Source organism: Stegostoma tigrinum, chromosome 1 (genome assembly GCF_030684315.1).
Source record: "Stegostoma tigrinum isolate sSteTig4 chromosome 1, sSteTig4.hap1, whole genome shotgun sequence".
Classification (NCBI taxonomy): Eukaryota; Metazoa; Chordata; class Chondrichthyes; order Orectolobiformes; family Stegostomatidae; genus Stegostoma; species Stegostoma tigrinum.
Genome location: NC_081354.1, coordinates 24,579,989 through 24,868,346, shown reverse-complemented (window position 1 = coordinate 24,868,346; position 288,358 = coordinate 24,579,989). Strand labels below are relative to the sequence as shown.

Genomic DNA, 288,358 nt, shown 5'->3' with positions numbered 1-288,358 from the left:
GAGGATGTATAGCCCAGTAGCTGTGGGAGTCAGTGGGTTTGTAATGGATATGAATGGCCAGCCTATCCCCAGAAATGTAAACAGAAATGTCGAGGAAGGGAGGGGAGGAGTCAGAGATAGGCCAGGTGAAAGTGAGGGCTGGGTGGAAATTGGAGGTGAAATTGATGAAGTTTTCCAATTCCAGATGAGAGAGAAGCAGCAGCGATGATATCATCGATGTATCGGAGAAAGAGAATATGTTAGTTTTCAAAGACAGCAATTGTATTTCTGTATTGGATAGAAAATGAAAGCAAATACTGATTCTCTGAAGTTTAGCATTTTGTAAAATCGTATGTTATTTGTTGCATGTGCTTCATAAGCAGTGAAATAGATCACGTTTCATTATGACATATTTGACAGGACAGAGACATGTCCTTAACAAATCAACAGCATAGATTGTGAAGTGGTGTGCATATTGACAATGGAAGACAACAAAACTGTTTTGTATTTGTTTCAACATTTCCAAGATATGCAGGCTAAGTGACAGATCTGCAGAGGATGAGATATTTATAATTTATTTTAAGCAATAAAGATGAAGTACTTGGTAACCTTATGCAAGGTCAACACACCAGTTTATTAAATGTGTTAAGCAGCTGTTTTCAGCATCATATTGAGAAAGCTGTATGCTTCAGTGATTAATTACAAAATAAAAGCATCCACTGCCCTTGCGTAACACACGTAAGACATTGCTTTCTAATGCAAATCACAATGCAATAATGAACAACCGTATTTTCTATCACATTCAGCTGCTGCTGTTTTACAAACCATTTCTTCATCAGTTTCAACATACTAATTAGACTCTAAGCCACATCATTACCTTAAATAAATACATACTTCAATGAGTCCACGTGTGCTGTTGCAAATTATTCCACTTGAAGCGAACCTTTAACATACATACATTTTTGTGGATTAAATGGAAATTTGAGATGTCAAATTAATTATTTCAGTGAATTTGACTAATGTTATTCAGCACTGCAAATACAATTTAAACAATGTTAACCGCAAAGGCGAGTTTTGGCAGAATTTCAGCTGAATGACAATTTTGTGGGTTTAAAACCCCTTCCTGAGGCTTGTGTACAAAAATTTAGGCTGGCATTTCAGTACAGTTCTGAGGAGGTATTGCACTGTTGGAAGTGCCATCTTTCAGATAAGATTTTAAACAGATCTTAAATGATCTCACAGCAACATTTGAAGAAAAGTTAGTAAACTTCCCTAGATTTATCTTTCAATCAACATTTCAAAGAGGAAGTTCACTGTAACCTGGGAGATTCCAAGAAGACTTGGCAGGATGGATGCTGTTTTCCTCAGCTGGAGAGTCTAAACCTAGACCATGACCTCAGGATTAGGGGCTCAGCTTAACAGGACGAAGATGAAGAGAGCTGTTAAATTTCAATGCTTGATTCAACAGGGTTGTGGGTGCTTAACCACTGAGTATATTTCATGACCATTAGATTTTTTGAATTCTAAGAAAAATGAAGAGATGTGGGAGTTAGATAAGTATGTGATAGAAAATCAGCAAAAACATTATTACATTGCAAAGCAAGTTGGTGAGGGGTGCCATATGGATTACATTTTATTTTATTTTGTATGCTTTGAGCGTTCCAAAAACTGGTTATTAGATTATAATTACACTACTGTTTGTGTGAGCTTGCCATGCGCCAATCATTTGTCTCGGTTTCCACAACAGTAACTGCAATCTAAAAGAGCTTCTTTTCTGGCTGAAAACCATTTTGCAACATTTTGAAGGCGTTCCTTGTGCTATATGAATAAAAGTCTTTACTTCTTCTTTTACGTAACTCATGTCACAATTTCTATTACATAAGGATGGCCTTTACTATGCCTGTAGTCTACAAATTGTAACAGTTCATAGCAAATTTGAAAAATCTCCCTCTATAATTACATCAACAACTTGCATTTATACAGAACCTTTAATGTCAAAAAGATATCGAGAATGGAGGGCATGTGCGAAATTACATGCTGGATTGAGAATGTTAAATTTGAAACATTTGCAGACTTGAAACCAGTGTAGATAACAGAACATTAGAGCATTGGATACATAAAATCATAATCAGTTTTTGTGTAAGCTAAGTGCTTGTGGGCCAGGAGGAGTAGGAGTGTTTCCTTCCATCCCCACCAAGTTTACCAACTACATATTCCCTTCCTGTGATCTCGCCCATTATCCACATGCTGAGATCAAGGGCAATTGCAGTCTCCCTGCTGCTGATCTGTGATCTGAAGCCTCTTGTAATGTGTTGTTATTCTGCAAACTGTGGATTCCTTCCCATCAGCTGTGGCCTCTTGCTTCTTCCTTTCTTCTCTCTCAATGCTGCTTTCCAATAGAGACCTTCCCACTTGACAGCAGAAGCCTGGAGAATGGAGAAATAAAATTCAAGTCTTGGCAGTACTATGCATTAGCTCTGCGTGTATGTTACATAAGCCTAACAAAATCAGCAGCGTCTCTGTACATAATGGGGACACACCTCCCCCCACTGTTCATGGCTGTTATTATGAAGTACAATTAAGGAAAATGTATCATACACAAAAAAAACTTGTTAGTTTTGATTGTTCATGTGCAAGAAGTGTGGGGAACCTATTGTGGAAAACAGTTGCTCAGCAGAGGAATGGCCACTTGGCATTGACCAAGGACAGAAAAAGACAAGGACGGAACCAACCCTGTCAAACCTGTAAGGTCCTCCTCACTAACATCTGGGTGCTATCGCCAAATTTGGGAGAGCAGTGGGACAGACTAGTCAAGCAACAACCTGACATAGTATACTCACATAATCATACCTTACGGACAACGTCCCAGCCACCACCATCACCATCCCTGGATGTGTCCTGTCCCTCCAGAGGTGGTGGCACTGTGGTATACAGTTGGGAGGGAGTTGCCCTGGAAATCCCCAAAATTGACTCCAGACCCCAGGAGGCCTCGTGGCTTCAGGTTAAACATGGACAAGGAAACCTCCTGCTGATTACCACGTATCATCATCCCTGGGCTGATGAATCAGTACTCCTTCATGTTGGACAATACATGGAGGAGGCACCAATGGTAGTAAGGATGCATGATATCCTCTGGGTGGAGGATTTCAAAGTCTACCACCAAGACTAGCTCAGCAACAGCATTACTCATCAAGCTGGTTGAGTCTTATAGGACATAGCTGCTACACTGGGTCTGTGGCAGGTGGTGAGGGAACCACCAAGAGGGAAGAACATACTTGGCCTCATTCTTCCCAATCTGCTGGCTGCGATACATCTGTCCGTGACAGTTTTGGTAAGTGCATTCACCATGCAGTCCTGATGGTGACAAAGTCCTGCTGTTACATTGAGAATATCGTCCATCATCGTGTTAAATGGGACCAAGTCGAACAGATCTAGCAGCGCAAGACTGGGTATCCATGGGGTGCTGTGGGCCACCAACAGCAGCAGAATTGTACACCAACACAATGTGTAATGTCATAGCCAGGCATACCCCCTGCTCAACCATTACCAATTAGCCAGGGATTCAACACTGGTTCAATGAAGAATGCCAGAATCAGCCACTGCTATACCTAAAAGTGAGGTGACAACCTGGTGAAGCTAACAAACTACATGCATCTTAATCAGCATAACAGCAAGCGATAGACAGAGCTAAGCAAACCCACAACCAATGGATCAGTTCTAAATTCTGCAGTCCTGCAATATTCAGTCATGAATAGTGGTAAACAATTAAACAACTCACTGGAGGAGGAGTCCCCACAAATATGTCCATCATTAATGATGGAACAGCCTTCAACATCAGCACAAATAAAAAGCCTGGAGCATTTGCAGTAATCTTCAGCCAGAAATGCTGAATGATCGACGTTGGCCTGCTGGTCCCAGCATTACAGATAGCAGCCTTCAGCCAATTCGGTTCACTCCACGTGAGATCAGGAAATGGTTGGAGGCTCTGGGTAGTGAAAAGGCAATGTGCCCCGACAACATTCTAGAAATAGCACTGGAGACTTGTGCTCCAGAATTTGCCACTCTCTGAGCAAAGCTGTTCCAGTACCGTTACAATATTGGCATCAACTTGATTATATGGAAAATTGCCGAGATATGTTCTATTCACAAAAAGCAGGACAAATCCAAACCAGCCGAATACCAGATAACAAAGTGTGAGGCTGGATGAACACAGCAGGCCAAGCAGCATCTCAGGAGCACAGCTTTTTGTGCTCCTGAGATGCTGCTTGGCCTGCTGTGTTCATCCAGCCTCACACTTTGTTATCTTGGATTCTCCAGCATCTGCAGTTCCCATTATCTTTGACCAGCAGAATACCATCCCATTTGTCTACTCTTGATCGATCTTTGTTGATGGAGGATGTCATCAACAGTCCTATCAAACAACTGCGGCAGCATGATGGCTCAATGGTTAGCATTGCTGCCTCACAGTGCCAGGGATCCAAGTTCAATTCCACCCTCAGGTGACTGTGTGGAGTTTGCACATTCTCCCAGTGTCTGCGTGGATTTCCTCAGAGTACTCCAGTTTCCTCACACAGTTCAAAGATGTGCAGACTAGGTGGATTAGTCATGTTAAATTGCCCATAGTGTTCAGGGATGTATAAGTTAGGTGGGTCCCTGGGGTGGGATGCTCTGACGGTCGGTATGGACTTGTTGGGCTGCAGGGCCTGTTTCCACATGGTAGGGATTCTATGATTCTATGAACACTTGCTCAGCAATTATGCACTTACTGATGCCAAGTCTGGGTTCTGCTCACTTCCTGACCTCATTACAGCCTTTGTTCAAATGTGGACAAAAGAGGTGAATTCCAGAGGTAAGGAGACAGTGCCAGTCCTTGACTTCAAGACATTATTTGACGAAGTGTGGCATCAAGGAGCCCTAGCAAAACTGGATTCCATGTGAGTTATGGGGCAAACTCTTCACTGGTTAGAGTCATATCTGGCACATAGGAAGATGGTTGTACTTGTTGGAGGCCAGTCATCTCTGCAGGAGACCCTTAGGGCTGTGTTCGAGGCCCAGCCATCTTTAGCTGCTTCATCAATGACTTTCCATCTATCATAAGGTCAGAAGTAGGGATGTTCGCTGATGATTGCACAAGGTACAGCTCAATTCATGACTGCATAGATACTGAAGCAGTCCATGTCCAAATGCAACAAGATTGGCGCAACATCCAGGCTTGGGCTGACAAGTGGCAAGTAACATTCGTGCCACATGATTGTCAGGCAATGACCATCTCCAATAAGTGACAATCTAACCACTGCCCTATGCCATTCAATCATGTTACCCTTATTCCATCCCCCACTATCAGCATCCTGGAGATTATCATTGAGCAGAAACGCAACATGACTTGCTACATAAACATGGTAGCCGTGAGATTAGGTGAGAGGCTACAAATACTGCATGCTAATTCATTTCCTGACTCTCCAAAATGTATTCATCATCTATTCATTCACAGGATGAGGGCGTCACTGGCCAGGGAGAATTTGTTGCCCATCCCTATTTTCCCAGAGGGCAGTTAACAGTCAACCACGTTGCGGTGGGTCTGGAGTCACATGTAGGCCAGACCAGGTAAGGGTAGGGAGGCAACGGGTGCAGCTCCAATAAGCTTGCCATTGTCCAAGAAACTTGACATTTTTCAGGACAAAGCAACTCATTTGATTGGCACAACATCCACAAACATCCATTCCACTCACCACAGACATTCAGAGGCAGCAGTGTGTGCTATTTACAACATCGTACAAGAAATTCACCAAAGATCTTGAGGCAGCATCGTCCAAAACCATGACGACTTTCATCTTGAAGTACAATGTCAGCAAATTCATTGGAACACCATCGCCTGAGAAATCCGTGCCAAGTCACTCACCATCCTGGCTTGGAAATTGCCAGTCCTTCACTGTCACTCAGTCAAAATCCTGGAATTCCCTCCCTGACAAATTGTGGGTCAACTCGCAGCATGTGGAATGCGGCAGTTCAAGAAGAGAAACTAGGGACAGGCAATAAATGCTGGCCAGCCAGCAACTTCCACATTCCATGACTGAATTAAAAGAAAGGAATTTTATGCATGAGTAAGGGAATGTGTTTAAGGGTGAAAGAAACCTCCCAATTCAGATTATATTTACAAGATGTTTGAAATTCCTTGTGTGTCATTTATCTCTGCACATTTGATCCATTGGCTAAATCTTCGTAGATAACTTCTGTCATGCATCTGAGGGGAGAAAATATACACAATAGATAAGTTCTCCCATGGGGCAAATATTCAGAATTCTATTTGCCTTGTGAGGTCTTAGAACCAGCTTCATCAGCAAACATTACAGAGCAATAACTTTCCAACATCTGTCATACTAACTCGAGATAACTTAATTTAACTTATATTTCCCCTTAATTTTTGAAGAAAAAAGCTACTCCATTTTGTATTTTTCCCACACTTTTTAGCTTTTCCCTCTCTCTCAGTCCGAGCCTATTCCAGTCGAGGGGGCATGCTATCTTTTGATCTTATTGTGTTCCCAGGCTGCTGCTCATGTTTCTGCCAAGCTAGACAAAGCAGAGTTTATTAAACATGAAAACAAAGTTGCTGGAAAAGCTCAGTAGTTCTGACAGCGTCTGTGAAGAGAAATCAAAGCTAATGCTTTGGATTCAGTTCTGAGAAAGGGTAACTGGCCCCAAAATGTTACCTTTGATTTCTCTTCACAGATGCTGCCAGACCTGTAGAGATTTGCCAGCAATTTCTGTTTTTGTTTCTGATTTATAGCATTCACAATGCTTTCGGTTTTTACAGAGTTTATCAAATCCTTTCCTAAGTGTAGCACTTCTCCCCTAGCTTGAGTTCATTTACCAAGGTGCAAACAAAACTGAAAATGAATCACCGGATCACATATTCATAAAAAAATAATGTATATCAGAGTTAAATGACCAAACCAGAGTTATGAGAATGAATTTAACTGCAATCCCCAGATACCATTGATCATACAAAAGGCATGTGGAATATACACTGGATGGTCAATCAGTTATTCCTAGTTTTCTGCCACAGCTGAATGGAAATTTGACTCCCTAAGGTTCCAGACACCCCCTGTAACATAAGAATGAAAGCACCCCCTTTTATGAGGTATATAAGGGGGTGCTTAGGTTGTTTGGGGATGGGAGGCTTTGCAATATAATTAGTTCAGTTTCCAAAATACCCTTCAACATATTGGATAGTATTGCGAATAAACTGATTTTTACCTCAAGGTTTTCTCAGCAGTAATGGAAGGAAAGTGGAAAAAGGTTAGACGTCAGGTACCATTAACAGGAGGCAAATCTTTTCTGAATGGAAACCTCGTGCTTCATCGACAAGTGAACAACCCTTTTTTTGAACAGTGAGTTCTTATAATGGTCATTGAGATATTCACCAAATAGATTCTTATCTTGTACTTTGTATTTGCTGTGACTAGATAGCTCAGCTTGTCATTCTGATTTACTTTGATTCTCTTCAGAATGCTGCCGTGTTTTTTGATAATAACTGTTCAGAGATGTGCTGAATACAACATGCAGTAGAATTGTTCAGCTTTTATTTTCTTTCACAATGTGTGTAATGAATGTGGCCAAAGTGATGATTCAAGATGCTGTCCCTTTGTGCCTCATGTCCTATTCCATCATCTCTAGCTCATTTTCTAAAGGTAAGGCACTGAGGAATAATACCCAGAGTCAGTTAACTGCGAGACCATTGAAGTGCTTCAATATGAATACGAGAAGACTTAGAAATAAGATGCTGGAGCTACAATCTTAAACAGCATTCAGAAAATCAAAAACACTGCTCACAAATTGCTAAGGTTTCGAGCCTTGACCGGTAACACAGAGTTGCATCAAGGTCAATGAACAAATATTGACACAAGTGCCCTTTCAAAATGTCGGGGAGTAACATATGTTCCAGTTAAGTTTAAGAAAGCCAAGGTAAGCAACAAAAGAAAAAGAAACCCTCCCAATGAAATCAGTATTAATAAGACATCATATATTCTGTGGTGGCCATTGTTCACAGAAAACATAAAGGATACTGATAGACGCATTGCACTCCCCAGCTAGAGATCTTCAATGACTAGTAACATTGTGAAATAGGTGCAGTGTCAGAATAAGTAATGCACCTTTTCTTCTGGAACCATTCAATTCACTCTGGTGTCCTGAGCCTAGTTACCTTTACGGCCGAGACCTTTGGTCTGTCAGCTACATATTTCGGCAGCCAAACCCACAGGCCTGATTGTGGTTACTTATTTGGTCAGAGTTTTGAAAATGTAATTAATTATAGGGAGGGTAATTAAGTTTCTGAGATAACAAGGTGTAGAGCTGGATGAATACAGCAGGCCAAACAGCATTAGAACAAGTTTCTGGTCGGCTTCTGTTCCATAGAGTGTGCATTCAAGATTTTTGGAGTCACTAGCCCAACTCAGTGAACAAGATCCACTGTACAAAGGGCCTTAATAGACGACATGATTGAGTGGATGGACAGCACCAAATCTAACCCACTGATCAAAGGTCAACTGGATTGAATTACAAAGTTGGAGGCATCCCAGAGTAAACTTCCACATTAGAATGAAGGAAAGTTCTGACATTCACGTTGGAAACCAGCAGCTCTCTGGCAATGATCTCCATGTCATCTCCTGTGTCCATTATCATCTCACCATCTTCCACCACTTTATGGCCACCAAGGATTCACCTGTATGTCCAGCGAGTGGAATGACCTTGCCAGCTAATGCTGTACCTGGCCTCCAACCTGTGGATTCATTACAAGAATCCTAGTTATGGTGTTCAATGAATCTTTAACAAAGGTCAGCAGTGGATTCATACCAGCTCCTCCATCACAAGTCTCATTCTCCCAACAACTCCTGTCCAACATTCAAGGCAGACCAATGACAGCGTAAGGATGCAGGAGGACATGAGGCACAAAGCAGTTCTGTTAGAATGAAGAGTGTAGACAGTTATATTGTGCACTTTTTAACACTGTATAATAAGGGCTGATGCCAGCGGCTCAGGTAAAATAGATGAAGAGAAAGATTTGTCTCTTATAAAGCTAACAATGGCAGTGTGGAAGGAATAGGGGTGGGATGTGTCAATGTCGGATCTGCCCACTTTCTTGGCTAATAAGAGACTGGATATTTCTCTGGCTACTTGTATGCTACGTTGGATAACAGTGGCTGTGCTACAAAACAATTTAGTAGGCTCCCTGAGGGGTTTCAGACAAGAAAAGAGTTACAAAGTCATGAGAATGACCAAATATTTGTGTCCAGAAGTTTCACTATTGGCCCCTGGATAAAATATGAAGAAACTGTGGGAGTTTTAGAATATCTCAGGAATACATCTTACAATGAAATGGTTTGCTGCCCAAAATATGAGATCCAACCTACCACCAGAAACAATAACTTGGTCAGAACTGGAGGTATTGATGGATGTGACGCTGGTGTATTTTCCCAGATCTCAGCTGATGTGTTTTTGGGCTCAAAATGAATTATTCTCTACATTAGCCTCAAAATTTAAATGAAATCTGTTTAGATAGGAGTGTAGATATCCAATTGGGTTCGGAGCTCAGCACACCTAAGCCATCATGTTCTTGAATTTGAGCTATTATAATACACAATTTCACATTAAATTGTAACTCTTGGGTTCGTGCATCTGCCACGATCAGCAACAAACAGTATTGTTTCCAAAAACTATTCTGATGGTCTAATGTTACAGTGATGTTTTTCTTTAAAGCTCTCCTAAAGACTAGTGCACAGCACTGTACACAGTATTCCAGAGAGGCCTAATCACTATCTTATAAAGCCTTAGTATAACTCACTTTGTTCTTGTACGCTATTTCTCTACCAATAAAGCCAAGGATCCCCTATGACTTTAAAACTTTCTCAAATTGTCCTGCCAATCTTCAAAGATTTAGATACATACACATGAAATCTCTCAGTTTCATCACTTCTTTAAATATGTACCATTTAGTTAATGTTGCCAGTCCTCACACTTATAACAAAATGTATCTCTGCACATTGCTTTATATTTCATTAGATTCATTTCACCAGTCCAAGTTCTCTTGAAGCCTATTACTTTCCTCCTTATTGTTTTTTTGTGTTTCCGAATTTCATATAATTTTCGACGTTTGCAGTTATGCTCTGAATACCTAGGTCCAAGATAGTTAAGTACATCAAAAACAATGTTATTACTAACCCGTTGGGAACATATCATATACTTTTTACAAATATGAGAAAACAATCATTCACCACTCTTCTGAGTTCAGAGGAAGAGCCACTGGGGCCAAAATGTTAACTCTGGTTTTTTTCTTCATAGATGTTGCCAGACCTGCTGAGCTTTTCCAGCAACTTCTGTTTTTATTCACTACTCCTCTCTGCTTTCTATCCCTTAGCCATAAGCTACAGTTGTTCCTTTAATCCCATAGTTTATTATTTTGTGAACAAATTAACTAAGTGATACGTACACCTCTTGAAAGTTCAGATACACAACTCCGACTGCACTGTCCTTGTCCAACATTTTCAGAAAGAACTCAACCATGTTACTCAAAACAGACATATCTTTGACAAGTTTTTAATGGCTTTCACTTATTAGCTTCTGTATCTCCAAGTGCAAATTAATTAATTGGATTTAAAAATCTCCCCATTTTAACATTAGACAGCCTATAGTACAGTTACAACGTTTAAAAGATATTTGGACAGATACATCAGTAGGAAAGGCTTAGAGGGATATGGATCAAATGCAAGCAAATACGTCTAGTTTAGTTTGGGAAACCTGGTTAACATGGGTGAGTTAAACTGGAGGGTATGTTTCCGTGCTTTGCGATTCTGACTGTATGTCTCTATAAGTATACTTTCTGGCCTTGCCCATTTCTCTTTTTGGATAGAGTGGCCAAAGATAAAGATTTGTCTCTTTTAGCAATCCTTCATCAATCCAGCACCTCTCCATATCAAAGGAACACTGGAAAATTTTGACTCTTCAGCTTTCGCCTTATTTAATTCAGTCACTTAGATTACATCCCCAGGACTGAGTGATTTTTCTACTTTGTTAACTGTTAACCTTTGAAATAACCTCTCTTAATCTATTTTTATCATACAGATTATTTCTACTGTCTTAACTTTTACTGTTCTGTTGGCAATGAAGACAGATTTGAAGAAGTGTTAGTGTCAACTTTGCCTCTAATTTGTCTTCTTATGTATGACCTATTTGTTGCGTTGTCCCATACATTTAATATTTTGTGTGGTTGAACATGAGCAGATCATAGAAGAAATGTTGTTTGTGAGCAGCTTGCTTGTTCCCTGTGTTATACATTCCACGTGATTGAACAGCAACAAACCCATACCGTTTAGAAGAATCATTTGGTTAGTAGTTCAGTCAAGCCGTCTGGCTTATCAAGACTTCTTTCAGTCATTCATGGGATGGGTCCATTGCTGGCTAGTCAGGCATTTATTGCCCATCCATAATTACCTTTAAGAAAGTGATGGCGTAGGGATATCCATAATGCTAATTCCAGGGATATAACTCAGCCACAGTGAAGGAACAATGATATGTTTATAAGTCAAGATGATGTGTGACTTAAGGGGATCTTACAGATGGTGGAAGAATTTATGTATTTAGGTGCTGCTGAAGGGACCTGGATGAGTGGGTGCAGTGCATCTTACAGAGGATACGCAATGCTGCTACTGTTTATCAGTGGTGGAGGGGGTGAATATTTATGGGGTACCAGTCAAGTGGGCTGCTTTGTCCTGGATGATGCCAAGTTTCACAGCTACGGTTAGAGCAGCACTCATGCAGTCACGTGGGGAGCATTTCATAACACCCCTGACTTGTGCCTTGAAGGTGATCGACTGGACTTGAAAAGGAAGGAGCTGAGTTGCTCACTGCAGGATTCCCAGCTTCTAATCAGTATTTGTATAACTGGTCCAGTCAGTTTATATAATCCCTAAGATGTTGATAGTGGTGGATTCAGCAATGATAATTTCATTGAAAGTCAAGAGGTGGCTGTTGTAAACACTTTTGTTGGTCTTTTGGCTGACACTTGTGTAGCATGAATGTTACTTGCAGACCTAAGGCTAAATGTTCTCTAGGTCTTGCTGCATTTGGACATGCAATATCTGTAAGGGTGTTTTTCAGAATGAAGTTGTCCATTTAAGGGTATATATCATATTCTACCTTGAAGAATGGTGTGTAATAAGAGGAGGAGACCCCATAGATATCCTCATCTTCAAAAACTGGGAACACAGCACATCAAATGGCAAGGCTAAAGCATTTATGACCATAGACTATATATGACCATAGAAGTATAGATTAGTTGACACGCCATGATCTACTCATGATGTTGTCAGCATTACATGGTCACCCTTCAGTTGTGATACGTGGCTCACTCCACGTATTAAACAGCTTTAGACACTGGATGCAGCTAAGGCTAGGGTCCTGACAACATTCCAGAAACTGCACTGAAGACTTGTGCTCCAGAACTTGCTGTGCCCCTAGCCAAGTTGTTCCACTGGAACTACAATACTGGCACTAATTCAACAAGCTGAAAAATTGCCCAGGTATGTCCAGTGCACAAAAACCAGGATAAATCCACCAAAGCAAGTATTACCCCATCAGTTTACTCACTGTCCACTGGCAAAATGCTGGATGATGTACTCGACAGTGCATCAAGCAGACCCATTCATGAGGCTCAGTTTGTGTTTCACCAGGACCACTCAATTCCTCACCTAATTATAGGCTTGTCTAAATGTGAAATAAAGAGCTGAATTCTAGCAACAGCAGCTTTTCTCACAAAATACGTTTTTTGGACAAATATGAAAGAGGAAGACAGCCATTCGAAAAGATTTCAAATTTTTTTCCCTTTCACTTGGTTATTGTTACTCCAGCAATAGCTAGTAAACTTTAAAACCAAGTTCAAGAGAAAGGTTTTAGAAGGAAAAATAAACATTTTAAAAAATGTCTGTAAATATCCATAAATAGAATAAGCTGTAAACGTGTAAGTATATACACAATATCTCTCTTGCCCCGGGACTTCTTTCTCCCCATCACCTCAGTTTCCCCATCTCTTACTTCAGTGTGCCCCACCCCCCACCCTCCTCACATTCTCTCTCTCTTGCTCTCTCTCCCTCTTGCATATGTTTCCCCCTCTCTGCCACGCTCTCTCTTTTATTTTCCCCTTCTCTCTGACAGAGACAGCCAGAGGTACTTTGCTTGCATTGGATCCACAGCCACTTTTCCCTCCTTCTGTTTTCAGAATTCACCATCAAAGGCAGAGTCAAGATCCCAATTATCTTCTCCATTTTAGTATTTACAATCTGAAGACAGTTGAAACTGTGAGAAAGGTGAGGCTGGGAGCAGGCTTTTTATTCATAAATATACAATTTTTAATTCACGGCACCTTCCCGGGTAGCCACCAGAAACAACTACTCAACCCCATAATAAAACTCAACTCTGAAAGGCTTTTAAAATAGATAAAGTATTTCAAAGGGAGGAATAAAATCCATTGGAACTCAAGTTCTAAGGTTTGTTCTCTCAGAAGAGAATCTTTTCCATCTCTCTTTTTCTTTTTCTTCGACATGGGGAAACTTCCTTTTCTGTTCTAGTTCTCCTATTTTTCACATGCTTCACTTGAGTTTCTTTAATCACAGACCATCTACTAGCTATCCTTGTTAATCTTCCAATCATAGGTTCTGACTCTGGAATATTGTGCTATGCATTATATTATTGGCACGGTGGCTCAGTGGTTGGCACTGCTGCCTCACAGCACCAGGGACTTTGGTTCAATTCCATCCTCAGGCAACTGTCTGTGAGGAGTTTGCACATTCTCCCTGAGTCTGTGTGCATTCCCTCTGGGGTGCTCCAGTTTCCGTCACAGTCCAAAGATGTGCAGATTAGGTGGAGAGGCTATGCTAAATTACCTGTAGTGGCCAGGGATGTATAGGTTAGGCGGGTTAGCAATGGGAAATGCAAGGCCATGGGGTAGTTGGGTGGGTTTTGGTGGGATGCTCTTTGGAGGGCCGATATGGGTTGATTAGCTGTTTCCACACTGCAGGGATTCTATCTCTTAGAGGCAGCATATCTTTAAGAAATATGCTCATAATGTCATTATTTTACAATAGTTTGTTGCCTGAGGGTATGAAGAACTCGTACTCCATCTTACTTTGGATCATTTGAAGCATAACACTCTACTGGATTCATGCTACTTGGTTGTAACCTAACCTGCTGGCCCAGACACATCAGTCCCTGAGGCCTGAGATTGTCAGGTTACACCTGAACAAGAATGGAACCAACATGCAACCAGGGAGGTTTGCCAGTGCATTTGGTGGAGGTTTCAATCAAATTGGCAGGGGTTTGGGACATAGAGTGGAGGTGCAGGAGAGGATGATGCATAAACAAGAACAGAAGAACAAAGTCAATCTGAAAGGCACTCTGAACATAGCCAAGTTAAGGCACCAGGGATCACGACAATGTTGGATGGTATTTATTTTCATGCAAGGAGTCTTGCCAGGAAGGCAGATGAAATGAAAGTGTTGGTTATCACATGAGAATATGCCATCACTGAGTTAAGACTGGCAGCTCAATATTCTGGGCTATAGAATCTTTAGCTGAGATGGGGAGGGGTGTAAAACAGAAGTTAATGTCTCAATATTGATCAAGTTTCAAGTATTGAGGTAAAAAGGGATGATATCTTAGAAGGTTTCTCAAATAAGGCCAAATGAAAAGAACATACAAACAAAAAAGTGGACATTCATTTTGCTGGTGATGTACTATAGACTCCCAAACAGTTAAGGAGAGACAGAAAGACAGAAATGGAGGCAAATTTCAGAGAAATATAAAAATAGAAGGGTAAGAATAGTATGCGATTTTAACATCCCCAAGTATTAACTGGGAAAGACAAAGTGTGAGATGCTTAGAGGTTGAAGAATTCTTAAAATGTGTCCAGGAGAACTTCCTAAGCCAGCAAAAAGAGTTTCCTACAAGCGAGGGAATGGTGCTGCATGTAGTTTTATAGATTAAAGCTGGCCAAGTGGTATGTATGGCAGTGAGGAGCATGTTGGTGATAGTGACCATAATTCAGTAAGATTTGAGGTAATTATTGATTAAGACAAAGATGAATTGAAATAAAGTTTTTGACTTTTGGGAAAAAAACAAAAGGATTGTGGATGCTGTAAATCAGGAACAAAAACAAAGTTGCTGGAAAAGCTCAGCAGTTCTGGCAGCATCTGTGGAGAAGAATTTTGGGAAGCCTGGTTTTAATAAGACAGGATGGGGCTTATTAAAAGTGAACTGGGAGCAGCTACTTGAATGCAAACCCAATTCAGAGCAGTGGAAGACTTTCCAAAAGGTAATTGTGACAGTGCAGAATCAACATATTTCCAGAAAAGTGAAAGGCTGATAAACAAGTCCAGACAATTTTGGATGTTAAGGAATAGATAGGATTGGATATGAGAAAAAAAAGGTAGATATTGAAGGCTCAAAACAGCAGTTGCCCTAAAGAATAGAGTGTGCATTGGGTTGCTTTAAAAAAGTTAGGAGAGTGAAGCAAGCACATGAGAAAATATTGGCAGGTGTCATTATGGAAAGACCAGGAGTGTTTTATAAGTGTTTTATAAGATGTGCACTGCATTGGCTCTAAAAGGCAGCTTCTTCTCAAGGGAAACCAGGGATGGGCAATAATTGTTGGCCAGCCAGTGACATCTACATTCTATGAGTGAATAGAAGCAAAACAAAACACCAGGAAAAGATTTGGAGTCATTATGATCCAAGTTCTTTGAACAGATTTAGCTGCAATTCTGGTTGCCATGTGATAGGAAGGTTGTGATTGCATGGGAGTGGATGCAGAAGAGGTTCCCCAGGATGTTGCCTGGGCTGGACCGATTCAGCTATGACAATGGACTAGATAGGCAGGGGTTGTTTTCCTTAGAGCAGGGATGGTTGAGAGAAGATCTGTTCTGATTGAGGTATACCAAGTTCTGAGGGGCTTAGATGGGATAGACAGGCTGAAACTTTTCCCCTGATTAGAAGGGTTAATACCAGGGTGCATAGTTTTAAGGTTAGGAGCAAAAGCTCTAGAGGGAATTTGAGGGAATTATATTTTCACCCAGAAGGTTGTACCTGGAACACACTGCCTATGAACCTGCTGGAGGCAGGAACCCTTAAGGTACATATGAACCATTTAGATGAATATTTGAAATGCTCTAGCATACAAGGCTATGGGCCAAGTGATGGAGAATAGGATTGGAATGGATGGACGCTTGATAGCTGGTGTAGATATGATGGGCTGAAGGGCCTCTTTTCATGCTTTAAAAACTCTATAACTCTATATGATGTTCATACATGACAGTTAGTTGTAATAAATGCCTGTTGGATTCTTCATTACCATTATAACCAAACTGTTTCTAATGATATGGGTGATAACATATGCATTGCCAACACCAGGTAAAATACACAACAAAAACAAAGTTGCCGGAAAAGCTCGGCAGGTCTGGCAGGATCTGTGAAGGAATAAACAGAGTTAACATCCTAGCTCCAGAGACCCTTCCTCAGAATTAGAAGGGAACCTAGTTCTGAGAAAGGGTCACCGGGCCTGAAACATTAACAATGTTTTCTCCTTCACAGATGCTGCCAGGCCTGCTGAGCTTTTCCAGCAACTTTGTTTTTGTTCCTGATTTACAGCATCCGCAGCTCTTTTGGCTTTTAACAGATAAAATGCTCTGCTGGTACAAAGTCACACAATGGAGGACCGGCTAGAATGCAAGGGAGGCAATCCATGATTGGAGAAGTTGGGACACAGGGCAGACAGTGATAGGAGAACTTGTAGCTTCTGTCTGTCTGTTTGGTGCTCATTGCTCCACCAAACTCTGTAACTTTATCTTACTCTCAGCAAGACATCCGCATCTGTTTCTACTACAAAGTAAGTTTAATTTCAGGTAACCTTGTTCCAGGATAATTTGTCCTGTATTTATAGGACATAGAACATAGAACATTACAGCGCAGTACAAGCCCTTCGGCCCTCTATGTTGTGCCTGTGAAACCAATCTGAAGCCCATCTAACCTACACTATTCCATTATTTTATGACCCCCGTCTTTGCTTTTCCGTGAGTTACCTGTCCACATTTCATGGGTGAATTCACCCACTGCCTCTGAACCCTGATTCACCTTCCCCTCAACTGCTTGATGGAGAAATGGGAATTTGTTATGCAAGGATAGGCACAAATACACAGCTTATCATTCAGTAGTGCAGAGCACTGGAGTGTACCAAACTGTTTTGCCATCAGGCTCAACCAGTTCACAAGATAATTACACGCACAGTACAGAAAGAAAACTGAAAATTAGAAACAGAACATGAAGAATTTTTAAGTCCGTTTAGATTGATGACAATGATAATGGTGATGTTATCATCTTGCTTGGACATTATGGTCATTACTGGCCCTGAGGTGGTTATTAAGTCTGGTAATGATCATAACGTCCTTCAAAATAATATTATTAGATTAGCAGCCGACTGTTGAACGATTTTCATTTCCCCCTTCAGCTTCAAAATAGCTAGGACTTTCAATCTGCATGCCTCTAAAGAATTACAATTTTCAGTCAGCTCCCTCTGGAGAACACAGTTCCAGTATAGAAGTTTATGATGAGCTGGTGCTGCTCTTGGATCAGTTTTTCCAATTTCAGCTGCCATTATCAAATAGGTAGTCCCTTGGTTCTACATGTGACATGCTATTTCTCTTCTCTGTGGGCAGAATTTTTTAAATGGAGCTCTGAGATTAGAGTGCAACACTTGTACTGTCGGGAGAAATGAAGAATAGAATAAAAACTAGAGGTCAGAGCTGATTAAATACTCGCTCCCTAAAGCCAATCAATGCATACAGTGTAAAAAATGTGCAGCTCATTTTAGAAGCTTACTTTCGGCATACCTGTAGTAAGCACATAGCAAGACTTTTATTACACTGTAATAAAACAAGGCAGTTTTCATATGCTTTTGCTGTACATTATCTGTCATTGTGGTTTCTTGCATGCCCTTGAAATATCTGCTTTCCCAATCTTCAGCCAGCTTGTGGCGAGCTAGAAATGCATAACACTGAAGAGTGCAAGCATGCACATTAACAGATGAGAGTCCAGGGCAGTGGAAAAAGTTTTGATGATGGCATGTGTACACTTCCTGACAAGGTTTGACAGGAATGTGAATTCGAGGCACAATTCCCTGTACCTTGCTGTCAACACCACCTCAACCCTAACCTTCAAATCACCGTCTGTATTATCATATAGTAGCATTTTATTTCTCATTGTCTGCTCCTATAGTGCCTCTGAGTAAGAATGCAGAGTCTATAAAATAGTGCTGTATCATTGGCATGTTTTATACTCTTAGCACAATGGCCTGGAATTTGATTTTGACAGCAAACTCTTGATTGCATCCTATTGTTACCCCTCTGAGTCTGACCACAACTTTAGAAGTTATCACAGATTAATTTATCAATCCCAAAGTTGTCTTCTGCATTCATTACTTCATCTCACATTGTGCTATGAAAACTATCCCACCTCCAAACCCCCAGAGCTGGCAATTAGCAGCATCAACCGATTTAGGGAAATCATCTCTTTTTCCAAAGCTCATATTGCAGTTAGAAACCCCAGAAAAAGAAAAAGAAGCTTTGCTCATTGAGATAAAATGACCCAATAATGATGTTCTGATACATTACTCTTCCTGGCTGCAGACATTGCAGGTGTCCTTTGCCCCATTGTGCAAAAACTTGCTTCTGTGCTGGGTAAAGCATCTTCTCTACCACATGCACTGTAGCTTTGTCTCGGTCCATAGCAAAGATTTGCAACATGCATCAAGCAATTATAATTTTGGAAACCCTATGAGTACTGCAATATGTTTTAAAGTTGCTTCCAAATACCCATAAGATAGGCTCAAATATTGACCTATTTTCGCTGAAATGACAACTCTAGCATTTGCAATGACATAACTTTCCAAGTTACAGTCAGGCTGATTCTGATGATTTTTTTTTCCTCCTGATACTGAATGGGTGTACAATCTGGCACAGTACCTGCTCTCGTTAGACTGAAAAAATTTTGAATTCGGTTGGACCCCCTCACATGCATCTGCACAGGAATTGGAGGACAGACAAAGAACACATCTGCTGCTCTTTTTTACTATTCCCTTGTGGGATGTGCACATTGATAGCTGGCCACATGTATTGCCAGTCCCTAGTGGCCTTTGAGAATGCGGTGGTGAGCTGCCATCTTGAACTATTGCAGTCTATATGCTGTAGGGTAACTCACAAAGCCCTTAGGGAGGGAATTCCAGGAATTTGACCCAACGACCGGGAAGGAAGAGTGATGTATTTCCAAGTCAAGATGGTGAGTGGCTTGTAGGGGAAGTTGCAGGTGGTTGTGTTTCCATGTATCGCTGTCCTTGTCCTTCTAGAAGGAAGTGGTCATGGGTTTGGAAGGTGCTGTCTAAGGATCTTTTATGAAATTTTGCAGTGCATCTTACAGATAGTACACACTGCTGCTACTGATTATTAGTAGCGGAGGGACTGGATATTTGTGAATATGGTGCCAATCAAGTGGTCTGCTTTGTCTATTATTGGGGATGGTCATTGCCAGGCATTTTGGTAGCATGAATGTTACTTGCCACTTGTCAGGCCATGTCTGGATATTGCCCAGATCTTGTTACATATGAACACTGACTGTTTTGATATCTGAGGAGTTGCAAATGGTACTGAACATTGGGCAATCATTGGCTATAATCCCCACTTCTGAACTTATGACAGATGGAAAGTCATTGATGGAGCAACTGAAGATGATTGGGTCTAGGATACTGCCCTGAGGAACTCCTGAAGAGAGGCCCTGGAGTTGTGGAGATTGATCTTCAACAATCAAAACTATCTTCTTATTTTCTAAGCATGACTCCAGCCAGCGGAGAGTTTACTCCGTAAATCTTGATTCCAGTTTTTCTAGGACTTCTTGATGCCATACTTGGTTGAATGTGACCATTATGTCAAGAGCTGTCACTCTCACCTCACCTCTGGAATTCAGCTCTGTCGTCTATGTTTGAACAAAGCTGAATGGCCCTGGAAGAACCCAAACTTTGCATTGCTGAGCAGGTTATTGCTGAGCAGGTGCTACTTGATAGAGATAATGGGGACTGCAGATGCTGGAGAATCCAAGATAACAAAGTGTGAAGCTGGATGAACACAGCAGGCCAAGCAGCATCTCAGGAGCACAAAAGCTGACGTTTCGGGCCTAGACCCTTCATCAGAGAGGCTCTCTGATGAAGGGTCTAGGCCCAAAACGCCAGCTTTTGTGCTCCTGAGATGCTGCTTGGCCTGCTGTGTTCATCCAGCTTCACACTTTGCTACTTGGTAGTACTGTTAATGACACCTTCCACCACATTACTGATGATTATGAGCAGACCAAAGGAGCGGTAATTGGCCTGGACTTACTCAGAGTGAGAGAAAGTCTTTAGCTGAAATATAGGTGTAACTAGTGACTGATTCTTCAACTGTGACCTTCTCAGCATGTTAAAGCTCAGACCTGGGCCAATGCTTAAGAGAGGGTTAAGTTCCGCTTGTCCATTCCAGTAGAGTTGAAACTGACATTTTAATTCCTGACAATGTGTTTTTTTCAAGGAGGCAAACACAGAAGGTGCCCATAGTTTCGACATTATAATTCTCAGGGGCTGGCGTGCTGTTGAGCAGGGCGTCATCAGCCCCTTGTTATCTTTGGATTGTAATCTCTTCTGGCCACAGTTTGGTGGAAGATTCTTTGACAACTTGAGATATTTCATGGCAGTCTCTCTTTTTCTCTCTCTCTCGATAACTGGTTAAATTACATGCATAGTTTTTCTGTGGCAGTACTCTTTTTAAAAGCAACACATTGTGGAATTTAAAGCAAAAAAATGTCCATCATTGTATTCCATCATCAAAACACACGACCTCACTTTCTAGGCCCCTGGAATCAGTGGCCTTGTTTCTCATTTCCCACAGGCCAGCACAACCGCACCTTGAAGACACTCTCATCCTCCAGCCTTGCTCATTGCAGCTAGTTACCTTCTCTATGCTGCTCATTACCAAACTCCCAGTTTTATATGGCAAAGAGAACCAGCCAGAGTAGCACCTTGGAGATTCTGTCCATTTTCCTAATGGGGATGACTTTCCTTCGATTGGTGACGACACCGTTATTGAATTTTTACAAATTTTTTGGTGAGCTTGCCAACTACCCCATGTATGTTGAACATTTTTCTTGGGACTTTCTGACTTATATTGGAAAAGGCAGGATGACCCAGCCTATGACTAAAAATGTGCTGTTGCTTGCTCCTAAACCCTCCAATCTTCCACAACTTCCAACCACCAAGGTTGGGTTGAGCTTCTGGGTTGCAAATGTGAGGCATAAAGTCAGGGATGTTTTCTTTCTCCTTTTCACTGTTCAAATGCTCTGTGTCTCAAAAGATATGCCTGAAACTCCAGGGTAACATAAGGTGAAAATGCAAAGTTCTTCACAAATACCCTTCAGTGTCTTCATGACTGGCTGATCACTGACCATGAGACCATTGATAGAAGGGCCTCAAATTTGGACAGGAACACACATGGACCTGTTTTGTGTGACTTGGATTCAGGAATTTGGTGAAACCAAATAATTGCTTCCAATTTTTGATGGACGATATGGCATCAGCAACTTGCTTCAGAGCAGTGTTACCTTGGTTTATGCTACCAATGCTACCTGCAGAATGAGCAAGAGCTCATGGTATAGTTTGATGACTCTTGCTGTCACTAGCCATCACTGGTTATCAATATGCAAGCAACAATTAATATAACTCCATCATTGCTTAATGGTATATGGAATCCTGAGAATGCTTGTTATCAAAAGTTACCATTCACTTTAGCTGGTCAGTACCTACAACTCCTCTTTGACCTAATTTAACATTGAGCCGATGTATATTTCATGGGGTGTGACTCTTATCAGTTTGCAATAATGCACCGGGAGCCATAGTGAATATTTTGTAAAGAGACAGCCCCAAAGCTCAAGACCAATTTAAAGGATGTGACGTGGCCCCAGCCTATCTACTAGACAGAATGGTGGCTCATTGGTTAGCACTGCTACCTCACAGTGCCAGGAACCTGGGTTCGATTCCACCATTGAGTGACTGGCTATGTGTGTGGAGTTTGCATGTTTTACCTGTGTCTGCCTGGGTTTCCTCCTGATACCCTGGTTTCCTTCCACAGTCTAAATTGTGCACGTTAGGTGGATTGGACATGCTAAATTGCCCATAGTGTCCAGGGATGTGTAGATTAGGTGGGTTATTGCAGAATGGGCCTGGGTGAGATGCTCTGAGGGCCAGTGTGGACTTGTTCGGCCAAGCGGCTTGTTTCCTCACTATAGGGATTCTTTGATCTAAATCCTATTATCTTTTAATTTTCTGCCCAAAGGTAGGCCCAACCTACAGTGCCACAGTGTCTACCATGTGAAGAGTCAAGGGGGCATGATCTAAATCCGACCGGGCCAGAACAAGGAATCAATCCTCATTCCGTTGGCAAAATCTGATTCACTCTGGCTATCCAAACAACTGCTCCCAGCTTCTACCTCCCCTGCGAAAACAAATGGCTAATGCTGGTAGATGCTCTAATTTTCTTTCCTGTCCCATGAATCTCTCCCTCCCATTTCAGCTGTCATTAATATCCTGGAAGGATTCACAATTTGATAGTCAATCTGTTGCACTCATTATGAATGCATTTTCCTAGCCATCAAGCCCTGGAGTGGAACTTGAACCTCGGATCTCTATCACAGAGGCAGATATACACTTTCTGAGTCATAAAACCTCCATCAACTTGATACTACATCTAAATAATGTGCTAATGACTTGCCAAAAGGTACTGCTGCTTCTAAGTAGTTTCCAAATAATTGGGTGCAATAAAAACTGACATTGTGGAAGATACTTTAAGATGCCTTCTTGACGGGGGTTGTCTTGTTCTTCAGAATCCTTTGAAAAATTTCTACACAACTAGATTCTCCAAGGTTTTTGGCATCACCTCTGATCACCAGAGCTTAAGGAAACAAATTGAAGAGAGGATGCTTTTAATGGGCTCTAACCAGTTTCCCCCCATTTATATTAATTAGTTAATATAACTGGTTATTAAATAGAGCTCAAACACCACAACTGCTCTGTCCACCTGCAATAATATTTAGTATTGCTGTACAAAGACTGTAAGATGGTAATTGTACTGAATCCTATTCAGTATTCATCAGCAGTAGGAAAGTTGAAGAGTTAGTCAAGTTAAAGTTTGCATTAGCCTGTTATTGTTGTTCACATTATTTCATGAAGCCATTTCTTTGTAGAAGAAATTTAAGGCAAAGCAAAAAAGATTTGGAGAATGGTGACTATAGTAAAAGGTGCAGAAGCTCTTGTAATCACTGATGAGTTTCATCCTTAGTGATCAACTTCAAACTCAAGAATCTAAGCAATATATTCCTCCATGCCAATATGAGCAACAAATAAGTGAATTAAGTTTGAACGGCTTCAAAGCTTAATGAGGTTATTACACAATTTAATTGATCACACATTTTCTCATTGCTAAACCTGAAATTTGGCTATCACCACGTGAAACTCAGCGAGGAGAACTGTTATATTACAATGCTTGAACTGGGTTGGTTGGAAACCGCACAAAAGATTAAGTTTTGCCGTATTGCCGGCAGTTAAGAGTGTTTCAAAGCACCATTCCAACACATTAGTGAAATAACTCGTGGTGTCCTAAACATAAACAGTTGTATTCAGATATACACACCACAAGGCACAATATGGAATTTCAATGTGTCACTCACACATACAGAAAAAAATGGCTTTAAGTGCACTCGTGTAAATTGGATAAGAAATACCTAAAATATCTTGGCCAAATATTTATGAAACTTGGAGCATTTCCAGACCAGAACACGGTTGATGTCAGTCCTATATACACTACAGAAGCTTTATAGTCACCTACATGTGGTTATTTAGAGTTTCGATTCTATTTTTAGTTTGGCTTCAATTACAGAGACGTTGTGAGAAAGAAGAATTTTGGAATAGCAGATCTGAAAGCGTGGAAGAGAGATATCACGATTCAAGCACCTCAGTGCACTTGACCATGTTTTTGAAAACTGGTATAACCAAATCTTATTGAAAGTAATCACAATGTTTTGATCATCTGATCACATATAACCAGAACACAAGACTCCTGATCATTGAATCATCTTCAAATATTGACTTTTATGTGGTTTAGTGCTCTGTAGCTGATTATCTTTGCTTTTAGTTTTGTACCACTGCTCTTGTCTGAGACAGGAAGCCACCCAGGAACAGACGAAGAAGAGAAACTGAAGGTGGGCAAAACAAGAAAGTAAAGGTTCAGAAGTGATTTATAGGAGGGAAATTAGAGGCAGGAAGACCTTTAATTACTTTAATAGGAGGTAACTCCCCCATCCTGTCAGCTCTTACTGAAGCTGGCAAATAAAATGACTTCAGAGATAATGGGAACTGCAGATGCTGGAGATTCCAAGATAATAAAATGTGAGGCTGGATGAACACAGCAGGCCAAGCAGCATCTCAGGAGCACAAAAGCAGACGTTCCGGGCCCGGAACGTCAGCTTTTGTGCTCCTGAGATGCTGCTTGGCCTGCTGTGTTCATCCAGCCTCACATTTTATTAAATAAAATGACTTGGTCATTTCCAATCTGTTCTCTGACATGTAGTCATAGAGTGCTCGAGTCATACAGCATGAAAACAGACACTCCAGTCCAAGCAGTCGACGCCGGCCATAATCCCTAACTAAATTAGTTTGACCTGCCTGTGCTTGGCCTTCAAACATTTCTTATTCATGTACTTACCCTAATTTCTTTTAAATGTTGTATCTGTACCTGCCATCCTCTGGAAGTCCATTCCACAAATGAACCACTCTCTGTGTAACAAAATTGCTCCTCATGTCATTTTTAAATCTTTCTCCTTTCAACTTAAAAATTTGCCCTAATCTTGAAATCCCTGACCTCTCATGTATTATGGTGGTGGAGACACATGGAAGGCTGTAAGTGGATCTCAAAAGGCTTAAGGGCATGAGCTCCTCTCTTCCTCCACAGAGAGACAAGGTCATGGTGGCAGGACAGTCGTCTAACTTATTTAAAATATTCACACACCACTGATTACGTCGAGTATAAAATCCAGTCCACATTGAAGTGGCTGCCTGGGTCATTCCTGTTAGGGTTACTCCTGAAGTGTTCACACAACAGCAGGAAATTGATAATCATTACCCTGCCGCATCTTACCAAAATGCCCCGGACAGGGTTCATCAAGCTCCAATAACTATGTCCTGAGGCTTGAGGAGAACCCTGCACTTAGGTTGTGGGATGGGGCCATTGTACCAGCACGGGAGTAAGCCAGGAATAGCACTGAAGCTTGCAATTTCTGATGCTGCTCTGGATTCTGGGCAGTGATGTTCTGCAGAAGCTAAATCTGGTCCTTGCAATCCAGGCAAACCACAGAGAAAAGTTATCTCTCAGTTCTGTACTCTGGACTGAGTACTATCTGGGTTTGACAATGGGAATACTGAGATGTTTTGCTCTTCAGCCCCTTCTTCCCACAGTAGTAGAAAGCTGTAGGAAGGCTGTCTGCATTCCACAGGATCATAGCCATTGCAGTGACACAAGGTTTATTAATGCTTGAGCTGTTGCAGCTGCCTCTCGGCATTTTGTTTCGATATAGTATATCCACACAGAATGCTAGCAATGTACAGTCAAAGGCAGTTTCTCTTGCACATCAAGCCTTCACACATATACATAACTGTTAATTCTACGAGAAATGCTTTTTCACAAATTCAGAGTTGGGCTTTCAAGCAAATATATTCATCTTTTTGTGAAATCATTAAGCATATAGGTTTACATCCACAATTTGCGCTTCAGGACTATGCTTTCGACAATGGGAAATTTATGATTTGCCCATTATTCTCCACAGTGGACTGGCCAATGTTTAGCACAACCACTGTTGCTAAATGAAATTTTATCACTATTACCACATGATTGTTTGTGGGACCTTGCCTGCATTTATTCGATTAGACCAGTTGTTGGAGACAGGCAATAAATGTTGTCCTCACCGGCAACTCGCTCATCCCATGAATAAAAAAAAGACTATCTTTCAAAGGTACTCCTGGCTGCAAAGTGTTTAGGGAAACCTGGAGATTGTGAAAGATGTTATATATCCCAGTACAGTCTCTCTGTGCCTACTTATTGTACGAAAAACCAGAATTAATTCTCATGCAGTTTGCTTTGTTGTAATGATCTCTGTCTTCGGCTCGACATTATGAAAGCTAGTGCACAATATAAAAAGATGAATAACTTGAGAATGCAGCAGTCTTGCAATTACACGATGCGATTTAATGTCTGCTGAACAGTGTAAAATTTACACCAAAACAAATAAGAAAGAAACTTCAAAAGGACCTGTTAAACATTCGAACAGGACTGTAGCTAGTGGCAGTAAAGCCTCACAGTGGTACTGAACTCTGACGCAATCTAAATCTTTTCAGGTGTCAGCTAGCAGCATCTCAAGCGTCTCTTGTAGGTCAACCCTTTCAGGTAATGGAGGTATTATATGGTATATTTATACTGGTCGGTACACAGATTTAATTACAGCCTCCCTACTCAGCGATACAGCTCAAAATAAATCAGCTGGATTGTCAAAGCACACCAGCATGTCCTCACCCAGATATAGCTCAACATGACCACAACCACTGTCCCCTCCATCAATGTTCCCCTCCCACCGCAACTTTGTTCATCCCACCTCTGACAACACTCAAACCCCCATCTCCTTCCAAACCATGACACACATACCCTTTCCAACTCACCTTCCCCAATCCCCAAATGCTGTATAATTAATGTTGAGAATTAGCATTATTGGGGATCTGTGCAGGTTGGGGGTGTGCGGTGATGGGGTTTGAAGGTATGAGCACTGCTGGGTGTTAGGCAGGATGTAGGGAGAGCAGTGAACAGCATCAGGGAGTGGTTTGGGGGAGGATTTGAGTAGTGGATAGCAACATTTCAACATTCTGCAAGTCAATGAACTGATGACTTGACATTAAAGGGTATTTTTTCAGATCAACATGAAAAGGGCTTTTGAACTTTGCTACTGTTATCCTTTGCCATTAGACCTCTCAAATCTACTTGCTACTGGATTTGGGACTGGCAGGTCGTCCAGTGTGAAAGGTTAAATTATAATCAGTGGTGAGCACTCAGACTCTCCTGCTGACTGGAAGATCTGGATCAATTAATCTGAGACACTCAATCCTCTTTACCATCTTCAAGAGAAAACCATAAAGTGGTTGCTTAGGGACAATCATTATGTCCTGTACCCTTCATCGACCCACCTATGAAAGAACAGAGGGTCCATAATGAAAGCCACAAAGTCACCAGGAATATTTGAAACAGAAGGAGTCTGCTCAAATAACATTTCGAATGTCTGAACACTTCGCAGGACCCTCTGGTCAAACCAGAGTCCCATTTTGTGGTGGTCTGCTGTGCACTCCGTAACATTGCTATGATAAGGATGAAATGGCCGTTTCTCAGATTATGGAGGACACCTTGACAGGGAGGAAGAGAAGGACACAGAGAAGGAGAAGGAAGAAGTAGGGAAGATGGCCTTCTTCATTGTGATCAAGCTTTTAGACACTCAGCGGGTGGGATTGCTTATGGTTTTGTGGGTTGTCCTTGAATATCTCTGGGCTTTAAGGGAACAGCCCCCTGATTGCAGTCTTGCCTGGCTGCCTAAGAAGTGAAGGAAGGATCATGGCAGGGCAGTGGTAGCAGGATCATGAATGCTATTGCAGAGGGCAGCAGCTTCATGTAACACTGAGCCACTCCCATGGGCTGACATCTCAGCAAATCTGCTGAAGAACGGATTTCTGCATTTTGAGCACTGAGATTCATAGCCATTAGCAGCAGTCTCGTGGCAATAAGCATGGATTTTATTACCTTTATCTGAACTTTTGTTTCTGACTTGTTGTGAGGCCTCTGCCTGTATACTTCAGTGTAAGTTGAGATTGCTACCACCAAACACTGTATCAGTATCTGGTCTATGGTACTGTCATGGATTTGGTCATCCCTTCTAATGGGGAGCAACTGGACTCCAAATTCTGACTGAAGCCTTGAGTCCCTGAGAGTTGGACTCCTCAATGCTCCTTTTAAATAGCAGAAGGCTGTCATTTCACCCTGCAGGTCATCCCATCAAATTCCTTGCCTTAATCCCCCTTAGCAAACATTCATCTGTGGCCTCATCCTTCAGTGATTTGACAGTTAGCCAGACTGGAGCTCCCTGGTGTCTGGTGACTCATCATGTGCCGATCCTGATGCTAAACAAACCTCCAGAGTATGTCAGAAACAGAAACAGCAATTGCTGGAAAAGCTCAACAGGTCTGACAGCACCTGCGGAGAGAAATCAGAGCTCATGTTTCAGATTGAGTGACCCTTTGTCAGAACTGATGGTAGCTAGGAAAAAGTTGGTTTATATGCAGAAGTTAGGGTGGGGGTAGGGGGTAAGGAGTAAACAATTGGTGAGGTTAGAACCTAATGAGACAGAAGAACAAGGTGTAGAGCTGGATGAACACAGCAGGCCAAGCAGCATCACAGGAGCAGGAAAGCTGACGTTTCGGGCCTCGATCCTTCTTCAGAAAGATTCTAGACTTAGGGCCTAGACCCTTCTTCATTTTTCTGAAGAAGGGTCTAGGCCTGAAACATCAGCTTTCCTGCTCCTCAGATGCTGCTTGGCCTGCTGTGTTCATCCAGCTCGACACCTTGTATATCTCAGATTCTCCAGCATCTGCAGTTCCTACTATCTCTGAGACAGAGGACCAGTTGGGCAGACAAAGGAGTGGATAACAATCTGGCTAGGAGGGTGAATAGCCGTTAATGGGGACTGTTCGTGGCTAACAATGGGTTATGTGTAATAACAGGCTATGTTATATCAGGACTTGGGGTGTGGGGCTTGTGGTAAGGATATCTAAGGTATGTGCAGTGCCAACACCTGAGAACCATTGTCAGGCAAAATGATAGCATTTCCCCCTTACAGTGGGATAGCTCATTCTCTTCTTCCTGAGGCTGCAATTGCTGGGCATGCAGCAGTTATCTGAAAGTAGGAAATCAGAAAAAGATAGGTTGGCATTTATAGGACCATGTTATTAAAGTGTAGATCAGACATTTAGGACGAGATGTGGAATAAAGGGTTAATACTCAAATATGTAAATAGTTAAACTACAGAGATTATGCAACAACAGACTCTGGAGAGAGGTGATTTTATGAACAGCCTCATAAAACCCTTAAGAGTATAAATAATTCAGTGAAAATTAAATAAAATAAAACCAATGTTGACCACACTCCAGGGTGAACAGTTTTCTCCACTCTTATTGAGGGCACAACCTTTTCCAAGGTCCACCACCATGCTAACAGAGGGTGGGGTAGAGGTTGGGTCCCTACAAGTTTTCTGCTGCTTCCTTCTATTGTGTGCCACTTTGTCCTGGAGAGGTCAGAGTGTCAGTAACATGTTATTCAGTGTTAGATGGATGTGCCAACTACAGTTGAACAGTTGGACACAATATGGAGATACTGAAGGCTAGGTGTGAGGTTATCTTCAATGGGGATGAAGTGGAGTTTGCATATTTTAGGTATGAATTCTGAGTACCAGGGAGTGGTGTTGGGGGAGTGATGGGCATGTGGCCAATTGAACAACAAGAGAAGTCAGTGACCACAAATTATCATGTGAAGATACATTAACTGAGCTTGATGCTGTCTGTATTAGGTCCTTAATATCTTGTGCCACTTCTGCCAAGCCCTTGTCAGCAGGCACTGAGGGTTACTATACATTCTCACCTGCACCACTTCCTTTCCAATGGCCCTCAGGCAAGAGGATCATCTCTCTCATCTCTCATCTGTTCTATTCGTGGGACATCCAGTGCTTTACTGTAGCACCCTCTGGCTTCTCAAATTCTTTGCACAGAGTCACAATCAGCAGCTGCATCAGGGGATTCAGGGCATCTTTATTTTATGGGAAGTGGCATTCTTTGAGCGCTGAAACTTAGCTGTGACGTGGAAGTGAGGATACAGGACAAAAGTTAACTGGCTGCCTCACTGAGAATAGGAGTAAACTGTGAATTGTACAACCCAACAAAAAATTGTAGGCCAAGTTTTATGATTATAACTAATGTCCAAGGATAGTCAGTCTGCACTCTAAACTGACTGCGCATAAAAATATTAAATCTGAAGCGCTAGGTGGCAGTATGGGCCACAAAGTCTTAAGCACTTCATTTTATTCAGAGGGAAAATGCAACTGAAGTTGGGGGGCTGTGGTGAATGCTCTGAGGTACGTGGTATCCATTCTTAACATTGTAGGGCAGTATGCAAACATTTGGGCTAAATATCCATAATATTTACTGCAGGCCCATGTTGTTAATATTTACCCAAAGAAATCTTTTATTTTGATTTAGACACATGAGAGTTAAAGACCTGAACTTGAATTCTAAAGAACAGAAATGTTTCGCTGGGCTTCTTGTGTGATGAAATTGTTGGTGTGTTGTGAAGTGTCATTGACCACCTTTCTGAGTTTGCAGCTCAAACATGCTCCGGTCCTTTTCGTTGTAAATTTCAGGTGGAAACATACTCATTGTAAGGGAAGTATTTCTGAATGAGACCGAATTTATTATTACTTTTAAAAAAACTTATAACTATTCTTTTTTCTTGAAAAAAATGAACAAATTGAGTATAAGGTAATGTTTGTACCACCCAATGCTCCCGAAGGAGCATAATGCTTACAGCAAAAGATTCCTTATGACATTGTGGCAAGATCCACAACTTCCTGATATTCATTTTCCACAACATAGTTGACCCAGGAGTAAGGCAATTATCCATTTATTTCTCCCAAGGTGCAAGTTTAAAACAAAAATTATTCTGCTAAACCTGGGCTAAGATTAAATGCAGTCTGTTGTGGCAGGACCCAGTTAACCTTGACAGAGAAACCGTTCACCAAGCCCCTACCAGTGATGAAGCCTTCCCTTATTAAGTTGAAAGACATAAGAGACTGGGATAGACCCAACCTAATCTTTGGTAGCAGACTATCAATTAGGTTCAATTGACATAGCCCACTGGAATTCAGCTGTGGTTCAGAAATGCATGGGTTGCCTGCACCCTAGGAAGCTCCCGACTCCAAACCCCAGCAAAACCTGGCAGAGACTTCCTGGAGGTCTTTCTTAACAACCTGGTGCTAGTCAGTTGTATGGCTGCTGAAGTCCTCTCCCACTGTCTTTGACTTCAACCTCTCCTCCCACACCACCAACTCCATGAGCTGACAACATGAGCCCCAACCCTTCTTGACCACATGTGGCCTGGGCTCTCTCTGTGGCTCAAGGCTTTAGAGGAGTTAAAAGCCCCCTTGTGTTATTGGCAGTGACTAGCTGCTGCTCTCTGCTTAAGTAGGCAGGACGTTGTCACTGGGGAAGGTCCACAGGCACACAAGTTAATTTTTCGAAGGGCTCTTGCTTCTATTGAGGCACCCTTAAGGAATTGACAGGGGTTCCCAGCCAATTCACAGCCAAAGGGAAAAAAATCATTTTCCGTGACAAAATCTCAGCCTATGATTCCAAATCAATTAAATTTGAGTGAAGTTTTCCTTTGAAATTTAGTTGAACCGAAGACCAGACATGCATTGCACTTGTTTCTTAGTGATGTCCCATGTAACATTCCTGCTGCTTGCTAATTGCTGTCATTACTTATAGTCTATAGGCTTATTTCTGGTGACTCATTATCAGACATCTTTGATGCCACATAAGAACTGTTTGTCCCATTTAAAAGGGCAAAAGGAAAACACCAAGTGAGAAGTGGCTCAAGAGGCCCCTGATATGATTTTGGAGGTCCTGCTATAATCAGTGGATGGAAGAGGGCAGACACCATAGAATCCCTACAGTGGGGAAGCAGGCCATTCAGGCCATCAGTTCCATACCAGCACTCTGAAGAGCATCCCTCCCTGATGCACCCCTTACCATGTCCCTGTAGTCCTGCATTTCCTATGTCTAACCTACCTAGCCTGCACATCCCTGGACACTATCGGCAATTTAGCATGGCCAAACCACCTAACCTGCACATTTTTGTGACTGTGTGAGGAAACCCACACAGACAGTCATCTGAAGCTGGAATCAAACCTGGGTCTCTGCAGTTGTGAGTCTGCAGTGCTAACCACTGAGCCACTGCCCTATACTTGTCCCCACACAGAAATGACACCAGTGGGAAGATTTTGCTGAAGATGTTACTGTGAGGAGTTTAGGACATGGATGCAATGTTGAAATTTGTTCTTTGAATATTTATTATATATAAAGAGACGTTATTGTTCTACAATAACTCCACAATACTTTTGTGTTGCCCTATCTCATCCTGATGACGTTGACACCCCTGTCATAATTTCATTTCCCCATACTTTAGAGTTTATACCCTACTAGCCATTTCACCAGGATTGCTGCATTCCCTAACCACCCCATAAGAATATTACCTACATGACACTCAGGAAAAGACCACCTATAACTTGAGATAGGTAGCTACCACCAGAGGAGGCTGACTGTAGGCTATCTCAAAAAAATGTGTCAGGCAACAAGAGCAATGGGCTATGACTATAGTGACTGGCAATGATGTGACATTCATTATACTGAGTTATTTCACAACCTACTCGCTTCTTTCCATTAATTATCTTCAACTCACCAAATACACTTTGCATGGCAAACTGCGGATTCTTTCACCAGTCACTTCTCCTCTTTGTATTCCCACTTGACGCTAAAAGCTAATATTTGTACTTCTCCTCCATTTAAGGTGTTGAAAATTAATTTGCACTCTTCCAGTGGAGGAAGAGGAGGGCAGTCATCCTGGTGATACAGCGTCACTCAACCTCATCCTTACAAACAGCAATTTATTTGATATGTCACCATGATGTGATGTGGTGTGCTGTACTTATTATCTACCACCACCACACTGTGATACTGTGTTAACTTTACGAGCTCCTGTAAGATAGATATAGTGCACATGGCAATGAGGAACTCGACGAACCTTTATTACAGCAACTGGTATCTACATATGTACATTACAATTTGGATGCTTGTATGTGTCCCTCAGCACATCATGCTGCAATAAGAAAGAGTTCAGGAAGACAAAGATTTTAAACAAGCTACATCACAAAACCAACTGCAATACTGACCGAAGGATCAATGGCTAAAACTGTGCAGGATGGAAGGCAGGGAGATGCCACAGGTGACAACTCACTCAAAGGTGAGGTTGCGTGCCAAAGATGACTCAGCTGCTGACTTTGAGGGACCAAGCTACTGGTGGACAAGCATTAAGAAATGCTGGATACACTGGGTAGTCTAATAAATGGCACAATAAAGGTACAGAGGAGCCAAACATCAGCTTGTGTCCACAACTCATAGTGTAGGGAAACTGTTCTCTCCAACATTCTCAACTTGCCTCACTGACATACACAGTTTTTGAATTTCTGAGCATCATTCAAATATGCAAGACCCACCTTCTGTTCAAAACTAGTGAGCACAGCAGATGTTTTAGCTCCTGATTTGTTTTTTGTGAAATGACCAGTGATACAATCTATTTAATTTTAAAAGGCTGGGAAAAATGTTAGTTTTCAGAAATTACCTTGTTTCAGATGGCTTTCTGCCCAAATGGTCAGATTTTACTGATGGTTTTAAACCAGCTTGTTCTTTTGTGAGTGGGAACAATACGATTAAAATATGTGAGTAGTGTTTCAGTTGCGAAAAGCTGAAAAATCAGCTCACGTGATGAATGGAATGGGAACAATATCTCTTGATTGATCTGTCGCTGCAACCACTTTCTGCAAAGATATCCTCCTGAGGGCAAATTCTGGATGCATTTATCCAAATGCAACATACTCACAATAAACACAAGTTTATGCAAATGTAAAATTTAGCAATTGTGGTCTGTTACAGACTTCCCAGACAAGAATCCAAAACAGGAACAAACTGTGTTCACAATTTGCTGAAATAGTTAACATGGGCCAATGTAAATTGGACCCTTAAGTCCATTAAGTGTCACCTGACAGACACTCAGCACCAAAGGTGCCCTTTTAAGGCAACTGCTTGTGTAATAATAAAATGTGAGGCTGGATGAACACAGCAGGCCCAGCAGCATCTCAGGAGCACAAAAGCTGACGTTTCGGGCCTAGACCCTTCATCAGAGAGGGGGATGGGGAGAGGGTTCTGGAATAAATAGGGAGAGAGGGAGAGAGGGGGAGGCGGACTGAAGATGGAGAGAAAAGAAGATAGGTGGAGAGGAGAGTATAGGTGGGGAGGGGATAGGTCAGTCCAGGGAAAACGGACAGGTCAAGGAGGTGGAATGAGGTTAGTAGGTGCAGCTTGGGGTAGGAGGAAGGGATGGGTGAGAGGAAGAACAGGTTAGGGAGGTAGAGACAGGCTGGGCTGGTTTTGGGATGCAGTGGGTGGAGGGGAAGAGCTGGGCTGGTTATGTGGTGCAGTGGGGGGAGGGGACGAACTGGGCTGGTTTAGGGATGCGGTGGGGGAAGGGGTGATTTTGAAGCTGGTGAAGTCCACATTGATATCATTGGGCTGCAGGGTTCCCAAGCGGAATATGAGTTGCTGTTCCTGCAACCTTTGGGTGGCATCATTGTGGCACTGTAGGAGGCCCATGATGGACATGTCATCTAAAGAATGGGAGGGGGAGTAGAAATGGTTTGTGACTGGGAGGTGCAGTTGTTTATTGCGAACCGAGCAGAAGTGTTCTGCAAAACGGTCCCCAAGCCTCCACTTGGTTTCCCCAATGTAGAGGAAGCCACACCGGGTACAATGGACGTAGTATACCACAATGGCAGATGTGCAGGTGAACCTCTGCTTAATATGGAAAGTCATCTTGTGGCCTGGGATGGGGTGAGGGAGGAGGTGTGGGGACAAGTGTAGCATTTCCTGCGGTTGCAGGGGAAGGTGCCGGGTGTGGTGGGGTTGGAGGGCAGTGTGGAGCGAACAAGGGAGTCACGGAGAGAGTGGTCTCTCCGGAAAGCAGACAAGGCTGGGGATGGAAAAATGTCTTGGGTGGTGGGGTCGGATGGTAGACACTGCACCACACAACTAGCCCAGCCCAGCTCTTCCCCTCCACCCACTGCATCCCAAAACCAATCCAACCTGTCGTGCTTCCCTAACTTCTTCTTCCTCTCACCCATCCCTTCCTCCCACCCCAAGCCGCACCTCCATCTCCTACCTACTAACCTCATCCCACATCCTTGACCTGTCTGTCTTCCCTGGACTGACCTATCCCCTCCCTACCTTCCCCACCTATACTCTCCTCTCCATCTATCTTCTTTTCTCTCCATCTTCGGTCTGCCTCCCCCTCTCTCCCTATTTATTCCAGAACCCTCACCCCATCCCCCTCTCTGATGAAGGGTCTAGGCCCGAAACGTCAGCTTTTGTGCTCCTGAGATGCTGCTGGGCCTGCTGTGTTCATCCAGCCTCACATTTTATTATCTTGGATTCTCCAGCATCTGCAGTTCCCATTATCACTGCTTGTGTAATAAAACTAGTCTTTCCTCCATCAGTATTTTAATGTTGAAAGCAGGAAGATGAATTGGAAATTCTGCCAAATTGCCATCTCATTGCTTTCCTCTGTCTACTTGGCAGTAACATATGACTACTGGGATTAGCAGCAAGCTGATGATAATTCTATTAGATAGCAGATGTTACAACAGGTGAGATTTGCTTTAAAACTGGATTTAACCTTACTGCCCAGAGCAAAATGCAGGACCTTGTACAACACAGTATTTTTTTTGATGACTGGCAGGCTGCCAATCCAAAATGCTGACTGCAACACACTGCAATGTAAAACACATGGGACACATCTCTGTTCTTTTGTACCCCTGATGAAAATGGAAAATTCCGATCTTGTGTTCACACTTAGGTTGGGGGGTGGGGCACTAGGATGGTGATGTTGGTGGCTAATAAAATGACTTCAGATATAACAGAGTCTTCAGACTAATTACTTCTGTACGTTGCTTTAAACACAAGCTCTGATTTGTGTGCTAACATACCTGTGTGCCTGCAATATGACTTTTTTTTAAATTCAAAAAGAAATTCCATTCCATCTTTAAATGTTCCATAGGTTTTATGCCCACATTTAATCACAACATTTCTGTCTTGGTTTAAAGACTGGTTTGAGGAATAAAAAGGCCTCCTGTTTCTGATTGTGCAAGAAAGTCTGACCCGTGCCTCCAACCAGATGTCATTTTGATAAATGTACTGGAGCAGAACATTATTCATACCTGTACCAGCTATCATAAAAATGTTATAGATTGCAGGGTTAGGGCCAAAAGACTTCTATCAGCGCAATGTAGGCTGTGATGATTTGGCTATGGTATGGGACATCCACTGTTGTCTTGAATATAAATATGCCATCCTCTATGACAAACACAAAGGGATTTCATGTACTGCAACATTTTCTGTAGTTTCCATTGGATCATGTTTACTGAAATTTGAAATTACATTTCACTTATGCTATTCAAGAGGGCCTTCATTTTTTAAATTTTCAGTTGGTACAGCTCCTACAATTGCAAAGAAAACACAGCATAAAGGAGCAGAATTATGCCAGTAAACCCTTCAACCAACTACCCATTCAATACGATCACAGCTGATCATCCAACTCAATACCTAGCCTCCGCTTTTTCCCTATGCCCTTTGATCTGTTTACCCCTAAAACTGTATCTAACTTCTTCTTGAAAACATTCGATTGCTTTATGTGGCAGAGAATTCCACAGGCTCACCACTCTCTGGTGACAAAGTTTCTCCTCATCTCAGTTCCAAATATACCATTCTCTAAGATTCTATGATAATATCCTGCCCAATATCTTTAGAGATAGTAGGAACTGCAGATGCTGGAGAATCTGAGATAACAAGGTGTAGAGCTGGATGAGTACAGCACGCTGAGCAGAATCAGAGGAGCAGGAAAGCTGACGTTTCGGGCCTAGCTCTTTCTGAAGAAGGGTCTGCACATACCTTAGATAGCCTTACCACAAGCCCCACACCCCAAGTCTTGTTATAACATAGGCTGTTAATGCACACAACCCATTGTTAGCCACTAACAGTCCCCATTAGCAGCTATTCACCCTCCTAGCCAGATTGTCATCCACTCATTTGCCTGTCCAACTGGTCCTCTGTCTCAGGGATAGTAGGAACTGCAGATGTTGGAGAATCTGAGATATACAATGTGTAGAGCTGGATGAACACAGCAGGCCAAGCAGCATCTGTGGAGCAGGAAAGCTAATGTTTCAGGCCTAGACCCTTCTTCAGAAAAATGAAGAAGGGTCTAGGCTCTAGGTCTAGGGTCTTTCTGAAGAAGGGTCGAGGCCCGAAACGTCAGCCTTCCTGCTCCTCTGATGCTGCTTGGCCTGCTGTGTTCATCCAGCTCTACATCTTGTTATCTCAATATCCTTAGACTGTGAGCGGCGGACTCCCCTTTCATTGGTAACATTCTTCCAGTGTTTATCCTGTTTAGTGCAATTAGAATTTTATAGGTTTCTGAGAGATATTGCCTCATGCTTCTACCATAATATTGGCATTCACCTCATACTACCTGATTCCTCTGTTCTTTCTAATTTATATTTTTGTTCAATATACAGTCGCTTTCTATATGCGCACAAGTGGTAATAAAATCATGTTGCAAAATTACAGTACTTATTCAAAGCCATGGTGTTAGAAATGATGATAAGTCTGGATTGCTGAATTTTATTTGCTTCAGTTTGTTATATTTGATATCATTCATGGAACAAATTGATTTTTAGAAAAGGAACAAACATGGACCTACAATGATGGCAATGGTCACGTGATCACAGGTTGAGGGAAGTTTCATTAAACCATGTGGAATAAGCAAAGATATCTGCATTGAAATTACTGTTAAATTTAAAGACATCAATCTGAGCAACTGGCTCAGCTTCAAGAAATTCTCACCATTTGTTTAATTCACATGGATATGATAACTTCATATAGATGGGAGGTGAAAGGCTCATCCGCAAGTTAGTGAGTTTAGAAAGGCAATGAAGCTACACGCCAAAGTACAAGCTGAACTATATTTCAACAGTTGCTTTTGAGCATCAGAGCAGAGATGGAAAAATGAATCCCTTTTTCTTTCTCTCTCTCTCTCTCTCTCTCTCTCTCTCTCTCTCTCTCTCTCTCTCTCTCTCTGTCTCCCCATCTCTCTCTATAAATCACCCACCACTTCCTTCAGGACAACTGGGGATGGGCAAGAAATGCTAGCCAGACAACGATATTCACCTCTCACAAATGAATAAAAAGTAATTGTGGCTAAATTGTTGGACAGTGGGAGAACGTCCACCGTCAGGAACTGCTGGCTTGTCTGATTTTATTACCACTTGTGCGCATATAGAAAGCGACTGTATATTGCATTCCTGGATGTGTAAGGGGTCTGTAATGAACATTGTTCAGATTGTAGTTTGGCCCAGAAAGGAGGCCTAATTGATTCTGCAGTGCACATTTCCAGAGGGTTTTCGAGGTGATGTTTAAAATACATGAGTCGGAAAGAAGACAGCACTATTTTCTCTACGATACCTCTCCCTCCCAACATATTAATCCTTTGTATTCTGCTATTTTCAATGCTGAATAACATTAGCTTGACTTTGTGTTTTCTTGTGGCGTAAATAGAGTTTCAACAATTCCATAGTGTCTTGAAGCCAGGTTCTTTAACAGTAGATGGATAATGAAAAGAAAGGCTGAACCAGTATTTGATGGTAAGGCCCTGATTGCTCTTCACTCTCCTTGCTCAGTGAGAATTGTACTTTTGAAGGGTTAAAATAATCCATGCCCTATTACCACCTGGAAGTCTTCCTGGGGGGTAATATAAATCTTGAAATGGTAGCCATTGCACTGTAACAGAATTTAACTTGCTTGTTTAGAGCACACCCATGAGCCTGACAACAGACTCATGCTGCAAGTCCAGGGACTGTCCAGAAATTAGTTTTTATCTGGATCCCTAGTCAAATTGTTCCCACAAAGCCTGCAAGAATACCATAAGACATAGGAACAGAAGGAAGCTAATTTAGCCCATCCAGTTTGCTCTACTATTGAATACGACCCTGGCTAGACTGATGACCCTCAACTCCACTTTCCAGACTTTTACTCACAGAACGTGTTGCCCTTCCTGAATAAAAATGTACCCACCTCAACTGAGTATACTTAATGACACAGCTTCAACAGCCCTTTGTAGTTAGGAATTCCTCAGATTCACTACCTTCTCCTGCCTGTTTCTGCAATCCTTCCCAATCATTTTTCTTATCTCAACATATCTATGGGTCCCAGCGGCAGCTTTCCCTCCTTGTCTTGACTTTCCTCTGCCAAGTGGGCAAGTGGGTAGTTCACTATCCACTTTCTACCTCGCATACACCTGATTGCTGTCCTAAGCAAGGATTAACCCAAAATGGTATGATCAACATGTGGAGATACTTTATTTACTTTACCTCACAAAAAAACTAATCATCATGAAACATGTTAAATCGATCATAATCAATTATAATCCTATGAATATTTAATGATATGCAATGTAAAACCAATCCAGTCCTGAAAATTGCAAATCTGTATCTACCTTACTTAGTGTTCAGGGCCTTTTGGTCTAAAATAGAGCTGTGAAGTTGCATAGTTTCAGCATAATCATTGACACATATGTTCTTAAATTTAATCATGCTGATATGTACACAGCCTTACACAAAGTTGATGCACAATAATTCTGAGACAGACTTGTGAAATGGGCAGAGGTATGAAACATGATGCAGAGAAATATGAAGCCATGCATAATGGAAGGAGGAATGTGAAATGACAAAGCACATGAAACATTATAATGTTAAAGAAACCAGTTCATTTGTATACAAGTGTTTGAAGGTGGCAGGACTCCATAATAGACAATTAAAGCATCTGGCATCCTTGCATTTATAAATAGAAGCATAGCTTATAGAGTGATAGAGATATACAGCATGGAATCAGACCCTTCAGTCCAACATGTCCACGCTGACCAGATATCCGAAAGAAATCTAATCCCTTTTGCCAGCATTGGGCCCATATCCTTCCAAACCCTTCATATACCCATCCAGATGCCTTTTAAATGTTGCGATTATATTAGCCTCAACCAATTCATCTGGCATCTCATTCCATACACTCACCACCCTCCGTGTGAAAAAAGTTGCCCCTTAGATCCCTTTTAAACCTTTCCCCTCTCAATTTAAACCTATGCCCTCTAGTTTTAGAATCTCAAAGTTAGGAAGTTATGTTGAATCTTTATATATTGCTAGTAAGACCTCAGATGGAATTTTGGGCCAGAAATTGCTAAATAATATTTACTGTGTGGAGTTCACACTTTGGGAACGATCCACTCTTGTTTGCATAGAGGTAGTCAGCATTCTAAAGGCATTCTTCTCTCTGGAACACGTTGGTCCACTCTGCCTTCACAACCAAGATTCCTCTCATTACCTATAGCCCCTTTCCACATAAGTAGGATGGAAGCTCTTATCATTTTACTTTCTGCTTCCCCATGGAGTAAGGCCCAAATCACTTGTGCTAACTGACACTGCAATTTGTATATTTGTTTCACTTTATCATCCTGTATTTAGTGCTCATAATATTTACTCTATAGTAGAGGCAACAATCATATATCAGATGACTCCTTTGCAGAACACCTCTGATCAGTGCTCAACTCTTTGCAGTGTCAAATGAAGTTCGAGATGATCTTGAAGAACAGCATCTCATTCTCTGATTCGGCAATTTACATCCTTCTAGATTCGATGCTGATTTCAATAGTCTCAGATCATAGCCTATACCCCCATTTTGTTATCTTCCACTTTGCAGGTTATAGCTTTATGCTTGTTTTCTCTTTCCTTTGCTTTCAGACTTCATCTCTTTATCTTTCTGTCAACGACACCTCCACTGTTCCTCTCTCTTGTCCTCTGACTTCTCAACTGTCATCCCTATTGTAATTTTTCTTTCCCTTTTTTGTTCTTTTCCCAAACCTCCACCCTATCACTTGCTTAAAACACATTACATCTCCAATATTTCTCACTAAAAGATTGAGTGGTGTTTACTCTCGGTGCCAGGGTCTGTGAGAGTCAGCAAGATCCTCATGTCACCTCCTTTGGGAAAATAATTTGGCTAAGTATCAGTTAGTAACTTTTCTGGGCGGTGGCTTCTATTACTGAAAGCAAGATCCAAGTGGCAGGAATTCTTGGCCCCACAATCTATTGGTCATTTAGAGTTTAGCAACTGCCCATTTCTCAGCAGCACCACCAGGGAGCTGGTGGTTGCTGATGATAATGCATTCACTTGTGGCCAAGGATCACTGAAGAATCCAGATGGCAGGAGGTGGACTGTGATCAGAGATAATGGGAACTGCAGATGCTAAAGAATCTAAGATAACAAAGTGTGGGGCTGGATGAACACAGCAGGCCAAGCAGCATCTTAGGAGCACAAAAGCCGACGTTTCGGGCCCAGACCCTTCATCAGAAAAGGGGGAGGGGAAGAGGATTTTTCTCTCCTTTTCCACCCTACCCCCCTCTCTGATGAAGGGTCTGGGCTCGAAACGTCAGCTTTTGTGCTCCTAAAATGCTGCTTGGCCTACTGTGTTCATCCAGCCCCACACTTTGTTATCTTGGCAGGAGGTGGATTGTCAGGCAGAGGTAATGGGGGATGAGATCAGCATCATGGAAGGGGTACTGTTCCTAGTAGCCTCCTCTTCACGATTCCAGGCTTCTCAACACAGGTACTGAGTATTTTTGAACTGCGCTGAGAAGGCCACAAGGAACCCAACGGGGTTTCTGTCTTCCCACAGGGAAAATTAAGTGGCTTGCAATTGGGTTAATATCAGCAGCTCTGGGATGAGACTCTTAAATAGCCCTTAATTACCACGTTAAGGGCCCAGTTCGTAGCAGACCTAGATATCTGCCCCAACACCAAACCCACCTCGGGGAAGCCTTTACCTTCCACCCATTACCCCTGTTTCTCTCTCCAAAGATGCTGATCGATCTCTTGAGTTTTGCCCCACATTTCCTGTTCTTATTTTACTTGAAAGGCATGAGGAATGAGAGACTTCAGTTTTGTGGGGACGGTCGAGAAAGGGGAGATGTAATAGAGATGCTTAAAAATGTAGAAAGTTTTATTTGAGTAAATATGCAAGGACCATTTCTACCACGGGCAAGTTGCTAACCAAATGGCATAGGTTTAAGATAATTGACAGAAGAATCAGAGGGGAGATGAAAAGGTTCTTTTTCGTACAGCTTGTTGTTATGATCAGGAATCCTTCCTGTAAGATTATTGGCCATCGAATTAAAAGTAACCTTCAAAAGTTAACTAGATATATACCTGAAACAGTTCTCAGGGAAAAGTCATTTGTAAAATGATTGAGAATGAGATTCTTTTACAAATGAAGCAAATGCAAAGGGGAAAGCAGTTCCCTGGAAATGAGGTGGAAGCAGATTCAAATAAGGCAGTCAAGAGGATATTAAATGATTATTTGAATAGAAACAATGCAGGGTTAAGAGAAATTTGCTGGAGAATGCACTAAGCCATATCACTAATTTACAGAGCCATTGTAGACAAAATGGACCAAATGACCTGACTCTGCATTGTAACAATTCTGGGGTTGATTCCAAGAAGACTACCAATTACATGATGGGCTGAATGGCCTTGTAATCTGCTTTGTTTCAGTATTCTATATGCACAGAAATGTATAAACAGAGGCCCAGATATACAATTACATAATGGCAATGCCACAGTTACACACACCTACTGCCACTGATACACATGCAGTTATACCATATGCAATTTTCCAAGAAAGCTGAATTTGTATAAATTAAATGGGCTTAGCTCCTTCTAATAATAGTTTATAGCACTTTTATAGTACTACAAAAATCGTTATGTTTTAGCACAAAATTTGTGACAGCCCAACAAAAAACAATCATGTCAGAATTCTTCTCCAAGCTTAAAGTAATTTCACTTTTGTGTTTGATTCCCAATCCTTTATTATTCTGTGTTTACAATAGGCCATTTCTTAAAATGTATTTCTGAACATAAATTCAACAAGGTGTGTGGCAGAAAATTCCATATTTTCAAACATTTCTGAGTAAAAATGGGTCTTAATACCGTCCGCTTTAATTCTTTGTGTGATTGACTTGATTCTGTGCCCTTTCATTACTTGCTAAACGGTGGAAACATTTTACCATTATTTACCTGATCATAGCCCTCTTTAACTTTGAATGTCTCCATTAGGCAATTCTACGTCCTTCTCAGCCATTAACCATGGTGAAAAATCTTTGGAACTCTCTCTCCATAATGGAAACTTTTCATTTCTGAGAACATCCTAATAAAAGTATACTGCAGTTTCCATGTTGTTCCCAGAATGCAGTGTCCAATTTCAGTCTAACTCAGGCTTTATGGAACTACTTCTGTACTTTAGAACTTCCAGAAAGAAAAGCAAAGGCTCTTCTCATGCCTTTATCTATTTATGCTACCATCTTTGATGATATAGTATTTGCCCTCCAGTGTTCCTCTACTTTATTTAATATTTTACCTTTCCCTTCCTTACTTCACATCCAGAATGCATTGTTTCCTGTTCTTTTGTGTGTTACTTGTTTGGATTTTAATGTGTTACTTGTATTGGTGGTTTGAAGCACAGTGAGAATATTGAATATAAGGTGGCATATGCAGAAAGCCAATGGCTATTAAAGGGCTGCTGCCCCAATTTAAGGAGCTGGAAGATTCAAGTATCCTCGCAGAATGAAGAGCTGAAAAAGTACGAGTAAAGCTGCTCCTATTGAGGTTACAAGCTAATGCTGGAGACGCAGTAAAGGTTTTTACTCTTTAGCATCCTTTTGAAACAGTCGGGGAAAGGCAACCAAAAAGTTAACCTGGTTTGTCATAAACCTGGGTGATGGGAAAGCGGGAGAAATAATATTTCTCATGTGGATGGTTCAAGTGGACTGCTTTCACACTCTAATTTGAAGAATTACTGCAATTTGTATTTGAAAGATTACATATTTTTTGCTCACCCTTTATTGTTTATTACCACATCATGCGTGGATACCAAGGGCAGAATTTTAAACATTTCCCCCCATTATAAGCTTGCTGCCTGAAGCACGTAATCAGGCAGGACAGTAGCTGGGGTACCATGACACCATCCTCGCTGTTCTCTGATTAGGGCTGTGTTGATTTCTGTCATGGACAGCATTCCTACCATATCACCAAATGCCTACTTCCGGACTTTATGGCATCGCTGCTAGTATTCACTTAATGGAGGGTGAGGGATTCATTCAGCCATGAGTTTGATGCGTGGAGTATTTACCCAGGCAGCATCAATGATGAGTAGAGATCTCTGCCCTAAGTAAGGTCATTTGGATGGCACATGGTGGTCCTTGCAGCTAATACAAATTTTGATGTGTATTTGAAAGCAATTGGTGAGTACCCTACTCTGATTATTCCCCCATAACACAAACTCTGGATTCAACCATGCACCGACAATCCACGCACAGCAGCACATTTGTATGGGACAGCATGCATGAGGTATCGTATTCGCAAAGTACTTTTCTTCATGGTTGCTCTTGAAGAGGGAAATGGCTCCAGTGCCTCAAATTTACGTGCATCATTCACACCTTGCTGTAGCAAATTAACAGGCCAAATACTTGCACTTGGGTAGATAAGCAGCTGAATTGCAGGAGGCAAAATTGGGAGTTACCATAAGACCATGAGACCATAAGACATAGGAGTGGAAGTAAGGCCATTTGGCCCATCAAGTCCACTCTGCCATTTAAATCATGGCTGATGGGCATTTCAACTCCACTTCCCTGCACTCCCCCGTAGCCCTTGGTTCCTTGTGAGATCAAGAATTTGTCGATCTCTGCCTTGAAGGCATCTAACGTCCCGGCCTCCACTGCACTCCTTGGCAATGAATTCCACAAGCCCACCACTCTCTGGCTGAAGAAATGTTACAGAACGAGGATTGACAAAATCAAGCAAGGAAAACAGTTCGCTGTAGTGAAACTCTCACATCCAAGTTAACAATGGAAGATAAAAGCCAGGGCTTTTTCTCAAAGTATATAGAGTTGGTGAATAACTTATAGATATTGAAGACAATAGTTTGAAAAGGTTTAAAGATTTGATTGGAGAAGATAGTAAATTTAATTGTGCAACAAAAAAATGAGCCAAGTATGTGGCCTTTCCAATGTTCGTTAAAGATTCTTCTATTGTTGCTTTGTAAAAACTATAAAATGTATTGGAAGTGACATAGATCAGGATGTGAGCAGTTTTAACTCTGATTTAGTACAAAGTTGCCACACAGCTTCAAGTTTTATATGTTTCAGCCCGGAGCAATAATGAAGACAATCATAAATATCCACTAATTGACAACCTGCAAGCATGATAGACTGGCATCACCGTGTTAACTGACAATGAATGTTTTGTGTTAGGAAGATTTGCAGAGAAAAACTGTAGTAGCGCAGATTGCTTGTAAGGTTTCAGTGCATTAGTGAGAGATAAATGACATCCTCAACGCAGTTTTTACTGTTACAAAACTGAGTTAGAAGCCAATACTGATAACTCACACAGGCCATGCAGAGATATCTCATGACAAAGAGTACATGATGAAAGATTAAAGGGAGAAAGTGCCCTTTGAAGGATAAAATTCGGACTATTCACAGTTCTGATAACGTTATTGCTTTAACTCTCAACTCTGATCTGGCTTGATCTAAACCTTCGCACTTCTTCCAATCTATTACTGGAAACCTGTGGCCTTTACCAGAGGGCTGTACCCAGTGGTATAGCGTTTCCCAGAGGAAAACAAGAGGAGAAAGGCAGAAAAGACTCTATACAGTATACGTGATACATTTTTCTGAAAAAGTCTGGGCTTTGTACTGGTATAAAACCTGAGCCTGTTTCCAGTTTTTTTCTGAATGTAAAGTAAAGGTCGTCAATGTTCTTCATCCAGATGTGGAAAGTTTGACTTTCCCTCTGAATTTCAAGCTATTACTCTAAACAGGACGCCTCATGCAGAGGTTCAATGCTATTATTAGTATCTCTTGAGCACATGTGACAATAAAGCTCATTCAGTTCTATCAGAAATGGTAAGATGTGTTGGCTGGTTCCAGACAAAGAATGATATGGTAGGAATGCTGTCCATGACAGCAACCACCCCACACCTAAACAGAGCACAGCGAGGATGGTGTCGTGGTACCCAAGCTACTGCCCTGCCTGATTAAGTGCTCCAAGCAGTAAGCTTATAATGGGGGGAAATGTTTAAAATTCTGCCCTTGGTATCCATGCATGATGTGGTAATAAACAATAAAGGGTGAGCAAAAAATGTGTAATCTAGGATAGAAACAAAATATATCCTGAAATCCTGTGCATCTTGCTCATTTCCTTATTGCACTGAGATCAGAAATCAGTTGCATCACAAACTTGTTTTGTCTCAGGCTATCAAAGCTGTTAATCTTTTTATGTCCCTTGATCTTCTGATCCTCCATTATATACAGGCTCTCAGGACTCAAGCTAGCAAGCACCTAACAAGCATTTTTTGATTGACCTGCCAACCTGCATGCTTCAATTGTGTCAATGTGCCACATGAGGGTCATTGGGTTTTTTACCTCAATAATACAATAACACCGAAAAAAACTCCTTGGCTAAACAGTGTGTGAATGCAGGAAGGATTAAAGGTCGTTTGGTCAACCTCAATTTTCTTCTTGTCTACAGAAAAGCACATTTACATAGCACTATTAATGTTATGAAATTCCTAAAGGTACTTCATTGAGATATTTCATTGAGGTATCAATGCACCAGATGGCAAAAGATTAAGGTGAGGAGCAAATGGTTTAGAAGAGATCTGAGAAAAAAAAATCACCCAGATGGTGGTAGAAATATAGAATGTGCTGCCTGATAGGGTGGTGGAAGCAAATACTCTTCTGGCATTTAAGAAGCATCTGGATGAGTATATAAAATGCCAGGGTTACAGGCCAAGTGCAGATAAATAGGATGAGTATTGTTTGGTTTTTGTTGATCAACATAGACATGGTGGGCCAAACGTTCTGTTTCTATGCTGTATGGCTCGTCATTAAGGCTCATACAGGTGAGCATGCTATTCCTCTTGGTTTACTGTTGAGCACAGACACAATGACTCCCTCTAGAATCATGAATCTCTGCACTTTTTGAACATCTTAATTGCATTGAAAGGTGAAAGTCACCACTTGTCCTCGCCATCAAACCCCTTCAACCACAAATCCCATTCCGTAACCCTACCGCTCACCTGTGTGTGGCTCCATCTTTGATCTATGGCCTTGGATGGGTATTGTACCAGGAACAACCACCATCTTCCCAATGGTTGGGTAGACCAGTAGTTTGGGAGCCTGGTCTGGGATATGGTGTAATACTAACAGCACGGGTTCAATTTCTGCATTGGCTGAGCTTATCGTGAAGGATACTGCTTCTCAAACACTCCCCTGCTCTGGGGAGTGGTGCCCCTCAGGATAAACCACCACCAAATGTAGGAGTAACCCTATGTCTAGTAGGAATGTTGTGACTTTTGGCTGTGTACAGAAGAGCTAACGGATACTGAGTGGTAGGACCTGCAGTTCTTAATCCTGGGGAATACACATTACTAGCCCATCAAATACTGCAGTACAAGATGTAGCAGTCCTTTCTAAACAGATGAAAATTAGAGAGGTATTTCCTCCCTCTCCTTATCTACCTTTCGTAGGGACTGCTCACTCCATGACTTCCTCATCTGCTCCACACTCCCCACCATACCCGGCACCCTTCCCTGCAACAACAGGAGGTGCTACACCTCCCCCTCACTTCCATCCAAAGGTCCAGACAGTCTTTCCAAATCCACAGAGATTTACTTGTATATCTTCTTGTATAGCTCCCGATGTGGCCTCTTCTACCTCGGTGAGACCAATTGCAGACTCTGTGATTGATTCCTGGAGCATCTGCGCCCTGTACATTAATTTCAACAACACCTTCCGGTTGCCAACCATTTTCACTACCCTCCCACTCCCTGGGTGACATGTCCAACCTGGGCATCCTCCAATGCCACAATGACGCCACCAGCAAACTGGAGGAGCAGCTCCTCATATTCTGTCTTGGGAGCCTACAGCCCGATGGCCTCAACATAGAATTCACCAGATTCTAAATCCCCCCAGCCCTGGCCTTAACCCATGTCCAACCCTCCCTCTTATCCCCATCTCCTTGACCTGACACAACCTGCCCATCTTCTCTCCCACATGTCCTCCCCAGCCATCCCACTGACATATCTTCACAACCCTCTACCTGCACCCATCTGTCACCATCTCACCTACCTTCCCCAGCCCCACTCCCTCTATTTATTTCCGAGCTTCCTTCAGCCCTCTCCAGTACTGGCAAAGGGTGTAAACCTGAAATGTTGACTTTCCTGCTGCTCTGATGTTGACATAACCTGTTGCGTTCCTCTAGCTCCTGACTTTCAGTAAAGCGTTTGGTAAGGTTCCCCACGGTAGGCTATTGCATAAAATACGGAGTCATGGGATTGGGGGTGATTTAACGGTTTGAATCAAAAATTGGCTAGTTGAAAGAAGACAGAGGGTGAATGTTGATGGGAAATGTTAATCCTAGAGTGCAGTTACTCGTGGTGCACCACAAGGATCAGTTTTGGGGATACTGTTGTTTGTCATTTTTATAAATGACCTGGATGAGGGCGTAGAAGTATGGGTTGTAAATTTGCAGATGAGACTAAAGTCAATGGAGTTGTGGATAGTGCGGAAGGATGTTGCAGGTTACAGAGGGACATAGATAAGCTGCAGAGATGGACTGAGAGGTGGCAAATGGAGTTTAATGCGTAAAATTGTGAGGTGATTCGCTTTGGAAGGAGTAACAGGAATGCAGAGTACTGGGCTAATGGTAAGATTCCCGATAGTGTGGATGAGTAGAGAGATCTTGGTGTCCATGTACATAGATCCCTGAAAGTTGCCACCCAGGTTTTTAGGTTTGTTAAGAAGGCGTACAGTGTGTTAGGTTTTATTGGTAGAGGGATTGAGTTTCTGAGCCATGAGGTCATGTTGCAGCTGTACAAAACTCTGGTGTGGCCGCACTTGGAGTACTGTGTACAGTTCTGGTTGCCACATTCTCGGAAAGATGTGGAAGCATTGGAAAGGGAGCAGAGGAGATTTACCAGGATGTTGCCTGTTATGGAGGGAAGGTCTTATGAGGAAAGGCTGAGCGACTTGAGGCTGTTTTCGTTAGAAGAAGGCTAAGAGGTGACCTAATAGAGACATACAAGATGATCAGAGGATTAGACAGGTGGACAGTGAGAGCCTTTTTCCTCAGGTAGTGATGGCTAACACGAGGGGACATAGCTTTAAATTGAGGGATGATAGATATAGGACAGAAGTCAGAGGTAGGTTCTTTACTGAGAGAGTAGGAAGGGCGAGGAATGCCCTGCCTGCAACAGTAGTAGACTCATCAAGTTTAAGGGCATTTAAATGGTCATTGGATAAACATATGGATGATAATGGCATAGTGTAGATTAGATGGGCTTCAGTTTGGTTTCATAGGTTGGCACAATATAGAGGGACGAAGGGCCTGTACTGCACTGTAGAGTTCTATCTTCTATGTTCTACTGTGTTGGATCTGACTTCAGCATCTGCAGATCTTGCTGTTTTGGAGCTCATGCTGCTGTCTAGCCAGTGCCCAGCACTCCTCACGTCCACAAGATTACAAACATTGTTGCTGACATATCCTACTTTCTCACATGACTGTTTGTAACCTGCAGCATAGATACCTGGCCAGAACCGTCAGGGTCTTGCCCCTATCTCCTGCTGTAATTCAAACTGAAACCCCTGAGAAATGATAGAGTTTTGCCTTTTCCCTGGGGTATTCAGCCAAATGCTGCAGAGATTATGCTAGGCAGTAAAGGGTACCATAATCAAAATTCTACAGAAGTATTGGAGCATCATTGATAGATACTGTCCTGATTTCTGAGATACTTCACTGAATATGAAAAAGCAGCCCAATATCAACAGACCTTAACATTTTTATAGTGCTGTTAATGTAATAAAACATTCCAAGTTGCTTCACAGGGCTGTTTTCAAGTAACGTTTGATGCCAAGCCACCGAAAGAAACATCAGGACAGAAAACCAAAAGCTTAGTCAAAATAGCAGAGTTTTAGGAGAGGTTATAGGAGGAGAGATCACTCATGTAATTTTGATCAAAAATTTTTTTACCTGACGTTGGGTGATCATCTGTTTAAGAACAAGGTGTCTCTAAAAGACTTGCTGCTAACAAGTTGTGATGTGATCAAGCAGTGTGGAAATAAAGCGTAGTTGACAAAAAGTAAATAAGAAGTCAATTATACGTGCAACAGTTAAAGAATGCAGCTCACATGTCCTTCTAGGATAGTTAGGGATAAGCAACAAATCTCGCTCTTGCTAGTGATGCTCATTTTCCAAAAATGAATAATAAAAGACAATTAAAATCTATGCTTAAGAGGCCAGGATTACAGTTGTGTAGATATGTCTGACTTGTAGGACTTGAAGAGCTTACACAGATAGTAAGGGGTGAGGCCGAGGCTGGATTTGAAAACAAGAATGACGAATTAAAAAATGGGGCATTATTTAACTCAAGGCCACGATTGGTTAATCAGAACATGTGTGATGGATGAATGGGAACTGGTGCGAGTTAGAGCATAGCAGCAGAATTTTTAATGGCCTTGAGTTTGAACAGGTGAGATGTGGGAGACAGGCCAGGAGCACATTGAAAGGGTATATTCTATCAAAGGCATAGACTAAATTTTCAGCACTGGGTTTTTTGGTTGGAGACAGCTGGGGAGGTGGTTGGGGAAGTGTCCAAAGAAAGCAGGAATCTGCAAGATGACTAGCTGAGAGTGTGGTGTGGAGGGAAGACTGAGAGGCAACACCCTGACTGAGTGGAAATGGGATGGTCACAAATGGTCTGTGTGGAGACAGATCCGCCAAAAAGGGGGCTGATGGGAAGGCAACAAGGGTATTTGTGGATTTAAGATACTCAAGGGGCATAGGGACAGACAGGGTTTAATGTGGGGAGATGGGGTGCTGCAAGTGAGTGAAAAAGATAGCGAGTGTATAAGAGGAATGGGGGATAAAAGGAGACCTTAAGGAGGTGGGTAAGATTGGGAAGCTGCATGACAGATTAGGTGGAGGGAAGCTGCCATAAAAAACAGTTTCAATCTGTCAAAAAGGAAACACAATGCCAATGAGGAGCTAGGCAAACTTTTATTCACTTAAGTAGTGGATTTCTTGCAAATAGATGTGGAATCTCTTGCTTGAGGCTACATACGTTCAGGAGCTAAATGGGAGAAAATGTATAGGACGTTCTTAACTAAACTTAAATCAGAGATTGAGATCTAAAACAAAAATAGAAATTGCTGTAAAAGCTCAGCCAGTCTGGCAGCATCTGTGAAGAGGAATCAGAGTTAGAAATCAGAAATCCAATGGCCCTTCCTCAGAACTACGAAAACAGAGGAAGGCTCGCTGGACCCAAAATACTAACCCTGATTTCTCGTCACAGATGATGCCAGACCTGCTGATCTTTTCCAGCAATTTATGTTTTTGTTTCTGATTTACAGCATTCATAGTCATTTTGGTTTTGATTAATATCTAAGATGGAGTAAAAGGGCAGCAACTTCTAAAATATTCTATCCATGTTCATATTTGGTAGGAACATGAATTGCGACTCCACCAATACATGGAAAGTATGCTTAGGGTGATGGTATTTTATGTGTAGCAGTGTCAATTATTTTGAAAGAAAGAAACTTTTGCTAATTGTGCCAATTTAAATACTTTGTTATCTAGGAAACCAGTATTTTCCTCACGTTTTGTGGCTTTAATTCGAATGGTGTTTATCATTTTTGGAGATATTGATAAATCCCTTTAATTCTGGTTCTGCGTGAGTCTAAAAGTAATACATGACAACACAAATACTGAAGGCCGTATTATTTTGTGACTGCTTCACTTAATAAACGGATTGGTGAGAATCAAAAAAGGGCCCCGGTAAATCAAAATTCGATCCTGAAAATCACACAGTAGCCCTCAAGTGGATTGAGTCCTTGAACAAAAAAAACCTGAAAAACATCACATTTTTTAAAAAAGCCAACAGTCTGTAACCAAATAAAAATTGCTGAATCATGTGAAACACAAAATCTTCGTGTAACATTATGCAGTTCATTTTCCTATATAAATTAGTTCTGGACTTTAACGTCCTTAGTTAATTTATTTCCTATTCATTAATCTGAAAATTGTGCCAGTAAACATGGCTTCATGTCATGTATTTGGTGCTGATATAGGAGCAAGTTAAGGTTAAATGAGAAAAGCATCTAAATGCACTGTTGGGAGCATTTTGTCATGAAATCTGCTCAAATTTACGATTCCTGCTGCAATACGACACTCTCAATCTGTCTTTTTCTGTTTTTTTTTCTATTGGCAGTCAGCATCATCAGAAAAGCTTGGCTGTCTCTCTCTCTCTTAACCTTTAAAATGAGGAGTCTTCAGGTACTCACGAGGAGTGAAGTATAGGCTGCTGTCATTGGAGCTGTTTGTGGACTTTGCACAGAAATTATTTTATGTATTTATTAAAGCTTCCTTACATAAGCAAGTGGTCTCTGGAGTATAATCCAGGGAATGACCACAACAGTGGAAACTCATATCCTGATCATTACAAACTCAGCATTTCAGTCTGTTTGTGACAGATGATGACCGTGATGGCAACTTAGGCCCTCAATGGAGGATATACTTTACAATCATATTTGAACTCCTGGTAATGTTTCTTTTCCCTGATGGAAATGACTGAGTTAAAGCCCGTTGCTTTTATTAATGTCCCTGTCTGTACTTGAATCCTGTTATCTCTTCAGTTAGGTTCACCAATCAGGTGAAATGGTTGAGATTTTATCGCTGGTGATGTCATTTGGAGACCACTTGGGTGTTTAAAGCTGTTTCCAGTGGTAACAAAAAAGAAACTCAAATGTTTTTGATTTACAGCACAGACATAACGGATTGCAAAGATTGTCAATCATCCAAGTTGCAGTAAGCAATGCGCTTGAACGAATCGGCTGACTGATCTTGTACAGATGCAAAAAATGTGTCTTTTTTTGTTTATTTTTGGAAGTCATTGAGAACAGATTTTTATTTGAACATTTCCCCCTCCTCAACACCAATTTTGATATTTTGGGAGTTGCACAAATATCACTCTTTGACTCTTTTTTTCCCCCGAATTTAATTGTAACTGTTTGTTTAATAATCCTTTGGTCTTGCAGTTCTTTGATCAAAAGCAAGTTCTCACCCAGTTCCTTCTGGACAAAAAAAATGACAATGTTATTAATGACAGCACAACATCTGGGGATTTAAATCATATTGGGACATCGATGATGCTGGAAATGTCAATGTGGAATATATTTCCCCTAGCTGTGTGATTTATAAGGTTTCTGTATAGCAAGAAGCAATAGCAGAGGCGTATCTTTCTGTCACTGCTAATTCAGCAGCAGGCAAGTACAAATGATTTAACATGCAACTGTGTGCCATCAAAGTTTTGCTGAAATTCCCCGGTGTTTTCTTTATGTCATTCTTTGCTTTAAACAGTTCCTGAATCAGGGACTATGTGGTGTACCAAGAACACCCACCTGGATATTTCTACTACCTACATGATAAAAGGTGTGATTTATAGATAGTATATTTGAAATGGAGGTAAGCATACCATACAAGTTATTTCTCTATGTGTTTTACAAAGTTTTTTACAGTGTTGGATGCCATCAAGGTTGAAAAGTGACAGAGAGAATAAAATGCATCAAGAAGTAATACCTACATGCTCCCCAATTTAAAACCCATTCAAACATGTAATGCAATTGGCACTTAGAAAGTACAATTGAGAAAAGTTAATGTTTACATACATGTTTCTTCAAAACTTAATAACAGGGCATGTGTCATCAGGAGGAAAATTGGCACTGATTGATTTCCTTCAATTTCATCTATTTCCTTCCTTTAGGGAGGGAAACTGCCATCCCTGTCTCCTCTGGCCGAGGTGTGACTCCAGACCCACAACAATGTGGTTGACTCTTAACTGCCCTCTAAGCAATTAAGGACTGGCAACAAATGCTGCCTGGCTAGTGATGCCCTCATCTTGCGAATTTTTTTTTTAAATTCCATTCGATCTCCAAAATATTGATAATTCAAACTGATGCATGTGGTGTTATGGTTTTCTGATTAAAGACTTCTTTGTAAATATATAACAAATTGTAGAGTTAGTTTTGAAAAGTGGAACTTTGTTCATTTGAGACACGAAAACTACTCCTTATACTCTCATAAATTGACTCAATTTCCAGAACTGGGGTCGCAATTTAAAGATACCGAGTAGGCCATTTGGGACTGAGATGAGAAATTTCATCACCTGGAGAGTGTTGAGCCTATGGATTATTTATCATAGGAAATGATTAAGGCCAGAACATTGAATGTTTTCAAGGAGTTTCATATAGGATTTAGAGTTAAAGGGACAAAGGTGTTGGGGGAGAAAGTGGTAACAGTGTACTGAGTTAACTGAAAGTGGGAACAGTGTACTGACCAGCCGTGATCTTATTTCATGGTGGGGCAGGCTTGAAAGTTTGGCTGTCCCATTCTGTCCTATTTTCTCTGTTTTTATCAAAGCAAAATAGCATGGGATGCTGGAAATCTGAAACAAACCCTAGAACAGGGGTTATTGGATCCAAAACATTTCTTTGTTTTCTCTCCACTGATGCTGCCAGACCTGCTGAGCTGCTCCAGTAAATTCTGTTTTTGGTACAGTTTATTAGCCTTTATTTGTAAATCCTGCAAGTTGCACATCCAGGGAGTGGATGACAGTGTAGTGCTCATTTGATGATATTGGGAACAAGACAAAATCCACAAGTCCTCCCTGAGTGCCACTGGGTGGAAATATATTTGGACCACAATGAGAAGTCCCAGACCCAATCTAGGGCAGATTGGTACTGTAGCCACTCGAGAGTACACTAAGTCTGCTTAAAACTTTTCGACTGTTTCACTAAAGACTGGTATGAGGCCGAAAGAGAAGGCATGACACATGTTAAAAACAGAGGATATAAGACATTGAATAGATTATTTTTTGGTTTTTCTGTGTGTTCCTGAGTTATGAACTTAGTTTGGGTAAAAAAAACTTCTTACAGGCTTGAATAGTACAGGCTATGGTTGAGCACACTTAGGCCATTGTCCACCAGTGTTTCTTTTGAATCGATAAACTCAATATTCATACTTACTTCATTAAGACTTTATTCAACTTCATGAGCAAATGTTAGTTCATGTGGGATTTGACTCCATTTAAGAGCTTTTATGCCTTTCTTATTGGAGTTACTTTCACACATGCAAATATATACACACATTCACACACATTTCAGGAGGGGTAGTACCCAGATCTAGCAGTTAACCTTGGAAAAAAATGCGGTGCATTGAAGATGAATTTAAAACATCTAATTGGGTTAATTGATTCCTGTTTATATGAACTCCAAGAAGTTCACTTTATTTGCTGTGTCTTTGCTTATACATGGGAGTACAGATATGCTTACCATGTCACAAACATCTTCTCATCAGACCAGATGGGAGAGTGATTGTATATGGCAAGCCTTATGAATTGGTTAAATATGTCTACTTATAAATGTAGCATTCCACAGTATATCTGAAGTGAGCCAAATATAAAATAAACAGACAGTACAATTCTGTTCAGTAAATCAACCTGGTTTCAATATTTTCACAGCTGTATCAACACACTGGGCAGTATTGCATCAAGCTGTAAAGTTAAGGGTATTTTTCTCACTCCATTAACTTATGAGATCTAGTGATCAGCATCATGTTTCATTTAATACATTCTTTTCAAACCTCAATATCTGTGACAAGAATTGACATAACACTAAATATGAGTTAGCCACGGAGCTAAAGGACGAAAGAAGTGGAAGACAGGGAACACTATGTGCATGGTGAAATGAGGCATCTGGATAATTTTCCTTTGGCTTTATTGTATAATCCTTTTGGTCTGGTTTCACCATCTCTCAGTCAACTAATTTAAAGGTTTACTCATGCTTTCATTCTGTGAGGAGATCATCAGTTTACTACAGGATAGTCCTGTAACAGATGTCATGTAGGAGTGTGCTGCTGAATGTCTTATGTGGGAAATGTCTATGAATAACCAGAGAATTCATTGAGTGTGAATGGAAGTTTCTGCTAAAAGGAAGAAATCTCTAACACCACTGATGTGCCCACAGCAATTCATCATCATAATATTGGAAAAAGCTACTGTCTCTTTCTCTCTCTCTCTCTCTTTCTAGAATACATCTGGTGTTTACAACACTTAAATTTCTGTGCTGAAGATTTTTAAATTAAAGTTTGCATCATAAAATATTAAATTCCAGCTGAATTGTCATTCTATATTCACCTTTAATAGGGACATTCATAAAATATAGATCTTTCCAATGCAGCTTGAATAAAACCACTTTCACTAGTAAGACACATGTACTGAGGCACCCATCATCTCTCTGACAGAGCAGCCCTATGGTCTGGTAGAACTATGGTGACTTTACCTTTATCTTTTACTTACACATATATCATGGTTGGAATTTATGTTAAATCAATATCTAACAGTGTAATGATTACGTTAACCAACATTAAACTGCATATATCGAATAAAGAACAATAGTTTAAAATACTAGTTTTTGACCCACTCTATTTAATTTCGAATGGTCTTTAAAATTCACATTATGATTGCTTCTAACTGGAGTTACCGTTACTCTGAGGGCATTAATTAATCCTGTCACAATAAATGGATCATGTTATGTCTCATACCTGCACACACCACTCCATGGGTTCCCATATCAATTTGTGCCTTTTCGCTTAATTTAAATGGCCCCTTATGCCATGATATGCTTTAAAATAACCTTTACTGCCGCTCATATTTCTCATGTCAAGTTGTGAGCCTATTCATTACCCTTAACTGTCCAGTTTATTTCAATGATTTGAAGGGCAGCATTTTTAAGTATGTTATCACGTTTGACAATTCCTCTTGACGCTTTCGACAGTTTCCTTTGACAATTGCTTTTGACAGTTTCGGCAGTTAGTTTTGACTGCTCATTTGACAATTAGTGAGTTTATATACTTGTTTACATACATTCATTGCTAGTTTTTACAATTCCAAAGGGCACCTGAACTCCCTCAAAGTTGCCTTGTAGCCATACCCAAAGTGGTATATATATGCCCAAAAAAGATACCCTCATTGTCCCAACAATACTATAGGTTTTCGTCCTGTAGCTAACAAGTCTAATATGCCCACTTTAAGTCACTTTGAGATACCCAGGTCACCAAATTTACTCTGGAGTGGAGGCAGCTGCCTGTAGAAAGCTGCTTTTGTAAGTCTGATTGTGTGAAATGTCACCTACCCCAATTTGCATTCTGTGAAAAAGACAGGTGCAGTGTTTGGGGGTGACACTTAATTTGGCGACAAGTACCGTTTTTGCCACAGCAGAGATCCCTTTTGTCATGGTGAAAATCCAATCCTTACAATCAACGAGGCTTTAGCATTTTAAGTTTATTATTTACACCTCTCCATGTGGCTGTTGGTGTATATATTGATGCTTGACAACTGACGACAAAGCACTAAATGTAGCCCTCTAATGTACCGTCTATTATTAGTTCATATTTCCCTACAAATAAAGTTCTGTGTTGTACTGTTGTATGTCTCTGTTGCCTTGCTTGAAGGTGGCTGATTGTGGCTAACTAACTGAAAAACAATGAACAGAGATCATGTAGTTGGTTTTAAACTGACCACTTCTGAATGAATTGCATTTTTAATTGAGAATAGTAAAGTGCTGGACAACAGGATTACTCTCTTCTAGTCTCATGCTAATTCTGCACAAATTTGTTTGAATTATTTCTGTGCTTTTATCAAATAACAAATTTATGAGATATTTGCTCCTGCTTTACTGACACTAGTTGTGTTTTCTTTTTTGTTACAAAAATTCTAAGTTGAAAACAAACGATTTTTAAAAAAAAGGCATGGAATATTTTGTTCATGAAATTCAAAACAGACTTCCTGGATTGCAGTGTATTAAAGTTAAGTACAGAAAACAAGATGGCAAGTACAAATTAATACAGCACGTACAGTTCAGAGACCCATCAACTCAATATTCAGCATATCAATAATTTCATTAAAATTTTATTTGTTGCATAATTTTCTATAATTAATGCATGTGCACAAACAGCTGTGCCACAAAATCAGGCATGCAAAGCCATGAAGTTGTAAATTATGGTGACATGAATTGTAATTATGCATTGTAAATGTGAGAAAGCACCTGAATGTACTGTCCTGAGGAATGAGTGGGAGACTCAAGGGGATGCTAATGTTCTGGACTCTCGGTGTGAGTCGCATTCAGCTGAATCTTATGATATTTTGGCCTTGTTGATTTCATTCAGTTTCACAGAGGGTTTCTGTCTCTGAGTCCTATCAGAATTTCTTGCCACGTCACCCCTAAACTCACCTCATGGACAATTTACCGTAGCCCTCCAGCACACCTCTTGTTCGATGGTAGTCTGATTCTATCATCCAACAGCAGATGGAAGATCGTGCCACTAATTAAATATCCTGGAACAGACTAGCATCCCTGGTCCGAGATCAATCTTTAACAACCAACGAAGTATTGGTATTGAGGATTTGATCTTTGTTGGAAATTAGTGGCACAGCAGCCCCAAACTCATGCGATTGACAGCTGGAGTGGCTGATAGTTCTTGATGCATGTAACTCCATTTTCTTGCCCCAGTTTTTGTTTATCCCCCTGCCCTTAGCCATATTCCACCCAAGCAACCTCTCCAAGTCACCAGCTAGTTAGTACTCTGTTTAGTGGCCACTACTAGCGTGCATTCTGGTTGTTGATTGGGCGAACCATCACAGACAGGCAAACGCTCAGATGTTTTCCAAGATCAGCTTTTATTTTCAATCATCAATACATCCTGAGGGGCCCTGTAGCTGAGGCCTCATCCTGAATTGGGTGCTCCGTGGCCTCTGTGGTGACTTAGCCCCATTCCTGAGCCTGCTGTCAAATCTACTCTTCCTGCATCTGACTTTGGCTACATCAATGGCTTCAGCTGACAGGGACCTGTGTTGGGAGCATTAAAAAACAGAATAAGTAATTAGCTCAGACAAGAATTCGTGCTGGCATGCCTTTCAAAAGATCATAGGCAAAACAAATGCAGTGCCCCTAAAACTAGGCCTTGTATAGCGTTCTCAAGGCTCTTTCGTTAGTTACCTACTTGGTAATGGTAAAGCCGCATAGTCTTCCCAGAGCATAGGGTTGCTCTCATGTGGAGAGACATGACTGGTTGTGTAATATGATGGCCACTGAGCCTCAGGCAAGTAGAGATGTTGACAAGGAGAGTCTTTCATAGTAACCTCAGTTGGTGTGAGAATTTAACCCACTCACAGCTGACTGAACAGGAACAAAAATCAAAAAACAGTACATCACAGGAAGAGGCCCTCTGGCCCTCCAAGCCTATGACAACACATCTTGCCCTTCCATACTAAAACTGTCTTCATTTACAGGATCCATACCCCTCTATTCCCATCCCATTCATGTATTCATCCAGATGATTCTTGAATGTTGCTATTGTTTCTACTTCCACTATGTCTTCTGGCAACACATTCCAGGCACTCACATCCTTTGTGTGAAAAAATTGCCTCACACATCTCTTTTAAACTTCCACCCTTGCACCTTGAACATGTGCCCCTCGTAATTGATCCTTCCACCCTGGGAAAAAGCCTCATACTTTCCACTGTCTCCATGCTATTCACAATCTTCTAAAATTCTATGAGGTTGTTCTTCAACCTTCTACATTCTAGTAGAAACAAACTGAGTCTATCCAACCTTCCTTCACTGCCAAAATTCCCCAATACAGACAACATCCTTGTTAACCTTTTCTCTACCCTCTCCAAAGCATCCAAATCCTGCAGGTAGTGTGGTGACCAGAACAGTAGACAATATTCCAAGTGTGGCCTAACTAAAATTCTACAAAGCTGCAGCACAACTTGTCTATCCATTTACTCAATGCCCTTCCAATGAAGGCAAGCATGCCATAGGACTTTTCTACTACGTTATCTATCTACGTTGCCACCTTTAGTCATCTGTGGATCCGTACACCCAGATCCCCCTGCATATCAATACTCCAAGGGGTTCTGTCATTCACTGTATAATTTCCAATTGTACTTGACCTTCCAAAATGTATCACCTCACTTTTGTCCAGATTAAACTTCATCTGCCATTTTTTTACCCATTCCTCCAACTGTTTTATATTCTAATACCTATACCTCTGACAACCCTCCTCTCTATCTGCAACTCCAACCTTCTTTATATCATGCCTGCGCTTACTAATTAGACCAGCAATATTTTCCTCCAAATCATTAATGTAGATCACGAACAGCAGACATTCAGCGCTGATCCCTGTGCAACACCGCTAGTCACAAATCTCCATTATAAAACACATCTTTCCACTGCACCCTCAGTCTCCTATGACAAAGCCAGTTCTGTTTTCATCTTGCCAACTCACTGCTAAAACCATGTGACTTCACCTTTGTCATCAGTCTGCCGTGTGGAACCTTGTCAGAAGCTTTACTGAAATCCAAGCAGACAACATCAACCATTTTTCCCTCACCAATCATCTTTGTCACTTCCTCAAAAAACTTGAGCATGTTAGTGAGGCATGACCTCCTCTGCTCAAAACCATGTTGTCTATCATTAATAAGCCCATTTGCTTCTAAATGCATTTAGATCTTGTCTCTGAGAATCTTTTCCAATAATTTCTCTATCATAAAATTTTTAGGCCTGTAATCTCCTGGATTATTCCTCCTCACTTTCTTAAATAATGGGACAACATTGGCTATTCTCCAGTCCCCTGGGACTTGACCTGTGGCCAACAAGGATACCTAGATGCTTGTTGATGCTAAGCACAGGTTGAGACAGCAATTCAAAATAGTCGAGGTGCAAAATAGTCACTTGGTTTCCATGACGTCTGAATTCTTCCCATCCTAGTCCCACATCAACAATATAAGTGATCATGGTATGCAACAGCATCCATCATTATACACAGTGCAGGTGTAAGGGTGATTGGTTTTATGTCCCACAGTGCTCTTGGAAGTCTGGAAAGCACTATGTTGATTATAGCCAGCCTCATTCTCCTTTGAAATTCAGTGGTGACAGCATCAACTTCAATGTGGTCTTTAGGTAAAATTTGTAAAGACCAATGACATGTTGAATACCACCCATGAGCAACACAGTGATCCTTAAAATTTTCACACTGCATGCATTTCACATGTTTGAACATATGTTTGCAATGGAAGTGTAGCTGCATTTTGCAAGTGCCTTTGCCCCCTCAAAGTCCTCCCATCCCGTTAAAGTAGATCTACGGTTTTTCCCATCAAACTGGCACTGATTCTGCCCACGCTGGGTGTTGGCCAAGACATTTTCTAGTTGCAAGTCACTTCCAGCCATTAGCACATGATGACAGGATTTCCCACCCTGGGCTTGGTCTGGACACCAGTAATGCCCCCAGAGACTCCACTTACCTTGTAGTTCCTGAATGGATCATTTCCACTGAACCATTTCCATCCTTCCTACCCTTTGTGGAAACTCACCACCCAAGAGTTCAATTTGCTCTTTTGTCCTCTGAGCCTCAATATTTGTGTACTACTGAGGCTCAAGGGACAAAAGGGCAAATTTAATAATGCCCAGTGTGATCCTGTACGCTCCTCCGAAAGAGGGCACAGTGGTGGTTACTACCAACAAATCTAATCCTGCAATTTTCTATGCACGCTCATTCTTCACCACCTTACACATCGACTTTCCCCTGTCACTGTCCTATTTTCACTGCACCATGTGCTTCTGCTCTTTTCCACTCAACTTGAATACCCCCTCTCCCATCAGCACACACAATGCCTTCGTCACCATCCCACCACCTCCCAGCCTCCTCTCCACCGCTCAACAAACAAACCCCCAGGACTGATTGCTCTTCATCCTCATGACCGACTTTGACAGACAGTTCCCAGGAAGGACTGACCAGACCCTTATGTGCTGTCTTTGCGGCTCCCTCCCTAATCAGGTGTGTTTCCCCTGTTTATGCTGGATGTGTAGCATTGCATGTAGATCACTCCATGGACAGTATTGTGATACATCCAATTACAGTGAGTGCCCCGAGCAGACAACTGACTGTGGCCCAGTCCCTTGACTGCGGGTGGACTCCCCCCGCCTTGACAGACGTTACTGAGAACCTCTGAGTAACAACATTGGCCCTTGACTTGATGGAGGACTACACCCTGCCACATTTTTTGAGATAAAGTCATTTGGTTGATATTTCATAAAATGTGGTTTGCCACGCTGGCAGGTGGCACATACTGTAGGTTTGAGACTGACCTGTCACTGTGCCACAAAGCACAGTGCCAACATGTCTGCGCCCTGGATTGATAACTAATGATGGGCAGGCTGGCTGTGTGCGCTAACCTGCAGATCAATAAGGCAGCACTCTGAGGCTCTAGGCTTTAGCTGAAGTGCCATAATACCAAAATGTAAAACAAAACAGGGATGTGGTAAGTTATGTGCGAAGTGAAGGAGCACTAACAGAGAGTGTGAGCAGCTCTGAGATGCAGCCTGTCCCATCGATGAACTGGCTGTCTGTTTCTAAGCGCAAAGCAACCTTACAGAAGCCTTTCAATGCGAGTTGTTAGTGCACCCTGAAGTGTACATTTAAAGTGCAGAAGTGTCTTGCAAGTACACTGGAGAGGTGCCAGGGAGGTTCTGACAGGCTGGTAGCTGTTGGATGTCAGTGTTTGTGACCTGGTACTCTGGATTATGCTTTGAGATGTTATTGGCAGGTACCCAAGATGTAATCCGGATGAGCAAGTGGCGAGCCGAAATCACCAGGTAACCACATTACCTTTCATTTCAGAATCTGTTGACGTCTAGTTTCCTAGTGGCAGGTGATAAAATCAGTAGCTGCATGTTAATGTAATGAAGCTAGATTTGCTCTCAATGAGGCTTTTTACAAGCAATAATCCCCCTCAGTAGGTATCTCACTTCTTTCTAGTGAGAATCTTGTCTCCCACCCAGAACTCTTACTGAAAATGCAGCAAGTTGCTCTCAAATTTTGAAGAAAGATTTTGCCTGACTACACATGAAATTCTCCAAGAGTTCTCAGCATAGACCCTTATAAGATTCACTCATTATCTCTGATCTGCCACTATGAATGGACTTTTACCTTCAGCCGGGTATTTGCACTTGATTAGACAGTAATTCTTAGCTTCCACAACATAAGAGATAGATGATGATATTGTAAGACTGAAAGATTGAATAGTTGATTATTCTAGCTTCAAGTATATGAGCATATTACTGTTATAGCTTGTGTTAATACTAAGCTATTTGTTTACAAAGAGTAGCATTTTTCTAACTGTGTGTCATGCTTCAAGAAGTCCCAGTTAAGACGGAGAATGACAGCTTTGTACCATTAGGTCATACGCTATGATGCAGTGATGATATCATGAACATGCCTTTTAAACACATACTGCAGACAGAGACATAACATCATATACTCCTTTTGCCAAAAAAGATGAAACCCCAAGCTGATATGTAAGGGTTTATGTAGGAATGTGTTGTGAAATTGATAATTATACAAATTGGTAAAAACAGAGTAACCAGACTAACATTTCCAACATGAATGTAACATTTTTGTGGCTTGACAAGTTATCCTGATCTGGCGTATAACTGTTTGGAGACACACTGCTTTGTTGATACTCGACATTATTGCTCAATCGTCGATAAAGTTTGCCTTCACATTCTCTTTTGCAGGATTGGCATGTTATGCATTAGTTTGAGGTGGCTTCTGATCCTTGGTAACATAATGCCATGGTCTATAATTAATTTGCATAATTTGGACTGATTATATATTTTAGACGTCTTTGCTGGCATGCAAGAACTTGTATTTGAATTTCTGACCCACACTCTCCGAGTTGTGGTAGTTCTTAAACTGCTTGATGGTTATGTAATTCTTTCACCTTCTTTCGTCATTGAATGAAAGTGTCTTGTATTCAGAATAATTAGACAATTGGTTGCTTGCAAGGTCATTCATCCTTGCCTTCTGAGACCGTAAGTTGGATAGTGGCCTCATCTCTATTAGTGTCACATGAAAATTGAACAAGCAAAAATCTTCTGTTTCACTTAATATTCCATTCCTGTAGCTCCATTACTGACTTCCAATCACTTTACAGCCTTCAGGCTTGCAGTGGCTGGTTTCAGCCACTAGATACCAATCACTTCAATTAACAAATGGAAAAGGTTACGCAGGCTTCCTTGAGCTTTTGCCTAATACTGGAGAAACAAGGTGGTGGAACCAAGCAAATTCTGCACATCGGTGTGATGTCTCAGGTTACAAGTGTTCTCTTTAGTGCTTTAAAAGCTGAAGGTTCAATATTTTTAAGCTGAGAATAGCCTTCATCTGCTGCTTTTATTTTTAAATCAAAAAGCAGCCTTTTTTTTAAAATTGAAGAGTGTCAGAGAATTTAAATTTATTGCATTTAAATTTAGCAGAAAGAATGTGAGTCTATCTCCTGGTTGTTAAATTTCCTGATCTTTACTATGCTGTAGTCATCACAAACATGTTGCTTAAAGGTATGCTGCGTGATGCTTTTTGACATAAGCACGACAGTAGAGAAGCAGCTGACAGTGACAGCATGGCTGTTTAACTTACACTAGGTTGTGGGGAATTAGGTGAGGGAAGGTGGTGGAAAGGAGCATGAAATCTGGCTTACATGATCAATTTGAGGCCTGCACCAGATCCTGAACAAAATATTTTGATATTCACTGGAAGTCAGTGGTGAGTGGTGTTCCACAAGGCTCTGTCCTTGGGCCTCTACTGTTTGTAATTTTTATTAATGACTTGGATGAGGGGATTGAAGGATGGGTCAGCAAGTTTGCAGATGACACAAAGATTGGAGGTGTCATTGACAGTATAGAGGGCTGTTGTAGGCTGCAGCGGGACATTGACAGGATGCAGAGATGGGCTGAGAGGTGGCAGATGGAGTTCAACCTGGATAAATGCTAGGTGATGCATTTTGGAAGGTCAAATTTGAAAGCTGAGTACAGGATTAAGGAAAGGATTCTTGGCAGTGTGGAGGAACAGAGGGACCTTGGTGTGCAGATACATAGATCCCTTAAAATGGCCACCCAAGTGGACAGGGTTGTTAAGAAAGCATATGGTGTTTTGGCTTTCATTAACAGGAAGATTGAGTTTAAGAGTCGTGAGATCTTGTTGCAGCTCTATAAAACTTTGGTTAGACCGCACTTGGAATACTGTGTCCAGTTCTGGTCGCCCTATTATAGGAAAGATGTGGATGCTTTGGAGAGGGTTCAGAGGAGGTTTACCAGGATGCTGCCTGGACTGGAGGGCTTATCTTATGAAGAGAGGTTGTCTGAGCTCGGACTTTTTTCATTGGAGAAAAGGAGGAGGAAAGGGGACCTAATTGAGGTATACAAGATAATGAGAGGCATAGATAGAGTTGATAGCCAGAGACTATTTCCCAGGGCAGAAAAGGCTAACACGAGGGGTCATAGTTTTAAGCTGGTTGGAGGAAAGTATAGAGGGGATGTCAGAGGCGGGTTCTTTACACAGAGAGTTGTGAGAGCATGGAATGCGTTGCCAGCAGCAGTTGTAGAAGCAACGTCATTGTGGACATTTAAAAGACTGCTGGACATGCATATGGTCACAGAAATTTGAGGGTGCATACATGAGGATCAATGGTCGTGACAACATCGTGGGCTGAAGGGCCTGTTCTGTGCTGTACTGTTCTATGTCCTATGTTCTATGTTCTATTTGATTTTGATTTTATCACCACACATACCAAAATGCAGTAAAAAGCTTTGCTTATGAGCGGTACAGGCAGATCACAGCAGGCAAAGGATGTACAGATTAAAAAGACTTAGAGGCATACAGGTTACATTGCAGGTTGCATTATTTGAGACTGGAGTCCATTCAACAGTCTGATAATGGCTGGAAAGAAGCTGTTCCTGAACCTGCTTGTGCGTGTGTTCAGGCTTCTGTATCTTCTGCCTGATGGAAGATGTTACAGGAGGTCATTACTAGGGTGTGGTGGGTGTTTGCTGATGTTGGCCGCCTTTTCATGGCAGCGAAATCTGTAAATAGTTTGCATAGATGGAAGGTTGGCTTCCGTAGTGGTCTGGCCTGTTCACAGCACCATGCCATCCATACGTGTGCAGGTTAGAAACACTGGACCTGCAAACCATCTACTGAAGCTAAAATTATCTGTGCTCGGGTTTGGAACCATGAAAGATGGGTTGCAAGGTATCTTTCTTTGACTAATCATACAGAAACAAAAGGTATTTTAACCAAACTCATCTAGTGCTCATTGAAAATAACTGTGCAAAGATTTACCACTAGAAACAGTGGCCCAAACTTTCCATGCAGGTCCCTCCTGGCCTCATCACTAAATTTTTTCGATTTATAGGTCTCCATGCTCTCTTCTAATCGGTTTTACTTGGCAGAACAGCCAGAACACTTCACTACGTATAACATTAAAATGTAATCAATATCAGAATGGTATTGTAGGATGTTAATTTATAACTGAGATGGTGGCTTAAACAAAAAGGCTCAGTTAAGATGGCAGCAGGTGGGAAAATAGTAGTAAATCTAGGCACAACTATTTAAAAAGTGCATCAGACAAGGTAGACTAATATTCCTCTTCTCTCTGGCTGATTGGTAAAATCGTCCATTAAGCAACAAATTTGTACAACTTAAGCAACTAAAATTTAATATTAAAATTTAATTAATATTACAAAAAATTGTAATTGTACAATGTGACATAACCATTATAAACGCTAATGTGCAAGTCTTCAGGGTTAAGCTAAGGCTTTACAACGCACCCAATTCAGCGATTAGACTTTGGCTACCATGAAATGTAGGTGGTACATGCAACAGAGAACATGTAGACAATAGGTACAATATAAAGAATTTAGATATATGGATCGACTAGAAAATGTCCAGAATAGTTTTTAAGGAAACTCAGAGTATTACTTGAAGGTAAATTGGAATTGATGAATTACAAGTTACACAGTGAAATTAAATAGGCATAAAGTAAGCTTTTATTTAAAGGCTGGTCAATATTTGAGGTAATTTAACAATGTCACTAAACCAGGGAGACAAAATATTATTCGGTATGTAATTGTAAGCTGTATGGAAGGGCTAGGATAACTTTCTCTATTAAAAGTAAGATAATGTGAATGCTAGAAATCTGAACTCTGTGGAGAGAGAAACATTGAGAGTCTGATATAACTTTTCTTCAGGGAAGTGTTTGAACAAATGCTGCCAGAACTGCTGAGTTTCTTTAACATTTTTTTTTAACTTCCTTTTATTCCTTAGTTTTATTTTGTTTTAAAAGCAGTAAAAATATTTTCCTCATATTGTGTCTCTGTGTTGTTGAGTCCTAAAATTCATCAAACCATTCAACAGTCCACTGTTACTGCAAATGATTTTCTTGTTATTGTACTTGTGTTATTGTAGTGACTTTGTGTAAATTCACCTAAACAGCTGACACTGCAGTCTAATTTGGATTATTTTAAATCACCAGGACATCCTGGTCATTTTGGTGTAAAGAAGTCTAAAGGAACAGTAAATGTATTCTGAAGAAATAAATTGAGTAATAGTTGAGTAACCCTTATTGACCAACATGGATCTGTTTGACAAAATATAGTCTGTTTGAAGGTGCAAAGTAACATTTTCAAGCTGCGTTCCTGTATCTGAGCTCGATGTTCCAGGTTCGAGTCTCACCACAGGACGCGATGGCTGAGGAAAGTGCATTCATGTTGTAGCCATATAGGTTACATATTAACTTGTAAATCCTGCCAATATACACCAGCAGAAGGTAATAAGAGCCACATGATAAGCAGGGTCTCCAACATCACTTATCCATAATTTTAGGCTACAACATGCATCAAGAAGTGTATGTTGCCACAGTAATTGTGGTTCCTTGTGAAGGAGGTGGAGCTGATTGATCCAATTGGCTGGATAGCCAGCTTCTATCACATTGGTGCCAATGGAATGAAGGTCAATCTGCATTTTTTCTAGGGTAGACTTACCTCCTTATTCTACTCATGGTATATGTTATAATTATGTGGTTCAGATCTACCTTCAGCCAAAGAACTCAAGGAGAAGAACGTTTCGGGTGACAAAAAAAATGTGCAGAAACTAGACAGCATAAAAATCCAAGCTATCAACTGTAATGTCACGGAATTTGAAGTGAGATGATGACTTGGTGGTCTTGAGACCAGAAACCCAGGTTAAGGTTCTGCAAACATGAGTTCAAATCCTACTTCGGCACTTGATAAAATTTGAATTCCGATCATAAATCAGGAATATAATGGTATATCGTGACTATTGTTAATTATTGTAATAACCCATGTGATTCACTAATGTCCTTTTGGTATTCTGTCCTTACCCAGTCTGACCTACACGTGTTTCCAGATCCACAGTTACATGATTGACTCAAAGACACTTACCTAGCAAGCCGCTCAGTTCAGGAGTAATTAGGGATGGGCATCAAATGTTTTCTTGTCAATGGGATGCTCATATTTCATGAAAGAATAAAGGAAAAAAAACATAGAATCTTCCAACTTATAAATAGGCCATTTGGCCCAATGAGCCTTTGTTAGCTCTTGTAAGAGCTGTCCAATTTACCCTGGTCCCTTGCACACATCACAACTAGGCAAATTTCTACATTTTTAAGTATCTCTTCAGTACCCTTTTGCAATTTACCAATTACAGCTGCTTTGATCACACTTTCTAGGAGAGTGCATTATACAATTCACTGAGTAAAAGACTTTATCCTCATTGCATCTCTGATTCTTTTTGCCAATTACCTTAAATCTGTGATCTCCAGTTACTGCCAATGAAATCAGTTCCTCATTTATTTTATCAAAGCCTTTCATAATTTATTAATTCACTAATTCTCCCCTTAACATTCACAACATAGGAAGAAAATTTACATTTCTAATCTCCCCACTTGACTGAAGCCCTCTTCCCTGGTATCAGTCTAATCCATCTCCTTTGTACCTTCTCCAAGGCCATAACATCATTTCTAAAGCGTGGTTCCTCAAACTGGATGCACTACTCCAGCTGGGACCTACTCAGTAAATTATAAATGTTTAGCAGAGCTTTCCTGCCTTTGTTCTCTATTCAACTATTTGTAAAGCAAAGAACATGGTATTTTGCATCATTATTGGAAAATGAGCACAGAGCAGGCATGTTAAATCGGGAAAAATGGATAAGAATTCAGTTGAATAATTTATTCAGAATTTTTAACAACATATTCTTGTTCAGGCCTTTTTCTGTGAGTACTGTAGCATTGAGATCCATGCGAATGTTTTCAAAGCCTTCATAAAAAGAGTAGTCTTTCATATTTTAACCTTTCAAGTGTCTAGTTTAAGTGTGTGTGGCAAACATCCCCGTGTCAGGTTTAACATAGCCAGCTTAAACAAAAATGTTGCTTCTATTCTTGCATTATGTCCTTTGCTCAGCTTATTAGTATCAACCAGAACAGCATGTTCCGATGCTCTCTGCCCCATGTGTGCCAACTATGTATGGTTTGGGCATCCAAGTTATCTTGGCAGTGAGCAATATCGTTTTGATTTCCTAAAATTATTTGCTGAGTCTAGGTGTTTTTATTTCAGAAGTTGCATTTTTTAATTGATTCAGTGCCCAATTTTTTTGTGATGTGGATTATGGTTACGATTTTGTTTATAATTTAGGTCCACAGCAATATATAATTCCCACTCAATATTACAATTTACCTGAAGCATCCACACTCGGAAATATTGCTTAGTGCACTCTGACAACACTTACTTTAAATTGATTTTCCTAGATTTCTGTGAATAGGACTTAGGGTCATGATCTCTTATTTAAAGAGACAGCATCCATTGATGCTCTCTCACTCTCATATTGCTATATGTTTATGTCACAAAGAGATGGCATACATCTGGGGCTTGTTCCTACACAAAGGGGCACTGTCTGCCCCAATATACCTCTCCCATTATCCATTCCAAATGGGGACGGGAACCAAAATATGTCCCACCATTCTCTACAGAATATGTCAACTCTGTTGCGCATGACAGCATGACATGGTAGAATATTTGTTACGTTACTGGACTAGTAACCCAGGCTAATGATTCTGACATGGAGTTCGAATTTCACCACACAATCTGTGGAATTCAAATTCAGTTAATTAATGCCTTTTTATTTTGTAAAGAATTACTTTAGAAATAATAACCTTGAAATTATTAGGTTGTGAAAATGCCTGTCAGTTTTGCTAATGTCTTATGGGAAACAAAATCTGTCATCTTCACCTGGTTTGGTCTATTTGTGACACAAGACCCACAGCAATATGGCTGACTCTTAACTGCCAGTAAGCGTCCCAGTTGTATCACAAAGGCAAATTAAGTTTAGTAATATGTACCTGGCCTTGTCTGCGTTCTACGAATGAATTGAAAGAAATGTATCAAATTTGTGGCTATGGAACCTGAATGAACACAGCATTTCCATGCAAAACATAGTCTGGCCTCAAGAAGAAGACAATTTCTATTCTCATGAATTTTCCACTTTCAAAATTAAGACTTAAATATAAACCAAGAAGTGAGCCAACGCTGAATTCCAATATGAACAGTAATAAAGTTGCACAAATGTGCAGAAGGGAATTACAGAGCCTAAAATGATCCAAATCAAATACTTTTCAATATTATCAAAGTTAATTAGTTTCAATTTTATATAGATTTTAGGAGTGATTTTATTTTAGTACTATGATTATTTTCCCCAAAGTGCTGGGCACGAATCATTGAAGTTATTCTCCCTGTTTCTCAACTATTTTTATTACTGCAAGAAATGAAATTAGTTTAAAAACTCATGTTCATCTGGGACAAGAAATGTGTTTGGATTCAAAATTCCTTCTCAAATCTGAATTAAACTGAAACTTAAACCACAAAATACTGTAAAATGCTCCAGGTCTGGTGACATCTTTGACTCAAAACATTTTCTTTCTCTCTCTCTCATAAATGCTGCTGGAAGTGCTGTGTTTTTCCAGTCCTATACATTTTTATTTCGGGTGTCTAGCTTCCAAAGTATTTTGCTTCTATTAAAGTGAAACACTAGTTAACCTGCATCAAATGATGCTGAAGTTTATTTGCATAGAAGTCAGACAGCACTGTTTGGTGAACATTGTGAAAAATTAAATTTCAAAATCCAGGAATTGCTGGCAGAGCTGCTCTCCTTCTCCCAAAGTTTCCCAAAAGTGGCCTCTCTCATTCCCTCAATTCCATCTTTCTTTCCCCTTATTATGCTTTCCACACATAACTTGACACTGAATTCTGTGCTTCAACTTCCTGTTGCAAACTGCTTTCACTCCTCCCTCCAAAAAAATACATAATTCAGCAGTTCAAAAGCAACATTGCAGCCTCTGATCTGACTAACACTTAATGAAGCAAGTTACCTTTAAAATTTCAAGGTTAGGACCTACCCCTGTAATTCTCATGTCTAACCCACCTAGACTGCACATCTTTGGACTATGGCGGAAGCCCACATAGACAATAGAGAGAACATGCAAACTCCACATAGACAGTCACCCAAGAGTAAAATTGTAGGTGGGCTCCACCTCACTGTTGTCCGTATGGTTCAACCAGCTAAATTTGGAAAATGCAGTTCAGTTCATTGAAGGAATTGTTTCTGGCAGGACTAACAATCTAGACAAAATATCTTCAGGAAACAAAAGGCGGATATTTTTTAAGAGTATTCAACTTTTATTGTGTTGCTACACACAGAATTTGACCTGAGCTGTTGTACTTAATCTTGTCCATCTAAAGAGGGCAGCCGACTCCAAACCTGAACAGAAACATGCTCCCAGAACGAATGAATTTCCAAACCCTTCAGCACAGTTTTGTTACCTGGCTAGGTGTAGTGGTTGAAAGAGCCTGGGATGGGAGGTTGTGTTTGACATAATTAGCAAACTATGAAGTAATGGAACCATTGCAACTGGTATCCCCAGAAATGTCAAAAGTGTGGGCTGAATTACTAAACAACAGCAGAGAAAATACTGTTAAAACTGCAAGAGTGTAAATGTACCATACTCTTATGTTATTAACCCTGAAAATATAATGCCAAAAATCAACATAAATCACTATAGTATGGAACAGGGCATTCAGCCCATCAAGTCCTCACTGGGCCTCTGAAAAGCATCCCTCCCACCCCTGTAATTCTCATGGCTAACCCACCTAGCCTGCACATCTTTGGACTGTGGCAGAAGCCCACATAGACAATAGAGAGAACATGCAAACTCCACAGAGACAGTCACCCAAGAGTAAAACTGACCCCAGGTCCCTAGCACTGTGAGGCAGCAGTGTTAAACATTGAGCCACTGTGGTGTCTATATGAGCAAGAAAATTCAAAGCCACTTGTTTGTCCAGTGAATTAAATCCTACAATGAGCAAACCATAATATAAATTGCACAAAGCTCTTACTGTGGAAAAGTAGAGAAAAAGACCAAGTGATCAAATAAAAAGAGGCTTTTTGAGGTTCTACAAACAGTAATGGGTATGGTGGACCAGTGCCTAGTATCAGGAGTTTCATGATCAGAAAAGTTGAGGAGAGTCATGTTGGGGCTTGAAGGGCATGGGAAGTGGTGAGATTTGAGGCAGAATCATGTGGTGAATCTGGCAAGGCCTGTCTTGATGTTAGGAGCAACTTGTAACTGGCAGGATATCAAGACGAATTGCTGGCTAGGCAGTGATCAGTTGCCAGCAAAAGGAGGGATTATTGCTTGTTAAATGCCTTCTTAGCTGCATGTTTTGCCTCATTAATCAGCTGCTTCCTATCTTAGCAAAGACAACGGACAAGTGGATGTTGAGAATTTTTGACCTGGATCGGAGCTGACGCTCTGGTGTCTTTAGCTTACCACTGGTTGCAAAGGGTACAGAACAGCATCTCACTATCCAAGAGCCACCAGCTGCACACACCCCTCAACCTCTGACATTAGCACCCAAAATGATTTTACCCCTTACCATCCTATTGCACCTCTCTGATTCACCTGCAGGACATTTAGAAAGCAGAGCTGCATTTCGGGATGAGGTGACAGCTAACACTGGAGGCTGCTGCAAAGATATTTGACAAAGCAGGGCAGGCTCCCACCTCACAACAGAACCACATCATATCTTAACTGCTTGTTTGCTCCCTTAGCATTCAATCACTAAGCGCCGATGTGAATGTTCGCAGAATCCATACCCTGCCATGCCAGTTGGCACCATCACACAACAATACAGTTTGTCTTTCTGGTCAGCAATCCTCAGTCACGGGTGGAGAGGGCTGTGGGGGAGCTGCTGCTGCTGCAGGAATGAAATCCAGCATGGTGATTTGGTGCTACAAGCTGGGAGATGGCAGTTGTGAAGAGGCAACTGTGATAGAGTTAGGGGATATGCAGTTCACAGTGGATGAGTTTGGGGTAATGTGAGAGGGGTTCCCATCCACAGTCAAGAACACTCTGGCTTCAATGGAAAGAACGGTAATGTATGAGCCAATCTGATACGGCCACCTCATATCCCAGAGGCTAGAGGAGACAAAGCTTTGTCATTTGTAGTACACAGATGGCAGAGCTCACAATCCATCACATGCACAATGCTGCTCTGTTACTCTTGTCACTGCCTAAACATCAGGCCACACACTTTACCTGTCTGTAGATACATCCCATCTATACACCATCTCTACCTGACTGCTACTCTGCTACCAATGGACACTGAAGACCTTTGCGTCTTGCCATTGTCCAGTAGAGGAACATTGCATACAGAAAAACAATGGCACAACTTCAAGATGAGCTTTTATTTACATTTCATTTGACATCTAGAGAATAATGTGCGAAGATAGGAAATTAAGCTCATGGTGGAACTATTAGCATCAGAGTTTACCTGGTGAGCAGGTAACCCTCCCTCACCATCCCCCCCACAGCTCTCATGTGTCCTCACACTGCCAGGGCAGTCCATTTTCACCCATTCTCCCTCAATATGGCAACATTAAACTTTGTCTCCAACAGCCCTCCTAACCTATTGAGCCCTGATATTACACCTTAATGTTGTCTATTCTGTGCCACAAAACTCTCCCTGTGAAGAACACACTGGTGGGAACAAACAATAAACCCCCTGTTGTCGCCTACCATGTACTTTGATGCCGTTCCACATATTTCCCCATGCAGGTTGAGACGCGTCCCACCCCCATTACTGTCCTTGTTTACCTTTCCTGCCTCCCTTCCTCCTGTTAGCCTTGACTCCCCTGCACATTTTGGCAGTGACCTCATTCATGAAGCTCCAACAGGCCCTCTCACAGCCACCTAAATGACCTCCAAGAACTGTAATTCCCAGACCATTTTGACAAGCAGCCCCTAGACATGTCTGATCTTGGTAGTTTCTCTACTGACAACATGGTTCCCTCTCTGATGGTGCCATCCCCACAGGACTGTAGTCAGACATACTTCCTGACTGCGAGCAGCCCAAGGGAATAACTGATCATGGCCAAGCTCCTGGACTGTGTGAGGGCTCTGACTGTGTGTAATGGTACCAGGGCCCCCTCACAAGAGCATCCTCCTTGCAACTCGTGGACTGGAATGAAGGCTCACCCTCACTCAATTATTGATGTGGCCATTTGGATGAATAAATGTGTGCTATGTTTGCTGCGCAGGCACACACCAATTCTCACACACCAACACTTACACACTAATGCTTACACACTTACGTTATACATTTCTATTTACATGCCTACACTTACACTCATATTGTATGCACCTACATTTACATACGTGCACTTAAACACCTATACTTACACACTTATCCTTACACATCTACACTAATGCTCACACCACCTATGCTTACACACCTGTGCTTACACACCTACACTTAGGTGCACACACAATATGGCATCACTGATGGCTTTTGGCTCGGGTTGATGGACCAGTGTGCTAACAGGAATGGCGAGATTTGGTTGCTGAATGTAAGCAGATAGGTGCTAGGTGAGTGAGCACTAAGACAGCAAGTGAGAAACCCTGAGATGCAACCTTGGTCCAATCTGTAAGTTGGGAGCCTGTCCTTGTGTGCAAACTGTCCTTGGTACAGCTTTACAATGTTAGTTGCCTGTGCAACAGAGCAATGTTCCACTGAAACTGTAGAACCGCACAGACACTCTGAGGCTGCAGGTCAACGTACAACAGCCAGCACATCCACTAAAAGAAAAATTTCAGGGGATGTTGGACAGGAGAGGCATCATTAATGTCATGAAGGATTGGCAAATATTGGAGGCCAGTGTCTGTGTGTGAAGGAGTGTATGAGGCTGGTGATCGTGGATCGTGCTCTGAGGTACTATTTGGTGCTGAGCAATACGAAGGCTGTTTGCAGCGAGCAATGAGCAGAAGTCACCTGGTACCCCCTCTAATTTCCACGTCAAGAATTATGAATAGCAGACTTGCATCATCGCTGTCCAATTTATGAGTGATTCTGCAGATGTGAGATGAGACAATGCTGGCAAAGACTTGGACCACTGACATCATGACTAATCTGACAACAAAATCATTATTCACTGTTTGAATGTGTTCCACTATTCTGAATGGAACTCTGAAAAATGTTTTAACAGGCTGGCTCTGTGTAGATGGCTAATTTATCTTCATACCATTCTATAGTGAAACAAGATTTTCCATAACTTTCTAAATAATTGCCTGCAATGTACCCATGTTTACATAGGCTGTCTTTTTGATCTGAATTAGCAATACGTTTGAAATTATTTGAGGCAACTGTATTGTCCACAATTACTCGACAACATTCAATTATAGTTACCTGTTAATGTAACAAAAAAACTATATTCTTAAGTTCAGTGCAAGTTTTCAAGCTACATAGTGATGCTGATGCCTTCCTGTATATTATCTATTCAAAGGTTTCTGTGTTGTCCAGCACTTGTATGCTGACAGACTATTTAACTTTATGGGTATTAGTATATTAACATGCTGCATTATTCTTATATAACCCAGATTCTCGAAAGATTTCACTGTAAGGTATCAACATGCTTACAGATTGCTTACTGTAGAATGCAAATCTATTGTTTGAATTTTGAAACTTATTACTTACAAGAATGTCGCTGCAATGTTAGTGTAAAACCATCTGTCTACAATTGTTTTACAGTTAAGAACTCCCTAAATACTCCTCATCCTAGTTAAGCATCTTTAACATGCAATGACATTACTCATTGATCTAAACTTGTAGAGTCACTAGTATTCTGCACACATCATGTAAAAACACCAGATTTACTCTCACAATAGAAAAAAAATGACTGCTGGTGGTTTAACCTGAGGGTCATGCCTCAGGTAAAGGGGGGAGATTGAGAAGGAGGGCCCATCACGGTAATCTTAGATGATGCAGGAATTGACTGTCACCCGGCCTTGCAAACCAGTTGTCCAGCCAACTTAGCTAACCGACCAAACTTATCATGTAATAAATAACTTGCTTTTATGCAGACAAACATGCCAGTTGTTGATAAATGCTGTTTGTGATCTCTTACAGTGGCATATTTACAAACTTGCTTATAATAATCTCTTCTATATGTATGGTGCCCTGAGAAACTTGTGCAAATAAAAATCAAGCAGGAAGATTAACTAAAAATTTGCTAAGTCAGATCAATAAGCCTGAATTTTTTAATCTTGTTGTACCAGAAGGAAGAAATGTTAATTTTAGGTGCCCTCTTTTATGTCTCCCAACGCTCTTAAAGCACTTCGTAGCCAATTAGATCATTTTGAAGAGTAACCACTATTTTAATTTGGGGAAACATGATAACCAATTGCGGCCAGCAACATCTCACAAACAACAATGAGGTAAAAGATCAAATAATCGATTGCTTTGGTGGTGTTGGTTGAGCATTAAACATTGAGGATTGCTCGTGTCTACAAGCCAGTTGCTTCAAACGTTTCCTCATATTGATTCGTGCAGGCTTCCAGAATCCTCAGACACTCAGAAACTGTTCTCACAGCTCAGCTGATAACAGAACAGCAGGCAGCTGAGTGAAAAGGACCAAACAAATTACAATCAGAATGTGCAGGAGATTGTTCTTCTTGTCCTATCTACTTGAAAGTCAAACCTGATTAAACTACGTGATCGTCTGCCTAGTGAAAGAAGTTTCTTTGCTCTTTTGCATTGAAATCAGCCTCCAGAGTCCTTGAATTTTGTTTTTTGGTTCCTAGTTGCCTGTTCGTTTCTACATTGTGGTAGTGCAGTGTGTTACATTGTTAAGAGAAGCATGAGAAGAAGAAAATGAAATGATGATGGATGCTAGATTTACTTAAATATTTGAAGGTTAATTATCATTCTCTTGCTTGCTTACTGTATTCATTTGCTTCTCTGCAATTATACCATTTGCACTTGTGCTATCAGCTCCAGTTGCATGTTGTCGTTGAACATAGAACATAGAACATTACAGCACAGTACAGGCCCTTTGGCCCTCGATGTTGTGCCGACCTGTCATACTGATCTCAAGCCCATCTAACCTACACTATTCCATGTACGTCCATATGCTCATCCAATGTCGACTTAAATGTACCTAAAGTTGGCGAATCTACTACTGTTGCAGGCAAAGCGTTCCATTCCCTTACTACTCTCTGAGTTAAGAAACTACCTCTGACATCTGTCCTATATCTTTCACCCCTCAATTTAAAGCTATGTCCCCTCGTACTCGCCGTCACCATCCTAGGAAAAAGGCTCTCCCTATCCACCCTATCTAACCCTCTGATTATTTTATATGTCTCAATTAAGTTAAGTTGAACAGCATGTTATTAGCTGTCTTTGGAGTTGACATGCTTGTCATCTTGCATAATGTTCACTGCAATATACTGCAGCTAAAGGATTAAATGTTAATCATAGGAACATGCCAACAAAGAGTAGTAGTAGATCATTTGATTGAGGCTGCCCTGCCATTCAAGAAGATCATGCTGATTGGATTACTTGATATTCCTGCCTATCCCCCTTCCCATGGCGTTCCAGCCCCATGATTACCAAGAATCTTTCCACCACTGCCTATAAAGATTCAAAGATTCTGACTGCTTTTCAGGAATTTAGTTCCACAGAAGGACTTTCTTTGGAAAAGTCACATATACTCCTGAATATTTAGATTTTTTTGGAGTGTGTTGCCCAGATTGCTGTCTCCTTCCCTGATGTGGTGCAGGGTTAGCAACTCAGACTGTAGCTCAATAACTCAGATCTGATCTACCTCCAGCTGCTGCACACAAATGCATTTGTTTTCGATCACCTTGGAATCCAAGTATCTTCTGTGCACATCAGTAAAACATCACTGTCGTATGTCGTTTAACTTATTCATTAGTTACTCTAGAATCCCTTCTCTTTACACTTTTTTTAGCAATTAATTTATGAGAACAGTATCAGAACTAGCTATTTTGAAGAAAAGGAGAAAAGAAACAAACTCCTAAATGCAAACTGAAGACCTAAATTTAACTTTAAAAGGTAGAAATACTCACCAATCTTACTCCTCAAACAACTGTTTCCTCTACACTTGTACCAGTTTGTGGTTTGTGATGTGACTCATCTTCTCATCTCACTGCATGCTGGCTTCTTGACAAATGTTTTTTACCCATTCGCACTCACTTATCTTCAGGAGAATTTGCTTTTTACAGTAAATTATGTTTAAAATTCCTCTTTGCCCCTCTGCTCTGAATTCCCACTTTGAACTAGATTCCTAGCTATACCCAATCAGCCACTGTCTCACTCAGTGCTATCTTCTCTCGCACTGACCATTCTCCTTTCTGACCTAATGTGTCCGTGCTAGTCCTTGTGATGAGCAACTCATGTCCTGACTGCCGCTCCCTACCCTTTTCCCTCCTCATATCCCTGCACAGTCCTCTTGTTCAGATATTCAAAGTCTTTAGAAAATATAGAAACATCTACAGCAAAGAAAGAGGCCATTTTGCCATTATGCCTGGGCCTAAACAAAACAGCCTTCCTGGTCCCATTTTAATCCCTGGTGTATATCCAGTGCCTTTCAGAGTTGAAGATTTAAAGTTGTAGAGTTTTAACAGCATGGAAAGGTGCCCCTCAGCGCATTCTGTCTGCACTGATTATCCAGCATCCATCTACTCTTACACCATTTTCTAGCACTTGACACATAGCCTTGTGTGCTTATCAAAATAGTTCTTAAACATCTTGAGGGTTCCTGTCTTTCAACCTTTCAGGCAGGGAGTTACAGATAACTAAACTTTCTGAATGATTCCTTTTTCCTCAGATCTCCTCTAAACCTTCTGCTCCTTAACTGAAAGTTGATGCCTCTCTCAAGGGGAAACATTTGTCTCTACCTACCTTTTCAATGCACCCCAGAACTTTGTGCATCTCAATCACATTGCCCCTCAGCCTTCTTTGCTCTAAGGAAAACAACCCCAGTCTCTTTAGTCTCTCTCTTCACAGCTGAAATGTTCCAGCCCCAGACAACGTTCTGGCTAATTTCTTCTACACTCACTTGAATGTGATCACATCCTTCCTAAAGCATAGCAACCAAAACTGCACACACTATTCCAGCTCTGGTCTAACATTATAACACAGCTTATCATAACCTCCTTGCTCTTGTATACAATAAAGGCATTGCACATGCCTTCTTAACCATTTACCTACCTATTTTCAGTATCTATGGACATTGCTGCATCTACTTGCCTCTCGCAGTGAACTCTAGACTCTCAGCAGCTGCTTTCATGGAGAACCTAAGCCATTAAAGCTGTGATGATTATCATTGTTGAACAGCAACCTACATTAGCCCCTTTAACGTGGTGAAACATCAACAGCATACCAATGTTCGATTGCAAAACTTTCACATACATAATAGACATAGTGATGACTGACATCCAAAGAGCTGAGCCCTAAGAAGGAGCCGTTACATTCGGTGGCAAGCATTCCATCTGTTAGTATTTCACGCACTTCTCGGGTAACGTCTGTTAGACAACCATCAGCCCAAGATTTCAGCTTCTCACACTGCAACATGCATGGTCGCACTCACTAGGTGGCTTCTACACTCATGAGCAAATATAAAGCATCCAACGTAGCAAGTAATTACAGCTGCACTTAGCAGCACTGAAGCCTGTGAGAGATTTATGATTCCTAGTCTCTCTGTTTAGCTTCGTTTGTTGTCAGGTTAATTTCTTAGCTGTTATATTAGTCATTTTGGTGAACACGCAAAGCTAGTGCTTCACCAGTCCATTCGGGTGAGGTAACCATTAGAATTGCTCATCTTATGAATAATGCATCACTGCAAAGAGAGTGTCAAAAATAATTTAAAGTTTATTTGTCTCATAGGAGGTAGATTTTCAATTTATTTTCCAAAAAGGTTGACAGCAAGTCATCATTAACTTCAATGGGAAAAAAAAACATTGTGGAGCTATAAATCAACTTTCTACCAAGCTGTAAGACACTGTTCAAATCTTCTGAAATTTTACATTTTTGTATAAGTTTCACTTTTGTTGAAAGTATCCTTTATTGTATGACTCGGCATGCTTGTAAAAAGTTGTGTGGCAAGTATACCCAGTGTGACTACTTATTTTCAGTTGCTTAAGGCAAAGGTATGATAAATTTGCAGAGGGTGATCTCCAAAATCTCCCTAAAATTCTTGGAAATCTATAGCAGAACTTTATCTCAATCAGTGCTCTGAGCTAAAGACGTATTTGGGGTTATTAGTCTGTTGTGTTTTTTTTGTTTGCGTTTCTCTGTGTTGTTGCACAGTCTTCTCTTGATCTCTGGGTTGGATGTGTGAGGGAGAGAGAAAACTGGCAGACGAAGTGTGGATCAGGTGCCGTAGCAAATGCCCAGACATATAAAATAGTTGACGACAATGACAGCAACAGGAGCTGCAGCTGCTGTTGACACAATCACATTGTGAAGACGTCTGCAATATAAATGCAGCACTTAGCGAAAATCTGTTGTTGATTTTGCCAGCGAAATTAGTACCAATGTGAGCCTCTGCCCAGGGCAATTTGGATTCTGTTGACTTCCAAAGCTTTTGTCTTTGTTTTCACACCACCTGCTAATTAAACACAATTAGCAGTCTGTCTGGGAAAGTGAGCAGCTCCCTGCTGACCACAGAATTAACAATGAACACGAAGACATCCATAATCTTTTCAAAGAGTTACTTTTTACTACGCTACCTAAATATTCGATTCGAGTTTCTAGCGCACAAAGACCCAAGTGAAATGGGGGTGATATGGTCTTGGTATACTCCTGCGGAGAGTGGGTCAGTAAAAGGTTCAAAACAGGCCGCAACGGACATTTGCCATGTCTGATAGAATTCTGAGGCTTTGTTTGAGTGTGGCTGATTTTAATTATCCCAAACAAGGTCTCTGATGTTGAGGGGCCAGGGAAGGGAATGGAGCTTTTAAAAGCTGAGCTAAAGGGAAGAAGCAGTGCCTTAATGAAATGAGGAACTTCGTAGTTGTCAGGACCTTGACAAACATGAGTTACAGGAAAATATATGCTTAGTAAATCTGTTTTTCACACAGTAATGTCAGGGATTGGCATATAAAAGAGTTATATGTCTCCTGTGATATAGCAGTCATAGTGTCCCTACCACTGGGGCAGAAGACCTGGTCTTAAACTGTGAAAGGGAACTTTTTTTTTATTTTGGAAGAAATAGAATCTGAAAGAGCAAAGTTCCCCCTTTTGTTCTATACAGATAATTTGAAATTTGTGGGAACAGTAAAAAGGACTTCAAAATTCTCGAAAAAACTGATGTGAAAGATGATATTCGTATGAAATGAACCGTACATTTTTGACTTTCTGTATTCTGTCATACAGTTGGGATCCAATCAATAGCTTTAGCAGGAGGCCTGAGCGGTAAGTAGCGGCAATGTGGCTTGCCCAGAGATGGGTTATGGGCCATAAAAAGGTAAATAACTCAAAAAGACAGAATTTAGAGGACTATGTCACCCATCAACTTGAATCTGCACCAGCACTAAATCAGATCACAACTGATCTCTAGCTTAACTCCAGTTTCCTCCACTGGTTCTGCGATGCTAAGTACACTTGCCATTCGAAAAATCCACCAATCTGAGTTTTGAAATCTCCAACTGAACTAAGTTCAGAGACCTTTAGAACTAATCGTGATACGCACTTGGAAAACAAAATGTGTGGCCCCTAAAATTACACTCGGTGTAATTTAATTGGAAGCACTTTTGTCATAACCCATCCAGCATCTCTTTATTTGCCACAGTAAATTCTTTAATAATATTAAACCTATTGATTAGATCTGCCCTCAATGTTCTATATATCAGGGAATACAAGCCTAATTTATGCAAAATGTCCTCAGATTTAAACTGCTCAAACCCAGGATAATTCTGGTGAATCTGCACTGCAATGTCTCCAAAGCCAGTATATCCTTCCTGAAGCATAGTGCTCAGAAGTAAACACTATTGTCCTGATCGGGTCTAGCAAGAGCTATTTTAAAACAAAACGCATTATTCCCTTTTGTATTCCAGCTACGTTGAGATGAATGCCAATAGTGTTTCTAATTTATTGTTGAACCTCCCCAGTAGTTTTCAAGATGTACAGCATGAAAACAGAAAACTTGGCCCAACTCATCCATACTGACCAGATATCCCAAATTAATCTAGTCCTACTTGCCAGCTTTGTCCCATATCCCTCTAACCCCTTCCTATTCTTATACCCATCCAGATGCCTTTTAAATGTTGCAAATGTACCATCCTCCACCACTTCCTCTGGCAGCTCATTTTACACACGCATCACCATCTGCTTGAAAACTTTGCCCCTTAGGTCCCTTTCAAATCTTTCCCTTCTTACCTTAAACCTATGCACTTTGATTTTGGGCCCCCGCGGCCCTGGGGAAAAGACATTGTCTATTTACCCTATCCATGCCTCTCATGACTTCATGAGCCTCTATCAGGTCCCCTCTCAAAAGAAAACAGTTTTCCTGCTGATTTGCCGCTAGTCTGGGCTTTTTAGTCAGCAAAGGCGTCATCGAGTCAGACAGCATAGAAACAGGCACTTCACCCCATCATATTTTATGCTCACCAGCCAACACCAAACTGCGCTAATCCTACTTAGCTGCACTTGGCCCATAGCTTACTACGCCCTGGCATTTTATGTACTCATCCAAATTTTTTTTAGATGTTGCAATGGTACCTGCCTCCACCATCCTCAGAGTTTCTGAGTCATCTCTATGTGTGTAACCTCCCATTTTCTTCCTCCTGCAGACTCTCTAGTTCTTAGCATTTACAAATGCCAGCAATGTCCCTTCCTTCTTCTAATCATTTCTTGAGTCTTCCTGTGTTCCCTCACCACTTCACTTCTGCCACTAACTATCTGGTTTGGTCTGCTTTCTGGTATGGGAGCGATGTGGTCAGTAGAATGTTTCTGTCAAGGAGTCATCAGAATCTTAACAGCCAGGCCTCCATGTTCAGGATTCACTGTCCACTTTGGAACTAGTGAGCATCTTACTTTCTTAATATTAGGGACCATGTGCTGAAGTTTTATTCTCACTGTTTTGGGATATAGCAAGGCAGTATCATTACCCTTCACTGGTGGCACTGAAGTTCAACAACCTAGTGTGGGGCATGTAAACCAGAACAGGTAGCAACAGAATCCTTTCCCAAAAGATGTTGGTGAACTGGGATAACAAGATGTAGAGCTGGATGAACACAGCAGCCCAAACAACATCAGAGGAGCAGGAAGGCTGACGTTTCATGCCAAGACCCTTCTTCAGAAAATTCTTCAGATTTTCTGAAGAAGGGCCTAGGCCCGAAACGTCAGCTTTCCTGCTCCTCTGATGTTGCTTGGGCTGCTGTGTTCATCCAGCTCGACACCTTGTTATCTCAGATTCTCTAGCATCTGTAGTTCCTACTATCTCCGAAATGATGTTAGTGAATTACTTGGTTTTACTTTACAGAAATTAAATAGCATTTACAGCTCACCTTTTCTGATGCTATTCAACAATTTATTAAAGTCACTGAATTCAATTTTTCAATGTGCCAAATATGAGATTTGATCTCATGACATCAGCATTACTCGAGGTGATGGTGGAGGGGTGACACCTTTGATTCTAACTTGTAGTCTGGCTTTTGATAACAATCTGAAGAGATAATTGCATTGATGTAAAATTTGGCAGTGTTTATAAATTTCAAATTTGAGGGAGCACAACATAAGATGTGAGAAAAATTCAAAATCAAGAAATACAACCATATATAGATTGCACAGAAGGTGCTGGGGAAGAAAAATGATTTGTGGTTGAATATCTGTGAAACATTTCATGTAAGCTTACCTACAATTGGATAAACATTGGGCAGAACATCAAGACCTCCAGCAGGGTCTGGATGTGACCAGCTCTGCTTCCATCTGTGTTACAGCAAAGCAAAGCCAAGGCATCTCTGACAGTATTGCTTTAAATGACCAGAGAAGCTGAAAAACTAGAGGAAATGGACTGTCTCAAATTCCCTACTGCTGATCGACATCATACCAAGCTAATTTCACAATACAAGGGAATTTCTAAATAGGTCTTTTTAATTTCAGCAGATGGCCAATTATTTATTAGTGGCATTGACCTAATAACTGATGTTATATTTGAAGGCATTTATTTTGTTAAAGTAATCTTTACTAAAGTTATTCCTTTTGTGTACTTCTGTATGGTGGGATATTCTGCATTTGCTACAGCTGGACTCCTACACTTTTTTATCCTCATCCTCCAATGTGATATTTCCTGGTGGGAGGATTTGTGATCTGAAATCAGAGGAGAAGTGCTGGAAAAAAAGCCCCCACAGGGCATGCAGTATCTATGAGATAAAAACAAAAGAAAATGGATGGAATCTTGTGGTAACAATGAGGTTATCGGTGGCAGGATTGAAAATGCATGACACATTTGCTCAGGAATGTCTATGTGTGACCATTGCTGCAGTCAGCCAATTACCTGTGCATGAGTGAGAAACGTGGTGGAACAAGTAGGGGGGTTGGGCAGAAGGTCAATGCCTCAGCCATCACTTTATGGGGCCCCAGGGTCTGGAATGCTATTTAACGAGTCTGTGGCCCTCACCTGATGGAAGAACAGAGCTCCGAAAGCTTGTGATTTCAAACAAACTTGTTGGACCTTCACCTGGTATTGTGTGACTCCTGACTTTGTCCACACCAGTCCAACACTGTCACGTTCACACCTGAGCCTCTGGACAGGCAGTCATTCTCTGTAAGCTACGGGCATCGTCCTTGCAGTCTGAGGAGCATTTAGGAACTGAATCTGATGCGCTTCCCACAATCAACCCCTCCCTTCTTCCTCAACCCCTACCACATCTCTCCACCTGCCAGCTAGATCCTGGATCTGCTGGCATTTCCTTTCCACCTGGAGCTTTGAAATTGCTGCCACTTCCTTTCCATTTATTGGTTGTGATGTCCTGCTATGCGTGTAGAAAATGAGTGGCCCATGGTTTAATAGCACTGTGCCCCATGTTTTCCTTCTGATTATCTGGCCAAGCTGAGAGGTCCTGTTTTACTGGGCTGGCAGCAGGGTCCCCTCCCTCCAGCCTGACCAAGATGGCCTGGATGAAGATCGCTCTGTGGATCACTGCCCATAGCCAGAACCTGAATGTAGCACAGGAAGGCTTTAGGGAGTGGCTGTGCTCCACCAGGATGAATGGCACCATGTGGTCACTGCAAAACAACACTCTTAAGGATCAAACAGTATTGGTCTGTGAAAGCAGATGGCTGTCAGGCAGGACCTCGGGTTACAGACCCTACTATCCGATGGACCATGCAGAGTGAATACAAGGGAGCCACTTTATGCTTTGCGTGTTGAACCAATTGCAGGTCAGTGCTGGTCTCAAACACTTAATTTAAAAAAAAATCAGTAATGGGATGTGAGTATTGACAGCTACACCAGTATTTATTGCCCATGGCTAGTTACCTACAGGCTGGTTCCTGTGGTTCTGGAGTCACTTATAGGCCAGGCCACGGCAGATTTCCTTCCTTATAGGACCCCAGGTGGGTTTTTACAACAATTAGCAGTGGTTATATGATTACCATTAGACTAGCTTTTAAATTGTGTATATTATTGAAAATAGATTTAAAATTTCACCACTTGCCATGGTAGGATTTGATTTATTATTGTTACATGTACCTAGGTATAGTGAAAAGTTTTGTTTTGCATACGGTACAGGCAGATCATACCATACAAAGTGCATTAGGCTAATAGAACTCATCAAGGAATACAATGTTGCGGCTGCAGAGAAAGCGCACAATGATGCGAGATCAACATTAAATTTAAAATTTGAGAATTTAAAATTACACACCCTTTGGGATGGCACTAAACAATTATGTCTGCCACCAAGAGAAAACCACATCTGATTGGGGCAGAGTGAGTGTTCTAAGATTGCAGAAGGAATCCCAGCTATCAGAATTTTGATCCCATCTAAGGAGGAAGGTACAGAACTTGCCAGGGAGACTGGTGATAAAACCCATTCTGATGGCGAGACTGGAATTTCACAGCCATATCTGGGGCTGCACGGTGGCTCAGTGGTTAGCACTGCTGTCTCATAGCGCCAAGGACCTGGGTTCATTTCTAGCCTTGTGCAACTGTCTGTGTGCAGTTTGCATACTCTCCCCATGTCTGCATGGGTTTCCTCAAGATGCTCTGGTTTCCTCCCACAGTCCAAAGATGATTATGGGAGGTGGATTGGCCATGCTATAGTGCCCATGGATGTTTAGGTTTGGTGGGCCAGACATGGGGAAATTAGGGATAGGGGAATGGTCTGGGGGTGGGATGCTCTTCGGAAGGGCGGTGTGGGTTTGTTGGGCCAAATGGCCTGTTTCCACTATGTAGAGATTCTGTGATCTGTGATTCAGTGAAGACCTTAACACATAGATATACGTAGATGTAACATTGTTGAGGAAAGGGATTGTGTATAATTATTGGATAATTCTTTCTGTTCTGCACTGCAGGACCTTGAGGCATGTCCAAAGCTAAAACCTGGAAGCTACATTCCTTGAGAATCACCTCCCCCTTGAGCAGCCCTCTGAGGATAATGACTTTTAAGGCATTCCTCTGCTCATTTATCTCAGTGGGTGCATTCTCTAGATTAGGTTTGTGTTCATGGTCAGGCGAGAATATCGCAGCCAGCTGCTGGCTGTTGGTGGAGGGTGTGATAACCAAGGTGTTGTGGTTCGATATTAGCTCCGATAGGATATTACTAAGAGAATGCTGTATGGGGTAAGTGATCTAAATTAGCACAGGTTTGAACAGTAAATGTATGATAACAATGAGTCTCATGCCCATCGGGGGCTCCAAGTGGGGGCTGATCTGGAGAACTTGAGGGTCCTGGCACTAGTCACAATTGCAGTGTGACTGTGACTCTGTCCCTGATATTAATACCATTCTACGTACTTTCAGCATTTTCCCAAACAATACACTGGGCAGAAAAACATCATCCAGGTGGCTCCACATCGACTGCACAAAAGAAAGATTCCCACAGTCTGTCAAGGTTAAGCAATGTAAACAGACTCTGCTTGTGCTAGGCCAGGAATTTTCCACTTATTTCCATTGTCATGACCAATTAACTTTAATGATTGACTCATCATGAGCTGAAGGCAGTTTTTTTTGTGTCTACCACTACACAATGTCTCTGGGATTTGCTGGAGTCAAAGTTCATACACTGAATGTGTCCATAATAAAATGGATGTCAATACAGAGGCAGGCTTTCTCCAAGTGCTGAGACATGGAACGGCTGCCTCAGTGAGCCAGCTCCAGCAGAATATGCTGTGGCTTCCAGACTTACGCTTGGACCAGCATTCTACTGCTATAGCCAAGGGTCGGGGTGAGCAATGCCACTGTGTTCAGAGGGTGATCAGAGATTAAAACATATCTGACTGTAATTTTTATGCATTTCACTCAGCACTTTTGGAGTGTCCTTTCATTCTGCCAATTATGCTCATCATTGCCACCAACCACCCAAATGACCCTTCTCACATTTTATCTTCAGCATAATTGCATTAATAAGAAGACATTTAAAAACTTTAAAAACATTTAAACACATTCCAGGCATCCTCCATAACTTTTAATCTCTGCATGTTACCCCCCTCCCCAACATTCTGCATCACCCTTGACTCACCCAATATAGCCATTCCTGTCCTTTCTTTTAGCCTTGAATTTATCTCACATCCACTTACCTTTGCCATCAGCCGCTATAGGCCTCTTCTCCCCTCAGCCAATACCCATTACAATTCCCCACACCCACTTTGACCCTTCTTCCTTTTTGTACCGCATTGTTGATTTGATTCCATGAGACCATCTGATGTCCAATTGACAGCACCAACCCTGGCCAGCAACAGGACCAACACATCTCCGATACTTGGCCCTTCCCATTACCGATACATCCCAGCATGCTTGCTTTCTTTCACTGCCTTGGGCAACCTTCCTCCCTGCCTCAAATAGACTTCCTACCTCTTTGTTTGTCTCTGGCAGCCCTGCCATTGCTCACTAGGTTACAGTCTCCCTCTCTCCTACTCTCTTTGCAGAGCGAAACCCCCATTGTCTTTTGAATGCTACAATGCGATGTCTGTGATGTTGAACCATGCCTCCCAAAGAGGAAAAGCAGTGACTTCTCTTTGCAAGTCCAGCAAGTTGACTAGCTTACCAGTTTCTTGACACCTGTATGCAGACATGAACCTGAAAGCTCCAATTTCTTGTTTGCTAATAATTTGGAAGATTTTGGCAAAGTGTCTTTTTTCATAATTTGTTCATGAGATGTGGGCATCACTGATAGGGCCAGTGTTAATCATTCATCCCTAATTGCCCAGGAGAAGGTGGTGGTGAGCTGCCTTCTTGAATGCTGCAGTCTTTGGGTACCCTTGCTGATCTGTGAAATAGGTAGTTTCAGGATTTTGACTAACCGACAGTGATGGAATAGCAATATAGTTCCTAATCAGAATGGCAAGTGGCTTTGAGAAAATCATGCAGGTGGTAGTGCTCCCATGGATGTACTGCCCCTGTTCCTCCAGGTGGTTGTAGTCACAAGTTTAGAAGATGTTGGCAAAGGGGCGTAGATGAGTTCCTGCAATTACATCTTTGTACATAGAACACACTGTTGCCTCTGCATTGATGGTGAATGGAATGAGTGGTGAAAAGTATGACTGGAATATCAGTCAAGTGGCTATGCAGTCAACACATGACTATTCATCAGGGTTTCCCGGTACTTGTCATAGAAAGCACAATCTGCCTTCTAATACCATATAACTAAAGATTGTAATCTCATCCTGCCATCAGGAAGCTGGGTTTTTGCGCCTCCTGCAAAATTGAGCTTCCCCTTTTTCCAGGCTTCCAGCTCCTGAGAGCAGCTCAATAATTCTTCCCAAAGTTTCAGATCAATGAAATGTCAACCCTGCTTTCCTGACCTGCTGAGTAGCTTTCCAAGAGCAATATTTTGCTTTTGGGTTTGTGATCTGGCTTGGCTGAGACTTTCCATTGTAATGCTGCAGGCTCTTCCAATCTGGGGGCCTGTGCTTAAAAATTACTGCAGATCACCGAGATCTCAAATTTTTGTCTCAGCCATTTCACTGGTATCTAAACCATATCTCCACTTTGGGAGCAGAATGTGCTTTACTAATTTTTTTAGAATTAATGCATTGTTACTTCTTAAAGCTCAGTCTCACAACACAATTGTTCTTAGTTTGGGCAAGTCGTAAGTTATTTATTAATGAAGGTCTTCAGCAGATGCCTTTATAGGTCTATTAAACAAGATGGAGTTCATTAGACACATTGTCCCTGCTCTTTGAAAGCACTATCCATTTCATCCCAATACTTAGAGTTTTATTTGTTATTAGCTTTGTATTTCATTCCCATTGTCTAATATTTATTTAATTCTGTTTTGATATTTACATCACCTTTCAGGCAATGTACTTCAGATTATAACAAACCATCAAACAAAACCAAAAAAAATTTTATATTTGTCTCCTCTGAAGCTTTTGCTAAATATCTTAAGATTGTGTCTCCTAATTACTTGCTGAATAAAATTACGGTTCTGAGGCATCTATTGCTGAAGACTACATTAACCTTCACCCAGATGGATGATGTCAAAAGGATTAGAATGAGAAAAAGTAGAAAATCTGAGGTTCTCCAACAGGATAGACCTGATATCGAGATTCTCCTGATAGTCTCAGGCACAAAGTCTATATTTCTGTATGTAATTTGTCCCTGGCTACTATGATGCAGTAAAGTACAACTTGTTGAAGACAACACACTCTTCTCATTCGAACAATGGTGGCAGTAATCTACCCAGCCACATGCTATCAGTGGTTGGCATCACTTGCTTATACAATAATAATCAACAGTCCTGCAATGAAAACAGTTTCTTCTATGCCAACTTATCTCATCTCTCTATGTAACTAAAGTACTAAATACCCTGGTAACTTATGCTTATCAATCTTATTACTAGCCTCTAAAGAGGCAGAGCTAACTAGCTTCCTTGCTTTTATACTTTATAGTCTTTATTTGTAAAAGATCCCCTTTGCCCATTTTAGCAGTCCTTGAGGATGCTTTCTGGCAACAATGGGAACCCAAGGTGCAGAAAATTGTACAACAAAGTAGCGAACCAATAATTATTCTAGCCTCTTCATTAATGTCATGTGTGTGTCCATTTTGCAGCTGAGGTAAAATGATTCATGATATTTGGTGACAACAAGGAGGTTGCAACTGTATTGACTATCTGCAGGACTGCCCCTCAATTTTTTCTTGGCATTGTCTTTGAAAAATTACAATCAATAGGTGCAAGGAGACTTGTGTTTAGCTAGAATACTGGTACAGACGTAAAATAAAATAAAGAATCACAGATGCTGGAAATCTGAAACAAAAACAGAACTGTTTCTGGAGAAACTCAGCAACTCTGACAGCATCTGTGGAGAGAAAGCAGAGTTAATATTTTGAGTCCATTGGCCCTTATGACTTAAAACATTAACTTTCCTTTCTCTCCAATGGTAGGCTGGATGGTCCATTTCTGTTTTTTTAATTTTTGGAAGAGATGTTGGTGTCAGTGAATAAGTAAGTATTTATTTCCCATTCCCTGATTGCCTTAGTAATGTGATACCTTCTTGAACCCCTGAAGTTCATGGGATGTCGGTACACTCATGTTATTAGGAAAGAGGCGATGTTGTTCCAAGTTAGGATGGTGTGAGCCTTGGAGGGAGATCTGTAGTTGGTGGAGCTATCATTTTTCTGCTGCCTTTGTCCTTCTAGGTAGTAGAGATTGTGGGTTTGGAAGCTGCAACCAAAGGATCTAGGTCGTGGTAGCTGTGGATCGTTACGTAATAACTAATGACAATGTAGCAAGTAGAAGGACCACCTCTTGGGACTGCTCCTAGACTATTTGAAATCAACAGCATGTAAATTCAAGATATTTAGGATTAGTGGGCAAAGAATCTCAAGCTTTTAAACTATCTTATTTTGAGCTCTCGCACGCCTCAATAAATGCAGAATGGGATTAATGTCATAAACCCAGTTCACTGCAAATTGTCAAATCTGCTGAGAACTGTAAAGGACTTATTGCTTAATTGACAGAAAGTCAACAATTATTACTTGAAACAATGGCTAGGTTTTATTTTGTTCAATAACGTTCACTTTGGAAAATGCTTGTAGCATTTCCGAACTAATCAGCACTCTGGTGAAGATAAGTACAAATGCTGGTACAACATCATTGAATCTTTTTCTTCAAAAATTATAACATTTCCACTTCTTTATGAACAAATGTCTCACTCACTATTCAACTTTCAATCAGAATTTCCCTTCCATTAAATTCCGACAAATAATTAAAAAGGCACTTTTGTTTCCTATTTCTATGATTAAAAGTTTTATTGGAATGTAGCTGTTACACTATCTAGAACTTGGCCACTCACGTCATGATTCCTTTGACCTGAAAACAATGCTTGTACCCATAAATATAGTCAAGCGTAAATTCACAAATTACCGCCTTCACTCCCTTTCTTCACAATTGTTACAGTGGTCCGTGATATTTTTGCATTTTTTTCATGCCTGTCCAGACACTAACCCAAAGGTAATGAAGACGTATCTTCCAGTACCCACATGTATCCCACCAGACTTTTTCTGAGGTGGTGGTATTCCACCTCTGAGCCAGAAGGCCTGTGATCAAGTCTCACCAACTACAGAAGGGATCCACGAACAGAATGATTGGAAAATATCTTTAAGAAAATGGCCAACAATGATCAGCCCCATGGTGGGATTCAAACCCACATTCTCAGAGTATTTTGTTCTGGATTGCTAAACCAGTAACATTACCACTACACCGCTACCATAATCTACTTATTTGAAATCAAAACACCATAATACACAGGAGCAGTATTAGACCATTCGACCCATCAAGTCTGTTCCACCATTCAATCATGCCGATACATTTCTCAGAAAAGAAAGGTGTGTTCAAACCAGCAGCAAAACTGCATTACTTTACATACAAAGTGACTTCATGTTTCTACAAAAAGAACAAACAGTTGGTTCGCGTATTTACAAGCACTCAGAAAGAAAAGAGATACTACTTCAATAAATACAAACCTCATTATTAGAAAAACACTCAGTACATCACTTGTAGAGCTAATAGTAAATATCCTGGATCTGAAATCCTGGCAAGGGTTTCTTCTGGTTTCTTGCCAAAACGTCCGTGGATGTTCAGCCCCAACCTGGGGAAACGGCTTAAACAACCGTGTTGGTGCAGTCTACCATCCGGCAAAAGACCAGAGGAATTCGCCACCATAGGATTTCAGGGGCTCAGAGACGCCCTAGAATGACTTTTGTAAGTGTTAGGAAGAAGTTAGGATTCCAGTGGATGCCTTTGTTGAAATGACCAAGCATTTCTTTGAATTTGTAGTCTGACAATGTTCATATTCAATCAGCAGCTAGTCCCATCAGTGGAGCTCATCAGTCATCATGTTTTTCTGGAGGCACTACCTGAAGAATGATCTGGGCTGTTGTGGTCATTAAATCTGCAACATAACACAACAGAGTGTGAATGCATTATCCATTGATAATTAATTCCATTAGGAGTAAAAAGAAATGAAAACATGGGTACTGTAAATCTTAAATAAAAATATATTTTCCTTTCATCAATATTGTTGAAATTTATATGTTAACATTGCTGTTCTGAAATTTATAAAATGAATTGTACAACAGTTATATATTTTTAAGAAGCTTTGACAAAATTATTCTATATATCTGTTATATTGTGTTTTACATCTAACAACCTACTGATACCTAAACGTGGCTGACTACCAAACAGTATTCTTCAAATTTTCACTAACAGTCACTCAGTAAGTTCAACAGAAATCAATTGCTCTGTTTCTGTTAGGCGCATTAGATCTCAGAATCAGAATGTAACCACACAGTGCAGTGCTTTGCAATTTCCTTCTAGAAGTGGAAATGGCTCTCGGATCAGGAATGACAAAGATAAAATAAAAAAATTGATCCCTTCACACAGACTTACTTCCATCTCTCGCAGACTTGCCATTTTTGCCAAATTAATGCATGTTATCACAGATGAGCTCCCAAAGGTATTGGCAATTTAAAGTAATCTGATTTGAATTACTTGGAGTAATTCACAAATGTCGGAATTTTAGTTCAATTCATATGTTTGCACACACTTATTTCCATGTATTCTGTTGTCATAATTATAAGGAACGGTGAGCGAGGAAAATATTGTGTTTCTATTTTTATAGCATCTTACTGAATCGCTCAATTTCTTGGAATATATGTTTAACAACGCAGCTTGCTTCTATCAATCCATCCAATTTCTCTGCCTAGGTGTTGATCTGTGAAATTCTTGTTAACTTACTGAATCCAATGTGTGTTAAAGTCTCTGGGGTGTGAGGGACTTAAGTGTGATGATTATTTTGTTTCCTCCTTCTATTTGAATCATTAATCCATTCAGAACCTCTTCAGTACAACTCTTGACTTTACTATCCCTACATTGAAAAATATAACACCGGTTCTGTACATTCTGAAACGTCTGAGGTGGTATGAAATTCTTGCAACCTTCATTTCGTATTTAGTTTTCAGTTTGAATCTTTCAAAAGCACCCCAACAGTTGTTCTCACAGGTATAAGGAGACCAATATCATGTTTACCCTCTCAGTGCAGCTAACAAAGTTTCTCACTGTTTTAAAAAAAAAGCTGTTGAGAATGCTGGAGAAATCTGAATGCTGGAGCTCTGAAATAAAAGCAGAAAATACTGCAAATACTGAGCACTCGGGAAATACTGAGGCCTGGCAGATTCTGAGCAGAGAGCAACAGATTTAATTGACGGAAATGTTTTGAATTTGCTGGTGGTGAGCTTGTGAAACAGGAAGACTGGGTAGTAGAATACCTGAAGCCACCACCTCAAACATTTCTTAACATCTGAGTGAATGGTATTGTTATGGACCAGATCAAACTCCCTTCAAACATATCAAGAAGGTAGCCTAAACATTGATGTTTATCTTATTTGAAAGCAAGTGTAGAGTGTTGTGCTTCATATGTAATTCGATTTGTCGGGCCACTCGGCTTTAAGATGAACACCCTTTATTCTTAATGTACAGTTGAAGCAGAAATGAAAGAAAGAAGAATTGGTATATCTTTAACTCAACTGGAAAACTTAACAGAATAATAGATTATTAACCACTAAACAGCAACTGTTCCAATATAGCAATATCCCATAAAGACACCCTTGGCAAAGGAAAATTCAGTAAAATATATTGTCTTACATGTGAAGTTTCTCTTGATGAGAGAAAATTCTGGCAGAGCGAGAGAGAATTCCAGCTCTTTGCTGCCGGTGAGAGGGATGTACAGCAACTTCCACAGCCAACTTTAAAATCCCAATAAGTGAAAGCTAAACTTAAACCCTGGTTCTCTGGGAGCCTGACTCTATCCATTCATGCTCCATTTATTGTTCTAACTTAAAAAAATCCCAGGTCCTCGCAAGTTGTTTACTTTATTGGCCTGGAAGGGGCAAATTTTCACTTCTGAATAAAAACATCTTTTCAAAAAAAAAAGACAAAATACACCTCTTAAAGCCATAGTATTGTCATTGTGTCATGACAATCAGGGACCACTCAAGGGGCTCCTTCTCACACCACATGGATTCAGCCCAGTTGAGGTGGGCCTGTCAACATGTGGTCTGCATGACGGATGAAACTGTGTGGGTTATTTGTCGTCTTGGGTTGGGGTGGGATCAATATTTTGGCCGTGCAGCCACTCAGCACTTCCTTGCATGCTGACCTGTGTGCCAAAATCAGTTTCAGAAGTTGCTGCTGTACTTGGACCTCGAATATTCATGCAGAAGAGCAACAGGATAAGAAGGAATGCATGGCGGGGGGAAGTAGTGTCTCGATCAAAGGCAGAGGTAAAAACTAGTAAAAAATAATAATAATTGTAAATGAATGTACAAGTCTTACAGAAGTTCCACCTTGAAATATAAAAGATGTGTCAGGCCATTATATGTCATTTGCAAGTTTTGCTGGATTTGCCTATTGAGTGTCTGATTGAGGGGTCTGGACATCAGGAAGGGGGTCATGATGAGGAACCATCAGCCCCTTACATTACTTACCTGTGGCCTGGGTCCTCTCTAATCCTGGAATTCTAAATGGCAGGGGTAGAGGGTGGGAGGGGGTATGGGGTACAGGTGCCAATTACTGGCAGCTGCTATCGCCTCTTCAGAAGAAATGCCAGTCTTTAATTGGCAGACAGCTCCTGCTGGGTTCCAAGGGAAGACCCATTGCTGTCCTCACCACTGCCTGCTTAGTGTATGCCTTTGGTGTGCCTTCTGGAAAAAAGGCGCAACAGGCTTCTTGCCAGATCTTTAGATGGCATGGAAGGCCCTAGACTCCACAATTCCACCCAAATTTCTTGTCAAAACTGAATCTTTGTCAGAGCGGTTCTGAAGAAGCCATATTCAGCTCAAAATTTTAATCTTGTTGCTCTCTCCCTAGAGGCTCTCAGGCTTGCTGAGTAATTACATCGCTTTCTGTTTGTATTTCATTTTCAATTTTGTTGCCACTCAGTAATTTTTACTTTTGTATCATAGAATACTGCTACATAATAATTTCAGCAATTAAATGCTACACAATTCAGCCTGGAATTCCTACAATTCATTATTAGTCTGTAATAATGATGTGAGATTGAAGAATCAGAATCTAGATTCAGCATGCTGGCATCATCTTACCCACACGGATGGATTCCTCAATGATCTAATATCTGTATGTCTGTTGAAATACAGTTAAGCAATAAGATGCACGCTTGTCCCCATGGGAATGCAATTTACACAATTGAGAAGAAGAAAATAAATTCAGGGTAAAATGATAAGCAATTGCAATAATGGGGCACTTTAACTAAAACTATTCTAGTTTGGTAAAAGACGTGTTCCTCGCAAAAATGAGGAAAAATGTACCTCGGACTGTTTTAACTTAAAAGTATGTTGCATGTGCAGCGAGGACTATATGTAGTGCTAGATTTAGTTCTGAGCAATGAAGAAGGACAAATAATCAATTTGCACATGGGACACAGTGTAGAAAATGGTGACATAACCCAATTAGGCTCACTTTGAAAATAAGCAAAGACAAACTGGAGCTTGAAATAAACCTGTTGGGTCCAAAAATGAGTCAGTTTCAATGATACGAATGGAGACCTTCTGCAGATTAATTGGTAAAAGAAATGGAAGATCAAACAGCAAAGAAGTTAGAAGTAGAGTTATCAATTTTTTTATGGAATAGAAGGAGATTATTTGGTTTATTGACTTCATGCTGGACCCCTGGAGCAAACCAATCAGCCCAAAACCTTCAACTGATTGCTTTAGCCCTGCGACTTTATTTCCTTCAAATACTTGTCCAATTTCCTTTTGCAATCACTGATATTTTTTCTGTTTCTGCCTCCAACATTGACAGCAAGTTCCAGGTTGTAACCATTCATTATGAAGGTATTAAACGTTCTCACATTCTCCCTGCACATCCTTCCCGAAAACTTAAATCTCTGTTCACTTGTCCTTTTATGATAAACTAAAAGGAAGAGATTTTTGTCGTGCATATAATCTCAGTCCAGTATAATTTTGTATGCCTCTAACAAATATCCCCTCAATATCCGAGATAATGGGAACTGCAGATGCTGGAGATTCCAAGATAATAAAATGTGAGGCTGGATGAACACAGCAGGCCAAGCAGCATCTCAGGAGCACAAAAGCTGACGTTTCGGGCCTAGACCCTTCATCAGAGAGGGGGATGGGGGGAGGGAACTGGAATAAATAGGGAGAGAGGGGGAGGCGGACCGAAGATGGAGAGTAAAGAAGATAGGTGGAGAGGAGAGTATAGGTGGGGAGGTAGGGAGGGGATAGGTCAGTCCAGGGAAGACGGACAGGTCAAGGAGGTGGGATGAGGTTAGTAGGTAGCTGGGGGTGCGGCTTGGGGTGGGAGGAAGGGATGGGTGAGAGGAAGAACCGGTTAGGGAGGCAGAGACAGGTTGGACTGGTTTTGGGATGCAGTGGGTGGGGGGGAAGAGCTGGGCTGGTTGTGTGGTGCAGTGGGGGGAGGGGATGAACTGGGCTGGTTTAGGGATGCAGTGGGGGAAGGGGAGATTTTGAAACTGGTGAAGTCCACATTGATACCATATGGCTGCAGGGTTCCCAGGCGGAATATGAGTTGCTGTTCCTGCAACCTTCGGGTGGCATCATTGTGGCAGTGCAGGAGGCCCATGATGGACATGTCATCAAGAGAATGGGAGGGGGAGTGGAAATGGTTTGCGACTGGGAGGTGCAGTTGTTTGTTGCGAACTGAGCGGAGGTGTTCTGCAAAGCGGTCCCCAAGCCTCCGCTTGGTTTCCCCAATGTAGAGGAAGCCGCACCGGGTACAGTGGATGCAGTATACCACATTGGCAGATGTGCAGGTGAACCTCTGCTTAATGTGGAATGTCATCTTGGGGCCTGGGATGGGGGTGAGGGAGGAGGTGTGGGGACAAGTGTAGCATTTCCTGCGGTTGCAGGGGAAGGTGCCGGGTGTGGTGTCTCCTCTCCACCTATCTTCTTTACTCTCCATCTTCGGTCCGCCTCCCCCTCTCTCCCTATTTATTCCAGTTCCCTCCCCCCATCCCCCTCTCTGATGAAGGGTCTAGGCCCGAAACGTCATCCCCTCAATATCCATTGTCTTTCCAATCTAACCTTGCAAATGAAGACCGCCACCCTGCACCCATTCTGCCTGCAATGTATAGAAATAGCAGACGAACAAGATATGGGAAAAATATGTTTGGATTGAAAGGAACAATAGGAATATTTGTAAATTGAGAAATAGTAGAGATAAGTTTATCTTTGGGTGACAGTGTATGCTAGATTATATTGGATCTGTTGCATGATGTATTCCTCTCAAGATTTTCATTTCACCAACATTTGTTCGAGGAGAGAGATTAGGAAGGCTCGAAGCTAGTATGAAACACCATTATATTTCAACATGTGAGGAAAACGCAAGACTATACAAACTAAGAAAATGTTAAGACAATTTAAATTTGAAGTGGCCATTTTGAATTAATAGTGAGAGAGTGGTGGGAGCAATGATTTTACAAAGTGAGGTGACAACATGATGGAGAAGGCATGTGCAGAGAACCTATACTCTAAACTAATGAATAAAACAAAGACTGTAGATGCTGGAAATCTGAAACAAACAAAAACCAACTACTCCGCTGTCACAAGACGGCTACTGAATACTTTTTCTACGTTAGGTTTTAAATAAAATTATCTGTCAACCAGGTTTTCTTCACAAATATTTGGATTATTATTAAAACAAAACTTATGTGAGAAAGATGCACTAACTTGTTAACATTCACAATTGGTAACATGAAATGCAATGTTTATTTCTCTAAATAACCCAACACACACACACACACACACACACACACACACACACACACACACACACACACACACTACAGATAAAGTGAAAAGCAACAGATTTCTCTCTGTAGAGGTTCACTTCTTTTAAGCAGAGATAAAAAGAATATATTTTCTGGCTATTAGCATTATTCTTGATGTCAAAAGTACAATGCATAGGATGTTCCAGACATTGTTATACAGATGACATGTGGTCAAGTCAGTAATGAGGCATGGTTGTTTCTGGAGTCTTGACTGACAAGGCTTGCTCAGGAAATACAATACTGAGATAGTCCTTTGGTTAAATGATCTTTCCACATGATAGAACATGGAATACTTCACTACAAGTGGCTGTTAAAATTAATACTATCTGAATTGGAACATTTCAAAAGAGAAATATTTCAATGTATCCAGAGAAAGACAGGATGATATTAGAGCAGGTAGCTCCACTTAAAGAGTTAACACCGATAGATGGATGACAAACTAAATCGTTATCTACTGTGCTTTAAAATTTATGATTCTGTGGTTTGTGTCCTTATGTTTCAGTCAGAATTGTGGCCCCATGCATGCTCTAACTTGTAGACTGGTTTCAGTGCCTTGATGTCTATCCCAATTACCTAGCAGCCTACAGCCTATACGTCTGTCAAAAAATCCTCACAACTTAACTTGGTTCCTGGGGAATATAATGGAATCTATAAGGTCATAGTTTTTTGGTGGTCTGCTGTGACATTCAATTGTCTTTCAGAATTATTGACACATCTATTTCAATTTATTCAAAAAGAAAGAATCTTCCTGAAAAATAAAATCAATAAACCACAGGACATTCCTCTGTGGAATTTTTAATGAGATATGATAACAAGATCAATCATTAGGGTGAGATAGATTATGTAGCTACAACACAGCATTAAAAACAGTTTGTATTATTTGTTTGGGATACATTTCAGGACTTCCTATCATTGTGCTTGTGTGTACATGATCACATGTTTGGAGAACTTCATGGAAAATTGAGCATGCAGGGTTTGCATCATTAACAGGGTTTGTCTAATTGTCTTTGTGTTTAAATTAATTGCCATCAAATTGGACTGGCTGTGTTCTAGGATAGTTGAAGTAATTAGCTGGGATCTGTTGGTCTTACCTACTCACAGTTGATGAAATTGGTCTCCCACTGGCATCAGAAGAAAATGGGCAGAGTAATGGACCTACCACAAGGAAGATTTGAAGGCCTGAGGTTCAGTGGAAGTTTCACTTCACTTATATAATACCAGCTTGTTATGGATCCCAATCAAGCATCCGCACTTTATCAGTTAGACAGCTTCTCAAAATTCTGGTAACCCCCAGCTATTTACAGGAATGTGCAGGTGTGGTGAGGTGAATGAGTGGACAATGGGCTTGGCAGTGCCTAGTGGTGTTGCACTCCTGCTTCTCTTGGCTCCAGGTGAAAAAGATGAAAATGTACCCGTTGTTCTGTGATTTCGTTTCATGGCCTGTTTCTTAGGCTATTGTACAACTTGCTAAACCAAAAGGAATGCAACTTTACCTGGGCATTAGTATCTGAGAAAAGACATTCAACTCTTGTTTAGCTTATTCAGCAGGGTTGGTGCCCTTGACCTATAAAAAAAAACTCTGGTGATGAATAAACTTTATGGTTATATTGTCCCAGAGTACCTTTTCAATAAATTATTGTCAGGTGATTTCTCAAAACTGTTCCTGTTCCAGTGCTGGTGACATAATTCCTGAAGATCCAGTGTCCAAGTTAAATTGGAGCCAGACCAAATTGCATGTTGGTAAAAAGGGCCAATTTGATGGAGTTGAGTAGTTCCCAACCATATACAGGCATAACCAGCTACAGGTGTAACAGCTGTGTAATGAGATCTTGCCTGTGAGACAGAGATTGGAAGATAACCTGGTTAACTGGAATAATCAGATGATGCTCACTGAAACCACAGGATTTGGTGGCTTGTTATATTGAGGAATGCATTCACTGGCTCACACACAAGCATAAACATACTGGTGAGCAGAATGTTTGAGCAATAACGTGGGAGCAACCATTGCAAGAAGAATCCTAAGCTTGAAGTCCAGAAGACAATCAGCTGAGAGACCAGAGACTGCAACACTGGTAGCCAACCCCCATTAGTGCCTGGTCAGTGTGACTTGGGTCTGACTCATTGATCCTACTTGGGAAGATAAGGATGGCTTATTTTTGGGTAATAGATCATTGTTCTTTCGAAGAGGAGATAGTCACTTGCATTTAGTCAAATAAAGATTGATTATGACTGAATGAGTTTGTGTCGACCAAATAGATTGAGAAGCAGAGCCTTGATCAAAATATTCCACCTATATAATCTTCTATCCATACACTCACAGTCAGGTTTTGTCACCTTGAAATGTGATGTCAAAAAGTTGGTTGCTGGGTAGACATCCTGCTTCTGTTTCCCTTGACAGCTATATTGTAGGACAGAGGAAAAAGGCACACTGCGAAAACCTACTTTCCCCTGTCAAAAGGCCAAAGGGCAGGCCTTGATGGATTGTCACTGGGGAGGTGGGCTTCAGAAGTTCTCTGAGACCCTGTCAAGTGAACAAAGGTGGGGGAGTCCATGGATGCAGGACAGAAAGACATTAAACCTCTTTAAAGTTCTGTTAGAGAAGCTTTAGAAGTCTCGGAGTAGCAATGGAGGGAAGTTAATATTGTGGAAAGCAAGTAAAGGAGGCTGCAGAGGCATGAAAGAGGACCACATTTTGAACAGGTATTGATTTTGATAGGCCAGCCATATCAGCCTTTGAAATAAACTTCAGTACTGGCTACCTGCTCTTAATACTCTTAAGTAATCTCTAGAAAAACAGTGGCTGAGGTGAGCTTTTAACTGGAATCACTCCTTGTGACATCCTGCTTTGGGTTGGTTGATGGAGACAACAGACCTGACTCTAGCACACATGAAAACTTCCCCTGGGAAAATCCTGGTTTTCCAGCAGTCTGCTAATGGAGCTGGGAAATGAAATGGAATTAGTCTTGCTTTCAAATTCCCGCTTCTGATGTGAAAATCCAGCCCTGGACTTTTGCTTTTTCACCTGCTATTATATGATTTAGGCCTTCCTCTAACCTAGCAGAACCAATTTGTCTTCTGACAACAGAAGCTAAATGGTCTGTTTATGTTAGGTCACTATTTACCACCCCATCCACACAGTAGAGAATAAATTTTCACTGTTGAACTGTTAGTGTAGGGCATGGAACTCATTGTCAGGTCTGGCAGCAGTCTCCATTGGTTGCCTACTTTGAAAGCTCTACTATGGATGAGTCTATCTTCTGCTAACAGTTTTCTCTGCATTGGATTTCAATTCTCAGATCAAGCAATGCCTTATTGCACCATGAAAAGACCCTGCAAAGCCGCGTTTTGCACAGTTTGCTCAAGCTACCATTGATCCAGAAACAAATTTCATAATTTATTTTCCTCCTCAGTTTAAACATGATTTGTTTAGCATTTAATTTTAAGCCTTGGAGTTTTTTGATCGTGTGGAATAACTTAATGAAAAGGCAGATGTGACTGCTCGCCAAAATTATAGCGTAATAACTGGTCCACTCCTCTCATCTCTATACCCTCCCTTCCTTACGGGGTAATTCTTAATCAGCATATGTGTTAGACGTCTGCAGAATATGAACAAAATTGTGTTTTTGTGTCTTGTAAATTTATTTGACTCATAATCAAAGCTAATTCCTTCTGCCTACTTATTTCAGCTCAACTCCATTTGATACTCTGATTTTTTCCTAAAAAATGCCAACAACATAGACCACATGCTGAGTAACAAAGATGTTCACAATTTATTTATACTTTGTGCTGACCTCTTTTTGCTACTGTTATGTCCAAATAAGACACAACGGTCATGATTATCTGATCTTGTTGTTAAATTTTTCTAACAAACCCAACAGTGAATAACCAAAGAATGCTTAAAAGTGTTTCCTCTCATCTGTGGGTGTCGTCTAGTGGTTAGTTACAAGATGCAAGTGCCGTTATTATTTACTGCCAAGGTAAGCTTTGGAAGTGCCATGAATAAAGCACAAATGATTGGGTTGATACTATTAATGTTGCCACACAATGAAGGTGCGATGTTTGTAACAGTGTGGTAAGGTAAGCCAAGCTAGGTCTGTTCCCTCTAGAGGCACCAGCACTTACTCAAGGAGGTGTTGTCCCAGAACCCATGAAGGTAAAAGCTCCTTGCTGCGAAATCTAAACGTTACCTTTCATTTTATTTTCCTTTCTGCCACCTTGCCCAGTATTTTATCCTCTGCATACTGAGATGGACCATTTCATGTGCAACAGTATACACTGCAATTACACAGCCCACTACCTCCTCTTTAGCAGTTAGGGCTGTGACAGTACCTACTCAAAGACAAGCAGCCAATCAGCTCATTAGAAATTTCCCCAGAAATGGAATAAATAGTGCAAGCAGTCGGAGAGGTAGCGTTTAATAGGAAAGCGCGTTCCATTATGAGTGATGCTGTGTTAACTGTATTGAACCCACATGTGAGGACCAATTGTACAACAGAGGAACAGTGAGTCTCTGAAGTGATTTGTATCAATGGATTAAATGTCACTTTGGAAAATGTGTTTTTATAGTAACTGCAGACAAGCTGAACCGAGGCAATGAAATTTCTTCAACAAATATAATCAGTCATAAAGCATGAGACATTCCGGTAATATTTCTCTTTTAACTATCTGGCTCAACTTGATGTTCCATGAATTAACTGTGTGTGCTAAAAATTGTGTGACTTCTTAAAAATTGCAGTTACTTTCCACTTGTTTTAGTGATGATGTTTTCTGAAATCTGTATCACTAATAAATCTGTAGTTGTCTTATTCTTCTTTTAGGTAGGAGATGATAGGTGATAAGGACATTTTAGGGAGGCATTACAGTTGAAACTGTAAACAGCTATATGTCTGACAGGGGATGGGAGGGTTGATGTTACTGAGATGCCCTTTTCCCATTCAGTCTCTCAAATATTCATTCTTTCTCAATCCCTTGCAATCATATGAGCGTAAGAAGTAGGATAAGGTTATCTGATCCTTTAAGCCTGCTCCACCACTCAACATGCTTCTGGCTGGCCTATCTCCAGCACAATCCCCATCTTCCTTAAATCTCCTAAAATCTATTTTCAAATCTTTCGAATGCGCTGACTGAACTTCCACAGCTGTCTGTGGTAAAGCACTTCATAGAATATAGAACAGGGAACAGTACAGCACAGTACAGTCCCTTTGGCCCATGCCAAACTTTTGCCCTAAACCTAAGGCTTAACTAACCTTATATATTCACAACCTTCCAGTTCCTCATCTCTGTCTTAAATGAGCAACCTCTAATGCTGAGAATTTGACTCTGTGTTCTAAATTCTCCAGTCATGGAAAGCATTTTCTCAGCATTTACCTTGTTAAGTCCTTCACAAATTTTCTATGTTCAATTAGATCGTGTCACTTTCTACAAAACTCCAGGGAAGGTAGGCCTAGTCTACTCAATGTCTTCTTGTAGAACAACTTACTTATCCCAGGAGCTGTTTTGGTGAACGTTTGCTACATTCGCTCTAGGGCGAGTGTGTCCTTTCTTAGGTAAGGAAACTTAAACTGCACTAAGTATACAGGTATGGCCTCTATGTCTGCATAAAAACTTCTTTGTTAAACTTCAATCCCTTTGTGAAAAATGCTAACCGTATTAATTGCTTTTCTAATTGTTTGCTAACTGATTTTGTTCCTACTTCTTTCATAGCATGTGTATGTCACTTGCAAGATGAGCATTTGTAGCTCATCCCTCATTGGTCTTCAATTGCTTCTTTAGAGGGCAGTTAAGATTCAACCACATTGGTGTGGATTTGGAATTGCATGTAGAGCAGACAAGATAACAATGGCAGGCTTTCATTAGCAACCAGATGGGTCTTTACAGCAATAAACGGCAGTCAGCTTGGTCTGCATTTCCAAGACAGATTTTCTCATCTTAATTCAAATTCCACTAGACAGTTTCTGTGAAGAAATTGACACCCCAGATCGTTAACCAGGATCTCAAGATCGCTAGTACCATGACATTATCACCACCTCCCTGTGACATGTTGACGTTCTTTACAAGTCCCTGTGAATACTCATACTTTTCCAGTCTTTATTTCCCTTTATACTAACATTGTGTTCCTCCTACTAATCTCTTTTTTCCCTTTTGACCTAACTGTTGAATCATTGATTCATTCCTTACTCTTGTTCCAACATCCACTTTTCTTTCAACAATTTGCTCCATACCAACACTCTAGATTCCACCAGTCTTAACCATTTAATCACCACATCTCCTTCCTATCTGTTCTTCTCAGTGGGCAGTGAAGAAGGGATCTTGTTCAGATGGCAAATGGGCTGAGGAGTGGAAATGGAGTTTAATTTAGATAAACGTGAGGTGCTGCATTTTGATAAAGTATATCAAGGACTTATACACTTAATGAAAAGGTCCTGGGAAGCATTGCCAAATAAAGACACCTTGGAATGTAGATTCAGAGTTCCTCGAAAATAGAGTGGCTGGTAGACAGGGTAGTTAAGATGGCATTTTGAATGCTTGCCTTTATTGGTCAGTGCAGAGTATAGGAGTTGGGAGGTCATGTTGCGGCTGTACAGGACATTAGTTAGGTCACTTTAGGAATACTGTGTTCATTTCTGCTCTCTGTGCTATAGCAAAGATGTTGTGAAACTTGAAAGGGTTCTGGAAAGATTTATAAGGATGTTGCCAGGATTAGAGGGTTTGAACTACAGAGAGAGACTGAGAAGGCTAGGGCTATCTTCTGTGGAGAGTGGAGGCCGAGCAATGACTTTATAGAAGTTTATAAAATCATGAGGGACATGAATAGGGTATCAAAGTCATTTCCCCAGGTTAGGGAAGTCCAAAACAAGAAGCCATTGGTTTAAGTTGAAAGGGAAAAGATTTAAGCTCAATTGGTTAGATGGCTGATTTGAGAAGAGGAGTGATGCCAACAGCATGCGTTCAATTCCTGCACTGGCTCAGGTTATCCATGAAGGACTCTTCTCCTCAACTTCTGCATTTGCTGGCGGCATGGTGATTCTCAGGTTAAACCACATCAGTTGTCTCACTCTAATAGGAGAGAGGCTAATCGGTCTGGCAGGATTATGGCAACTTTATCTTTATCTCTTAGTTATCACTGCATACTTTGTAAGCTCGTTACCCATGTTTTGTGTTTGTGTGTGTGTGTGTTTGTGCGTGTGCGTGTGTGTGTGTAACTATTATCTTTCAGAATATAGGGCTCCATCCTCTTTCATTCAAGATAACCTTGGAATGGGGTCTCCTTCATTTTAGCTAACGGCTGAAAAGGGAAGCAGGTAAAGATACTTGTTGCAATTGTGCAAGAGGAAATTAAAAGTAGAAGGATGCTGTGAACTCTCTTTGTCAAATCATAACAATTAGGAACACTTAAAAAAACTTTTTTGTTTTAATCAATGCAGTAAACACTGCTGCATGCATCCACTAGGACAAAGGCAGCCACTTGCAATGTCACATGAAGAGTTCATGGACATACCTCAGAGGTTGAAGATTTTTGGATACCAATGGAATAAAGGAATATGGAGATAATCCAACTGAGGTAAAAGATCCACACTAAGCTTATTGAAAGGTGCTGAATGATTTATTCCTGCTCCTTGGATCTTATGCTCCTCCCAGTGGAACTATGTCATTAAACCCCGCAATCCCACTCTATCTCTCAATTAGCTCACAGTTGATCTGCATGCATGTTTCCTTTAAATGATTGCACAGTAACATAAAAATACCTTTGCAGGCCACTCCAAAGTCAATTCCTTTAAATTACTGTCCATGCCCAGCCATACAAAACAATTTAAATGATCAAAACACTGAAACAAATTGTTTGCATACTACAAAAGCAGGTTAAGTTGATTTGCACTGCAACTCATGTTTCTAGTTATACTGAACACAATTACTTAACAAAAACCCGTACCTAAATCAGTCCTGAAAGTTCCATCTGGAGCAGGATTTGCAGCCTATTGTGTGTGTGTGCTGGTGGCTTTGGGGGCATGGTGGAGAATTCAAAATTTCTACCATTCTTTTTGAACTTCCTAATTTTGCATATCACGATGGTTTAACTCTAATTATAATATCACCTTGTTCCAAATTTGCCCCAACAGAAGAAAGAAAATCTCTCTAATTATCCTTTCAAATCTTTTGACATTTTAAGCTCACCCTTCAATGCTCGGGGGAATGCAAGGCAAGTTTATGCAACCTGTCCTCATGTTTTAGCATCTTTCCAGAGAAGCCTGTCTCTAATCTCTCCAAAACTATTATATTCTTCCTAAAGTGTAGTGCCTTAATCTGAGTGCTATATTCTAGATAGGATCTGCCCAAGACTGAACAATTAAAGCATGACTTCCTCCATGTTGTCTTCCAGAATAGTTGAAGTAAAAGCCAACATCCCATCTGTTTTTTTGATTGCATTGGCCCTGTTTATTTGCTTTTAAAGATTGTGTATTTTGACTCTCAAAGCTCTTTGCCCCTTTACATTTCCTAATATCTCATCATTTCGCAAATAATCACATTTATCTTTCTTGGGTCCAAAGTAGACAATTTGAACTAATTTCCCACAATTTCATCCATTTACCTAATGTATGTTACTTTGCCACAACCTGCTCCTGTTTCTGCTAAAGTTTTTAGCAAGCTTTGAAATGATTTTCTCTATTGTTTTCCCTGAATCTTTAATAAATAAAAGTAAATATTGAGGCCCGAAACTGACCTCTGGGAAGCATCATAAAATGTGAGGCTGGATGAACACAGCAGGCCCAACAGCATCTCAAGAGCACAAAAGCTGACATTTCGGGCCTAGACTCTTCATCAGAGAGATGAAGGGTTTGATGAAGGGTCTAGGCCTGAAACGTCAGCTTTTGTGCTCCTGAGATGCTGTTAGGCCTGCTGTGTTCATCCAGCCTCACAGTTTATTATTTTGGATTCTCCAGCATCTGCAGTTCCCATTATCTCTGGGAAGCATCACTTGTTCCAGCACTCAGAGTATTGATGTGTCATCCCCACACTCTGGCCCTACTCTCCCAATCAATTTCCAAGTCAGGTGAAAAGGCTTTTCTGCATCCTCAATTGCTAAAAATGTCTGCTGAGGAATCTAATTCAACATCCCAATCATGATATGTTAAAACAGAACCAGAATAGTCACACATGAATGATCCTTAAAAATGCAAACAGATCACTCTCTTCACTTCACATTTTTTTAATTGCTCATTTTTTAACTCCTTCCCTGATGGAAAATTTTAGTGGCTTTGCACATTTGATGTCCAACTGACAGGCCTATATTTACCTGATTTCTTTCTCCCACACTTAAAAGATAATGGAGTGACATTAGCAATTTGTCTGTGTTACAGCATTGTTTCTCACTCAAGAGAGTTTTGGAAGATATCTACAATTTCCTCACCTACTTTGTTCAACATCCACGGGTAGAAACTATCAGGTCCTGGGATTTTATGTATCCCAAGTCACTTATTTCCTCCCTCATTACTGCTTGTTAATTCATTAAATGTATTCTTCTGTTAATTTTTGTATTATTACTTCTTTCTTATCCTCATCCCCTTCTGTGAAATTTGGTACAAAATTTGTGTTCAATAAATCTGCCCTTTATTGTTATCTATTACTGTTTCACAGCAGTTGTCATTAATGAGCTTGTATCTGTCATCAGCAATCTCTCTCTCTTAATATGTCTTTTTTTTTGCTATTCGTCTTTATATTACTTGCCAGTTTTTCTTTGCATTTCCTTTTGTGACTATTAATATTTTCTTGGTGTTCCTCTGCTGCCTTTATAATTTTTTTGAGTCCACAGTATTATCATTTGTCTTGGCATTAATGTAAGTTGTATAATTTAGTTTTACACTCTAATTTTCCTCCAATGTTGACCATAACTGCTTGACTGTACAAATGGAACTTATGCTCCCTCAGAATATGTATGAATCCACAGGGCTCCAAAAGCCTCTTTAATACCTTCCGCTGTTTTTCTGTGGGTTTCCCTATTAATAGCTTACTTCAGTTTAGCATGTTCAGCCTACCTCACAAAGAACAAACAACAATACAGTACAGGAATAGGCTCTTTGGTCCTCCAAGCCTGGGCCAATACATTTTGCCCTTTCATACTAAAACTGTCTTCACTTACAAGATCTGTACCCTACTATTCCTCCACCTCCTCTGGCAACATGTTCCAAGCACTCACCACTCTTCGCATGAAAAATTTGTCTTTTACATCTCTTTCAAATTTCCCACCCCCTGCATCTAGACTTGTGTCCCCTCGTAATTGACCTCTCCACCTTGGGAAAAATCCTCATACTTTCCACTCTATCCATGCCATTCAAATCTTATAAACTTCTATTAGGTTGTCCCTCAACCTCCTGCATTCCATTGAAAACAAACCCAGCCTAGCCAACCTTTCTTCTTGCCAAAATTCCCCACATCAGGCAACATTCTGATAAACCATTTCTTTACCCTCTACAAACATCCACATCCTCATACAGTAGTGACCTGAACTGTATGAAATATTCTAAGTATGGCCTAACTAAACTAAAGTTCTATAAAGCTGCAGCATAACTTGCCTACCTTTATACTCAATGCCCTTTCCAATGAAGGTAAGCATGCCAAAAGCGTTTTCCACTACCTTATCTACCTGCGCTGCCACCTTTAATGATCTGTGGACCCGCACAACCAGATCCAGATGCATATAAGTACTCCCAAATGTTCTGCTATTCACTGTATAATTTCCACCGTATTTGACCTTTCAAAATGCATCACCTCTCATTTATCCAGATTAAACGCCATCTGTCATTTTCTGCCCATGCCCCCAATTGATCTATATCCTGCTGTATCCTCTGACACTCCTCCTCGCTATTCGCAACTCCACCAATCTTTGTATCATCCACAAACTTACTAATTAGACCAAACAGATTTTTTCAAAATCGTTTATGTAGACCATAAACAGCAGAGGTCCCAGCAGTGATACTTGTGGAACACCACTGACCACCATCATCCATTCCGAAAAGCATCCTTCCACTGCTACTCTCTGTTTCCTATGACTGAGCCAGATCTGTATCCATCTTGCCAGCTGACGCCTTTTATGTGGCTTCACTTTTTCTATCAGTCTGCCATGAAGGACTTTATTTAAGGTTTTACTGAAATCCATGTCGACAACATCAACCAATTTTCCCTTATCAATCAACTTTGTCACCTCCTTGAGAAAACTCAATTAACTTAGTGAGGCACGACCTTCCTGATACAAAACCTTTTCCACTACCTTATCTACCTGCGCTGCCACCTTTAGTGATCTGTGGACCTGCACAACCAGATCCCTCTGCATATAGGTACTCCTAAATGTTCTGCCAGTCGCTGTATAATTTCCATGTTGTCTATTGTTAATAAGTCCATTTGCTTCTAAATACGTATCGATCTTGTCCCTGAGACGCTTTTCCAATAATTTCCCGGCCACTGTTTTGAGGCTCACAGGCTTGTAATTTCCTGGATTATCCTTTCCACAATTCTTAAACAAAATGGGACAATATTAGCTATTCTCCAGTCCTCTGGGAGGTCACCTGTGGCAAAATGGATACAAAGATGTCTGTTAATGCTCCCGCAATTTGTTCTCTTTCCTCTCTCAATTTTCTGGAGTAGATCCCATCAGGACCCGAGGGCTTATCTACCTTAATACTATTTTAGGCACGCAACACCTCTTCTTTTTAAATAGCATTTTGGCTTAAAGCTTTGACATTCCCTTCCCTGAGATCATGCTCCACCAATTTCTTCTCTTTGGAGAATACTGACACAAGGTATTCAGTTAGGACCTCACCTACCTCTTCTGGCTCCACACATAGATTCCCTCCTTTATCCTTGTGTGGCCAAACCTTTTCCTAACTACCCTCTTGTTTTTCATATATGTATGCTATTACTATTAAATGAGGCCCAGTCACGAAATTTAGATGGACCACTAAACAATACCAGGCACCAGTGGAGTGAATGACCATTTTCTTTCATTTCTCACTCCCTGTTCTTGCTTTATGGGCTCAAAGGTAATCATTGTAAGAGCTCATAAAGATTATTAAATGAAATCCAACTCTGTATCTAAGGTGAAGCAGTGCAGCATTATCTGAAATGTTACCTTCTGGATGAGATATTAAACTGAGATCACTGGCTGGGATTTCACATGAAGGAGAAATGTAGGAGTTGGCGCAGAAAAAAACTTGTTTATGAAATGCAATCAATGATTTTAAATTCCTTCCTGTGGTTAATATGCTATAAAAAGAAGATGGAATCTTTCCCACTCTTGAATGGCATGGGTAGTGGCGAGTCACCTGGGAAAACAGGCTGTGATTAGCAAGAGTGAGATTCTTGACAGTGAAAGAGAGACTCCCATTCTGCAACCAGGTTTTGAATGAGGAGATGAGAATGGTGAATGTCAAGAGGCCAATTTGCATGCATTTACATGCAAGTAATACTTAATTTCACCTCATTGATGTGCATTTTCTCATTCTTCCATGAGCCAAAGAGAAACCAGATGGTGATAATTCCTGACAAGAAAGCCAGAGTAGGTGCCTTGTGCATCCAGCTCGCTGTTTGCTTTCATGGTGTTGAACCTTGGATAGCAATCACCAACATCTTAGGCCACACTCCACGGGCAGTCACTGCCACAAAATAGTTCATAAATGTTGGCATTGGGTATGTGACAGCTACACCGCATCACGATGGCAGCTCTCTGATCCAGTTACATTACACGGTACACTTTGAAGCAAATCAGCACTTTTCACTGTAATGCTGCTGCCAGGACACTTGTGTGCAGGGACAGGTACCATCTCATAGATTTGACCAAAGCATCTCAGGGCTCCTCGGTCTCTTAGCACTCACTCATTTTATGCCTACTTGGATGCTTATAGGCAGCTCAAGAAATTTGGCATGTCCATAAGGTCCCTCACCAAATTCTACAGATGCACCATTGAAAGCATACTGTCGGGATACGCTCTCTGATGAAGGGTCTAGGCCCGAAACGTCAGCTTTTGTGCTCCTGAGATGCTGCTTGGCCTGCTGTGTTCATCCAGCTTCACACTTTGTTATCCTGTTTGAGTACATAACTGTCTGGCGCAGCAACTGCTCTGCCCAGGGCCGTAAGAAACTACAGAAGATGGTGTGCATGGCCCAGACCATCATGGAAGTCAACCTTCCATCCCTGGACTCCATTTACATAGCTCATTGCCATGGAAAGGCTTCCAACATCATCAAAGGCCCATCGTACCCTGGTAAATATCTCCTACAACCTCTTCCATTAGACAGAAGATACAGAAACCTGAGCACATGTACCAGCAGGTTCAGGAACAGCTTCTTCCCAGCCATTATGAGACTTATGAATGGGTTCTCTAGCCTCAAATAACGTTGATCTTGCTAACATTGATATCAACTAGCGCACACCCTGTGTAACGTAATGTGTATACCTCTGTCTAAGTCTTTTTGATCTGTACATCCTTTGCTTACTATGATCTGCCTGTGCTGCTCATAAACAAAGCTTTTCACTGCATTTTGATACAAGTGACAAGAAATCAATTAATCAATCAATTGATATATTGTATCTGCCTTGCCTTGCTTTGCAGTTTTGCACTTTGGCCTTTCAGTCATTCTTAAAGGCTGACAATACTTAGGTCTTGCCTTTCCTTTAAGAACAGGCACAATGCCAAGCAGCTTGTCATGGTTGTCAGGGGTGTCAGTGAAGTGGGTGCACATGTTCCTCCAAGACATTGTGTTATGTCACAATTATAGCTGCAACATGTGTTCGCAGCTTACGTGGCAAACACACAGCGTGAATTTCAACCAAATGGCAATAACTGAATGTCAACATGACACTTCATTGAAGTTTGAGTGTCTGTAAAGGTATTGCTGCGATAAGAGGGACTCTTTCTGATGCTTGTAATGTAATTGTTTGAATAGTTCTTGATTAGTGCAATTTACTTCATGCTTCTGTTCTGTGCAAAAAAAATCTCTTTTTAGAAAAGTACATTGGCACCCTTTTGTGAATATGCTCAACAGCTGATCACCAGGTTTCATTTTGGGTTCTGACCTGTTACTGTTCAGTTAACTAGGAACAGAATACTTGTATATATTTTCTTCAATAAAGAGACCAAACATCACACAGTACTCCAAATGTAGTCTCATCAAGGTTCTGTACATTTGCAGTAAGATATCTTTTGGTCTTTTACTAAAATCCTGGTGGCTTGAATGTCCTCTGACCAACAGCTATCAGAAGCCATTTCTATGCCAATATATTTTAAAATATCCAGAGGATGTGGAAACAACATAATGCCCAATACTCAGCTGCTTTGGAACTGGGCACAGGTGAACTGAAGATAATAAAATGTGAGGCTGGATGAACACAGAAGGCCAAGCAGCATCTCAGGAGCACAAAAGCTGACGTTTCGGGCCTAGACCCTTCATCGGAGAGGGGGATGGGGAGAGGGAACTGGAATAAATACGGAGAGAGGGGGAGGCGGACCGAAGATGGAGAGTAAAGAAGATAGGTGGAGAGAGTGTAGGTGGGGAGGTAGGGAGGGGATAGGTCAGTCCAGGGAAGACGGACAGGTCAAGGAGGTGGGATGAGGTTAGTAGGTAGCTGGGGGTGCGGCTTGGGGTGGGAGGAAGGGATGGGTGAGAGGAAGAACCGGTTAGGGAGGCAGAGACAGGTTGGACTGGTTTTGGGATGCAGTGGGTGGGGGGGAAGAGCTGGGCTGGTTGTGTGGTGCAGTGGGGGGAGGGGACGAACTGGGCTGGTTTAGGGATGCAGTAGGGGAAGGGGAGATTTTGAAATTGGTGAAGTCCACATTGATACCATATGGCTGCAGGGTTCCCAGGCGGAATATGAGTTGCTGTTCCTGCAACCTTCGGGTGGCATCATTGTGGCACTGCAGGAGGCCCATGATGGACATGTCATCTAGAGAATGGGAGGGGGAGTGGAAATGGTTTGCGACTGGGAGGTGTAGTTGTTTGTTGCGAACTGAGCGGAGGTGTTCTGCAAAGCGGTCCCCAAGCCTCCGCTTGGTTTCCCCAATGTAGAGGAAGCCGCACCGGGTACAGTGGATGCAGTATACCACATTGGCAGATGTGCAGGTGAACCTCTGCTTAATGTGGAATGTCATCTTGGGGCCTGGGATGGGGGTGAGGGAGGAGGTGTGGGGACAAGTGTAGCATTTCCTGTGGTTGCAGGGGAAGGTGCCGGGTGTGGTGGGGTTGGAGGGCAGTGTGGAGCGAACAAGGGAGTCACGGAGAGAGTGGTCTCTCCGGAAAGCAGACAGGGGAGGGGATGGAAAAATGTCTTGGGTGGTGGGGTCGGATTGTAAATGGCGGAAGTGTCGGAGGATAATGCGTTGTATCCGGAGGTTGGTAGGGTGGTGTGTGAGAACGAGGGGGATCCTCTTGGGGCGGTTGTGGCGGGGGCGGGGTGTGAGGGGTGTGTTGCGGGAAATACGGGAGACGCGGTCATTTCCACTCCCCCTCCCATTCTCTAGATGACATGTCCATCATGGGCCTCCTGCAGTGCCACAATGATGCCACCCGAAGGTTGCAGGAACAGCAACTCATATTCCGCCTGGGAACCCTGCAGCCATATGGTATCAATGTGGACTTCACCAGTTTCAAAATCTCCCCTTCTCCTACTGCATCCCTAAACCAGCCCAGTTCGTCCCCTCCCCCCAAAGCACCACACAACCAGCCCAGCTCTTCCCCCCCACCCACTGCATCCCAAAACCAGTCCAACCTGTCTCTGCCTCCCTAACCTGTTCTTCCTCTCACCCATCCCTTCCTCCCACCCCAAGCCGCACCCCCAGCTACCTACTAACCTCATCCCACCTCCTTGACCTGTCCGTCTTCCCTGGACTGACCTATCCCCTCCCTACCTCCCCACCTATACTCTCCTCTCCACCTATCTTCTTTTCTCTCCATCTTCGGTCCGCCTCCCCCTGTCTCCCTATTTAATCCAGAACCCTCACCCCATCCCCCTCTCTGATGAAGGGTCTAGTCCCGAAACGTCAGCTTTTGTGCTCCTGAGATGCTGCTTGGCCTGCTGTGTTCATCCAGCCTCACATTTTATTATCTTGGAATTCTCCAGCATCTGCAGTTCCCATTATCTCTGATACAGGTGAACTGAAGATGTTTGGCTGGGATTATTCACCGACCATTTGTTCAATAATTAAAATAATCAACAGACTCTGACTCTCAGAAATCATTCCCCAGCAATATGCTGGATCGATATGTTGAAACATTACTCTTTATACAGCTCCTGGTATTGTCTTCTCTTCATCTGTTCCGTTTTGGATGAACAATTAGTTTCCTTCAAAAAGCACTCAAAACAGTTCTGTGAAGGTGAGAAAATGCTTATCCTTGAGTAAATTATTCAAATTAGATAGGCAGCGGAGGAGGGGAGTTAACTTAAAGTTGTGCAGAATGTGAGAATTAAGTTTTTTTTAAAGTTTATCAATTATCTTTCGTTTTTGTGTGATTAGATTAAAAACATCTTGCTTAACAGGAAATACCTGATAACTGAAAGTGGAGAGAACAGTCAACAACTGAAAGAGAATATCAGATCAACTAATTCTGGTGAAGGACCCCATTCAATATAATAAGCTGATATTTTGAACTCTCATAGTCCCACCATGGTTTCCATCAATTACAGTTCTTATTTCAGATTTATAATTTCGGCATTCACAATTTGCATCTTGACATCAGCTTAGCTATCATTTTCATTTTTTAAAATAGACCCCAAGCAAATAAAACTAATGATTGAATACCCTGAAATTCAACAATTTTGCAGTTTTCAAAATTCAAGTTCTGATCTTGGCAATGCTATACAATGTGGGAAAATTGCATGTTGAGGTTTTTCTTATACAGTGAAGCACAGAGATGTGTTACTTACACATTATTCTTTGGAAGCACTCTGGCTTTTTGTCCCAGACCACAAACAAATAGTACGCAGGAATACCAGTCAGAATGATGATAAATCCTATGCCAGTGTTGATGGGATCAGAATACAGTGACAGTGCCACTATGAAGAGACAGGTGAAGGCAAAGAAAGCTGGGACAAACAAAGGCACCTGAAACAACAAAAAAAAAATGATTGAGACGTAAATGGACACATTTTCACCTTCTCTGCCTAGACAATGAGTTGAGAGCAGATGTTCCACTCATTCTAAATTCAGAAATCATACGACACCAGGTTATAGTCCAACAGGTCTAAATTCCAATTGGATGAAAATCCAGTGGATTGTCTAAGAGAAAGGACTGCCCTGTCAGAATGCTACACAGGTGGTGAGAGTGAATTGACTTTTAATCCATTCCATTCACAGTCACAAGTCAGCTCAGTAAACTCAATAGCTTTTATTTGAGTATTCCATTTAACAACTAACATTTAAGTGCCAATTAAGCGTAATGTCTTCATGCAATTATACAGTACTACAACACTGGAAAATATACTTGTACTCATGGACTCTGACTTGGTATTTACCGATTTATTTCTCTATTTTCATAAACAGGGGCACTAAAAATTCATACACCCAGCAGAGACTTTTGGCCACCGGAAATAAATATGCATAATTAAGGAATATGTTGGCCCATAACATTTTGATTGATTTTAATCAAAGATATGCTTTGTTATTAGATACAGTTTAATCTTGCTTTGCAAATCACTTTTAAGAGCAAGATTCAGAGTGAATGCATAACAAAGAAAAATGTAAGCAAGTAAACAAGTTAAGCACTGAAAGAGGGTGTGAGAGTGGGAGGGAGTGCATGTAATATAAGAGTGAATAGAATAAATCAGAAGAGTGACTGGAATAAAGAGTGTTGAACCAGCTGAGAGAAACGGTGAATTAATGGTTACAGCACAATTAAATTCCCAGCCCAGAAACAGGCCAACGTACAGTTGCACTAGCGCACCGTACTCTAACCTTAATGTCACCGAACATTGAAATTTGAGAAACAGAAACAGACAGCATCATTAAGACCATAAGTGAGGTAGAGATAAAGACTTAGAAGGAAAGGGTGTTTCACAAGGCTTTAACCTTGTGTAAAGTGGATCATTGTGAATTGGCAGCTTATTTCACAGCACCTGAGCTTTAGTTTAGGTTTCAATTGAAAGCAAAATTGTGCGTTTTACACTATTGTCTATTCACATTTCTCACATAGCCAAAAATATTGTCCAGTATGTCAAAGGAATGTGTGTAAGAATAAGACTACTAAATGCAAAAGCCAGTTACAAGGGTAGACAGACAGGCTAAAAGCTTTAATTTGGCAGGAGACCAACTCCATGATTAGTGTATCTGATGTTTTATTTCTAAAAATTACTGCTCTGTGCTCCATTGTTTCACCACACCAGGTCTGGTAAATTACTCAATTCAACTTCCTGTGGCTGTAGCGATTCTGGGAGCTAGAGAATCATAGATTCCATCTCATTACCATCATTCCACTTTGTAAAATGATAAACACCCAGCAAATCCATTGATGATGCAACAGTTTCAAATTGTACCCAACTGTACAATGATTGCTGTCCTGGTGGGGTAGTAAAGGCATGGAACCCTTAGATTTTTGGAGCTATTTACAAATTTCAGCTAATTTCCACTAGTGGTCAGCTTCTGTGTCACTGCTCTTCTACACAGTGACCTTAAATCCAATACATACTTATATTGTGAAGCAATGACTGTGAATGACTTATAGATTGTGCTATCTATTTCCCGTTGTTCAAGTGCTCATGGTAAATTCAATATGCCACAATTAAACATACAATTGGAACTGAAAGTGTATTGACTTATAAGATTTGCATTGAAACAGTGCCTTTCATATAGTGGAGATACAATGGAACATACTATACAGTATGTTTAAAAAATGCTATTCAGTGAAGACAATGGTAAACCGTATGGTTTTTGGGGGGCGATAAACTACTTAAATGCTGCTCTCATGGTTTATGATGTCATTTGAGCCTCTTGCCATGTTCTTGCCTTTCAATATATTCATAACAGCCTGATAGCCCAGATCCATAAAACAGTCTGTATAAGCATGATTAGACCAGCTCAGGCATGGATCATTTCAATGTAATCTGAATGAAGGCTTTGTTAGATTGCTGCAGTGCTCACAATCATGAGGCAAAGGTCATGAATAAAATATGTAAAGTGAGTGATACTTGAATTTAAAGAAAAACATAGATTGTAATTGCAATCAGGCAAATTGGTCCTGTGGTATTTTATAAGATCATCTGGGGTAGCAATGGGGGAGAGAAAATGTGTTTTCATAGGAGCACTGCCAGACACGGGCATGTGCAAAACGGGTGGCCCAAAATGAATGCAGATTTTGTTCTGAGGATGACTAATTAGTCCAGTAATAGTTCCAAAGAGTTACTTATGGGTCTGGTAGCATGAGGCTGACATGAATCATGGGTCCGAGGTCAACTGCCATCAGGGACCAGCATTTGTATCTTTTAAAATCTTATTCTGAATGTAGCTGTTTTTCACTTATTTCCTAGCAATTGGTGGACTGTTTTCACCACTTGACATTGTTTTCAAAAACAAAGGATAGCACAGCTAGAAATAATATATTTTACTTTTCCTTAAAAGAGAATAATCAGTCTCTTTCATCAACTTAGATAGATTCAAAAAATAATAATTAATTAATTAAATCAACTATTCACTGCTAGCAGTCTCATTTCTGACAAATTGCAATGAGTTACCATTGTAGAAAGGAAAGCAGTCTGTGTAATTTATTGGACTGTGAGCAACACATTAGCTTGCATACAAAATAGATCAATAAACATAAATATGTAATGTAATGCAATATGTGATGTTATTATTTTTAATGCCCTGAAGTTGAATATGATTTTTAAGATTCTGGTTTTCCTGAAGAGGTTAAAACATGCTAATGATGGTGATTATTACTCAGTAAGTCACGGCTTAATGTTAATTTAAAATGTGCTGTTGCCTACCCTTTTTACTCTTGATTCGGTTAACATTTGCAGTGCCCCATAAGCTTACTTGAATTGTTGGACTTCCATTTGACACACAAAAATGCAGGGGAAGGTGCCAGGTGTGGTGAGGTACGACAGGAGTGTGGTGTGAACAAGGGATTCATGGAGAGAGTGATCTCTCCGGAAGGCAGACAAGGGTGGGGATGGAAAAATGTCTTGGGCGGTGGGGTCGGTTTGTAGATGGCGGAAGTGTCAGAGGAGGATGCGTTGTATCCGGAGGTTGGTGGGGTGGTGTGTGAGAACAAGGGGGATCGTCTTGGGGCGGTTGTGGCAGGGGCGGGGTGTGAGGGATGTGTTGCGGGAAATGCAGGAGATGCGGTCAAGGACGTTCTCGACCACTGCAGGGGGAAAGTTGCGGACAGTCCCTCTACCGCACCTACACAGGCCCCAAACCCCACCTCTTCCTCCATTACATTGATGACTGTATCGGCACGGTCTCTTGCTCCCCAGTGGAGCTCGCACAGTTCATCCACTTCACCAACACATTCCACCCCAACCTCCAGTTCACTTGGGCCATCTCCAACACATCCCTCACCTTCCTGGACCTCTCAGTCTTTATCTCAGGTAACCAGCCAGAAACTGATGTCCATTTAAAGCCCACTGACTCCCACAGCTATCTAGAATACACCTCCTCCCACCCACCCTCCTGCAAAAATTCAATCCCCTATTCCCAATTCCTCCGCCTCTGCCGCATCTGCTCCCAGGATGAGGCATTCCACTCCCCCACATTCCTGATGTCCCAGCTCTTCAAGGACCGCAACTTTCCCCCCGCAGTGGTCAAGAATGTCCTTGATCGCGTCTCCCGCATTTCCCGCAACACATCCCTCACACCCTGCCCCCGCGACAACCGCCCCAAGAGGATCCCCCTCATTTTCACACACCACCCCACCAACCTCCGGATACAACGCATCATCCTCCAACACTTCTGCCATCTACAATCCGACCCCACCACCCAAGACATTTTTCCATCCCCACCCTTGTCTGCCTTCTGGAGAGACCACTCTCTCCATGACTCCCTTGTTCGCTCCACACTGCCCTCCAACCCCACCGCACCTGGCACCTTTCCCTGCAACTGCAGGAAGTGCTCCACTTGCCCCCACACCTCCTCCCTCACCCCCATCCCAGGCCCCAAGATGACTTTCCATATTAAGCACATGTTCACCTGCACATCTGCCAATGTAGTATACTGTATCCACTGTACCCGGTGTGGCTTCCTGTACATTGGGGAAACCAAGCAGAGGCTTGGGGACCGCTTTGCAGAACACCTCTGCTCGGTTCGCAATAAACAACTGCACCTCCCAGTTGCAAACCATTTAACACCCCCTCCCATTCTTTAGACAACATGTCCATCATGGGCCTCCTGCCACCCGAAGGTTGCAGGAACAGCAACTCATATTCCGCTTGGGAACCCTGCAGCCCAATGGTATCAATGTGGACTTCACAAGCTTCAAAATCTGCCCTTCCCCCACCGCATCCCAAAACCAGCCCCGTTCGTCCCCTCCCCCCACTGCATCACACAACCAGCCCAGCTCATCCCCCCCACCCACTGCATCCTAAAACCAGCCCAGCCTGTCTCTGCCTCCCTAACCTGTTCTTCCTCTCACCCATCCCTTCCTCCCATCTCAAGCCACACCTCCATTTCCTACCTACTAACCTCATCCCACATCCTTGACCTGTCCATCTTCCTTGGACTGACCTATCCCCTCCCTACCTCCCCACCTATACTCTCCTCTCCACCTATCTTCTTTTCTCTCCATCTTCGGTCCGCCTCCCCCTGTCTCCCTATTTAATCCAGAACCCTCACCCCATCCCCCTCTCTGATGAAGGGTCCAGGCCCGAAACGTCAGCTTTTGTGCTCCTGAGACGCTGCTGGGCCTGCTGTGTTCATCCAGCTGCACACTTTGTTATCTTGGATTCTCTAGCACCTGCAGTTCCCATTATCTCAGGTACCAAAACATTATTCCATTTGATATGGAGTAATTCAAGAATAATTAAGCTGCTCCTGGCTGTCAATTAATTTAGTTGTTGTGATATTTAGCTTCTGTTACAGGAATATAATGCGTGAGGCTGAATAGAACAGAACAGTTTGATCTAGTGTAACAAGAATATTCCTGCTCTAGAATTAAGCAATATGATTTGTTACAATAGCTGCATTCATAATTGACCACTATTTTTTGCTACATAGAAAAGGGCTTAATCATAAATGGGTCTTACTACTTTGGGCATCCCAAATCAGCATTTTTCTAATCAAATGCAAGTTGCTAAGTTTAGAAAGGATAGCAATTTAGCCCTGTTGAACATGGCCATCTCATCTCTGGACAAAAAGAACATAGCTGGGCTGTGAAAAGGGATGAAAATAATTGAGCTACTGGTCTGAAGTGTGAAAAAATACTGAATCCATTCAGACCCTGGTGTGTCATGTGCTATGTCATAGCAGCTGTGGCAGGAACTGACGTACAATATGTCAAATATCCATTTATGAAGCAGAAGAAAGAACTGGATGGTCATCATTATACACTGACATGAGCTGGTAATTGCTTGTGGGAAATGGGGTCACCAATTAGATCTCTAACAATTGGATATTCTTGGGCTTTGGCAGAAAGTTATCCATTTGGGCAAAACACTGAAAGTTGGCGTGATCAAACCATAGCTAACATAAGGATAATCTTTAGGGGAAGAGAGGTGGAGTAAAACAGTGGGACAAAATAATGAACCCATGCTGATGCAGGGTATAAAATTACACTCTCGGTGTTATTATTTGATAGCAATAGATAAAAATCTTCAAAAACATTACAGCAGCCAATAAACACAAGTGCAACTGGTGTTGCAGAATTCCATTTTGATGTTTTATGGGAACTAGATAGGAATATTTTACATAAAGGACCAGAAAGACACAATATTCCAATAACCATCTTTCCTCAGTCAGTCGGTCAATGCCAGTCTACGGTACTGATTTATAGTGAATCTTACCTTAAATGGCCTTAGCATGTCTGGACGCTTGTATCGCAAGTATATCAGACCAGTTACGGCCAATCCAATAAAGAGCCATCGGGCAAAGCTCAGGAAGTTTAACAGACTATAAATATCACCCACAAACAGCATGAAGATAGTTAAAGGGTACTGCAAAAGATGCAAGTTTAAACAAGTTAAAGGTTGGAATATATTCGGCAAAATTCAGAATAATAGAAAATATTGTATCAACATGTTAAGTGTAAGTTATTATTCCAGTCTTAAAATATTCTCACTGACCTTTCACATATTAAAGAACCATAATATTCATGGGTAATATAAGCCATGTTACAACATAAGATAGTTGAAGCACATTTTCAGCATGGACAAGTTCAAGTGTCAAGGTTTATTGAGCAGTAGAAGTCACTGTTGGGTAGAATTAATCATTACTTGTTTTGTGAGTTACTTCTTTTCCATATCTTATATTTGAGAATTACTATTTTTATTAATGTTACTGGATTTGAGTGACTTTTTTTATTACAGCTGCAAACTTGAGTCCTCTGGCTATTATAAATACATGACATGAAAATTACTGATAAGGTGAATAGTGAGGTGGAAGCTTTAGTCTAAATCGAGAAGGAAGGAAGATCTAGAGAGGCTTGTCACATGGGCAGAACAATGCAGGTGGAGTTTCATCCTGACCGTGTGTAGTGATGCATTTTGGGAGGACACAGTGAAGTACCAGAAGACTGGAGGATGGCTAATGTTGTGCCATTGTTTAAGAATGGCTGCAAGGAAAAGCCAAGGCACTAAAGACCATTGAGTCAGACGTCAGTCATGGGAAGTTGTTGGAGGAAATTGTGAGGGGTAAGATCTACATGCACTTGGAAAGGGAAGGGCTGATTAGAGATAGTCAGCATGGCTTTGTGCTTGGGAGATCATGGCTCACAAATTCATTTTGGTTTTTTGAAAAGATTATCAAGAAGATATGTGAAGGCAGAGTGGTAGACATTGTCTACATGGACTTCAGTAAAGCCTTTGGAAAGGTCCCACATGGAGGACAGTTTAGTAAGGTGACATCACAGATAGTCAAATGGATACAAAATTGACTTGATAGCAGAGACAGGGGTTGGTGGAAGAATTTGAACTGAAGGTCTCTATCAACGGTATGTCACAAGAATGGGTTCTGTATTCACTACTGTCTGCCATTTATATCAACAATTTGGATGGGAATACAGGAGGTATGGTTAGTACCTTTGCAGATAACACCAAAACTCGTGGTTTGGAGGACATGAAGAAAGTTATCCAGGAGTACGAAGAGATGTTAATCATATGGGTCACCGGGCTGAGAAGTCACAGATGGAGTTTTATTTAGATAAACGTGAAATGTTGCATTTTAGAAAGGCAAGTCAGGGCAGAACTTGCATAGTTAATGGTAGGGTGCAGGCTCATAGTTTCTTGAAAATAGCATCCTGTATAGACAGATGAATGAAGAAGGTATTTGGCACCCTTGCCTTCATTGTTCATTGCATTGAGTATAGGAGTTGGGATTTTTTTTCCCTGGAGTGTCAGAGTCTGAAGGGTGACATATAGAAGTTTATAAAATTATGAGGAGCACAGATAAGGTGAATAACCAAGTTGTTTTCTGAATTGTAGATAAATCTAAAACTTCTGGGCTTAGATTTATGGCGGGAGGGGAAAGATTTAAAAGTGACCTGAGGGTGAATATTTTCATGCAGGGGGTGGAGCATGTATGGAATAAGCAGCCAGAGGGCGTCGTAGAGGAGGATATAGTTACAACATTTCAAATATATTTGGACATGAATAGGGAAAGGTTGAGAGGGCTATGGACCAAATGGGACTAGTTAGTTTTGGGATACCAGGTCAGGATGAACGAGTCGGGCCAAAGTGTCGTTTTGCGTGCTATATGAGTCTATCCTTTTCTATTGTGATCCCAGTGTTTTTAAAGATTATATTCCAACTAAAAGTATCCTCTTCCCTTATCATTCTTGATTTTTCCTTTAGTAAAGGAGCAGCTTAAGGAATGCTTACTTCTAGAGGGCCAGGCTGCCCACTGTGAATTGCATTCCTATTCATCAACCAATGGTCTTTCGGAAAAAGAACATTTGGATGAGGTACAGGCCGTTCAGCCCCCTTTGAGCCGTCTCTGCCATTCAATAATATTAGAACTTAACTCCATATTCCAGGATACCCTAACATAATAGAAATCTATGAGCTGAATTGGAATCTGCCAGGGTGGGTGAGTGTTGGTGTGTGTAGGTGGTTACAGAACCAAAAATTGCCAACACATTCAAAAATAGGAAAGAATTTAGCATGTTCCACTTTTACCTCGTGTATTTTACTTTTGCATGGAAAACCTCAGGGTAGGTGAGGCTGTGAATAACATATGCTTAAAATCAATTACTACACATTCAAGCTTGGATTCTAGCTATAACTGCCAATGCATGGGTTTCCTGGGTCATCTGAAACTCCTCAAGGTCAGAGCACACTTGGGATTGATGGGGACTGAGCAATGACAGTCTGTATAGTTCTTAAATTTAAATGCATTTCTTTTCGCATTGGTGAAAGGCTTTTGGTCTAAGGATTCACACTGATAGTGTGCTTTGGAGGTGACTTCCAATACTTTTAATGTCATTTCTGTTAACTTCAACTTTATTGCTTTTCAGTTGCATTTCCCTGTGGCCAATTGTGGAGCTGCATGTGTGCCTATAACATGGACATCGGATTGGGGAAAATGGAGAGCAGTGGCAACAGCTGCATCTTTCTCTACCACCACTTGCCAAGATGATGGACACTGAGCCTGAGCTGATAGGGAGTGAGACTTCCAACACAATGTATACAGTTAGAGGTTTCTGGTTGGCTTCCAATGGCTCAGGAAGATCCAACTTTTACAGGAAGTCACTGCTAACGTTTGCAGCCTGCTGGAATACCTGCTGCCAAATGGGCCATGAGGCCATGCATTGTAAGTGGCAGTCAAGTCACTATTTGTCTCAGAATGGAGTTACTGGTTACAGAATCTGACAAGGGGCCCTCCCAGGGCACTGAAATCACATTTACCAAAGCTGCCACTAACATCCCTTTCATTACAGATGATGCTTGCTGCTCTAGCTAGATTCTAAATGTGCAGGAGTCCTAGACGAAAGACACATGTGACAATCTATGCACACTCAGATCAACCAGCGATGTTCAGTGGTGTGTAATCAAAGGGTCATCATGTATGTCTCTGCAATTTAGCCTGGAAGCTGCCATAAAGCCTTCATAGTAGACTTGTCAAATCCACCACAGATATCCTCAACACCAAGAGGACTTAGTAGATAGGGTCATTGAGAGAAAGAGTTACCTTCGAAGAATGTTGTTTCTGACATCCATGAGGAACATTACACTGATATATGGGGAAGTGGCAACTAAAACCAGCTAAGCAAAAAACTGATCAACGAACACAGACATAATTGGGGGTGCTCTTCAGCATGCACCAGTAAGGGGTCATAGTGGTCACCTGTATCTTGCACAATACAACCCAGCAGAAAAGACTGGAACTTCTGCAGCAGAAAGGTGAACATCACATTCCTGTTTCCAACATCGGTTCCTGCTCACTCGTGATGGGCAGCTCATCATGTGCAACCTCAACTACCTGCTTTGAAGCTACCCACTAAGGTGTGTGTTTCTGAGTTGGCAGAAGGTGTGCATGAGTCCTGTGATGGGGCTTTTGCAAAGTCTTTCTCATCTTCCACAACAGTCTCCTGAATGACTCATAAAGGAGATAAAAGCCAAGGATTAACACTGATACAATGAGGGGTTCAAAGTAAATCACATGCTGATCTTTGCATTTTAGTGGTTGTTGATATCAAGTCCACATGAGTGAATGCTACTGTGGGGTGTTGCTTTCGTACTGTGACTTTTGTCACAGCTAGCTGGGCTGAGGGACTGGGAGGATGGTGTCCCAGAGTGAGACTGGCAGCTGGGTTGTGAGACTGCGAAGTGGGCAAAGAGGCTGGAAGAAAAGAGCTCCAAGGAGGAATGATGGTCTGATTGGATGGAGTGACGGCTGTAAAAGAGAAAGGGGCTGCAAAGGGGAGAAAACAATTTTAAACATTTCAAAAAATAAATACTGAAATGTTTAAAATTGTTTTCTCCCCTTTGCAGCCCCTTTCTCTTTTACATAAAATAAATACTGGAAACAGAAAAGCTGTTGTGAATTACTGAAGAGTCTCATGGTTAAAGTTGCAGGAGTTCAATTGCTAGTATAGGGGGAGAAATGCTTTGTCCAGTGAATTGTTCTGGACCAGATATTCTAAGGGTCAGATAATCAGTACAGTAGCACTGATCAGAGGTTCTTGTGGACTCCAAAGGATTGCTCAGGAAATTGAAATTTAATGGTTAACTCCCTGCATCTAGAACACTCTGTAAAAGCCCCCTCATGTCAGAGAATTCAGAGACATCTGACTGACCTAAACATATCAGCTGGCCAAGAAATGTTAAAGAAGTGTCTCCTCTAACTCTGATGTAACATTTATACTGAATTTGGTACTGACCTTTCCCACGTACAACCTCCGACCTGACATCCCTCCCGCCATTCCCCCACTAATTGCCAACATCACCTCCCTCTACATGGCACAACATGTTAAGTTGAGGTGTAAGATGGAGCCATAGTGACACATTTGGAATTTGATAGCAGCTGTTGAATTTTGATCTTCGCTTTTGTCCTGAATGAAACATGGAGACACTGCAGTCTTGAAACTCCACATTGTTTAGGCATTGGCCAAGCCTTAAACAATGAGGAAAAAGAAACAAAGAACTGTGCATAAAATGTGTGAATTTCACAGGTGGCTGTGAGGTGCACTCGCCTATATATAGTTTTTATTTCGGCACTTACCAGAGACTTGAAACTGCTCTAGTCTAAATGGCAAAAGTTACAAAAGATCGGGGAATCACTTTAACAGTGCCAGTGTGTTCAATTTTTAAAAGTGCAAACTAAAAGTTTACAATACAACATACCTGTAATGAAAATCGGGGTAATGTGTGCTATAGAATCACACAATCATACAGTACAGAGAAGCCTTTTAGCTCATCAAGTCTGTACTGCCAAAAATTCACACAATTACTTACACTAGTCTCATTTTCCTGCACTAGGCCCATAGACTTATGACAATCCCAGTGTTCATCCATGTACTTTCTAAGGGTTGTGAGTATCCCACCTCAAATACCCTACCAGGCAATGCATTCCAGATCCCCACTGTTTTCTGGGTGAAAGCATTTTTCCTCCAACCACTTCTAAACCCCTTGTCTTTCACTCTAAAAGTGTGCCCCCGTGTTCTTGACCCTTCAACTGTTTTCTATCCACTGTGACCATGCTCCTCATTGTCACATACACGTCTATCGGGGCTCCCTCAGCCTTCTCTGTTCCAAAGAAAAAAAAGCCCAGCTTATCCAGCTGAAATGCTCCATCCCCGTCAACATTTTTCAGAATTTCCTCTGCACTCTCTCCAGTGTAATCAGAGCCTTCCTTTGTTTGGTGACCAGAACTGCACAAAGAACTCCAGGTATCATCTAACTAAAGTTCTGTACAGCTCTAACATGATCTTCCTGCTCTTATGATCAATACATCAACTGATAAAGGCAAGTGTTCTGTATGCTTTCTGAACTGCTCTATTAATTTGTCCTGTCACCTTCAGGAATCTGTGGATAAGCACCCCAAGATTCCTCTGGTCCTCTGAGCTTCCTAGCATCCTGTGATTCATTAAGTACTCCCTCATCTTGTTCTTTCTTCCAAAGTGCATCACCTCATATTTATTAAGGTTAAATTTCACCCATCACCGATCTGCCCATCTAACCAATCTGTTCAGGAGATAGCAAGAACTGAAGATGCTGGAGTCAGAGTCAACACAGTGTGGAGCTGGAGGAACACAGCAGATCAGGCAGCAACAGAGGAGCAGGACTCTGAAGAAGAGTCCAGATCTAAAACGTCAACTTTTGTGTTCCTCTGATGCTGCCTGATCAACTGTGTTCTTCTAGCTCCACACTGTTGACTAATCTGTTTATATCCTTTTGTTAACTAATACCTTTATCTTCACTGTCAACAACCTGGCCAATCTTTGTGTTATCTGTAAACTTACTTTTCATTTTCCCCATATTCTCACCTATATAATTTATGAGTATCACAAACAATAAGGGACCAAGCACTGATCTCTGTGGAATGCCACCAAATACCAGCATCCAAACACACAAACACTTATCTACCATTCTCCTCTGTCTGCTGCCACTAAGCTAATTTTGGATTCCCAAGTTAGCCTGTATTCCCATCAGCTTTTTTATTAGTTTCCCATGTGGGACTTTGTCAAAGGCCCTACTGAAATCCATATAATTTTCTGTTATTATCATTCATCCCAATCCATGACAACTATTAACCCAGCGTGCTCTCCACACTGTCTAACCAGACTCTCTGGATGACTCCTCACAAACATAAAAGGACTCCATATACTACAAACATGTGCAGTTAAGATCTGAAATTAAATTTCAATTATATATGACCATTCAAGAGTGTCCTCATCTTTCAATTTTCAATTGGTACATATTTCTATGATAGAATAGAAAAAAGTCGCGAATAAGAGCATGAGTAGGCCATTCAGCCCTCTCAGTCTGTTCCGCCACTCAATACGATCATGGCTGATCATCCAACTCAGTACTGTTTTCCTCTTTTCTCCCCATATCTTGTGATTCCTTCAACCCTCAGAACTTAACATACTCCACCAAATTACAGATACCCTGATGCCTTACACCTCCAGGGACTCTTGAATATCACTCCTACCAACAGACATCCCCAGCACTAGCCATTCCCCCCCATGCAATTTCCACAACTTTCAACAGCCGTCAGCCCAGACAACCGTCCACCCTATCCCGCCACCAGCTAATACAGAAGGTATTGTTACTACATGTATGTATCAAATGATAATTAAGTTAATGAAAATAAGTAAAAACCCATGAAATTATACAGTAGCCTTGAGAAAATTGCAAGAGGAGCCTTTGAAATTATAATATTTTGACTCTTATTTCCTCCTATTAACAATATTAATGGGTTATTATTTGTGGAAAGCATGTTCCCCATTCCTATTCCTTCCTGCCCCATATAAAAAATTGGAGCGTGTCCCAGATATATTGGGATTCAGAGACACCTTCTGGAATCGTGGTTTTTGAATTGAACTCTCGCCTGTTCTTGACCTCTCTGGCAACGGAAAATTCTGGCCAATTTCTCTGCATGAGACGGTTCATTCTGATAATGAGGTTAACAAGCAAGATGCTGGAAGTTAGATGAATATAGACTTAAATGATTGGAGATGTTTTCTTACCAACACAATAACAGCAGGAAGAGGTGTATGTTTACGAACATGGATCATGGACAGTATTTCTGGCAGGTGGCCCTCTCGTGAAGCAACATAAAACATTCTATTTGATTAAAGAGATATAACAGATTACGTCCCAACGTTGCAATGTATTTGATGTATGCTCTCCATTGGCTAGCAAATGCCAATGCACTACCTATGAGCCTGTGCCAATTGATAATCACTTCAAAGCTCTATTTTTAAAGCAATTGTTTGCCAGCAGACTTTAACAAGTGTAGTTAAATCTGGGAAATACACAACCTTTAGTTCAGCAACTGCATGTATTTCAAACCAAGCCACAACAAATAACCCAGTGCAACAAATTCACATTTCTTCCTGCTGCTCAGAACGTAGGGGAATTTTATTTTGTATTTCAGAGAAATTCTAATGAAATTTGATTGAGTTTACTAGAAAGTAACAGACTGACTTCCCTTACTACAGCGCCAGGATTATATCATTAAAACATATCGATAAAAGTGGGGGGTTTCTCACTTGGCAGCCAAAGAATGCTGACAGAAGATGATCAAAGAGGTTGGTATTGTTAATTTATTGAGACTGATTCTTATACATAAGAATCTATATTGGAAGTCACGCGACATGGCCTGAGAAGAGTGACAGTGAAACTTTTCAGCAGCTGCTTTGGAAGCTTTATAAAATGCTTGGTTGCCTTTTTAAAGTCTGATTTTAAAGTGGGAGCTGAGTTTAATTAACCTGCCGTTACCACTTTCCTGACAACGATTGGCCAAATCAACTCAGGTTGCAATTGAAATGAGAAACCATTCTTTAGCTGATTTACTCGGTCTCTGCAAATGCGCCAATCAATCAGGGCAACATACTGTATATTTTTAACTGACTGGGAAAATACCGAATGCTTCATAAAGAATATCTTATTAGCTTGTTGTTTTTTTATTATGTGACTGCTACTTATTCTCAAATGGTAAGAAGTTGTCAAATGTTGAACATCAAAGGGACTTGGCTGCTCTGCTCATGAGTCTTTGAAAGTTAACACGCTGGTACAGCCAGCAATTAAGAAAGCACATTTTATGTTGGCTTTTATTAGAAGAGGATCTCAGTATAATAACATCTTACTGTTGTGTCTCGGTGAGACCACACCTGGAAGATTGTGTGCAGTTATGGTATCTTTACTTAAAGAAAGATATAGTAGCCATTGAGGAAGTGCAATGAAGGTTTGTCAACTAGTTCCTGGAGTGGAGGGTGAAAGAGACTGGGTCTATACTCTCTGAAGGTTCAGAAGAATGTAAGGTGATCTCATTCATATAAAACTCTTACAGTGGTCTACAAGGCATAATCAGAAAGGATGTTTTCTCCTGAGTGGGAGGTTTCAAACTGGGTGGGGCGGGGGATGTGGGGAGGTGGTCACTGTCTAAAAATAAGGCTTAGGCCATTTAGGACTGCAATGTGGAGGAATTTCTTAACACAACGGGAGGGGAGAATCTTTGAAATTTGCAGTCCTGGAGATGATAATAAACGATCCTAGGGATATTGGGGTCCTGCTGAAAATGGTGTTGACCTCATTGAATGGCAGAGTGGGCTCATAGGCCTGAATAGCCTAATTCTGATTCCATTTATTATTATGTCAATATAAAGACTGATTCCCTTAACGGGAGTAATTTTTCTTGGGAAGCGATACTTCTTTATCCTCGCAAAATGCACTATGTTTATGGTTTGCCCCTCACAACTAGAAGGGAACACTGGTTGCACAAAACCTATTCATTGTACTGTGTGTGATGTGTTCTGGATTGGTGTGTGGAAACACATTCAAAACTTAAGATGGAATATTGCAGGCAACTAAGTACTTTGTAAAAATTATGCTTGCAAACATATACATTATAGTATTGGATTGATGTCCGTTTTGAACTTACAACAATAAAATATTATAAAGTATTTGTGTTATTTCATTAGTAAATAATGTAACTGAAGGTTTGTTACAGATGGAAGATCTTCTTGTGCAGAAGTATTGAATTGTATTTTAATTTCATCTGAGAATAAATTAATATTTCCTAAACTTAAAGTCAATGAAAATGGAATGGCAGTGGACTACTTGTCATTGAGATTTCAAATTGCTTCTCCGCAGAACGTAGAATGTATTAGTACAGCACCCTTACTTTTGGCCACATATCTAATTTGCATATTTTACTGTCTAATATTCATCAGATTACTACAGAATCAGCAGAAATGCCACTTTGTAACATTGCTTGAATACACGTACTGAATCTTGATTTTACAATTATTAACACATATTTGCAAACCTTTGCATGATAGTTTGGTCCAGTGCTGGCACAATTCATAAGGTTTAAAAATTTAAACTGTACTTGAAATCTTTCAACTGTACAATTAGTTAGGCCTTACCACATTTGTATTTTAAAACAGTGCTTAGTATTTCTTGCAAAACAGCAAGTAAACCTTAAAATAAATTAGCAATAAGTTGAGAGGTATGTATTTTGTCACATCTTTGCTCGTATTTGAGCAGGATAATAATTAGCAGTGTGATTAAAAATAATTAGATTTATAGTTGTTTTATAGAATCAACTAGATTAATACAGAAGTAAACAAAAGAAGAACTTCTCAGAGGGTGAAGACAGATGGCAGAAGGTTCTTTAGATTAACCAGCTAGCAAGTATTTCCTGGCCAGTTTTAAGAACAGAATACTAATTCCTATTTTCCCTATCTCCCAAGCTCAGGCATGCTGAGGGCAATTTTAAGTGCAACCATTTGGACAACCTATCATCCAGGTTTTCATGGTTTTATTGTTGATTTTATTCGAGGTGTTTCATTTAAAATCTGCTGCCTGGAGAGGAATACACTGTCACATTGCTGACTGTGGCTCCAGTTTGAAAACATTAAAATTTCTAGCAGATTGATCAAGGATCTAGAGTAATATCGCTTGGGGCTGAGCTTCTTGTTTCTTTCTGCTTGGGACCCCTGAATGTGACAATTGGGGTCAATGAGGGGTACCATGTTTTATAGCAAATTCTGTACATAGGCATACATTGGATTAGAACATGCTCACATTAGACTGTGGGTGTGGAACTTTCAAGTCGATAATTAAAGAGCAACAGAATTATCTCATTTTCAGAACGGTGTCTGACACAAGTGATTGAGGGATGGGGTGGAATGAATGGAAAGGTAAGTTTTAAGCAGAGAATAGTATCTTATGAGGAGTAAGACACAACATTAGTACAATGATAAGTTCATAGAACATAGAACATTACAGCACAGTACAGGCCCTTCGACCCTCGATGTTGTGCCGACCTGTCATACCAATCTGAAGCCCATCTAACCTACACTATTCCATATACGTCCATATGCTTGTCCAATGACGACTTAAATGTACTTAAAGTTGGCAAATCTACTACCGTTGCAGGCAAAGTGTTCCATACCCTTATTACTCTTCGAATAAAGAAACTACCTCTGACATCTGTCCTATATCTTTTACCCCTCAATTTAAAGCTATGCCCCCCTCATGCTCGCGATCACCATCCTAGGAAAAAGGCTCTCCCTATCCACTCTATCTAACCCTCTGATTATCTTTTATGTCTCAATTAAGTCACCTCTCAACCTTCTCTCTAATGAAAACAGCCTCAAATCCCTCAGCCTTTCCTCGTAAGACCTTCCCTCCATACCAGGTAACATCCTAGTAAATCTCCTCTGCACCCTTTCCAAAGGCTCCACGTCCTTCTTATAATGCAGTGACCAGAACTGTACACAATACTCCAAGTGTGGCCGCACTAGAGTTTTGTACAGCTGCAGCATAACCTCATGGTTCCGGAACTCGATCCCTCTATTAATAAAAGCTAAAACACTGTATGCCTTCTTAACAGCCCTGTCAACCTGGGTGGCCACTTTCAAGGATCTGTGTACATGGACACCGAGATTTCTCTGCTCATCTACACAACCAAGAATCTTACCATTAGCCCAGTACTTTGCCTTCCGGTTACTCCTACCAAAGTGCATCACCTCACACTTGTCGGCATTGAACTCCATTTGCCACTTCTGTCTTCTTTCAGCAAGCCAATTTCTGATCCAAACTGCTATATCTCCCACAATCCCATTAAGTTGCATACAACCAATATTAAAAAAAGTATAAGCCCTAATTCTGCAGGAGCAACCAGCAGGTTGCATTAATAGGCTTTTTCTTAGACTCATGCTTGTGGGAGAGTCTAGGAGTTGGGTGTATAACCTCAGAGTAAGCGTTCAGCCATTAAAGGAGGAGGAATTTCTTCTCTCAGAGGCTACAGAATCTGTGGAATTCTTCTTCGCAGAGGGCTGTCAAGATTGGTTCATTGAGTATATTCAAGGCTGAGATGGACAGATTTTTAATGTGCCAGGAAACCAAGAGTTGAAGAATAAAGCAGGAGAATGGAGTGGAGGGTTATCAGATAAGCCATGACTTTGTTGAATGAGAGAGCAGACTCGAATGGCCAAATCTTAAGCTTTCATGACTGAAGTAGCAGCCCCACGAAAGTGCAAGGCCTAATAATTTGAAATAAATTGTAATTTGAAGAATAATACTACAAAATGTATATTAATTCTTAATTCTTTAAAAGCACATATAATGTGAAATTTTGTGAAGTCATGCATTTATTTCTGTGAAGATGAAAGTTTTCTTCACTTCCATTTTATGGTATTGCTTTAGTTTTTTTCTACTCCACTGGGTACTTTTTAAAAAACTGTAAGTTGACAGATTTCTTACCTGGCAACTGCGAAGACACCTCCATTCATCGACCCAAAGCAGGAAAGAGCAACGAAAATTGGTACTGTTATGGAGAACTTGCCCATCAATCGCTCTGCAAAGGTCTAATCAATCAGGCTAGAGTTAAAATCAATCATATAGTAATACAGTTAATACTTAGTAATAATAGTTAATTGCTTAGCCAATGATGTAAATGGTCACATTTAGTCTTAAATTTTCCATTCTGTGCAAACAAGAACACGAAAGCATTAAGTCTAAGCCAAACAAAAACAAAACATGTGCCTGAAATTTTGTAAAGGATCTCCTAATCTCCTATTACAATTCTGGCAGGTACTCATGAAAGCCTCTATCAAATGGCCAAAAAATTGAGTCTGCCTTCATCAAAATGGTCCTCCATTTCCTGAACATGAATGAATAGAATTTCATTATCACTCTTCTGTATCCCAGTTTAGATCTGGATAGCTCCTTGCAGAAAAATAAGGTTCCACTCTGTCATGTGAGGAGGGGTTATATCTCTGTTGTGCCACATGAGGTACAAGCAATGCCTTGTATTTAAATAATCTCATCCTTGCATCAAAGGCAGGACAAAGCAGCAGGTGTCCTGCTGTCCCTGTGCACATTAGCTGTGGTCTGCAGAAATTTTAGCTATCGATGGGCATGAGTGAAGACAGAAATGTGGTCAATGTAAAGCTTTATAATAAACTGACGTATATAGGTGTAGATATGTAATAATCAACACACAGTTGTATGCTTTAAAATATATTCTTAATTAGTACATGCTTCAGAAATATAAACTAGGTTATAATATATTTCACAAATATGACCCCAACAAATACTATTAACAAAAATACACTAAACTGGTATGCATTCTGAACAGGTAAACATGGTTTTTATTAATTCAGGGGATGAGAGTTTCTCTGGCTGGCCTGACTTTATTACCCATTTTTAATTGCCCTTGAGAAGGTGGTGGTGAGCTGCCTTCTTGAGGCATTTCAGTGCATTTGGCATAGATACACATACAATACTGTTAAGGAGGAAGTTCCAGGATTTTGACCCAACAACAGCGAAGGATTGATAATACAAGGTGTGGAGCTGGATGAACACAGCAGGCCAGGCAGCATCAGAGGAGCAGGAAAGCTGACGTTTCGGGTCTGGGCCCGTCTGAAGAAACTTTTCAGCTTTCCTGATCCTCTGATGCTGCTTGGCCTGCTGTGTTCATCCAGCTCCACACCTCATTATCTCAGACGCCAGCATCTGCAGTTTCTACCATCTCTGAATGAAGGATTGGTGATATATTTCCAAAATGACAGGGCAAATGCCTTAGAAAGAAGCTTGCAGGTGGTTGTATTGCCATGTATCTGTGACCCTTGTCTTTCTGGGTGTTAGCAACTGTCGATTTGGAAGATGCTGTCGAAGGAGCATTGTACCTTTAATGCATCTTGTATTCACTTCTGCGACATGTGCCATGGTAGGGGTAGTGAATGGCTTCAGATGTGTTGCCAATCAACCCAAATGCTTTGGTGGAGTTGCATGCCTCCAGGTAAGTGTAGAGTATCCCACTGCATCACCAACTTGTGCCTTGGTGGAAGACTTTGGGCACTAAAGACGTAAGTCACTCACTGCAGGATTCTTAGCTTCTGACCTGTGATGAGGCATTTATATGGCCAGTCCAGTTCAATTTTTGGTCATTGGTAACTGCCAGGGTATTGATGGTGCAAATTCAGTGATAGTAATGCCATTGAATGTCCAGGAGCAATGATTAGATTTTGTCTTGTTTGGCATCATTATTGCCTGGCACTTGTTTAAGATTAACATTATTTGCCCATCCAAATCTGATTACTAGATAATAAAATGTGAGGCTGGATGAACACAGCAGGCCAAGCAGCATCTCAGGAGCACAAAAGCTGACGTTTCGGGCCTAGACCCTTCATCAGAGAGGGGGATGGGGGGAGGGAACTGGAATAAATACGGAGAGAGGGGGAGGCGGACCGAAGATGGAGAGTAAAGAAGATAGGTGGAGAGGGTGTAGGTGGGGAGGTAGGGAGGGGATAGGTCAGTCCAGGGAAGACGGACAGGTCAAGGAGGTGGGATGAGGTTAGTAGGTAGCTGGGGGTGCGGCTTGGGGTGGGAGGAAGGGATGGGTGAGAGGAAGAACCGGTTAGGGAGGCAGAGACAGGTTGGACTGGTTTTGGGATGCAGTGGGTGGGGGGGAAGAGCTGGGCTGGTTGTGTGGTGCAGTGGGGGGAGGGGATGAACTGGGCTGGTTGAGGGATGCAGTGGGGGAAGGGGAGATTTTGAAACTGGTGAAGTCCACATTGATACCATATGGCTGCAGGGTTCCCAGGCGGAATATGAGTTGCTGTTCCTGCAACCTTCGGGTGGCATCATTGTGGCAGTGCAGGAGGCCCATGATGGACATGTCATCAAGAGAATGGGAGGGGGAGTGGAAATGGTTTGCGACTGGGAGGTGCAGTTGTTTGTTGCGAACTGAGCGGAGGTGTTCTGCAAAGCGGTCCCCAAGCCTCCGCTTGGTTTCCCCAATGTACTCATATTCCGCCTGGGAACCCTGCAGCCATATGGTATCAATGTGGACTTCACCAGTTTCAAAATCTCCCCTTCCCCCACTGCATCCCTCAACCAGCCCAGTTCATCCCCTCCCCCCACTGCACCACACAACCAGCCCAGCTCTTCCCCCCCACCCACTGCATCCCAAAACCAGTCCAACCTGTCTCTGCCTCCCTAACCGGTTCTTCCTCTCACCCATCCCTTCCTCCCACCCCAAGCCGCACCCCCAGCTACCTACTAACCTCATCCCACCTCCTTGACCTGTCCGTCTTCCCTGGACTGACCTATCCCCTCCCTACCTCCCCACCTACACCCTCTCCACCTATCTTCTTTACTCTCCATCTTCGGTCCGCCTCCCCCTCTCTCCCTATTTATTCCAGTTCCCTCCCCCCATCCCCCTCTCTGATGAAGGGTCTAGGCCCGAAACGTCAGCTTTTGTGCTCCTGAGATGCTGCTTGGCCTGCTGTGTTCATCCAGCCTCACATTTTATTATCTTGGAATCTCCAGCATCTGCAGTTCCCATTATCTCAAATCTGATTACTTACAGGTTGTGCAGCACTTGGGCCGACTGCTTTAGTATTTGAGGAACTGTAAGGCTCGTGCAAAAACTAGCAAACATCCCCACGATGACTTTATGGTGGAGGAAAGGTAATTGATGAAACTGATAAAAATGGCTGGGCCTTGGACACTACCCTGATTAGCAGGGTCTTGTGGCACAATGATAGTGCCCCTATATCTGAGTCAAGAGACCTGGTTCCTGGTCCAGAGATGTATTATAACATCTCTGAACTGGTTGATTAGAAAATACACACACTGATAGCCAGCATCACTTAATTGTGTTTATATGCACATACTGCAGGCTAAACAGGAACAGATGTAAATACAGATTATTTCAGAAAGGACAAGTAGTTTTCCTGGTCTCCCATCGTAAAGAGATGGGTCAAAACATCTAAATGGTGGTAGAAACCTGGCATATGGCACATAAGCGCAAAAACCACACAAAGTGTAGATAAATTAATTTATCTTCACTATTATAAATGCTAAGTTATATGATGGTACAGAACTTGAAAAAAAGACACATTTTGACATTATCATTCGTCTTACTGTCATAGAGACAATTCGCAAGAATACCAATTTAGTTGGAGAAACAATACTTATTTTGTATGAGAGGAAAATACTGATTGGTTAGCTGGTGAACTTTGGTAAAATATTGACATGGAGAATGTATCAATTAAAGATAATTGACAGTTAATTGTACAGATTTGTTTAAATTTAAACCGGATGGGTTGACTTTGGTTGGTTTGGGTATGGCCCTGAGAAATGAACTGGTGAATTGTTCAGTTTTGTTCAGTCAGAAGAAGTGCAGTATATACACATGACTGCCTGTATATTCTGTCTGCAAAGGACAGGACCCTATGCATTAACATATATAGCTTCTAGTACATACAAGTGATGCCAGGTATGTCGGCTGTACACCCCACAGACTTGCAAATTGTATCTAACTTCAATTACTCACAACACTACCTGCTTCCAAAACTGGTAACACCTTATCGATCATCAGAGTCTGCAATTGGACAAAATTTGGACTGATAATCCTGAATGTGCAAAGATGTACGATAACAACCGATTTGTTAGTCAGACTCAAATGTGTTGCACTTACTTGATTTGGAAGCTATATGTATTAGTATACTGGGTCCTGTTCTTATCACACAGAAAGAACATTTACCTGCACTGTGCTTGTTTCAACTCAACAAAATAGGTGGCAGCTGTTCACTAGTTCATTTCTCAGAGCATTGCCCTGACTAATCAGAATCATGCTAGATAACAAAGTGTGGAGCTGGATGAACAAAGCAGGCCAAGCAGCATCTTGGGAGCACAAAAGCTGCTGTTTCGGGCCTAGACCCTCTCTGATGAAGGGTCTAGGCCCGAAACATCAGCCTTCCTGCTCCTAAGATACTGCTTGGCCTGCTGTGTTCATCCAGCTCCACACTTTGTTATCTTGGATTCTCTAGCATCTGCAGTTCACATTATCTCAGAATCATACTGTTTTGTTTAAATTTTTAAAAAGATCCTTATAGTTAACTGGTAAACATCATTAACTGGTTCATTCTTCATGGCAATGACTCAACTAAGCAGAATCCACTTGCCAGCTTATCAGCATTAATTTATTATATAGTATACCTGTTGGTTCGCCCTTAGCTTGGTATTCTTGTAAATGTGCTGTATTAATTGGGGATTAAACTTCAAACTATCCTGATATTCATCATTTACTTTCTGTATATATCTAGAAATGCTCTTACAAACAACTGATTCTTTTTTCATCACCAAACCACGTGTGATATGCTTTTACCTACAAAGCATTACCAATAAATTACCCATGTTCACCAACTGAAAAATTTAAGTAAAAACCCCATTACAGGCAATGCAGAACACCAAAAGTGCAAGTGATATAGGGAGAGGGGGAGGGGGCCAAATCAAAATGGAGTTGGAAAGGGGAGATAAAACACTCTACCTGTGAGGTGCCCTCCTCCTTCTAAAGGCATTGACAGTATTAGCGGACATGCTCCCCCTCCAAGGACACCCAAGCGCGAATATTGCCATAAAAAAGGGCCGACAAATTGGCAAATATGTCCCCCTCTACAGCCCACTGCCTGAACTTGTTATCAGCCAAATTGGCCAGGCTCACGAGCAGATCCTCTGACTTGTTCTCATTCCCTGATTTTTTTAGCATTCAACTCTTTGCTTGCAAACTGGCTGCATCAATCTGGAGTCTTGTCAACTGACTGTTTACTTCGATATTTCAGACAAACACAACGCTTTTGCCCAGTTCTGCAGAAGGGTCGCTCAAACTGAAACATCAGTTTTGATTTCTCACCACAGATACTGTCGGACGTGCTGAGCTTTTCCAGTAATTTCTGCCTTTGTTTCTGATTTACAGCATCCACAGTTCTCTCTTTTTACGACACTTGCCTTTTTGTCATTCATTAAAGATACTAATATACTATTATAACTGTGTAAATACTGTAACATATATAAATAATGAGTGTGAGGAGCTGTGTAGAATCCTCTCTTTAAGGGATGAAGGCCATATTATCTTATGTGATGAAATTCCATGTGATTTATTAAGTATTTGTTCTGGGTGCAACAAATTTGTGAGCTGTTTGTTGAGTATTTAGCTTGCACTATTTATGGCGACTATTTCCTCTTTCAATATTATGATCCCCTGAGTAGGGACAAAATAGTAAATTCACAGAGCTGCACGTCAAAACATATCACATATTGCCATTCTGAATCATACAGCCGGCAAGATTTCTTTCCTAAACTGGAGTCTTGTCAGCCGTGTCACAGGATATCAAAGTAATTTGGTGAACTTGGGTGGCCAAGTGTCCAGTCACCTCTTGTAACCAGACTTCAATCTATCTCAGGAGATACAACTAAAGTCTCCTCTCTGTACTAGTTATAAAGATAGAACATCAGGGCAGTTTCAAACTCGTCCCAAGAGGGTTTGAGTGCACAGTCAAAGCTGTCTGCATTTCAGCAGCTGCATAATGAGCAATCTTATTCAGTGAGAGCATAAGTGGCAAGAGAGATGGAAAAGGTCACACTGGTGCATTAGGTGCTTTTTCAGACTGCAGTTAAATTCATGTATAGAGTCGAGGTGCATACATTCTGCATCAAGTCCATGATATGCCTGACCTGGATACTCTTGGTAAAGGGTCTTAATTAATACATGGGCTGCAACAGTTCAAAAAGGCAGGTCACCACCAGCTTCTCAAGGCCAACTAGGGATTCATTATAAAAGCTGGCCAGCAAGTAATAACCTCATTCCATGAGTAAATAACGGGGACAAGTGATAAAAAATGTGCACATATCTTTCATTTTCATGAACACCATGAGAACGTCTTCTTCTATAAGTAGGGTACTAATGACATATATGGACTTTAGTATTATCCATCAGAAAAAGAGAAAGTTATACTGTAATTCTTCCCTTCATCTCTCTAGTTCTCCACATGCTGCATACCAATCCTGAGTAGCAGCAGACTGTTTGTCTGGAGAGGATTTTGTGACAAGTTTTTCTTCGGCTTGGTGTTCTCCGCTAATAATAATGAAGTTGATTTTGGGAACTCAGTGGCATTGACATTATACTTTCTGAGTATCCCTCTGACATTTTGCAGCTGCTCTGAAAATGAATGAATTAATGATCTCCTTGGACAATCAATGAAGAGCTCAGTTATATGCTGTCCAGTGAGGAGTTGCATTCGCAGTACACTGGGAATCACTTAGATGAGGTGACAGACACCAAACATAAGACAAGAAGGCATATCACATATGTTTTCAGGGTGCGGAGGAGACTAGAATTTTTTTAAAACAAAGTGGCCTGGCCTGAAGCAGACACAGTAAATGCCTACACAGCATTCTAACTGCATTAAATGTGTGGGCCTTTTCAGCCTAGCAGTGAACTTAGTGTAGGCTATCAGAGACAATGGGAACTGCAGATGCTGGAGAATCTAAGATAACAAAGTGTGAAACTGGATGAACACAGCAGGCCAAGCAGCATCTCAGGAGCACAAAAGCTGACGTTTCGGGCCTAGACCCTTCATCAGAGAGGGGGATGGGGAGAGGGTTCTGGAATAAATAGGGAGAGAGGGAGAGACGGACCGAAGATGGAGAGAAAAGAAGATAGGTGGAAAGGAGAGTATAGGTGGGGAGGTAGGTAGGGGATAGGTCAGTCCAGGGAAGAAGGACATGTCAAGGAGGCGGGATGAGGTTAGTAGGTAGGAAATGGAGGTGCGGCTTGAGGTGGGAGGAAGGGATAGGTGAGAGGAAGAACAGTTTAGGGAGGCGGGGACAAAATCTCCCCTTCCCCAACTGCATCCCTAAACCAGCCCAGTTCGTCCCCTCCCCCCACTGCACCACACAACCAGCCCAGCTCTTCCCCCCCACCCACTGCATCCCAAAACCAGTCCAACCTGTCTCTGCCTCCCTAACCGGTTCTTCCTCTCACCCATCCCTTCCTCCCACCCCAAGCCGCACCCCCATCTACCTACTAACCTCATCCCACCTCCTTGACCTATCCCCTCCCTACCTCCCCACCTATACTCTCTCCTCTATCTTCTTTACTCTCCATCTTCGGTCCACCTCCCCCTCTCTCCCTATTTATTCCAGTTCCCTCTCCCCCTCCCCCTCTCTGATGAAGGGTCTAGGCCCGAAACGTCAGCTTTTGTGCTCCTGAGATGCTGCTTGGCCTGCTGTGTTCATCCAGCCTCACATTTTATTATCCGGGGACAAGCTGGGCTGGTTTTGGGATGCAGTGTGGGGAGGGGATGAGCTGGGTTGGTTTTCGGGGTGCAGTGGGGGAAGGGGAGATTTTGAAGCTTGTGAAGGGTCTCTGATAAAGGGTCTAGGCCCGAAACATCAGCTTTTGTGCTCCTGAGATGCTGCTTGGCCTGCTGTGTTCATCCGGCTTCACATTTTGTTATCTTAGTGTAGGCTATGATAGCTTTTCTACTTGCCTCTTTAAAGGGTCACAATTTGCAAGTTATTAGCTTTCTGCTTCTCTCTCTTTGTACAGGTCTGTTGTCTTTCAGCTCAGTGAGAACCGACTTTTGCAGAACTTAGCTGTAAATGTGACCTATCACTCCTTCTGGCTATGTTAATCAAACCCCAGTCCTAACGGATGAGGGTTTTTGATCTACTTGATATCATCTTTTCAGAGTTTTTAGATTCTTGTAGAAGTATTGTTTCCCACCTCATTCAATGGTTACCTCTGAGTAAACTGCAGGCACTGTTAGAAATCAATAGTACTGCAGAAAACATGGAAGATCAATGAGCAATATTTTGAATATTTTCATTAAGTCAGCTGCTGTCTGCATTTCAAGAGTATTTTAGAAGTCTTGGGAATCCAATTTGCTTAGAACCATTTGCAAACAGACATACACAGAACATTTCAAAATACCATTGGACCGTTTTATATAAATTTAATCCAATAAATTCAATATTACTCACCACAGCTATTGCTTCAGAAGCCAAAAGTTCCTCAGGACTCACTACGGTGAAATAAGCTACATTTGTTAACACATATCCAACCGTAACAACTGCCATTGATATGCAGATAGCGAGAGGTATATTTCTGGAACAACAAAATAGATTTGAACATGCTTTAATAACAATATCTTTTTCACTACCAAGCATGGCTTCATTGAGTTATGTTTATTAGAAAACATTATATTTTAATAAACTGCAGAGTATAATTAAATATTCTTCATGTTACAAATATTTATGCTATCAATCCTTGCCTGTTGCATTGTATTTGGAATTTTGTGCATTCTGTCCTGGAATAATGTAATGTCATAATTATTTTATACTCAATTATATCATAATTATAGTGTTCAAATGTACTATTATGATTAAACCAATTCAGTTATTCTATAATCTTATTAAATATGTTCACATATGATTATCATCATAGGAATTCAGTTGTATTTTATAACTTTAATAGTATTCAGATGTATTGCAAATATTGGGGCATGTTAAAATGTACTACAGCACAATGGAAGCAATGTATTGCAAAAATGCACAGTACAAACTGGAATATTGAGTTGGCAGTAATTGTGAAACCCATGTGCTTGGAAATGGGAAGTCATTATGTTACATATAAACTGGAGTTATGCTCCACATTGGCCAAAGTGTGGAACTACCTCACAAAGGTGATTGCATGCTGTTTGGTCTTAACAAATTTAGGATTATATTGGGGTCTGGCACTTTCTTATCAACCAACAGTTGAAAATGTTTAAAATTGTTCAGAAAGTAGTGTTATAACAACAAACTTTAGAATGTTGTTATTGGTATTACTAATTTAGTACTTTATACTTGTTTGTTATTGGTTAAAAAAAACTTATATCATCCATGGAATAGAATCATAAATATACCCTACAGGCAGAAGAATGGACTCGTAGACCCAAAGTTCATCAGGAGTGAACAGGCCCAGATCTTATCCCAAAATACAAAGATAAGGTAACAGTATCACAGAATACAGTACAGAAACAGGCTATTTGGCCCAACAAGTCCACACTGCCCCTCCGAAGAGCATCCCACCTAGAACTTGTACATAAGTTAAAGTTACCAACAATACTGAGCTACAGGGCTGCTCCTCATTAGAGAGAGAGAGAGAGAGAGTTGATTGATTGTTGTTTAACCAGAGAGTTACTGTGCCATAAGTAAGAAGAAATGTTGAGAAAGTGAGTCCTTTAAGGTAATCCCAGCTGGTTGAGAAACTGAACCCATGCTGTCGCCATCACTCTGTATCACAAGCCAGATGTCCAGCCAACCCAACTTGTATGCAGGTTTAGGATATTGTGCTAGTAAGCAGATATCAGGGATACACTACTAGTTAATGTGAATGACAGCATTGCAACAAAAGTAGAAAAACTAAGTTGCTCTTTGGCTTCTAAATAAACCCAGGTCACCTCTCTGAACCATGCAAGCCTCTGCTTTTTTGCAAGGATCTTAGCTGGTGAGAATTTTCTGCCATGGTAGTGTAAAAGCCTGCAGGCCAGGATTCTGCTGTAACCCAAGAAATCCCCCCTCAGTTGTGCCTTCTTGATTTGCTTATCCTCAGCTCCTCAGAAAATGACAATCTTCATCTTATTATTATCTCATTTAAAGTCCTGGTTCAATTAGCCATCAGCAAATATCTGACCCCACAATCGATCACATAGTTAATGGCAGATTTCTGTGCTTCATTGCATGCAGAGAAGACACACAAAAAGGAACAGCTGTATCTTTTCTGTCTCCCACATCTAAAGGGCATGTATAGACCTGCTGGCAAAAGCTGACAAGGTGTATAATATTCCCTGCTGAGTGTTAACTAATTGACAATTAATCACATCTGGTTCCAATTCAATAACCATGTTTTCCAAGCTCCAAATGAATTCTTCATTATCTAAATGTCAACAATTAAGTTGCAACAAACACTCCCACTGCATGAATTATTCTGTGGCGTATATAGATAATTATATTCAGGGTTGTCATGGCAGCTGGCCCTTTTAAATTCCATTGTAAGTGAATCAGGCAGAATCACTAGATGTGATTAGTACAAAATCTTGTCAAAACTCTTTTCTTAGTTTTTGTTGCAAAGTGAAAATATTCCTCCTGTTTCATTAATGTTAATCAAAATGAAATGTATGTAAAGAAATTTGTTTAAGTGAAGGATGAGCCACAGTTGTAGGTGGGTAGTGATAAAGCTAGGGTAAGGAATAGATATAAGAGAAAATACTACACTTGAAACATTTACATGTTGATGGTTCCAGCGTTTTTTTTCTGTTTTGTTTCAGATTTCCCGTATTTGCATTATTTTAATTTTTGATGCTGGCGTTCTTTTGCATGGCTGACAAAATCTTAACCCATGCTTGTTGTTGATTTGTGTCAAATTGTCTCTAAAGTTGGCTTTGATCATTAAATGTGAGGTGGGAAGGAACAGTAGAATAATTAGTTGGGAAAAACAGAGGTTGGGGCTTCTCAAAGATCTGAAACAGTTTAACAAGTAGAACTTGATTTATATTGATTTGGAACCAAATCAACTCCTATTGTTTCAAACTCAATAATTTGATACCTGAATGAGGTAAATGCATGATACTCCTGGGCATTGTTGACAATGCATTAGCCATCTCATTTAGTGAGTGTATTATGGAAGTATGTTTGATAAGTGGAATGTAGCTTCATCACTGAGCGGTAACATTTTGATGATTCATCTTTGCGGTAATCTATAAACCAAGGTGACAGGGTGATCTGGGCTAGATAAGCAATAAGGAGTTGCTTGCTCTATATTTATTTCTGAGCTGCCTTCTGCCTCCCCAGTTCTGATGAGGGGTCCTGACCCGAAATGTCAAATTTCCTGCTCATCTGATACTGCCTGGTCTGCTGTGTTCCTCCAGCTAAATTCCCACCACACCCTCAATTTATGAAGAATTTATCAAGAGGAAGAAGAAGGCTTACGTTAGGATGAGATGTGAAGGCTCACTTAGGGCGCTTGAGAGCTACGAGGTAGCCAGGAAAGACCTAAAGAGAGAGCTCAGAAGAGCCAGGAGGAGACATGAGAAGTTGGCAGATAGGATCAGGCAAAACCCTAAGGCTTTCGATAAGGTATTTAAGGAATAAAAGAATGACGAAAGTAAGATTAGGGCCAATCAAAGATAGTAGCGGTAAGTTGTGTGTGGAGTCAGAGGAGATAGGGGAAGCACTAAATGAATATTTTTGAACAGTATTCACTCTAGAAAACGACAATCTTGTCGAGGACAATACTGAGATACAGGCTACTAGACTAGGAGGGATTGAGGTTCACAAGGAAGAGGTATTAGAAATCCTACAGAGGGTGAAGATAGATAAGTCCCCTGGGCCGGATGGGATTTATCCTAGGGTCCTCTGGGAAGCCAGGGAGGAGATTGACGAGCCTTTGGCATTGATCTTTAACTCGTCATTGTCTACAGGAATAGTGCCAGATGACTGGAGGATAGCAAATGTGGTTCCCCTGTTCAAGAAGGGGAGTAGAGATAACCCTGGTAATTACAGACCAGTGAGCCTTACCTCAGTTGTTGGTAAAGTGTTGGAAAAGGTTACAAGCGATAGGAATTATAATCATCTAGAAAAGAATAAATTGATTAGGGATAGTCACCACAGTTTTATGAAGGGAATGTCGTGCCTCACAACCTTATTGAGTTCTTTGAGAAGGAGACCAAACAGGTAGATGAGAGTAACCGGTTGATGTGGTGTATATGGATTTCAGCAAGGCGTTCGATAAGGTTCCCCACAGTAGGCTATTGTACAAAATGTGGACGAATGGGATTGTGGGAGATATAGCAGTATGGATCGGAAATTGGCTTGCTGAAAGAAGACAGAGGGTGGTAGTTGATGGGAAATGTTCATCCTGGAGACCAGTTACTAGTGGTGTACCGCAAGGGCCGGTGTTGGGTCCACTGTTGTTTGTCATTTTTATAAATGACCTGGATGAGGGCGTAGAAGGATGGGTTAGTAAATTTGCAGACGACACTAAGGTCGGTGGAGTTGTGGATAGTGACGAAGGATGTTGTAGGTTACAGAGAGACATAGATAAGCTGCAGAGCTTGGCTGAGAGGTGGCAAATGGAGTTTAATGCGGACAAGTGTGAGGTGATGCATTTTAGTAGGAGTAACCGGAAGGCAAAGTACAGGGCTAATGGTAAGATTCTTAGCAGTATAGATGAGCAGAGAGATCTTGGTGTCCATGTACACAGATCCTTGAAAGTTGCCACCCAGGTTGACAGGGCTGTTAAGAAGGCATACAGTGTTTTAGCTTTTATTAATAGAGGGATCGAGTTCCGGAACCATGAGGTTATGGTGAAGCTGTACAAAACTCTGGTGCGGCCACACTTGGAGAATTGCGTACAGTTCTGGTCACTGCATTATAAGAAGGATGTGGAAGCTTTGGAAAGGGTGCAGAGGAGATTTACTAGGATGTTGCCTGGTATGGAGGGAAGGTCTTACGAGGAAAGGCTGAGGGACTTCAGGCTGTTTTCGTTAGAGAGAAGAAGGTTGAGAGGTGACTTAATTGAGACATATAAAATAATCAAAGGGTTAAATACGGTGGATCGGGAGAGCCTTTTTCCTAGGATGGTGACGATGAGCTCGAGGGGGCATAGCTTTAAATTGAGGGGTGAAAGATATAGGACAGATGTCAGAGGTGGTTTCTTTACTCAGAGAGTAGTAAGGGAATGGAACGCTTTGCCTGCAACTGTAATAGATTTGCCAACTTTAAGTACATTTAAGTCGTCATTGGATAAGCATACGGACATACATGGAATAGTGTAGGTTATATGGGCTTGAGATCGGTATGACAGGTTGGCACAACATCGAGGGCCGAAGGGCCTGTACTGTGCTGTAATATTCTAAGGGTCCCGGCCCAGCCTGCTGTGTTTCTCCAGCTCCACACTGTGTTATCATTGACCCCAGCATCTGCAGTTCTTGCTGTCTCTATCCAATACTAACTTCTCTTCCAAGTGTCACATCATTATCTTCAGCACCTCGAAGGCTGTGCCTTTTGCTTCATTCTCCTTTAACCACATCCAGTCCCTCAGTGATGGCAGCAACAGGCATCGCTTCCATCTGTTGGCTTGTCATGTAGCTCTGGCTCTCTGCCACTTTTCTTGTTTGTTCAACTGTTTCTGCGGACACAAGACTACCAACTATCTAACAATGTATTGCATGTGTCACCATTTCCTTCGACTTAAAAAAAGGAAGTTCATTATTATATTCTGTCACAAATTCCTTCCATTATCTAACTGCTCTTTCAACCTGACCCAGATCATTCATAATCATTGAGTCTGGTATGATAGAAAACCACAAACTTTAAACACCACATCCTGTTGTCAAGATCACTTATTCCCACCAGGGCACAACACTGCTGTCTCCACCCTTTTTTTAATCCCCTCGGCCAGAGAGACCCTGAACAGAGGTTGCTAATGTTCCGCTTTCTGGCTTCTGGATCTCTGCAACTTGTCTGAAACTGCTGCAAATATTCAGCCTTCTGTCTTTCACTGAGGGAGGAAAGGTGGGACGTGGGCGTTGGGGAAGAGCATGGGTTGGGGGAATGGATTTTAACTTCAGAATTCGATCAGTTTGAGAAGTCTCGGAGGAGAGGTGGTTTTAAAGTCTCAAAAGTCAGGTTCCAAACCTCAACCTGCCTCTAATCTGCCCACTTGTGGTTTGTACTGAAGTTGGAAGGTTAGCTGCAGGTGATTGCTGGGTACTTTAAACATTTCAAAAAAGTCACTGGCCTCATTGACATGCGGCTTTTCAGTTTTAACTCCTGCTGGCTGGATTATGGGGAACATGCAGTTACACCTAAACAAGGGTGTGGTGATCGCTGGAATTAGTGGTTTATACCTACCTTCTGGTTCCAGCATATCTGCTTCACAGAACATTGGAATTAACTGTGCATTTTTCATCCACACTACACCAGCTTCCCCCCCCCACCCCCCTACCCCACCTACTCCGACAGTCACAAGGCTAGCTGTGATCCCCCACGCTTCCTTACAGGCCTCTGATACCACCATCCGCCATACCTCCTCTCCTTCCTCATCTCATCACAGGCTATCTGACTTTTATTGGCTCAAAGTATCACATTTAAAATCCGTGTGTCTCCATTTACAAGTCTCTCTATGATTTTATTCTGTCTTAATCCCGCAATGTCCTGGGTCTCTACATCTTTACCAAATACTGTGACACCTACTCCGGCTTTCTCTGCACCTTTTCTCCCTTTGCTCCTATCACTGATGACGGAGCACTTAACTGCCTCAACCCTACTCGTTGGGATTAATTTAAGCCTCTTTGAATTCCACCTCCAACTTCCCAGCTTTAAAATCCTCACTTCTCCTCCTCATCTGTTGTCTTGGCTCAGTAATTGGTCAAGTAAACCATTTTATAAAATGCCTTTTGACAATTTTCCTACATGTAAAACTTATTGGGTTCAGGAAACATATTGTTGCTAATATTTCTAATAAAGTTGGAGTTCTGTTCATTTTTGCGATTGACCTGAATCAATCCTTATTGAACTGTTATTGATGAAGTGGTTAAGACCATTATCCTGGATTGGTTCTATTTATCCTTCTTTTTATATATTATTCAAATGAACACGGATGATTTCTATGGCCTTTTGAATGAACTAAGTGATGGTTAATAGTCTTCTTATTCGTTTGGATTTTAATTTGAGGTTGTAGATGTTAATAAATTAAATACTGAGGTAAATTCCCTGAGTAAAGCCTGTCAGGGAAGGGCTCAGACCCTCACTTTTCTGTCCATTCATTTAAATAAACAATAAGAAGGCAAGTTCCCCATGGCCAAAGGATGGCTATAATTCATTCTCCTCTTTTGATATAATTCAACATGTCTTCAAATCCCAGCCAATAGGACCAAAACCATCTGCCTCATGCCACTTTACAGCAATTGCTATACTTGAATTCAAATCTTCACATCTCATTTTTTTTTCAAAATCTTACTTTTAGTAAAAGAAGCCAGCAGTATAGTAAGTAAAGAGAAAGGTGACAGGGAAGGAAAGGGTACTTTCTCAAATTAGTTGCCATAACCATGCATTCTTTAGACAAGTTTATCAACTGTTACATTTACCTCATGGCTTCTTCCATACTTCACCTAAGTTCTGCTAACTCTTAACTCAACAAAATAATCTCGTACAAAGCAGTTTATAATTTCGACATGGTAATTGTGAATTAATTTTATGAACAAACGCTTACAAAATTATGGACTGGAAGCACACATAGTTGCTTCATCAATTTTGAAAATTGATAGTGTGATACTCTCCATCTGTTTTGTATTCCCTTGGATTCAAACTCTTCATGTATATCTTCATCTATCCTTTATATTTTTAAATTTTAATTTTAACTTTAACTTTTTCATTTCATCTCTTTATAGAAGTCCATTAATAAATTTCATTCAAGCGCCTTTATCCAACCTTAGACTAAAGTTTATAACAGATTTCCTTCCTATACTGACCTAACTGCAATATTCTATTGGAAATATGACATTGAAGCCTATGGTAATCCATATATATATATGGTCTTACTGAGTAAGATACCACAATTATACCAACTCATTCAGTTTCTTATGTAACGATCATTTTTTTGTTCACTTAAGTTTTCTCTTTCCACAAACTGAATTCTCATATGCAAAGCGTGTCCCGGTATAGGAACAAATGCTCGAGGGAAACCACCCCTAACCAAGGGGTGGGGAGTAACATGAGTCTGTCAGCTCCAGTCTATTTTTCTCAGATTTGTGCAAATCATAAGGATGACTTTTAAAAAATAATCTCCTTTCCTCCACCTTCATAGAGTCATACATGAAGGACACAGACCCTTCGGTCCTACAAATTCATGCTGACTCTACAGAATAACCAATAAGCACAATGCTCAAGCTGTATTCACACAACTGTGTATGTTTATTCCATTAAGTGCCCATGCAGTATCCTTTTGGAGTAATTAATCATCTCCCTTTCGACCACCCTTATTGGCACTGAGTTTCAAATCATTATCATTCATTATATATAACACCCTTTCCTGGCATATCCACCCACATCCCTGGTCCAAAGCCTTAAATAAATGTTCCCTTGTCCTTGTACCATGAACTATTAGGCACAACTTTTCTTTGTCTGCATTGATAAAATCTGTCATATCATGTCAAATCGATTATCGATCTCCTTCACTCCAAGAAAAGCAACCACAGTTTCTCTAACTTCGCCTTTCAAATAAATTCCCTCACAACTGAGACCATTTTGGTAAACCTCCTGTGCATTTTCTTATGGAAACTCACCTTCTTCTGAAATAGTTGTGAACAGAAATACTTAGATTAGGCTAGACTGCTTTAAAGTAATCCTGTGTGCCAATAGCCCGACCAGATCATTATTCATAATGCATTGCATAATTTCGCTAATGCATCAGAGACATCCACTTTCAACCCGGGAAAGTGTCTGGTCTATTTCAAATTACCCTAAAAAGCAAAGTACCTCAAAATTTTAAACAAAGAGTTAAGCAAACCCTTTCATAATTCTACCATTGCAGTAACTGGGTGTGATATTTCTCTAATAGCATGAAGCCATTTTTCCAAAGAAACATGTTGATTATTACATCTAAGTGATTTTGAGTAGGAATTCCAGCGCTGGTATTTTGCTAGGTGCTTTACCTTTTAGCTAACAGCAGATTGAAACAGATAGAATGTATTTTTTTGTTTGTGCTAGGTATTGTGTAGATTGTCCCCAACGAGGCTTGATCAGAACGAGCTCAAAAGTGGACTGAGGAGGGCCAGGAGGGAGCACAAAAAAGGCTTTGCAGGAAAGATTAGGGAGAACCCGAAGGCATTTTACTCATACGTGAAGAATAAGAGAATGATCAGGGAGAAGGTAGGGCCAATCAGGGATAGCGTAGGGAACTTGTGCGTGGAGTCTGAGCAGATGGGGGGAGCCCTAAATAAGTTTTTTGCTTTGGTTTTCACTAAGGAAAGGGGCCTTGTTGTGAATGAGAACTTTGAGGAGCAGGAAGACAGGCTTGAAGGATCAAGATTGAGGAAGTTGATGTGCTGGAAATTTTGACAAACATTAAGATTGATAAGTCCCCAGGGCCAGACCAGATTTATCCTAGGTTGCTCTGGGAAGCGAGAAAGGAGGTTGCTAAGCCGCTGGCGAAGATCTTTGCTTCCTCACTCTCCACAGGAGTCACACTGGAAGATTGGAGGGAGGCAAATGTTGTTCCTCTTTTCAAGAAAGGGAATAGGGAAATCCCTGGAAATTACAGGCCAGTCAAACTTACGTTTGTGGTCAGCAAGGTTTTGGAAAGAATCCTGAGGGATAGGATTTATGAATATTTGAAAAAGCATAGCGTGATTAAAGGAGTCAGCATGGCTTTGTGAGGGGCAGGTCATGCCTTACAAATCTTATTGAGTTCTTTGAGGATGTCACGAGACAGGTTGACGAGGGTCGAGCAGTGGATGTGGTGTACGTGGACTTCAGCAAGACATTTGATAAGGTTCCCCACGGCAGGCTCATTCATAAAGTCAGGAGGTATGGGATACGGCGTGATTTGGCTGTCTGGATTCAGAATTGGCTGGCTGACAGGAGGCAGAGAGTGGTTGTAGATGGGAAGTATTCTGCCTGGAGGTCAGTGCTGAGTGGTGTCCCGCAGGGCTCTGTTCTTGGCCCTCCGCTCTTTGTAGTTTTTATAAGTGACTTGGATGAGGAGGTTGAGGGGTGGGTTAGTATGTTTGCTGATGACACAAAGGTTGGAGGTGCCATTGATAGTATCGAAGGCTATTGCAGGCTTCAGCGAGACATTGACAGAATGCAGAGCTGGGCTGAGAAATGGCAGATGGAGTTCAAACTGGATAAATGCAAAGTGATGCATTTTGGAAGGTCGAACTTAAATGCTGTATATAGGATTAAAGGCAGGATTCTCGGCAGTGTGGAGGAACAGCGGGATCTTAGTGTTCAAGTGCATAGCTCCCTCAAAGTTGCCACCCAGTTGGATAAGGTTGTTAAGAAAGCATATGGTGTTTTGGCTTTCATTAACAGGGGGATCAAGTTTAAGAGCTGTGAGGTTATGCTGCAGCTCTACAAAACCCTGGTGAGACCACACTTGGAATATTGTGTCCAGTTCTGGTCGCCCTATTATAGGAAAGATGTGGAGACTTTGGAGAGGGTGCAAAGGAGGTTTACCAGGATGCTGCCTGGACTGGAGGGCTTGTCTTACGAGGAGAGGTTGACTGAGCTTGGACTTTTCTCTCAGGAGAGAAGGAGGAAGAGAGGTGACCTGATCGAGGTGTACAAGATAATGAGAGGCATGGATAGAGTCGATAGCCAGAGACTTTTCCCCAGGGCAGGATTGACTGCCACGAGGGGTCATAGTTTTAAGGTGTTAGGAGGAAGGTACAAAGGAGACGTCAGAGGGAGGTTCTTCACCCAGAGAGTTGTGAGCACATAGAATAGTTTACCAGTGGTGGTCGTGGAAGCAGAGTCATTAGTGACATTTAAGCGACTGCTGGGCATGCACATGGACAGCAGTGAATTGAGGGGAATGTAGGTTAGGTTATTTTATTTTTGGATTAGGATTATTCCACGGCACAACATCGTGGGCCGAAGGGCCTGTGCTGTGCTGTACTTTTCTATGTTCTATGTTCTATAATCCATGTTTTCAAAACTCAAAACAAAATGCCTACTGTTTGATGTTATTCCACAAATGGACAGCATTCATTGAACAAGCACAAGTGCACTCGTCCTACACTAGTTTAAATAATTAGTCCAGTTCATAATGCAGTTCATTTGCTATTGTTAGACATAAAATATATTTTTTCATTCTTTGCAAACGAAACAAATATGGTCAAGTCAGATGAGTTTTATAAATCGCCCTGCAGCTGTAGTACCCCATTACTTTGTCAATGAGAATACTTCCGCCTATTAGAATCAATTTGTAACATGCCAATCAGCACATTCTTATCATACAAGTGATTATAATTATTTGAAAATTAGCTTTGTTACGTTTGTTCTGATAAGTGCAAAAAAATTATTTTTGGTAAAATGGCCTAAATACACACTTACAAATATTTAGCACATCTTACCCTGCTTTTGTATTCAGCCCCTTAGCCCAAAATACCACCTGCTTTGTTAACTATTCCCTTGATGTGCCTGATGCCTTTAAGGATTTACAAACATGTACTCAAATGTCCCAGCAAAGTCCTTAGAACTGTGGTCTTTTGTCTACTTTGCCTCATTCCATTCCTCTTGCCAAAACATATCACCTCACAACTCTCTTCATTGGACTTGATTCACTTATCCAACACAAGTCTACCCAATTTACTAGCCTATCTACGTTGCTTTGTAATCAATTTGTATCATTCTCATTGCCTGCCATACCCCTTCAAGTTCAGTAGAATTGATAAATTTTGAAGTTTTATCTTTGTCCCAATATTGTGGTTTATATAAAAATAAAACTCTAGTCATAATCTTGAACCATGGCCAACATCACTGTCTACCACCCTTCACTTCACTAACCAATGATTATCAAGGTGACATTGGTCTTACTATTCCACAAACTTTGATTCTGTTAACAAGTCTTTTATGTTGTACATTGTCAAATACCATTTTTAAGATCCATACAGATAGCTACCATTGCATTTCCATTGTCAACCTTCCACTACTTCATCAAAAAACTTCATCAATCACACAGTCTTCAAATACTTCAACCTGTAAATCTTCCCCGAAGCCCTGAAACCTTGCTAAACTACTGGTTACTTTTAGAAGCCTTCTTCAAAGCATGCCATTTGCTGCCACCCTTGATTTTATACCTACATCGGATTGGCAGCTAAGAAGCTGCTTGAAATATGTTGCGATGTTAAAAGGTGTTTATAAACAAACTTGATTATAAACATCTGAATCACGGAGTGGATTATTCTTTCAAAATGTGGTGGTGTTCTTACATTGATGGCCATTTTGTGAAAGATGGCCCTCTAAAGCAGCCCTGAGATCAATGAGCAGTTAAACTACTATTTTGGAGGAGCTGGCTGGGGTGGAATGCTGCTCAGGATTCTAGAAATCGTTGATAAGGTCAGATAATGCCTTTACATCTTTAACATGCATTGCTGTATTTTACATCATGTAAAGTAATAGTATTTTGTGGCTGTTGTATTTAATTTACTGCGACAATCCACACAAATTGAAACAAAAGTATTTTTACAAAAACAGCTTTGAAAGAAAAACTAATTAACAAGAATTCAATTAAAGTCTAACAAGGAAGAAGAATGGATTTCCTGCAAGAGTCTAAGTCGGGTGAAGTTCCATTATGGTAATGAGAACCTGCATGACTTACTTAGTGAAGAACAGGTCAGGCTGCCTTCATGGGCAGAATATCGTAATAAGCAAATTGGACTTAACATCACTGGGCTAGTAATCCAGAATATTATGGTAATGTTCTGGGGGAGACGAGTTTAAATTCCACCATGGCAGTCAGTAGAATCTGAATTTAACAACAAAAAATGAAATAAAAAGACAGTCTAAAAACTTTAGGAGCAGGGATGTTATTTAATTTTTACCTACCTGAATTGACAATGTGTATTTTCCTTACGCCATGTCAACTGAGGTCATGTAATTGAGTATAAACTGGAACAAGTATTAAATGGTGACCATTTTTGGTCTTTGTTATTCCATACTAATTCAAGTCATGCTTCACATACTCATCAATTCGATTACACTAACAATACTGATACAATGTTCTAAGGCGCATCGGCAATTATTTTCTATTCAGTGTCTTCTTTAAGAAGATCATAAGGAAAATGAGAAAGAAAGACTTCCTTTTATAGCAGGGCCTTTAGGACCCTAGGACATCTCAATATGCTCCAAACCTAATTAAGTATTTTTGAAGTGCAGTCACAATGTAGGAAACAATGGTATGGCTGCAAGTGAAAGTGTTGCTTGACTGGTAATTCAGGGCCTGCTAATTCCATGATATATATTCAATCTCTTCCCATCAGCTAGTGAATTTAAATCCAGTAAATAGTGGAAGGGAAATAAATTAATCAGAATTTCACTGTTTGTCGCAAAGCTGTAACTTTTGTTTTTCTCCACCAGTTATAATTATACTCTGAAATACATTTACGTAAAATACGCAACACAGACACACTTCATTTGTCCTAAAAGCCAAAGCTTACACTTGTGTTTCAAATAAATTTCGATCCATGCCTCTGCATTTAACCCTAGTTTGTTTGCCTGGCTTCACTATGTATACGACATTCATTCCAGCTATTCCATGTGATTTGGATTTCCAGTTTTTAACACCTCTGGCTAAATTTTCCTGTTTGGATTTATTAATGATGATCGTAAGTGCCATACATAGGCTGTATGATTTGATCAACAGCGTACAAATTTCAGAATAATAAGGTTTGAACAACAGTAAGCATGAACTTCAAATAAAAACTTCAAAGCAATAATCTGATATTTCAAATGAATAATTAGTAAAAATGGCCATCAAAAACAGCAAAGTATAAAAAATCTAATAAATGAAAATATTTTCTTGCATCTTTGGTTCAGATACACAGCTAGAAAAAAGCAGACTTTCCTGCAAGTTTCATCACGAGGAAATTAGTTGTATTTAACTAACAGACTTTGTCTTCACATCTATTGGTACACATTCTGAGGTGAGCTCACCTGCATGCAAACTCATAATCTCTCTCTTACACACCATCACCAACATACATGCACTTCCTCACAAACTTAGACATTTCCCAAGATAACAAGGTGTAGAGCTGGATGAACACAACAGGCCAAGCAGCATCAGAGGAGCAGGAAGGCTGAAGTTTCGGACCTACACCCTTCTTTAGAAATGGCAATTTCTTGGTCATTTCTGAAGAAGGGTCTAGGCCCGAAACATCAGCCTTCCTGCTCCTCTGATGCTGATGGGCCTGCTGTGTTCATCCAGCTCTACACCTTGTTATCTCAGATTCTGCAGCATCTGCAGTTCCTACTATCTCTTAGACATTTTCGGCCTGTGTTTACTTCTTCCTGTGCTCCTTAACTCTCTCACACCCTCACACTCTCATTCACGCTCTCACACTCCCACAATCTCACACCATCTCACTCTCACATCCTCACATTCTCACAGCCTCACTCCCTCACGCCCTCACTCCTTCACACTCTCACACCATCACACTCTCACTCCCTCACACCCTTACGCCTTCACATGCTCACACCCCCACATTTTCATTCCCTCACTCCCTCATATTCACCAACATATATACAAGCTCAAATGCATGCACGTGCTGACACTCTCAATCGCACACAAACACATTCTACCTCTCTGTCCCCCACATGCACACTCATTCGCTCCCTCATAGTTACTCTCCTCTCACTCATTCAATAACTCACACTTATGCTTTTACTTCCCCATCCCCTCATACATTGCTCTCTCTCTCACCCGCTCTCTCAAGAAGTCACACTCTCTCACTTTCGTTGCCTCATACTGTTGCCATGGACTTGTAAGGTTCAGGCTGACATTTTGACTATTGTCCTTCAGCAGGTGTGAAGGAGAGAATTTCCTCTCCCCCCCAGTGCCACTTACCACCTACCGTCGTTTATGAATGATCACTTCAAGAAATTTGCACAAAGAATAATGAATCAAACGTACTACTAGTTTTGTTTTTCACCCACAATCAAGACCGTGAGGTTGGTGAAAACTATTAAAAAGCTAATACTAAGGGTAATCATTGAAATTTAGTGTAAATGAAATATAGAGCAACATCTTTAAGGAAATCATTCTCATCGGCAGAATTACTTATGAGTTGAATGTTGAAAATACAAATTCCTTTCATGAAACAAAACCTAAAACTGAATATTACATCAAATGATCATAAAGCAGTAAGGATTGTAGAGAATGATCAAAGGAAAAATAAAGGAATTATAATTCCAGGCATAGAATGAAGACTTCATTAACATTAATACCAGATCAAAGTGTATGGATTGAAAAGTCTGAACTGACTGTCTTTATACAATCTAGACAGCTATGACTCTATTACATTCAAATTTTAGGACATTTACAATCAGTAGAAAAACATGAATATTTTTGTGGGCGACAAGAATGAATGAGTTTGAATATCACAAATTCTGGGAATGATAGAAGGTCGACAGTATCCATCACCTCACAGATGGTGATCCTGTCAGTAAAGCATTTGGAGCTCATCAACATTGCTTAAACAATGGTTGTTACGCTTCGAACATAAAACTCAACTCCAAAGCCCCAACACTACCTGAACACCCATCATCCATTCCCTACCACCAATTTACTTATCATTGAAATTGGTAAATTTGGATCAAAAACTTTTTTTTTATTCGTTTGTAGGATCACTGGCTGGCCAGCATTTATTGCCTGTTCCTAGTTGCCCTTGAGAAGGTGGTGGTGAACTGCCTTCTTGAACCTCTACAGTCCACCTGCTATGGGTTGATCCACAATGCCATTCAGGAGGGAATTCCAGGATTTTGATCCAGTGCCAATAAAGGAACCACAATTTATTTCCAAGTTGAGTTGGTGAGTGCCTTGGACAGGAACTTGGAGGTGGTGGTGTTCCCATGTACCTGCTGCCCTTGTTCTTCTCGATGGATGTGGTCATGGGACTGGAAGGTGCTGTCTGTGATCTTTGGTGAATTTCTGCTGTGCATCTTGTAGATAGTATACACTACTGCTACTGAGTATCAGTGGCAGAGGGAGTGGATGCTTATGGATTTAATGCAAATGAAGTAGGCTGTTTTGTCATGGATAGTGTCAATTTTCTCGAGTGTCATTGGAGCTGCACTCATCCAGGCAAGTGAGGAGCATTGCATCACACTCCAGGTTTATGCCTTATAGGTGGTAGACAGACTTTGGGGATTCAGGAGAAGTGAATTGCTCAGCATGTTACAGAAATTCTGAAATTGCATGCAAAACTACCCAGTTAAAAAAAAGAGAGAATAAAAAAGGGAATAAAAGTATTTAGCTGCTAGAAATCCACAGCAGGTGCTTCAGAATCTCAAAAGGTGAAGGACAGGTAAGATAAACCTCTTTCTAGATGCTGATGAACCTGCTGCATATTTCCTATTTTTTGTATTGAAGGAATAATACCATTTTCTTTCACAAAAGACACTGTATCAGCTTTTCTCCATCTAAGAAGAAGATCCAGCAGTTGTATTATACCTTCGTATGCTTGTGAAGTTCTTAAACACTTATCAATTACTTTTCTGAAGTGTAGTCAGTCCTGTATAACAGGTTAATCTGACTGCCAATTTTCAGTTTGTGTACATTGTATTTGAGCATTTTAACAAAAACACATCATGCAATTTTAAAATGGTTGGAAACATTTAATAATAAACTTGCATTCTATGCACTATGGAACAAAGGACAAGGCTGAGAATGTTTCTGAAAAGCCTAATAGAAATTTAAAGATTCTGAGGATTTTAGAATTCAAAAAGGAGGACCAAGAAATTGCCAAGGAAGTAAAAAGAAGTAACTTAGCAGAAAGCATAACATAAATGTGAAACACGTCTGTTGGTACATATATCAGAAGAGATTAGTAAAAGTAAATCTGGGGCCTTTAGATCTAAAGGCAGATAATATGATAATACGACGTCAATAAATAGCAAAGAGATTATACAAAGAAGGCAAATAATTTTTGAATGAACTAATGAGGAAACAAAGGTCTTGCAAGAATGGGGATCTTAAAGAAATAACTTTAAAGAAATACTACTGGTGAAAGTAATGGGACTAAGTGGTGAACGATGCAACAATTTACCCACTCGTACGTAGTTACACACCAAGGCTAAGTCATCATATCTCAAACTCACAAGTCAGCAATCGTTAAGGGAGCTGGGCTTCACTTTGGAGATTATAAAGTTGCCTGTTTCCAATTATCTTAGGCTCAGTATTACCAGAGGCCAATGTTAGTCAAATTCACAGTGACAATTAAATTCGCTGCTGTCGGATTACTAATGACACTGTGAGGATGTCTCTGGCTGTGCTTGGGTGAGAGGGAGTGAACTATGGTGTGAACAAAGAGATGCTAGCATATCCTGGAACAGGGCCAGGTCCTGAGTGTTCTTCCTCATGAACTTGCTTTGAAACCACAGGAGAAAATGAAGAGAAGTTAGCATTGTTTGATAAGGTGCAAAATGGCTTAGTGTTACAGTTAGAGCCACCTTAAAACTAGACATTACCCGATTGCGCAATTATCCTATCTCAGTCAGCTCAAAGAAAGAATGAAACTTTTACAGTGTACTGCAGTGGCAAATTTGAAACATGTTGCAAGGTTTACTGAGGTGCAAGATGTTAAGTTTTATTATGAACCTATAGCTGCTATTTTTACACCTCTTTCTGAATCTCTGATGTATCTGTCCAAAGGTTTAGGGCTTCCTCCTCATAGACAGTATAGTGCCTTAGGCTGGGGGTCCATCATTAATGGCAGATTTCTCACATTGATTATTGTATGTTTGTTCTTTCAAGAAGAGACACTGCTATTTTATGAAATTCAAGTGAAATGCAAATAAGCAAGTAAGTTTCAGTTGTGATAAGAGCTTCAGGAATGAATGACACTTTGCTTCTCTGTGATAAGCTGTGAGTGAAGGAATGCTTTTAGGCGAATAGAGAGGATTTTCACTAGAACTGACATTTCAAATAAGTAGTAGATGATGTTTAACCCAAGGTCATTGGAGGTAAAAATGCTTATTGTATTGTTAAAAGCTGTGACTACACTCCCTAAACTAATGAGGCTGTTGATTTCCTTCTTGCAAAGTGCGGCCATACAGGAGGTAACTAGCATGCCATCAATGGTACTGTCATTCACTTAACTATCTTCCTTGCTTGGTCTCAAATATCTAAAGCATCCTTTGTCTTATTTCAGACTGTAAAACATCGCTGAGAAATTTGAAAGTTTGGATGCCTGGGTTATCCTACAATACTCTGAGATGTTCTTCAATTTTTTTTGGCCTTCTCATTGCTGGCATTCCAATAACCATGGGCCTGTCCCTGAAGTCCTTCCAAGGTCAAAGACAATTGTGCAGCAGAGGGCATAAATATTTTGGGAGTGCTTCCTAAATATTAAACTTAAGCCAACCCTGAATAATGCAATGGAACTATATTGCAGGTGCACTTGGAAATGGAAGTGAATTACAATGGACTTATGTTGAAAAAATCTATTCCTTTGGTCTTCAAACATTTGCTTCCAATAGTAGTATAAAGATTAATTTTGAAGGCAAAATATGGCCAATTTGTGATTCTATAGTTTAATTGATGAGATGAATTGCCAAACATTAACCAGACTTGAAAAAATTTCAAGGCTCTTTCTGTCCTGAATTAAACATGTCCCTTCTCCTGTCTCTCTAACTTCCATTCCTTTTTCAGCTCTGAATTGTGGTTACTTTCCCGAGAGCCGTATAGGGTCTTGGTAGTAATATTTCCTCTGAAACAGATGATAGGGGTTCAAGTCTAGTTCCAGAATCTAAGCATGTACTCCAGTAGCAAACTCAGGGAGTGCTGTGCTAACAGAAGTGTTGCCCATAGATCCCAAGACACTATTCTGCAGGCAGCCAGTGAGTTCTCCCTGGTGATCTGGCCCATATTTATCCCCTAACCAGCAGTTATAAACATGTTATTTGCCTGCATTGCTAATTGTGGGAAGTGCTGTGTGGAAATTGACAACAGTGCTCCCTTCATTACAACAGTGACTATACCTCAGATTAGCTGTAATCATTCAGTAGGTGTTCTAGGGGTTAAATATTGTCTTTGTCTCTTACCCTGACAGAAATAACTGAATACTTTGGGGATGAGTTAGCTCAGTTGACAAGCATGCTATTTAAATTGAAAGCATTGGTTTAATTCTTGTTCTAATTGATGTGGACTGGATACTTGAGGCATGGGACTTGGCTTTGCCCCTGAGAGTGGGGAGCATTGATAAACCACCATAATCAAAAACTGCCAAGAGTATGGCTTGGGATGAAGCATCAACAGACAAGGAGCCAGAGAGTGCTGATGGCAGCACACATTAATGAACTATGCATTATGTAAGAATTAATATTCAGGCTGCCATTCCCTCTTCCTAGGCCGGTGGTGAGGCTAATTGGAAATCCTTATTATCACCCCAATTTTGACCAGACAACTCAGATTGAAGCTATAAGCTGGCTCATCTGTACGGTGGGGCATGGTTTTTAACTGATCTGTGTGGTAGAAGTCATCCTGCATGGGCAGGTGGCTGGGAAACTACTTAGATACCACTAATTCTGGTTTCAACAGATACATCTGCACCGGTTTAGCTATTTACTAAAAGCTATTGGGATCCATGTTCACATATACTCGTTGAGGTCTCATTAGAACATCAGGCTCCAAAGGTAATTTTGACCCCTCCTGAGACAGGAAACTGTTCTGTTATTCCTGCCAGTTTGAAGAGGATGTGGAAAAATGAAGAAGCTGTTTAGGTACAATTAGCTGTTCACCTGTGGAACACATAGCAGCAGTAAATCTTCTTCAAACTCATGAGAAATTTTGAGGTCTCCCCTGCCTCAGGTTTTCTCCAATTGTTTCACAGATATCCAATTGCCTAGGGGTCACTTTCTCACTCAATGGGGACATGTGGAAGATATCCAATGGTGAAAATCATCAAAGCTTCATTATGTGCATGTGGACAGGAAATTAGTTTATAGCCTTCAATTCAAAGGCAGGAACACATTAGTAGTTAAACACCCCTCTGCCATAATTGTGATCCACACCAGGCAGTACAGTAGCCAACCAACCTACGAATCATTTTCATTATGGTTTAGTTGGGCTGCTCATTAGTCAATATATTAGCTTTATCAAATAGACTGAAACATACATGGGTTCATTCTTACTCTCTACTTGGATTGTTTTAAAAAGAATCTTCTCAGTTCTGTGCTGCTTTCCCCCAATAGTATTTTGTAATAAACGTTCACTGCTTCCTTCGGATTCGTCTTTCAGTTCTTTTCTTGACCTCATGAAGGCAAGGTAAAGATGCTGCAGTATCAGAGAAAAAAGCGGCTGCTCTCTCATTAATCAGAGATGACTAGTGGTCAGTTTAACCTAAGGGCCACCCCACCTCAGGCAAGGGCCAAGGTTGAGAAGGTGGAGACCTTTATGGTAACCTCAGCAGGTGCAGGAATTGAAATCAAGCTATTGGCACCATTTTGCATCAATAACCAGCAGTCCAGCCAACAGATCTAATTAATCTCTACGAACATCCCCTTTGGCCTTGCATCATCACCCTTTGGGTCAGTGCCTATCACAGGCCTTCCTCTTTATGCCTGCACCAATACCTCCCTACCTTTCAGTCTAGCTCTGTTCTTGATCAAAAGTGGCCTTCCTATCACAGCCTCTCTCTCCACCCTGTCAATTTCGGTTGTTCTCCGACGCCCAACCATTACCCAGTTACAGACTTTCTAATGCTGAATTTCTATCCTGGCTGTTGGTCAGGCTGTCAATCTTTGGTCCTGCAGTTAATACCCCTATTTAAAAGCCTGGGTTCAGGACAGAAAAAGGTAAGGTCAAGGATTGTCTTCAGGCTTCAGCTTATTTACATCTCTGTTTATTGCATGTTAATACTCATTTATATACATGGTAATCTGAGATATGGTGGGCTCTAATCTTACTGTTACGTTGTGAATAAATTATTCTGTAAGTGTTTCTGTCTATCAGTCTCACAGACACATCTTTTAAATGAGGTGATATTTACACCAAGTGGCAGGCACCTGCGTGACATCATCACAAGGTTGCTTCAGGATTCTAAACCCCTTCCAAATCATTTCCCTGGTGGCAAAAAGAGCAAATTAAAATGTATTTGCAGTTCAGCCTTTGGCCACTTCCAGTTTCCCCCGTAGTCCCTCAGCTTCCTTTCACAATCTGGATTATCATTGATCGATGGCCTTTCATTAGAACTGGAAGATGCTAGAAAATAACATCATATGCTCTCTACATTCCAAACTTTAACAACTGTGCTTCCACACTCTCCCTGTCCCCAACATTTTCTCATCCATCCTGGTTAGGCTAGTACCAAATCTATTAAATCTATTTCACCCCCCACAGACACAGCCTGACCAAAATATTTCCAGTGCTTTCTGACTTTCTTTCAAAGAGCACTGGAGTTGAATGATCTGATATTCGGGTGTATAAAGTTCTCCTGTAAAGGGCTTCAAAACCATCAAGTAGCAACTATTAACATCTTAGATAAGAAAGTGTGAAGCTGGATGAACACAGAAGGCCAAGCAGCGTTTGCTCAATCTCAGCACAATTCTAAATTATTTCAGAGACACAAAAATATTGAACTTTTCCAAAAAGAAAGCAAAATGAGATTAATTAATCTTGCCACCTGAACTTTCAAATTTTTGGCCCAGTTAGCTACAGATTTGACAGCAGTGGTGTGACACAATGGGACAATAAAAACAACCATGCTTGACACTTGAGCTTCTGGTATCTGCATTTGCCTCACACTGAGAGCTTGATTGTTGTCACTGACTGGAGCTTAATGAGTCAAAAGCAGGAACCTCAGTTTCCATTGTTCGGAATAATTGTGTTTCTTGCCACTGCAGCTGCAGAGGCCACCCTCACAGCCACAATCTCTTTAATGGCACTGCCAGAAACAACACAGGATTGGTGTAATAGCTTTATATGCTACTTCATACTTTATTGCATTTTGGAAAAACAAACAAGGACAAGACTCATACAGTTGAAAGTAGGGCCTTGGGTAGTGTTGTAGAACAGAGAGACATAGGGGTTCAGGTACATAATTATTTGAAGTCTGCATCACATACAGATATGGTACTTAAGAAAGCATTTAGGACACATGCCTTCATTGCTCAGACCTTTGAATATAGGAGTTGGGATGTCATGTTCAGGTTGTACAACACTTTGATGAGAACTCGTCTGGAGTACTATGTGCAGTTTTAGTTGGCCTGTTGCAGGAAGGATATTATTAGACTGGAGAAGGTTCAGAACAGATTTAACAGGCTGTTGCTGGGAATGGAGGATTTGAGTTATACATAGAGGCGAGATAAGCTGGGACATTTTCATTGGAGTTTAGTAGGTTGACAGGTGGTGATTTGTGTGTGAAATGAACCTCAGAAGAAGTGATGGATGTGGTTACAGTTGCTACATCTAAAAGATGTTTGGATAAGTAAGTGAGTAAGAAATGTTTGGAGGGGTATGAACCAATTGCAGGCTGGTGGTGCTAATTTAGTCAGCATGGACTGGTGGACTGAGGGCCTGTTTCCGTGTTGAATGATCCTGTGACTCTTCATGTTGCAGACTGATACCCCAGAGATGATTACAGGAAAACTGTTGACCCAGAGTATCCTTCAGAAAGAGGTCTTGACACCTTTCTCACTGCGTCACTCACAGCCTCCACTCTCTGAGTGAAGTTAGGAGCTGGACAGCAAGGGTAAGGGGCAAGTTGGACTAAGGAGAATCAGCAGGGGGTCCAACCATCTCCGTTGTGAGGTGAGCTGCAGGGGTGGGGACGTGGCCAATGGGTCATGTGAAGGGGACAGGGGGCAGGAAACAGGGAGGGGAGCAGCCAGCAGAAGGTTCAGGGATGTGGTTAGGCATGAGGGAAGCAGCAATTGGGTTAGTCAACAGGATATCCAGAGAGTAGCCCATGGGACACTCAGGTGAGCAGCCACTGATGGAATCAGCAGCAAGTGGCCCCTGCAGTCCCTGCTGCAGCAGATTGGTGTCATGATCACCACCTCAGCATTTGCAGGTAGTGGTGGCCATCTTTGTCAGCCATCTTGGATTTGGCATCATAAACAAGCAAGTTTTAAATTTGCCAAACAGAGTCCCGGGATCTATTTGGAATCAGTGCATAAGTCAGTGAAGATGGGAAGGGACTTACACAGATGGGCTCAACGTTGAGGTTGGAAGGGAGTCGGTGAATGCAAGAGTAGGGATGTAGCTCTCAGTGAGCACCCAATCTTCTGAGGAACGATTTGAGGGTTGTGAGGACAGGTCACTGGACGTAAAATGTTAAGCCTGATTTCTCCTCTCAGATGCTGAGCATTTCCAGCAATCTATGAATTTCTTTCTGATTTCCAGCATCTGCAGTTCTTTTAGTTTTTACCCAGTCTTCTGAATACTGGGTTCCTTGATTGGGCGTTCAGTGTGTGTAAAACAGGCATCACAACTCCCACTCTAGTAGGGTTTGCTGAACAGCAATCAGGAGGCCCAGGACACTCATGCCAACTCGGGAGTGTACCTGAGCCAATACTATATGACAGTGGGCTCAGGAATGATGATCTTTAAGGGACTCATTAATGAGCCTCATTAATCTTTGGGTGGGTTTTGCAGTCGACACATTGCAGCCAGTTGGGGTCAGATCTTCTGCTGCCAGGAAGGTGCTGTGTATCTCCCATGTGATCAAGCAAACGTGCAGCCTGTTCGGGGTGGGCGGCGGTGGTGGGGGGGGGGGGGGAGTGGTTCCAAAACATCCCCCAATCCATATATTCCATACAAAAATGTTTTGTGTTGAGCTGTACTGATCTTGGAGCCAAAAAAAATCATTGATTCCATGGCTGTTATGGTCCTTCCCACTGCAACCCTCAGACTGGGTTTGTTGAGAGAGCCACATATCTGTCAGGTCTTGACCTTCCTCAGCATTTTCCATGGACCATTTTTGAGCCAGAATTTACACCATTAACAATTTGCATTTATGTAGCATAGATAAATATCCCAAAGAGTTTTATAGGAGCCTTATCAATATCAGTAGACTAGGTGAGGATATAACTAGTAAGAGGGAGATCCCACACATTTGGCTCTCAGGGTGGGGGTACTCTGTCAGGTGAAAATAGGCTTAAGGGTAAGAGGGACCAACCATATGGTTTAGAAATTCCTGACTAGAGATAATCTTGGAGTTTGTAAAATAATAAAACAATAAAATGAATCTTCTCAGCTTCCATTATACATTTCTGCCTGACCCTGAAAAGTCATTAGTGATGCAGGCCAGAGAGATTAGGACGTCGTAGGCCCTTCAACTGCACATTGATTTTCCAATGGTCATTGCAAGTTAAAACACTGAGCACTGTTATAGAAGAATTCAATGAGCACTGTAGCCTAGATTGAAATTTATACAGTCAAGTTTTGTTTCTGCCTGGATTGCCTGGCCTAGGTCCAGTCTGTCAGACAACAGCTTCACTAATGTGACTTTCCGACTTCCAGTGACAAGCCAGAAAAACAAATCAAGCTTCTTTTATTAAAAACCTAGCTGCAAAAAAAACAGTTCAAAAGAGTCATTTTTGATTTTGTCACAGTTGAGAACTCATGTTGAGAAAACTGAATAAGTCCTTGGCTAGTACAGTGCAGGAATGCGATCTGAGGAGTCGATCTTCTGCCAGTTGCCCTCCCTTATATCATTATGGCACCCAATGTCAGCTTTGTGCTGGTCCCTACACCCAGCCTGGTTTGACAATTTGCCATCTCCAGAGGGCTGATCATAATTTTTAGTTAAGCTTAAGGTTCAACACTGAGTCTTGCAGCTTTTCTTGTGATGAAGACAAGTTTTTTTCTTTCCCCTGAAAGTAACATGTGTCCTCAATATAATTACAAGGGATATAGAGAGTATGGAAACAGGCTGTTTAACCTGGCTGGTTCCTGCCAAAGTTTGTGCTCTACTGAAATCTCCTCCTACCCTTTTTCATGTAAAGCAACCATTTTAACTCTTTTCTCCTTCAGACATTTGTTTAGTTTCCCATTAACTGCATCCAACATTAAGTGTTTCAACTGTCCCCTGGGGCTGAAAGTTACATTGTATTTTGCATTTCATCTTACTCCACATTATGTTTCCTGACTCTACCATTAAAGTGAATATAACCTTTCCTACTTTAGCACATGGTTACAGATTGAACTGAAACAGGAACACAGCACATTTACAGGCTTAATCTCGATGGTTTAACCATATAATCATGAAGTAACCCAAGAAGCTGAACCCATGACTGGGAATTAAACCTGAGCTATGGTGCTGACTATTGAATTCTGACACATAGCCCAACAGGAACACACTGATAAGAGGATGCTGGTGATTTTTTTAATGGTGATCCAACAGTTTCATGGTCACTATTAATGATATAAATGTTTTTTTTCCCAGATTGATTTAATTTACTAAATTTGAATTCCCCTGCTCCTGTGCTGGGATTTGATCTCATGAGTCATAAAAATAAGCCAAGACTCCAGAGATAACTCAGTTGCCCTTTCTTTTTAATAATACTGTGGGATCTTATGCCCCACCTACCAGGCAGGCGATAAAACACTTTAGTGAACCTGATGGATTTTTCTAACATTCTTGTTCATGATTATTGAGGATAGCTTTATTTACAGGCTAATTATTAATTAGTTGCGTCTAAATTTCATTAATTGGCATGGTGGGTTTCTGAAACTGGCATCCCTGAAGTATTTCCTCATGTCACAATATTATCACAATTGCATCCACCCCATCTCTTCCAAGTTGTAGCATTCAATTCTATTTGATTGTGAGAATCTGTTCATTACTGTTCTTTGTCCTTCACCTCGACCACCCCCACCCCCTCCATTAGTCATTGCTGCTCACTGTGTATGATTTGTTAAACTTGGATGTGAGTTCAATGAAGGCTAAAGAAATCTATAGAAAGACCCAACAAAGTTGGCATTTTGGGTCGGGGCCCTTCTTCTTCAGAAGGGTCCTGATCCAAAATGACAACTTTCCTGCTTCTTTGATGCTGCCTGGCCTGTTGTGTTCCTCCAGCTCCACACTGTGTCATCTCTGACTCCAGCATCAGCAGTTCTTACTATCTCTGTAGAAAGAGCCAGAAGCCTGAAGTAAGTATTTTAAATTAGTCCAAGGCCTACACACATACAAGCCAATGTTATCCCTGCATAGATCAGAGATCTGAAATATACAATAATAATGATTCTGTTGGATTGGAAGAAAAAGACAGATTTGCATTCCTTGCATTTTATTCGGGCCTTGCACAGCCATCAAACCCAAAGCGCTTTATAGGCTAAAAAGTATTTTTGTGGTCATTTGTTGTGCAGCAAGCTGTAGTTAATAAGGCCAGTAATATGTAAAAGAACCCTTTAATTGGCCACTGCCAAGCTGGAATTTCACCTCATCACTTGATTAAAGTTGTTAGCGGTGTTGAGGTAGGCCTCACTGGACTTCTCATACAATTCAGCCAAAAATAACACCATAATCCACATCTCCCAGACACCTGTCAGATTCTGCCCTAGGAGGTAACTAAGGAATCTGGGATAAATAGTGGTTTGGATCATTGTCCTTGAGTTTGTTGCTAATTTGATTGGTGCTACCCTGAACATTTCTCTCATTTTCATCCCAAGTCTCAAAGTTGATAGGGCGCATATTTTTCTCCATCCTCTGTCACTGTCAATATATTGAAATCAGTATTCACCAGACGTTACCATCCTGGGTACAACATATTCTCCACCTTCTCACCACCTCTGTCTTTTCCCTTTAGCAATGCTCAAATTCTTAAGAGCTCAATATTGATGCCATCTAATGACAGAAATAGAAAGCAAATTTGCAAACGTCTCTTGTCTGACAGTGTCAGAATCTATGCACACCTTCCATCATCTCAGGTATGGAAGTGAAAATCACCACTAGTCACAGCAACTTGCATTGTGAGAACCTCTTAACATATGTTAAGAAGACTTTGTTCAAAGCGAATTGAGCAGTTTGATGCGCAGTGGTCTGTAAAAGTGTACATTGTTTCTGATCAAGGTAAAACAAAAACAGGACAGTTACAGCTGACACAGTGTGGAGCTAGAGGAACACAGCAGGCCAGGCAGCGTCAGAGGAGCAGGAAAGTTGACGTTTCGGATCAGAACCCTTCTTCAGAAATGGGAGGGGGAAGGGAGCTCTGAAATAAACAGGCAGAGGAGGGATGGGGCTGGTGAAAGTAGATGGGATGGTGATACATAAGTGCAGGTAGTGGGGTGGATAGGTGGGAGACAAGATGGACAGGTTGTGTCAGGTCAAGGAGGTGGGGATGAGAGAGGGGGTTGGACATGGGATGAGGCCAGAGATGAGGAGATTTTAAAACTGGTGAAATTTCTGGCTCCAGCATCTGTAGCTCTTGTTATCTCCAAAAGAGGTAGAGCTACCTGGTTGTAGCATTCACTTTTGTGATTTTGATCAGTTCTTGGCCTGACCAGCAGATGAGGGCTTCCCTGAGTCAGAAAATATCTGGCATCTGAAAATGCTAGCGATCACAACAGATCAGGCAACATCCATAGAGAGAAAGCAAACTAACATTTCAAGTCGAGATGACTTTTCATGAGAGATGAATTTGTAGGAGCATTTGCTCCTACAATATCTGGCATCGATCCCATCCCACTCTCCCTGCCGGTTGATCGATGTTCAAATAGTGGAAGGCTGGCGGAGCCTGCTGATCGGTTATGCTGCAGAGGTAAAGAGGTTCCACGTACCTGAGAATCCACAGGGCAGCAAACAGATGTTATGTGAGACCCCACCAGGTTGATGCCTGATAATCAGGCTGACTATGATGCCATTGTGATAAATGGCACTGATCAAGTATTTGATTGTTAGTGGCATTGTCTCTTCATGAAACTTACTGAAAAATGTTTACCTGGTTAAGCTCCCATGAAGCAACATTTACTATTCAAAGGTTGCTATACAAACACAAGTCTTGCTCCTCCTTGAAGCGCTGCCAACTAACCCAACATAATGTATAGACAGAGTAAATTTTGTTCATGGTATCACACACTTTGGGTCTATTCAATTGTTGTTAATATTTCTTCTTCCAAATGTTTGTGCGCACTGTGCTCAGACATGTAGTCTACTTATGTAACTTGGAAGTTAGTCTGCTATTAAATTTTATCACATGTTTGTTATAAAACTTCTCTTCTGCAGTATTACCGTCATTAAAGCACAGCTTTGGTAAATACAACTCCTAATCACATAATTTACTTGAAAAAATATGTCGCGGCAATCCAGCTGGGATAAATATGTGCATGGGTAAAAAGTGTTAGAAAGTTCTGAAAAACATTACAGATAATTAACTGGGGAAAAGTTGGCAGAAATTAACTGAAAGAAGCAAATTTATGACTGAAATTTAGCTTCATGTTGATATTGCAAGAGTAGTGTTTTCTTATTAAAATAAAAAAAACATTCAAACTGACAGTCTACATTATATTTAAATTGTGACTCAATGACTGTAGCACTCATTGTCAGAGGCAAAACTACAGCAGCACATGTATAATTGACAATATAAACATGAAAATATACATCACAACATCTAAATAAATGAAAATTTGCAGAAATCAGTCAGGCTTTAACAGAACATGCCCCAGGTAATTTGAAGCACTTGGAAGCAAAGTACAGATGACTTTTCTTTCAGTGATAGTTTCTTTTGGCACTGTGAAATATTCTGCAGTGCAAAAATCCTTGCTGTGGGCTGTACTTGGTTTCATTTGGCTCTCATTCCTGGGGAAGCTGAAACCTATTATGAAGTGGAGAAAGCTGACATTTTCCAGAATTTATACATGGGCAATTGAAATGACAAGCTCACAGTTACCAGCTTACGAGCTGTGATCTGCGACGGAGGCCTTGCTGTCAACTGACTCAGGAGAAGGGATTGGCCCCAACAGTGTTATATAAACCAAAAGACATGAAACTCGACATTGCTGCTGCCCTGAAGATCATGGAATCCCTACTGTATGGAAGCAGGCCATTCAGCCCAACATGTTCACACCAATCCTTCAAAGAACATCCTAAACAGACTCACCCACTTACCTACTTACTGTATCTCACAGTCAATTCAACTAACATCCTTAGACTGTGGGAGGAAACCAGAGCACCTGGAATAAGCCCACGCAGACACGGGCAGAACGTGCAAACTCCACAGAGACAGTCGCCTGAGTGTGGAACTGAGCCTGGGTCCCTGGTGCTGTGAGGCAGCAGCACCGTGCCGCCCCAAATCCACTGGAGGATGCTTTTTGAATTTTGATTGAAATGAGAAGCTCTCATCTCCCACTATCCTTAGCCACATGAAAATATAAAACAAGAAGCTTCATATATTGCTTACTAATTGCTAATAGATTCAAAACAGTATTTCATTTGACAGAAGGTGATATCCTTGCCTATTCATCTCCTCCTTCCTCACTGTCCAAGATCTCAAAGTTTTGACTTGCAATTCTTTCATTCTAGTCTATTGAAATTACTACTCACAGTGAGATTTTCTTTATATGGGTGAGACCAAATACAGACTGGGCAACTTTTTCACAGAACGCCTCCAGTCTGTCTGTATGAATGACCCTGACCTTCCACTTGTATGCCATTTCCATAAATCACCTTGCTCTCATGCTAATATTGTTGTCCTTGGCTTGTGAATCTTGCAACAAAGTACAAAGCAAGCTTGAGTGACATTTTCACTTGTTTTCCACTTAGCCACTTTACAGCCTCTCAATCTCACTACTGAATTTCACGTCTTCAGAGCCTGATCCCGTGATGTCTGTTTTGCTATTTTCTTTAAACTCTGCTCTTTCATCTCTCGCCACAGTCTTGACTTATTTGTGCCCTGTTTACTTTGCTTTCAGTTGACTCATTCTCTCCTCACACTTGAATTCAGACCTATTTCACCTCTCTTTGTCTCTTTCACTACCTTTAAAAACGCCTTTGCCTTCTGGAACAAAAACAGAGTTGCTGGAAAAGCTCAGCAGTTTTGGCAGCATCTGTGAAGAAAAAAATCAGAATTAGGGTGGCACGGTGGCTCAGTGGTTAGCTCTGCAGCCTCACAGCGCCAGGGACCCGGGTTCAATTCCAGCCTCGGGTAACTGTCTGTGCGGAGTTTGCATGTTCTCCCCGTGTCTGCATGGGTTTTCTCCGGGTGCTCTGGTTTCCTCCCACAGTCCAAAGATGTGCGGGCTAGATGGATCGGCCTCGCTAAATTGCCCACAGTGTGCGGGGTGTATGGGCTGTAGGGGGATGGGTCTGGGTGGGATGCTCCAAGAGGCAGTGTGGACATGTTGGGCCAAAGGGCCTGTTTCCACACTGTAGGGAATCTAGTTTAATCTAATCTTAACAGTTGGGGTCCAGTGACCCTTTCTCAGAACGACTTTGCTTTTGTTCTTGATTTATAGCATCCACAGTGCTTTCAATTTTTTACCTTTGTCTTCTGCACTGGGCCTCAGCACAATCTGTCCCCTTCACCCCTCCTTCAGTCATGCTGTACTAAAAAAATTTCCAAACCCTTTCAATTCTGAAGAAGTTACAGAGCACTCAAAATGGTAACTCTGCTTCACTCCACAAGGGCGCTACCAGGCTTGCTGAGTTTCTCCAGCATTTTCTGTGTTTGTTTCAAATCTCCAGTATCCACAGTATTTTGATTTTATTAGGTGTCACAGGTGAATATTTCTCTTCTCCAAACATTTTCATGAACAATTTCACTGATTGTGATAAGTTATGTACTATAGCCCCTTCTGCCAGTACTGATAAGTTTGCCTGAGATAAATGTTTCAGTGATAATGGAGCTTGGGACAGATTCTGGATAGGTCAGGCAGCCAAACAGCTCCCTGTGTCTTCCTGGTAGAATTTGTGCTACTTTAACTGCAGAAACTGGTGAAATTACCTCATTGTGCCGCGGAACTTTAGTGTGTGACATCAATGTAAGACGTCAATATCGAACTAACCGCAAGTGCTTTTGAAAGATTATTTACCTGAAACATTGACTTGTTTTCTCTCCAAAAATCTGCTGAATATTTCTTCTAGTTTGTATTATTATTAACCAATATGCTGATATATTTCTGCGGGAGAGTGCTGAATGTTCACACCACACCAGCACTGGCTTAGTACCCTCCTCTTCTGAATCACTTGCCTTCATTGGCCATTGCATTGAGTATCGGAGTTGGGAGGTCAAGCTGCGGTTATACAGGACATTGGTTAGGCCACTCTTGAAATATTGTATTCAGTTCTGGTCTCCCTGCTATCAGAAAGATGTTGCTAAACCTGAAATGATTCAGGAAAGATTTACAAAGATGTTGCTGAGATTGGAGGTTTTGAGCTACAACGAGAAGCTGAATAGGCTGGGGCTATTTTTCCTGAAGTGTCAAAGGCTGAAGGGTGACCTTATAGAGATTTATAAAATCATGAGGGTCATGGGCACGGCGAATAGTCAAGGTCTTTCTCCCAGGATAGGGGAGTCCAAAACTAGAGGGTATAGGTTTAAGGTGAGAGGAGAAAGATTTAAAAGGGATCTGAGGGGCAATTTGTTCACACAGAAGGTGGTGCGTCTATGGAATGAGCCGCCAGAAGAAGCGATGGAGGTAGGTACAAATACAACATTTAAAAGACATCTGGATGGGTATATAAATAAGAAAGATGAGTGGCTACAACTTTGAGTTTGAACAATACAGCAACTTGAGAAACAAAGAGAATCTAAATCCTTGTCCTCACCTCCCCCCACCCCCCCGCCCACCCCACCCCTCTGTTTCCTTCTGTGTGTGGCGAAGTTTAAAGAAAATTCCAAGCAGTGAGCTTTTTTTTTGTCTTTCTCTCTCTGCAAATTACCTTCCGGAAGAAAAAAAGGCAAAAAAACACATCTTCAGAGTCACACTAGGATGAATCCTCAACTGGTGAATGTGAAAGTGAGAACTAGTGTGTGAACAACCTCATGTCTTCATCAAAGAGTCAAAAGAATCAGAAGAGAGCTGAAGGAAAGCACCTCATCAATGTCTGTAATCTCGACTGGTACCAGAACTCTGCTTCACTGATCTTTTCCTCCTTCCATACCCTTAATATTTGTGCCTTGTCTCTGTATATGTCTGTTTTCATGAGTATGGAGACATTTTAGTCAGGGTAGTGTTTACATTATAGACTTAAAAGTTAGCAATTCATGTTTCTTTGGTGCCATTGTTTAAAACAGTTTGATTGCAATAAATAGTGATTTTCTGGCTAAAAGGTAAGAGTGTGGTTTGCTTATTCTTTTAACCTGAATTAGACAGTTGGGTAAGATTGGGCAATTTGGTGGTTTTATCAAACTTTCACTTTTGTGGTCAATGTGGAAATGGTGGGTATTGATTTCCAGTGCACTACTCCTGACAGTGGTGACCCCAAGTGCACATCCTGACTGCAATAAACAAAGCCGTCCACCAAAAGGACCAGCTCAAGATCACACGGAGTGTCTCTTTGTACATTCCTGAAACAAGTGCTTGTCATGAGGCATCTCCTGACACATCAAGGCACAAGCCACTATGAGGCTCAATTGCATGGTGGCATCATGGCAGCAGAAGGAAAAGGATGCTAATGCAGGGTTACAAATTCATTTTACACATGCAACAACATGGTCCCATCACTTAAGGACCTTTGGATCCAAGACTGATCTTTCCACTTATCTTGGCAACTCATACAGTCTGATGGATATCATTAGCAATTCCTGGAGACTACTGTCAATACCTGTCTCAAATGCCATGACATCTATTTTCTTGGAGTCTGGTGCAAGGTAGACACAAATAAGGTGCCGTGCTATATAGGGCTACCACAAACATAGACACCAATAGAGTCACAAAACGCAAACAGACCCTTCGTTCCAACTTGTCCATGCCGACCAAGTTTCCCGAACTAAACTGGCCCCATTTGCCTGTATTTGGCCCACATCCCTCTCAGCATTTCCTATTCATGTACCTGCCCAAATGCCTTCTAAATGTTGTAACTTTACCTACATCTATCACTTCCACTGGCAGTTCGTTCCACATACGAACCACTCTCAGTATAAAAAGGCTGCTGCTCAAGTCCCTTGGAAATCTTTCTCCTGTCTTCATAAAAATATGCCCTCTAGTTTTGAACTACCCTCTCTTTGGTAAAAGACCTTTGCTATTCACCTTATCTATGTCCCTCATAGGTGTGAACTGAAACACTACCTTACCTCCCTTTCAACAAGTTACTCTGCCCACCAATAGGGATGGACTCCATCCATTGGGAAAACCTTGCTTACAAATATCTCATCAGACATCAGATTGATTTCTGCAGCCATATACCAAGTCAGTTAGCTGACAGATAGTTCTGCTATTTGCTTGAAAACCTATACCTTTCTCTATACTTCTGGCTGATTCTTTTTCATATCCTGTTCCTTCAGAGCATGGGTTGAGATCTCCATCACTTTAATGGTCACACAATGCTGATCTCTCTACATCTGTATCTTTCCCTGATCTGCCTGAGTTTGCATCGAGTGTGGTGAATAATTATTCAAATGATTTAAATAAATTACTGTTACTACCTCACTATTCAGGCAGGTTCACACACGTCCTAAACCTTAGAAGACTGACATAAACCCAAAGGCAAAAGTTGAATTCAAAGTTTTGCAGCTAGCCAAGAGAAGATATTTTCCAGCTAATTAAGTTCCATTGAAGTGAATCTATCATCCACGTGCGAACACCAAATGTCTGGGCATGTTCCAAATTTTAAGTAAACCTGAATACCCGTTCCTCATCAAACTTTTCATTACTGTTGTTTAATCATGATAAATGTCTCCTCTTGAGAAACTGTTGAAGTAACATTTTGTTCTCATTATTATGCTTTTATCTGTGATCAAACAGCACTATGGAGAGGAATTCTCCCAGAGGATTATGGCCTGAATATTCTTAGTAACATGTAAAATGAAAAGTCAGAATGAAAAAATGAATAATTGTATTATCTTTCAGAATTTAAGCTTATTTATTCTATTTAGCAACATGGCATTCTCAAACAATAATTATTCCCTGATTACACAAAGTCAACTAAATTCTGGTTCAAATTAAGTGATTTTATCATAGAAACCAATCTTCATTGCTGCGATCCATGGCAGCTAAATTTCACATATTTTCAGGAAAAATTAGACCATAAGACATAGGTGTAGAAATCGGCTATTCAGCTCACTGAGTCTGCTCTGCCATTCAATGAGATCATAACTGATCAAATAATTCTCAGCTAATTTTCATGCCCTCTCCTCATAACTCTTGACTCCCTCACTGATTAAAAATCTCTCTCCCTTTCTCAGCCCTGAATAGACTGAATGACACAGCGTTGGCAGCTCTCTCTGGTAAAGAATTGTAATGTTCACTACTGCCTAAGAAAAGATATTCCACTATGTTTCTATCTTTATTGGGTGATACCTCACTCTGAGATTATGCCCTATGGCCCTAGACTCTCCCATAGAGAAAACAACCTTTCCACATTTACCTGGTTGAGTTCTCATAGAATCTTATATGTTGTAACAAGGTTACCTCTCTTCTTCCAACTCTAATGAGCACCAACCAACCTGCCAAACCACTCCCCATAGGATAGTCCTTCTACTAACCTGTGAACCTTCTCTAGACTGCCTCCAATATCAGTATATCTTTCCTCAGATAAGGGGCCTAAAACTGCTCACAGTATTCAAGCTGTCGATTGACTTGTGTATTTTATAGATTTCGCAAGGCCTCCCATTATTTAAGTTCCACTTCCTTTGGAATAAAGACAATTATTTCATTGCTGTTTTGTTGAAAATATATTGTAGATTTGTGTGATTTATATACAACGTCTCCCAAATCCTTCTGTGCTCAAAGTGTACAAATTCATTGTTTCCCACTTTACATTCCATCTACCAATGGAGTATCCACTTCTTTAACCTGTCTATATCACTTTGCAAGTCACTATCATCATTTGCCTTCACATCTATTTTTCTGTCATCTGTAAACTTTGCTATTGTACATTCAGTTTCCTCATCCAAGTCATTAATATATTTTAATACCATGTGGCCTCTCTGTTGATCCCTGTGGCACTCCACTGGAATGCCATCCTGCAAACGCCTCCTTTATCCCAACTCTCTGACTTCTATTTGCAAGCCAACCCTCTAGAATCATAGAATTCATATAGTGCAGATAGAGGGCATCAAGTTTGCACCAATCCCCTGAAGAGTATCCTACCCAGACTCATCTTTTTCCTGTAACCCCACATTTCCTATGGCTAATCTATTTAGCCTACATGCCCCTGGACACTATGGACAATTTAGCACAGCCAATCCACCTAACCTGCACATCTTTGGACTGTGGGAGGAAACTTGAGCACTAAGAAGAAATACATGCAGACACCCCTTCTAAAATCCAAATATATTACATTCTCTGTTTCTCTTTTATTTATTTGTTAGCTACCTTTATAAAGAACTTGAATAAATTTGCCAGGCATAATTTCCATTTTGTGAAGCTACAGTGACTCTGCTTGATTTTCATTATATTTCTAAGTGATCTGTTATAACATCGTCCACAATAAACTTAATATTTTCCCAATAACAGATGTAAAGGCAACTGATCTAGAGTTTTGCTATTTTTCATTTCTCTCCCTTTCTTAAATAATGGTGTTAGATTGAGAGCTTTCTAAACCTCTGGGGCCTTCCCAGAATCCAAGATTATTATCAGTGCATCTACTAACCTTACTGCTATTTATTTTCATATCTTAGGATGTGTCCCATCAGATCCGAGGGACCTAATAGTCATTAGCACCATTAGTTTATCTAATTTTTTTTCTAGTGATAGATTTTACATTTATTTACTTTCCCCCACTTTAGGCTCTTGACAATTCAATATTTCAGAATGCTCTTACTATCTGCTACCATGAGAAGTGATGCAAATTATTTATTCAATACTTCTACTTTGTTTTGGCTCCTAATTATTATTCCTCTTAGGCTCATTCTGTAAGGGGCCTATGCTAATTTTAGCCTCTCTCTTCCCTTTTTTTCTATATATCTAGAGAAGCTCTTGCTGTCCACTTTGATATCACTTGCAAGTTTACCTGAAAGTTTATCTTCTCCTTCATTATTACTTTTGTTTAAAAAAAACTTTTCCAGACTTCTGGCCTGTCACTGATCTTTGACACATTTTATGTTTTTTGGTTCAGTTTGATGCTATCCTGGTTAACCATGGTTAAGAGACAGTAATTTTATATTAACATTTTTTCCCCTTTTGGCCCTATTTATTGCTGTTTTTCTATTTGAATGCTCTATCCCTTCATGTTCCAGTCTGCATACAGATATTAAAATTCCTGCTGTGTAATTCTGCTATATTGTCTTGCTTTGTAAGCTTATATCTCCCTTCTGCCACACCATTCCCACCACTAACGATTTTAAAGCCCTTTCTACAGAACAGTTATTTGATTCACTAGGTCACTAAGTATATGTCTGCTGCTTTGAAAAAAGAGGAGACTGCAGCAGCAGTAATCTTGGAGTTAAAACGATGTGTTGCTGAAGGTCCTACTGCATGTCATTGTCCATGTTTGCTTCAAGTTGCCTATCAGTTTTCATATTATTGCAACTTATTTTGACTTGTATGTTATTAAAATTATGATTTTGGCACATTTTAATATGAGCCATGGAACTCTGCTGAGGAAAGTAACAGTTACACAAAATTAAAGATTACTCTTTGTCTGAAATAGTGGGTGATAATCTGGCAGCCTGCTTTTGCATGGTTTTCTTTTTCACTGAAGTCAATGAAAGGAAAATCAGACAGTGTAGGTGACTGATTTAGTACCATCTACTTTCCTCAAGTGCCGGACACTATTTTCACTCCCAGTATATAAAAAACAGTAATATAAAAGAACATATGTTCAGCCAATGCAAGATGCATATTTGCAACTACATAGTATTTTTACAAACAAGCAATCAAACAACTTCAACTCCCCTGTGTTTTTCTCACTGAGAATATTCCACAATGTCTCATCATGCATTTCTTGCCTCTATGAGGCTTTAGGCAAAACATATCTATCTACTCTCAACAGTGTGACTGCTATACTTTGTGAGGGTAAAGGACAAGGAGATTCCACCCTGTATTAACTTTAAGTGCTTGTCACTTGGAAGTAAATAACTATTGAAGTCAAAACTACTGATGGCTAATTAGCAGGTATTTTCAATTGTACCTCTTATTTATATGGCAGATCTCACATAAGATGCCACAATAAAGTCTAAACGAGAATTTAAATTATCAGTTTGAGTGAATTAACTGGTTATTTGCTTAACTCTATCTTCTGATATTATCATCAGGTGCCTTAATTATGCATTTTTCACCAACAACTCTTTTTTTTACATCAGCCAATGATGGAAGATATTACTGACGAATTGACCAGTTTTCTTGTTTTTCTTTGCTTAGGGTAAGCATTAAGGAATTATGAGCAGAAAAACAGCATGAGTTAGATTCAGAGTTAAGTCCTCCTGATCACGTTCCACTAATGTTCCTTATCACCAATATAAAGACATAATTTTCTCAATTAAAAGAGCATATCTTTCCTACTACGGAATCGACACTGTGCACAAAATTTAGCGTCTCTTAGTGTTAAACTGTAGCCTTGAATTAAGTTAGATTTAAAGAGGTCAAGAGTTAGATTTGAACTCAGGTTCCAGGGATCAGTTTAGTTTGGGATTATGTTCGGCATGGACAAGTTGGACCAGTGTCCATTTCTGTGCTGTATGACTCAATGAGCAGCAATTTTTGGGTAAACAGTAGGATAGTGGTAACGTCATTGTGTTAGCAAGCTAGAGGCCCTGGGTAATATTCTGGAGGCAAGGATTCCAATCTCACAATGGCAACTGATTACATTTTAGTTCAATTATTAAATCTAGAATTGAAATGAATCTCAGTGATGGTGACACATGCAGCTATCATCAATTCCTGTAAAAAAAAACTGTCTGGTTCCTTCTGGAGAAGAAAATGTCATCCTTATCATCCTCAATACATATGATTCCAGACCAACAACAATATGGTTGACTTTAAATTGACATTTCATATGGCCCAATAAACCACTCAATGCAAAAGTGATTAGCATAAGCAATAAATTCTGGCCTTGCCAGCTATCCCATGAAAGAATAAAAGAATAAAAACCATCAAGTTTACATCCAACCTAAGCTGTTGTGACATCAATGGTAGTATTATTGCTGAAAATGATATGGTGATGTTTACTGCATGTTATTTTATACTGATACTCTGTTGCTGCCATCTTGTTTAGGACCATGAGCTGGGAAGTTGATGCTTAGAGATGGGAAGCCACTTGTCAGAAATAAATTGATGTCCAATGGTTTATATCAGGATGCAAATGTGTCTGCTGCACATGCTTCATCCAGTTGCACATGGTGATGAGCAGCTTACTCAGAGGACCCTCTGCTGTTCAATCAGGAAATGTTTGCATTTTGTTTGGTGGGGCAAGGACAGAGTGAGTAGGTACTCTGGTCTGCTGCCAAGGTCCTTCTCAGGATTCCCTCTATCCTGCCAATCCAGTTTGAATGTGACTTGGATTGGCACGGGAGATGGTTAATTTCCCACCTTCGCATAACTGATTGTAAGGTGGAGCAGTGTGTGTTTGCACATTAATGAAGTTCAAATCTCAAAATGGCACAGGTAGTAACAGAGATTGTATTGTGTCTTAATGCACTCCATTCTCTGATCCCATTTCTGTTACTTTAACTTCCTCCCACCTCAGAATTTAAAGATCATTTAAAAGATTATTTTTCTTGCGTCTGTGTAGTTTATTTATTTTACTACTCTCCCAGCAGAAGATGAAAGTAGATTTTGTGTTGGACACTATGTGATACACCATCTTTCATGCTAGTGCAGGAAAACAATATTATCCTGAAGCATGTAAATCTTTTCTCGAAGACAATTGCTTCAAATTAAAATGATTTCAGACACTTACTTATCAGGATTTTCTACTTCTTCTGTGACAAAATTCATGTAAAACCTGGATAAAACAAAAATGAATAGTTTGAGGATAATCTTATAAAACACAACTTCCTGCAGTTTAAACACAAATCATTCAACACAATTATTTGTTATCGTGGAAATGTAATTGCGAGCATAATCTCAGGAGTTTATCTTTGGTTTGCTAAGCACTTTTTTTTCTGTAAAGATCACTTTCTTCTCAATTCTGTTCTTGGGTACCTTTATGTACAGAGACTGAGAGGTCTTACCATCCAGAATATGCATACATTCCAGAATAGAAAGCAAGAGGAACTCCCATAAGGTTAAATTCTTTTGTTTGAAATGGCTGATTGAAATGTTGTGTTTCTCCTGTGGAACGTGAAAGGAAAGAAAATAAGCAGGAACATCATAATATATGATTACAGAGGCCGATACAGGCAAGAAATCTGATTAATCAACAACAAAACCATTCATGATTAGTAATGCTGTGTATCCTTCATACTGATTGGAAAATAAGACCTGCATTTATGTCGCATTATTGTAACATCAATAGGCCCCAAAGTACTTCACAGCTAATGATGTATATATATTGTACAGTTTTCGGTGTAACTTAGGACTTGGCAGCATCCAATTTGTGCACAACAAGCTTCCACAAACACCATTGGGATAATGACTGAATAGTATAGTTTCGCAATGTTCATTGTGAGACACACAATATTTAGGTTTTCAGCAATAGCACACCCTGCTCTTGATCAAAAAGGATCTGTCAGAGATTTTACATCCATCTTAGATTATGCTGTTTAACTTCTCATTCAGAGGACTGAATTTCTGACAGTGCAGGACTTGCCCGTCACTGCGCTGAAGCGTCTGTCCAGATTTTGTGCTCCTGGCAAAGTTTTCAAACCCGGTCAGGAATCCAAACTGTTGCTAAATCCTCAGCCAGTAAGACATCTTTGTTCCCCTTCAATTAAAGTGGCACAGAGGTGGCCCTGGCTGCTGCAGAAAGTGCACCTCCAGCGTCTCAGGACAAACGTGAGCAATTTGGGGACAGGGACTTTGCTTTGGTTGGGATACATATTGGAGCAGCAAACTCAGAAATAAGGGCAGGGCTGGCTTTCGGCAGGCTACCCTATCCAATATCTAGTCCCTCAATGAGGCACTGATTGTCTATGATTGAGGGGATGACTACTGACAGCATCTCCCCCAGTCACCCAGCAGTCGCTAGCTACTCTCTGGGGCACATGGCAAAGGCTCCCTGAATTAATCGCAGTAGGGGCAGGCTGAGTCCTCTAGGTGGTTATTTATTGTCACTTAAGGACCTCAACTGATTGTAGGTGAGGAAGATTGACATGGGCCTTCTTACCCAGGAATTATCTCCAACAGAGGTGGGAAAGCCATGTGGCTTCCCACATCAAAGCTCATCACAGCCAGGGGCAGAAGATTCGAGCTGTTATCTTTTGGAGGAAATATTGAAACAAGGTCCTGTTTGCCCCCTAAGGTGGACATAAAAGGCTTTATTTGGAAGACAGGCAGCAGAATTGTACCTGGTGTCTTGCTAAATATTATCTCACATAAACATTATCTGGTCGTTAACATGCTGCCATTTATGGAATCTTGCTTTGTGCAAATTGTTTGCAACATTTCCTACTTTGCAACAATGAAGCACTTGGCAATTTGCCGGCTTCAAAGTGCTTTGAAATGGTAAGAGGTTGTGAAAGGTGTGGTATAAACGCCTGTCTTTTCTTTTAGTGCAAAATATCCCAGTGGTACTTAACTGACATACTGCTTCTTCCTGGCATGCCACAAATCACACTATCATCAAGTCACATTGTTGATCAACACCACTGGGGAGCTGTGCCAATCATTTTCGAATAGCAATGTTGTCACTTCAAAAAAATTGGTATGGTCTTGTGGTCCACTGTAATGTCCGATCTCACCAAGCAGGCTGTTTAAAATCAGGTATATCTGCCTTTGTTTCCAGGAATTCTTAATATCAAAGATCCTTTTAGTGCTTCAGACAAAAATGTCTTTCTATTCAGGCAGTGTAAGCAAATCATGTCACTGAAAGTAAATTTGCAGTACAGAATAAATAGAGTTCAGCTGTCACAGTAATAGACCCTTTACTTAAGATAATGCCATTTTTGATAGATTTGAAGGAAAATATGACAACTGATGAGACTTCTCCATCACAAATGAAGATGAAACAGCAATGTTTAATGGGCGTGATATTAACAAAAGCAGCGGAGAAAGGCTATTTGTAATTCGTCATTATAGAACATACAGTGGCTCTACAAGAGTGCTAAAATGGAAAAAAGTGTTTTACAACTGCTTACCTTTGAATAAAGACACCATTCCAGGGAAGATGATTATTAAAATGGCAACAAGTTTGCAGAATGTCAAAAAGACCTGTAGCCGTGCAGTCCAGCTGACGCTCACACTGTTAATGTACATTACCGCAGCTGGATAAATTAACAGGACAAAACAATTACTGTTACCCGAGGTAACAACATACTGCAACAAGGGTACCACTGACTGGCAACTTGATCGAAACTAATGCTGCACAATTTCCTTCATATTATTGTCAAACTATAGAACATAAAGATAACAAAAGACCTGATAAATAATAAAGGGTCAAAATATTGACAACATGAGCAAAAGAAAATCTATTTCCCAACATCCACACTTACAAATGTTCCATTTGGAACTTACATGGAATCAATGTGGAATGTGCCTGTTGTGCTAGCAATTTATCACACACCTGGTTTCCTATTTTCAGAAGATATTGCTAGCATTGTTTGAGAACGAGGCACAGCCTATATACTGTCTTGCAAAGTGGGGCAGCATTATCAGAGACTGAGTTATCCAGAGCCGCGCCGATAACCTTTCTGATAGCAATTGATAGGTCTGTCTGAGCACAGATGCTGGCGGTAAGCCTGTCAATCCTCAGTGACGTGAAGTAAAGAAGCAAACAAAATGGCTTGCATGGATAAGGTGGAAAAAGCTATTGTCTAACAAAGAGAATGATTAGATTAAAAGGTTATTTGGTAAAGGTACAAAGTTCCTCATTCGTCTTCCTGCAAGAATTGTAGCATGGTGTTTTATTCTGCATGTTAGCAAGATAGCTATCCTTGTAACCTGGCAGTTTGTGATCTGTAATGGTTACACCTTACCAAAGAGTGAATGCTGTATGACTCCGGAGATATCTGCAAATTCCTTCATTTACACTGTTATAGATAATATTGTTCACTGGAAGTACTTTTCCAGACTATTACATCCTTTTTTTCGTGATCCATTTCACTTGACTGCCAATAATTACTGTTACATTGTGAGATATATATATGTTCTCATCATATCCATTTTCATTCCACAACATTATTCTCAATGTAGAATCTCTTAAGACATGTCCTACAGTACATTTTAAACAAAACTAAGAGCTTTGGGTCAGGATTCCTGTAGAAAAAAGAATCGGTTTTATACCCAAGTTCTAGTGTTCCTCACTCTCTCACCTCAGGAGCATTTAATTCTCTGGCAGGAAATAGACAGGAAGTAGAAGCCCAAAGAACAATTATATTGGGTCTCTATCTCTCTCTCTCTCTCTCTCTCTCTCTCTCTCTCTCTCTCTCTCTGTATCTCTCTTGCATGTGCATCTTACATTTACTCAAGCACTCTGAGACTTCCTCAAAAAGGCAATCACTGCCTACAATTGCATCAGTACAAAGGAAAAGGTTAGCCATTTGCAGTTCTCATCTCAGTTTACTCTGTAAGCAACAGAAGGGTGTCCCTCTTAAAGCATATCTGAAGATCTGTTGTTAAGCTTATTGGACCTAGAACCTGAGCCAGGCAGGCAGCAAAGAGTTTCCTTCTTTGACATTCCAAAAGCAACTAAATTGCCTGAGGCTTATAACTAAGGCTACATTTTCAAGTCATGTAAACAGTACAGCACATCACGCTCCAATGCACCCAAGGGGTGGACGCTATTAAGTTGTTTCTGTTAGCCGGGGAGACTAGGACCCATGGGCACAGCCTTAAAATTAGAGGGGGTAAATTTAAAACGGAAATGAGACGACATTTCTTCAGCCAGAGAGTGGTGGGCTTGTGGAATTCATTGCCACGGAGTGCAGTGGAGGCCGGGACGTTGGATGCCTTCAAGGGAGAGATCGACAAATTCTTGATCTCAGAAGGAATCAAGGGCTACAGGGAGAGTGCAGGGAAGTGGAGTTGAAATGCCCATCAGCCATGATTTAAATGGTGGAGTGGACTTGATGGGCCGAATGGCCTTACTTCCACTCCAATATCTTATGGTCTTATGGTCTAATGCCAAGACAAAACTGAGTCAAGGAGGAGAAGAATTTGGGGGCCAAGATGTACAATGCATTATTTCATCTTTGGTTTTTGGTATCAATACTGCCATTGATCTTTAGCTCTCTGTAATCGAAATGGATTTAAGTACACAGACATCCACAGTGAAAAGAAGTAAGCAGTGTAAGTATATCCAAGGCACAGCTGTGGGGAGCAAGATATAAACAGTGCACAAGACCTGTCAAGGACTCAAAGATCTTAGCTTGGTTGTGCTTCCATAATGAGATTTGAGCAGCGCTTAAGCTGCATAGTGTTTGTCTGGATGGAAATTGGATTGGGCAGTCCCAATTCAAAATCTTTTGCCACAAGGCTGGTGATTCTATTCACTACCTTGCCCATCACTCTCTTTCCAACCAAAACGATCTGGCAGTGCCCCACAGGCAGCTGGCATCCCCCTTGGTAAACCAGTGATATTTGCAATTCCAGCCCTGCCTCTCCATTCTCTGTGGAAAAACGTCAAATATTACAAATCTACAATCTAATAATGGTGGTAGAGGTAGATCAGGTGAGGCACTGCTATAGAGGCACCTGAAACACTTTAGCTGTGTTGTGGTTAAAGAATAGAATAAAGAATAAAATGTAACACTGGAGAGGGTCTGGTGATTATTTTCTTTTAATTAGGGTATTGCTGTGTGGTAAAGCTTGATTCTTTTCAACTTGTGATCCAGTACAGAAATGATTCTCAGGATAGCAAATGTAAACTTAATAAAAACTGAAAGATTGCTGATTACAGCACATGCTGTAAATCAGGAACAAAAGCAAAGTTGCTAGAAAACCTCAGCAGGTCTGGTAGCATCTTTGAAGGAAAAAACAGAGTTAATGCGTTGGGTCCAGTGACCCTTCCTCAGAACACCTGAGGAAGGGTCACCGAGCCTGAAACATTAACAAATGTGAACTTAAGATTGAAAGACCTGCAAATAGCTATACATGTAACAGTGGATCCTTCTTTAATCAGAGCACAGCAACTAAATCTGGGTGCTTTATTTTGTTTAAGAATTTTATCTGGAATGAATTGTGCAATGGATGTAGACACAGTCCTGCAACTGCTTGCATCCTTCCAAAAGAACTTAAGTAGAGGGCTTTAACCCAAGTTTTTAATTTGTCTCATTTCAGTAGAGTCAGTTCAAGGAAACTATTGGTATGTTCAGATGTCATCTGTGATTGTGTTTTAGTAATAAAAAGTCATATTATGTACAAAAAAAAGTTGCACAAATCAGTTGCCGTACGGGTGGCGGAATTTAGAATCACATTTAAAAAATTGGCCATTGTGGCAAAACAGTACTTGTTGAGTTGTGGATAATAAAATGTGAGGCTGGATGAACACAGCAGGCCAAGCAGCATCTCAGGAGCACAGAAGCTGACGTTTCGGGCCTAGCCCCTTCATCAGAGAGGGGGATGGGGTGAGGGTTCTGGAATAAATAGGGAGAGAGGGGGAGGCGGACCGAAGATGGAGAGAAAAGAAGATAGGTGGAGAGGAGAGTAGAGGTGGGGAGGTAGGGAGGGGATAGGTCAGTTCAGGGAAGATGGACAGGTCAAGGAGGTGGGATGAGGTTAGTAGGTAGGAGATGGAGGTGCGGCTTGGGGTGGGAAGAAGGGATGGGTGAGAGGAAGAACAGGTTAGGGAAGCAGAGACAGGTTGGACTGGTTTTGGGATGCAGTGGGTGGAGGGGAAGAGCTGGGCTGGTTGTGTGGTGCAGTGGGGGGAGGGGATGAACTGGGCTGGTTTTGGGATGTGGTGGGGGAAGCGGAGATTTTGAAGCTGGTGACGTCCACATTGATACCATTGGGCTGCAGGGTTCCCAAGCGGAATATGAGTTGCTGTTCCTGCAACCTTCGGGTGGCATCGTTGTGGCACTGCAGGAGGCCCATGATGGACATGTCACCTAAACAGTGGGAGGGGGAGTGGAAATAGTTTGCGACTGGGAGGTGCAGTTGTTTATTGCGAACCGAGCGGAGGTCTTCTGCAAAGCGGTCCCCAAGCCTCTGCTTGGTTTCCCCAATGTAGAGGAAGCCACATTGGGTACAATGGATGCAGTACTTAGAGTTGTTTTCATTTTTCTTAATAATAGACTTTGCAGCATTGAATTGTGAAGGTTTTAAGCTGATTTAAAGACAGAGCCCTGTCTCTCTCACTCTGAAGTTTGAGTCCAGCTGATACCTTAGAAAGAAAATACCCACCCCTTCTGAACTGCAAGAATCTAACGTGAAATGAACATGGCCTGTTTCAACCTAGTTCTGAGAAGGCCGAAGTGTGCAATGCAGAATGATAATTCGGCACAAATTGGTAAACAATGATCACTTAAAATGCCACAGAAAACTTTCTTGAGATATTACACTAATGTGGGAGTTTTTATCTGGGGTACGGTTAAGGCAAGTTACGTGTTTTTAGTAGATTTAGCCTCATCCTGCATCTAGCTGCTGTGTTGCTATGATTGTTTAATATTGACAATAAGAAGGTAATGTCTGATTCCTAGCAGAGCCTTTCCTCACTTTATTGGGCACCAAGTAATGTGCTGAACAATTGAAAAAAATAATAAATATGAAGTAATAGAAAAAGCTACATCTTATCCATTGGTTACCTTGATTCAAACAATGCGTATAGTAGCATAATAAGGAACATCACAATTAAATATCAGATGCGGTTATTTCCACTCCTGTAAAAAAGCACCATAATTCATTCTCTGAGAGTAATAACTCATTTAGGTTTGTGAAAGAACTCCCACATCTGATGCCTGGTGTTGAGCCGTCCTCTAGACACCCCATGTAAATCAGTGGAGGAAAATATGACACATATTGCTTTAGGTCATAACTTTCATGCCAGATTCTTAGCTAAAATTTTGTTTCCTTGCTTGAGAAGCCATTCATCAGGATTTCTGTAAAGGCATAGAAGCGGCAAATTTGTCCAAAGTAATTAATGCTAATTTTCTTGTACCTACCTTCTTTTTAATTGATATAAACATAGACCTGAATGTTATAGTGTGTGAAAATCTTGCACTGATGCATAACACATTGATCTGAAAGATCTTTATTTCACCCAATAAATGTGGGGAACAGTATCTTTGGGTAAGTATTTAAGCCTTTGCACGATGTCGCCCTGGTGATAGATTTTTTAAAGATTTTTAATCTGAGTTAATCTTCAAATCATTTCAAAAATACTTCAGTTTAAGTGAAGAATTTGGGAATATTCAGGCCCTGAAATTGTACAGTGATTTTGTTTAGTGTTGTGTCATAACTCTACAGGAGATTGATAGATTCCCCAGGGAAACAGACCAAATGGCTGGAAATGGCAGATTAGATTCACCATGATGTTTCCCTTGGTCTCCTGCCAGGCTTACAGTGGGACACAGAGGAACCTGCCAGTATTTCAACAGCAAATTCACACATTATAAGAGAGTATGAAAAATCTTCTAAAGTTCTGGGTTTGTGACCCATCAGCCCAGCTACAACTCCACCCCACCTCGTGAACACTGAACCTTACTGAAATGGGTCAGATCAACAGACTCCACATCGGAGCTTGGGACACAGTGTCACTAGAGAAGTCAACTGATTTTCATATAATATCCCTTTGTTGTTCATGCATATGTACTTTCAGAAACGCTTTATAGTGAAGGCTAGGAACTTTGGTGAGCTTCTCCCCTCCCATGAGGCTGAGATGTAAACTATAGATCTTTTTAACAGCCAAGATCAATCCGCTTTTGAATATTTTTTGAAATATTCAGCAAAACACAGGTTGAGAGAAAGGGCTGTTTTGTGAATTGGAATGGGAAATGGTAATCAGGACTATAGTCATCACATAGGCCGCAGTGATTAAAAACGTAGAAATAGATTTTATTGTCACGTACACTCAAGTACAAGGAATGTAGGAGTACGGTGAAAAGTGTATGAAGTCGTCATTCTCTGGTACCAGAGATAATGGGAACTGCAGATGCTGGAGAATCCAAGATAATAAAGTGTGAAGCTGGATGAACACAGCAGGCCAAGCAGCATCTCAGGAGCACAAAAGCTGACATTTCGGGCCTAGACCCTCTCTGATGAAGGGTCTAGGCCCTCAACGTCAGCTTTTGTGCTTCTGAGATGCTGCTTGGCCTGCTGTGTTCAACTAGCTTCACACTTTATTATCTTGGATTCTCTGGTATCATCTTGGTTACAAAAATCGAATAAAAAACACCAGAAAAATAAATGTGCTTAATGTCAGAGGACGATGTAAATAGCACACTGTCCACTCATATCCAGAAAAGACTTTCTGAATACCACCTCCTACTCTTCAGAAATAGTTCATGTACATAATGTTACGATGAAAACATACCTGGCTCACTTATGTACCTAACCAAGGAGTATATAATTAAGTAGAAAAAATGTTTAGAATTATGTTATGCAGGGAAGACTTTACAAGATAGATACATTGAAACAGTCTCTTTTAACTTAAGGTAATACAGAATATCCTGGATTGGGGGTTAGGGAGATCATGGTAAATTTCTCTGGACACAGGCCCATATAGTTTGGTCGTCGTGGCAAAGCAAGGCTAGATTGAAACCTAGAGAAAATCAAGTGCTAGTTTTCATAACTTGACACAAAAGGGGGTGTCAGACTGAGCTTTTGGGATATGATTTAAAGATTCAGGTCTGGAGAGAGACAGAGAGAGTTGCTGCTGGGGAAAGAAGGAAAAAAGCTGCAGCTATGAGAGCTGGAAACTGTGTCCAATTTTGGGTCTCACACCTCAGGAAGGACATACTAGCCCTGGACCGTGTCCAGCGGAGATTCAAACAGATGATCCCTGGAATGGTAGGTTTAATGTATGATGAACAGCTAAGGATCCTGGGATTGAACTCATTAGAGTTTAGAAGGTTGAGGGGAGATCTAATAGAAACTTGCAAGATAATGTATGGCTTAGAAGGGGTGGACACTAGGAAATTGTTTCCGTTAGGCAGGGAGACTAGGACCCGTGGGCACAGCCTTAAAATTAGAGGGGGTAAATTTAAAACGGAAATGAGATGACATTTCTTCAGCCAGAGAGTGGTGGGCTTGTGGAATTCATTGCTACGGAGTGCAGTGGAGGCCAGGATGTTAGATGCCTTCAAGGCAGAGATCGACAAATTCTTGATCTCAGAAGGAATCAAGGGCTATGGGGAGAGTGCAGGGAAGTGGAGTTGAAATACCCATCAGCCATGATTAAATGGTGGAGTGGACTTGATGGGCCGAATGGCCTTACTTCCACTCCTATGTCTTATGGTCTTATCGTCTTAAACTTTAGCAAATCGTTTTTCTGCTTCAAAGGAAGAAGTTTGAACAGATAGAGCTTTTGGAGAGTAAAGAAACAATGGGGTGAATTTTACATCTCCCCAGCAGAGGATTTGAAAGTGGAGGGCAGATAAAATCTACATAGTGGCCTCCCTATGACTTATCTGAAATATATGGGCACGAGAAGTGTAGGTCACCTACTCGCCTTTATACCACTTCAGTGTCCAATTGATGCAGCTAGGCACTCATCGTATCCCTGCTACTATTTCATCTATTGTGGGTAGAGGGCCATATAATGCTGGGCTAGGGAGGGCTGATGTTGGACAAAGGAAGGGAATGAGTTTCCTTTAAGTGCTTCCTGGTCTTGAGAAAAGGAACGTTTCATTAACCCATTCTCCAGTCTTTTGAAACTCGCTGCCCAAACCCTCATCAAGACTGCTGACCCCAAACTTAGCTGGTTATTGGCATTGGGGACCACCTGTAATCCCAGCAGTGGCCAAGCCTTCCAGCTCTCAGTGCTGGGATTACAGAACTGCTGGCCGTCTGAATAGCTGGGCTGGTAGCTCTATGAGCCAGGACTTTCCACTCTTACGGGGGGGCGAAGTCTCACATGGTCAAGACTGCTCCCAAAACTCAATTATTATTGGTGAACTTCCCATTAATCCATTCATCAATATTATTGATCACTTGACGAAATGACAGGGGTCTCAGGAAACGACTCAAATGATTACTTATTTTTATGCATTCACAAGAAGAGCTAGTCTTAACACCATGAAGTGTAAAGCCAACTCTGCTGGGTTACAGGCACCTTCCAGCTTTGTACAAAATATTACAACATCACACATTGCAATTAACATGTTTCAACTACTCTCCTACAGAGTCATTGTGTGTATCTCACCTAAAATTGGCATTGCCTCAATGATTGAGCCAGCTTCTGTACTCCTAGCTTGCCTTTGGACATCTCTAGTTCCTGTTTGCTTTTGTGTTAAATCGTAACCCTTAGCTAACTGAAACTGATTCAAGCCCTTCAGTCAGGGTAGAAGGACCATGAATCCTGTAAAATCCCACTCAATGAGCTATCAGATGAACTTTTCTGCGGTTAATCAATTCGGGACGACTCAGAAGGATAATATGGAAGACTTGCTATTGCATAGCAAGGTGAGGGATGCCTGCTAAAAGTCCAGGGGTGGCTTAGGGCTTGGTCTCCAGACAACCTAACTGTAAAAAGTAGGCATGGTGTATTTTCAGGTGACTAAATTATTTAAAGGGGCAATTCTTTTTCTGTAGCTTGGTATATTAGTTACCTGCTCAGAAATGTTTAGATTCTGTTGATTTCAGGTTTTTTGCTGCAGTGAAAGTAATAAAACATGAAATCTTGTGTTATTCTTTCCATCATTCATAAGGAAATCTATGTCTGGTTTCAAATGTTATTGGTCTCTGCAAGGACTTTATGTGACTGGAGATAAAAAAATGTGTGGAGATGTTTGCAATGTGGACACTTGTGTATGACTTTGCATCTAACTCTGCTCATGCAGCCTGCAACAACAGGAATTTAATTTGAGGGGGAAAGAAAGCATGCAAGATTATTGTTTTCAAGCTTGATTAATAAACAATTGTTCCCAAGGTTACTACAACATCTGACATATTTTCTTATTGGGAATAATCCTGATGTGAAACATAATATTAACAGTGAACACCCACATTTAACATGCTGTAGTATCAACAGAATGTTCCCTGTGCTTGACTAAACCTTTTCCCTGGTAACTTACATGTACTGTATTATTGATAAAAAGGTCTCAGACAATTGATTTGTGTCATTTGACTGACACTTTGCTCCCAGTGACAGGTACGTACCATAATTTCAATAATGATTTCTCCAGTAACAGATACACAGCTACTCGTATAGCTGCTATCATGTACTGCATTTGTCATACAATTTCTGTCATCTCAACAGTCTCAGGGTCAATTGTTTACTGCTGCTGCCCTCAACTATAATGAACATTTATAAACCATACATACAACATTCAGTATTATGTTGGCCACTAGCCCAGTTGAATTGATTGAAGTTCTGGCTTGTACATGTCTTGGTGCTTCAACGATCTTATCAGTCCTCTGATGCAATTTAATATGAAGATTATTGCTAATCAATCTTATCTGAACATTTCCAGTGTTACAAATTGAAAGCAAGTTAGGACAGACACTATGCTATAAATGTATCCAACTTTCCAACTTCAGGAGTGAATGCAGTCTCATCTATTTGGTCTAATACTGGACAGTTTTCATGGACTGTGGCAGTCCTTTTAGGCATGATTCCTAATCTTCAATTCCCTGAAAGAATATACAGTAAAAAAAGGCCTGAAGTGTACACATACAATCAAAACAAAATATAAACCAGTTCCTAGCTCACAAAACATCTTTATAAATATAGATCATTATCCTCTCAAAAGTATTTTAACGGTGCACCCATTTACCTTGTGGCAATTTCTTAATCACAACAGCCTATCCAACATTTGAAGGAATTATCTTTCATTAAGAAAAGGTAATTATGCCTTTCAGCTTCCGCATATTCTTTTCCGACACAAATAAGTCATGATCAATGGCTATCTTCAATCTTTCTAACCTGAACAAATTTTTGATGTCATTATATTGACCCAGCCTCTCACAGGTATGTGCAAGTCTCTGGAAGGCATGTGGAGCACACCACCCTGTGTGCGATGTTACTGAGTTTGCAGCTGTCTAAAAGCTAGCAATAATCCAATGAGAACTGCATCAAAAATGTGGCCAGTTTAACAAATCCTTAGTTGACTCTGTCCTTTCATCTCAGTTAAATCACTTTCATAATTTTGCTTGTGCAACTTCAGCCTGGTTAGCTGCCCTTTGGTAAATTTACAGAGAAGCATATAAACATAGAAGATAAGAGCAGGAGTATGCCTTTCAATTCCTTAGCTTATTCCACCATTCAATATGATCACGGCTGATCATCAAACTCACTATCCTCATCCCAGCCTCCTCCCAAATCCCTTAAACCCTTTTGACACAACAGCTGTATCTACCTTCTTCTTGAAAATCTGATATGTTGGCCTTAAGCACATTCTGTGGTAGCAAATTCCATTGGCTCACCACTCTATGGGTGATGAAATGTCTCCTCATTCATCACGCTTTATCCTTAAACTCTGACTCCCTGGTTCTGGACTCCCTCATCCTTCCTGCATCCCATCTGGTCAATCCTCTTGGAATTTGTATGAGATACCCCTCAGTCTTCTAAACTCCAGGGAATGCAAGCCTAACCAACTCACGCTCTTCTCATATGTCAGTCGTGCCATCCCAAGAACCAATTTGGTAACAAGGATTAGTAAGAATGTCTTTTCTCAGAGAAGAAAAGAAGAACAAAGAAAGAAAAAAATTACAGCACAGGAAAAGGCCCTTTGGCCCTCAAGCCTGCACCGGCATGCTGACTGTTTCAACTAAAACCCCTTACCATTCCGGAGACCGTATACCTCCGTTCCCATCCTATTCATGTATTTGTCAAGATGCCCTTTAAAAGTCACAATCGTACCTGCTTCCACTACCTCTCCTGGCAGCAAGTTCCAGGTGCCTACTACCCTCTGTGTAAAAAACGTACCTCATACATCACCTTTAAACTTTACCCTTCACACCGTAAACCTACGTCCCCTAGTAACTGAATCTTCCACCCTGGGCAAAAGCTTCTGACTGTCCACTCTGCTCATGCCCTTCATAATCTTGTAGGCTTCTACAAGGTCACCCCTCAACCTCAGTTGTTCCAGTCAGAGCAACACAAGTTTGTCCAACCTGTCCTCATAGCTAGCACCCTCCATACCAGGCAACATTCTGGTAAATTTTTTCCGTACCCTCTCCAAAGCCACCACATCCTTCTTGTAGTGTGGCGATCAGAATAGGACACAATATTCCAAATGTGGCCTAATTAAGGTTCGATAAAGCTTCAGCATTATCTGCCAATTTTTAAACCAAATGCCCTGGCTGATGAAGGCAAGCTTGTCATATGCGTTGCTGACTACATTTTCCACCTGCGTTGCCACCTGTGTACCTGTGCACTCAGATCCCTTTGCCTATCAGCACTCTTAAGGATTCTGTCATTTATTGTATATTTTCCATCTGGATTAGACCTTCCGAAATGCATTGCTTCACATTTTTCCGGATTAAACTCCATCTGCCATCTCTCTGCTCAAGTCACCAACTTTGGACAGAGGAGACCAAAGAAGGAGTCCAAAACAGCACAAAATATTTCACATGAGACCTCACTAATGTCCTGCATAATTACAGCAGGATAACCTGTGCCTGCACTGAAATCCTGTTGCTATGAAGACCAACATACAATTTGCATTTTTTTATTGCCCGCTGCACCTCATAAAATCCCGGAAACAGGCCCTTTGAGTCAACATGTCCCACTGATCCTCCGAAGAACAGCCCAGCCAGAGTCATCCTGCGACCCATTCCCTGTAACCCTACAATTCCCGAACACACTTAACCTACCTATCCTTGAATGCTGTGGGCAATTTAGCACAGCCAATCCACCTAGCCCGCACAACTTTGAACTTTGGGAGGAAACTTGAGCACCTGGCAGAAACCCACGCAGACACAGGGAGAATGTGCAAACTCCACACAGACAGACACCCAAGGATGGAATTGAACCAGGTCCCTGGCACCATGAGGCAGCAGTGCTCACCACTGAGCCAACAAGCTGCCCCCCTGCATGTTTACTTTCAGCAATTGGTGCTTGAGGACATCCAGTTCTTGTTGAACATTCCCCTCTCTCAATTAATAGCCATTCAAACAGTAAACAGCCTTCCTATTGTTGTGACTAAAGTGGATAACCACATGTTTATCTACAATACACTGCATTTGCCATGCATTTTCCCACTCACTCAGCCTGTCCAAATAATACTGCGACATCTCTGCATCCTCCTTGCAGCTTATCTGTCCACCCAGCTTTGTGACATCTACAAATTTTGACATATTACATTTAGTTCCCTCATCTAAATTATTAACACATATTGTGAATAACTTGGAGCCTCGTAATGATTCCTGCAGTAACTCATTAGTCACTGCCTGCTGTTCTAAAAAAAAGACACATTTATTCGTACTCTTTGTTTTCTGTTTGCTAACCAATTTTCTGTAAATCTCTATACACGACCCTCAATCTCATGCCTTTAATGAATTTCTTATGTGGGACTTTGTCCAAAGCCTTTTGACAGTCCAAATCAACCGACATGCACTGGGTATTTATTGCATGCTTGCAGCCTTCAATCCCATTGATTCCTCCAATGCCAAATCTCTATGAATACAGATTTGCTTCAGTTCCTCTCTCTCAATTATTTCTGGTACATTATTCACTGTCCTCCTCTGTTAAGACAGAAGTGAAGTTTGAACTTAGCTTGTCAGCCATTTCTCATTATAAGGGATCTACATCAGTCTTCACCAATCATTTTCTCTTTACTAACCCTTAGAAACATTTACAGTCGGTTCTTATGTTCCCAGCAAGCTTACCCTCATTTTCCATTTTACACATTGTAATCAATTCCTTGCTGCTCCTTTACTGGCTCGTAAACTCTTCCCAATCCAGTTTTTTTTACTAGTTTGTATGTCTGGTTTTTTTTGCATCTAATACTAATTCCAACTTTCATCATAAGCCATGTTCTCTTTGCATTCTTGTGCCAGATAGGAATAAACAACATTTTTGGTCATGTCTTCACTCGTTGAATATTTGCCACTGTCTTTCCTTTCGGCAACATTTCCCATTTCATCATAACCAACTCACACCTCATACCTTTGAAGCTTCTTTTATTTAGATTCAGGACACTAGTTTCAGAATGAACCACCTCACTCTCTGAGTAGTGAAGAGACAAATTAGAAACAGAGAAAGTGCCACATGTCTGTGTAAAGAAGGTGAGATGATTCCCTTGTGATACTTAGTTGTTCTATGCTTTATTTCTCCGAAAGTGCCGGAGAAGGAGGACTAGATTATTAACATCACTGTTCAGAAATCATGACTCTGTGATAATGAGTAGGATTGCAGGGTTATTATTTAACAGAACAATGTGACATGATTTTTGCGCCCCAAGGCAGATGGGACTGAATGACATTGGGACCACAGCATACCAGTATTGGCTGGTATGTCAGTTGTCTGACCCTTTTATGGACATTGGCCATTTTGCTAAAGCTGGGCCAAGGGGACAGTGTTCCCAGACAACCTCTCTGTCTAACCTTTTCTGTTCACCATGTGGGCATCACTAGCTGGGCCACCATTGATTGCCTGTCCCTGATTTCCCTTGAGAAGATGGTGATGAGCTGCCTTTTTGTGCCACTGCAGTCCATTTGCTATAGATGTGTCCTTTAAACATCACAGCTAATGATATACTTTTGAAGTGTAAGCCGACCTGGGAGTCAGAACAGCCACAGGCAGTCCTGAAGATGGATTCATAACATAGTGGTAGTCTGGCTGTAGAGAAGTTTGTTTTAAAGCTGCAAGAAATTGGTGGGAGAGTGTCTCAATGTTGCTGCCCTCTGTCTCCATTACAGGCTGCTGTACCCTCAACAACTTCTCTTTTGATTCTTCCCACTTCCGACAGAAAAAGGGGGTGGCCATGGGTACCCACATGGGCACAAGCTATGGCTGTATCTTTGTAGGTAACGTGGAAAAGTCCCTCTTCCATACCTTCACTGGCTCTAAACCCCACCTTCTCTGCCATTACATTGATGACTGTATTGGCGCCACCTTGTTCTCCCACGAGGAGCTTGAACAATTCATCCACTTCACCAACACCTTCCACCCCAACCTCAAGTTCACCTGGACTATCTCTAACATCTCCCTCACATTCCTGGACCTCTCTGTCTCCATCTCAGGCAACCCACTATCAAAACCGATATCCATTTCAAGCCCACTGACTCCCACAGCTATCTAGAATACATCTCCTCCCACCTTTCTGCAAAAATGCCACCCACTATTCCCAATTCCTTCGCCTCCGCCACATCTGCTCCCAGGAGGAGGCATTCCACTCCTGTACATCTCAGATGTCCTCGTTTTTCAAGGACCGCAACATCCCCCCCGCAGTGGTCGAGAACGCCCTCAATCTTGTTTCCCGCATTTCCCGCAACTCACCCCTCACACACCGTCCCCGCAATAATCACCAATAGAGAATCCCCCTCGTCCTCATACCACCCCAGTGATCTCTGGATCCAACGCATCATCCTCTGACACATCCGCCATCTACAATCTGACCCCACCACCAAAGACAATTTTCTTTCCCCACTCTTGTCTGCTTTCCAAAGGGACAACTCTCTCCATGGCTCCCTTGTCCAATCCACACTCCACTCAAACCTCACCACACCTGGCACTTCCCTCTGCAACTGTAGGAAGTGCTACACTTGCCCCCACACCTCCTCCCTCGCCCCCATCCCAGACCCCAAGAAGACTTTCCACATCAAGTAGATGTTCACCTGCACATCTGCCAACATGGTATACTGCATCCGCTGTATCCAGTGTGGTTTCCTCTACATTGGGGAAACCAAGTGGAGGCTTGGGGACTGCTTTGGAGAACACCTACACTCAGTTCACAATAAACAACTGCACCTCCTAGTCGCGAACAAATTCAACTCCACCTCCCATTTCTTAGATAACATGTCCATCCTGGGCCTCCTGCAGTGCCACAATGATGCCACCTGAAGGTTGCAGGAACAGCAACTCATATTCCACTTGGGAGCCCTGCAGCCCTATGGTATCAATGTGGATTTCCCGAGCTTCAAAATCTTCCCTCCCCCTCCTGCATCCCAAAACCAGCCAGGCTTGTCCCCACCTTGCTAACTTGTTCTTCCTCTCACCTATCCCCTCCTCCCACCTTAAGCTGCACCCCCATGTCCTATCTATTAACCTCATCCCACCCCCTTGACCTGCACGTCCTCCCTGGACTGACCTATCCACTTCCTACCTCCCTACCTGCACTCACCTCTACTGGCTCCATCTCCGCCTCTTTAACTTGTCTGTCTTCTTGCTACCTATCTTCTGCTCTATCCATCTTTGATCCGCCTCCCCCCTCTCCCTATTTATTTCAGAACCCTCTCCCCCGCCCCCATTTCTGATGAAGTGTCTAGGCCTGAAACATCAGCTTTTCTGCTCCTAAAATGCTGCTTGGTCTGCTGTGTTCATCCAGCTCTACACTTTGTTATCTTAATTTGGAAGGCCTCTGCTTTTAACCCTTCAGATGCCTGCCACTAGTAAAGGTGAATTAGTGTGCATGCCAATTGTGGGAATAACTTCTGAGAAAATCCCACTGAACAACAAGCCCCGCCAACTCCAGGCTGAGTTCAAGACCTGAAAACAGTTGTGTTTCCTGCTCCCAGAGGGAAAATTCCGTTCTATGCCTCTGAATCACTGTGACAACAAGTCGAAATGAGCAACAAGGTTAGTCATTACTTAATGATTGAAAGTCTTTGCTACACTCAGTAAAATAATGCAGCAAATTCTTCAGACAATTATTGGCAGAAGCTTGTTTAGCTGTCTTTTCTTATACTACCTTCCAAAACATAGGTTTATTCTATTAACTCTGGAGGATCAAATGTCTTTAGTATAAATTACGTTATTTCAGTTTCTGAAAAGTAAACCTGATCTTCACAGGTAGTGAAGTTCATAAAGAAATATGCGCAGAAACTCTAATCATTGAATATGATCTCGTAAACTTCATTTGCAGCCTCAGTTTTGTATGCAACACATTGTCTAGTTTCCAGTATAATTGGCAACTTGGGCTTATTTGGAAATAATGTGTATCCTAGTTTGCACAAAATGCTGTTCTGCTCTCACCCCTGTTATTGTTCACCTACCTTAATTAGGAAAGCCTCAGACTTAAAATTCTTATCCCAAACTAACTTAATTGTAGACAGCCAATGTGGTGTTTTCTGAATTGCTACTTTAGAAGTTTGACTTCAAGTCTGAAACACAAACAGATTCGAACCAGGCTTCATACCTAACACACATTGTCTGACTTGAGATGTCGCCTCTTGTTTGGTAAAACCCTTACTGATCTCTGAGCAGAAATTCAGGGATTTACATATTAACAAACCGAAACCTGCATCTCCTTTCTAACTGATTAAATATTTCATGGCATCTTAGGTATGTTTAATTCACATCAGTGTATGTCCCTTTGATCTTTTACTTATAAATTCTGGGTCTTTTTGTTTCCTTTCTCATGAGCACCTCAAGAAGGAGAGAGAGACTCTGAAAGCTTGAGTTTTCAAATAAATCCATTGCGCTATAACCTGGTTTCATGTGGGTTTTGACCTTGTACCTCATGAAAGCATCCTTTCCTACTTGTGTGACTTCTTCTTGCCCTGACAATCTTCCATTTCTGGGCTCTTATTTATCTTTGATCTCCATTACCTCACCATTGGTAACTGCACCTTCAGATACTTGGAACGTAAGTACTAAATTCTTTCTGCTAAAATCTCTGTTTTCTAAAGTTTTCATTTCAGACACATCCTAATATCTATTAAAAGATAACAAGGTGTAGAGCTGGAGGAACACAGCAGGTCAAGCAGCATCAGAGGAGCAGGAAAGTTGGGGTTTCGAGTCTGGACCCTTCTTCAGAAAATATCTATTGCTGAGACCAAACTTTTGGTCACTTTCTTAAGTAACTCCGAATCAAAGATTATCAAATAATGATACTGTACTGTACCTTGTTGTGTATTACAATGTTAAAGGTTACTTTAGTTTTGTAAATGGGATGTATGGCAATTGAGATATATCTTTTCGGGGTACTAATGCCCATAAATGAACATGATGGCCATTGAGGTGACATTTCTAATTCTGCTTCCGCCAATACAACAATGCTCAGAAGCTGCTTGGCATATTGTGCTTTAGCGTCTGTTTCTGTTATCACCTGAAAAATGAGTGTAGCATCAACCAATTTGTAGGTCATAGTTTACAAAGTTACAAGTCTCTGAAATGTGGCCTTAAAATCTCTTTATTTTATTTCTTTAAAACATTCAGCCTGCAGCATACATGGGGAATGTTTCCCTGAGCATATTTATCATTAAAACTGTTGGGACAAAACTGAGTGTTCTAAGGGCAGAAGGTTGATGGTTTGCATCATTCAGGGAACTGCAAATGTGTTACTTTACACTTCTCAAATATGTATAATGTAAATGGACTTGATTATCGCTTTAAAGTGGGAGAAGGTGCAGTATCACTATGCTGCTCAAGGTTTCACAAGGATGTTCTGAAGGAAACTGACTGCTGTAATAAGAGGAATCCAACAACCAATTTGCAGACAGCAAGGACATATAATTAGGCATGGGATAATCATAAGATAGCCTGACTTTGACATGTTTTAAGATGAAATATTGGTCAGAACATTGGGGTGAAATCCCTGCTCTTCTCCAAGTCAATCCATGAGACTTTTTCTCTTACATGTGGGTCGGGCACAAGATCTGGCCCCATGCACCAACACCATAAGCAGATTAATAAAGATTGGAACCAAAAAATTTGCTCCAGCCCTCAGCCATGACACCCCTGAAATCCCAAGCCCTACCCATGGCAGCATTATTTTAATGCGAACCGTCCATGTCACCATATGTCTATCTCCTCACCTCTATGGGCCTTAATATTCCTGCACGATCCTATGCTCCTCTGTACATCTTGCAATCACCTCAAATCCCCTAGACATGACTTTTGATCCATCCCTACCACCTCGATCTTTTACAAGCCCTAAGCTAACCTGTTGCCCTGTACTCATTACCCTGCATTTTACAGTTCTTATGTCAACTTAGAGCTCACCCCTGTCAACACACATCCTTCAGCCATCATCCTTTCCTCTATGCCAACCCAGCTATCATCCAGCATGGATAAATCTCAGGAGCCAAGCTGACATACGGTAAATTTTTATGCGTATTGGCAATGTCCCTATTTTATAAGCGTCAAAATGATACATTGGACTTTCAGCGATGAACATGTTATGAAAGCAGACTCAAGTATTCTCAGTTGTTTGATGGCTTTGACAATTCTTCAACAGTTCTATCACAGTTCAATGGTGCCTCTGGGTTTGTGCTCATTTCAGACAGTCTTTTATACCTTTTGCAATCCTGAAGGGTACCTGCCCCTACCCAATGAACTTTACCTGGCTGCACCTCTCCATTGGTCTGTAACTTCCCTGAAGGCATCTGACCACCCCATCTCAAGGTTTCTTGGGACCAGAATCATAGGGGCATCTCACATCTCCAAAGAGATACCATGGTTTTCTAAAATCAATTCACTGATGCTGACATAGTTGGCTTTGTGCATTTAAGATAGTGGGAATATTACCATTTAAAATGGAAGTGAGGACAGTTAACTGCTTAAATGACCACCCATATCCACAGACTAGGCATGTTTGAAGGCTGGGCCATTCCAAGACATACCCTTGTGAAAATTAGAAATGACTTTTCAGGGGGAAGAATTCTGATGTTTAAGGGTTTTCAGTTTACGCAGATCAAAGGGCCTCTCCATTGTGATGTAAATCTGGCCCAATTTGCTATTTAAATAACTAACTACAAATGCTAGACATGAAGTCAGTATCTGAGGGATGGATGGAGACATTGTCTACGGACCACACTGGCTTGTCCAGAACGTACTTGGTTCTATTCTCTTCTGATGTTGAAATTGCTTAATGACAGGGTCCTCTCTTCTCCCGCATTTATTGGGACCCAGCTTGGAACTTGGCTATCAGATTTTCTTCCTAAATTTGGGATATGCTGTAATGCAGGTTCCCCTTCTCAGCTGGCTGAAGAGCACAGCTTTTCAGAGCCAGGAATCCTCCATTAGCACCATATGACCCACCCAGTGCAGCTGAAATCTGATGAGCATGCTATTGAAGAGGATATTCCCAAGATAGGAAAATGTCTGCACTGATAATGGTATGTGGGATCTTGGAGTGGTCAGTGATGTATTGATTCAGATCTCTTCTTCTTCAGACATATTGTCAGGCCAAAGTAATAGTAATAAAAGTAATAGAGATGTACAGCATGGACACAGGCACTTCGGTCCGGCTCGTCCATACTAACTAGATATCCTAGATAAATCTAGTCCCATTTGCCAGCATTTGGTCCATCCCTCTAAACACTCCTATTTTATGTACCCATCCAGATGCCTTTCAAATGTTGTAATTGTACCAGCCTCCACCACTTCCTCTGGCAGCTCATTCCATAATGTTCTGAAAGAGTTGTGTAGTGGGGGAGAATGATATTGAAACAAGGAATGCTCCATATACCTCATGAAATGACACGAATACCCAGGGTCCATGAAGGTATTTGGAGGTCATGAGGCAAGTTTCAGGAAAATGTTGCTCAATGAGAAGAGCCTGAACGAGGGGAGAAATAACGGAGTGAAGGTCGTTAAAACATAAGTTCAGTTGGACAGCAATTGGCTGAAACAATGAGTCTGCCAGGGCAGTTCTGTTTGTCGCATTTGGGCAGATAGTAAAAGTAGGAATCACAAGGTTCAGAGACTGTGAGGTGGAAGCTGTGGATTGAAGATCTCTGCAGAAGATGAGGTCAGTGATAGTGTGGGGGACAACGGTTCCTGTTCAGTGAGGGGGTGATGGCTCAGGAGGATGAGATGAGATGTCCAAGAATTGGCACTCAACATCTGTAGGGAGATGTTGGTATGCAAGATGTCAACAACACCACCTTTATTGGCAGATTTGATAACAAACTTAAAGCTGGCCTCAAGAGAACAGAGTGCTGTAGGCTCAAAGGAAGATGGGTTAGAGTGCGTGAAGAAAGCAAAGAAATTGAGGCAGTCATCATACCACCAACAGTTCTTAATGAAAAGATCAAGAGTAGATAAGTGGCCAGAGGAAGGGATTCGCATGGTGAGAGAGTATTGGAGATGGTTGAAAGGGTCCACAAAGCACACCATATCAATGTCATTATTCCGTTTATAAGACCTTCCTTCAATTTTACATACTTCAAAGATCACATCTGCATTTCCTTGAACTGCACAGAAACCACGGTGTGATTCTAAGTACATTAGGTCAATGAGCAAAATGACAATCAGATGAAGAATAACTCTTCAGCAATTTTCCTTGTTATTGAATGAAATAATTTTCTGTGCTGATTAAGAGATAGGTTTGCTCTCTGAACGTTTGTTAAAATAAATTTTGGGAGAAAGGATTAATGAGTTTCTTAACCATGTGAATCCCTCCATGTTTGAATACCTCAGGTTGAATACCATCAGCTCATGGTGACTTTCCACTAGAAAGCCACATTATTGCCTCATAACTTCTGCTTGAAAAGGATTGAGGGCAAGCTCTTCCAGTGTGTGGTGCTGAGTCAGTAACTTAAGGGTATCATTGCTTGTTTAGGAGATTGCAGAATTGAAATGAGAGAGAGTCTTGTTAGGAACTGATTGTCATCTGTTGAGAGGATGCGCTTTGTTGGGCAATGGGGGAAACATACACTGATCACATACCTTTGTACAGAGCCTTCAGTCTGTTTTTATCAACAGCTGCTTGAAACTCACTCGTCTTGCTTTCTCACCACCAAATATTCAACTGCATCAGTCTGGCCTGTGTGTTGTGCAATGGCGTCAAACACTCTTTGCTGATGGCTTCTTGTCAGATATTTAAGACCTGTGAACATCTTGCACTTCATTCAGACATTTGCCTACACTTGCTGTCAAACCCCTCTTGGTGCTCCCATTTCTGTAATCAGACTAAGATATAATTAATTGTTCAGCATTAAGTACAGTTTGCAGCTCTGCATAACAGCAATTCACTTCCAGGTAACTTCAAGTAAATTCATTTCCTTTTGAAATGTCATGTTTTTTCTTTTGTAGAACCCAACTGTCGAGTCTAGAACAGACAAAGCGTCACCTGACAACTGATTTCTAAGCAAGTGTCGAAAATTCATGGTAATTAGTTGGATCAGAGAGAATGCCCCTTGCAAACCATTGAATAAACTGGTCCATTTGCCTGTAAATGCCTGGAAAGCTTTTTAGAAAGGAAATTCTGTTGACTGTGGACCTCCTGTAGCAACAGAAGTGCAAATTATTCAAATCAGCAGGTTAGCTGGAAAACAGCTTTTTCAATAGATACAAAAGGAAAATGTCAAATGTGATTATTTCTTTGGTGATGAGTATTTTCGTCACTGATTAGTTTGTGCTTTGGAAATGGAGTTATGATACTCTTCTTTTCGAAAGGAGTGGTGCTTGTCATTAACATGGAACTGTAACCTCTTGTAATGTATGCCAGCATTTACAGCTTAATTAGGCTCTTTAAATATCAGTCTTGTGTCCCAGATTTCCCTTAGTCACAGATTCTAAAGCATTTCACCACCTGCTGTATGGATACTACCTAGGGAGTTCAAGGAAGAGTGGCAACATCTGAGCAGTTCTTAGTGATGCATCATAGTTAGACAATAACCAACATGGCTGTTGAAATTGTTCTGTGCCAGCCATGCACGATGGAATCCAACATTTTCCATGTCAAGAAAGAATAAAAACGCAGTGAGGAAAACAGATCAATTCCACTTTTACATGTTCAGTTATCACTCTCTTCATCCATGCCAAGGGCACAGGTAAACTGAAGCATGTTATACATTGACAATAGTCAGTCACCATGTATGTGCAGAATACACATCCATTTCAGAGGGAAGTTAAAGGTCAATAAGTTGCAAGTCTTGAATCAGATAGAAGTCAGACTGAGGAAGGACACTAATTCCCTTCCCTAAGCAACATAAGATGACCACATGAGTTCTTACAACAATTCAGTTGGGGCTTACAGAGCAGTGACAGTGTCCCTGCCTTTAGACTGGGCTGTCCAGGCTCAAGATCCACCTGTTATGGGTGTCGTGTTACTAAATAACTAAACAAGTTGATTAGAAACACTATCTCAACAACAATCAACCCAACAGCTTCCTGGCCACCATTTACTCAGAACTGAATTTTCACTTCTGAGTCAAGAGCCCCAGAGATTGGAAAAATCCTGACACAGCAAACCTGACTCAGGGGAAAATGGCCCGATCTCCAGATTTTCATTCTAAGCGCTGACAGGTATTAAAAGGAATTACTTCTGTCAATCCCACAGAGAGTTCAAAGGCCCCTTAAAGGGCTGCTGGGTGCTGAGGCAGTCTAGTTAAAAGGCCCACCTCAGTACTGTGTGTCCCATTTACAATAAAAGCAAGAAAACAATCTATATCACACAAACCCTCATGCCTCACATTCTTCTCCCTCCACACTCTTCATGGCACCATATTCACCCCATAGACCCCTGTGGCCCCTCCTTCCATACATGTCAACTTATGCTCCTCCGTTCATTTCCTACAGTCCTTTATAGCCTCCATACAAACTAATTCCAAACAGTTATATCCCTCCCTCCAAGTATACCCAGTGTACATCAGGAGCCAAGGTGAGATGAAATAAAATATCCTCAATATTTACAGGAGTATTCAATATATTAAATAAAACAATCTAATTTATAAAAAAAATTCCATTCAACACATTTAAAATTCTTCAAGTACTTACTTGCTTATATAAACAAATAATTCCTTCAAGCACTTAATGCTATTTGGAAGCAAACATTTATATTCATGGCCTTCAGCAAAGACTTTTTCCTTGGGCTGTTTCCTTGAACTGCGCTTTACAGGTCTCCAACTGTGATAATGATATGCTGTGGAATCAGTTGAACAGTGCCAGTCTTATAACTATATTGCTCAGGCTCATGTCAGCAGAAAGTTAGTGAACGTACAAGCGACCAGAGCAAATGTTTTCTTTCCAAAATGATTAAAGAACTTGTGACTTTCAGTGATTTGACAGCTTGGTGGTTCCATTGAGTTTATCCACCATTTGCAGATACGTGTCTACTTCCAGCAAGCCCAAACTATCTAACATCTATAAAAGAGTCTTTCACTTTTTGCAAAGGGGCATGTGACCTCTCTTAAAGGGCACCATAGACCTTTCTCAAAGGAACCGTTATAACTTATCTCTTTTTCTCAAATTTGTGTCCTGCCTCTCCAAAGTGGTGGCCTACCTCTCTACTTCAGCAGTTTCAGATCTTTCCGTTAAATGTTTAAAACTTACAAGTCATGCCTTGGACAGACCAGTTAAGAAAATTGCATTTGTTTAAAAGCAGTTGCCTTTTACATATGCAGCTACCTTTGTGAACTAGGGCTATACAAAGTATGACTTCCTGACAATTCACTCCCAATGACCCCTATCCCTTTGCATGGGTGCCAGTTTCAGGAGTGGAACTTCTGGAATTGGGGGCAACTGTACTATATTGATTAAGCTGTGGAGCACTTATACCTTTGTAAAAAAAAATTGGCCATAGTTTTCAGTTCCAGATTTAATTGTTCTTGTGTTCCAAAGCTGCTGTAGCTGATTTTAAGCTGAAGCCTTGCAAATGGAAAGGCAAAGTGGGAAGATGAAATTAAATCAGATGCCCAAAATGCTTCACTTCCATTTGTGGGGCCATTCTAAATTGCCCATAGTGTCCAGGGATGTGCAGGCTAGGTGTATTAGCCATGAGAAATGCACAATTACGGAGGTAGGGATGGGGGGTTCTAGGTGGGATACTCCTCTGGGACTTGGTTTGGACCTAATGGGCCAAATGGTCTGCTTTCATACTGTAGGGATTCTATGATTCTATTGTCAGCAATGGTGAGAATATTATTCCAGTTAAGTAGGTAGTGTTGAGAGAGGCCTACATTTGCAAGATGTACAGACTGAAAATCCTGACATGGTTAGGTGGATCAGCCATGATCAAATTGAATGGTGGAGCAGACTCGAAGGGCTGGATGGCTGGTTTCAGGTTCTAGTTTCTATAACTGAGGATGTTAACGCTGATCCCTTGGTATGTTTCCTGCAGCAATTTCCCTGCTCTCGTTAATGTTCAAAGTGTTGACATTAAAATAATATTCAAAACTCAATAAAGAATAGTATCAGGACTAGTTTGTAAAAGGTAATCATATTTCTTCACAATTATTATCCTTCGATGGTGAAGAATTTCTTGAAGAGAAAGGAAAGCATACAGTACATTTTAGTTTCACACCTGCTGACTTTATCACTGAGCATTTCCCAAAGCAAATGAGAGAGAAAATCAAATGTCTATCAAGAGCTCCATTCTGGAAAATGCGCCAAATTCATTTGCCTGATCTGTCCTCCAATAGCAGTAAAGGATGAAATGTACAGAAGGAGGTGTACTTGTTAAAACCTAGTAAATGACTGAGGTCATACGCAAATTAAAATTATTTGTAAATTAGTGCCACTTCACTTTGAATACTGAATAAAATACAACTGGCCTTGAATGCACATCAGGTTCACAGGAAATTTTAATATAGATATTTGTTACATTCATATAGCTTCTTTGACTGCTGTCTTCAAATCATGAATGAGCATCATACAGCTCAGAAACATAAATATTTGAGAGTTTGTCCAAATTCTGCAGGATCCTTTATTCCTTGAGCCTATGTCAACCAGAGTTGAGATGACGTATTCAAGACTGGAGGATCCATGTCATGTTCAGGGTTTGAGTGAAGATTTGTAGCTCGGGTGCTGGTTGTAGACGTTAGTGTGTTCGCCGAGCTGGGAGGTTTGATTGTAGATGTTTCATCCCCGTATTAGGTGGCATGCACAGTGCTGTGCACCCTCCTGTGAAGTGCTGTTGTCTTGTGCCAGTTTGAATTTATATGATCTGGCTTTTGCTGCTTTTGGTAGGTGCCATTTCCTGCTGTGCATTGTAATGGTTGGTATATCGGTTCTATTCAATGTGTTTGTTGATGGAGTCCACAGATGAATGCCAAGCCTCCAAGAACTCCCTGACTATCCTCTGTTTGGCTTGTCCTACGATAGTAGTGTTGTCCCAGTTGAAAGTGTGGTTTTTCTTGTCCGTGTGTATTGAAACCAAGGATATCTGGTCATGCCATTTCGTTGCTAGCTGGTGTTCTTTGATATGGTTTGCTAGTTGTCTGCCTGTTTGTCCCACATAATATTTTGTGCAGTCTCCACATAGTATCTTATAAACCACATTCATCCTGTCCACGGTATCTATTGGGCCTTTAACCCTGGACAGTTGCTGTCTTAGTGTGGCTGATGGTTTGTGTGCTGTCATGATTCATAGCAGTCTGAGTCGGTTGGCTATAAGTTCTGAGGTGATTTTCATATCTGGTATGTTGGTTAGAGTTTCGGGTTTTTGTATGTGCTGGTTTTGTTTCCAGTTGGCTAGGCATCTGTAGGTGAAGCTGCGGGGGTATCCATTCCTGCAAAAGTCAGTGTGTTTGACTCCCACAACTACCTCGACCACACCTCCTCTCACCCATCCTCCTGCAAAATTCTATCCCATATTCAGAATTCCAGTGCCTCCACCACACTTGCTCCCAGGATGAGGCGTTCTACTCTAGGCCTTCCCAGACATCCTCTTACTTTAGGGACTGTAGGTTCCCTTCCTTTGTTATTAAGGACACCCTCAACCGTAGCTCCCCCATTTCTTGCCCTTCTGCCCTCAAACCCTTTCCCCCCAAGAACAAGGATAGACTCCCTTTAGTCCTCATATGCCACTCCATCATCTGAATACAACGCATCATCCTCCGAAATTTCCGCTACCTACAATCAGACTCAACCACCAAAAAGATATTTCCTACCCCACCCCTGTCTGCTTTCCGAAGGGACCATTCACTCCGCGACTCCCTCGTCAGCTCCACACTCCCCACCAACCCCTCCACCACACCCAGTTACTTCCCCTGCAACCACAAGAGGTGCTATACCTGCTCCTACACCTCCCCTCTCATCTCCATCCAAAGGCCCAAACAACCCTTCTAGATCCGGCAGAGAATCAGCTGCACATAATCTAACCTCATCTACCGTATCCTTTGCTCCTGATGTGGTCTCTATACTGGGGAGACCAAATGCAGACTCAGGGACCAGTTCATGGAGCACCTGCACTCTGCATGCACCAACCAAACCAACATTCTCGTTACCATCCACTTTAACTGCCCCTCCCACTCCCCTGGTGACATGTCCATCCTTGGCCTCTTCCACTATCAGAGTGAGGCCAAATGTAAACTGGAGTAACAACACCTAATATTTCTCTTTGGGAGCTTACAGCCCAATGGCCTGAATATTGACTTCAACAGTTTCTAAATTTCTCCTCCCCCAACCTGTCCATCTTCTGGCTCACCTATCTGCTCCATTGTTTCCACTGACCGACCACAACTACCTGTATGCAGGTATCTCCATCCCACCTACCCTACCCACAACCCCTCACCCCACCCCCTCCCTTGATTTATTTCTGGATTTCCCACACCTTCCCCAATCCTGATGAAGGATTTCAGCCTGAAACATTGACTTTCCTGCCCCTTAGACACTGCCTGACCTGCTGTGCTGTTCCAGTTCCACTTTATTGACCCTTCTGCCTATTTTATGTTCATAAATTTGTGAACCATGGGTGTTGCTGGCAAGGCTATCATTTGTTGAGCATCCCTAATCGCCCTTGAGAAGGTGGGAGCGAGTTAATGCCTTGGCCTGCTAGAGTTCATCTGCCACAGGTGCACCTGCAGTTCTGTTGCAATAGTAAGTTTAAATTGTTTGCTGCTGCAAACCACTGATTGCTCCCTTCCTGATCTTATTCTCCCCTCAGGAGATTACCGCAGATCCAATTTTGGCATCTGTGCTGACAATCTTTCCTCCTTTTAGTAACATCCTCCCTCGGTGTGTGAGTAATTACAAGGTATCTTCCTGTTACAAGGTTACCAGATATTGTTTTTCACATTTCTGAAGTTATATCTTACAATATTTACATTATCTAGCAGCAAAGAACAAAGTTGACTGTATTACTTAAAGACTAAGAGATGTGTTGAAGTACAAAAAATCTGAGGCATAATCCTTGGGTTCATTTAGCATGATTAGACAAGACAGTGAGGTTATTGTGGAACTTAATGTGGGATTGCAATCTTACATTCACTTGCAAATACCTGCAATTTAATACATAGTACTCATCTTCCAAGTAAATGTTGTGAACTCAAGCCACATTCTAAAAAGTTCAGCATATAATCCAGATGGCATTATTTTTTATTGACATCATTGGAGTGGCCAATATTTATTGCCTGTCCCTAGTTTTCCTTGAGAAGTAGTGGTTAGCTGCCTTTTAGAAGCCCTGCAATCCATGTGCAGTAAGAAGACACACAATTCCATTGGGAAGGGAATTCTAGGATTTTGCATTAACAGCAGTGAAGGAATGGTGTTATATTTCTAACTCACGATGGTGAGTGGCTTGGAAGGCAACTTGCAGGTGGTGGCGATACCATGTATCTGCTGCCCTTGTCCTTCTTGATGGTGGTGGTCATGGATTTGGAAGGTGCTTAAAAGGGTGTGTGCCTTGTAGATGGTGGACAGGTTGTAGAGAGTCAATGTGTGAGCTACTTGCTGTAGTACTCCTCCCCTCTGATCTGTTCTTGCAGCAATTGTATTTATATGGCGAGTGCAGTTGAGCTTCTGGATGTTGATGGTGGATTTTCAGTAATGGTAATGTCATTGAATGGAAAAGACAGTTGTTAGATTGTCTTCTCTTGGTGATGGTCATTGTTTGGCATTTGTGTGGAATAAAAGTTATTTGTCACTTTTCAGCCCAATGCTGGACACTGTCCACATCTTGTTGCATTTGAACCCTAACTCTTTCTGTATCTGAGGAGTCGTGAACGGTGCTGAATATGGTGCAATTATTACTAAACATCACAACTCATATGCCGACAGTGGAAGTAAGATCATTACTGAAGCAGCTGAAGATAGGCCTAGAACACTGCCTGAGGAACTCTGGCAGAGATATCCTGGAGCTAAGAAACCTGATCTCCAACAAACAGAACCATTTTCCTGTGTGTTACGTATGATTCCAACCATTGGAAATTTTTCCCCCTTATTCCTATTGGCCACAGTTTTGCTAGGGCTTCTTGATGGTGCACTCTGTCAAATGTAACTTTGATCTCAAGGGCTGTCAGTTTCATCTCACCTTCCTATGTAACACTGAGGGAATGCTATATTGTCAGAGATGCTGCGTTCAGATGAGCCTTCAAACCGACCCTTCAGCAGATAGAAAGTATCCTACAATTCTATTCAAAGAAAAGCATGGGAGTTGTCCTGACCATAACTAACCTTCAGCCATCATCGTCTATAGATGACCCATTCATTTATTTCATTATTGCTTATTGTAGTGCAAATTTTCTTCTGTGGTTCATACATTACAGTAGTATCCATATTTCAACTGGGTTGGTTAGCTCAATAGATTGGACACTGGTTTGCAATGTAGTGTGATGCCAAAAGTGCGGATTAATTTCTGCAATGGCTGAGGTTACCATGAAGGCCTCTCTTTCTCAAACTCTCCACTTGCCATTTGGCCTGTCCATCGGAAAGACTCCACTCCTGCAGCCCCCCACCCCCCACCTCCCTGCCTTACCCTACCCTTGTAACTCTGAATTTCCCATGGCTAATGCACCTGTCTTGCGCATCCCCGGACAGTATGGGCATTTTAGCATGGCTAATCCCCATAACCTGCGCATCTTTGAAGCTGGGGCAACTGGAGGAAACCCACGTAGACATGGGAACATTGTGCACAGTCACAGTCACTCGATGCTGAAATCCAACGTAGGTTCTTGGCACTGTGAGGCAGTATTGCTAACTACTGAGCCACCATCTGTCCTTATACATATATGCATATATGGTTAAGATTTTCTTTTTCCTCCAGATATTCTTTTGTGTTTAAACATACTGCCAGGTTTTCGCTCATGCTGATTAGTGGGTAAAATCACTCCTCTCTCAGCTATGAACGTAGGTGTGTAGGTGATGATGAAAAACCCCACTGAAAGACGGTGAAATTACCAACACATTTTTGACTCTCATTTGAATGTGGAAAACACATTCATCAGTCAGTTGGAAGGCATATCCTTTATGATATCCTATGAACACCACCTCCCAAAACATTATGCAAACAGGCACTGGTTTGCTTTGCGAGCTTTGTTCCAAATTGTCCTGTTTTGACAGGAAGTGTTGATGAGAAAGCAGTCTAATAAAGAGAACAATTATGTCAGATCTTCATCATCAGACAGTCCTAAGTTGCTTCGTGCTGCTTTGAGACTGTATTGAATCTCAAGTGCAAACAACACTTAATTTCTCTGTAACCACAGTTGAGTAATTATGTCCAGGTGCAAATTCACATCTCGGGATGATGCCACTGGTAGGAGAGCAATATTCAGCAGTGAAATTGAAACAATGAACTCAATTAAAGACGAGTGTCTCAAGGAGAGGACCAAAATATTAAACACAGAAACATACAAATTAAGAGCATGTGTAGGCTATTAATTCCTTTGAGCCTGCTCTGCTATTTGATATGGTCATGGCTGATCATCCTCTTCCTTCTTTCACCCATACCCTTTGATCCCTTTAATCCTAAAACCTATATCTAACTTCTTCTTGAATATATTCAATATCATGGCCTCAACTGTTTTCAGTAGCCTAGAATACCGCATGCTTAGCATTCTCTGGGTGAAGAAATTTCCCCTCATCCCAGTCCTAAATGGTGTACTCTATCCCAAGACTGTGATTCCCAGCTCTAGACTCCACATTGGGAACACCCTTCCCGGGTTTACCCTGTCAGGTCATTTTAGAATTTTATAGGTTTCTATGAGATTCCCCCTCATTTTTCTAAACTCCATTGAATATAGGAGCAACTGGCAAGTGCCAAAGAGTGTACAATCCTTCAGCAATGCTCCCCAAGTCTGAAGTTATGAGGAATTAAGAACAGGCAAGCAAACAGAAATAGAAAAGGTAAAGACTACCCAAGCACAAGCATGACCTCATGGGTGAGTGATAATGTATGTTAGCACTTGACATGGCTCTGCGTTGGCAGATGAAGTTGAAGTGGTACTGTACATGACGCTACTCTCTGCAACATTCTGCCAGCTGGCAGAACACCACACTCATGAGAAGGTACAACCAAGTTGCAGGCTGTAACTGGGACTGTCTGTATGTGGCTAGCCCTTCATTGTGTAGCATCCACAGGTTTCCTTGCAGCCAATGGCACGGCCCAGAATTTACTGCTTTGGCTGGCCCAGAACCTGGGCCTGCAAAATGATGGCTGATATCGTGGCAGATGTGACCAGACAGACAATACTGGCTCCCGGTGACAATATTAGTGCTAACAATCAGCTGAAGTAGTCAATCTTGGGAAAATGATCTCATTTATACCTCATGAATCATATAAGATCCTGAAAGGGTTTGGCACTGCCAGCCAAGAGATTGTTTCTTCTGCTTGGAATGTCTAAGACAAGGAGCACAATCTCAGGATAAAATGTTGCCTGCTTAGGACGCTAATGAGGAGAAATCCTTCACACAGAGCACTGTGGACTTTTTGGAATCCTACCGCACAAAGCACTTTGACTCACAGTAATTGAATATCAAAGCTGAGATCGATACATTTTTAGATTCTTAATAGAATCAAGTGATGTGGAATTCAAGCATAAAAGTAGAAATGAGGTCAAATTTCAAGCATTATGTTGTTGAATTACAGAGTAGGCTCTTGGGGCCACTTATCCTACTGTTGATCCTTACATTCTTATCTAGCATAACCTGAGCCTATGTGAGGCATAGAACCTCTGTAGATATAAAGTGGTGGTGCTGGTTGGGGGGACAGGAATACCCTTTGGTGTCTGGCATCCTTCCATAGCCTTCCATTGTCTGTAAGTCACAATGCATATTACCAAACTATTAATGCAATTAACCAGAATTCCGGGCAACAACAAAAACTGTGAAGCATCCACAACAAAAAGCACAAAGAACTTTGAAAGCCTACCTGACAACTAGAAAAATATGAAATTAAAATGTAAGGAAGATCTTTAAAGGAATGAAATATATGTTCTCAATACCTACCAGCCTGTTAAATGTTCTACTTGATTTAACCTGGGTTGCTTAATGCTCGGTTACATTGGGTTATCTCAATCAAATTTGACCTAATCTAGCAAAAGCAAGAAAGCTAACTTAGTTCTGGGCAATATGGAAATAGAAAGTGCTGCAAAATGAGGCAGTTCTGGCAACATTTGTAGAAAAAGAAATCCAGTGAATGCATTAAGTTCCCTTTGAATCTTTTCAGAACTTAAGAGATCCAGAAATGTAATTGAACTGGTTGTTACTGGGTTCGAAACATTACCACTGTTTCTCTGTCCACAGATGCAGTCAGACCTGCTGAGCCTTTCCAACAATATTTCTCTAGCAATTGTTTTCATTTTGGCCACATTCTTGTTTTACAGACCTCTCTATGTTAATCTTTTTTGATTCCAATAGAAAAGTTTTGAGCTGGTTGGCTGATATCCATTGACTATCCTGCAGATCATGTTGGGTTAACCTTAGTCCTTCATAATGTCAACAACAGAGTTTTTCCTTGCTTCTATCATATTGGTTAATGAAATCTCCACCAGTTTCAGAAAAAGTTAGAATGATCCAGATCAACAGCTCTGGATAGACCCCTGAAGTGACCATGGCAGGATCCTGGAAGATATTTTCAAGATGGAGGGCAGGGTCTGCTGCTCAGAAAGCCAGTGGATGCACCTACTTCTCTGGGCACATGGGAACCTCTCTGGAAGAGGTTGACACTGTCTCTTTAGGCAGTGGTGTCTCAAGAGGAAGGTATCCTCTATAGACTTACGAATGGATCAAAAAATACAGTGGCACAGCGGTCAGAAATTACTGTAGATGGACAAACGCTCTATCGGATGACCTGTGGCCATGGTCATCTTCCACCTAGCTCTAAATATCCATGTTAGGTTGCTTTTTAATATGGCACAGACACCTAACCATCCCTATAGATGGCTGCCTCTATCTGTCAGAACTCCGCTCTGTTAACACTTCAAAGGGCCTAATTTGATAATCATTTCTGAGAGAACTAAAATTCACCCATTACTGTTGATGTTGAGTCACTGTACCAGAAGCAACTATCCCAGAAATAGACAGGAGACAGGAACATGTGGGCAGATTAGCACATGGGCAGGTAGCAATAAGCTGCCAGCATGGACATAACTAAACCCACTTCTACCATGTCATGAAATTTCATTACAATGTTTCAGAACTAATCTAATTGGCCCTTTAGTACTACGGATTGGGCTAAAAAACTGCGCATGTTAGAATCCAAGGTAGACAAACAGGGGGCTGGAAGAACACAGCAGGCCAGGCAGCATCTGGAGGAAAAGAACAGTCGACGTTTTGATTATTACCCTCCTTCAGGACTCCTGTAGTACTATAGATAAGCTGTTATGGAGGTGGTGATTTGAATATTTTAATTTATTGTCTCTTGAGACATTGCATAATAATTTTCCATGCATTCTTAGCCCATAGCACTGTAAAATTGCCATTTGGGTATGTATCTTAAAGTTAGGTAATGAAATATAGGAAAAGAAATTATGTCAACAATGAACACAATGTGAGGAAACTTACTGATGCCAATAGTGGTGACCATTTTGATCGCAATTTCTGGAATTCCACAGGGCATAAAAAATGGCTCCAGTATGTACTGGCCAAAGGCTAATGATATCACAGCAGTGGCTGCAGGTCTGCACAAAGAGAAATACAATAGCATTAGCTGTGGTGTAATCAGATGATGTGCAATCACAAAAATGCCAAAATATCCTTTACGCCATTGTCTTTTCCCAGAGAAAGGCTGAATTAAAGGATGATTGCAAACTAAGTATCTTAGCAATTTCACAGTAACCCAAAGGATGGAATGTTGGAAGGCGAGGGACAAGAAATATCACTTAGCCACTCAGACACACTCTTTATAGAGAATTTACACACTTTATATTATCATAGAATGTTTCTAAGCCATCTGTAATGTTGAGGAAACATTTTGATTTTGCTTGTATTCTTCTGGTAGGTTAGGTCAATCAATACCAGTAACTCCTGAATGTCAAGGTTTTTGACTACAGTACTGTTTTTGCACACAGTAAATTGGCCCTAAAAGTTTGACTATGCTTGCCTGATTTAAAGTCACAAATTTACTGCCTTACGATTCAATGCGAGAGTTCCACGCATGTGCAATTCATCCCATGTTGGAATATACTCCACACTTTATTAAGCACCAATTGCGCTAAAGTACTGAAATATTATAATCAAAGTTCTTTGCTTGTAATAATGAAAGCCAAATGTTGGAAGTGGCTGGTGCAGACAACTGCAGTTTTCATACACGGTGTGACATCAAAGGGCATAAAGAAGCCCTACGTCACATCCCCTCCAACATCGTCGTTCACTACAACTTGTTTGTCATGCCCAGTATGTTTGTTTCTCGATGGCAGGATATGTATTGCCCCTACCTCTTCCAATTGCAGCAAGATGTACGTGAACATACTATCTATATTGTGACACTGCCATTGTTAACAAATATGTGCAAAATGTATAAAGTATGAGACAGAGGGATGCAAAGATTGCAACAGCAGTGAGAGTAGAGAATGAGATTATGTGAGAAGTTGTTTAAGATGGTATAATGATACCTAATGATTCTAGGTGAGTGACTGGAAGAGGAGAAAGAGCAATTTGTCAGCATTGAGGACATGGGTTTTACAGTTGAGGAAAGAATAAGGGAGTAAGATTCACACTTGACAATTGTAGTGGAGTCATTGAGCTATTTTCTCTTACAGCCATACTCGAGGAACTAAGCTCCCAAAGTTATCCTTCTCAGTCAAATCTTTGTCCCAGCAATGGTGATGCTACCTGGAAGGAATTGCACCCCTAGGGGCGATCTCATTCCTTCTGTCTGTTGTATAAGGCAGATAGTAGCTGACAGGGTTAGCTGATATAACAAGGTAAGCTTTGCTCATCAGGATATAAAGGATTGTTCCTGGGAAGACTGAACAGATAAAGGGTCTAAGTTTAAGTGTACCAGCCTATTGCTAAGTTGATAAAGCTAACAGTCATGTAAACTTACATATAGATATCTTGAGGTCTTAAGCACTTTCATGTAATCCTGATGTAATGTAACTAGTCATTAAGTGCTGTGTAATAAACATGTACCTGAGCCCACAAAAACAGAAACTACTGGAAAAGCTCAGTACAGAGGAAGGGTCACTGGGCTGGAAGGGTTAACTTTGATTTCTCTCCATAGATGCTGCCAGACCTATTGAGCTTTTCCAGCAATTTCTGTTTTGATTTCTAACTTCCAGTATCCACAGTTCTTTTAGCTTTTATATAATTGAGCCTCATTTCTGTCAGAGACTTCATGTAGGCATCCCTTTCTACCTGATATTAATTTCTTAGGCTAATACCAAAAAGAAGGATTGTTGTAATTAATCAATCCAAAACATCTCAGATGATTTGGATCGACATGACGACAGCAGATCAAGCTGGCAGAGCTGGCACTGATACCACTGTTCCACTGTCTTGACCAGGGCTTCCAATATTGGCTATGGCTCAGTTGATATTATTATTTCCCCAGTTAGAAGGCTGTGGGTTCAATCACAATCCACTCCAGAACATGACCACAAACATTTAAGCTGATATTTCAGCGTAATATTGAGGATGTCCTGTCTTTCAGATGCAATGTTAACCCAATGCCCATCTGCCCAAATTGGAGGTGAAAGATTCCATGACAATATGTGTTGGAGTGGGGTGGACAAAGTTAGAAGGCACACGGTGCCAGGTGAAGTCACTTCACCTGATGTAGGAGCAACACGTCAAAAGCTTGTGATTTCAGATAAACCAGGTCTATAACCTGGTGTCATGTGGCTCCTGACTTATCCCACTCCATGACTTTGAAAAAAATCAGGGAATTGATTCCTAATGCCTTTTATCTATCAACACCATAAAAGCAAATTACTTAGTCATTGTCATATGTTTGTGGAAACATGCTGTGCAGGCTTACATGTTTCCAACATTACAACAGTAACTACCCCAAGGAAGTACTTATTTGGCTGTAAAGTTACTTCTGACATCCAGCAGTCCCAAATGCTGTTTTTTTTCTTTCCAATACTGCGTCAGAGATCCTAGATGCCCTCACAATCACTTGTAGACATTATTTCATTTGTGAAGCTTCTCTAAAATGTGTAGTCAAAATGCATTTCTCCTTCAAGTGGTGCTGCATGCCTTCATACAGTATCAGCTTTTTTTGATCAGCTTCCTCCCCTTCACCCCCATCAGATAGGCAGGGAATTAATGAGTAATGCTGGCTCCATGCCGATGTAGTGCAAATAATCAAGTTCACAAACTTCAAATTTACATGCCCCCTTTGACACTGACAACAGATGTTTGCAATGTGTTCTTTCCCACGAGGTGCATATTTTTGGATGTGATCAAATCTCAAAATCTTTGACTTTTGAGCAATCATTTTTGCTTGAGCATGCTTCAATTACACCATCATTTACTAGCACTGCTCCTGTTTTACGTGGAATTTGTGAAAAACTGAACATCCAAGGACCATTGGATAGAGCTGACACAAATGAGATCAGCGCTCTAACACATCAACAGACACCAATGCCAGCTCTACTTCATTGGAACTTTTGAGAACAGGTCTTTACCATGTTGATTCTAGAATTTATGTGGAATGGTTGCCACAGTGGACCAAATCTGCTGCTGCAATCTCTCATCCCATCTTTTTCAGAGCAGATTCCCCTGAAAACCAACATTTGCTAAACAGCTTGTTTCATGGGTCTCAGAGACTGGTACTTGAGGAACATAGTCACTTTTCAAAATGTGTAATCCATTTCATTGCCCTCTTCCTGAGTATGTCTACCTGGTAACTGATTTAGTTGGGCAATAGTGTAGAGTTCTGTGATACAAAACCAGTTCACATAACATTCTTGCAAGAATTTATGACATTCAATGAGTTTTTGTACCACTAGGCTTCGAAACTAGATTCTAAAATTGACATCCCACCTCGGGGAAGGAAAATATTTTCTTTTTAAGTTCAGCTGCTGGATATCTGCATGTTCTGATTAAATAAAAAGAATCACTTGAATGGCCTGTCACAGTGCAGCCAAATACCACTATCCCAAGCAAGTGTTGGCATTGTGTATCATCACCGCTCTCAATGCCTATCTCAATGCCACAATATTATTGAAAGGAAACACTATAGCTAATATTTTATGAATGAAGCCGTAACATTCCTAATAACAATGACTACAGAGTGCAAATTCTTGAACACCCTAGTGGATCCCTATATTCAGCCTAGAATTTCACAGATACTCCGCGTGTGTCATGGAGCACTTTACATCAAATAAGTGAGAGCCCTGACAACTATTGTCCTGGTGCTGGTGTCTAATGAAATGACCATGTTTTTTAAGTACCAGGCTCTAAAAGTCATGAAACATGTTATTTAGCAAATGTTGGTTTTCAGCGGAATCTGCAAGGATGCGTTGAGAGATTGCGACATCAGGCCTGGTCCACAATGGCAGCCATTCCTAGCATTTGGGATGCCTAGAATCTAAATTATAGAATCAAAATGATAAAAACCTGTTCTAAAAAATCCAAATGGCGCTGAACTTATAAATCAGGGCCGGCACATGCATCCGTGTCATCCCATTTGTTTCAACTCTATCCAATAGACTTAGGGTTTTCTGATTTTCGCAAATTCCATGTTAGACAGGAGCAGTGCTCAGAAATGGTGGTGTAACAAAGAAAATTCCAGTTAAAGCAGAAAGCTGATGGAGCAGCAGCGAAGGAGTACACCCAGTGAGTTGACCATTAACAATTCGGACTGGATGCTCGTGTATCATTTTGGGCCACTTTGTAAGAATGCCTTCTTCAGATGAAGAAGAGGGGCTGAAAGCAAAGAAAGGGCTCTAGACGGAACAAAACCCTGAATGAGCCATCAATGAGTGATGGAGTTTGACATTGATGAGTTTCAGCAAAGGAGGGATTATGAGAGAAAGTTGGACTCCCACCACAAAGGCTCAAAAAGAATACTTCAAGGGCCACAAGTCTGGACAGGCCATCAGAGTCATTTTCATCCCCAGAATGGCAGACCAATTTTACAATGATGGACAGAACGCCAACCAAACAACTGCTGACACCATCTTTCCCTGGTTAAAAGATTGATTGGATCTTACATAAATCACAGGACCAAGATTATCATGTATTGATCTTAGTTATCCGAGTCAGGAGGGCTGGGTTCAAGTCCCATCTGCCGCAGAGGTATAAAATACCATCTCTCATCATGTTGATTCGAAAACACCTTTAGTCAGGCTGCGCTTGGTGTACTGTATACCTTTTTGGTCCTCTTACTTGAGGACAGATATAAATATATTGGAGGCTGTTCGCTGGAGGTTCGCTGGATTGTTTACAGAGATGAAGGGTTTGGCTCATGAAGAGACATTAAGAAGTTTAGGGCTCTGCACTCTTGGGCTTGCAAAAATCAATGAAGATCTAATCAGGTTATATAAGATGCTAAAGGGGATAATCAACTTAGATGTAGACAGACATTTGCTCATGTGGAGCAATCTAGAACAAGAGAGCAGAATTTTAGAATAAAGGCAGAAGATTTGAAACAGAAGTGAAAAGAAATTACGTCCCTGAAAGGATCATGAATCTGTGGAATTACTACCCCAGAGTGGGATGCATGCTAGGACATTGATTAAATTTAAGGAGGAGATAGACAGATTTTTAATTAGGAATGGGCTGCAGGGCTGTGGTAAGCAAGCAGAACATTAAAGTTGCAGCCGTGATGAGATCAGACATGTTTGTTTCAAATGATGGAATCGGCTTGAGGGGGTGAACATCCTGCTCATAGTTCTTATGTCCTTTGGAGATGGTGTGGAGTTACAGCAATCCTGCTTACAACTGGGTCACATACATGAGATTACTTTGTCAATTCATGTTTGATCTCAGATGTAGATTTCATTGCCATTCAAAATTGAATTGACTTCTAAAAGTTGTCCTTCTACTCTTAGGATTTGTCTGGGAGTCTTTCAAGAATTTTATTCGTTTTCGGATCTCAGCAATATTCAAAAGTGTTTGGAACCTCTTCAAAAGTATTTGTGCCTTCTTTTATATGTTGGAAAATTGTAGCATCATCTGCAGTAAGATCTATTGACTATTTTGGTGGATTTATCTGCCTGTTCAGCTTGAGATTGTGTTTAATTTTGAAACAATTCTGTAACTTCAAAACTGATTTCTCCTGTGTTCTTCTTGACCCAACTGTGACATTATTTTTTCAGGAGCAATATTTCTCCTTCCCTTCCTTGTAAATGTGGTTCTTTATGCTTATCTCTTTGGAGTTGTTTTAGTTCTGTCACATCTTAATGCTATTCTCTTCTTTTCAGTTCAGAGATTTAATGGGTATACAGTATTTCAATGCTGCAGGCTTTAAAGCTTTTAATCCTGTCCTAAAGCGATGCTGCTTTAATTTTCTGGTCTTAAAGTCTGTTCAAACTTGTGAACTGTAACTACAATGTAGCAATATTTGCTTTGTCTGCAGTTTGTTGAATTGTGTGTTTGCAGTGATGCTGAATAATATTCTTCCAAAAAGTTTCAAATTCTGTTTCATGGCAATTCTGTTTTTCTCTATGACTTACCGTGAATTTTCCTTTTACTGTTTATGGAGATTACCTATCTGCTGTAGCCAAGCTGGAGGTCTCTTGCCTTTTGAAGTATAAAATATAGTGCCCATCTCCAGTACAATGTTTTAAATAAATATCTAAGTCTGTGGCTTGATACTCTGGCTGCGCTGTGGCAGTGTCCTTTACACAAAAGAGGACAAATCCAACCCAGCTAATCAGTGCTCCATCAATCTACTTTCCATCATCAGTAAAGAGATGGAAGGTCTCATCAACAGTGCTCAACAATAAGCTGCTCTGGGACGCCTAGTTTGGGTTCCACCAGGTCCACTCAGCTCTTGACCTCATTACAGACTTGGTTCAATATTGGACAAAACAGCTGAATTCCAGAGGTGAGGTAGGAGTGCCAACCTTTGGTATCAAGGCTGTATTAGACTAAGTGCACCATTAAGGAGCCCAAACAAAACTGTAGTCAATGGGATTAGGGGGAAACTCTATGTTGTCTGGAGTCATAGCCAGCACAGAGAAATATGTTTGTAGTAGTTGCAGTTTGATCGTCTCAACTCAGGGCAGTTCTGCAGGAGTTCCTTGGGCCAGCATCTTCAACTGCTTTAACAATGACTTTCCATCAATTACGTCATTAGAAGTGGGGATATTTGCTGATGACTGTCCAGTGGTCAGCACCATTCATGTCTTCTCAGATACTGAAGCAGTCCACATCCAAAACATATCAAGACCTGATTTGGGCTGCTAAGGGACAAGTAACATGTGCACCACACAAGTGCCAGACATAGATCATCTCCAACTATAGAGAACCCAAACATCACTGCATTGCATTCAATATCATTACCAGTGCTGAATCCCCACAATATCAAAAGCCTAGGAATTACTGTTGACCAGAATCTGAACTGGACTAACCATATAAATGCTGTAATTACAAAAGCATGTCAGAGGCCAGGGATCCAGCAGCGTGTAATTGATTTCCTGACTCGCCAAAGCCCCTCCACTATTTAAAAGGTATAAGTCAGGAATGTGATGAAATGCTCTCTTCTTGCCTGGATGAGTGCAGCTCCAACAACATTCAAAAAGCGAGACACTATCCAAGACAAAATAACCCATTTGATTAGTACCACGTCCACAAGCACTCAGTCCATCTGCCACCAAATCTCAGAAGCAGCAGCATGAACCATCTACAATTTGCGCAGCAGAAATTCGCTGAGGCTGTTAGGATGGCATCTTCCAAATTCACCACCATCTGGAAGGACAACAGTGGCAGATATCTGCATCACCTGCAACTTATACTCCACACCACTCACCATCAAAAATGCAGCAGTAGGGTAGTAGGCATTTAAGCTGCCGGCCTGTCTGTTTCTTATCAACAGGCCTGCGTGTCCTTCATTTTTATCTCTTTTTTTAATCTTTCTTTCTAACATCAATTTCATGTTACCTTCTTTTGGCAGCTTGGGTGAGAATGGAGGTTCTGAAAAACTACTGCTGTGGAGAATGTGGTGTCGATCCATCCCGGTGGGTCCTTCAACTGGGTGGCTGAAGACAAGGCAGACCCAGGCCCAAGATTCCAGGGGATCAGGTTTTACTTGAAGCTTCTGTAGCATCTTCATCATGGCATGGGCGGACCGGGCCAGCTTGGCACTTCTTTCAGCAGCTTCGGTTTCTGTTTTCATCAGCGTTGGTCTGAGTTCAGTCAGTCTGTGATTCCATGAGGTGTTTTCTGAGATATTGTGGTGGGTCCAGCCTGGGATTCCAAGAAGAGTTAGTTGGGTCCTTGAGCCCAAAGTCATGAAACAGACTAAGTGAGTTTTGTCTTAAATTCTCTTTTTTTCTTTTTTTTAGTTTGCTATATCATTGCGGAAGGACTCTTATTTTGAACTTTATATTTCTTTTTTGTTAATTTATTACAATTATTTTGTACTTTTGAAGGTATGTAATGCTGGACTTGTTTTTACTTTTCAAACTTTTTTCCGGGAATTTGTACTCACAAATCTGTACTTTGGTACCTTTGGACCTAAGATGGCACTGCAGGTGGCGACGTGTAAATTTTTCACTATGAGTACATGTGACGATAAAGCGAATTCAATTCAATTCAATTCATTTCATTCTGTCTTGGAAATATATTCCTTTTCCTCAGCATTGCCGGATTAAAATCTCGGAATTCCCTCTCCAATGTTGTGGCTCTACTTGCACTCGGGCGACTGTCTGTGTGGAGTTTGCACATTCTCCCCGTGTCTGCGTGGGTTTCCTCCGGGTGCTCCGGTTTCCTCCCACAGTCCAAAGATGTGCAGGCTAGGTGGATTGGCCATGCCAAAATTGCCTGTAGTGTTCAGGGGTGTGTGGCTTATAGGGGGATGGGTCTGGGTGGGATGCTTCAAGGGGCGGTGTGGACTTGTTGGGCTGAAGGGCCTGTTTCCACACTGAAGGGAATCTAATCTAATCATTATCCACTTTGGTCCTAAGTTGACCTACTTTTTTTCAAAAGGATATACCAGGGAATTTTCCAAATGATGAAAAATCTGAAGCAGTGGAAGGCAAATAAACCTGGGATACATTTGCATATCTCAATAACATGTAACAACATAGGAGTAGGAGGAGGCCATTCAGCCCTTTAAGTCTGTTCTCCCTATCTTGGACAGTAAAAGGAAGAGGCTAACAGAACACTGGCCTTGGTACCTTAGCCCTAGAATTCAATTTCATGAACAGAATACATGATATACACAGCATTGCAGGCCGCACCCTAAGTACTGTGCTCAGTTCTCGGCATTATAGTTTAGAAAGAATGATTAGCTTTAGGCATAGTACAGCATAGAGTTGTTCGGGTAATGATTGAGATCTAAGGGTTAAATTATGAGACAGATCACACAATCCAGAATTATATTCCTTGGAATTTAGAAGTTTAAATTAGAATGGCTTGACAGATGTTTTGAAACTATTAAGGAGGACATGTGGAGTGGGTAGAAAACGAAAACGATACCTGTGTCATCTTCCACCAAAGGACCAATCAGGAACCAGTTATTGCTTTCTTCTCAATGGAAACACAGAACGTAACAATAGAGACAGTAGGGTTCACATAAAGCAATATCTTATGTACAGGCTTCCAGACTCTGAGAATGGGATGAGACAAAAAAAAGCTGCAGATGCTGGAATGCAAGGTAGACAAACAGGAGGGTGGAAGAACACAGCAAGCCAGGCAGCATCTGGAGGAAAGCAGCAGTCAACGTTTCGTGTATAACCCTTCTTCAGGACTGGATGTGGGGGTAGGGCGAGCTGCAGATAAAGAAAAGATGTTCGAAGGTGTTAGTGGAATGGTGGTGAGAGGTGGGCACTTGTAGAAGGTATGACCTGGTTGGTCAATGGGAGGGATGAATCTGGTTGGCGGCTAGAAGGGAGGATCAGAAGATGGAATGGAAGGAAAAAGATGGGACTGGAAAGGCAGTTGGGGAATGGGTGAAAGGTTATTTGAATGGAATATAGGATGCTGTTTTAAATTGTTTTTAGGGTCTAATAATGGCCAACCTGTACTGGGGAGACATGATTTTTTTTATTCATTCAGGAAATGTTGGCATGGCTAGCTGAGCCAGCAAATTTTACCTATCCCTGACTGTTCTTGAGAAAGTGGTGTTGAGTTGCTGCTTTGAACTGCTGCAGTTCCTGGGGTGCATGTACACCAATGGTCTGTTAGGGAGGGAGTTCCATGATTTTAAACCTGACAACAGAAGAGGGATGGTGATAAAAATCTCAAGCCAGAATGGCTTGGAAGACATTTGCAGGAGACAATATTCCCATGTATCTGCTGCCCTTGTCCTTCTCGTTGACAGAGGTCACAGGTTTGGAAGGTGCTGTTGGAGGTGGCTTGGTGAGATACTGCAGTGCAGCCTATCGATGACATACACTGCTTCCATTGTGCACCAAAGCTGAGGACGTTAATGCTGAAGATAGTGAATAAAATTACCTGTGAAGTGGGCTGCTTTTTCATTGATGGTATTGAGCTTCTTGAGTATTATTGGAGCTGCATCATCCAGGCAACTACATCATTTTCCATCACACTCCTGATTTGTGCCTTGTTGATGGTGAATAGGCATTTGGGAGGTAAGAAAGTTACTTGCTGCTGAATTCCAAGCTTCTAACCTGTTTGCATAATGTATATGGCTGGCCAGGTCAGATTTTAGCCACTGCCGACAGTGGTGACAGATTCAGGAGTAAATATGCCAAGGACATCAAAGGGAGTTGGCTGGCTTCTCGTTCTGTCTATGATCATGATCTGTTTCAACATTTGAGGAATTGTCAATGGTTCTGAATGTTGTGTAATTAACAGCAAACATCCTAACCTCTGATCTTAAGACGGAGGGAAGGCCATTGATGAGGCTGCTGAGGGTGGTTGAGCCGAGGACAAGTATCAGAGCCTGTGGTGTCTTGAAAGATGCTAACTGTCTCTAACTTTTCTCACCAATGTTGCATATTCAATTATCACTGTTAGAGCTTCACAAGAATTTCAAAAGGCGTAAGATAAGCCGACTCAGCACAAGTCCCAGAGATGCAAACAGCAGAAGCAGAAGCATGTTCGGAAATGAATTGCTTCTTTCCTTGACAACCAGTTCTGAAAAGTATAATTTTTGCTCATTTGTTGAGTACTTAAATAATTAACTACAATAGCATTACCTAAACAAGGTGGGTGGAAGCAAAACCTTTAATGCAGCAGTGTTTTGCCAATATTTTACAAAGAAAGGAACAAACCACAAAATCAGGATAATTTGGATCTCCAATAATATATGATACCTAGAATGCTTACCACAATACAAGCAGGGTATCAGATTGCTTAATTGCTCATGTCTGCTTTAAATCACTATTTATCTATCTGAAATATTTTTCAATTTGCAGAAAAATATCCAGAATCCCTCCTTAGATGTGTGAGCTTTAATTGACTGAGGAGCTGATCATTCTTAACATGGGGAACAATAGTGAGTTCACAGAGTTTTCTCTTCAAGGTCAATGAGATAAGAGTCAGATTGAGGGAAAGCTGTCTTCAATGCTTGCTAATCAACAATTACAAATTTCTTCAAATCAAAGTGTCTTTTTAGAGGCTCATTTTTTAGCACCCATAGAATCAGATATTCACAGTATGTTAGAATGCAAAAGAAAGTCTTTAGGCCTCTTCTTGATTGTTCTAACTCAGTAAATGAGCTGTTCTATTGAGTCTCAGATTTCACCTTCTTTATTTTAATGCTGCAAATAAAAATCTTCTTCAAATGAATCTCCTTTTAAAATACCTATGGAATTTAATTCTCACTGATTTTTCAGGGTATTACAATTTTCTGTGTTGATGCATTTCTTCTCTTTTTTTTCCCTTTAGACAGTAGATTAAACAAATTTCTTTTAAAAAATAGCAAAGAATGATTAAAAGGTTAATAAGGTTGGCACAGTTAAGAATATGAAAGAAATCTCACTAGGATTATAAAAACAGATAGTAAGAGCTTCTACAAATCATGTAAAATGGAGTAAGCATTCATAATGCCAAATGGTCTTCATACATTTGCGAATATGGGGTCAGCTATGACAAGATCGGTAGAGCAACTGTGCATGTGTGCCAATGATGTCATAGTATTCTGTATGTGGTGACATCATCAGCAATCACATCACTGACAAGGGGGTACAACTTGGGAGCTGGGGCCCTGCTAGTGGCACAGGCCGAGGCTGGCATCATGAGTGGGATGAGGCCTGCACCTGGAATAGAGGAAGACCAGTATCAGAACCAGAAGCAGGGGGAATGTCTGCACTGTGGGAGTGGAGGAGCCAGCCTCCAATTGTCTTCTATGTGCATTAGTTTTAGTTTAAAACAAAACTTTAAAATGTGAGTAATTTCTTTAAGTAGAGACTTGATATACTACCATCTAGAAAATTGATCTTTGTTTTTGTTTGTTTACCAGTGACCTCAGCTTTCTCTTTGTGCATGAAAGCTCTTGGATTGCAGCCAAAGTAGGAAAAAAAAGTTATCATAATGATACCGATCCTATAGAAAGTGAGTGAGGGACGAATAATGAAAAATAAGGAGATAGCACTAAACTGAAGAGGTACTTTGCATGGTTTTCAGTAAAGGTTGGAGAACAATCCCAGCCATACATCAGAAAATGGAAGGGAGCGAAAAAGTCAAGATAATTATCGTCATCAGAAAGTTGGAGATAGCAAGAACTGCAGAAGCTGGAGTCAGAGACAACATTATGTGGAGCTGCAAGAACACAGCAGATCAGGCAGCATCAGTTCTGAAGGGTTCCAACCCAAAACATTGACTTTCCTGCTCCTCTGATGCTGCCTGACCTGCTGTGCTCCTCCAGCTCCAAACTGTGTCATCATCAGCGGAGTGGTTTTGAGGGATATGTTGGAGCTCTGAACCGACAAGTTTTCCAGTCCTGATGGACTTCATCTCTGGCTCTTGAAAGAAGTGGATATTGAGATAATTGATGCATTAATTTTAATTTTTCAAAATCCACCCACCCCCAGCACCCCCCACCGCAGTGAGAATGTCCTGTTTGATTGAAAATGAATAGTAAATTTAACTCAGGAAACAATACAGAAATTGCTGGAAAAGCTCAGCAGGTCTGGCAGCATCTGTGAAGGGAAAAACTGAGTTAATATTTCAGGTCCGGTGACCCTTCTTCCAAACATTCGGAGGAAGGGTCACCAGACCCGAAACGTTAATTCTGTTTTTTCTTTCACAGATGCTGTCAGACCTGCTGAGCTTTCCCAGCAATTTCTGTTTTGTTTCCTGATTTCCAGTTCTGCAGTTCTTTCATTTTTTCTTATAGTAAATTTAACTCCTTGGTCATGGGAAAGAAATCATAAACTATTATTATAAACATTACAGAAATCTTTAAAAGTTCATTAATGAGATGAGGGCATCACTGACCATCCAAGAGTCAACCACATTACTGCAGGTCTGGAATCACATGAAGGTCAGACTAGGTAAGGATGGTTGTTTCCTTCCCTGAAGTATATCAGTGAACCAGATGAGTTTTTCCCAACAATTGACAATGAATTCATGGTCACCATTAGATTCCTAATTCCAGGTATTTTTTAAATTGAATTCAATTTCCACCATTTGCAGTGGCTGGATTCAAACCCTGGTCCCCAGAACCTTATCCAGGTCTCTGTATTAATAGTCCAGTGATACTACCATTAGGCCATCGCCTCCTCTAATACACTTAGTTAAAGATAACCAGGCAGAGTCAACATGGTTTTGTGAAAGAGAAATCATGCATGACCAAATTATTGTATGAAAAAGTGAAATGTGCTATGGATAAAGGGAACCAATGGGTATACTGCAATTAGATTTCCAGAGACCAGTTAATAAGGTAGCACATCAAAGGTTATTGTGGTAAATAAAAGCTCATAGTGTTCCACGTACCACGTTGGCATGGATAGATAACTGGTCAGCTAAAAGAAAACAGAGAATGGACATAAGTAGGTATTTTTTATCTCGGCAGGATGTAATGAGTGGTGAGCTACAGGAATCAGTTCTGGCTTGGGAGTTTTGTAATTTATATAATTTATTTGATATATACGGATGCTAAGTTTGCTGATTACAAAGAGATACTTGGGAATGTAAGTTGTGAAGAGCACATAAAGAGGCTGCAAAGGGACATTTAGATTACATGAACGGGCAAAGATTTGACAAATGGAGAAAATGTGGCAAGTTGATCAAACTGACCATTTTGGCAGGAAGGATAATAAAGGAATATATTATCTAAATGTTTAGAAGTTGCAGATCCCTTGTTCTGAGATGCAGAGGGATCTAGATAACTGGTGCATGATTTGCAGGTACAGCAAGTAATTAGGGAACAGACATAATTTGGAACTGAAGATGATGTCATATCAGACTCAAAATGTTAACTCTGTTTATCTCTCCATAGATGCTGCTGGGCATATTGAGTTTCTCTAGTACCTTTTCCTCTTATCCGAACTGTTCTAATCTCTCCGCATAACTGAAGTCCCTCATCACTGGTATCATCGGTGCCGCTATGACTCTGTAGCTCTGCAATTGTTCTGTTACATCAGTCGTTCACCTACACCGATGTTGAGCTAAGTCCAGCTCATTTATATTTAGCAAGAAAAGCAATGATCCAAACACCGATGTCCTGAAGGACCCTTTTGAATACCTATTTTCAGTCCAGAAAAACTATTTGTTCACCATTATTTTCTGCCTTCTATACTTTACAGGTAAAGTAGCCATAGTCCTACTTGTCAGCTGTCTCATTGGAGAGAGATGATTGTTGGTGGTTTAACTTGAGGGTTACGACCAGTCATCACACAGATGAGAAGAGAGGTTGAGAAGGAGATTCCTTCATGGTAACTTCAGACAATGTGGCATCTCTCTGTATCACAAACCAGCCATCCAGTCAACTGATCCAACTGACCTTCCCTCCAATACATTAGCCAATTACATGCTTATGTTACCACAGTCGCTCTAATGCAAGTTTCCTTTTTGTTCATATATACATTTACTGCACCACCTTCCTCAAACCTCTCAGCTACTTCATTAAACAACTTAACCAATTTAGTCATTAAACAACTTAATTAGTTTACCTTTAACAAATTGTTATTGTCTATTCCTTATCACATAATTCTTTTCCAATGGTTAAACTGAAACAATTTTGGCTGGGGCTTCCAATGGATTGTATTGCTTTTCCAGTGCCATTCTCCCAATATCAATGAAATCAACATAAAGGTTTAGGGAATTTTAACTCCAAACTGTGTTCAAAATTAATGGAATTTTCATTAGTTTCAACATATTATGAAAGGAACAGATTCCAACTGTAAAACTGACCACAAACCCTGAATTAGTCACCTTGCGAATTTCTCCTAATTGCATTCGTTTTCAAAGGAGGCTTCAAAAATTAGGCCGAAACTTGTGAGATCAAGGGCTATAAACATTTGGAAAGAGCTTTGATTTTTTTGTCATTTAGTAATGTACTAATTGCTGCATCCCAAACTAACTAGAGAATAGCTTACACATCTTTCACAAGCCATTTTCAGTGCTCTAAAATTGGGTTACACATGGGTGGAGGATTGATATTGTGCATTAATTCACAGCTTTTTCTGAAAAACACATTGTCAGTTGAATTAATGAAACTTCACCAAGTTATCATTTTTAGTTCCTATTAAGATTCAAGTTAATTTGTTATGGTTTGATACGAAAGTAAAATATGCTGGGAATACACAGTAGGCGCTTTAATATCTACTGAGAGAAATGACAGGTTGTGATGATTCATATTTATTTTTATTTATACCTGGTTTCTGCTGTATGGTAATGAGGTTGTATTTTGTCAATTGCCAGCAACTCCTGAGATTAGAGCTAAAAGCAGGTGGCAATGTAGTCAGTGATAATGGGAACTGCAGATGCTGGAGAATCCAAGATACCAAAGTGTGGAGCTGGATGAACACAGCAGGCCAAGCAGCATCTCAGGAGCACAAAAGCTGATGTTTCGGGGCTGGACCCTTCATCAGAGAGCTTCATCTCTGATGAAGGGTCCAGGCCCGAAACGTCAGCTTTTGTGCTCCTGAGATGCTGCTTGGCCTGCTGTGTTCATCCAGCTCCACACTTTGTTGTCTTGGCAATGTAGTCAGCTGCAGTGGACAGCATCCACAGCATGGCATATTGTTGGCTGCCACTTAACAAACCACCAGCAAATGCCCAATAAGCAGTGCCATTGTTAATACTGACCACTATTGGCAGCAACTTCAGGGGAGAGAGGTTATGGCCTCTTAGTGGGAGGAGGGCCAGGCAGCCAAGCATTGGTTATCACTCAGTTGTTGAGCGGCAGTGGTGGTGTCATTTCCACAAGTGTGACCATTATCAGCAGGAAGCCCTCGGTGTGTCATGATGCTATGGAGTATCCATAAAGAATAGCCCATCACAGTAGTCCACTCAAAGGCCAAGAGGCAGCCATTTATTGACTATCTGTGTGTTTCAACTGGTGTCCCAGTGTGTGTCCAAACAGCATCTCTCTTGCCTGGCAATATAATATGCTTATGGGCTCATGCAAAATGTTGGACTTCCCTTCTCTCCTTATTTTGTCAGCCTTTTTACAACTGAGCACTTCCCCACTATGCCCAGAAAATTACAAACAACTGGTCTCAACCATATTTGCCATATAGTCTTGGTGTTGCGGTTACTACTCTTTTGATGGACTATAATTTTTGATTGAAACATGTTTTAAAATTGCATTGTTACCATTCCAAAACTGTAATGTGGTGTTATGAACAAAATTCCTTGAGGCTTTAGAGCATTATTGTCATTAAAGGAGGGTGACATAGTTTAATGCTGCACACTTATTGTTGATATTAGATTGCTGGATGCCAAGTGCAGTGCAATTTATATTTAAGGTTGCTAGGAGATTTGTAGTTGCTAGGAGTTCTAACTGTACACAGAAAAAAAATCATTTAAGACTTACAAATTAAACTTAATTAACTAAATCTTTTGATGCTCCCCTTTTACTTTTAACTTTGCCTTTCTCCCTGCCACTTCTGTTAACTATGGCTCTTAGAAGCCAGCGTTAATTGTTCTGCTGCTTAATTTATGCCCAGTTTCATTAATGACACCAAAAGATTGTTGGAGAGAGAAAAAAGGGACGCAAGGGATCAGCCAGCACAGAGGTTGTTGTGTGTACGGAACAGTCTTGTTACATCTGAATTGAATGACAGAGTCACATGTCAGCAGGTTATAGCCCAACAGGTTTATTTGAAGACGCAAACTTTTGGAGCCTCACTCCTTCTTCACGAGCGAGACTCCAAAAGCTTGTGCCTTCAAATAAACCTGTTGGACTATACCCTGGTGCTGTGTGATTTTTGACTTTGTCCACCCCAGTCCAACACCAGCACCTCTACATCTTGAATGACAGAGGTACACATACTTCATAAAGGCAAAAGACTACTTCGTGCAATCTCAGGATTCTGCCCTTTGAGTGGTAAGCAGTTAGAACACTTCTAAAAGTAGATGGACATTGTGTTGAATAAGATTAAATAAAAAGTACAGGCCCTGAAATTCCAGAGTAGTTCAATTAGTTCCTCCCCATGGGAACCTGAGGCCAAACTTTTTAACATTGGCAAAATTTACAGTACTGGTTCCCGCTTTCATAATCAGAATTGAATAATGAGCAGTTTTATACATTGCACGAATCCTGAAGAAAGTGTAAAATATCCCATTCTTTATGCTGCCACTCATGTTTCTCAAAGGGTAAGATCTCCTGAAATATATTTCACACCAGCTTAGATGTTGAAACAGGCACAGATGTTTTGTAACAAAACCACACAGGCTGGAACAGAGGGTTTTGACGTAAAGCTCCCCTGTCTGCTAATAGATAAATTTTGGACATCGACTCACCGTATGACAATGAGTTCTACCCAGACTCGAATGAAAGCTGGTAGTGGACCGAAGGCTTCCAGGATGTATGTGTAATGAGCACCTGATTTCTTTATACTTGTTCCAAGTTCAGCATAGGAGAGCGCTCCTATCAGTAGAAGAGAACAATATTGGAGAAATACGTAACTTTTCAAAACATTCTGCCGTACACATCAATAAATAAACCAACTGTCATGTCTGTCATTCACCGATCTCCCACCAGTGTTTTATTGCAGATGCAAAATGATCATGAAAAGAAATCTGAGATAATGGGAACTGCAGATGCTGGAGAATCCAAGACAACAAAATGTGAGGCTGGATGAACACAGCAGGCCAAGCAGCATCTCAGGAGCACAAAAGCTGACGTTTCGTGAAGGGTCTAGGCCCGAAACGTCAGCTTTTGTGCTCCTGAGATGCTGCTTGGCCTGCTGTGTTCATCCAGCCTCACATTTTGTTGTCATGAAAAGAAATCTAGTTGGTTTCCCTCCCCACTCTTTGAACCAGCCATTTCCAGCTAGCTTTTCCCAGCATTGTAATTGGGGCAGGGGAAGAAGTGAGATTACAAAGAAACAGTGGGCAATGATGGCTCATAATTTATTTACTGCCAAACTAGAAAAAAGACTCTAGTCTGCCACAAACACGATGTGTTAGAAAATAGCCGTGCCACTCTTGGATGTGTCAATACAGTGTGAAGTTGGAGGAACACAGCAGCTCAGGCAGCTTCAGAGGAGCAGGAAAGTTGACATTTTGGGTTTACCCCCTTCATCGGGATTGTCTCTGACTCCAGCACCTGCAGTTCTTGCTATCTCTGAGTGGCTGAGAACATTTGGATGTGTGCCAACTCGTAGCAACAGAATTTTTTGTTTTAAAATGACAACCCTGGTTACACCTAATATTAAGTTGGTGATAAAACAACGCATCCTGTGTCACACCTGGTCTAACGGCCCTATGATTATAAAGCATTGTGGTCCAGATATTAAACAGTTTTTCACTTTGATTCCAATGGGAGATGAGTGGAACCCTCTGGGAAGTAATGACAAAGCTTAATTGCGTGTAGAACATCTCCCAGAGATTGTCAGGCGTTGTATCATCAGTCTTAGAATAAGCGATGGCATGGGATATCTACTTGAATGTGTGCAAAAACGTTCTTCAAATTTCTCCGCTGGGCTTTCTCTATAAGACGAAGCTCACTGATTTCTTCTGACTTCTTATTGTCCCGTACTTGGCATCTGAACTGGCCTGTGTGTAGCAATATGACTTTGCAACAGAAGGGAATACGCTAGGCTGCAAAAAACAAATTACACATGGGCCTATATAGTGAGCTAATTCTTCCTATTTTTCCACAAAGTGCTATTTTCGGTAAGGTTCATGTTGGGTGCCCCAGCATGGTCCATTTTAACTTCTGTCAAACAATTGTCTGCTCTTCAGCTCATGAGTAAACAGCTGTCCTCTGCAGCAAGTAAGACAAAAGTGCTCACCTCTGCTGGGAATTTGTAATGTTTATGTCGTTGGCACTACTTTTAAAACTCAGCTCTGCGCCACTTCATGCACTTCAAAGAAGAAACTGGCCTTTTCACACACCACTGTTCCAATATTGCAATTAACGCCTGTAGTCCAGAAAGAAGACCTAGTACCCTGTTTCTAGAACAGCAACATGGAGGTCAGCAGAAAAGTCCTAGACTGCCAAAGGAGGTGATGCCACAAGACACAGCCAGCCTGGGTAGATATAAAAAATAGTCTCCAAGGTGAAAAGAAACACCTAGCAATGCCAGAAGAAGAGTAACAACCTTCTGTAGTTTACCAGGGTAAGTGCCAATATCTTATGTCTGCTACCTCACTGGGGTGCCACTACTCTAACTCTGCCACTTCACACACCCCATCACCCAGGTCACTGGCTACAACACATGCTATTGCAAGCAGCATGCCCACTCAAGACATCTTATTCACCTCCTCTTGCAAATTATTAACCCTCTGCATTTCTAACTTGCTTACTGAGCCCACCTCACCAAACCTCCTGCTCCCCATCAACACTAACCACCTACTTAACCCCTTCCTTTTGTCTTAGTGCAGGAAAACATCTCGAAGTATCACTTGCAAGGTGGCAGGCAGGAGGCTCCTAAACCCATATGAGGAAGAGATGCTGAAATTGGCTAGGGCATGGGGTGGGGTGGGGGGCGGGGGAGGGTGATGCCAAGACCTCTGTCCAGCCAACTTTTTTTTGTTGTGTTGAGCTGCATTGCTCTCCCATTAGCAGCAGTGATGACACAATCTTTCTGGAGAAATTTCTTTTACCCCTTTTCCACAATGAATTCCCTCTCTTCTTTTATGTAGGTTCTAGTGGGTCCCAGTGCCCTCAAATGACAAGGGAGGCGGTGCTGGAGACACTGAGCATAACCTTAATCTTTGTGACTTCCAGTCACATTTGTGCACCAAGGATTGACAGAAGTCATACAAGTTCCCTGCTGCTCCTTGGAATAAACCTCTAACATAAAAATAATCAGTGCATCTGTGATCTTGCCGGGCACTGAGAAGGGATGGCCACCAATTCCTTTGAAGCACGGAGTCCTGCTCCAACAAATGATATGGTTCGGTTATAACGTCCCCAGCCACCCTAATCTGCACTGTAATTCCAACAGCTGTAGAAAATGGCACTGAGGCTGGTAGACTCAGAAACCTGTCATTTTCATCCGCCGACTTGACATCTTCATCTGCTCCTTCTCTGTCTGGAGGTTGCACAGCAACTATAATAGCTTCCTGTTGTACCTGGCTTGGTGACAATCTTCCAATGACTGTCTTCACTCATGACCCCATGATTGACACTCTGGACAGCACCCCAACCTTTGTATCTGTGACCCTATACTGGCAGCTTTACACCTGCAAAACTGCCTGTGGTCCAAACTCCAGACAGCAAGGCTTTGATGCTTGAACTGTGCTTGGACCAAGTAACTGACTAACCCCTACATTAACACTGAATGATTCCCTTAAATGAGTGTGGCGGCACCCGAAATCAGCACGGACTCCCTTCACTACACTCAGGAATGATCCCATTTAACTTTCAGAAATGGCCATTAGCTTGAAGTGTGTTTGCCTGCAAATAGCCGGCACATGTTGCAGGTGTGAGATTGGTATAGCTCCGTGCTGTACAGCAACATGTTTACCCCCTTGACGGTAAATCTCTTCATCTGTGCTAAGCACCAACACAATCCAAAGAGGCCAGTCAGTACAATGTGAGCGAGAGTTAAAGAAAGAAGCTAAGAAGCAGCAGAGACATCCAACATGGATGCACGACATACATGACTGCCAGACTACTCGGACCTCTTGGCATCAGGGTAGCCCACAAACCCACCAACACACTAAAACAGCAGCTAATGAACTTAGAGGACCCTATACAGACAACAAGCAAAACAAACGGCATCTACAAAATACCTTGCAAGAACTGTGACAAACACTACATTGAACAAACTGGCAGAAAGCTAGCCACCAGGATACTTGAACATCAACTATCTACAAAACGACATGACCCACTATCACTCGTATCCTTACATACAGATAAGGAAGGACACCACTTTGATTGGGACAACACATCCATCCTAGGACAAGCCAAACAGAGACACGCATGAGAATTCCTAGAAGCACGGCATTCCAACCGGAACTCCATCAACAAACACATTGACTTGGAGCCAATCTACCATCCCCTGACAAAAAGAACAGGAAATGATATCAATGCCGGAAATGACATCACCGACCCAAGGAAGCCTAACCAGATAAATAGAAAGCGGGACATGACACCAGTGCTTTGTCGGAGGCTCACTGTTGATGTTACCTAGAATGGTGACAAAACATCTGGGAACAAACCTTCAAGCTCAGTGAACCAGTTTACATCTGGAACAAAATAAAGACCCACTCTCTGGTGGACCGAGAGGAGGAGAGTGCTGTGTTGGAGGTGAAAGGAAGACGTCGGGTTGGCTGTGCACCCTTGCAACCAGTGGATCTTAATGCTGGCTTCGGCCTAACGCTAGTTCAGGGGAGCAGCCAACCTGCAACGATGGCTGCGGCAAGTGCTCGTGCCCCAGGTCAGGGGGTCCGGAACACCATCCGTGTTTCTGTGAAGAAGGTGGATGAAGGTGCACCTGTGGACCGCACCTTCTTCGTGAAGAGGGTCCTGTTGGACTGTTGTGGGTTTGCTGCTGCGGACATTTACTGCCTGCAGGATTTCCCCGGAGGGGGTTTTTACGATATGACCTTCAGGAGTGCCAAGCTTTGCGAGCGCTTCCTGGAGGTTTTCAAGGAGAAAGGAGGTGAGGGCCCCCTCTCTGTATTGACCGCTGTCCCGCTGTTTGTGATGCCAGCACAGAGGAGCCGTATGGTGACTGTACACATGTACAACCCGCATGTGCCAGCAGTTGATGTCCTGACCTGCCTTGGAAGGTAAGTGAAGGTGGAAGGGGACCTAACTGACATCATGAACCCCTTTGGCACCTGGACCAGTAAGAGGCAGGTCAAGGTGATGCTGAGGATGGGCGCGGACGGGTACACCCACCGTCCAGCTTCGCGATTGGCAGGAGCAAGGGCTACCTGACCTATGCAGGGCAACCTAAAGTCTGCCATACCTGTGGTAGGTCAGGTCACATGGCCGCCGACTGCAAAGCCACCATCTACAGGGACTGCAGGGAGGAGGGACACCTTGCAAAGGATTGCCCACAAGAGAAAAGCTGCAACCTTTGCGGGGAAGCGGGCCACCTCTATAGGACATGTCTGCAGCGGGTGACCACCTACGCCCGGGTCGCTGGCAGGGGTAATGCGGGGCCAGCCCCCCCAGAGGAGAGGAAGGCACCAGGGCCCTGCAAAGACCCCACTAATGTGCAGGAGGGCCAGGCCGTGCAGGAGGGCCCAGCCCCGCAGGATGGGCCCGAGGCCAGCAAAGCGCCCCTGCAGGCTCCGCTCCCCCCGACAACCCGGAGTCGATGGAGGCGGCGACAGGTGACCCAGGGGAGTGGACGACGGTCTGGAAAGCGAGGAGGAAGGTGCGTCGGCGGGCCCAGGTACCGCAACCATCAGGCGGGAAGAGGCAGCTACAGGGGGGCTATAAGAGCTCCTCTGACGAGGGGGATTCGGAGAGGGCCCGCCCGAAGCAGAAGTTAAAGAACTCAAGGGAGAAGGAAAGCAGCACCATGCTTCCAGAAGACGGGAGGCGTCCTGAGGCTCCCTCCGACACCCAGTCACGTGCCGCTGGGGCCCTGGAGGGCCCCCCGGAACTTCCAGGTGGGAAGGAGGAAACAGCGCGTCTCCGGCCTGACCCAGAGCCGGACTCTCCTGCCTCCGTATCCCCGACGGGGGGGATGCCACCCGAAGGCAGCACGGACGGTTTCCTCAGCCCGGAGAGCGTCCAGCAGTTAGCACGGGCAATGGGCATGAAGGGACAGATGGAGCGGCTGGACCTTGGACTTGGGGAGGGGACTGCGGTCACTGCCCACAATGGGGGTACGAGTTGCGAACATTAATGTGCGCAGTGTCAAGTCCACCGCAAGATGTGTATCCACGTTGGCCTACCTGACCACCATCAAGGCGGACCTCCTGTTACTGCAGGAGTGCGGGATACTGCACATCGGCAGGTACAGGAAATGGTCCGGCGCCTGGACCTGTGGGCCTTCGATGTGGTCGGGCGGTAATGACTGTCGATCCTCGGGCCTGGCTATTCTGCTGCGGGGGCGCGACTTCACCATCTCTCAAGTTCAGGAGGTGGTGGGGGGGCGCCTCCTAGTGGCTGATGTCACCTACAGGAACGCTCCCCTGAGGCTGATCGATGTGTACGCCCCAGCGGTACGGAGTGAGGAGTTGGCCGTCCTGCAGCGGCTTCCACCCCTGCTGCCTATGTCCAGGCCAGTCATCTTAGGTGGAGACTTCAACTGCATCATCGATGCAGATGGAAGATCCGGCGTGGGGACAGTGGGTGGGGGGAGTCAACTGGATGTCACGTCCAGATTCCTGATGGGTACGGTGAAGAACGCCAAGCTGCTCGATGTCTTCAGCACCCCTGCAGACGGAGCGCAGCGGAGGTACACCTGGTCGCGGCCAGACGGGTCTATTCGCTCAAGGATAGACTTCCTGTTTGTGTCACAGGTGTTCTCGGTCAGGTCCACCGGCGTTGAGCCGGTGTTCTTCTCTGACCACTGCCTCCTGCTGGCCGACTGTCACTTACAGGACGACCAGCCGGCCGGCAAGGGGATGTGGAAGCTCAACACAACTCTGTTGACCCCAGAGAACGTCGAGGAGCTTAAGAGGGAGTACGCCGTTTGGAGAACCGTGAAACCCCTCTTTGAGTCTCTGGGCGACTGGTGGGAGACAGTGAAGGAGAACATCAAGAGGTTCTTTGTCCTCATGGGTGTTCGGAAGGCGAGAGAGAGGCAGGGAAAGCTGTCACGACTCCAGAAAAGGGTGCAGAACCTGCTCCTTCTGCAGTTGATGGGGGTCGAATTCACGGAGGACTACCGTGAGGTGAGGGGCCAGCAAGCCTCGCTCTTCGCCGTGGAGGCCTCCAGGATAATCTTCCGGTCCAGGGTCCGCTCTGTGGAGCAGGACGAGACGTGCTCGCGTTTCTTCTTTCAGAAGGTGCACAAAGAGAGCTCTGTGCTTAGCCGGCTGAAGGAGGACGACGGCTCGGTGACATCATCTTGGCCCGACATTTTGAGGATCAGCAGATCCTTCTATGCCGGACTGTACGACACGAAGCCCACGGACCGCACGGCCTCCGAGTCATTCCTGTCGTCTATCACGGAGGTCTTAGACGATGGCACGAGGGAGTGGCTGGACCGGCCGATATCCCTGGACGAGCTGACCAGAGCCCTCAAGTCCTTGGAGAGGAATAGGACTCCGAGGAGCGACGGCTTACCAGTCGAGCTGTATTCTGCTCTGTGGGACCTGGTCGGCCAGGACCTGCTGGAGGTGTACAATAGTGTGCTTTGGGCAGGGGAAATATGCAAGTCCATGAGGAAGGGCATCATCCCCCTCATTTAAAAGAGGAAGGAGGAGAGGGAAGAAATTAAGAATTGGCGTCCCATTTCACTATTGAAGTGGACTACAAAATCCTGGCCAAGGTCATAGCCAACCGGATCAGGTCTGCCCTGGAGTCGGTGATTCACCCTGACCAAACCTGTGCTGTGCCGGGCAGGAAGATCGCTGAGAGCCTCGCGCTCATCAGGGATACAATCGCCTACGTACAGTACAGGCAGGTGGACACCTGCGTCGTCAGCCTGGACCAGGAGAAGGCCTTCGACAGGGTCTCTCATGCTTACATGAGGGACGTCCTCTCCAAATTGAGGTTCGGGTTTGGATCCGGCTGCTCTACACCAACGTCGTTAGCGCAGTCTCGATCAACGGCTGGGAATTGGACAGTTTTCCTGTCAGATCTGGAGTCAGGCAGGGCTGCCTGCTCCCTCCTGCCTTGTTCGTGTGCTGTGTGGAGCCCTTCGCCGCATCCATCAGGAAGGATGTGAGCCTGAAGGGCGTGACTATCCCAGGCAGCGGAGGCCTTCAGGTCGAGACTTCCCTGTACATGGACGATGTCGCCGTCTTCTGCACCGATCGTCGGTCGGTGAGTAGACTATTGGACATCTGCGGCCAGTTTGAACTGGCCACAGGTGCCAAAGTCAGTAGGGGTAAGAACGACGTCATGTTCTTCGGGAACTGGGACGACCACTCCCTCATCCCCTTCACCGTCAGGACAGACTACCTGAAGGTGCTCGGTGTTTGGTTTGGTGGAGCTGGGGCGTGCACTAAAACTTGGGAAGAGTGTATCACAAAATTGAAGCAGAAGCTGGGCAGGTGGACGCTCCGGTCCTTCTCCATCGCGGGTAAGAACCTGGTTGTCAGGTGTGAGGGGCTTTCGGTACTGTTGTATGTGCGCAGACCTGGCCTATTCCCTAGACCTGCGCCGCTGCGGTCACCCGGGCCATTTCCACTTCATTTGGGGGTCGAGGATGGACCGGGTCCGCAGGGACACCATGTACAAAGACCTGGAAAATGGGGGAAAGGGCGTACCGAACGCCACCCTCGCCCTGACGGCTACCTTTGTCTGTGGCCGCATCAAGCTGTGCGTAGATCCTCAGTACGCAAACACCAAGTGTCACTACTTACTGAGGTTCTACCTGTCCCCGGTGTTGCGAAGGATTGACCTGGCCTCGTTGCCACGGAACGCACTGAGTAGTTGGACCATTCTGTACCACCTGTCCTTTGTGGAGAAATTTTTGAAAGGAAACACCTTTGACCACAAGGCCGTCAGGCAGTGGTCAGCATGTAGTATCCTCGAGACCCTTCGGGAAAAGGAGTGGGTGGATCCCGTCATGTGGTTCCCCACGCAGACTGCCAAAGTCCTTTGGCAGAATGCCTCATCGCCAGAACTTTCTAACAAGCACAAGGACATTGCTTGGCTGGCGGTGAGAGGGGCTCTGCCAGTGAGATCCTTTATGCATGCCCGGAATCTCTGCGCCACCGCACGCTGCCCTCGAGGTGGCTGCGGGGGGGACGAGACTGTCGATCACCTCCTTCTGGAGTGTGCCTATGCGGAGGTCTGGAGGGGGATGCAGTGGTATTTGTCGAGGTTCGTCCCGAGCAGCTCCGTGACGCGGGACTCCGTGCTCTATGGGCTGTTTCCCGGGACGCACACTGAGACCAACATCAACTGCGCTTGGAGGACCATCAATGCGGTGAAAGACACTCTTTGGTCTGGCCGCAACTTGCTGGTCTGCCAGCTGAACGAACTGACCCCGACTGAATGTTGCAGACAGGCGCACACCAACGTCCAGGACTACGTGCTGAGGGACGCGCTAAAGCTTGGGGCAGCCGCCGCCAAGGCATGGTGGGGAAAGACCACGGTATGTAACCCCTCATCCAGAATAGAAAAAAGGGCCCTATCTGGTAACTGGGCCCAGCTGGCGCCTTCCCCAACTGGTCAGGGGGCCAACGGGGACTGTGCAGGGTAACGACTGCCGGGGTGTTTTCTTTCCTTTGTTTTTTTTCTTCTTTGTTTGATTTTTCTCCCTTTACTTGGTGTATGTACCCCCTCGGTAACCCGGAGCGGCTTGCATGACTGGGTAGGTGTGCAAATATGTTTTACTTTTTGTACATCTTATGAATAAAGTATATTTTTTCAAATAACAAAAAGGTGACAAAACGTCTGAAAACTAACCTTCCAGCTCAGCAAGCAAACTCACATCCAGAACGACATACATGTGCGTCCCTGTGGACAAAGCACTCTGGCAGAAGTGTGCTGGTTGTAGATGTCCCTGAGTTCCAAAGTGAAGTTCCGAAGTGGGAGGTGAGTGGGTCTGAAAGCAGCCATGGTGATGCGGTGAGGCTGGTGGTTGCCTATTTGCAGAGAGGAAGTATGGAAAATCACAGTACCAAGAAGCGTGCATGGAAATGGTGGTGATGCTGGAGGCCAGATGTAGGCCCAGAAAAGCAAAGGATGAGCTGTGGAACCACACAACTGCTTCACTCGAATGTTGGGAATTGGCATCATCTAGTTTTTCAGGAAAGGAGGGGAGTTTGGGAAGCTGCATCGAAATGAATCTAGATTAGCTAATAATAAGATGCAAATGCATGGAAATAAAATGGTGTTGTTCAATAGTGAGATTCAGAACTCACCACTAAAAGCTTAAGGGGAAAATCTGATTTTTTTTGATATTGGAACTCTGATTTTTTTAAATTCTCCATATATTTTCCCAACTGTCTCGGCATTGCCCACACGTCTCAGGATCTGGCCAAAGTTTTTCACTTTTTCAAGATTACCCAAACTGTCTCAACACCAATGAATTACTTTCAATGTTTAGTTACTGTTATTTATATACAGATAGGGCAATAGCAGTGAGATGTACAAACTGTTCATCTATTTCAGGGGTAAAAGCCAGCCAAATGCTCAGAGAAGTCTCTGCTCTTCTTTTTAAAAGTGGCTTGGAAGCCATCAGGCCACCTAAACAGGCTGTTTGGAACTCCAAGAAGGTCAGAGGCTAGAAATTCTACAGTGAGCAACTCCCCTCATGACTCCCCAGAGCCTGTCCACCATCTACAAGGCACAAGTCAGGAGTGTGATGGAATACTCTCCATTTGCCTGGATGTGCACAGGTCCAAAAACACTCAAGAAGCTTGACACCATCCAGAACAAAGCAGCCTGCTTGATTGGTACTGCATCTACAAGCATTCACTCCCTCTGCCACTGACACTCAGTAGTAACAGTGCATTCAATGTACAAGACATACTGCAGAAATTCAGCAACAAACCTTTGACAGCACATTCTAACTAAAGAACAAAGGCAGCAGACACATGGGATAAGCATTACCTGCAAGTTCTCCTCCAAGTCACTCACCATCCTGATTTAGAAACATACTTCCGTTCCTTCAGAGTTGGATCTTAATTCTGGAATTCTTTCCGCCAGGGCATTGTGTGTCTACCTACAACATGTGGATTGCTGTGGTTCAAGAAGGCAGCCCATCACCACCTTCACAAAGGCAATTAGGGATGGATAATAAACGCTGACACAGCCAGCAATGCCCATATCCAACAAGTGAATTCTAAACGAAAGGTTTCTAATCCATCATCCAGTCAATACCGCACTGAAGTTTCAGCATAGATCCAGAGTTTGTATTCTAAGTAGGGCTTAGACTTACAAACCATGAAGTCAGCAGAAAGAACGCCACCAGTGTATCAGTCTGGTCCTAATTAAACTGTTCAGCAAGAGATGGTGTAAGGTTTGTGGCAGTAAGCATACTAAGCTGAGAAGCTTCCACGTTTAATATTCTGTCCACAATGAGTTCTCTGATATCAAATTAAGTGTTGGTGGCAATGGGTTGACAATTATCTCCTGTGTCCTGACTGAGATAGTGGGCAAAAATCAACAAGGTTTTGCTGTTTTGGCCGTTAACTAGTGACTGCTAATTTAAACAAAACACATGCACATGGTCTTTGCTGAAAACAAGACTGACAATGAGTTATATTCCTCCCACTCCAGGCAAAATCAAAGGGTCTGTGGATATTTACAAATAACCAGTTGAGATTCCTGAATCTATACTTAGCAAGAGATGCAAACTCCAGGAAGGGAGGTAAGGGGAAGAAAAATAATTTCATCAACCTTGCATGAACACATCTCATAGCTTGAAAGGTAATTCTTAAAAGTTTACATTTAGATTTTGATTGTTCTTCTTATATTGTTACATTATTCTGAAATAATTAGAAACAAATTGTTATGTGAGTGTACATCCAGATGCCACAGTTATTGCTGCACTGTAATCAGGCATCAAGCAACAATGTATCAGTCCATTAGCTACACAGAAAGAGTAAAGAAAGGCATTCACTGATGCTTCAGAATTTGAGTCTAAAATGAGATCACTTCAAGCTTTTGGTAACCAGGAGATACAGCACTTCCTTTAACAAGTTAGACCTTTAGCGGAAATTAAAAATAAATAGAAGAGGCATGGGCTAACTATGAGTTTTATGAATAAACTGGAAAAAGAAATGAATGATGTTGAAAAAACATGGCTTCCCTTTCACACTTCCTTTTGCTGTCTGTATTCCTGGAACTCCACTCCATCAACATTAATGAATTGGGGTCAAGTAAAGATTTGGAAGGTCAAAGTGGAATGTTTTTGTTCCACAAGTATACCCATGGGCCATGTTTCTGGTTAAAATGCAGGTTGCCTCAATGTTTATGTGAAGTTTGGAAAGTTGTGGATCTTTCACCAGTAAATCTATCATTGACAGCTAAGGTTATTTTGTTTTGGCTTGAGAAGAAGGAAGATGGTAAAGAGAGAGAAGGGACAATAAATGATTTGAATTGTAAAACAGAGATGCACAGTCAAGTAAGTTAGCAATTATCAATTAAATCGACAGAAAAGGCAAAAGAATCAGAAGGATTACCCATTGAACTAAGCAGTATCGAGTTTATTGGAAAATTTTAGCAGAGAATGGACCCAAAATAACACGATGGTAGTTCAACAATCTATTGTGTTGTTGTTATTTTTGCAGATTGTTGGATTCACCCTGTTTGGCTTATCTGTTTATTTGGCAAGTTTTATCTTCAGTGTTACATACATTCTCAATCCAAAATGGAATACTTTATTTTCCAAACAGTCACATCTACAAATTGCAAACTCAAACAAAACTGTGGTAGAAATTTGTTTCATACATGTCTTTCAATTTTATGAAAGTTTAATCAGATAATAAGGTCATTCAGATATGTGTAACATTGGAACTGTTTGGATGGATGAATGGTCTGATCCCACAAAGATTTGGTGCTCACGTTATCTCAAAGTGCATTAAATAATTTCATAATATCTAGCAATAGCTCTGAACTCCTTAAATTCATTCTTGCATTTGGAACTATCCATCCATTTTCTGAAACACTTCTGTGGACCAACTCCTGATGCATAACTCCCTTTCATGACTAAAACCTGAACAAACCCTAGGAGTAACACCTAAGACATTCATGAAGGAAAAATGTTGGCTAGAAGGTATGGAGCCAGAATCTCAACAACACAACTTGTGTCAAAATGAGGAAAGGCCAATTATCCATCACATTTAAATAACTCCATACACCTTCCATAGGTTTTGCTTTTGGAAAAAAGATAAGCATTCCACAACTGCGACAAGAAGAGCACTGTCCTACACATGACTCCCTCCACGGACAGCTAATCTGGAAAACAGTTTTGGACCACAAGAATTTGTGCAATGATAGAAGATTCATTTTAGGCATGTTTCCCACCTTCTGTGAGTGAGTGTGTACTGTCACAAGCCCAACAAAGAAAATTCAGGCCCTCCAAGCTCAAATGAAAGTATGAACTTCCTGATGTAGATGGGGGAGAGTTTTATGCATTGCAGTCTCACATTTGAATGCTAATTTTTCTGTGTATGGGTCCTCATCTCATTTGACTATTGAACGATCAGATTTTTTGGGTATATAGAGTCTCATTTTATTTTCCCACAGTGGAGTCTGCTGTTATGTAAATACATCTAATCCACACTTGGGTGTGTCACTTTCAGTAAGCTCTTGGACTCCAAAAACCTGCGCTGCACTGATGTGGTCCAGATGTAACATAACATTTATTATCCTAAAGACCCAGGGCTGGATTTTGTTAGGATTGGCAGTCTCGTACAGATTGCCATTCCACCTCTGATTATTTTCTTAATGCAATGAAAGAGCTCCACATTTCTGACAGGAGATTCCAACTAGGCCACCTTCAGAAATTCTACTCTGAGAGGACCCTCATACTGTCAAACAGTCAGGAGACGGCAAATCATGACCCCTTCTTAACAGCAGTGTCCTACCATTTTCTGACATTTTCAAGGTCCAGTATTATAGACAACCATTTTGACAGCTGTCAGCAAGTGTGAAAACCCAGTACCATAGGCACAAATTACCATTTTGGTAAGGAGTGTTGCCGGTTGGGTACAGTGCCAAGAGGCAGTGGGTAGGATGCTAGGGAGTTTTAATTTATTCATTCACAGGATGTGGGTGTTGCTGGTTAGCCCAGCAATTACTGCCCTTCCCTAATTGCCCAGAGGGCCGTTAAGTGTCAACCACATTGCTGTGGTTCACATGTGGACCAGACCAGGTAGGATGGCAGTTTCCCTCCCCAATAGACATCAGTGAAGCAGATGGGTTTTTCCTGACAATTGACAATGGTTTCTTGGTCACTGTGGGTCTCCAAGTTCCAGATATTCTTTGAATTCAAAAACTACCATCTGCCAATGTGGGATTTGAACCCAGGTCCTCAGAACATTACTGGGCTCTCTGGGTTGACAGTCCAGTGATATTGTAACTAGGACATTGCCTCCCCTGTGCAATGTAATTACAGTGTCAGATAAGCAAGGTGCCAGGCACAAGGTGGCGAGGAGACCAGATACATGATGAATTATCTCAGGTTTGTGCCTGATTGGAGGGAAGGCAACTTTTGGGTCCCGAGCTGGGGACACAGAAGGCGTTGAGTCCCAGGGTTGATTGTATTGTGTCTGACGGAAAGCCAGGAGTTTCAGGCCCACAGTGAGGCTGAAGGGGCATCCATCATTTATATAGTCCGCTTGCTCAGCACACTGCTGACATGGCTCTGTTCCTATTGCATATCCGGCATGCTGCCTCAACCTACTTGGTGGTTGGTTCAGAGTGCAGGGTTTAGAACATTAGCAGAAGATTGCGTGGGCAACATCAGGGGTTGGCAGGAGGTGGAGGCGGTTGAGTTTGATGTTGGGGGAATGTGAGCTTGGCTCTGGGGTTGGATGACAGTGGGCAGGAGAGTTCAGGGACAGCAGCAGGGCAGGGGTATTACTTTTAGAGTGGTGGAAAAGGTGTTTACATCCAGACTTGGGAAAGGGGGTTCATCACTGGTGTAGGGGAGGCACCAGGTCCCAGGGATAGAGGGAATGTGCATGGTCTGGTGCTGAGGTATGGCAAGTGCAGGAGGAAGAGGTTGTCTGGTCAAGGTCTAGGGGTATAGGAAGTCCGAGAGAGGTGTGGGAGTGTGTGTTTATTAGTTTAATAGCCTAACTCCTGAGTAACTAGACATTTAATTGTCTAAATTTTCCTGAGTAACTATTTGTTAACTTCAGCAGAACCCTCCAAATTCTCTGATTTAAAAGGTTCTAAGCATAAGGGCATTTGCAAAGGAATCTGAAATTTCTGAGGCCATTCCTTCAGGGTCTGCTACAATGAGGAGTCTGCTGGGTCCCTCACGAAACTTTTGTCTGTGCTTCAGAGATGATTTTGTGGCTGTCAGAAAATCGGGCCCAAAATTTGACAAAAGTGCAAGCATGAGACTTGCATTAGACGTATAAACTCAATTCTGAAATACGCAATAGGTTGGTTCTAATATTTTAAGTTGGGCCAGCAGTAGAAAATCCAATGACTGGCTAAGAATTACAATGGGAGAGAGCAGCTAGATATTTGCTGGTATTGAAAATGAATTTTGTAAATGAACAGCAGATTAAAGGAACAACATGTACTTTAGGCTACATGCCAACATTTAAACAAAACATGTAACCCATAAACAGGGACAGTACCTAGTACCACAGGTAAAGCTTTGCATAATATTTTCTTCTAGACAAACTGAAGATTGGGAGAGGCAGATCCTTCGTTTAATTCTCGTTGAGTCACTCACATTAGTTGTTTTCAAGGAATCAATCCTGAAAAGTCAAAGAGACAGAGGAACTGATATCTGCAGTTTTCCAAACCACCTCCCCCTCAACTCCACAAACCAGATATTAAGACTTGCCCCAAATTCTCAAACCATTAATCTCATTTCTGTATTCAGAACCTGGCTGCCAGTCACATTCCTTTATATTGCAACAGTGAGTACAATTAATTCATTGATGGGAGAGCAACATGAATTCAAGTTTCTTTTTTTCATCAGCACTCTATGCTTATACTTTAAAACAGCTCTTGACTTTCTCAATGGTTCATAGCAGTCAAACATCTAACAACTGCTACTTTGTAACATTGTTGTAGGGGCCAGTTAGCTTAGATGACTCGTGTCTTCCTTGCTCGCCCTCTCTCTAAGGGTGGAAGGCAAAAGTAAACCATCATTGACAAAAACTGCCACGAAGCAGCTCAGGATGAAACATCAGCAAACAATGTGCTGAGAACTTGCCTCCAGGCACAATACACGTAAATTAACATCTATTGTAACAGATGTAATGCTAGAGCCCATGAACATACAATTTTGAGGCTGATTTTCCACTTGAGTGGTGAGTTTAAACGTGCCTTTGACCTTTTAAACACATTTTGTTTGGCTTTTTCTAGTTATGAGCAATCTATAGCTTATACAGCATCCAATGATTATTTGTTTCAGAGACATCTCAGATGAGGATTTGAGACCTGAAGGGAACACTCCAATATAGTTCAACAGAATTAAGAATTTCTTGAAATTAACTAAATCTTCTCAGAGATCTCTTTTAATAAGAGCCTTCTGAAGTGATACAACGTCAAGTCATGTTATTTGTGGAGTCAGCTGAAATCGTTCATAATAACTGTTTTACATTGTTTCAAAGCTGTGTACACAGATTGCAATTTGGTCAAAACGTAGTCATTAGAGGAAAATTACAGCAAATCTCTTTGTTCACAACAGCCGCACTATTGAAGTCGCACTTTGTCAAATACATAATATGGGCCTCAGAGCTTTTGAAGTTATCGATCAAAGATAAAACAAAATATACATCATTTAATCCATTTGTTTCTTTTACACATCACGTAAAGGTGACCACTGTGAACATTCTAGCCCAAATTCGTGTTGTTTGCATGGTGAAATCCACTATAATTCATATTATGGAACTTAATATCTTATTAATCTGCCAAAATTTTTGTTAAAAGCTAATAACTTTGTAGGTGTCATCTCCTGAGCAATTTCAAACCTCATAACCTCATTAATTAGCACATTATAAGTAAAAAATGTTGTCATATATACATAGTGCTCATAGAGTTCAATCCAGCCTGCTGAATATTTTTGTAAAAATGCCCACAGAACAAACATTTAAATTTTTAAATAGTATCTGTTTTGTACGAATTATCTTTAAATCTCGTAGAGAATTCCAAATACTTCCTTTCAAAACTTTATTTGGCAGACTTTCTAATAAGCTTTCCAATTAATACAAAACTGTGAGTCTGCCAGTTCATTATAAAGTAATATCATAACAGGTGTCTTGTGGTCCAGAAGGTAATGCCACTGCCTCTGAGCTAGAAGCTCTGCGATCCAATCTCAAACAGGACTTCTTGGCTATAGAAGGTGCATTAATAACATGGTCAAACAGACTGATTACCAAAATGTAAAGCCTTCCAATATGCCTTTAGCAGTTGGTTGGAATGGGAGAATCCTCTGGTTAGTTCTGCTTGCTGCAGCCTCTGGTGGCCTGTATAGGAAAAAAAACTAGCCATGGCGACGGACATAAGGATGTACTTTGTTTGACTCAAGTGCCATTCAACATGTGAGAAAAGCAAAGAAGGAACAACACAAGTCTGCTGGCTGCAGTTTAAAAAAATACTGTTGGGGAAACAGGCAATGGTTCAAATTTGGGATTGAAATGCTAGCAAATTGCAAGGTTAGCGAGTTTTGAGAAGATTTGTAGCTCAGGTTGAGGTTCTGGATGTGAGTTTGCTCGCTGAGCTGGAAGGTTCATTTTTAGACGTTTCGTCACCATAACACCACAACAACATAACACCAGCACTTCACCGGAGGCTTACTGATGATGTTACCTAGAATGGTGATGAAACATCTGAAAACGAACCTTCCAGCTCAACATCCACAAACTGCAAGGTTGTTACTTTTCTCATTCAGGAGTGCAGCTAAAGCTGAATTCCAGCCTTCTAATCCAAAGACATTCAGTGAAAATTCTCTACATTTAATGAAATATATCATGATGCTTCAGGATAGTTATTAATGAGAAACAAAACAGAATACCTGCCATCTCGCAAGCAATAAATGGGAGCTGCAGCATGCATTTTTAATAGGTAAGACGTGATATCCACCAGAGCTGAACAGTGATTGTTTGTAGTACAAATGGTGAAACATCATCATTCTCCTTTAGTTGAGGTGGCAGCGGGATAAGAAGCTTTTGGGCTCTGTGCCCGCACACCCATTCCCACTTAGCCAGCTGACTATATTCTCCTTTGCTCTTTTAGTTTGTTTTGTTTCTTCATTTCTCTTTGGTGTCAAAGTTCACTTTCTTTTCTGCGGCTGGGGTGCGAGGGCCTGCTGCAATGTTGGCTGTTTGGTGGATCCAATCCAGAAATCCTCGCGTAGCCATTCCAGAAATCCAGGAACCGTGGAGGGAACAAAAGATGAGCTTTGCCCTAACTTTTCCTCAGTTATTTCTCTTTAACATTTCTGTAATTAAAATGGCACCAAATTGCAGTGACTTAAATACGTCCCACTGTATTTTCATAAATACAAGTGACAAAAAATTGCTATTCTCTTGTGTTCCCATTGAAGAGTTGAGAATAAGGGCACACACTTTTAATGGAAAAGGCAGGAGATTTATAAGGAAGTTGAGAAGTTTTTTCACCCAGGAAGTGATAGGCATCTGGAATGCACTACCTTGGAGACTAGTAGGGTTGGGCAATTTCGCAACCTTTACAAAGTACTGAGAATAGCACGTGAGATGTCATAACATTCAAAGCTATGGGCCTAGCATGGGAAAGTGGCGACTAGAGTAGATTCAATATATTTTTAGCAGTACGGACCCAATGGGCTCTAGGCCCTCTTCTGTATTTTATGATTCTATGGCTCTCCCTTCTCATTTCCCTGCATTAAAACAAAACAGAAGTAACGCTCTTCCGCCCACTTACCCACAGGACTAAGAATTACACATGTAATGAGTCATTTATGACTTTGACGAGAACTGTTGACAGACACTGTACAGTTACTTAGCCATCTTGCTCAACTTAGACTTCCCTAAAATGCCTGAGGTAGGCCTGCCACCCACATCCTCCTGTCCTATTATGTGCAGACTAGTAGAGCTCAGAAAATGCTCAGCGGACTCAGCATACCTATGCTGGATCACCACTGTTTGGACCATTCATCTGCCTTTTCTCAATAGCTCAGCAGCAAGTTTGCGATCAGTTTGAATAAATTGTATGTACCGACTGCAAATATGAATGTCCTAGTAGGTTAATTACGTTATGTATCTGGGGGGACTGAACTTGGAGAGCATGATGGGAGCCAAACACTTCAGAGAACAAAGTTAGGGAATAAAGCTTAGGAGAATAGGAAATGAAGTAAGCCATTCAATCTACTTGAGCCTATCCATCATTCATATGAGATAAAGGCTAATGTAACTCCATAAACCCACCTTTGTCTCATGCCCTTTATGTCCTTTTATTAATAAAGATCAAAATTAAAATGAATAATTGGCTTAGTGTATTTTTTATTATTGATTGATGGGAAGTAGGTGTTGCTGACTGAGCCAGCATTTTTTGCCCATAACATTTGTTAAGCTTTTTCAACAAAATTTAAGAGTCAATCAGATTATTGTGGGTCAGGAGTAAATGTGTAAGCCACACCAGACAAGGATGGCAGTTTTCCTTCCCTGAAGGACATTAGTGAGCCAGTACACATAAAACAAACAATAACAGTTATGTTGTCACAATTAAGCTAGCTTTTAACTGCACATGTTCTTTTACATTTCACTAATAGCCATGGTGGGGATTTGAACTTATAATATTAGGGACTTGGGATTATTAGTCTTATGACACAACCACTACACCACAGTCTCCCTCTAACAGCATTAATTAGTATCTATAGAAGATAATTTCAACCTGGTCCAGAAGTGTTTCTTAATATTGTTCCTGACAAGATTTAGCTCTAACATTTAGGCTAGCATCCAAGTGCTAGATCGCCAGCCAGCGGAAATTGTTCCCCTAAACTGACCCTATCTGTCCCCCTCAGTATCTTGAAAGCTTTAATGACCTTCTGAATTCCAAGGATTATCACCCCAAAGATAAACTGCCCTCATAACTTAGGTTCCTTATCTCAGAAAAGGTATTGTTGGCATGGGGAGAGTGTAATGAAGGTTCACTAGACTTGTTCCCTTTATGGCAGGACCACCCTACGGAAAGACATTGGGCAAATCGGGCCTGTATTCTCTAGAATTTCAAAGAATGGGAAGTGATCTCATTGGAATTGACAAAATACCTAAAAAGATGGATAGGGTAGATGCAGGTAATATGTTTCCTCTGGCTGGGGCGTTTATCCCAATGAGGGACACAATTTAAAAATAACAAGGTTGCCACTTTAGATCTGGAGAAATGTTTTTACGCAAAGAATTGTAAACCTTTGGAATTCTCCACCGCAGAGGCTTTGGAGCCTCAGTGTTTCAGTTTGCTTGAGGTAGTGGTTGATAGTTTTTAATTACCAGTGGCATACAAGGTTATGGTGGTGTCCTGAATACAAGGCAGAGAAGTGTTCAATTAGCCATGAACTTATTGAATCGCTTGACTAGTTTACTTCTGTTCTCAGCTCTTGGAATCCAGGTATCATTCCAGTAAACCTACGCAGCACTTCCTGAAAGGCCCACAAACCAGTGTTCCCAACCCTTTTTTTTCACTGTAATCCCATTCTGATGCTTGAAAAAGCCATGATTTCTGACGAAAATAAATCCACAGAGGCCAGTATACCATCACCAAGTTATCTTTTTTTTACACATGGAGAGTCCTTGACACTGATCCAGCACCCTCAGAGCCAACCCTCAGAGTGAGCAGGCTCCCTGAAACTCCTGTTTTTATCTGTCAGCCAGGGGTCCCTGACTGGACCAGATTAATTGTGCCAATCATGGGGAACTCATACTCAGTGAGATAAAAACCAGAAGAACTGCAGATGCTTTAAACGAGGAACTAAAACAAAGCTGCTAGAAAAATTCAGCAGATCTGGCAGCATCTATGAAGGAAAGAATAGAGTTAACGACCTGATGAGCTTTTCCAGCAACTTTGTTTTTGTTCATACTCTATGATGTCCACCTGGCTGACCTCACTACAATCACCACACAGAGTTGTGTGAGGTAGCTGATGGTTGTGGGCTAGGATGGTGGAGCTGTAAGAGTGGTCTGGAGGTTGGGACCATGCAAAAAAGGAAATGCAAGGATCGATGAGGTCTCACAATTGTTAACACATGGTCAGAGCTCCATAGCAATAATTGTCACCTTGGAATCCATGACCCAAAGATTTTGGCTCTCTAACTCCACTGGGAGTTTGAGAAGCTTCACAATTTATCTTGTGCTCTGGTGCCCAGAACTGCTGTGTGCTACCAAGGAACCAGACTTTGTTTGGGGGAGCAGGAAGCAGGAAATTGGGACCCAAATACAAGCCCAAAGGGCAACTCTCTGGATTTTCAAGGAGGCACTGATTTAATTGACATGGCACGGGTTCTTTGTTTATGTAAGGACATCAGGTCAGATCTTGACATTGCAGTGTTGATCTGAGGTCTTCCAGTTTGAGAAGAAGTGCCTGCGATTAATAGGAAAGAACTGAGAGCGCAGTTCAACATGGAGACACACTTTAAACTTCCCAAAATGTAAATAATAAACAGAAAATTCAAGCCAGTGACCATATTTGAATTACTTTACAGTTTGCCCTATTGGTGCGCTAACAATCAAGCAGTGAAGCTGCTCTTCCAGCACTGTGTCAGGAAACCGAAACACTAGAAAATTCCATTTGACCTCTTGACCAGACTCTCAAAGAGCCTACTTTTTTGCCCACTTCATGAGGGCAGGTAGCTCTACCTGCTCGGAACTTACCTCAGCTGAAACGTTTACTGCCAGGAATGCCAGCTGGCCCTGAAATTTTCAAGCTCTACCTGCCTCTATTCCTGCTCTTCAGCACGCTGCAGAAGTTCAGCCCCAGGACATTACACAGTTGCAGCATACTGCCACATTGCATTTTAGACCTCTAGATGCAAAGATCAGCATTCCATTAACTTTCCTTGTTATTTTCTGGAACTATGCATAGTAATTTATGTACCTGGACTTCCACATCTCTTTCAATCACTACAGCTTTTCACCCATCTGGAACATGTCCTTTTTTTAATCCTTTGACATGATCTTGCTATTCCTATTTCAAAATTGCATTTTTGTGGTGTTTTTGCCCATTTTTCAGTCTATTAATAACTTTGTAATTTTGTGCTTCTTATGCACACTGCTAACAATACCCGATGGTCTTTGTGCCAGGATGTTGATTGTGTGGGTTATCAGTGATGGTAACATTATTGAATATCAAGGGGCAGTGGTTAGATTATCTCTTATTAGTAATGGACATAGCCTGGTACTTGTGTGGTGCAAATATTATGTGCCACTTGGCAGTTTGAACATGCATATTATCCAGATCTTGAAGCATTTGAACATGGGCTGCTTCGGTATCTGAGGAGTCATGAATGGTGCTGAATATTGTGCAATCATCGGCAAACATCTCCACTTCTGACCTTATGACAGAGGGAAGGTCATTGATGAAGCAGCTGAAGATGGTTGGGCCGAGGACATTACTCTGAGCAACTCCTGCAGTGATGTCCTGGAGCTGAGATGACTGACCTCCAACAACCATGGCCATCATCATGTGTGTCATGTATGACTCCAAACAGTAGAGAGTTTTCCCCTGATACCTATTGATTCCACTTTTGCTAGGGCTCCTTAATGACACCCTTGGTCAAATGCAGCCTTAATGTCAAAGGGCTGTCACTTTCGCCTTATGTCTGGAATTCAGCTCTTTTCTCCATGTTCGAATCAAGGCTGTAATGAGGTCAGGAGCTCAGTGGCCCTGGTGAAAACCAAACTGGGCATCATTGAGCAGGTTATTGATGAGCACATATTTCTTGATAGCACCGTTGATGACACCTTCTATCATTTTACTCATGATCAAGAATAGGCTAATGGGACGGTAATTGGTTGGGTTGGATTTGTTCTGCTTTTTATGTGCAGGACATACAAAATAAAAATTGTTCCTGTCACTTTTTTTTTCTAATGCACTCTTGCTCAGAATTTGAAATACTTCCACGTTTCTTTTCATGTATTCTATTTGCAGTTCTTGCTGGGTCGGCGCAGTTGGTTCTTTTTATCTCTCTCAGGAGACTGGTTTTGTGGCAGTTTTTGCATTTTTGGCATGCATCGTTCCTTTTAGTTATGTTTTGTTCCATACCCCTATAGTTGTCATAAATTTTTTTGTGACATGTCCCTTGGGAGTATAAATTGATTCTGTATCACAATGATTTGTTTTGGAACATTTTCCACTGATCTTCCATCTTGGAACTTTCTTTTGATGGAATGAGAGCACATCTGGCAATGCCAGCACTTGTTATCTAATAAATACTCTTGAAGAAGTGACTTGCTATATGATTCCAAGGACAATTAAGAGTCTTCTACTTTGGTCTGGAGTTACATGCAGGCCAGATAGGGTAAGAGGCTGAATTTCCACCCACAAGGGGAATTAGTGAACTACGTGCATTTTACACATTTGCCATGATCACCATTACCGAGATCGGCCTCACACTTCAGATTTACCACATGAATTCAAATGTCACCAGCTACCATGGTGGGATTTGACTTCTGCTGCCAGAGCATTAGCCTGGACCCCCCTAATTTTTATCTTTACATACACATACAGTATAGTATATTTCTGTACAATCTTTGCACATGAATAACAAAACAAATACTGGAGTTTGGTGTTCCTTGCAGTTGCAAAAAAAACCCAAAGGCATCTTTTATTTGTATTAGACTGTATTTACATCCATTTGAGGCATTGGAATAGCTTGATAATTGAATGGGCCCTCGTTATTCTTTCTCTAGGAGACCTTAGATGGTGGTCTTTCCCCTCTGCGACTTGGTGACAGCTGCCCCAAGCTTCAGTCCGTCCTTGAGCATGTAGTCCTGGACCTTGGAATATACCTGTCTGCAACGCTCGGTTGAGGTCAACTCTTTACACTGCAAAACCAACAAGGTTCGGGCAGACCAAAAAGTGTCTTTCACTGATTTAATGGTGTTCTGAATGCAGTTGATGTTTGCTTTGGTGTGTGACCAGGGAACAGAATATTCAGCACAAGAGTCATTTGTCACGGAACTGTTCGGGACGAACCTTGACACAAACCACTGCATCTCTCTCCACACCTTCTTTGCAAAGGCACATTCCAGAAGGAGATGTCTGATGGTCTCTTCTCCAAACAGCAATTACCAGTAAAGTGACATTATGACTAAACCACTATCTCCCCTAACATATTTGTCAGATTTACTGTGGATGGCTTCTGTCTTATCATGTTTAAGTCAGCCTGAACAAAATCTTGATTCATCATAACTGTTTTGCATTGCTATCTTTACAAGCCCAATTTTGAAATCAAATCTCTCATGATTGCTATCAGATAAATTTTCACACACTGTTAAGCTGCTACCCAAATCTGGCTCATTACTTGCTATGAAATAGAATATAAGTTGCCTCTTTTAGGCATGAAGAGTATATTATGCAGAAAGTCAGCCACAACACAGTATGTAAATTCATTATCTTTCCGACAATCAAATTTATTTCTCAAAAACTATCCGAAAGTTAAATTCCCTGGTTAAATTCACTCTGCCTTTGTTGCATGCTGGTATAATGTCTCCACTGATATATTTCCTGATGCACAACAGCTATCTGGGAGGCTGTATACAACTCACTCTACAGTTTCAAATCCCTTTTTAAATGGCTCCACAATGATATCACTGTCAAAGTCGGTGATAGTACAAAGTTGGCTGATTATGTAATGTTGGAGGTAAATCTCTTGGTATCTTATCTCTACAATGTAGTGGGTTAACTATTGTTACTCCTTTGTATTTGTATACCTTCAATATAGCAAATGATTCAAACTAAGAAGAAAATTGGGGATGCATTAAAATTCGCAGCAATGTTCTGAAGTAGGGTCACTGGGCTTAATGGCAATTCTTTCTTCCTCCACAGCTGCTGCCAGACCTGCTGAGTTTCTCCAGCACGTTCTGTTTTTGTTTCAGACTTCCAACATCCACATTTGCTTTGTTATATATTAAAATTCCCAGCAAGTTGGGATACTTACAAACGGAAATATATGTTGAACTGACAGATGATTTGATGAGTCGTGCAATTTTCTCACTATTTGGTGTTAAACAGCAGTGAAATGTTCTGAAACTGTTGTAAGTTCTTTGTTCAAATTAGTTGCATATGTACACAACACAGTTAAAGCCAAATTTAATTTGCCATGTTAAGAAAAATGTGGAATGCAATTTGATACATTCCACGCCATTGATTTGAAACTGCACTGAATTATGTTAGTAACAAATGCATTGAAGTATTCATGTGAAATCTGAAGATGTTAAATTATTAATCAAATGAATTAAAAAGTCTGTAGGTAATATTGTACAGCAAAATTTGATTCCATGTGTTTTATGTCAGACACAGCCATTCCATTAATATCAATCAATTTGATTTCTCATGTTTTGATAAATGTGGTCAGCTCACTGACTGAGATGAATGGCAGAAAAAATACTTCCATCTATATAAATGCTTCCGTGACCTCAGGATATCCCAATGAACTTAGAAAAAAATGTAACCAATTTCTGAAGTGTACTCAACATCACAATATAGGAAATTCAGGCAGCCAATTCACGTACAGCAAAGTCCCACAAGCTACAATTAAATAATTAATAATTCTGTATTTGTTTTGGCATTGGCTGAGAAATAAATATTGGAGAAGCCATTTGGGATATCTCCCAACATTTTCATAGTTAAATAACCTAATAACATTCAAAATACAATGTAATAATCTTGCTTTTCACTTATCTCCCAGGAATTTAACTATATCTGCAATTGTTATATAACTTTGCACACCTTACACCTGAATTCTAGGCGTGCATTGTTACATAAAAATTGCAGATATAGTTAAATTTTCAATATCTACTCCAAGCTTAGAGTGCAAATTTGAAACTGAAAACTCCTTTGATGTTTAAGTTCTGCAATAAATCATGTTAATTTGAGATATGTGTTTAAAAGGTTACCAGCATCATTTAGAAAGTTATTGTTTTGCTTTTTCTGCACTTTTAGAGTTGCATTTACACTATCATGGCAAAAGGCCCTTCAGCCTATCATGTCTATGTTGGTTGTCAAGCATACATCTATTCTAATCCATTTTCCATCACTTGATGTAAAGCCTCATATGTTGCGGCATTTCAAATTCTCATCTACAGAGCCCTTAAATGTTTTTACAGCTGCTATTATGATCATCATTTCTGGTGGTTAGTTGCAGATATTCACAACATGCTGGGTGATTATTTTTTGGCTGTGAGTTTGCTCGCTGAGCTGGAAGGTTCGTTTTCAGATATTTCGTCACCATACTAGGTAACATCATCAGTGAGCCTCCGACGAAGCGCTGGTGTTATGTCCCGCTTTCTATTTATCTGGTTAGGTTTCAAATTAGTTGAGGCTCACTGATGATGTTACCTAGTATGGTGTTGAAACGTCTGAAAACGAACCTTCCAGCTCAGCGAGCAAACTCACATCCAGAACCTCAACCTGAGCTACAAATCTTCTCAAAACTCGCTAGTGATTATTTTTATCCTCAAAACCTCTCCAAACCTCAACAATGTGCCCCATGATTATTGACCCTTCTATTAAGGGGAAATTTCTTCCTATTTATTCTGTCAATGCTCTCAGAACTTTGTATACCTGATTCAGATCCCTCCGTCTCTGTGCCAAGACCAATATTAGCCTTTCTCTGGTCTCTCTTCACAGCTGAATTATGGGTGACCAAAATTGCACATAGTATTCCAGCTGTGGCCTAACTTATTATATACACTGCTCTGTCATAAACTCCTTGCTCTTGTATTCAAAGACTTAATTAATAAAGGCAAGCATTTCATATGCCTTCTTACCTGCCTTATCAACCTGTCCTGCTGCCTTTAAGGACCTATGTACATACACACTAAGATTCATCTGAACCTCTGTACTGCATAGGGTCCACCCGTTCAATGTGCATTCTCTTGCCTTGTCAATTCTCCCAAAATGCAGCACCTTGTATCTTTTAGGATTAATTTCCAACTGCCACTGTGCAGCCCATCTGAGCAGCTTGTCTCTATTAGAATGTAAGGCTTTTGTCCTTGCTATTTACCACACCACAAATTATTGTGTCATCTGAAAGCTGACTGATTATCCTTCTTACATACGTCTGGATCAGTGATGTACACAACAAACACCAAAAGACCCAGCACCACAGGCTAACATAGGCTTCCAGCCGAAAAACTCATTTCAAATATCACCCTCTACTGCTTACTCCAAGCTAATTTTGGATCCAAGATAACAAGGTTTAGAACTGGATGAACACAGCAGGCTCAGCAGCATCAAAGAAGCAGGAAGGCTGATGTTTTGGGCCTAGACCCTTTTTCAGAATTTTGGACCCAATTTGCTAAGTTGCTCAAAGAACTCATGGGCTCTTAGCTTCTTATTCTAGTTTCCATGCAAGACCTTTCCAAAAGCCTTATTGAAGTCCATGTAGGTAACATAGAACATAGAACATTACAGCACAGTACAGGCCCTTCGGCCCTCGATGTTGTGCCGACCTGTCATACCAATCTGAAACCCATCTAACGTCTCCAAAACTACCCACATCTAAATTCCCAGACTCCTCCTCAAAAAATTCAATCCAATTTGTTAGACATTATCTCCCCTTGTCAAAGCTATGCTGTCTATTCTGGATTATCTATTGCATCTCCAAGTGAACATTAACTCTGTTCCTCAGAATTTTTTGCAATAGTTTCCCTACCACAGATATTAGGCTTTTGGACCTCTAGTTTCATGTTTTATCCCCTCCAACCTTTTTGAATAATGATTCCACATTAGCAGTTCTCAAGCCCTCTGGCACCCTTTCTATGACCAGAGACCTTGCCTCCCTTAGCAGCCTTGAATACATTCATGCCTGGGCCTGGGTATTTGTTTACTTTCAAGTGTCCTAAAGTCATTAATATGTGCTCACACTCAACGTTTATTTATAAAAGTATATCACAATGCACTTTCCCTGATTTCCAGACTTACATTATCCTTCTCTAATGTGAATACAGTTGCAAGGTATCATGTAAAACTTTAGTTCTGCCTTCTAGCTCCGCACAGTTTGCCTCCTTGGTCCCTAACGAGTCCTATTCTTTTCCTGGTTATGCTCTTGCCCCTAGCACACTGGTAAAATGTATTTGGATTTCCCTTAATGTTACCTGCCAGTGTTTTCTCATGTCCCCACTTGGGTCTTTTCTTTATGCAACAGCCTGCCTTTTCCATATTCGGTTTGATCATCTGCTGGTTTGAGCCTTCAGTAGCTACTATAAGCTCCTTTTATGCGTCTTATCCAATTCGATACATCTCTTGAGGTGCAACATTCTCTGGACTGGCCCCACCCTTCGCATCATGTTGGTCCCTCACTATCACTTTACTCTTTTGAACATCTCCCACTGCTGTGATGTGGATTTTCCTGCAACTAGCTGCTCCAAGTCTACTTTTGTCAGATCCTGTCTTATTTTATTAAAATCAACCATCAACCCCCACCCCCTCCATTTCAGAACATTTATTTTCCTGTCTTTCTTTGTCCTTATCCATAATTACCTTCAATCTGACTATATCATGGTCACTATCACTGAAATGTTCCACCTCTGCCACATTCATCACTTGCAGAGATAATAGGAACAGAAGAAGGGTCTCAACCCGTAACGTCAGCTTTCCTGCTTCTCTGATGCTGCTTGGCCTGCTGTGTTCATCCAGCTCCACACCGTGTTTCTCACATTTAACACTTGTCTAGCTTCATTCCTGAAAATTAGTCAAAAGTCACACAACACTAGGTTATAGCCCAACAGGTTTATTTGGAATCATGCAAACTTTTAGCCCAGAACATGTTTGCCAGGTGCCATGTGATTTCTGACTTTATCTACTGCAGTCCAACACGAGCATCTCCACATCTTCCCTAAAATTAGATTAAGCACCCATATCTCCTTTTTATAAGCTTCAAGGCGCTGGCTTAAAAAAACTCTCTTGGACACATTTTACACCTGCTCTTAGCCTTTCACACTTTGCCCATCTCTTTGTTTCACTGTGCGTGAATTGATGGTAACATTTCTGACATTACACTACAACATTGGCCACAATTAATTGCCCCTAAAATGTTTAAGTGATATTTACGGTATATGCAGTATTGAGCGAAGTTCCCTGAGCTCTTCTTTATAGGCTCTTACTTTGCAGTGTTTAATCTGGGTTCAAGTGCCATGTGCTCCAAAGGTGAATCATTATTCTGTGTAAACAGATTGATTTTTAAAAATATGTCCTTAAGCTCTTCTTTCAAAGTTCCCCCATTGAAATTTACCCCCATCCTTTTTTAAAGCACACTGCAGTGAACATGCTTCTGTTGAAGCGACAAATTTACTGGAGCAATTGGGAAGACGTTAATAAATTAGTCACCTGCATGACTGATCTGTCAAAGTCCATACTGTTTGTCTTGATCTTGCCATTGCTTGTTCAAGGATGAAACGTTGGAGAACAGTGCAAAAATCCTCAAACATAACTATTCATTTACATTGAGTCCAGCATCTAGATAAAATTCTCATGGTTGTACAGACTTGTTATAGTCTGGAAAATATATCTTAATAACTGTTTATGATTGTAGCCCATTATTACCTGTGCAAAAAAACATGCAAAAACAGTCAGACTATAAATCCATAGACCTTCTCTGCCACTGTAATTAGGATAATAGTAGACAATGAATCCTAAGAAACGGCATGAAATGAATTAAGAGATTGTAATTTGGAACCCAGCACAAAAGTGATTTTCAACACCCCAGACTTCAGTTGCACCTTGTATTTCTATCACAGAAAATAGAGGTTGGTTCTGCTAAGGCGAAAGTAGAGTGACTTCAGGAAAATGGCAGAGTCCTGGTGGTACTAAGTGGTTTTTCAAAGAGAGAATCGTGCAACTTTTAGAAGGCACATTTTGGATACATCTTCCTACTCCTATGACTCAGTTTATACTTGCCATTGTAGGGAAGATCAGAATGTCAAGTGAGTGGGTACATATCAGTTCTGAGAGGGCACATATTGACCCCATTGCAGAAATAATACAATGGCTATGACTGATGTTGTGGTAAGGCTGAACTTGGATCCTAAAACTCATTGAAAATTAACAAGGGGTTGGGTATTTTACTCAACTTGCTCACCTCTTGAACTCTTTTACCTTGAAAGTCTCTTCACATTCAACTGGCCTCAGGTGAGAAGAATTAAGGAATGATGCACTATTTGGCTAACTTGGTATAGTGCACAAACTCAAGAGTCTCAAGATTCTCCAAGACAATGCTTTCAACTTGAACGATTTCCTTCCCACTGGAATCCATTACCAGAGTTTTGATGGTTGGGGTGCTGTACTGTAGATCATACAAGATACACTGCAGCTAATTGCCAAGACTATTCACAAAGTATCTCCCAACTTGTAATTTTTGAACAGGCACAGACTGTTGATGAAAGCATCACCTCCAAGTTGATCGCCATACCTTATCAATACAGGGGATTAGTGAACAGTGATCAACAGAAAGCGGGGTTCCAAAAATTTTGATTTCCTCTCTCAAGCCCAATATTGTTTCCACCCCTCAACACATCTTCAACTACGTTTTGGTTAAGACTGCTGCCATACTAGGCATTATAATACATCTACTACAGGGGTAGAAATGTGTCAAGATAAAATTTGAATATTTCTGAAGAGAGAGACATGCTGTCAAAGCTTCATCAGGGCAGATGAATACAGGGAGAGCTAGCCATTTGGCTACAAACTTGGTTTGAAGGTAGGAGAACGTGGTGGTGGATGGTTGTTTTTCGGACTGCAGTCCTGTGACCAGCAGTGTGCCACAAAGTTCAGGGCTGAGTTCACTGCCTTCTGTTGTTTATATAAATGATTTGGATGTGAACATAGGAGGTATGATTAGTAGATGTGCAGATGACACCAAAGTCAGTGGTGCAGTGAACAATGAAGAAGGTTACCTCAGAGCACAAAAAGACCTTGATCAGATGGACCAATGGGCTGAGGAATGGCAGATGAAGTTTAATTTAGATAAATGTGAGATTTTGCATTTTGTAAGGCAAACCAGGCAGAACTTACACACTTAATGGTAGGGTCTTGGGCAGTGTTGCCAAATGAAGTGGCCTTGGGTAGACAGGGTAGTGAATAAACTGTTTTGTACACTTGCCTCCATTGGTCAGTGCACTGAGTACAGGAATTGAGATGTCATGTGGTGGCTGTACATGGCACTGGATAGGCCACTTTTGGAATGTTGTGTTCAATTCTGGTCTCCCTGCAATAGGAAAGATTGGTTAAACTTGAAAGGGTACAGAAAAGACTTACAAGGATAATGCTGAGGTTGGAGGACTTGAGAGGTTGAATAGGCTGGGGTTGTTTTCCCTGGAGCATCGGAGGCTGAGGTGAGTGACTTATAGAGGTTTATAAAATCATGAGGGGCGTGGATTATGTGAATAGCCAAGGTCTTTTTACACAGGGTAGGGAAGTCCAAAACTAGAAGGCATAGGTTTAAGGTGAGAGGGGAAAGATTTAATAGGGGCCTAAAGGGCAACTTTTACACAGAGAGGGTGGTGCATGTATTGAATGAGATGTCAGAGGAAGTGGTGGAGGCTGGTACAGTTGCAATGTTTGAAAGGCATCAGAATGGTTACATGAATTGGAAGAGTTTAGAGGAATATGGACCAAATGCTGGCAAATGAGTCTATATTAATATCGGAAACCTGATCAGCATGGATGAGTTGGACTGAAAGGTACAGCCCAGCTGTAGACTGCCGTACAGCCCTATGACTCTAAAAATATAAAATTCCCAAGGAAGCAATTATTTATACTACATGAAAGGATGTATTGGCACTGGAAAGGGTGCAGAGGAGGTTCACTAGGTTGATTCCACAGTTCAGAGAGTTGGCTTATGAGGAGGCATTGAGAGTAGAATGGGAGTATACTCATTGGAATATTGAAGAATGAGGGGGAAACTTATCAAACAATATAAAATTATAAATGGAATATATAAGGTAGAAGCAGGGAAGTTGTTTCCACTGGCAGGTGAAACTAGAACTAGGCGTACAGCCACAATATAAGGGGTAGCAGATTTAGGAGTGAGTTGAAGAGAAACTTCTTCACCCAAAGGGTTGTGAATCTGTGGAATTCCCATCCCAGTGAAGTGATTGAGGCTATCTCATTGGATGTTTTTAAGGCAAAGATACTGAGATTTTTGAACCTGGGAGGAAATAGGTTTTATGGTGAGTGGGCAGGTAAGTCCATGAGTTGAGTCCATGAAAAAATTGGCCATGACCTTATTGAATGGTAGAATAGACTCAATGGGCCAGATAGCCTCCTCCTGCTTCTATTTTTAATGATCTTATGAGAATAGAATGTTGATTGGTTATTAAGTCAGCTCTGATTGGCCCAACTATTACTATTAAAAATGTACCATGGGGTGATTGTTCCGATGTTTTTGTTTATTTCAGAAATGGAGCAATGTCTGGCCAAACCACTTTTGTTGCATATGACTGCTTGTGGATCAGTGTCGGCGTAAGTGAGCTACAATGCACCATTCCCAACTAGTAATCTTAAATTCATTGTTAGTGTAATTCCTAGTACATTGAGTTCTTCAGTAAATGCTGCCCTGTCACAGAATCACATCTAAACTTTAAACCTGTCCTCTGCAGAATAACTCAGTGCCACCTTTCTTCAGGCTGGCACTTATTTAAACCCAGTAGCCAGTGGAAAAGTACAAAGTAGGGTCTGTCTGTTTGTGTATGTGGAGGCATGTTTTTAATAGTCTGAAAACTTGTCAAAACGTTTAAAAGAAAATATGGATTAATTACTGGTAGAAGTAATGAGAGAAGGAAAATACCAGTTGCCATCAAGCTAGTCCCACGCTGATCACAGTTACAGTATTATACACTTGCTTCTAACCATCACCATATAATCACATGGAAAAAGGGTAAAAAAAAAATCCCTGCAAAGTTTCTCTTTGATCTGTTCAAGTTATGGAAACTAAGCTGTATGGTGGCACTGACCATGTATACAGTAACTGCTAATCCATTGACCTTCTCTGATACAGCTCCTTCACCAGAGAGGAAACACACCAGCGGCTTTTTAAAGCACAGTGATGCTCAATAGCCACCTTTCTACTTCTTCAAAGTCCTCCAAATGATCCCTTCTTCATCCCTCTAAATGGCAAAGCTGTTTCCTATTGAAGTGGGGAGTTGGGGTGGGGCTATCTGTAGATAATGATATCTACAAAATATAACCACAACTGTCTCATATCGCACCTCAAACTCAGTGAAATATACCAATGGGCTTCAGAGCAGTGCAATTGAGTAAAATTTAGTACAACAATAGGGAGGTAATAAGCAAGGTGACCGAGAAGGTAAGCTTTTAGGGAGCATCTTAAAGGAAAACTGCTGACAATTCCCTTTTTGATATTATTACGATTTAGATGTAATATAGATATTTCATAGGAACCGTATGTGCATATAGAACAATTATTAATCATCAAAGCATCACAAGTGATGGTTTGATAGCAAACAGAAGTTTTGGAACGACAGAACTGGCGAAAGTAAAGGTTCTTCTGAAGTTGTATAGTGTGTTCCTACGATCTCCCGCTGTTTGTCAGATCAAGGAGAAAAAGCACTGAAAATGCTGGTACTTTGGACACTGCCTATTGTTTCTCAACATCATGCTGAGTGATCTACTCCTGTTACCAAGTCTTCCCCATCGATTACAAAATCAGAGGGAAGCCAGAAAGATAAGTTTGCAGCGAACTTCCCAAAGTCTGTGAAGTCGAACTCACCGAAAAGCGAGAGTATCCCGCAGGCGGTCCACATAACCAGGGCCATCCCTACGGTGCCAGTGTGCTTCAGGATTCCCTTGGGAGAGATGAAGATGCCCGCTCCGATGATCGTGCCGATAATGATCGATATTCCTCTCAGCAGAGTCACTTTCTTCTTTAACCGCACCTTGTCCCGGGGGCTGTCATTTTGCTGCCGGGATCCCCCCTCAGGGGGCAGGAAACCCTTGGTGCCCCCGCTGGGGGGTTCTCCGCTAGAGATCGCCGATATTGCGCTGCTGGACATGTTGCTCAATTTCAGCGGGGAGCCACCGGTGCCTCTCGCTACACACTCCCTGGCTCACTGAATGCCACGGGGCTCTGCGCCCTGGCAGGTGGATGTGTGATTTAAATCGGATTCTGGCCTCGAACACTCATATCACAGATTAGCTCCGTGTATGTGTGTGTGCATCAGGCTCTGTGTGTTCGTTAGTCTGTGCGTGTCTGTTTGGCTCTGTCTGTGTTTGGTTCTGCTGCACTAGACCCTCCTAAAAGTAACAAGCCCGCTTCCGCCGGCTCTTTATTCAGCCCCGGGCAAACAAACACTTAGTTGATGTCATTACTGGGGATGTGTTGCATCAGCCAGCGAATATTACTCAGCACTTTCCCCGTACCCTCGCTGCTTGGGCAACTCAAATTCCTTCACACGTTTTCTATCACTTTGATTCCCTCTCCTTATTTCTGCGCGACTCTCTTAACTACCATCCCCTTTTTTCGAAGACAAAACACGACTAAACGTTTCAGGTATTCTGACTTCCTGAGCACCCTACTTCAACGGAAATCTTATTTCAATACCTGTGTGTGTGAATATATTGAACATTAGAGGCAGCAACTGATCTGCAGTAGTTTAATTAATTTCTCCTCATCCAGTGACCTGTAAGTGGTTATGACACACTTCTAGGGCAAGTAAGGACTTGATTCCCAATCTTCACTGCACCATAAGGCCCTCTTGCCCTTTTGTTGTATGTACACAGGGACGCGGTGGCACTCCGGTCTACTGTGATGTTGGAAATATTCGCACAAATAGTGACTCACATACACAAACATAAAACAAACACTCCCACTACTGAAATCTCAGAGAATTCTATCACCTTTCTAGATTGTTCTTGTCCAATGACTCAGCAGGTTACCCTCCCACATTCTCAATCAGAAGTTACACCACATCAGGCTGTAGTCCAACAGGTTTATTTGAAATCACAAGTTTTTGAAGCGCTGTTCCTTCACCTGTCGGAGGGGCTGTGCTCTGAAAGCTTGTGATTTCAAGTAAACCTATTAGACTATAACTTGGTGTGGTGTGACTTCTGACTTTGCCCAGCCCAGTCTGACACTGGCACCTCCACATCACAATGTTCTCAATCAAAACTCCAGCTCAATCAAAATTCTGTTGCTCGAATCCTGTCCCATGTCATATCTTCCTCAAGCAGCATTCCAATCCTTGCTGACAAAGCTTGATATCCATAGTCTTTGATCTGAAACACGGGCTGAAACTTACATCTCTATGTTGAAGTGTCAGTTTCATTGAGTTCCATGGAAGAGTTTATCTCTGGATGGCCTGACGAAATCTCACACTGCATCTGACCAAACTCACCTCATTAACTACCTACCCCACTGCTGTAACTTCTTTCTCACTGAAATCTAGCCTCACCCCATCAATTGCCATTTTTGGAACTCGACAACCAACAGATATCCATTTAAAAACTGGCGCCCATGCCATCTTTAAAAGGCTACTGTGCCCCTGGAAAAGTGTTGTAAGCTTGTTGTTGCATCTCACCAGCAACACAATGGCACAGCCATCACAAAACCTCACTGCCTACAGCATGGCGCTGGCATGGCTAACACATCCTCATCCATACAACCCCATTTTTCCACCCTAAGCACTGTAAACAACAAGGCAATGTCCTTATATATATCCCATATGAACATCCTCTCTACGTCACCTCCACTATACAGAAGAATATAAGAACTAGGAGCAGGAATAGGTTGTCCGGCCCTTCAAGCCTGCTCTGCCATTCAATAAGATCACGGCTGATCTTTTCATGGACTCAGATCCACTTACCCGCGCTCTCACCGTATCCCTTAATTCCTTTATTGTTCAAAAAAATATCTATCTTAGCTTTAAAAACATTTACTGAAGTAGCGTCAACTACTCCACTGGGCAAGGAATTCCATATTTTAGCAACCCTCTGGGTGAAGAAGTTCCTTCTCAATTCAGTCCTAAATCTGCTCCCTGTAATCTTGAGGCTATACCCTCTCGTCCTAGCTTCACCTGCCAGTGGGAACATCCTCTCTACTTCTATCTTATCTATTTCCTTCATAATTTTATATGTTTCTGTAAGATCCCCCCTCAATCTTCTGAATTCCAATGAATATAATCCCAATCTACTCAGTCTCTCCTCATAAGCAACCACCTCAACTCCGGGATCAACCCAGTGAACCTCCTTTGCACCCCCTCCAGTGCCAGTACATCCTTTCTCAAGTACTGAGACCAAACCTGCACACAATACTCCAGGTATGGCCTCACCAGCACCTTGTACAGCTGCAGCATAACCTCTCTGCTTTCAAACTCAATCGCTTCAGAAATAAAGGAAAAAAGTCCATTTGCCTTCCTAATTACTTGTTGTACTTGTAGACCAACCTTCTGTGATTCCTGCACAAGGACACCCAGGTCCCTCTGCATGGCAGCATGCTGCAACTTTTTACCATTCAAGTAATAATCCTTTTAGCCAAATCCAAAATTGGAGTCCCCAACTCCAAATCATCTATATAAATTGTAAATAATTGTGGTCCCAACATCTATCCCTGAGGCACACCACTGGTCACTGATTGCCAGCCAGAATATCCCCACTCATTTATCCCCACTCTTTGCTTTCTGTTAGTCAACCTCTACCCATGCTAATACTTTACCCCTAACACCATGCAACTTATCTTATGCAGCAGCCTTTTGTGCACCACCTTGCCAAAGGCCTTTTGGAAATCTAGGTACTCCACATCCACTGGGTCCCCATTGTCCACCTTGCTCGTAATGTCCTCATAGAATTCCAAAAGATTGTCAAGCATGACCTGCCCTTCATGAACCCATGCTATGTCTGCCCAATGGGACAATTTCTATTGAGATGCCTTGCTATTTCTTCCTTGATGATAGACTTAAGCATCTTCCCCACTACAGAGGTTAAGCTAACTGGTCTGTAATTCCCCACCTTTCGTCTAGATCCCTTTTTCAACAGTGGCGTCACATTTACTGTTTTCCAACCTGCTGGGACTGCCCCAGAGTCCAGCGAATTTCGGAAAATTACCACAAGTCCACCTGCTATTTCTCCCGCCATCTCTTTTAGCACCCTGGGATGCATTCCGTCAGGACCAGGAGGCTTATCAATCCTTAGCTCCTTTAGCTTGCCCAACACTACCTCTTCTGTAATAATGATTGTTTCCAGGTCCTCAACTACCTTCGTCTTTTTGTCAATTACTGACATGTTATTAGTGTCCTCCACTGTGAAGAGCGCAATACCAAATACCTGTTCAATGCCTCTGCCATTTCATCATGTCCCAGAACTAAATTCCCCTTCTCATCCTCTAAAGGGCCAACATTTACTTTTGCTACTCTTTTTCATTTTATATATTTATAGAAACTTTTGCTATCTGTCATTATAGTCTGTGCTAGTTTTTTCTCATGTTCAATCTTACTTTTCTTTACAGCTCTTTTTGTGGCTTTCTGTTAACATTTAAAGTTTTCCCAACCTTCTTATTTCACGCCGTTTTTGGCCACTTTGCAAGCCTTCTCTTTTAATTTGATAGCGTCCCTTATTTCCTTAGACACCCATGGCAGATTACCCCTTTTCATACAGACCTTCGTTTTCACTGGATTAAACATAATTCAGAGAAGGCTTGTCTAACAGTAATTTGTTTCCTTTGTCTGCTGTCACCTTCTGAGGTAGACAGCCACAGTGACCAACATCTCATCAGCGACTGGGTGCATGACACTTTTTGTAAATGACTTTAGTTTGGAACATTTGGAGTAAAATAGGCCCTTAGTGCAGAACAATCATTGGTGTCAGGCCCTGAAAATGAGGGATACACACAGTCTTTCACACACCGATAAGTGGGGCTGTGTATCATTCATTCAGCTTCAACCTCAGAATATTCACTAGCTTGAGGAAAGAGCCATCCTGACTGAGTGATCAACAGATTACATCACAGAGGCTGTGACTGTGATGCACAACCTCCTTACCATCCCAAACCCAAATCAACCATGAAATTCATCATTGAATTCCATGAATCCATTGTCATACTTACTTGACAGGTCATATATCTCCACTTCGCACAGTGCCCTTGCAAGTTTCACAGTTATTGGTTGTTTTTGGCAAGTATATGCCTTTTTTTCAAGTTGTTGCTGTAAATTTCTGCATTACTGAGATATCATTGTTAGATTTACAAAGGCCAGTTGTGTATTCCAAATTGTCTTTGACTAGCTTTTGTACCCAGATCTCTGCCAGACTTTCACGACTAACACAACACCTGGCTGCTGTCTTTTTAACATCATGACTGCCAATATACAATTCTCCTGGCTCTACGGGATTGACTGTTGCCCACTACCTGGACTGTGATCAGATGTATCCCCTGACTGCAGCTTGCCCAAGCAGACAACTGACCTTGTCAAGCCTCTCATTTCCCTGACTGTCACTGGACTGAGGAGTATCTCTCAACCACTTTCTAACATGATCATTTGGTTGAACAATCATGTATTTGCCCAACAGTCATTTGGCATGAGTTGTGTGAGTTAAATTGATGCCTCAGTTTACCGTACAGCAAAATTTCCCTCAAACTCCCCAAACAAATCCCTACAGACAAGCAGCCTGACTGCATCATCAATAATCAGAAAAAAATAACTCTCCCTAGAGAAGGAAATCTGTCATCCTTACCTGGTCCAGCCTACATTCCAAATTCACAAGACTGGTTAACTCATAATGGCCTTCCAAAATGGCTAATCAGGCCATTCAATTCACGGACAAATAGGGATGGGCAACAAATGTTGGTGTTGACTATGGTGCTGACTTCCATTAAAATAAGTTCTTAAAACCTGTAACTTAATCATAACAAAATGCTCCTTTAAACTGCTGTCTGAGTTTAAATAGAAGGAGTATGTACTTAATTTATTTAATCCAGCCTTCTTTTCTCTTCCTCTTCAATTGTAAGGCAGTGAAGGCCTGTTTTTTGCAGTTGCGGAATGTCAAAAATGAGAATATAGCATCATGCGTGGAGGAAGCGTAGCTCCATTCTGTTTTGTCCCTACCTCAACAGCTTACTAAAGAACTTCCATTCAGATAGCAGCACAGTAGGTTGTTCTAGCTGATGCTGATCTGGTCCACCAATTCTTTTCCTTTTTTGTCTCTCTCTCTTCCTCCCTTCTGTGGCTTTCTTCTCCTCTTCTGTCTTCTCAGAGTCTTGGCCTTGGTCACCCAGCCCCAACCTTTGAAGCGGGGACGCCAGTAAACACTGACCCGAAGCAGGGATGGCAGCGACCAGCAGCCTGAAGCAGGGATGCCAAGAATACTGGCCTGAAGCGGGACACCAACGGCTCGGTGTGAAACGGGATTGTGGCTGGTGTGGAGCGTGACAGCTGCGACCCAGTGCAGAGAGTGACAACAGTGGCCTGGTGCGGAGCATATTGGCAGCCAGTGATCAGGCCACATGGAGGCCTCCTGGGCTGATCTGATGTGGAGAGCCCTTGGAGAAAGGCTGTGATGTTTGTCTTCTTAACATTGCTTTATCTTTTTCTGATCTATGGTTATACTGTATATAGCTGTAACGTAACTGTTTTGTCTTTGTTTTTCTATTCTGCAACTAAGAATTGTAACTAGGTACAACTAAGCTGGCAGTGTGTGTTGGTGACACTGTAATTGAACCTGTAACTGAAGAAGCTGTTCCTGGGTACCTATATACCTAAATGGGGCTATAAGTGGTGACTTATAAACTTTACATTGTACTCATTTAAGTACATGTGACAATAAAGATAATTCAACATTCAATATTCAGATGGTTATATCCATTACAATTATAAATGGATGAAACTTGGCTAGAAAGTTTGTTTTAACTGAGATTCATATCCAGATTTTGTAAGTGACGAGGAACTCAGACCCACTCTCTGTCATTCAAGAATTTTCAACCAGCTGTACACATCACAAATGGATGAATAGGCTGCTCAGGTTTCTCTTAAAAGAGAAGGTGGAGGGGCTAAAAGATCTCAAAAAGTACTAAAGGTTTTGATTGAGTTGATACAAGGAGCATATTTCCTTTGCTGGAAAGAACTAGACTAAAATCCAACAGTATATATAGTCCGAGGGAAATCCAGCAGAAAATTCAGAGGAAATTAATTTACACAAAGAAGGATGAAAATGTAGAAGCTGCTATCACAGGCAGTAGTTGAAACATGGAATATAGATGGAGTTGGTGGGCAGCTTAGGTATATACTTGATAGATAAAGGGGTAGAGTGATGCTGATAGTGTTAGGAAGAGTGGGAAAAATCTTAAGTGGAACATAAGCACCAAGAGATTTGAAATCCGGTGGTAATTGGCCATCATCAACATACACAAGGTGAATTCCAGTATTCATCATGTCTCTACAGACAGCTCACCCAAAGAAAGTCATCTATTTTGGTCCAGCTGCTGTACAGTTACAGACCTCAGGTAAGTTTCAAAATGAGATTTAGAGTGGGCTACGAGTGGATGGTCACACATGAAGTTGGTGTGTGTTAATTTCACTTCTTTGACTCCTCAAAGCTTTCTTTTATAACAAGAAATATTTTTTGAAACTTACTTCCATGGGCAGCTCTTGGGATTGGAGAAAAAATCTGAGCTGAGCCAGGCCCAATATCAGCCTCGCTCATCATAGACTAATTTTACCAAAGAGTCTTTTAACAGGGTCTGAATTAGTGTGCTCAAGGACCCATTGTCTACACAGGTAAAGCAGGTCCCTTGAATGCACTTTGTCCGACTATAAAACTAAGAGATATTTACTCTAGAGATAATGGGAACTGCAGATGCTGGAGAATTCCAAGATAATAAAATGTGAGGCTGGATGAACACAGCAGGCCAAGCAGCATCTCAGGAGCACAAAAGCTGACGTTTTGGGCCTGGACCCTAGACTTACAACGAAAAATAGGAGCAATGCATACTATTTTCAATCAATGTATGGATATTCTGTATTGTTTCTTATGCGATTTTCCCTGCATATGTATCATCGTTCTGACTTTAGATGCAAGTCCAGTTTTGTGTTTGACATAAACACTTGGAAAGTTGATCCAAAGAGCTGAGGTTTTGCAACATATATATATAATGTGAAAGAAAGCACCAGTATTTATCAAGCAAAACCTCAGAATGTCCCATTACTACTTTACAGTCAGTGAAATACTTTGAACTACAGTCACCATTGTCATGTAGCAATTCAGGAAGCAAGTGAAGTTCAAATATGTTTTCAAGTTGTCATCAAGGACAGTGAGACATCCACATGGTATTGCTTCCTGAATGCATTCTATACTGATTTTCATGAGAGGACCAAATGTATGATTTGTTGATTTTAATTAGTTGTTAATATGGCTTATAAAAAGATAGTAAAATTGTAGATATTTACAGCTGAAAGGAGATCAGTAAGACCCTGACCTGCTGTAGCTAGTGCAATCCAACACATATCCCACAAAATGTCGCACCGATTTAGCACTCCATGGAGTATTTTAAAGTACGATTCAGTGTTGTTTTCTGTGCAAACAGAAAACAGATGCATACTATTTATTGTTAGGAAGATCTCACTCATAATGTGGCTGGCAGTCTGGTCTTGCATTGTGAGTGCCTCCGGTAACCTCCTGTCTGAGATAATCTGGAAGAATGAATTCCTGAAGCAGCTAACTTGGGAATTGAAAAAAAAATGACTGAGGCATTCTTCTGAAATTACAATATTTTTCTGTCAAATATGATTAGTGTGATATAGCCCAAATGACCTAAATCTTTATTAACAGCTCTAACTTCAGATGGCTCAAAATGTCACTTCTGACTTAAAATTTAGGCCAAGATCTTCTGAGAGCAATCACTGCAGTTTGATTGCAACAGCAATACATTGTCCCAGTTATATGCTGTTCAACTTTTCTGCCAGGACCCTGCAAGCTGAGCTTTCCTGGAAACTTGAAACGCAGTGCCCCTGAAAAAGTTCAGTCCATACAGAGTGTGATACAGAGGAAGAAAACACCCACACTGATTTACAGCATCAGCAGTTATAATGTAAATATAAAGGCCTAGGTTGAAAGTTAATGAATAGGTGAATAGGTAAATGTACGACTGAGTGAATGAGTAGGCTAGTAAGGTGTGTGAAGTAAATGCTAGGGTAACCTGAGTAAACTGATAGGAGTGAAGTGGCAGTCGGGGCAGGTTACAAGTGGATGAGATGAGAATGTGCTAAAGTGATTGTGGTAGCAGGCTATAAGGTGCCAGGTATGTGAGGTGGCAGCTTAGCTAGGTGGCATGTGGATGACACAGTAAGTGGGTGAGGTGGTGTTGTCCATGCTTTGGGCACTTGAACTGGTTCATGTGTTAAAACACTTTACCCAAGCGTTCTTTTCGGTGAGGTGGATGAAAGAACACAGAATTTGGTGTGTGGTTCAAGTCAATTATATTGATAAATATTTCTTATTAACAACACTGTTTCACATTTCCCAAATTCCAACAATATTTACTCTATCTAGCTGTATCGGTCTATGCAAGGATATTACCCACAATGATCCATGAGTTTGAGTTGGCCTGTTAGAATCTCCTTTCCTTCCGACAGAAGGCTGGCTCTTTTCAAAAAAAGTGAGTATCAAAGGTCAGGGCAAATCTTCTCTCTCTCTCTCTTTCATTTTCTTTCTCTCCAGGTGGCCAGAGCTCCTCTGCTGGGCAAGTTCGAGTCTTCACTGAGGGTGTGGTGTCCAAGCGTGTGTTCTAACTCCTCTCAACCTGACTTTCCAGAATATTCTTTGGTCTTTGGCCAATGGGATCACGAGTCGGGCTCAAAGGATCCAATGGGGTCGTGCCAAGCCCTGCAGTGTTGCCATGCTGAAGAAGTATAAAGTGTACGCCCTCGGGCACTGGCTGGAAGTCAAAGTGCCAGAAAATCTGATCAAAGCCTTTCCAATACAGAACCCTCTGGCTGCTTTACCTGCAGGTAGACAGTTGCCCCTGACTTATTGATCTTGGTTACTCTGTTCTCCATAACTGAATACTGCTGGCTGCTGTTGAATTTAGTTTGGCCAATTTTCTGTCTGGCCTGATTTCTATGGCTGTGGGTCACTTTAGAATAACCAAATTTGGGCCTGCTCCTGCTTGACCACAGTGACAACTGGGTAAGGTGGCAAGTGAGTGAGGTTGTTTGGATGATAGGTGGGTGAGTTGGTAGTTGGATTGATTGTAGTGGGGGGGGGGGGTGCGGTTTGGGTGGGGATCAGTGATGGGAGTTGGATACCAATTGTGAGTTATTTGGGTTTACTGTGTAGTTACCTAAAGTTAGACTCGATTTCCCCTGTCTGACATTTCCTGGACAACTATCCGGGTAAGTACATTGGAAGTAACCAAAGTCTCTCACTCTAGCTCCGTGAAACATCCTGGTCAATTCCAACACAATCAGGGACTGGAAATTTTTGGCTAATATTGTAATCATTAATTGCAATTTATATTTTTTGCTTACTTTTGTCTGAAACAGTATGAGGTAAATTAATGTTGAGAAGTGGAGAATTTTCTAGTTCAGACTTTTACATTAAAGACTCCTACATGTGTTAAAGGGTGGTTTAATGAAGGGTAGTGCTAACTTACCCGACAGGATAAGAGCAAATTTGGAGGCAATTCTACAAAGAAAACAATGCCATTGACAAGAATGGCATCGACAATGACTTTGTAAACAGCTTTCCCAGAGTCCCTCTGGTACTAATGTCAAATGCAAGCAACAAATTGATGCCACATTTGGTTAGGCTCACTATCATGGGTCTCGTTATGATTGTGCTGATGTTTAATCTCGACAATGCAACCCAACAATATACCCAGGTATCTCCAACATCAGAGAAGGTAACATCTCAGAATTACCAAGTCCCAAATCAGTAGAAAGAAGAGAGTTCATAGTGTTGGAGCAATTCCACATGCCTCAATCTCAAGCACTCACAATTGTCCAGAACCTCAGAATCATTGTAATGTTTTATCCTAGTTGGAATGCTTCTGTAATAATAAATAAATACATTCAAAGCTTCCAACTATGTATCTTAACAGGACTTCCTGCACAATATTTCAATTGTTTTTCCAATATTTTCGCTTTCACACTCCAGCTGTATTCTTGCCTTTGTGATGAGACTTCCAACTTAAGCCAACGCATTGCTAAGTTTATTGCAGCCTCCTACTGAGCCCCAGCTTGGCTCAGGAATACTTCTCACTTTTCCTGAAGCAAAAATGGAGAGTTTAAACTTCATGACAAGGACTGGACCCTGTGACCCTGATTGAAACTATACACTTTTGTACTGAGGGAGTGTTGCATTTCCATCGACACAGTCTTAACATTGAGATGTTAAACTATGGTCTTATCTGCCTTTGCAAGTGGGTATTAAAGATTGTAAGATATTAGTCAATGATAAGCAGCTGACTTTCCCCTGTAACTTCATTAATATTTCTCCCTTATTCAACAATATCACAGAAACAAATAAAAATAACTATTTGATATTCATCGTGCTCTGCTTTTTGAAAATCGCTGTTACATTTGCTCAGGAAACATCAGTGCACTATACTTCAATGTATTTAGTAGACAATACTTTTAGAAAGTATTTTGCAGGAAAATATTGTTTTATAAACACAAGTTAATTTTGTTTTGTTTTCTTCATCAGTACTTTTCCACTTGGATTAAAATGATCCAAATTTATTTTGTGCATGATGTTTGTGGATAAGGCTTTCATTTTACACATTTTTGAACCCAAGTCACAATGAAACAAATGCACAGAGTATTTTTCACCAAGTGTGCATAATGGGAAAGCCTAGACATGTGGCCTGTGATGAAGGTTTGAGGAGTGTGCATTTGTAACATGTACCCTTTCAATTTCTGTTTGACACTGCAAATGTTTTACTCTCCTTGGGTCTAGTTTCTCGGAGTTTAAATTTGTCATTATTGCTGCTCCCCATTAGAACCAGTTTTTTCAAACTACTGTAGTACTGGATTGGCCTGAATTAGTTAGCACAGTGGCTTGGTGTTAGCACTGCTGCTCCATAGCACCAAGGACCTGGATTTGAGTCCACCCATGGGCAACTGTCTGTGTGGAGTATGTACATTCTCCCTGTGTCTGTGTGGGTTTCTTCCAGGTCCTGTGGTATCCTCCTGCAGTCCAAACATGTGCAGTATAGGTGGATTGGCCATACTAAATTGCCCATAGTGCTCAAGGATGTGTAGACGAGGAGCATCAGCCAAGGGAAATGCCGGGTTACAGAGATAAGATAGGGGGATGGATCTGAGTGGGATGTTTTTTGGAGAGTTGATGTGCACTCAATGAGCCCAATGGCCTGCTTCCACACATTTGGGATTCTATGATGATGATCAAAGTCAAATATTATCTTTACTGTTACTGTTCTGCACTATTCCTTATTTTCTTTTGGAATTCTTGCATTGTTCCAATTAACACAACAGAAGGGCAAAGAACAGGGAGAAACAACATTTTATCTTTCGATTAGGCACTTTACAATCATCTGGAGTTATATTTTCAACTCCAGATTTTCAGATCCTAACTGATGCTCTCATTGTTAGACCACATGGTCAACATCCCTCAATCCTGGATGAGTCAAACTTTCCTCCAACTGAACATTGAGAAGTTCAAAACTCTAATTTTTGGCCCTTTCCACAAACTCTGTTCCTCACTCCCAATTCTATATCCTCCCTGAACACTGTTTCAAGTTGAATCAGACAATCATAACATCAGAGTCCTAGTTGACCTTATGTGAAATTTTGGACTGTATCTCTGCTCCATCACCAATACTTCACTGTACTTCAGTACTTCATAATATTATCTGTCTTTACCTTTGCTGCAGATGCCAGCTGCTATTTCATGCTTTTATTATACCAATCTCCTCTTCACCAGCCTATCATAAACTTAAATTAATCTAATCCTTATTATCCAAACTTGCATCAAATCTCCTTATACAACAAATATAGTACACTCAAATCACTTTCTGAGCATTTTGTTCAGTCTGCAAGTTGATCCGGAGCTCTTAATCACACCACCTTAATTCTTGGCTCCACCCCTATTGTGACCTCTCAATTCGTGGTCACCTTTATAATTGTAATGAACTCAACAGAAGTACAAAACACAGCACCTCATGTTTCACTTAAGCCCCTTACAATCTAGTCTTAACACTGAGTTCAGAAATTTCAGATCATAACCTGTGCTCATTTTCTTTTTTGACTGCAGATTGCTGTTTATTGCTCTTCTAGACCCATATTTTATTACTTTAATTTACATTGCTCCTCCTTTTTGTCTTTTCATTGCATCCCGCCCTATCATTTTAATCATTCCTCCCTTCCACCTTATCACTCCCCTTCCCAACTGTTCTTCCTCTTCTTCTCCACCCTACCTCTCCCCCTTTTGTCCTAAGCTCTGTATGTGGTTAAAACTGTTGTATTTCTGATGAAGAGTCACAAGCAAGAAATGTTAACTCTCTTTCACTTTCCACTGAGTGTCCGTACCTTGCTGAGTTTCAATAGCATTGTTCATTGGTCTACGTTGGCTCCAAGTTTAGCAGGTTAATAATGGTTTTTGTTGTATTCCATCCCTCCATTGTCACTTCCTTCACTTTCTCTGTAACTTTCTTAATCTCTACAAATCTCCAGGAAAATCACTGATGTGTTTATTAGGCTCCATCTGTTTTAAGTGGAAACACTGATTGCCTAAATTAATCTTGAAAATAACAACTGTTGACCTTCTGCAGGAAATCCAATTATTGCTGTTTCCTGTGACATTTTTCTGTGCTACTATCCTATTAATGTTGATAAACAGGAAAGTAACATAACAAACATAAGAAATGGATGCAGGAGTAAACCATTCACTGCATCAAACCTGTTCTACTGTTTTATAAGACCTTGGCTGTTCTATCCCAGGCATCAATTCCTTTTCTGTCCCAGCTCCTTGATTCAAAATTTCAAAATTTCAAACGTCTATCTATTATGCCTTTAAGTACTTGCAGTGTTTTAGACCCCACAACTCTTTGTGAGGCAGAAGCCATCCCCTAATTTCTTATGCTGATATTTCAATCTTTTTGAAGATTGCTTGTGAGAAGAGACGTGACTAGGAAAAACCTAGAGAAAATGGAATAAATGCGGAAGAAAGAATAGAGTTGATCAGCAAGCTATAGAACAATGCCATGGCTGAATTCCCAATTTCATTATGACAGCCAGTTGGGTACAGACATCCATTTAACACTAAGAGGCACGCTCCTCAAATGGCATGATCTAACCTCACCGAGTGCAGTAACCTGCTCCTGCCTTACAATCTTCTGAGATGCCTGTGTTTCTGTAATTCTGGCCTCTTGTGCATCCCAAATTTCCAACTCCTATATTGGACCTAAACACTGGAATCCCCATCACTCCCACCAAACCTCTCAGCGTCACCATTTCTCTCTCTGTCTTGCTTTAAAATAGTCCTTACAACTTATTGCCTTGACCAAGACTTCACTCAACTGTTCTAATAACCTCTTATTTGGCTCAGTGTATTCACTGTGAAGTACCTAAGATGTTTCATACTCAAGGTTCTGTATGCATGAATATTGTTGTTGTTAGTGTTACAAGCACAGTAGGAGGTCTTGTGAAATAGTGGTAGCTCTCTACCTCTTGTTCAGAGGTCTTCAGGTTCAAGCCCCACATAAGGCCATGGAAAGTATGCCACAGCATGGACAGATAGGTTGATTTCAATCTGTAAATCCCTCAGTGATACATATGGGCATGTGGTAAAAATGTAAGAATTTCCTGATCAGCAAGAACCATGTGATAGCTGCAGCTCAGCCTCTCACGTAAAAATATTCTTTGCAGCTTGCTGCCATGAGCAAGCATCAACTTTGTTTTGAGGGACTGCCATACATTTAGTGTTAGAAGCAATTCAAGCTGATAATTGTTAACACTGCCATAAGACTTTGGAGCAGATGTGTATTAAGGCATACCTTAAGGAATCTGTCAGGGTTAAACTACCCAACAAGACCTTTTCCTAGGCACTTTTCATGCCAAAATATATTGAATATTAATCTGTGTCATATTTAGAGTTAACTCGACAGAAAGATGTGGTATAATCTTGCAGCTCTGTCATTATTGATTCTGCATTCTCATATTCTTGCTTAGCACATTTATAAACTGCAATTTGTACACTGCAATGCATTTGAATACATTGTCACAAATATTTTCAGAGTCGTTTATGAAGTAGAATTGTAACCAAAACAGCTGCATAATGAATATCCACTTACTGACACATGATGTGAGTTGAATGATGATCTTAGCCCTTTTTTTGGCACAATCCTGGAGCAGGCATATTGTTCAGATTATTCCCCATAACTTTAAGTTGAGTAAAGCATATTCGAATAAGATGAAGTGAATCTGAATGAATAATATATTTTTGTCATAAGGAGCCTGCGAGGGGTATGATTGCCTCAGAAATAGCCTTTTTAACAAATTTCTACCATGTTATGTTATTAGGGTCTGTGAATTTCAGGTACCTCCCCACTAAAGAGGGTGTGGATTGAGTGATATAGAAGACTAAGAGACAATATACGTTCTAAACTATATATAAACAGAATATACAAATTGAATCTCCAATTCACAGTGTGATGAGACAGTCAATTTCAATATTAATGGTTTTAGGAATAGAAAGAAAGAAAATATAATCTTACTTGTAGTGGAGAATGTAACTTTTAAGATCACATAACCATAAGACATAAGCCATTGAGTCTGCCCTAGCATTTAATGAAATCATTGTTGATCTGATAATCCACAACTTCAATTTACTGCCTTATCCCTGTAACCTTTTATTCCTTTCCTGATTAGAAATCTGTCTCTCTGAGTCTTGGATATCATTAGGGAACCATCTCTACAGCCCTGAGGTAACAGATTCACGTCTCTCTGAGAGAAATCTTTCCTCCTCACCTCTGCATTAAATGGGTGACCCCTTACTCTGAGATGAGATTTGTACTCAGTGTACAAATTGCAGTTTATAAGTGTGCAAAGCAAGAATATGATCTAAGACTGTCCACAGGGGAGCCAATCTCTCAGCATCTATCCTATTAAGTTATCTAAGAATCTTGTCTGTTTCAGTGAGGTCACCTCTCATTCTTGTAAATTCCAAAGGGCTTCAAAATTCCAAATTCCAGCAAGCTTAACTGACTCAACATATCCTCAGTAGAAAATCTTTCCAGAGCTGAGATCAACCGAGTGAACCTTCTCTAGATCCCCTCCAATGCCAGAATATCCATCCTTAGGCAAAGGGTTCAAACTGTTCACAATAGTTCAGCTGTCATGTGAATAATAAAAACCAAAAGAACTGTGAAAGCTGTACAAGAGAAAGAAAAACAGAAATTACTGGAAAAGCTCAGCAGGTCTGTGGAGAAAATCAGAGATAATATTACGGGTCCAGTGACCTCTCCCCAGAACTCATTTATTTTGTTCCAAATACTATGCACGTTTAAGTAAAGAACCATTAATTTTGCTTTGTTACTTTTTGTTCACCCTTTGACTCTATGGATTGCTTTTTTAAAATGTTCATGCAACTTATTGCACCCTATCACACTTTGGGTATCATAGAATCCCTACAGTGCAGAAACAGGCCATTCGGCCCAACAGATCCACACTGATCCTCCGAAGAGCATCCCACCCAGACACATTCCCCTAACTCCACACTTCCTGCGTCTAACACACCTAACCTAAACATCCCTGGGTACTATGGGCAATTTAGCATGGCAAATCCCTCTAGCCTGCACATCTTTGGATTGAGGGAGGAAAAGGACCTCCCAAAGGTCCTCAGCCTAATTTATTTAATTTTTGTTATTGTAACATATTTAAGTAGGTTATCTATCAATTACTAAAGAAAAATTTAACATAATTCCCCAAATGAAGATGATAGAGTTCCAACTAAGGAAAGAATTATGATAGCCAACTTTCAATAGTTTAACTTTAAACATGAGAAACCCTAGAGCAAATTCACTGAATCTAAAATTGTAATGTGTGCTCTCAATATTTATAATATTCCTTGAGTTTAATTAATTTGTTATGTATGGATATGCTATCTCAATTGTAAAGGAGTGTGGCCCTTTTATATTCCTAATAAGGTAATATCAGTAGTTATTTTCTCAGCAAGACCCGGCTCCTTTGATTTCTAAGAAAGCCATGTTGCTAGGATTGAGATGTTTAAATTTTCGTTACTCATCTAATGGTTTTCAATAACTATAATGCAGTTTGAGTGAGCTACCTCTTGTTAAAAATTTAGTTGATTGAGTTTAGGCCTGCCAAAATAAAATCAACTTGTGAAATATTAAACTGTATTAGCCTTCCAGTAAATTTGCAAAAACAAAGTTTTCTTTCGTGCTCCTAAAAGTGAAGCTGAGAGGTTATTACCCTTGTGTTTGGATGATGAGGACCATGATGAAGGAGGGCAAGGTCATGCAGTTTAAATTGTATTTATCCTTTTTCATTTACAATTTCAATTTTTAATTCAAAGAAAACATTGCCATCATCTTATAACTCCTCATAATGACCAGATATCTTCACAAGAATGCTGCGATTATGCTCAGGTCTTTACCTGTGTTTGCCTCCTTTCATCTGATGACATCTGCTAACCACGTAATTGTCTACAAGACTGATTGGCACATACATTAAGGCTTGCTGTAAATAACATGCATGCTCAAACTCTCAACAATGTCAAATGTTTAAGTAATGCCACATTGCCAGTATGTATAGCAATATTTTTAATTTTTTAAACTGATGAGAAAGAGAAGATGTTTAGGAAAATCATCTTATGACTCACAAAGATATATCAGAGTAAGAAAGAAAATAAACCGACCATGGTTAATCAGAGAAGTTAAGGACAGCATAAGTTTTACAAAAATAGCCCATTTTTAGACAATGGATAACCCACAGAAAGCTAGGTGTCCATGCAAATCTCTTAAAGGTAGGAAACATCTTTCTCTGTTCAAATTTCTTTGCCATTTTACTGCATTTTGCTTTTGCTGGAAATTCTGCCCTTTTGCATTTAACATCAGGGAATCTAGAATTGTGCAGCACAGAAGACAACACAGCCCATCATTTATCTTCGAAAGAAACTCTAATTAGTCACGCTCTCTTTAACTTCCCCATAACCATTCCAGTAGTCCCCTTCAAGTATTTATACAATTCCTTTCGGGAGTTAATTTTGAATTTGTTTCCTTCATTCTTTCAGATGGAACATTCTACAACACAACCACTCACTAGATGAAGAGAAATTCTTTTTATCTGTCCTCTGGTTACTTTGATAACTAGCATAAATTTATGTCCTTGATTAGCAATTTATTTTTATGGTACCAACAGCTCCTTCCATATTCTTAGTTCCTGCATGAATTTATACAGCAATGTTAAGTGCAAGTATTCTGTGCCAATTTCAAAACATAGTTGATTCTGTAAACAAAGAATAAAGCATTTGTGAAGAAACATCAAGTATAACAGAATGTTAGAAATCTCATCCAAACCATTCATTCCCTACACTTATAGCTATCTTAAAATGTCCTCATTTCAAAGTAGACCTAAAGTTAAAGAGTCAATAATGGTGGGGAAATCTAATTAGTCCTTTTCACCCACTTTTTCCCTGTAGATGAAACATGTCTTTGTTTTAGATGGGCTATAGAACTATACCATATGAGTACTAATGTCCTGGTCACCACATCAGAACTAAAGATTGCTTATAATGTAGAAATGGAGGTGCCCACAATTGGAAGTATTTATTGATGTGCTTGAGCATTGTATCTCTTGACACAGAACATGACTCATAGTATTCATTTGTGGATGAAGGGAGGTCTTTCATTGATAAGAAATCTGTAATTTTTGAGCCTGGATAGGGTATCTAGTGAATGTTTCTTGTGCCATTTGATTCCATTTTTTTCTCCCAGCTAATGTCATGTTAATGTTTAAAGATACACTCGTAAATGTTTTAATGAAATATGAGAATTATGTATTGAACACCTACTCTCGGTTCACAATAAATGAACACCTATGCTCAGTTCACAATAAATAACTGCACCTTCCAGTCGCGAACCATTTCAACTCCCCCTTGCATTCCTTAGACAACATTTCCATCCTGAGCCTCCTGCAGTGCCACAATGATGCCACCCAAAGGTTGCAGGAACAGCAACCCATATTCCGCTTGGGAACCCTGCAGCCCAATGGTATCAATGTGGATTTCACAAACTTCAAAATCTCTCCTCTCCCCACTGCATCCCAAAACCAGTTCAGCTCATCCCCGCCTCCCTAACCTGTTCTTCCTCTCACCTATCCCCTCCTCCCACCTCAGGCCGCGCCTCCATTTCCTACCCACTAACCTCATCCTGCCCCCTTGACCTGTCCATCCTCCCCGGACTGACCTATCCCCTCCGTACACCCCCCCCCCATACTCTCCTCTCCACCTATCTTCCCCTCTATCTGTCTCCGATCTACCTCCCCCTCTCTCACTGTTTATTTCAGAAACGTCTCCCCATCCCCCTTTTCTGATGAAGGGTTTAGGCCCGAAACATCAGCTTTTGTGCTCCTAAAATGTTGCTTGGCCTGCTGTGTTCGTCCAGCCCCACACTTTGTTACCTATTATGTATTGACGGTTGTTTTTAATTTGTCACTCAGCTTTCTGATATATTAATGAGTTCAGTAATAATTCTGGCATTAATTCAAAAGTAGAGGATGAGGGGGCAATAAGATCAAGTCAATGGCGCTGAATGCCAGTTTTGCTGCTGCGGTGAATTCCAGACAAAGTTTTAGATTTCACTGCATGTACCTAGAAATTACAACATGAGCAGCAAAACTTATAAAGACAAAATGTGCTGTTATAAAGAAGGGATTAACTTGCTCACTAGACAGTAGTTGTTTGATATTAGGGACCAGAGCTTGACCTGTAGGTAACATTTGTCGTCAATTTTTCAGAAACTAGCACAGTAAGTAAAGTAGCTTATTTAGAGACTAGGTAAGCATACACGAGACCCTTGTGACTTTGAAAACTATTGCCTACAAAGTAGGCATCTTTAAATTCTTCACACACTTTCTTAGGCAAAGTAATCACAAAATTAAATCTCAATAAGAATAAAAGAGGTGAAAAATCAGCCAGCATTCCCATGACTGATCAATATCCAGAACACATTAATGGATCAGAACCAACTATTTGTGATTTCCACTTCATTATCCAACCTCCCCATGGCTGTGGATACTCATAGATAAACTTTCTGGACAAAGAAGATCATGATAGAAAGTGCTTCTGTTGGTTTCATGACAGCAAATTCATTTGAAAACAAGTCACAACCTTCCAACATTAATACAAAAGCAAAATATGCCAATTGCTGGAAATTTGAAATTAAATCAGGAACTGCTGAAAGTACTATGCAGGGCAGGCAATTTCTGATACAGAAAAAGTGTTAGATTTTTAGATTAATAATCTTTCATCAGAAACAGGAAAGATTAGAAATGTAATATTTTAAATATGTGAGAAGAAAGAGGAAAGGTAAAACTAAAATTTGATCTGATTTATCATGTCCACCCGAAGATGGGAATCTATCACATGAGTAATGAACGAAGGGAATGTTGTGTGAGAGGGTGGAAAATAGGAGAGATTAAATGCCAACTGGGTTTCCAGTTTTGGTCAAATGGAGTGGAAATAAGACAAGTAAGGAAATAAAAGATGTGTCTGTAGGAGGTGTAATGGTAGCATGATGAACCACTGTTTCATGCAAGCAGAAACAAGGAAAGAATGAAACTAAAATAGAGACCAATTTCTAAAGACAGAGTAAACAAAATGAGGAAGACATTATGGTCTGAAATTGTTGAAGTTAATATTGAGACAGAAGTCTGTAGATTGGCTAATTAAAAATAAGGTGCTGTTTCTTGAATCTATGTTGAGCTTTAGTCGAACACTGAAATAGGCTGAGAGCAGAGAAGTCAGGATGAGACGAAGGTGAGGAAGTAATATGATAAAGTGCACTTGTTTGGGAAGGTGCTGATAAAAAGAGATGGAGAAAAGAGTGAACCATAATGTCACTGAGGGAGAGTCCCTTTAGAATCTGGGAAAAGGGAAAGATAGAATTAGTGGTGGTGTCACATTAGGGATGGAGGAAATAGTGAAGTTGTTCTGTTGAATACAGAAGCTGATGAGGTGTAATGTGAGGAGAAAGAGAATCTATTATGACCCTGAAAAGATGGGAAGAGAATAGGAACAGAAGAATCTATAACAGATGACCTGTTCTGAGCTCCATCAGTCCAGGTGGAAGTGAGGGAGGAATCTTCTGTGATGGAAGAAGAAGACGTATAAAAGAAGCATTGGCATACATGGCTATATCATCAGAATATTTATGATGGAGACAGGGAAATGGCGAAAGTGGAGTGAAGTCATTACCGGTGGGAGGATGTGAGGAGCTGTCATAGAGTTGTGCAGCATGGAAACAGACCCTTTAATTCAACTTGTCCATGTAGACCAGATACCCTAAATTAATGTATCCCCATTTGCCTATATTTGGCCCATATCACTCTATCCCCCTCCCATTTATATATTCATCCAGATGCCTTGTAAATGTTATAACTGTACCCACCTTCACCATTTCCTCTGGCAGCTCACTTCAAACACACACCAAACTCTGTGTGAAGAAATTGTCCCTTAGTTCCCTTTTAAATCTTTCCATTCTCACATTCAACCTCTGCCCTCTAGTTTTGAACTCCCCTACCCTGAGGAAAAAACCTGGTCTATTTACCTCTTCCATGCCCCGCC

The 288,358-nt window shown here is 41.4% G+C and overlaps 1 protein-coding gene and 1 long non-coding RNA gene across 2 annotated transcripts; both read right to left on the bottom strand.

Annotated features, from left to right (window-relative positions):
- Positions 1-59,025: 59,025 nt before the first annotated feature.
- On the bottom strand, positions 59,026-80,198 carry LOC125448133 (uncharacterized). The gene is made up of 2 exons (XR_007246655.1): positions 80,038-80,198; positions 59,026-59,211 (listed from the first exon to the last, which is right to left on the bottom strand). It is a non-coding gene; the product is annotated as an uncharacterized LOC125448133 (long non-coding RNA).
- An 11,584-nt stretch (positions 80,199-91,782) lies between these two features.
- Positions 91,783-267,847, bottom strand: slc7a11 (solute carrier family 7 member 11). Its single transcript, XM_048545417.2, has 12 exons — positions 267,324-267,847; positions 233,968-234,094; positions 216,538-216,653; positions 183,806-183,931; positions 181,742-181,841; positions 181,468-181,512; positions 142,748-142,871; positions 134,177-134,280; positions 129,430-129,526; positions 122,087-122,236; positions 116,024-116,201; positions 91,783-93,180 (listed from the first exon to the last, which is right to left on the bottom strand). The coding sequence occupies exons 1-12, from the start codon at positions 267,604-267,606 to the stop codon at positions 93,116-93,118; spliced, it is 1,515 nt and encodes a 504-aa protein (XP_048401374.1). The 5' UTR covers positions 267,607-267,847; the 3' UTR covers positions 91,783-93,115.
- Between the last annotated feature and the right edge of the window lie 20,511 nt (positions 267,848-288,358).

Bases quoted from the DNA above. Each gene is read 5' to 3' on its own strand.
- slc7a11 (XM_048545417.2), bottom strand. From the start codon at position 267,606: ATGTCCAGCAGCGCAATATCGGCGATCTCTAGCGGAGAACCCCCCAGC. The intron at 234,095-267,323 runs GTGAGTTCGACT...TTCTACTGATAG, and splicing joins CGGGATACTCTCGCTTTTCG to GAGCGCTCTCCTATGCTGAA. The intron at 93,181-116,023 runs GTAAGTAACACA...GTTATGTTGCAG, and splicing joins GTGCTTCCAAAGAATAATGT to ATTTAATGACCACAACAGCC.